The sequence below is a fragment of the Bombina bombina genome, chromosome 4 (assembly GCF_027579735.1).
Source record: "Bombina bombina isolate aBomBom1 chromosome 4, aBomBom1.pri, whole genome shotgun sequence".
NCBI classification, from domain to species: domain Eukaryota; kingdom Metazoa; phylum Chordata; class Amphibia; order Anura; family Bombinatoridae; genus Bombina; species Bombina bombina.
In genome coordinates, this window is record NC_069502.1 from 421,962,641 (window position 1) to 422,250,998 (window position 288,358).

Below are 288,358 nucleotides of genomic sequence, written 5' to 3' on the forward strand. Positions count from 1 at the left end.
GCAATATCCTGGAAATATGGCAAGCCTCACAAATCGTATGTCGATTGTCCGTCTACGCGTTTCGGCCCTCTGATGGGCCTTTTTCAAGACATAGTGAGGCTAAGTGTATACTGACCTTATATAGTATTCTTAGAGGTATTTCTCTAGAGTGTTAGCGCCAAAATGACTCAGGATGGGACCGGATTGCCCGCCAAAATTTTTCGGCCGATATTGCTAAACCGGAAGTTCAAGATGTACACACTTCCGGTAAGGTCATTTCCGGTATTTCCGGAGCCATTTTAGAAAAGGGCATTTGGATTGTAATAGGGCAAATGCAAAACTTGTGGGATGGGTTACTGGAGAATAATTATCTTATGCTCCCATGTATATTATTAGAGAGTGTTATCTTATCCACAATTTAGGACTTATTCAACTCTTATAAAGATAATTTTAAAGAATTAAGTCTTTATTCTTTTTATCCGTTTAGGAATGAGTTATTATCTAGTAATCTCTTATTTTATCTAGAGTGGTTTTAATTATAGGATTTTTTCACCTAAGATAAGGATTAATTTAATGATTTTAGGCTTCCATATTCCAGGATTTACAAACATTAAAAACATTAAAAATTACATGCAACATAATGGTAACATGTGTATAAAATTAAATTTTCCATCGACATGTTTATTAATATGTGTTGATTAGCTTCAATATCACATTTTTACTATTGTTTGTAGAAATGCATCCTTCTATGTTAGGGAAGTTGTTCTATTCTCCCAAACTATTTTATTACTATAAAAACAGTTTTTTTATCTGGAATAATATTCTAAATATTCTAAGTGCTCAAAAAATCAGAGGTTAAACAGTTTTAAAAACCAACATTTGATTAGAAACTTAAGGGCAATTCTGGTTGGAATAATTTCCTTAATTTCAAGGGGTCTCAGTTTATCCATTATCGGTCTTATGGATTGTGGTTTTTGATGCCACCTCTTTTAGCCATTTGTTGTTTCAGTACATATTCGGTCTAGTGGTACTGAATTTCAAAGGATTGTTCTTTATCTCCTTATTTTAGCCATTTATTGTTTCAGTACATATTCGGTATAGTGGTACTGAATTTTAAAGGATTGTTCTTTATCTCCTTATTATCAATAGTTGTTATTAAAGTTGTTTTCAGACTCAGTTATTTTTAGAATAGGTGGACTATCTCAAAGTTAGCATTATGTCCCTTAGGATAAATACAATCCAAATGGAAAATCCATTTGGACTCGGTTTTTAGCATTCTTGCATCCATGTTACCCCCTCTCCAGTCTTTATTTAGTTTACAAATGCCCAAGTATCTTAGGCTTTCACTATTACTTCCATGTACCTCTTTAAAATGTTTATAAAGGGGCAGATCTATTTTCTTCCACTTTATTTGTAGGAGATGCTCCCGGATCCTGTCCCTCAACTTTCTTGTGGTCTGGCCCACGTATTGTAGGCCACACCCACATTCAATTAAATATACCACATGGTGGTCTGTGCATCTGATGGTTTGCTTGATGTTGTGAAGCTCATTTGTGATCTTAGATTTCAATGTGTCCGTCTTTATTCCATGTTTGCATGCCTTACAGAAGTGGCATGGGAAAAAACCTTTCAACTTCTTTCCTAGAACCCCCATTTGATTCTTAGTCGTTTTATTCCTCGGGATACTTGGGGCTAAGATAGATTTGAGGTTGTCTGCTTTCCTGAAGATGAATCCTGGTTGTTCTGTTAGGTGTTCTCCTGATACATCATCCTCCTTCAAAAGATACCAATGGCGTTTAATAATATCCTCAATTACTTTCTTTCTTTCACTATATTGAGTGATAAATGGTATCTTGAGGTTTTCGGAAGTCATTCTGTTTTGTTTCTTCTTATAAGTTAATAGATTTTCTCTTCTAATAAGACTTACTTCTTCGATTGTTTTATTTATGGAGGATTCGTTATACCCCTCTCTAGGAATTTGTTTTTGAGCATTGCCGACTGTTTGGCCCACATGTCCTCACCCGAACAGTTTTTCCTGATTCTCATTAATTGTCCCTTCAGGATGTTAGAGATCCATTTCCTATGATGGCAGCTTGTTTGATGGATAAAATTATTCTAATCTACTTCCTTGAAGTGGGTTGAAGTTTCTACTTTTCCATTTGTCACTCTTATGTCAAGATCCAGAAATATTACATTCGTTTTGCTGATGGTACTCGTAAACTTCAGATTTAGTTGGTTCTTATTCATCACTTCTAGCGTATACTGAAGATCTTCCAAACTTCCCTTCCAAATGAGGAAGATATCGTCTATGTACCTTTTGTATAGGACCAGGTCCGCGCCTGCTGGGCAAGCCTCCCAAAAGATGTTCTCACACTTGCCCATGTAAAGGTTGGCGTAGCTTGGCGCGAACCTGGTCCCCATGGCTGTTCCACATACTTGATGATAAAAGGTGCCTTCCCAACAGAAAAAATTGTGTTTTAGAATGTAGTTGATACCATCAAATATGAATGTTTTTTGGACTTCCGGCATGTTTGTGTCTTTCTCTAGAAAATGACCAATTGATTCAAGACCATCTTCGTGTGGGATGGATGTATATAAAGATGTTACATCACTTGTTACCATGATATAACTATCATCCCACTCCATGTTCCTGAGTAGATTGAGGATTTCTGTGGAATCTCTTAGGTAGGAGGGTAAGGATCTCACGAATGGCTGAAGTTTCTTGTCAATATATTCGGATAAATTGCTAGAAAGAGATCCGATGCCCGAAATAATTGGGCACCTCGGTGGATTAGTGAGGCTCTTATGGATCTTTGGCAGATGGTAGAACACCGGGATCCTTGGGAGTTTCACTGTTAGGTAACTGAATTCCTTTTCGTTTAAGATCCCGATTTCATTAGCTTCTCCCAGCAGTTCATCCAATTTTCTTTGATATTCGCTTGTGGGGTCAGTTTTTAAGACCTCATACGTCACCTCGTCATCAAGGATTCTTTTTGATTCTTTGCAATACTCAGATCTATCCATTATTACAATTCCTCCGCCCTTGTCCGCTGATTTTATGACAATGTCTGAGTTATGTTCTAATTTTCAAATTACATTCAGTTGTTTTGCACTCAGATTTCTATTATGTGCCTTCACTTATTTTAATTTCTTAATATCATTACATACTACGGACTCAAAAGCCTCTATTGCTGGTCCCTTGCAGTGGGTGGGATAGAAATGGGACTTGGGTTTGAGGTCCGTATGCATGAAGGCATTATCCGTGGGAGTGATAGATGGAAGTGATGCATTTCTTTCAGCCGCAGATTTTAGGAAATATCTCTTCAGGGTGAGTTTCCTCACAAACTCCTTTGTGTTGAGATATGTTTGAAATTTATCTAATCCTCTTGATGGAGCATATGTCAGTCCATATTTTAAGACTTCCTTTTCTTCTGGTTTTAAGACTATTTTGCTTAGGTTGAAGATCCCTTTTGTTTCAGTATCGTTTAGGTCATTATTCTGTTTGTGTTCAATGTTTTCAGATCTTTCTATTGAATGGTCCAGGTTGAGTCTGTTCTTAGATCTGGCCCCTGATCTTCGTCCCCGGTGTGTCTTCTTTTTACCGGGGTGTCCACGTTTTCTAATGTAATTTGCTTCCTTTTTCCCTTTGCTTCTCTCACGGGTGGGTTGTTGTGACCCATCCCTAAAAAAGGGGAGGATGAGGAGGCTGTGGATAAAGATGTGGGGTTGTGGTCTTCCCTTATATTGTCTGGAGGCCCCCTATAAGTCGGTGCGGCTAGAGGAGAGAATCTATTAGATGATTCTCTAAAGTTCTCTTTCCAATCGTGTTGTTGCCCCCTATATCCACCTTGTGGGCTGTAATCTCTATTGGGATTGTGGTTTGGTTGTCGTCTCATGAAATTATTCTCTGAATTTTTCATCCTGTGGTAATCGCTGTATTCATAATGTCGTGACCATTGTCGGTTATGTCCATAGTTCTCTTCCATGGGCTGTGGTTGGTGGTTTCTATTTTGATGTCTATCATTCCAATTGGGTGTAAATGGTCCCCTTCTTGGTCTATTCCCATAGCCTCCATAGTTTTCGTATGGTCTATATGGATAGTTATAGTCACTTTGCCAATTATCTTGATACATCGGATGTCTTCTATCGTTAGTGGAAGATCCTGCATAACCCATGTTCCTGTTATAATGGGAATTTCTTCTTGGATAGTTGTTTGGAAGGTTTTCATTAAAGGGTCTCCTTAAATTGGGTCTATTGGATCCATATTGAGGATGATCCTCTGGGTTAAATTGTGCCCTGGGGACCCTTGTATCTCTGCGTCCATTATTTGGAAAACCTCTTCCAGGTGTTTCTGTCCAATTATTCCTATTTCCCACTTGTATCATTGGGGGTGGTATTACCACCTTTGTGTCTATTTGATCATTGGCAGTAGTTTTGGTTGTGTCAGAATTTTCTTGGGCTGTATTCAGATCTCTATTAATTTTCTTTGTTTTTTTCGCAATCGTATCATCTTTCAAATGTTTATTTTTGTGTATAGATGTTCCTGTTTTTCTTTGAAAGTTTGGGAGTCTTTAAATAGTTCCATATTTTTCTCCTCAGACTGAATTTCTGAGTCTATATGTGTTAGAAGGAGTTCCCTATATTTAATAATTAGTCTCATGAGTTCCTGAGATGCCCCAATAATGATTTTATTCCAATTGTGAGTTAGTGTTGAAGGAACATTCTTTAGTGATTAATAAACCTTTCGGTACAATGTTAAGTTCTAAACATTTCTTTAAAAAAGAGATCTCTATCTTGTATTTTGTTTCTGATATTAATAATTTTTCTAAATTCTTAAATATAGTATTAATGTCAATCACAGTGTTTGTTCCTGTGGAATTGTCTCTATTAAGAGCTATATTGATATCAGAGCTGACATCAGCTCTAAGGCTCTTAATTGATAGTGTAGAATCCATAACTTTATAGAGAATAAATAGACCTGTGTCCGGCAGCTGTCCACTTATGATAGATTAAGCAATAGACTATTAGCAACAGAAATAAAGTTTCCAGCGCCTAGAGTGATAATATACCTGCTACACTATAAAGAAGATCCCCTATCAGATCTTAAAGAAATTACAACAGTTTGGTATATATAGGAGTGCCACAGGGGGCTAAGGTATATCACAGGGCTAATCAAGATCAAATAGTTCCCAAGAAAATAAACTTAGGAATCTAAGTGCAACAAATATCCGTTAAAATTCCTTTTAATCAATATGGGTTATATACAATCAAACCCATCACATATATTCCATCACAATACAATATAAAATACAATAAAAATACAATAGAAATACAGTTAAGAATTTTTGAAATCTCAAGATTCTGTCTTTCATACAGTATAAAAAACTGAGCTTATAGCTACAAGTCCAGGTTTGGACTACTATCAGTCAACTATATGATGCTGAAGGAGCATTGAACTAATGGTGAAAAATAAAACTGGAAATGTTAAGCACTTGAGTAAGATTTGGGGTAACAGATACCCAATAACAGATTACACTTGCGCAAGTGAAATTATGGTCACGAACATCCGGTGATTAATGTTACAATCAAGTAGAAGAAAGAAGTATACGATTTAATATGTGCAGAATATGTGATATAATCAAAAAAATCACAATATAATTCGTGAAAAAGATTCTAAAATAATACACAATCCAAACTCACAATCTTCAAAATTCAAAAAATGAAAATAAAAATAAAATTGGAAATAGAAACAGTGAGCCAAAGATGAAGTAATTTTGTGAAAAAAAATAATATAACAAATTGTGCAAACAATTGGTGTGAAATTAGTATAAATCAATTCAAACCTAACTAGAACAATACTGGTATGTTCTGAGAAAAAATAAAAAATAAAACAATCTTAACATTAGTGGGAGATTACAAACTTCTCCGTTAAGTAAAGATACAGAAAAATACAAATAATCCCTAATATAAAAAATATGAGCGTGGATCCTTTACTTCCTCAAATAAATACTGGCAATCTCCTAATCAAATAATATCCTAGAGAATCAGATGTGCAGATACTATGTTCCAAAAACAGAAATACAAAACTAAATATGAAAAATAAAAAATAAAAGTCTGGGTGGTGATATGAACAAAGTCCTGTTGTAGATTATAAAAGTCAGTTAAAAATCCAATTCCTGGTGTCTCTCGATAGGGTCCAATGTAGCTGATAATCCTAACTTTATGAGGGTCCCAGTTCTGATCAATATAAACAATACCTAAAAGAAGAAAAAGAAAAGTGCACTAAACAAACAGCCTATGGGGTGTAGAGTATTGGTAAATAAACTCACCCCACTCAGCAATATCCTGGAAATATGGCAAGCCTCACAAATCGTATGTCGATTGTCCGTCTACGCGTTTCGGCCCTCTGATGGGCCTTTTTCAAGACATAGTGAGGCTAAGTGTATACTGACCTTATATAGTATTCTTAGAGGTATTTCTCTAGAGTGTTAGCGCCAAAATGACTCAGGATGGGACCGGATTGCCCGCCAAAATTTTTCGGCCGATATCGCTAAACCGGAAGTTCAAGATGTACACACTTCCGGTAAGGTCATTTCCGGTATTTCCGGAGCCATTTTAGAAAAGGGCATTTGGATTGTAATAGGGCAAATGCAAAACTTGCGGGATGGGTTACTGGAGAATAATTATCTTATGCTCCCATGTATATTATTAGAGAGTGTTATCTTATCCACAATTTAGGACTTATTCAACTCTTAGATTATAAAGATAATTTTAAAGAATTATGTCTTTATTCTTTTTATCCGTTTAGGAATGAGTTATTATCTAGTAATCTCTGATTTTATCTAGAGTGGTTTTAATTATAGGATTTTTTCACCTAAGATAAGGATTAATTTAATGATTTTAGGCTTCCATATTCCAGGATTTACAAACATTAAAAACATTAAAAATTACATGCAACATAATGGTAACATGTGTATAAAATTAAATTTTCCATTGACATGTTTATTAATATGTGTTGATTAGCTTCAATATCACATTTTTACTATTGTTTGTAGAAATGCATCCTTCTATGTTAGGGAAGTTGTTCTATTCTCCCAAACTATTTTATTACTATAAAAACAGTTTTTTTATCTGGAATAATATTCTAAATATTCTAAGTGCTCAAAAAATCAGAGGTTAAACAGTTTTAAAAACCAACATTTGATTAGAAACTTAAGGGCAATTCTGGTTGGAATAATTTCCTTAATTTCAAGGGATCTCAGTTTATCCATTATCGGTCTTATGGATTGTGGTTTTTGATGCCACCTCTTTTAGCCATTTGTTGTTTCAGTACATATTCGGTCTAGTGGTACTGAATTTCAAAGGATTGTTCTTTATCTCCTTATTTTAGCCATTTATTGTTTCAGTACATATTCGGTATAGTGGTACTGAATTTTAAAGGATTGTTCTTTATCTCCTTATTATCAATAGTTGTTATTAAAGTTGTTTTCAGACTTAATGAGAATCAGGAAAAACTGTTCAGGTGAGGACATGTGGGCCAAACAGTCGGCAATGCTCAAAAACAAATTCCTAGAGAGGGGGTATAACGAATCCTCCATAAATAAAACAATCAAAGAAGTAAGTCTTATTAGAAGAGAAAATCTATTAACTTATAAGAAGAAACAAAACAGAACGACTTCCGAAAACCTCAAGATACCATTTATCACTCAATATAGTGAAAGAAAGAAAGTAATTGAGATATTATTAAACGCCATTGGTATCTTTTGAAGGAGGATGATGTATTAGGAGAACACCTAACAGAACAACCAGGCTTCATCTTCAGGAAAGCAGACAACCTCAAATCTATCTTAGCCCCAAGTATCCCGAGGAATAAAACGACTAAGAATCAAATGGGGGTTCTAGGAAAGAAGTTGAAAGGTTTTTTCCCATGCCACTTCTGTAAGGCGTGCAAACATGGAATAAAGACGGACACATTGAAATCTAAGATCACAAATGAGCTTCACAACATCAAGCAAACCATCAGATGCACAGACCACCATGTGGTATATTTAATTGAATGTGGGTGTGGCCTACAATACGTGGGCCAGACCACAAGAAAGTTGAGGGACAGGATCCGGGAGCATCTCCTACAAATAAAGTGGAAGAAAATAGATCTGCCCCTTTATAAACATTTTAAAGAGGTACATGGAAGTAATAGTGAAAGCCTAAGATACTTGGGCATTTGTAAACTAAATAAAGACTGGAGAGGGGGTAACATGGAAGCAAGAATGCTAAAAACCGAGTCCAAATGGATTTTCCATTTGGATTGCATTTATCCTAAGAGACATAATGCTAACTTTGAGATAGTCCACCTATTCTAAAAATAACTGAGTCTGAAAACAACTTTAATAACAACTATTGATAATAAGGAGATAAAGAACAATCCTTTAAAATTCAGTACCACTATACCGAATATGTACTGAAACAATAAATGGCTAAAATAAGGAGATAAAGAACAATCCTTTGAAATTCAGTACCACTAGACCGAATATGTACTGAAACAACAAATGGCTAAAAGAGGTGGCATCAAAAACCACAATCCATAAGACCGATAATGGATAAACTGAGATCCCTTGAAATTAAGGAAATTATTCCAACCAGAATTGCCCTTAAGTTTCTAATCAAATGTTGGCTTTTAAAACTGTTTAACCTCTGATTTTTTGAGCACTTAGAATATTTAGAATATTATTCCCGATAAAAAAAACTGTTTTTATAGTAATAAAATAGTTTGGGAGAATAGAACAACTTCCCTAACATAGAAGGATGCATTTCTACAAACAATAGTAAAAATGTGATATTGAAGCTAATCAACACATATTAATAAACATGTCGATGGAAAATTTAATTTTATACACATGTTACCATTATGTTGCATGTAATTTTTAATGTTTTTAATGTTTGTAAATCCTGGAATATGGAAGCCTAAAATCATTAAATTAATCCTTATTTTAGGTGAAAAAATCCTATAATTAAAACCACTCTAGATAAAATCAGAGATTACTAGATAATAACTCATTCCTAAATGGATAAAAAGAATAAAGACATAATTCTTTAAAATTATCTTTATAATCTAAGAGTTGTATAAGTCCTAAATTGTGGATAACACTCTCTAATAATATACATGGGAGCATAAGATAATTATTCTCCAGTAACCCATCCCGCAAGTTTTGCATTTGCCCTATTACAATCCAAATGCCCTTTTCTAAAATGGCTCCGGAAATACCGGAAATGACCTTACCGGAAGTGTGTACATCTTGAACTTCCGGTTTAGCGATATCGGCCGAAAAATTTTGGCGGGCAATCCGGTCCCATCCTGAGTCATTTTGGCGCTAACACTCTAGAGAAATACCTCTAAGAATACTATATAAGGTCAGTATACACTTAGCCTCGGTATGTCTTGAAAAAGGCCCATCAGAGGGCCGAAACGCGTAGACGGACAATCGACATACGATTTGTGAGGCTTGCCATATTTCCAGGATATTGCTGAGTGGGGTGAGTTTATTTACCAATACTCTACACCCCATAGGCTGTTTGTTTAGTGCACTTTTCTTTTTCTTCTTTTAGGTATTGTTTATATTGATCAGAACTGTGACCCTCATAAAGTTAGGATTATCAGCTACATTGGACCCTATCGAGGGACACCAGGAATTGGATTTTTAACTGACTTTTATAATCTACAACAGGACTTTGTTCATATCACCACCCAGACTTTTATTTTTTATTTTTCATATTTAGTTTTGTATTTCTGTTTTTGGAACATAGTATCTGCACATCTGATTCTCTAGGATATTATTTGATTAGGAGATTGCCAGTATTTATTTGAGGAAGTAAAGGATCCACACACATATTTTTTATATTAGGGATTATTTGTATTTTTCTGTATCTTTACTTAACGGAGAAGTTTGTAATCTCCCACTAATGTTAAGATTGTTTTAGTTTTTATTTTTTCTCAGAACATACCGGTATTGTTCTAGTTAGGTTTGAATTGATTTATACTAATTTCACACCAATTGTTTGCACAATTTGTTATATTATTTTTTTCACAAAATTACTTCATCTTTGGCTCACTGTTTCTATTTCCAATTTTATTTTTATTTTCATTTTTTTAATTTTGAAGATTGTGAGTTTGGATTGTGTATTATTTTAGAATCTTTTTTACGAATTATATTGTGATTTTTTTTTATTATATCACATATTTTGCACATATTAGATCGTATACTTCTTTCTTCTACTTGATTGTAACATTAATCACCGGATATTCGTGACCATAATTTCACTTGCGCAAGTGTAATCTGTTATTGGGTATCTGTTACCCCAAATCTTACTCAAGTTCTTAACATTTCCAGTTTTATTTTTCACCATTAGTTCAATGCTCCCTCAGCATCACATAGTTGACTGATAGTAGTCCAAACCTGGACTTGTAGCTATAAGCTCAGTTTTATATACTGTATGAAAGACAGAATCTTGAGATTTCAAAAATTCTTAACTGTATTTCTATTGTATTTTTATTGTATTTTATATTGTATTGTGATGGAATATATGTGATGGGTTTGATTGTATATAACCCATATTGATTAAAAGGAATTTTAACGGATATTTGTTGCACTTAGATTCCTAAGTTTATTTTCTTGGGAACTATTTGATCTTGATTACCCTGTGATATACCTTAGCCCCCTGTGGCGCTCCTATATATACCAAACTGTTGTAATTTCTTTAAGATCTGATAGGGGATCTTCTTTATAGTGTAGCAGGTATATTATCACTATAGGCACTGGAAACTTTATTTCCGTTGCTAATACCCTAATCCGCCTCACTCCCGCCTCAATAACCCTATAATAAATAGTATTAACCCCTAATCTGCCCTCCCTAACATCACCGACACCTAACTTCAATTATTAACCCCTAATCTGCCGACCGAATCTCGCTGCTACTGTAATAAATGGATTAACCCCTAAAGCTAAGTCTAACCCTAACACTAACACCCCCTAAGTTAAATATAATTTATATCTAACGAAATAAATTAACTCTTATTAAATAAATTATTATTATAGCTTCAATATAAATTATAATTATATTATAGCTATTTTAGGATTAATATTTATTTTACAGGTAACTTTGTATTTATTTTAACCAGGTACAATAGCTATTAAATAGTTAAGAACTATTTAATAGCTAAAATAGTTAAAATAATTACAAAATTACCTGTAAAATAAATCCTAACCTAAGTTACAATTAAACCTAACACTACACTATCAATAAATAAATTAAATAAACTACCTACAATTATCTACAATTAAACCTAACACTACACTATCAATAAATAAATTAAATACAATTCCTACAAATAAATACAATGAAATAAACTAACTAAAGTACAAAAAATAAAAAAGAACTAAGTTACAAAAAATAAAAAAATATTTACAAACATTAGAAAAAATATTACAACAATTTTAAACTAATTACACCTACTCTAAACCCCCTAATAAAATAACAAAGACCCCCAAAATAAAAAAATGCCCTACCCTATTCTAAATTACAAAAGTTCAAAGCTCTTTTACCTTACCAGCCCTTAAAAGGACCTTTTGTGGGGCATGCCCCAAATAATTCAGCTCTTTTGCCTGTAAAAAAAAACATACAATACCCCCCCAACATTACAACCCACCACCCACATACCCCAAATCTAACCCAAACCCCCCTTAAATAAACCTAACACTAAGCCCCTGAAGATCTTCCTACCTTATCTTCACCTCGCCGGGTTCACCGATTGATCCAGAAGAGCCTCCGATGTCTTGATCCAAGCCCAAGCGGGGGGCTGAAGATGTCCATGATCCGGCTGAAGTCTTCATCCAAGCGAGAGCTGAAGAGGTCCATGATCCGGCTGAAGTCTTCTATCAAAGGCATCTTCAATCTTCTTTCTTCAGGATCCATGTTCATCCCGCCCACGCGGAACATCCATCTTCACCGACGACTTCCCGACGAATGACGGTTCCTTTAAGGGACGTCATCCAAGATTGCGTCCCTCGAATTCCGATTGGCTGACAGGATTCTATCAGCCAATCGGAATTAAGGTAAGAAAATTCTGTTCCGATCAGCCAATAGAATGCAAGCTCAATCTGATTGGCTGATCGGATTAGCCAATCGGATTGAACTTGATTCTGATTGGCTGATTCCATCAGCCAATCAGAATTATCCTACCTTAATTCCGATTGGCTGATAGAATCCTATCAGCCAATCGGAATTCGAGGGACGCCATCTTGGATGACGTCCCTTAAAGGAACCGTCATTCGTCGGGAAGTCGTCGGTGAAGATGGATGTTCCGCGTCGGCGGGATGAACATGGATCCGGAAGAAAGAAGATTGAAGATGCTGTTGATAGAAGACTTCAGCCGGATCATGGACCTCTTCAGCTCCCGCTTGGATGAAGACTTCAGCCGGATCATGGACATCTTCAGCCCCCCGCTTGGGCTTGGATCAAGACATCGGAGGCTCTTCTGGATCGATCGGTGAACCCGGCGAGGTGAAGATAAGGTAGGAAGATCTTCAGGGGCTTAGTGTTAGGTTTATTTAAGGGGGGTTTGGGTTAGATTAGGGGTATGTGGGTGGTGGATTGTAATGCTGGGGGGGGGTATTGTATGTGTTTTTTTACAGGCAAAAGAGCTGAATTCTTTGGGGCATGCCCCGCAAAGGGCCCTGTTCAGGGCTGGTAAGGTAAAAGAGCTTTGAACTTTTTTAATTTAGAATAGGGTAGGGCATTTTTTATTTTGGGGGGCTTTGTTATTTTATTAGGGGGCTTAGAGTAGGTGTAATTAGTTTAAAATTGTTGTAATATTTTTCTAATGTTTGTAAATATTTTTTTATTTTTTGTAACTTAGTTCTTTTTTATTTTTTGTACTTTAGTTTATTTCATTGTATTTATTTGTAGATATTTTATTTAAATAATTTATTGATAGTGTAGTGTTAGGTTTAATTGTAGATAATTGTAGGCATTGTATTTAATTAATTTATTGATAGTGTAGTGTTAGGTTTAATTGTAACTTAGGTTAGGATTTATTTTAGAGGTAATTTTGTAATTATTTTAACTATTTTAGCTATTAAATAGTTCTTAACTATTTAATAGCTATTGTACCTGGTTAAAATAAATACAAAGTTGCCTGTAAAATAAATATTAATCCTAAAATAGCTATAATATCATTATAATTTATATTGTAGCTATATTAGGGTTTATTTTACAGGTAAGTATTTAGATTTAAATAGGAATAATTTATTTAATAAGAGTTAATTTATTTCGTTAGAATAAAATTATATTTAACTTAGGGGGGTGTTGGGGTTAGGGTTAAAATTAGCTTTAGGGGTTAAAAAATTTATTAGAGTAGTGGTGAGCTCCGATCGGCAGATTAGGGGTTAATACTTGAAGTTAGGTGTCGGCGATGTTAGGGAGGGCAGATTAGGGGTTAATACTATTTATTATAGGGTTATTGAGGCGGGAGTGAGGCGGATTAGGGGTTAATAACTTTATTATAATAGCGGTGCGGTCCGCTCGGCAGATTAGGGGTTAATAAGTGTAGGCAGGTGGAGGCGATGTTGTGGGGGGCAGATTAGGGGTTAATAAATATAATATAGGGGTCGGCGGTGTTAGGGGCAGCAGATTAGGGGTACATAGGGATAACATAGTTGGCGGCAGTGTACGGAGCGGAAGATTAGGGGTTAAAAAATTTTTATAGAGTGGTGGCGATGTGGGGGGACCTCGGTTTAGGGGTACATAGGTAGTTTATGGGTGTTAGTGTACTTTAGAGCACAGTAGTTAAGAGCTTTATAAACCGGCGTTAGCCTAGAAAGCTCTTAACTACTGACTTTTTTCTGCGCACGTCAGGATAGCACGACTTTAGAGCTCCGGTTAACTGTTAACTGTTAAAAAGTATATTTTCATAATAACACCATCTAATAAAAATGAATTGAAAAAAATTTGCAATAAAAAGTTATAAGGGCTCAAAGATATAAGGTCTCAGGTGTTACAAAATATAAAGGCAATCTATAAGAATAGGTAGTTCATTTTTGTGCTTCACAAAAATTAGTTGCTTTTAAAATATAGTTTCCCTCATACAACTACAGGTGGCCCTCGGTTTACGCTGGTTCAATTTGTGCCGTTTCAGAATAACAACCTTTTTTTCAGTCATGTGACTGCTATTGAAAAGCATTGAAAAGCAGTGCACTAATTAAAATAGCCAGTAGGTGGAGCTGTCCGCTTGTGTTGCAGCAAAGTTATTCAAGCTTAGCAAGTCTGAAATTAATCTGTGTACACAGAACAGACATTAGCTATCAAGCAGCTTTCAAAGCAGAAAGATCTAGCAGCCACTTCCCTATTATCTTCCTGTCCAGCTGCTTGAGGTGAGGGTGCCTAACTGCTTAATCAGTCCAGATTGAAATGCATAGAATAGGTGCAGACCCAATATTATCTAACATGCTAACAATGCAAAGAACTGTTTGCAAAAATAATAAACTGGGTTTCAATTTACAATGGTTTTGATTTCCAACCATTCCATCTAAAATCTAAACCCGGCGTAAACTGTGATACCTGTACAGGTAAGGGTGGCAGAGATTTGAGTAGATAGAAGAGAAGTGCTCAAAGCTGTTATCTTTTTCTGGATAAATAAGAGCAAAAGTTTTATAGGAGAATGTGCTCTAATAAAGCTAAGTAGAAAACTAGATAACAGAAAAGTAAAATATAAAATAATTTAATATCATCAAGAAATAAATGTCAGCATTAACTTAATATATCTGCATAAATTCAGATAAAACTATATAAAATATAGGTTGGCCAACCCCGAAGTGAACAAGATATTATGTCTCCTAAAAAAAAGAAAGGGAGAGCCAAAGGATATACAATACTATCATTTGAAAGAGAGGACAAACAACACTCGTGTTAGAATTTAAATGTTTAATTAACCAACCTTAGCAATTTAAATAAATGGTGAGCATACATTTTCTTAAACATATATTCCTATTAAAAAAGATTGGCACATTGTTCAACCGTAAATTTACAAAATGTTTAAACATACCTAAGGAAATCTCCTAATAACCATCACAACATATTACAAGTAAATCAGTCCAGCTGACCTTAGCAGTCCAAATTTTCAGGCTATTGTGAGCTACAGCTCAGATAGTGTCCCAGAATCAAGTTCCGGATCCTGTATGACAGCAGTATTTAGCTCTTAGGTCTTTAATTACTCAGGTATAGTGATGTTGCGAACGGTTCGCCGGAGAACAGTTCCCAGCGATCTAAGCTTATGCTCTTAGCATATGCGATGTTCGATCCGCCCCCTATTCACCATCATTGAGTAAACTTTGACCCTGTATCTCACAGTCTGCAGACACATGTCAGCCAATCAGCAGCAGACACTCCGTCCCAGACCCTCCCAGCTCCTGGGCAGCAGCCATTTTAGATTCATTCTGATCCTGCATTCTTAGTGAGAGGAGGGTTAGTGCTGCTGCTGCTGCTGGTGATTTTATAGGGAAATTGATAGCTAGGCTAGTGTATTCAATGTCCACTACAGTCCTGAAGGACTCATCTGATCTCTGCTGTAAGGACAGCACCCCAAAAAGCCCTTTTTAGGGCTAGAACTTCAGTGGTTTTTTTTATTGTTTTTTTGTAATCTAATTGCATTTGCCTGCCTCTCAGCCTGTGTGTGAGGCTCACAGCATATACTGTGCCTACTTGCTCACTACCACCACTCATATCTGGTGTAACATTAGTGTACATTTAAAAAAAAAAAACTTTTATATCAGTTTGCTAGTGTAATCTAATTTCAGTTGCCAGCAGGCCTGTGTATCAGGCTCACAGCATACACTGTGCCTAATTGCTCTGTGCCACCACTCATATCTGGTGTAACATTAGTGTAAATCTTTTTTAAAAAAACTTTTACATCAGTCTGCTAGTGTAATCTAATTTCAGTTGCCAGGCCAGCCTGCCACTGCCAGCCTCAGTGCCACCACTCATATCTGGTGTAACATTAGTGTAATTTTTTTTCAAAAAAACTTTTACATCAGTCTGCTAGTGTTATTTAATTTTAGTTGCCAGGCCAGCCTGCCACTAGTGCCAGCCTGTGTTTCAGGCTCACAGCATATACTGTGCCTACTTCAATCCTCAGTGCCACCACTCATATCGGTTGTAACATTAGTGTAAATTTTTTTTAAAAAACTTTTACATCAGTCTGCTAGTGTTATTTAATTTTAGTTGCCAGGCCAGCCTGCCAGTAGTGCCAGCCTGTGTGTCAGACTCACAGCATATACTGTGCCTACTTCCATCCTCAGTGCCACCACTCATATCTGTTGTAACATTAGTGTAATTTTTTTTAAAAAAAACTTTTACATCAGTCTGCTAGTGTTATTTAATTTTAGTTGCCAGGCCAGCCTGCCACTAGTGCCAGCCTGTGTGTCAGGCTCACAGCATATACTGTGCCTACTTCCTCAGTGCCACCACTCATATCTGTTGTAACATTAGTGTAACTTTTTTTTAAAAGACCTTTTACATCAGTCTGCTAGTGTTATTTAATTTTAGTTGAGAAAAGGAAATTATAGGCGCTAAAGGGCTGTACCCAGCTTAACTTAGTGAATTCCCCTCCAAGAATACAATGTGGCAAAAGCAATGTGAAAAATAAAGTTAAGCGCTAGAAGCACGGGTGTGTCTAAGTGATGTTAATTAAACTAAAATAGAGTGTCCAGTCTGCAAGCAATAATGGATGTTATATAGGTGGTGTTTAGAAGATTTATATATATATATATATATATATATATCAGAACAGAGACAGAGGCATAAGTTTGGTATCAAAAGGAAAATTCCAAGTGGCAATTTATTATAATAGTAAAACAGAGGTGTCTATATTTTTAAAAAGATACAATGTAAAATAAAGGGACGTCTCCCTTAATTAATGTATAGATACATATAAAATAAGCATAAAAAACAATATGAAAAGTACTTGCGCTTAATCGAAAAGAGTAACGATGTCCCAAGATATTAGCTTGCCAAATGGCAAGAAAGTAACTATATTTACAAGAGCGACATCCAAAGCATGGGAAGAAACCAGAAAGTTTAGTTCCCTCTAAGCTTACCTCATAGCTATTTCTTTTTATGGATTTTAATTCGCTCTGTGCTAGGGTACTTCTGAGATTTTTTGCTCTTCTGTAGATTATTTTTGGGTATACAGATACTTTGTCTCCGATTATTGGGTCCGACTGCACTAAGTGCCAATGTTTTGTTAGAATTTTTTTGATTAGACTGTTGTTACAATTATAGTCTGTAATAAATGATACTTCAATGGTATCTTTTTTGTCATCATAATTTGCTGCATGTTTGTCAGTCTTATATTTTAGGAGGTTTTTGCGATCTATTTTATCTACATCTTCCTTAGCTGAATTGATAATTCTTTCATCGTAACCTTTTTCCCTGAATTTATTCTCTAGAATTAATATTTGTCTTTCATAATCTGTGTGTCTGGAGCAGTTTCTTTTGATTCTAAGATATTGCCCTTTAGGAATATTATTTTTCCACCTTTCCAAGTGGCAGCTTTTATAATGTCAACCACACAAACCAGGCAATTAAGGCCTGCAACTGAACAGTTACTTTCTTGCCATTTGGCAAGCTAATATCTTGGGACATTGTTACTCTTTTCGATTAAGCGCAAGTACTTTTCATATTGTTTTTTATGCTTATTTTATATGTATCTATACATTAATTAAGGGAGACGTCCCTTTATTTTACATTGTATCTTTTTAAAAATATAGACACCTCTGTTTTACTATTATAATAAATTGCCACTTGGAATTTTCCTTTTGATACCAAACTTATGCCTCTGTCTCTGTTCTGATATATATATATATATAAATCTTCTAAACACCACCTATATAACATCCATTATTGCTTGCAGACTGGACACTCTATTTTAGTTTAATTAACATCACTTAGACACACCCGTGCTTCTAGCACTTAACTTTATTTTTCACATTATTTAATTTTAGTTGCCAGGCCAGCCTGCCACTAGTGCCAGCCTGTGTGTCAGGCTCACAGTATATACTGTGCCTACTTCCATCCTCAGTGCCACCACTCATATCTGTTGTAACATTAGTGTAACTTTTTTTAAAAAAAACTTTTACATCAGTCTGCTAGTGTTATTTAATTTTAGTTGCCAGGCCAGCCTTCCATCCTCAGTGCCACCACTCATATCTGTTGTAACATTAGTGTAAATTTTTTTTAAAAAAAACTTTTACATCAGTCTGCTAGTGTTATTTAATTTTAGTTGCCAGGCAAGCCTGCCACTAGTGCCAGCCTGTGTGTCAGGCTCACAGCATATACTGTGCCTACTTCCTCAGTGCCACCACTCATATCTGTTGTAACATTAGTGTAACTTTTAAAAAAAAAAACTTTTACATCAGTCTGCTAGTGTTATTTAATTGCAGTTGCCTGCCTGCCAGCGTGTGTGCCAGGCCCACTTGCCAACTAGTGCCACCAATCATATTTGTTATAACAGTAGTGTAAATATTTTAAAAAAAAAACTTTTTTGACTGTGAAACATCAGTCTGCTAGTGCAATCTAATTGCAGTTGCCTGCCTGCCAGCGTGTGTGCCAGGCCCACTTGCCAAGTTAGTGGCACCACTCATATTTGTTGTAACAGTAGTGTAAATATTTAAAAAAAACAAACTTTTTTGACTGTGAAACATCAGTCTGCTAGTGCAATCTAATTGCAGTTGCCTGCCTGCCTGCCAGCGTGTGTGCCAGGCCCACTTGCCAAGTTAGTGGCACCACTCATATTTGTTGTAACAGTAGTGTAAATATTTAAAAAAAAACTTTTTTGACTGTGAAACATCAGTCTGCTAGTGCAATCTAATTGCAGTTGCCTGCCTGCCAGCATGTGTGCCAGGCCCACTTGCCAACTAGTGCCACCAATCATATTTGTTATAACAGTATTGTAAATATTTTAAAAAAAACTTTTTTGACTGTGAAACATCAGTCTGCTAGTGCAATCTAATTGCAGTTGCCTGCCTGCCAGCGTGTGTGCCAGGCCCACTTGCCAAGTTAGTGGCACCACTCATATTTGTTGTAACAGTAGTGTAAATATTTAAAAAAAAAATATTTGACTGTGAAACATCAGTCTGCTAGTGTAATCTAATTGAAGTTGCCTGCCTGCCAGCTTGTGTGCCAGGCCCACTTGCCAAGTTAGTGGCACCACTCATATTTGTTGTAACAGTAGTGTAAATATTTAAAAAAAAAAAACTTTTTTGACTGTGAAACATCAGTCAGCTAGTGTAATCTAATTGCAGTTGCCTGCCTGCCAGCGTGTGTGCAGGCCCACTTGCCAACTAGTGCCACCAATCATATTTGTTATAACAGTAGTGTAAATATTAAAAAAAAAACTTGTTTGACTGTGAAACATCAGTCTGCTAGTGTAATCTAATTGCAGTTGCCTGCCTGCCAGCGTGTGTGCCAGGCCCACTTGCCAAGTTAGTGCCACCTCTCATATTTGTTGTAACAGTTGTGTAAATATTTCAAAAAAACTTTTTTGACTGTGAAATATCAGTCTGCTAGTGTAATCTAATTGAAGTTGCCTGCCTGCCAGTGTGTGTGCCAGGCCCACTTGCCAAGTTAGTGGCACCACTCATATTTGTTGTAACAGTAGTGTAAATATTTTAAAAAAAAAAACTTTTTTGACTGTGAAACATCAGTCTGCTAGTGTAATCTTATTGCAGTTGCTTGCCGGCCAGCATGTGTGCCAGGCCCACTTGCCAAGTTAGTGGCACCACTCATTTTTGTTGTAACAGTAGTTTAAATATTTAAAAAATAAACATTTTTGACTGTGAAACATCAGTCTGCTTTTTTGTATCAGGCTCACAGCGTATACTGTGTCCACTTGCCCAGTGCCACCACTCATATCTTGTTTAATAGTAGTGTAAGTGTACATTTAAAAAAAATAAACTTTTTGGATTGTGAAACATCAGTCTGCTTTTTTGTGTCCGGCTCACAGTGTATACTGTGCCCACTTGCCCAGTGGCACCACTCATATTTTGTTTAATAGTAGTGTAAGTCTACATTTAAAAAAATAAGAATGACAGGCAGAGGCAGGCCACCCCGCAGGTGCCGTCGTGGTCGTGGTGCTGTGATTCCCTTTGACCCTACAATAATGCACAGTGTTCAGAGGCCACGTGCCATGAACACAAAAAGTTCTGAGGAGGACCTAGTTGACTGGCTAACACAGGACACCCAATCTTCTACAGCTTCCGCTCAGAACCTTGACGCACCATCCACCTTCAGCTTAGCTTCGGGCACCTCTCAAGTGACCAGTGTCACTCGCACGCCTGCCGCCACCACCAACACTAGCACCACAGCCACTTCACTTGATCTGTCAGAGGAGTTATTGACACATCAGTTGGAAGAAATGAGTGATGCGCAACCATCATTGACAGAGGATGTAGATAACAGTGATATGTCTTAGTCAGGCAGCATTACAGACATGGACGTACGGTGTGATGATGATGGTGATGTTGTACCCGCTGCTGATTCCTTTGTTGATTTGTCAGATACAAGTGAAACGGTTGATGATGATGCGTCCGTGGATGTCACGTGGGTACCCGCTAGGAGAGAAGAAGAAGAGGGGGAAAGTTCAGATGAGGAGACAGAGAGGAGGAGGAGGAGACGAGTTGGAAGCAGGTGGAGGTCGTCGCAAGGAGCTAAAACTATATAAAATATAGGTTGGCCAACCCCGAAGTGAACAAGATATTATGTCTCCTAAAAAAAAAGAAAGGGAGAGCCAAAGGATATACAATACTATCATTTGAAAGAGAGGACAAACAACACTCGTGTTAGAATTTAAATGTTTAATTAACCAACCTTAGCAATTTAAATAAATGGTGAGCATACATTTTCTTAAACATATATTCCTATTAAAAAAGATTGGCACATTGTTCAACCGTAAATTTACAAAATGTTTAAACATACCTAAGGAAATCTCCTAATAACCATCAGGACATATTACAACATATTACAAGTATATCAGTCCTGCTGACCTTAGCAGTCCAAATTTTCAGGCTATTGTGAGCTACAGCTCAGATAGTGTCCCAGAATCAAGTTCCGGATCCTGTATGACCGCAGTATTTAGCTCTTAGGTCTTTAATTACTCAGGTATAGTGATGTTGCGAACGGTTCGCCGGAGAACAGTTCCCAGCGATCTAAGCTTATGCTCTTAGCATATGCGATGTTCGATCCGCCCCCTGCAGACACATTTCAGCCAATCAGCAGCAGACACTCCGTCCCAGACCCTCCCAGCTCCTGGGCAGCAGCCATTTTAGATTCATTCTGATCCTGCATTCTTAGTGAGAGGAGGGTTAGTGCTGCTGCTGCTGCTGGTGATTTTATAGGGAAATTGATAGCTAGGCTAGTGTATTCAGTGTCCACTACAGTCCTGAAGGACTCATCTGATCTCTGCTGTAAGGACAGCACCCCAAAAAGCCCTTTTTAGGGCTAGAACTTCAGTCGTTTTTTTTTTTGTTTTTTTGTAATCTAATTGCATTTGCCTGCCTCTCAGCCTGTGTGTGAGGCTCACAGCATATACTGTGCCTACTTGCTCACTACCACCTCTCATATCTGGTGTAACATTAGTGTACATTTAAAAAAAAAAAACTTTTACATCAGTTTGCTAGTGTAATCTAATTTCAGTTGCCAGCAGGCCTGTGTATCAGGCTCACAGCATACACTGTGCCTAATTGCTCTGTGCCACCACTCATATCTGGTGTAACATTAGTGTAAATCTTTTTAAAAAAAACTTTTACATCAGTCTGCTAGTGTAATCTAATTTCAGTTGCCAGGCCAGCCTGCCACTGCCAGCCTCAGTGCCACCACTCATATCTGGTGTAACATTAGTGTAATTTTCTTTCAAAAAAACTTTTACATCAGTCTGCTAGTGTTATTTAATTTTAGTTGCCAGGCCAGCCTGCCACTAGTGCCAGCCTGTGTTTCAGGCTCACAGCATATACTGTGCCTACTTCCATCCTCAGTGCCACCACTCATATCTGTTGTAACATTAGTGTAATTTTTAAAAAAAAAAAACTTTTACATCAGTCTGCTAGTGTTATTTAATTTTAGTTGCCAGGCCAGCCTGCCACTAGTGCCAGCCTGTGTGTCAGGCTCACAGCATATACTGTGCCTACTTCCTCAGTGCCACCACTCATATCTGTTGTAACATTAGTGTAACTTTTTTTTTTAAAAAAACTTTTACATCAGTCTGCTAGTGTTATTTAATTTTAGTTGAGAAAAGGAAATTATAGGCGCTAAAGGGCTGTACCCAGCTTAACTTAGTGAATTCCCCTCCAAGAATACAATGTGGCAAAAGCAATGTGAAAAATAAAGTTAAGCGCTAGAAGCACGGGTGTGTCTAAGTGATGTTAATTAAACTAAAATAGAGTGTCCAGTCTGCAAGCAATAATGGATGTTATATAGGTGGTGTTTAGAAGATTTATATATATATATATATATATATATATATATCAGAACAGAGACAGAGGCATAAGTTTGGTATCAAAAGGAAAATTCCAAGTGGCAATTTATTATAATAGTAAAACAGAGGTGTCTATATTTTTTAAAAAGATACAATGTAAAATAAAGGGACATCTCCCTTAATTAATGTATAGATACATATAAAATAAGCATAAAAAACAATATGAAAAGTACTTGCGCTTAATCGAAAAGAGTAACGATGTCCCAAGATATTAGCTTGCCAAATGGCAAGAAAGTAACTATATTTACAAGAGCGACATCCAAAGCATGGGAAGAAACCAGAAAGTTTAGTTCCCTCTAAGCTTACCTCATAGCTATTTCTTTTTATGGATTTTAATTCGCTCTGTGCTAGGGTACTTCTGAGATTTTTTGCTCTTCTGTAGATTATTTTTGGGTATACAGATACTTTGTCTCCGATTATTGGGTCCGACTGCACTAAGTGCCAATGTTTTGTTAGAATTTTTTTGATTAGACTGTTGTTACAATTATAGTCTGTAATAAATGATACTTCAATGGTATCTTTTTTGTCATCATAATTTGCTGCATGTTTGTCAGTCTTATATTTTAGGAGGTTTTTGCGATCTATTTTATCTACATCTTCCTTAGCTGAATTGATAATTCTTTCATCGTAACCTCTTTCCCTGAATCTTTCCCTGAATTTAGTCTCTAGAATTAATATTTGTCTTTCATAATCTGTGTGTCTGGAGCAGTTTCTTTTGATTCTAAGATATTGCCCTTTAGGAATATTATTTTTCCACCTTTCCAAGTGGCAGCTTTTATAATGTCAACCACACAAACCAGGCAATTAAGGCCTGCAACTGAACAGTTACTTTCTTGCCATTTGGCAAGCTAATATCTTGGGACATCGTTACTCTTTTCGATTAAGCGCAAGTACTTTTCATATTGTTTTTTATGCTTATTTTATATGTATCTATACATTAATTAAGGGAGACGTCCCTTTATTTTACATTGTATCTTTTTAAAAATATAGACACCTCTGTTTTACTATTATAATAAATTGCCACTTGGAATTTTCCTTTTGATACCAAACTTATGCCTCTGTCTCTGTTCTGATATATATATATATAAATCTTCTAAACACCACCTATATAACATCCATTATTGCTTGCAGACTGGACACTCTATTTTAGTTTAATTAACATCACTTAGACACACCCGTGATTCTAGCACTTAACTTTATTTTTCACATTATTTAATTTTAGTTGCCAGGCCAGCCTGCCACTAGTGCCAGCCTGTGTGTCAGGCTCACAGCATATACTGTGCCTACTTCCATCCTCAGTGCCACCACTCATATCTGTTGTAACCCTAGTGTAACTTTTTTTAAAAAAAACTTTTACATCAGTCTGCTAGTGTTATTTAATTTTAGTTGCCAGGCCAGCCTGCCACTAGTGCCAGCCTGTGTGTCAGGCTCACATCATATACTGTGCCTACTTCCATCCTCAGTGCCACCACTCATATCTGTTGTAACATTAGTGTAATTTAAAAAAAAAAAAAACTTTTACATCAGTCTGCTAGTGTTATTTAATTTTAGTTGCCAGGCCAGACTGCCACTAGTGCCAGCCTGTGTGTCAGGCTCACAGCATATACTGTGCCTACTTCCTCAGTGCCACCACTCATATCTGTTGTAACATTAGTGTAACTTTTTAAAAAAAAAACTTTTACATCAGTCTGCTAGTGTTATTTAATTGCAGTTGCCTGCCTGCCTGCCAGCGTGTGTGCCAGGCCCACTTGCCAACTAGTGCCACCAATCATATTTGTTATAACAGTAGTGTAAATATTTAAAAAAAAAAAACTTTTTTGACTGTGAAACATCAGTCTGCTAGTGCAATCTAATTGCAGTTGCCTGCCTGCCAGCGTGTGTGCCAGGCCCACTTGCCAAGTTAGTGGCACCACTCATATTTGTTGTAACAGTAGTGTAAATATTTAAAAAAAAAAAAACTTTTTTGACTGTGAAACATCAGTCTGCTAGTGCAATCTAATTGCAGTTGCCTGCCTGCCAGCGTGTGTGCCAGGCCCACTTGCCAAGTTAGTGGCACCACTCATATTTGTTGTAACAGTAGTGTAAATATTTTAAAAAAAACTTTTTTGACTGTGAAACATCAGTCTGCTAGTGCAATCTAATTGCAGTTGCCTGCCTGCCAGCATGTGTGCCAGGCCCACTTGCCAACTAGTGCCACCAATCATATTTGTTATAACAGTATTGTAAATATTTAAAAAAAAACTTTTTTGACTGTGAAACATCAGTCTGCTAGTGCAATCTAATTGCAGTTGCCTGCCTGCCAGCGTGTGTGCCAGGCCCACTTGCCAAGTTAGTGGCACCACTCATATTTGTTGTAACAGTAGTGTAAATATTTTAAAAAAAATATTTGACTGTGAAACATCAGTCTGCTAGTGTAATCTAATTGAAGTTGCCTGCCTGCCAGCTTGTGTGCCAGGCCCACTTGCCAAGTTAGTGGCACCACTCATATTTGTTGTAACAGTAGTGTAAATATTTAAAAAAAAAACTTTTTTGACTGTGAAACATCAGTCAGCTAGTGTAATCTAATTGCAGTTGCCTGCCTGCCAGCGTGTGTGCAGGCCCACTTGCCAACTAGTGCCACCAATCATATTTGTTATAACAGTAGTGTAAATATTAAAAAAAAAAACTTGTTTGACTGTGAAACATCAGTCTGCTAGTGTAATCTAATTGCAGTTGCCTGCCTGCCAGCGTGTGTGCCAGGCCCACTTTCCAAGTTAGTGCCACCTCTCATATTTGTTGTAACAGTAGTGTAAATATTTCAAAAAAACTTTTTTAACTGTGAAACATCAGTCTGCTAGTGTAATCTAATTGAAGTTGCCTGCCTGCCAGTGTGCGTGCCAAGCCCACTTGCAAAGTTAGTGGCACCACTCATATTTGTTGTAACAGTAGTGTAAATATTTAAAAAAAAAAAACTTTTTTGACTGTGAAACATCAGTCTGCTAGTGTAATCTTATTGCAGTTGCTTGCCGGCCAGCATGTGTGCCAGGCCCACTTGCCAAGTTAGTGGCACCACTCATTTTTGTTGTAACAGTAGTTTAAATATTTAAAAAATAAACATTTTTGACTGTGAAACATCAGTCTGCTTTTTTGTGTCAGGATCACAGCGTATACTGTGTCCACTTGCCCAGTGCCACCACTCATATCTTGTTTAATAGTAGTGTAAGTGTACATTTAAAAAAAATAAACTTTTTGGATTGTGAAACATCAGTCTGCTTTTTTGTGTCCGGCTCACAGTGTATACTGTGCCCACTTGCCCAGTGGCACCACTCATATTTTGTTTAATAGTAGTGTAAGTCTACATTTAAAAAAATAAGAATGACAGGCAGAGGCAGGCCACCCCGCAGGTGCCGTCGTGGTCGTGGTGCTGTGATTCCCTTTGACCCTACAATAATGCACAGTGTTCAGAGGCCACGTGCCATGAACGCAAAAAGTTCTGAGGAGGACCTAGTTGACTGGCTAACACAGGACACCCAATCTTCTACAGCTTCCGCTCAGAACCTTGACGCACCATCCACCTCCAGCTTAGCTTCGGGCACCTCTCAAGTGACCAGTGCCACTCGCCCGCCTGCCGCCACCACCAACACTAGCACCACAGCCACTTCACTTGATCTGTCAGAAGAGTTATTGACACATCAGTTGGAAGAAATGAGTGATGCGCAACCATCATTGACAGAGGATGTAGATAACAGTGATATGTCTCAGTCAGGCAGCATTACAGACATGGACGTACGGTGTGATGATGATGGTGATGTTGTACCCGCTGCTGATTCCTTTGTTGATTTGTCAGATACAAGTGAAATGGTTGATGATGATGCGTCCGTGGATGTCACGTGGGTACCCGCTAGAAGAGAAGAAGAAGAGGGGGAAAGTTCAGATGAGGAGACAGAGAGGAGGAGGAGGAGACAAGTTGGAAGCAGGTGGAAGTCGTCGCAAGGAGCTAGTGGCACAGTCAGACAGCATGCATCGGGACCCGGGGTCAGCCAGACAGCACGCCAATCAACTCATGCTGTTGCCACCACCAGGATGCCGTCATTGCAGAGCTCAGCAGTGTGGCATTTTTTTTGTGTGTCTGTCTCTGACAACAGCAATGCCATTTGCAACCTGTGCCAAAAGAAACTGAGTCGTGGGAAGTCCAACACCCACCTAGGTACAACTGCTTTGCGAAGGCACATGGTCTCACATCACAAACGCCGATGGGATGAACACATGAGTAGAAGCAGCACACAAACTCAAAGCCGCCATCCTCCTCCTCGTCCAGCATCTTCAGCCACGTCAACCACTGCTGTACTCCTTGCCCATTCTCAACCATCCGCCACTCAGTCTCTCTTACGTAGCAGTTCCTGGTCATCTGCCCACAGTCAGGTGTCTGTCAAGGACATGTTTGAGTGTAAGAAGCCAATTTCCCAAAGTCACCCACCTGCCCGGCGTCTGACAGCTGGCTTGTCTGAACTCTTAGCCCGCCAGCTTTTACAATACAAACTGGTGGAGTCTGAGGCGTTCAAAAAATTTGTATCTTTTGGGACACCGCAGTGGAAGGTACGAAATTTCTTTTCACAAAAGGCAATCCCCAACCTGTACTCGATTGTGCGAAAGGAAGTAATGGCATGTCTGGCACACAGCGTTGGGGCAAGGGTCCATCTGACCACTGATAGCTGGTTTGCAAAGCATGGTCAGGGCAGTTATATCACCTACATTGCGCATTGGATAAACCTGCTGACGGCTGACAAGCATGGAATGCGTGGCTCTGCAGATGAGTTGGTGACACCGCCACGACTAGCAGGCAGGCCTGCTGCTACCTCCTCTACTCCTCCTACTCCATCCTCTTCCATAACCTCTTCCTCGGCTGAGTCCTCTTCTGCTGCTGCGTCTTACTCCACATCAACGGCACCCCCCAGCTCCCCAGGTACTATTCAACATCCTGGATACGGCAGTGTCACACCATCTTGGGGTTGACTTGCCTGAAAGCAGAGAGTCACACCGCACCAGCACTCCTGTCCGCCCTGAACGCACAGGTGGATCAGTGGCTGACTCCACACCAACTGGAGATTGTCAAAGTTGTTTCTGACAATGGAAGTAATTTGGTGGCGGCATTGAAATTGGGCAAGTTGACACATGTGCCGTGCATGGCACATGTGTGTAATCTGATTGTACAAAGCTTTGTGCATAAGTACCCATGCTTACAAGACATCCTGAAGCAGGCCAGGAAGGTGTGTGGCCATTTCAGGCATTCCTACATGGCCATGGCGCACTTGTCAGATATCCAGCGGCGAAACAACCTGCCAGTGAGGCGCTTGATTTGCGACAGCCCAACACATTGGAATTCAACACTCCTAATGTTCGACTGCCTACTCCAACAAGAAAAAGCTGTTAACGAGTATTTTTATGACTGGGGTGCTAGGACAGCCTCTGGGGAGCTGGGGATTTTTTTGCCATGTTACTGGACGCTCATGCGCAATGCCTGTAGACTCATGCATCCTTTTGAGGAGGTGACAAACCTAGTCAGTCGCACCAAAGGCACCATCAGCAACATAATACCATTTGTTTTCTTCCTGGAGCGTGCCCTGCGAAGAGTGCTGGATCAGGCCGTAGATGAGCGTGAAGAGGAAGAGTTGTGGTCTCCATCACCACCAGAAACAGCCTTATCAGCATCGCTTGCTGGACTAGCGGCAACGCAGGAAGAGGATTGTGAGGAAGAGGAGTCAGAGGAGGAATGTGGCTTTGAGGAGGAGGAGGAAGACCAAGCACAACAGGCATCCCAGGGTGCTTGTTGTTGTCACCTATCTGGTACCCGTCGTGTTGTACGTGGCTGGGGGGAAGAAGATACCTTTAGTGAGATCAGTGAGGATGAGGAACGGGACATGAGTAGCTCGGCATCCAACCTTGTGCAAATGGGGTCTTTCATGCTGTCGTGCCTGTTGAGGGACATTCGTATAAAAAAGCTGAAGGAGAACGAACTGTACTGGGTGTCCATGCTACTAGACCCCCGGTATAGGCATAAAGTGACTGAAATGCTACCGAATTACCACAAGTCGGAAAGGATGGAGCAGTTCAAAAATAAATTAAAAAGTATGCTTTATACAGCGTATAAGGGTGATGTCACAGCACAACGGGAATCTAACAGGGGAAGAGATGAAAGTAATCCTCCTCCTCCCACGACCACGCCGGCAAGGACAGGACGCTTTCCAGACGTGTTGTTGATGGAGAACATGCAGACCTTTTTAACTCCTATGCATCGCCACAGCCCTTCGGGATCCAGCCTCAGAGAACGACTCAACAGACAGGTAGCAGACTACCTCGCATTAACTGCAGATCTCGACACTCTGAGGAGCGATGGACCCCTTGACTACTGGGTGTGCAGGCTTGACCTGTGGCCTGAGCTTACCCAATTTGCAATCAAACTTCTGGCCTGCCCCGCTTCAAGTGTCCTGTCAGAAAGGACCTTCAGTGCAGCAGGAGGTATTGTCACTGAGAAGAGAAGTCGACTAGGTCAAAAAAGTCTTGATTATCTCACCTTTATAAAAATGAATGAGGGATGGATCCCGAAGGGACTGACATTGGGCGATACATTAGAGTAAAAAAGGCCTGATGAGATGAGCTGCCTTGGGCTAAAAATGGTACACACGCTGCTGTATTTTATCTTCGAATGCCAGATGACTTGCGTGACTTATCCACCAACAACTAGGGTTCAAGCTGCAATGTTTTAGGGCACTTTCTAACTGTCAAACAAACATAAATTTTTCTGGCCGCTGCTACAGCAGCGGCTGCAACAGTACCTAATTTTTCAGGCATGTGTATATGCCTAATTTTTCTGGCCTCTGGTGCTGCACTGTGGCTTCAAAACCCAAACCAAAAAAAAGGCACATAACAGGGATTAAACTGCTAAGAATAGTCCTAAACACACCACTCATATCTGGTGGCACAGTAGATTGCACGCGCAGTGCCCCAAATTTGAAGTAGGATGACCGACCAAGCATCTTTTTCCATCTCCCGGTTCCTAAAAATGATGCCATACCTGTACTCGATTGTGCAAAAGGAAGTCATGGCATATGGGGTCTTTCATGCTGTCGTGCTTGTTGGGGGTCGGGGACCCTCGTATAAAAAGACTGAAGGAGAACGACCTGTACTGGGTGTCCAAGCATCTTTTTCCATCTCCCGGTTCCTAAAAATTATCTCCGGATTCCTAAAATCGATGCCATACCTGTACTCGATTGTGCAAAAGGAAGTCATGGCATATGGGGTCTTTCATGCTGTCGTGCCTGTTGAAGGTCGTGGACCCTCTTATAAAAAGGCTGAAGGAGAACGACCTGTACTGGGTGTCCAAGCATCTTTTTCCATCTCCCGGTTCCTAAAAATTATCTCCGGGTTCCTAAAATCGATGCCATACCTGTACTTGATTGTGCAAAAGGAAGTCATGGCATATGGGGTCTTTTATGCTGTCGTGCCTGTTGAGGGTCGGGGACCCTCGTATAAAAAGGCTAAAGGAGAACGACCTGTACTGGGTGTCCAAGCATCTTTTTCCATCTCCTGGTTCCTAAAAATTATCTCCGGGTTCCTAAAATCGATGCCATACCTGTACTCGATTGTGCAAAAGGAAGTCATGGCATCTTTTTCCATCTCCCGGTTCCTAAAATCCATGCCATATACACGTACCCTGATAGGGGACACCGCAGTGGAAGGTACCCGGCCACAATTTCTTTGCACAAAAGGCAATCCCGGACCCCAACCTGTACTCGATTGTGCAAAAGCAAGTAACCTTACCATGGGTCCCAGACCGCACGTCTTTGTAATTCTCTGTCTGGGAAATTATATATCTATAAAATCTATCTATTTATCTATCAAATCTAACTATCAATCGCATCTATCAAATGTATATTGCATCTATTGATCTATGTAATTCGTATCTATCATATGTATATTGCATCTATTGATCTATGTAATTTGTATCTATCAAATGTATATTGCATCTATTGATCTATGTAATTTGTATCTATCCGATGTATATTGCATCTATTGATCTAATTAATCTATGTATCTGTCTATCAAATCTATCTATCTCGTGGCCGGACTGTTTTGTGAAAGCCACTTGTGTTTCGGTCAAATTTGAAGTAGGAGGACCGACCAAGCATCTTTTTCCATCTCCCGGTTCCTAAAATCCATGCCATATACACCTCCCCCGATAGGGGGAGTAACAGGTATTAAACTGCTAAGAATAGTACTACTTAACACACCACTCATATCTGGTGGCACAATAGATTGCACGCGCAGTGCCCCAAATTTGAAGCAGGAGGACCGACCAAGCATCTTTTTCCATCTCCCGGTTCCGAAAATCCATGCCATATACACGTCCCCTGGCGGCGCAACTGCCTCTGGGAACCTTACCATGGGTCACAGACCGCACGTCTTGTTGTAATTCTCTGTCAGGGAAATTATATATCTATCAAATCTATATATTTATCTATCGAATCTATCTAACTATCAATCGTATCTATCAAATATATATTGCATCTATTGATCTATGTAATTCGTATCTATCAAATGTATATTGCATCTTTTGATCTATGTAATCCGTATCTATCAAATATATATTGCATCTATTGATCTATGTAATTCGTATCTATCAAATTTATATTGCATCTATTGATCTATGTAATTCGTATCTATCAAATTTATATTGCATCTATTGATCTATGTAATTTGTATCTATCAAATGTATATTGCATCTTTTGATCTATGTAATTCGTATCTATCAAATGTATATTGCATCTATTGATCTATGTAATTCGTATCTATCAAATGTATATTGCATCTTTTGATCTATGTAATTCATATCTATCAAATGTATATTGCATATATTGATCTATGTAATTCGTATCTATCAAATGTATATTGCATCTATTGATCTATGTAATTCGTATCTATCAATTGTATATTACATCTATTGATCTATGTAATTTGTATCTATCAAATGTATATTGCATCTTTTGATCTATGTAATTCGTATCTATCAAATGTATATTGCATCTATTGATCTATGTAATTTGTATCTATCAAATGTATATTGCATCTTTTGATCTATGTAATTCGTATCTATCAAATGTATATTGCATCTATTGATCTATGTAATTCGTATCTATCATATGTATATTGCATCTATTGGTCTATGTAATTCGTATCTATCAAATGTATATTGCATATATTGATCTATGTAATTCATATCTATCAAATGTATATTGCATCTATTGATCTATGTAATTTGTGTCTATCAAATGTATATTGCATCTATTGATCTATGTAATTCGTATCTATCAAATGTATATTGCATCTATTGATCTATGTAATTTGTATCTATCAAATGTATATTGCATCTTTTGATCTATGTTATTCATATCTATCAAATGTATATTGCATCTATTGATCTATGTAATTTGTATCTATCAAATGTATATTGCATCTTTTGATCTATGTAATTCATATCTATCAAATGTATATTGCATCTATTGATCTATGTAATTCGTATTTATCATATGTATATTGCATCTATTGATCTATGTAATTCGTATCTATCAAATGTATATTGCATCTTTTGATCTATGTAATTTGTATCTATCCAATGTATATTGCATCTATTGATCTATGTAATCTATGTATCTATCTATCTATCTATCAAATCTATCTATCTTGTGGCTGGACTGTTTTGTTACAGCCACTTGTGTTTCGGCCAAATTTGAAGTAGGAGAACCGAACAAGCATCTTTTTCCATCTCCTGGTTCCTAAAATCCATGCCATATACACCTCCCCCAATAGGGGGAGTAACAGGTATTAAACTGCTAAGAATAATACTACTTAACACACCACTCATATCTGGCGGCACAATAGATTGCACGTGCAGTACCCCAAATTTGAAGCAGGAGGACCGACCAAGCATCTTTTTCCATCTCCCGGTTCCGAAAATCCATGCCATATACACGTCCCCTGGCGGCGAAACTGCCTCTGGGAACCTTACCATGGGTCCCAGCCCGCATGTCTTATTGTAATTCTCTCTTAGGGAAATTATATATCTATCAAATCTATCTATTTATCTATCGAATCTATCTAACTATCAATTGTATCTATCAAATATATATTGCATCTATTGATCTATGTAATTCGTATCTATCAAATGTATATTGCATCTATTTATCTATGTAAATCGTATCTATCAAATGAATATTGCATCTATTGATCTATGTAATTCGTATCTATCAAATGTATATTGCATCTATTGATCTATGTAATTCGTATCTATCAAATGTATATTGCATCTTTTGATCTATGTAATTCGTATCCATCAAATGTATATTGCATCTATTGATATATGTAATTCGTATCTATCAAATGTATATTGCATCTATTGATCTATGTAATTTGTATCTATCAAATGTATATTGCATCTATTGATCTATTTAATTCGTATCTATCAAATGTATATTGCATCTTTTGATCTATGTAATTCGTATCTATCAAATGTATATTGCATCTATTGATCTATGTAATTCGTATCAATTAAATGTATATTGCATCTTTTGATCTATGTAATTCGTATCTATCAAATGTATATTGCATCTATTGATCTATGTAATTCGTATCTATCATATGTATATTGCATCTATTGATCTATGTAATTCGTATCTATCAAATGTATATTGCATCTATTGATCTATGTAATTTGTATCTATCCAATGTATATTGCATCTATTGGACTATGTAATCTATGTATCTATCTATCAAATCTATCAATCTCGTGGCCGGACTGTTTTGTGACATTCACTTATGTTTCGGCCAAATTTGAAGTAGGAGGACCAACCAAGCATCTTTTTCCATCTCCCGGTTCCTAAAATGCCATATACACCTCCCCCGATAGGGGGAGTAACAGGTATTAAACTGCTAAGAATAATACTACTTAACACACCACTCATATCTGGTGGCACAATAGATTGCACGCGCAGTGCCCCAAATTTGAAGCAGGAGGACCGACCAAGCATCTTTTTCCATCTCCCGGTTCCGAAAATCCATGCCATGTACACATCCCCTGGCGGCGCAACTGCCTCTGGGAACCTTACCATGGGTTTCAGACCGCATGTCTTATTGTAATTCTCTGTCAGGGAAATTATATATATATCAAATCTATCTATTTATCTATCGAATCTATCTAACTATCAATCGTATCTATCAAATATATATTGCATCTATTGATCTATGTAATTCGTATCTATCAAATGTATATTGCATCTATTGATCTATGTAAATCGTATCTATCAAATGTATATTGCATCTATTGATCTATGTAATTTGTATCTATCAAAGGTATATTGCATCTATTGATCTATGAAATTCATATCTATCAAATGTATATTGCATCTATCGATCTATGTAATTCGTATCTATCAAATGTATATTGCATCTTTTGATCTATGTAATTTGTATCTATCAAATGTATATTGCATCTATTTATCTATGTAATTCGTATCTATCAAATGTATATTGCATCTTTTGATCTATGTAATTCGTATCTATCAAATGTATATTGCATCTATTGATCTATGTAATTCGTATCTATCAAATGTATATTGCATCTTTTGATCTATGTAATTCGTATCTATCAAATGTATATTGCATCTATTGATCTATGTAATTCGTATCTATTAAATGTATATTGCATCTTTTGATCTATGTAATTCGTATCTATCAAATGTATATTGCATCTATTGATCTATGTAATTCGTATCTATCATATGTATATTGCATCTATTGATCTATGTAATTCGTATCTATCAAATGTATATTGCATCTATTGATCTATGTAATTTGTATCTATCCAATGTATATTGCATCTATTGGACTATGTAATCTATGTATCTATCTATCAAATCTATCTATCTCGTGGCCGGACTGTTTTGTGACAGCCACTTGTGTTTCGGCCAAATTTGAAATAGGAGGACCGACCAAGCATCTTTTTCCATCTCCCGGTTCCTAAAATCCAAGCCATATACACCTCCCCCGATAGGGGGAGTAACAGGTATTAAACTGCTAAGAATAATACTACTTAACACACCACTCATATCTGGTGGCACAATAGATTGCACGCGCAGTGCCCCAAATTTGAAGCAGGAGGACCGACCAAGCATCTTTTTCCAACTCCCGGTTCCGAAAATCCATGCCATGTACACGTCCCCTGGCGGCGCAACTGCCTCTGGGAACCTTACCATGGGTCTCAGCCCGCATGTCTTATTGTAATTCTCTGTCAGGGAAATTATATATCTATCAAATCTATCTATTTATCTATCGAATCTATCTAACTATCAATCATATCTATCAAATATATATTGCATCTATTGATCTATGTAATTCGTATCTATCAAATGTATATTGCATCTATTGATCTATGTAAATCGTATCTATCAAATGTATATTGCATCTATTGATCTATGTAATTTGTATCTATCAAATGTATATTGCATCTATTGATCTATGTAATTCATATCTATCAAATGTATATTGCATCTATCGATCTATGTAATTCGTATCTATCAAATGTATATTGCATCTTTTGATCTATGTAATTCGTATCTATCAAATGTATATTGCATCTATTTATCTATGTAATTCGTATCTATCAAATGTATATTGCCTCTATTGATCTATGTAATTCGTATCTATCAAATGTATATTGCATCTTTTGATCTATGTAATTCGTATCTATCAAATGTAAATTGCATCTATTTATCTATGTAATTCGTATCTATCAAATGTATATTGCATCTATTGATCTATGTAATTCGTATCTATCAAATGTATATTGCATCTATTGATCTATGTAATTCATATCTATCAAATGTATATTGCATCTATCGATCTATGTAATTCGTATCTATCAAATGTATATTGCATCTTTTGATCTATGTAATTCGTATCTATCAAATGTATATTGCATCTATTTATCTATGTAATTCGTATCTATCAAATGTATATTGCATCTATTGATCTATGTAATTCGTATCTATCCAATGTATATTGCATCTATTGGACTATGTAATCTATGTATCTATCTATCAAATCTATCTATCTCGTGGCCGGACTGTTTTGTGACATTCACTTATGTTTCGGCCAAATTTGAAGTAGGAGGACCAACCAAGCATCTTTTTCCATCTCCCGGTTCCTAAAATGCCATATACACCTCCCCCGATAGGGGGAGTAACAGGTATTAAACTGCTAAGAATAATACTACTTAACACACCACTCATATCTGGTGGCACAATAGATTGCACGCGCAGTGCCCCAAATTTGAAGCAGGAGGACCGACCAAGCATCTTTTTCCATCTCCCGGTTCCGAAAATCCATGCCATGTACACATCCCTTGGCGGCGCAACTGCCTCTGGGAACCTTACCATGGGTCCCAGCCCGCATGTCTTATTGTAATTCTCTGTCAGGGAAATTATATATATATCAAATCTATCTATTTATCTATCGAATCTATCTAACTATCAATCGTATCTATCAAATATATATTGCATCTATTGATCTATGTAATTCGTATCTATCAAATGTATATTGCATCTATTGATCTATGTAAATCGTATCTATCAAATCTATATTGCATCTATTGATCTATGTAATTTGTATCTATCAAATGTATATTGCATCTATTTATCTATGTAATTCGTATCTATCAAATGTATATTGCATCTATTGATCTATGTAATTTGTATCTATCAAATGTATATTGCATCTATTGATCTATGTAATTCGTATCTATCAAATGTATATTGCATCTTTTGATCTATGTAATTCGTATCTATCAAATGTAAATTGCATCTATTGATCTATGTAATTCGTATCTATCATATGTATATTGCATCTATTGATCTATGTAATTCGTATCTATCAAATGTATATTGCATCTATTGATCTATGTAATTTGTATCTATCCAATGTATATTGCATCTATTGGTCTATGTAATCTATGTATCTATCTATCAAATCTATCTATCTTGTGGCCGGACTGTTTTGTGACACCCACTTGTGTTTCGGCCAAATTTGAAGTAGGAGGACTGACCAAGCATCTTTTTCAACTCCCGGTTCCTAAAATCCATGCCATATACAACTCCCCAATAGGGTGAGTAACAGGTATTAAACTGCTAAGAATAGTACGACTTAACACACCACTCATATCTGGTGGCACAATAGATTGCACGCGCAGTGCCCCAAATTTGAAGCAGGAGGACCGACCAAGCATCTTTTTCCATCTCCCGGTTCCGAAAATCCATTCCATATACACGTCCCCTGGCGGCGCAACTGCCTCTGGGAACCTTACCATGGGTCACAGCCCGCATGTCTTATTGTAATTCTCTGTCAGGGAAATTATATATCTATCAAATCTATCTATTTATCTATCGAATCTATCTATCAATCGTATCTATCAAATATATATTGCATCTATTGATCTATGTAATTCGTATCTATCAAATGTATATTGCATCTATTGATCTATGTAAATCGTATCTATCAAATGTATATTGCATCTATTGATCTATGTAATTTGTATCTATCAAATGTATATTGCATCTATTGATCTATGTAATTCATATCTATCAAATGTATATTGCATCTATCGTTCTATGTAATTCGTATCTATCAAATGTATATTGCATCTTTTGATCTATGTAATTCGTATCTATCAAATATATATAGCATCTATTGATCTATGTAATTCATATCTATCAAATGTATATTGCATCTATTGATCTATGTAATTCGTATCTATCAAATGTATATTGCATCTATTGATCTATGTAATTCGTATATATCAAATGTATATTGCATCTATTGATCTATGTAAATCGTATCTATCAAATCTATATTGCATCTATTGATCTATGTAATTTGTATCTATCAAATGTATATTGCATCTATTTATCTATGTAATTCGTATCTATCAAATGTATATTGCATCTATTGATCTATGTAATTTGTATCTATCAAATGTATATTGCATCTATTGATCTATGTAATTCGTATCTATCAAATGTATATTGCATCTTTTGATCTATGTAATTCGTATCTATCAAATGTAAATTGCATCTATTGATCTATGTAATTCGTATCTATCATATGTATATTGCATCTATTGATCTATGTAATTCGTATCTATCAAATGTATATTGCATCTATTGATCTATGTAATTTGTATCTATCCAATGTATATTGCATCTATTGGTCTATGTAATCTATGTATCTATCTATCAAATCTATCTATCTTGTGGCCGGACTGTTTTGTGACACCCACTTGTGTTTCGGCCAAATTTGAAGTAGGAGGACTGACCAAGCATCTTTTTCAACTCCCGGTTCCTAAAATCCATGCCATATACAACTCCCCAATAGGGTGAGTAACAGGTATTAAACTGCTAAGAATAGTACTACTTAACACACCACTCATATCTGGTGGCACAATAGATTGCACGCGCAGTGCCCCAAATTTGAAGCAGGAGGAACGACCAAGCATCTTTTTCCATCTCCCGGTTCCGAAAATCCATTCCATATACACGTCCCCTGGCGGCGCAACTGCCTCTGGGAACCTTACCATGGGTCCCAGCCCGCATGTCTTATTGTAATTCTCTCTCAGGGAAATTATATATCTATCAAATCTATCTATTTATCTATCGAATCTATCTAACTATCAATCGTATCTATCAAATATATATTGCATCTATTGATCTATGTAATTCGTATCTATCAAATGTATATTGCATCTATTGATCTATGTAAATCGTATCTATCAAATGTATATTGCATCTATTGATCTATGTAATTTGTATCTATCAAATGTATATTGCATCTATTGATCTATGTAATTCATATCTATCAAATGTATATTGCATCTATCGTTCTATGTAATTTGTATCTATCAAATGTATATTGCATCTTTTGATCTATGTAATTCGTATCTATCAAATATATATAGCATCTATTGATCTATGTAATTCATATCTATCAAATGTATATTGCATCTATTGATCTATGTAATTCGTATCTATCAAATGTATATTGCATCTATTGATCTATGTAATTCGTATATATCAAATGTATATTGCATCTATTGATCTATGTAAATCGTATCTATCAAATCTATATTGCATCTATTGATCTATGTAATTTGTATCTATCAAATGTATATTGCATCTATTTATCTATGTAATTCGTATCTATCAAATGTATATTGCATCTATTGATCTATGTAATTTGTATCTATCAAATGTATATTGCATCTATTGATCTATGTAATTCGTATCTATCAAATGTATATTGCATCTTTTGATCTATGTAATTCGTATCTATCAAATGTAAATTGCATCTATTGATCTATGTAATTCGTATCTATCATATGTATATTGCATCTATTGATCTATGTAATTCGTATCTATCAAATGTATATTGCATCTATTGATCTATGTAATTTGTATCTATCCAATGTATATTGCATCTATTGGTCTATGTAATCTATGTATCTATCTATCAAATCTATCTATCTTGTGGCCGGACTGTTTTGTGACACCCACTTGTGTTTCGGCCAAATTTGAAGTAGGAGGACTGACCAAGCATCTTTTTCAACTCCCGGTTCCTAAAATCCATGCCATATACAACTCCCCAATAGGGTGAGTAACAGGTATTAAACTGCTAAGAATAGTACTACTTAACACACCACTCATATCTGGTGGCACAATAGATTGCACGCGCAGTGCCCCAAATTTGAAGCAGGAGGACCGACCAAGCATCTTTTTCCATCTCCCGGTTCCGAAAATCCATTCCATATACACGTCCCCTGGCGGCGCAACTGCCTCTGGGAACCTTACCATGGGTCCCAGCCCGCATGTCTTATTGTAATTCTCTCTCAGGGAAATTATATATCTATCAAATCTATCTATTTATCTATCGAATCTATCTAACTATCAATCGTATCTATCAAATATATATTGCATCTATTGATCTATGTAATTCGTATCTATCAAATGTATATTGCATCTATTGATCTATGTAAATTGTATCTATCAAATGTATATTGCATCTATTGATCTATGTAATTCGTATCTATCAAATGTATATTGCATCTATTGAGCTATGTAATTCATATCTATCAAATGTATATTGCATCTATTGATCTATGTAATTCGTATCTATCAAATGTATATTGCATCTATTGATATATGTAATTCGTATATATCAAATGTATATTGCATCTATTGATCTATGTAAATTGTATCTATCAAATCTATATTGCATCTATTGATCTATGTAATTCGTATCTATCAAATGTATATTGCATCTTTTGATCTATGTAATTCGTATCTATCAAATGTATATTGCATCTTTTGATCTATGTAATTCGTATCTATCAAATGTATATTGCATCTATTGATCTATCTAATTCGGATCTATCAAATGTATATTTCATCTATTGATCTATGTAATTCGGATCTATCAAATGTATATTGCATCTATTGATCTATGTAATTTATATCTATCAAATGTATATTGCATCTATCGATCTATGTAATCTATGTATCTATCTATCAAATCTATCTATCTCGTGGTTGTGCAAATGGTCTGTTTGCGGTTGTTTGCGGTGCGTTACACGGGGAGTTTGGTCTGTCACTGTGAAGTGGGCGTAACCCTTACACTACCTGATCGATACAACATCATACCTGATGTTTTAAAACACGTTATTTCAAACAATTTAGGAATGTTAGGTGATTTAGGCCCTTTATGGCTTAAAACCAGACTCTGCATCTACTATTTAATTTTCCGTGGGAGTTTTGCCATGGATCCCCCTCCTGCATGCCACAGTCCAGGTATTAGTTCCCTTGAAACAACTTTTCCATCACTATTGTGGCCAGAAAGAGTCCCTGTGGGTTTTAAAGTTCTCCTGCCTATTGAATTCAATGGCGGTTCGCCCGGTTCCCCGGTTCACGAACAGTAGCGGAAGTTTGAGTCCGCCGTTCGCGAACCGAAATTTTTAGGTTCGCGACATCACTACTCAGGTATCCTTAGTGACAGTTCCGCATACAAACCAGAAAAGAAATACTCTATTCTCCGTTCATAACTGGTGAACCTAGGCTGTGGCGAATGGCTGAGGAAAAGTTCTGTTACCAGACACTTACAATTCTAAATTTAAGTGACAGGATAATATATGGCAGCTAGATGGTTTCTTAACCCTCTGGTTTACAATGTTTACTATAGGGTGATCTTCTAAAGGAGGCTTCTAAGGGTATTCTAGGGCCTTGTTAAAATTAGATACAAATCATGGTTGGCAAATTATAAGGAGTGGTCTATGAGAAGCTCAGCTAAGAATGCATTACAAACCAGGCTAATTAACAACGTATGGTAAATAGTAGACTATACTCAAAAGCTGAAGGATGGTGTAAAACCCAAAAATGTACATCAGAGCAGTAACATGCATAGCTCATGACCAGAAAATAATAAACCACTGATATAATGCCTGCTTGGATGAAGACTTCTGTCGGATTCGATGAGGACTTCTGCCCGCTTGGATGAAGCCTTCTTCCGCCTGGATGAGGATGGATGTTTGGTCTTCAAAAACTGTAAGTGAATCGTCAGGGGTTAATGTTAGTGTAATATACCTTTAAGCAAGACTCCACCTCCTCAACCAATTGCTACTTAAGCACACTTCCTCAACCACTCCTTGCTTGAATATTCTATCACAGTGTTACTATCAGATAGGATCTGCTTTATTGCTGTTAAGGATCCCTGGCTTTTGCCTAAAGTTATTTCAAGCTCTACCAACCTTTTCTGCTGTTCTACCCTTTGCTGCTCAGGATCCACTTTCTGCAAACACAGAGTTGTCTGCATCTGCATTCTCAGCCTCCGGGGACTCATCAAGCTGTCAGCTCACCACGCTGCTTTGGATTCACTTCCTGCAAACACGCTGCTTCTCAGCGTCATCACTCTCTCCCCTGGGACTCATCAAGCTGACAGCTTACCTCACAGCACTGGAAACACTCCCTGCAAACACCCTGTTCACAGCGTCTCCACTCTCTGCCTATTGGGACTCAAACAAAACCGCAAGTACATTGTAAATCATATTGATACTTAGGAAGCTGTTACAGCTTTTCTGCATTTATCTTTGAACTTAGTCTCATTTGACATTTATTACGTAAGCTCACTCTTTGAAGGTTTGACTTTAACCAACTTCTTCCTGCATTTTTCTGTTTGCTTCAGATTCCTGGAAATTAACCCTCTCCTTGTCTGTTTATATTGTGCTTGATTCTACAAGCTTCAAAATTGCTATAAGTAACAAACAACCTTCAACCAATACCACTGCTTAATTGCCTATTCCTGCTCTTTCAACTAATACATACTATGTGTAAATATACTTGAGGCTAATGGCTTAATGTATATGTATAAACCTCATGAATTAAATGCTAAATATTTGGCTTGCCCATTACATTTTCAGTATATTTTGGGTGAATATTTATTTAGCTACAAAACACAAATTCTGTTTAAAATTATATTGAACGGATCGTGACATAATATTCAAGCCATAAAAAAAGGTATTAAAATGGATCCTAAAGAGATTAACAACCAAATTTCCACACTCAATCAAAAGATTGATTATCTCGCGAGAGGTTTGTCTGAGGTGCAAGCTGAAAACACTGCCCTAAAGAATATTATTAAAGATATTGTAACACCTAACCCTGCACCTATATCAGAACCACAAATTAATCCTCCAACCCCATTTACAGGCAAAAGATCTGAATTTCGGGACTTTAAGAATGCCTGTCAATTACTATTTTCCATGAAACCGCGCACATATCACTCAGATAGAATAAAAAAGAATGTGTAAACACAACAAGAGGGCGCTAGATATATACTAATTAAAACAGGTATACAACAGACTATCATTGAATATCCAGTACCCATCTAAATTTGTAAGTGCAATGTGGGAATGGATGGTGGCCCCTCACTAAATATTAATAACTCATTAAAAATCAGTCCACAATAATGTGATCTAGAAGGACCAGTCCATAATTAGTCAAAGAAATCCCTGTCAACAACGATGGACAACAGATCTCTGCAGACTCCTTCTTTCCCTCTCAAGCAACAGGTAAATCTGTGGAGGTGGGAGACAAACAGAAGCGACCAATGTGTATATCCACAGCAATAATAGCCCAAACCAGCACAAGTATTCTATGCCCAGGGTACTCACACTCTTGCTGAGCACACCAATGTACTGGTAGATACGGACTGGTTATCGGAGCAAACCAGCTTGCTCTCTCAGGTAAACACTCTCCCTGCAGTGGTGAACACTCTCCTGGCAGCTTGCTTCCTCCAATAGTGCTCCTCCAAGCCGCAGTCAGGGATACTCGGCTTACAGGTTTTTTTCCCCCAGCGGAATGGTAATGAGATTGCTCACTTTTTTTAAGGATTCACAAACAATGATATAAAAACAAGTCCTTTAATCATTGCTACATACAGTAATCCTTATTCCACAAGTGGTTAAAATATGTACTAATTGCTACGCGTTTCTCGGCTACAACTTGGCCGTTTCCTCAGGCATAATAAAACAAACATTTGAACCGGCTATATATTGCCACTCATTACCAAACCTTGGATTGCTCCCTCCCCCCTCCCCAGCATGGGGGTGTGTAACATCTGACCAATGGCTGCTTGTCAGCCTCATACCTGAACAACACTACACCATCTGAGCCCACCTATTCACTAATAATATAATAAACAACTACAATGTTGCTATGCAAATCCTCTTCCCCATACACTAATAACAAACCAAACATAGATTGTTGATGTATTAGTCGATGTATATAGGGGGCTAAATTTGTTCAACACTAAACAGATCCACATTCTCCTCCAATGCACAACCAGATTATACCTCTCGCAAGCCTGCTGAATTATAAAACATGATGTTGCATTAAAATAATATTAATGTTATACATGATGTTACGTTATTACAATAGTATTCTATTAGTTCATCTTACTACTTAAAGGGATATACACAATACTTAATAGTAGTGAAATACATAAAAGCGTGTGATGTTGAAGCTGTATAACATTGTGTGGCATTATCCCAATGTTAACTTAGTTCACATCACCACCTTAAAGGTGTATACACAGCATTATATTTATTGTATTGGCCATAAATATATGTGATATAGGGACTAAATTGTCAAATATTATAGGTACAAACCTAAATCATACTCTTGTGACGTCCAAAAGTGTGTCTATCAGGAAAAAATTAGAGGTAAAAACTAAATCTAATATCCACTGACCTCAATATAGTGTGGATCCTATTCTAAATACTAGACACTGTTGTGATTTGGTGATAAATAAGTGGATGAGTGAAAATCTAATTTAAACTAAATAATGGTGATATATCAACTAAGTTTCTATTAAAGGCCAAATATATGTCCATAAGTACTAGAATTAAATAATGGAAATATTCTATCAAGATTTTAAAAATATATATATTTTGATAAATAATATTTACCATAAATGTAGTGAACTATTGGTTTTTACAATTAAATGTATATAGCGCTAAGTCCATTATTATTTATAAGATGTATGTTAATAGTTGTGTTCTAACTAAATAAAATAAGTGTACGATCGTGAACAGTGATGCCAAGTGATGTGATGATCTCTATGGGCATATATGCAAATGTTTTGGGCTGGTGATAAAAGCCACTATGTGAAGGTGCTAATGACCTGTGCGTAATATGAAAATGATATGAAGTGAGATCAAATCATAATATATATGATATTGATTGTGAACTATCAATTACTAATGATGTACATTTGATAAATAAAAAACGTGAATAAACCAAAATCTCTCCGGTCCTTTCGAATGCCATCTATTGGCCACTAAACTCGATGAGGGACCCAATTTATGCTAAATAAATATGTATGTCAGTGTAAAGTATTCTGATATCTCTAAATCGATAACCTGATAGATATATGTATTTCATATGAATGAATATGACTGTGCATAGAGCATTGTATAATAGTATAATTGTACATTGACCAAGGGGACCCTATCTGGCTACAAATATAGACCAAAACTGTCCTATAGAAGCAACCTAATAAAGGTGTGCACAACAATTTCATATTTAGCTGGGGAACCTAGAGCCTGGGCAAACCATTTTTTCGAATCCAATGACCCAATTTTGAATTCACTTGATGGTTTTTTTGCCACAATGGCAACACTATATGAAGATAGTAACAAACAGATAAATGCTGAAACAAAACTACGAGCTCTAAAACAAGGAAAATGCCCCGTAGAGGATTACATAATCGAATTCCAAATGTGGTCATCTGATACCTTATGGAATGAGATAAGCCTCAGAAACCAATTCAGGTTGGGACTGTCAGAAACATTAAAGGATGAGCTCTCGTGGATGGAGATGCCTGACACACTTAATGCCTTATGAAAAATATCAACCACCTTAGACCGAAGAATGAGAGAACGTCGAGCTGAGAGAATGAAGACTGATACTACACAAAGAAAAGGAATTACCTACTCAACTGAAAGACACACAACTGTATCCACCCCCATGGAGATTGGTGCAATAAAGGGCCCCCTGACACAAGAAGAAAAGACCAGACGACGCATAGCAAACCTATGCTTATATTGTTCCAGTAAGGACCACACCGTGTCTTTCTGCCCTATACTGAACCGTCAGAAGAAGGGTAAGGAACTTTTTATTAGCACTTTGAACTCAACAAAAAATTCTTTGCATTTAACAATTTCTTTATTATTTCAGTGGGACCAACAACAAGTCAAGAGTGAGGCCATAATAGATTCAGGTGCTTATGGGTTGTTCATGGATGCAGAATTTGTAAAAATTAATAAAATCCCCACATTGTTGAAGCAATATCCAGTGTATGTGAAAGTAATTGATGGTACTTTTATACATAATTGTCCAATCACTCACCAATCTATACCACTTTTACTGAACACTACACAAGGTCATACAGAATATGCTATTTTTGACATAATACCTACCTCACTACACCCAATTATACTTGGATACCCCTGGTTAAATAAACATAACCCTACCATTAATTGGACACATAACACCATTGATTTTGAATCTAACTACTGTAGATCCACCTGTTATCCTCATTATACTATATCAAGTTTGAAATCTGCCATTCCACCTGAATATGAGGATTTAAAAGATGTATTCAATATTAAGGAAGCCAACACACTCCCCCAACACAGGATTTATGATTGTCCTATTGATATTGCACCAGGTTCACAGATACCCTACGGTAAAATCTTTCCTCTGTCACATAATGAGCTTCAGCATTTAAGGGAATATCTTGATGATAACTTAAAAAAAGGTTTCATTGTTCCCTCTACTTCTCCAGCTGCCTCAGGAATATTATTTGTAAGAAATAAGAACCAAACTCTTAGACCGATTATAGACTACAGAGCCCTTAATTCTGTTACAGTTAAAAATAGATATCCGCTTCCACTCATCCCAGAACTTCTAGAACGCCTAAATGGTGCCACTATATACACCAAACTAGATTTAAAAGGCGCATATAACTTAATCAGAATAAAGGAAGGGGATGAGTGGAAAACGGCATTTAGAACAAGATATGGTTTGTTCGAATATAGGGTGATGCCTTTTGGGCTCTGCAACGCCCCAGCGACATTTCAATTTTTCATAAAAGTTATTTTCATAGACCTTACAGATAATTGTGTTGTCATTTATCTAGACGACATTTTGATTTATTCAAAAAATAAGGAAGAAAACATAAAACATGTTTGTTGGGTCCTCACACATCTTCAGGATCATAGGCTATTCGCAAAATTAGAAAAATTCCAGTTCCATGTGAATAAAATTAAATTTTTGGGTTACATAATATCCCCAGATATCATTCAAATGGACCCAGAAAAGGTCTCAACGATCATTAATTGGCCAAGACCCACTTTGGTTAAATCTCTTCAAAGATTTATAGGATTCTCAAATTTTTACAAGAGTTTCATTCTTAACTTTTCCACAATTGTCAAACCCCTAATCAACTTAACCAGACAAAACCAAAAATTTGTTTGGTCAGCCTCTGCAGAACTATCATTTAACCAATTAAAATAAATCTTTACTTCAGCACCAATTCTGCAATTACCAGACCCAACCTATCAATTCATTGTAGAAGTTGATGCCTCAAATACAGGGATCGGAGCCATCCTATCACAATGGAAAGATACCACCTCCAAACAACATCCAGTGGCCTTTTTCTCCCGAACTTTACAGCCAGCTGAAGTGAATTACTCTATCGGAGACAAAGAATTACTAGCTGTAAAATCCGCCCTGGATGTTTGACGACACATTCTGGGGGGTACCTCCGAACCTTTCCTCATTTTCACTGATCACAGAAATCTGGAGTATCTAAAAAAGAATAAAACACTCTCCTCACGTCAAGTCAGATGGGCCCTATTTCTTGACAGATTTAATTTTTGGATCACTTACCATCCTGGCACACAAAACAGAAAGGCTGATGCATTACCCTGTATGCACAATGTTACCCCTGCAATACAGAATCCTATGTACATAATACCTCCAAGCAAAATTATAGGATCAATAACTTCTTTTGAAAAAGAGTTTTTAAAAGCCCAAAAACTTGAAAACAACAAAGACTTCCCATTTGGTAAAAGATTCCTCTGGTTTATATTTCAACAAAAATAGTTTATACGTCCCCCAGTCTCTCAGACATGCTGTCCTGACACATTATCATGATACACCCTTAGCTGGACATCCAGGTGTACATAAAACCATTGAGCTGATTAGAAGAAATTTTTGGTGGCCTTCTATGAATCAAACAATCCATGAATATGTAACTAGTTGTGATACTGAAGAACACAACACAATCATGGTAGTAGTTGATCACTTAACAAAGTTAGCACATTTTATCCCACTTAAACATTTACCAAGTGCAAAAGAAACAGCTGAAGTTTTTCTCTCTCACATTGTAAGACTTCATGGCTTACCTACATCTATAATCAGTGATCGAGGAACACAGTTCACCTCCCACTTTTGGAGAGCTCTCTGCAAGATATTAAGAATCGACCCACGGCTATCTACCTCCTATCATCCACAGACGAATGGACTCGCAGAAAGGGTCAATCAGATTCTGGAGCAGTACCTAAGATGCTATATTTCCCACTTACAAGATGATTGGCTACCTCTCTTAGTCATGGCAGAGTTCTCCTATAATAATTCTGTTTCCAGCTCTAGTAAAATGACTCTCTTTTTTGCTACTTATGGGTTCCACCACAAGACGATAGTCTTATCAAGTACCGAAAGCACATCACCCGCTGTAACAGATTATACCACAACTCTTGAAGAGGGCTTGGACCTCTTAAAACTTCATTTGACTGCAGCTAAATCCTCTCAAAAATATTACTATGTTTTAAGACATAGACCAGCTCCAGACTATAAGACAGGAGATCTTTTATGGCTGTCAACCAAACATTTAAAACTTGATCTCCCATCCAAAAAACTTCACAATCAGTATATAGGTCCTTTCCCCATAACACAGATTATTAACCCATGTACTGTTGTTCGAGGCCTTCCAGATTCCTTCAAAATCCATACATCTTTCCATGTCTCCCTTCTGAAACCACATGTTCTGAATCGTCATCCCCATCGAACTAGAGTTCCTTTACCTCCAATTCTACTGGATGGACATGAAGAGTTTGAGGTCAAAAACATACTTGATTCTCGTCTCAGATGAGGTGATCTGGAATACCTGATCAGATGGAAAGGTTATGGCCCAGAGGAAAATTCTTGGGTGTCTCACCTTGATGTTCACGCTCCCAAGTTAAGCAGAAGTTTTCATTTCAGGTACCCCAACAAGCCACGTTTGGAATCCTCGGAGAGGATTCCTTGAGAAGGGGATCTGTAATATACCTTTAAGCCAGACTCCACCTCCTCAACCAATTGCTACTTAAGCACACTTCCTCAACCACTCCTTGCTTGAATATTCTATCACAGTGTTACTATCAGATAGGATCTGCTTTATTGCTGTTAAGGATCCCTGGCTTTTGCCTAAAGTTATTTCAAGCTCTACCAACCTTCTCTGCTGTTCTACCCTTTGCTGCTCAGGATCCACTTTCTGAAAACACAGAGTTGTCTGCATCTGCATTCTCAGCCTCCTGGGACTCATCAAGCTGTCAGCTCACCACGCTGCTTCGGATTCACTTCCTGCAAACACGCTGCTTCTCAGCGTCATCACTCTCTCCCCTGGGACTCATCAAGCTGACAGCTTACCTCACAGCACTGGAAACACTCCCTGCAAACACCCTGTTCACAGCATCTCCACTCTCTGCCTATTGGGACTCAAACAAAACCGCAAGTACATTGTAAATCATATTGATACTTAGGAAGCTGTTAAAGCTTTTCTGCATTTATCTTTGAACTTAGTCTCATTTGACATTTATTACGTAAGCTCACTCTTTGAAGGTTTGACTTTAACCAACTTCTTCCTGCATTGTTCTGTTTGCTTCAGATTCCTGGATAACCCTCTCCTTGTCTGTTTATATTGTGCTTGATTCTATAAGCTTCAAACCTGCTTTAAAGTGAAAGTAAACTTACGTGATCTGCTATACACAGTTACACAGTTTAGATAAAAATAGTAGTAGTTTAATTCATCATTTTTTTTTTTAAATTTAAATCTTAATACCTTTTTCGCCTTCAAAAAAGTCAAATATTTTCTATTTTCAAATCTGCCCGTTTTTCTCGATCTAACTCACTTGCAGCTCACGTGTATTTTTCCTCCAATTGACTTTCTGGCCGATCGGCGGCCGTAAAGCTACATCATCCCACTATTGGATCAATTGCGCATGCCCCAAAGCTCTTATACCCATTATTATGTCGGGTGCGCGTTCCCGATCAGCGCATGCACATAGCTGTTTATCTATGTGCATAGTACTGATGTGCATGCGCTGATCAGTACTATGCTGATTCTCAAATAGCATAGTACTGAATGAATACATTAAAACTATTCATTCATTACTATGTTTCCAACTCTGTGGATGCATGTGCGTTAAACACAGGATTATAAGAAAATCGCACGCGCATTGCGGCCACGATCAATGATTCGCGCATGCGCAATGCTTTACATTATTGTGAATGCGCATTTCTCCTACGTAAAGGCAGAAAAATATAGGCAGTGAACTAGGGGTGGAGTTAGGCTAATGACGGTAAGGAAAATATATATATAAAAAAAATATAGAATCACTAATAGAAAAAAATAAAAAAACATAGCGATCACAATATACTATTAGTATATAACACATTGGTGTTTTGCTGAGAATAGAAATTTACTTTCACTTTAAGTAACAAACAACCTTCAACCAATACCACTGCTTAATTGCCTATTCCTGCTCCCTCAACTAATACATACTATGGCCCCTAGTTATCAAGCCATCAACCTCAAATACGCTGGAATTCCACAGCGTATTTGTGGCGAGGCTGATTCGCCTTAGTTATCAAGCCCTAGACACCGGCAAAAGTAGAATATAGTGACGTAAGCTTCGATCCGCCGGACTCAGTCCGACACAGATCGATTTTTACATCACTCCAGATGTTCCGAACACAAGTTCGGCACAATCTGACTACTTTTGCTAGTTATCAAAAAACTAGCAGCTACGCTCGGCACTTTTCCGGCCCAGCGTACCTGGTTTTCAACCCGCCGCCCTGGAGGCGGCAGATCCCATTGGAATCAATGGGAGTCTGACCATAGCGAAAGTTCATGTTCGCTGCTGCCAGACATCCCTTTAATTCCTATGGGAGATGTCTACACCTAACACCCTAACATGTATCCTGAGTCTAAACACCCCTAATCTGTCCCCCCCTACACCGCCGCAACTAAATAAAGTTTTTACCCCCTAAACCGCCGCTCCTGGAGCCCACTGCAAGCTATAATAAATATGTTAACCCCTAAACCGCCGCTCCCGGTCCCCGCCGCAACTATAATATATGTATTAACCCCTAAACCGCCGCTCCCGGACCCCGCCGCCACCTACATTATACCTATTAACCCCTATCCTGCCACCCTACACTGCCGCCACTTTAATAAATTTATTAACCCCTATCCTGCCCCCCCTATACTGTCACCACCTATAATAAATTTATTAACTCCTATCCTGCCCCCCCTACACCGTCGCCACCTATAATAAATTTATTAACCCCTATCCTGCCCCCCCTACACCGCCACCACTGTAATAAAATTATTAACCCCTAAACTTAAGTCTTACACTAACCCTAACACCCCCCTAACTTAAATATTAATTAAATAAATCTAAATAATATTTCTCTTATTAACTAAATTAATCCTATTTAAAACTAAATACTTACCTTTAAAATAAACCCTAATATAGCTACAATATAAATAATAATTATATTGTAGCTATTTTAGGATTTATTTTTATTTTACAGGCAACTTTCAATTTATTTTAACTAGGTATAATAGCTATTAAATAGTTATTAACTATTTAATAGCAACCTAGTTAAAATAAAGAGAAATTTACCTGTAAAATAAAAACTAACCTAAGTTAAAATTACACCTAACACTACACTATACTTTAAAAAATTATTCCTATTTAAAACTAAATACTTACCTGTAAAATAAACCCAAAGGCCTAGATTTAGAGTTTGGCGGTAGCCGTCAAAACCAGCGTTAGAGGCTCCTAACGCTGGTTTTAGGCTACCGCCGGTATTTGGAGTCAGTCAGGAAAGGGTCTAACGCTCACTTTTCAGCCGCGACTTTTCCATACCGCAGATCCCCTTACGTCAATTGCGTATCCTATCTTTTCAATGGGATCTTTCTAACTCCGGTATTTAGAGTCGTGTCTGAAGTGAGAGTTAGAATTCTAACGACAAAACTCCAGCCGCAGAAAAAAGTCAGGAGTTAAGAGCTTTCTGGGCTAACGCCGGTTCATAAAGCTCTTAACTACTGTGCTCTAAAGTACACTAACACCCATAAACTACCTATGTACCCCTAAACCGAGGTCCCCCACATCGCCGCCACTCGATTAAATTTTTTTAACCCCTAATCTGCCGACCGCCACCTACGTTATACTTATGTACCCCTAATCTGCTGCCCCTAACACCGCCGACCCCTATATTATATTTATTAACCCCTAACCTGCCCCCCACAACGTCGCCGCCAGCTACCTACAATAATTAACCCCTAATCTGCCGACCGCAAAGAGCCGCCACCTACGTTATCCTTATGTACCCCTAATCTGCTGCCCCTAACACCGCCGACCCCTATATTATATTTATCAACCCCTAATCTGCCCCCCTCAACGTCGCCTCCACCTGCCTACACTTATTAACCCCTAATCTGCCGAGCGGACCGCACCGCTACTATAATAAAGTTATTAACCCCTAATCCGCCTCACTCCCGCCTCAATAACCCTATAATAAATAGTATTAACCCCTAATCTGCCCTCCCTAACATCGCCAACACCTAACTTCAAGTATTAACCCCTAATCTGCCGACTGGAGCTCACCGCTATTCTAATAAATGTATTAACCCCTAAAGCTAAGTCTAACCCTAACACTAACACCCCCCTAAGTTAAATATAATTTAAATCTAACTAAATAAATTAACTCTTATTAAATACATTATTCCTATTTAAAGCTAAATAATTACCTGTAAAATAAATCCTAATATAGCTACAATATAAATTATAATTATATTATACCTATTTTAGGATTTATATTTATTTTACAGGTAACTTTGTATTTATTTTAACCAGGTACAATAGCTATTAAATAGTTAAGAACTATTTAATAGCTAAAATAGTTAAAATAATTACAAAATTACCTGTAAAATAAATCCTAAACTAAGTTACAATTAAACCTAACACTACACTATCAATAAATTAATTAAATAAAATACCTAAAACTATCTACAATTAAACCTAACACTACACTATCAATAAATAAATTAAATACAATTCCTACAAATAAAAACAATTAAATAAACTAACTAAAGTACAAAAAATAAAAAAGAACTAAGTTACAAAAAATAAAAAAATATTTACAAACATTAGAAAAAAATTACTACAATTTTAAACTAATTACACCTACTCTAAGCCCCTAATAAAATAACAAAGACCCGCAAAATAAAAAAATGCCCTACCCTATTCTAAATTACAAAAGTTCAAAGCTCTTTTACCTTACCAGCCCTGAACAGGGCCCTTTGCGGGGCATGCCCCAAAGAATTCAGCTCTTTTGCCTGTAAAAAAACACATACAATACCCCCCCCCAACATTACAACCCACCACCCACACACCCCTAATCTAAACCAAACCCCCCTTAAATAAACCTAACACTAAGCCCCTGAAGATCTCCCTACCTTGTCTTCACCTCACCGGGTATAACACTGATCGGTCCTGGCTCCAAAATCTTCATCCAACCCAAGCGGGGGCTAGACATCCATCATTCGACGGCTGAAGAGGTCCAGAAGAGGCTCCAAAATCTTCATCCTATCCGGGAAGAAGAGGCGATCCAGACCGGCAACCATCTTGATCCAAGCGGCATCTTCTATCTTCATCCGATGAGGACTGGCTCCATCGTGAAGACCTCCAGCGCGAATCAATCTTCTTCCGACGACGTCCAACTGAAGAATGACGGTTCCTTTAAGGGACGTCATCCAAGATGGCGTCCCTCGAATTCCGATTGGCTGATAGGATTCTATCAGCCAATCGGAATTAAGGTAGGAAAATTCTGATTGGCTGATGGAATCAGCCAATCAGAATCATGTTCAATCCGATTGGCTGATCCGATCAGCCAATCAGATTGAGCTCGCATTCTATTGGCTGATCGGAACAGCCAATAGAATGCAAGCTCAATCTGATGGGCTGATTCCATCAGCCAATCAGAATTTTCCTACCTTAATTCAGATTGGCTGATAGAATCCTATCAGCCAATCGGAATTCGAGGGACGCCATCTTGGATGACGTCCCTTAAAGGAACCGTCATTCGTCGGGAAGTCGTCGGTGAAGATGGATGTTTCGCTTCGGCGGGATGAACACGGATCCTGAAGAAAGAAGATTGAAGATGCCTTTGATAGAAGACTTCAGCCAGATCATGGACCTCTTCAGCTCCCGCTTGGATGAAGATTTCAGTCGGATCATGGACCTCTTCAGCCCCCCGCTTGGGCTTGGATCACGACATCGGAGGAGCTCTTCTGGATCGATCGGTGAACCTGGTATGGTGAAGATAAGGTAGGAAGATCTTCAGGGGCTTAGTGTTAGGTTTATTTAAGGGGGGTTTGGGTTAGATTAGGGGTATGTGGGTGGTGGGTTGTAATGTTGGGGGGGGGGTATTGTATGTGTTTTTTTTAAAGGCAAAAGAGTTGAATTCTTTGGGGCATGCCCCGCAAAGGGCCCTGTTCAGGGCTGGTAAGGTAAAAGAGCTTTGAACTTTTGTAATTTAGAATAGGGTAGGGCATTTTTTTATTTTGGGGGTCTTTGTTATTTTATTAGGGGGCTTAGAGTAGGTGTAATTAGTTTAAAATTGTTGTAATTTTTTTCTAATGTTTGTAAATATTTTTTTATTTTTTGTAACTTAGTTCTTTTTTATTTTTTGTACTTTAGTTAGTTTATTTAATTGTATTTATTTGTAGGAATTGTATTTAATTTATTTATTGATAGTGTAGTGTTAGGTTTAATTGTAGATAATTGTAGGTATTTAGGTTAGGATTTATTTTACAGGTAATTTTGTAATTATTTTAACTATTTTAGCTATTAAATAGTTCTTAACTATTTAATAGCTATTGTACCTGGTTAAAATAAATACAAAGTTACCTGTAAAATAAATATAAATCCTAAAATAGCTATAATATAATTATAATTTATATTGTAGCTATATTAGGATTTATTTTTCAGGTAAGTATTTAGCTTTAAATAGGAATAATTTATTTAATAAGAGTTAATTTATTTTGTTAGATTTAAATTATATTTAACTTTGGGGGTTGTTAGTGTTAGGGTTAGACTTAGCTTTAGCGGTTAATACATTTATTAGAATAGCGGTGAGCTCCTGTCGGCAGATTAGTGGTTAATACTTGAAGTTAGGTGTCGGCAATGTTAGGGAGGGCAGATTAGGGGTTAATACTATTTATTATAGGGTTATTGAGGCGGGAGTGAGGCGGATTAGGGGTTAATACATTTATTATAGTAGCGCTCAGGTCCGGTCGGTAGATTAGGGGTTAATAAGTGTAGTTAGGTGGAGGCGACGTTGGGGGCGGCAGATTAGGGGTTAATAAATATAATATAGGGGTCGGCGATGTTAGGGCAGCAGATTAGGGGTACATAGGGATAATGTAGGTGGCGGGGGTGTACGGAGCTGCAGATTAGGGGTTAAAAATAATATGCAGAGGTCAGCGATATCGGGGCGGCAGATTAGGGGTTAATAAGTGTAAGGTTAGGGGTGTTTACACTCGGGGTACATGTTAGAGTGTTAGGTGCAGACGTAGGAAGTGTTTCCCCATAGCAAACAATGGGGCTCCGTTAGGAGCTGAACGCGGCTTTTTTGCAGGTGTTAGGTTTTTTTTCAGCTCAAACAGCCCCATTGTTTTCTATGGGGGAATCGTGCACGAGCACGTTTTTTAAAGTTGGCCGCGTCCGTAAGCAACTCTGTTATCGAGAGTTGAAGTTGCGTTAAATATGCTCTACGCTCCTTTTTTGGAGCCTAACGCAGCCATTCTGTGGACTCTCAATACCAGAGTTATTTAAAAGGTGCGGCCAGAAAAAAGCCAGCGTTAGCTACGCGGGTCGTAACCGACAAAACTCTAAATCTAGCCGTAAGATAGCTACAATCCTATTTTAGGATTTATATTTATTTTACAGGTAACTTTGTATTTATTTTAGCTAGTTAGAATAGTTATTAAATAGTTATTAACTATTTAATAACTACCTAGCTAAAAGAAATACAAAATTACCTGTAAAATAAATCCTTACCTAAGTTACAATTAAACCTAACACTACACTATCATTAAATTAATTGAATAAATTACCTACAAATAACTACAATTAAATTAAATTAAATAAACTAACTAAAGTACAAAAAATAAAAAAAGCTAAGTTACAAAAAATAAAAAAATAAGTTACAAACATTTAAAAAATATTACAACAATTTTAAGCTACTTATACCTAATCTAAGCCCCCTAATAAAATAACAAAGCCCCCCAAAATAAAAAAAATCCCTACCCTATTCAACATTAAAAAGTTACCAGCTCTATTACCTTACCAGCCCTTAAAAGGGCCTTTTGCGGGGCATGCCCCAAAGAAAACAGCTCTTTTGCCTGTAAAATAAAAATACAACCCCCCCAACATTAAAACCCACCACCCACATACCCAAGATGGTGTCCCTTCAATTCCGATTGGCTGATAGGATTCTATCAGCCAATCGGAATTAAGGTAGGAAAAATCTGATTGGCTGATTGAATCAGCCAATCAGATTGAAGTTCAATCTGATTGGCTGATCCAATCAGCCAATCAGATTGAGCTCGCATTCTATTGGCTGTTCTGATCAGCCAATCAGATTTCATTTAGTTTATTTCATTTAATTTAATTGTAGTTATTTGTAGGTAATTTATTTAATTAATTTAATGATATTGTAGTGTTAGGTTTAATTGTAACTTAGGTTAGGATTTATTTTACAGGTAATTTTGTATTTATTTTAGCTAGGTAGTTATTAAATAGTTAATAACTATTTAATAACTATTCTAACTAGCTAAAATAAATACAAAGTTACCTGTAAAATAAATATAAATCCTAAAATAGCTACAATGTAATTATTAATTACATTGTAGCTATCTTAGGGTTTATTTTACAGGTAAGTATTTAGTTTTAAATAGGATTAATTTAGTTAATAAGAGAAATATTATTTAGATTTATTTAATTAATATTTAAGTTAGGGGGGTGTTAGGGTTAGTGTTAGACTTAGGTTTAGGGGTTAATAATTTTATTACAGTAGTGGCGGTGTAGGGGGGCAGGATAGGGGTTAATAAATTTATTATAGGTGGCGACAGTGTAGGGGGGGCAGATTAGGGTTTAATATAGGTTGGGGCGGGGTCTGGGAGCGGCGGTTTAGGGGTTAAACTATTTATTTTGTAGTGACGAGGTCCGGGATCCGCAGGATAGGGGTTAATAACTTTATTATAGGTCTCGGCGGTATAGGGGGGGCAGGATAGTGGTTACTAGGTATAATGTAGGTGGCGGCGGGGTCCGGGGGTGGCGGTTTAGGGGTTAATACATTTATTATAGTTGCGGCGGTGTCCGGGTGCGGCGGTTTAGGGGTTAATAACATTATTTAGTTGCGGGGGGCTCCGGGGGTGCAGGTATAGGGGGTAGAACAGTGTAGTTAGTGTGGGTCCTTAGTGACAGCTTGTCAATAAAGCTGTCAAAAAGCCGAAGAGCAGCAAGATTGGATGAGTGATAACTATCACAGTCTGCTGCTCATCGCCCCGTACTTGGTGCGCGGCTTTTTGACAGATTTATTGATAACTTTGGTGAGATTTTTCAGGTCCGCGGCGGCGATGGTAGGCGAGCTTAGGCGGGCGTATTGGGGCAGCGAAGGCAGGTAAAGTAGACACGTTGATAACTAGAGGCCTATGTGTATATATACTTGGGGCTAATGGCTTAATGTATATGTATAAACCTCATGAATTAAATGCTAAATATTTGGCTTGCCCATTACATTTTCAGTATATTTTGGGTGAATATTTATTTTGCTACAAAACACAAATTCTGTTTAAAATTATATTGAACAGATCATGACAGTTAGGTTTTTTTAAGGGTTTATTGGGTGGGTTTTATTTTTAGCTTAGGGTTTGGGCACCGTAAAAGTGCTAAATGCCCTTTTAAGGGCAATGCCCATTCAAATGCCCTTTTCAAGGCAATGGATAGCTTAGGCTTATTTAGATAGAATTTTATTTGGGGGGTTTGGTTGTGTATGTGGTGGGTTTTACTGTTGGGGGGTTGTTTGTATTTTTTTTTACAGGTAAAAGAGCTGATTTCTTTGGGGCAATGCCCCGCAAAAGGCCCTTTTAAGGGCTATTGGCAGTTTAGTGTAGGCTAGGGTTTTTTTATTTTGGGGGGGCTTTTTTATTTTGATAGGGCTATTATGATTAGGAGTAATTTGTTTTTATTTTTTATAATTTCATTTTTTATTTTGTGTAATTTAGTGTTTATTTTTTTTTGTAATTTAGATAATTGTTTTTGATTAATTTAATTTTTTTATTTTATTGTAATGTTAGGTTTTAGTGTAAGGCAGGTTAGGTTTTATTTTACAGGTAACTTTGTATTTATTTTAACTAGGTAGTAAGTAAATAGTTAATAAATATTTACTAACTAGTCTACCTAGTTAAAATAAATACAAACGTACCTGTGAAATAAAAATAAAACCTAAGATAGCTACAATGTAACTATTAGTTATATTGTAGCTAGCTTAGGTTTTATTTTACAGGTAAGTATGTATTTAGTTTTAAATAGGAATTATTCAGGTAATAATTGTATGTTTTATTTAGATTTATTTTAATTATATTTAAGTTAGGGGGTGTTAGGGTTAGGGTTACGTTAGGGTTAGGTTTAGGGATTAATATATTTATGTAGTGTTAGTGATGTGGGAGGCCAGAGGTTTAGTGGTTAATAACTTTAGTATAGTGGCGGCGACATTGGGGGCAGCAGATTAGGGGTTAATAACTGTAATGTATGTGGCGGTGATGTTGGGGGCGGCAGGTTAGGCGTTAATAACATTATGTAGGTTGTTGCGATGTTGTGGGGAACAGATTAGGGTGTTTAGACGTGGTTTTTATGTTAGGGTGTTAGGTTTAAACATAACTTTTTGTTTCCCCATAGACATCAAAGAGGCTGCGTTACAGAACTTTTGTTTCCACAATCGCAGGTGTTAGGCTTTTTTTAGCCGACTCTCCCCTTTGATGTCTATGGGGAAATCGTGCACGAGCATGTTAAAACACCGCTTGTATTTGCGTGAGGTATGTAGCTCAACGCCACCATATCGCCTGCACAAGCCGGGTTTTACAAGACATGTAATAGCAGCGCTAAAGGGAGGTGAAATACCGCCACTTTTGTGGTGGTTGTTAATTTCCCTATAGCGCTCAAAATTCGTAATCTAGCTGTAAGTGTAGCGATATCCTCGGATTGAGGAGTGAATAGTCAATGTAAGTTTTGCTTTTACCTTCTTTGTGTAATCGTTCTCCCTAGCCAGCTAATCGCTGCTGGCATTTTTCAAATGTCGCTGTGGGAGTAGTTCCAAACAACGCTGTTCCGGCTCTATGAATGGTAGTATGGGTCCAACTACATATGGTCCTTGTAGTGTTTTTGCAATGCGTTTCAGCTGGCAAATGCAGCCTTTTTTTTTTTTTTACAAAAAATAAAGGAATATAAAGGGCTTTAACAAAGAGATACATACATATACATGTTTAAATATGCCTTCAGGCTTGCCGGAAACAGGAGTTAGGAAGCAGCGGTCTTAAGACCGCTGCTCCTTAACTCATACGCCTCCTCTGAGGCCTGCAGTCTGCAATCCGCCCGATCGGGTTGATTGACACTCCCTGCTAGCGGCCGAGTGGCCGTGAATCTGCAGGGGGCGGCATTGTACAAGCAGTGCACAGCATTCAGCTATAGCGGATCATGTCTGCCAGACATGATATTCCTTTATGTATCTGTATTTATAGATAGATAGGTATTTTACTAAACAAACATCATATATATATATTTTCACATAAAGTATAAAAAGAGAGAATAAACTGGATAGCTATATCCTCTTATATAAGAAAGGAAATTCAGCACTCTTTTGAATTTCAAAACAAAATTTCTTTTTGTTGTAATCTTATCTTATTGTCAGGTCTCTATGTTACACACCCATAGAGAAAATCATTCCCTGTAATCCACAATCTTGGTTACAATGCATCAAATTACAGTATGATATTTAAAGTGGAACACCCTGGTTACAAAGTATATAGTCACTAAATTGTTAATGACCCTGTTTTAAAAAAGAAAAAGAAAGGTTGCAACCTCTGTTTCTAGCCAACTTTTAATCTTTGTTGTCTAGATTACTCAAAATAAATCTTCCATAATTATCGTGGGTACATAGATATAGCATATTGATTTATATGTGTGTTAATACACCTTTAACACATTGAGGCACAATGGATACACAACACCAATTCAGATCAAGTGTCTGTGGTTTATAACCACACTTAATGTCGACCTGGACCAAACTTAGGATCTTGTTAACAAGCAGTTAAGTGGTACCTTGGTTCTGTATAGTTTGTGACCATACGATAGAGCAGCTAAGTTTCCCCTCCTAGGACTCTCTTTACCAAGAGCTCATGCACAAACGAGTAATGTAATCAGGGAGTTCCTGTAAGCCCTCCTCCTATGACATCACAGTACGTGCTCTAACGACAGCACCAGTGATCATAAGTGGGTATTAGTGTGTTAGAAATATCCTCCATATGTGTTCCAAAGTACTTCCTCCTTGTCCTTGGCAAATCATTTGTCTCCAGTTAGTGTATATCCACACTCTTCACCTTAATCCGGTGTTCTGTTGAGAACTCCAATTCCTCGAAAACTCTGTGACGTCACTTCCGGTGACTCTTATTTTTTCACTATTGCCCCCCTTGAACCCCCCAGGTGGAGGAAAAATACATAGTAAAGATAGGCGAATACAGTGCCCATCTGATTGGTTGTGAATCCTGTAACTCACTGAGACACTGACCAATCAGATGTGTGGAATTACCGCAAGTGTAGTCAGATTGGAGTTCTCGATAGAACACCTGCAGAACATGGCAGTATTTTTTGCCATCAGCGGCTAAGAGTAAACCAGAGCGTACATTGAGGCAGGCAGACACCTCTTTCCTTTAGGTAACCAAAGATTGACACAGAGAAAAAGTGTCTAGAAAAGTCCACATTTAGACTACAAAAAATCCATATTATGGGCTCCATGTACTAAGCAGTCAGCGAGCTACCCGCAACAAATCTCGCGTCCAAACTCGCAAACTGATATGTACAAAGCCGTCAATTATGTAAAAACTCGCATCTTTAAAATTGCGAGCGTACTTATCCGCCATACCTCGCTACCTCTCCATTTTTTACTGTAATTAGACACATTTGACCACCAACTCGCCAAAAACGAATGTACTAAAAAATCTATTTGTCCGCTCGCATCAATCTCCGCCCCCACCTCGTTATTTTTGCCTCGCCACCTTTTAGGTGGCGGGCAAGGTACAAAACAATAGGAAAGCCACTAGACGCCAGTCTATACATATATAAAAGGCAGTAATATCAGCATTGTACTTACATTGTTCATTTCAGCAGCTATGGAGAGAATTCTGTTTTTGTTTATTCTCCGTTTGATGCAAATCCGGGCTAGAAGACAGAATACTGGAAATGTAGCTAATCGATTGGTTAGAAGAAGGAGAGTTCGAGTCCCCCGTGTATTCCTTCCACGGGTTGGTTTGCACGGCCTTTCTGACCGATAGATCATACAAAGATTCCGGCTTGATCGTGAATCGATATTACACCTGTATCGAGAGATTGAAGATCATTTGGAGCCGATGACTGCTCGTTCACAAGCTATTCCGGGACTTCTGAAACTATTAGCTGCATTGCATTTTTTTGCAACAGGCTCCTTTCAGGCAGTTTCTAGCGTCATTATTGGAATGAGTCAATCTGCTTTTTCACGCCACTTATCCAAAGTAATAGGGGCTATGATGGTTATTTTTCATCGATCTGTTTGTTTGCCATCTACCCCTGAAGAATGGCAATCTATCAAGTCAAATTTCTATAGGATGGCTGGGATGCCCAATGTCCTAGGTGCCATAGACTGTACCCATGTTGCTGTAAGACCACTTCAAGCTCATGAGGAGATCTATAGGAATAGAAAGCATTTCCATTCCTTGAATGTCCAGATGGTCTGTGACCCCAACATGAGGATTATCAGTGTCCATTCTAACTTTCCTGGCTCCTGTCATGATTCTTACATTTTAAGGCAGACTGGGTTATACCGGAAGTTCGAGGACGGAAATATGCCTGACGGATGGCTTCTAGGTAAGCATAACTGGCGTCTAATATGTCTCTCATTTCAATGTACCAAAATTGCGCCCAATTTGTCGACTGTAATCTGTATAGTTTAAATTTGTATTGTATAGTTCTGAATCTTTATAATTATTCTTATATTAATATTTATATTTATTATATCTTCTATTAGGAGATGGAGGGTACTCATGTACAGAATGGCTGTTGACTCCCTATAACAACCCACAGACCAGAAGTCAAGTACATTTCAATGAAGCTCACCGATCTACCAGGGGGATTATTGAGAGGACTTTCGGTATTTTGAAAATGCGGTTTCGATGTCTTGATCGTTCTGGTGGTGCTATGCAGTATGCACCAGAGAAAGTTGCAAAAATTATATTGGTTTGCTGCATACTGCACAATATTGCAATTAAAAGAGGCTGTCCATTAGAAGATGAAGATCCAATAGATGCTGATGATTTACCAGAAGAAATATGTGTAGAACAAGCTAATAGGCGTGGAAATGCAACAAGGGACATGGTTTCAGAACAATATTTTGTGTTTGAGGATTAAAGTTTCAGTTGATCAATAAAAACTTTCTTTATTAACTTGTCTCCATTTTTTTTTTAAGAATTAAGGTTATTAAAAATCACTCATGATAAACAGTTAAATACATAACAGTTGTTGCTCTTCAATTATCAAAGGTTTCAAATAAATAAAGTTTATGATCAAAGTTATTACAGACAATATATTATAGGTAATACATTGTCTTTGTGACATCACACTAGTGTCTACAGCTGCTCTCACTCTTTTACATTATGTGATTAGTGTAATGTAATCCCTCCATAGCTGATGCTAATTCATTGTATTGTGTCATTGAATTGTAGCTGTAACAAGCGACAGTATATTCAACAGTGCTTTATGTTATCAGATTGGATTTTTGAGTTAAAAAAGACTTGCTAATTTTATTTGTTTTATTCTAACCTCTATTTTTAACAGCTACTAGGTTTTCCCATATTCAAATAAATACCTTAAGGGCTTACTCTTAACACTTATTTTCTTAACCTTTATAATATATTTTTGCATTCAAGATTTGTTAAAAGAATAGTGGCATATAGAAAATAATGGCAAAATAAATTATTTTATTACAAAATTAGAATCTTTAAACATTATATATTAACAATTGTAAACCAAAGTAACTTGTAATACATATAAACACATCTGAAAAAAAAGGAAATGTTTAGAAACCAAATAACAATTGTAAACCAAAATAAATTCTAATACATATAAACACATATGAAACAAAGAAAATGTTTAGAAACAAAATAACAATTGTAAACCAAACAACATTTTAATACATATAAACACATCTTAAAAAAATTAAATGTTTAGAAACAAAATCAAAATTGTAAACCAAAATAAATTTTAATACATATAAACACATCTGAAACAAATAAAATGTTTAGAAACAAAATAACTATTGTAAACCAAAGTAAATTTTAATACATATCAACACATCTGAAACAAAGAAAATGTATAGAAAACAAATATCATTTGTAATAACTATAAACATCGATATTTACAAACCTTCATAAAATACATTAATCTACATATACATTATATTTTTCTCTATTTTTCGGGGATACATATCTATATCAATGCGCTAATGATTGACATAACGATTAATCACGTCATCGTCTAACATGTCGCGTCCTGAACCTTTTGGTGCTGGAGAATTGGTGATATTAGTTTATGCCATGGATAAATATTTCCCTAAACGGATTGGTGGTGTGAGGGGAGTGAGACAGGAATGCAGAGACAAAATTATATACGAGATGCTGAGAAGAATGCATCGTATTTCAAAAATTAAAAGAACAAGACGACAGTGTCTTAGAAAATATAGTGATTTGAAGAGAAGAGAACCGAAGTACTATAAATCGATTCGAAGATTGATAAGGACATGTAAGTTTCAAAATTATATATGAAATAATTTTTAATAATATAAAAAAAGGGTTTATTTTTGAACTGCGTCATCATTGACGAATCCAGGACAATATTATTTTCTGAGTGTTACTTTGACTATATTAGTATATACAATTGCAAAAAGTTACAAAAGTAAGCATGCAGAACTGAGTTAGTAGATTAAAATTTAACTATATTACTATATACACTTAAAAGGTTAGAAAACTTAGCATACAAAACTGAGTTAGTAGAGTAAAATATAACTATATTAGTATATACCATTGAAACATGCAGAACTGAGTTAGTAGAATAAAATATAAATATATTACTATATAACATTGAAACATGTTAGAAAAGTAAGCATGCCGAACTGAATGTTTTGAAAACAAAAAATTACTTGGAATAATTAAATAAAAAATTTTTATTCCAAATTTTTTTTATATATATGTTTATAGATATGAGAAGTAGGAGAATGAAGTGTGCACACCCACCACGCTACCTAAGGTCAATGTTGGTGCAAACATCCAGAAGTGAAGCTCTTTCTCCACCTTTGCCAATAACACTATTGGATATTGAATTATCTCCAAATCCATATGAAATTTGTCATAAAAAGACACAGACAGGTAATGACTTATTATTTAAATTTTAAATCATATATTTTAGGTTTTGGCTTAAAAAGTTTTAGCATGCAATATTAATCAAGTTGCTAATTTACTTCTATTATCATTTTTTTCCTCATTAACTTTCTATCTTTATTTGAAAAAGAAGGCATCTAAGCTAACGAGCCAGCCAATTTTTGGTTGAGCACCATGGACAGCACTCTTTGATTGGTTCTGTCCAATTAGCAAGTACAACACAGTTGGTTCACCAAAAATGGGCTGGCATCTAAACTTAGATTCTTGCTTTTCAAATAAAGATACAAAATGAATGAAGTAAAATAGAAAGTTTATTTAAATTGCATGCACTATCTGAATCATGAAACTTAGAAATTGGGTTCTATGTCCCTTTTAATGATTATTATTATTGTTTTAAATAATATATCCTAGGTTTTTGATTTAATAGTTTTCTATCTTTATCTTTGTAATTACGTTCATAGATATTACCATGGAAGACATGGAAACTAGTATGGAACTGGAAGAATTTCAAAATCCTGATAGTGTGACAATATTTGAAGCATTGACTTCAGATGATACTCAACCAAGGATAGAAGTTTTACCAACAATGATGTTAGATAAAGGTATGTTTCATACTCAGTAATCTTAAATCTAAGAAAATCCAAGTTTTATCTAATACATATTGTATATTTCAAATAGGAGTTGGCTCAGATGAAAGCTTTAAAGGAGTGGACATAAGTGTAGAAGCTAATATAGTAGATAACGTAGATAACAGCACATCAGGAGGTAATATTTGTGATGAAAAACCCTATCATACATTGAATATGTAAATGAAAATTGAATTAAAATTTGCTTTGCATTTATTTTTCTACAGATTTATCTTCAACATACACTATTGAAACTGCAGACAAAAGTACTCAGAGTTGTCTTGAAGATCATGTTAAACAAAAAATTTCTAAAATTAGGGCAACTTTGGGAATGTTAATGGAGCAAGTAGATTTTTTATATCGTAAATATGTTATTTGATTTCATTTTTTGTTTTGTCATGATGATTGTCAGAAGAATGACAATTAATAACTGAGAAAAACTTTTGTGTTGAAGAATCAAAAGTGAGTTTGAATTTATGTAAATAAACTTTGTTTTTGGCCATAAAAAAATTTGTCTTTATTAAATAATAACATTTTAAACTTAAAATACACAAAAAATAACTTATTAAACAATATATAGATGAAAAAAATGAACAGTGACTAATATAGTGTTATAAATAATAAATTAAATGTTCACTCCAGACGTGGCCTCTTTGGGTCTGTTGTACCCTCCCTTTCACTGACAATAGCCAACAGAGATTGTAATGTCCTTTCACTGATGGTTAAAGCTCTGTTAATTTGCTGGTTTTTCTCTTCATCCATCCGCCTCTGCCACTGGAACATCTCTCTTTGCAGCTGTAATTTCTGCATTTCTATCTCATTCCTTTGCATTTCTATTTCCACATTTTTTTCTGACAGAGCAGCCCAGCGGTCAATATTAGTGTTAATAATATTTTGCATTTCTCTGTGGTCCTCTCTGTATTGCCTTGCAAGAGTCAACATTTCCCTCAATGCAACATCGCCCAATAGTCCTTCTGCCGGTGTATTGTCAATATTTACACCACCTGTTTGCAGTGCAATTGGTGGTGCCTGTGTTTCAACAGGTTCCTCAATGTTTTCTGGTGTGTGAATTTCATCCGGTTGCGCATCTCCCAAATCTTCAAGAATATCTGGAGTCTCACTTCCATCATGCCCTCCTGGTGGTTCATCTTGAATGGGATTTTCCACTATCGGCATGAGATTGATAGTGATCTCCCTTGATGAGTTTTCTTCTTCTAGATCAAGACATAACAAATTGTTAGTAAATAAAAATAAAATGTTATAAAAACACTTGCAGAAATAGAATAGAAGGAGAGAGCAGATACAACCGTCATACACCAATTTAAGTTATATTATATATATATACATATGTGATACATACCATCAAATAATGGAGATGAATGTCCAGTCAATCGCTGGAAAAGACGTCCCAAATCACCTATAAAAAAATAAATAACATAAAAATAAATAAATAAATAAAATTAAAATGTTTTTTGGTCAATGTAACTATATATTCAAAATTATTAATGGAAATGTATGTTGCAATTAACTGGACACTGAAGCAAAAATAATCTTTTTGAGAATAAGATATATTGCAAGGAATTTCTATCAACTTTCTTATGTAATACTATGATCAATTCTCAAAAAGAAAATAATGATAAATTTTAAAACCATTAGAAAGTTGATTAAAATAGCATGCATGCTCTACACGAATCCTCATTTAAAAAAATTTGTACAGTGTCCCTTTCATGAAAATCTATGATCATTGCTATTTGTCCTTCAAATTACATGCCATCTGTAAAAGATCTCGAAATAGAATATGTCAATAATGACATTTGACATTTAAAAAAAAAATAAAAAAAAAAAAATTGAGAGATAAAAGAGATAAAACACACAACATTGAAATTATTCATTTGTAAAGTACTTACCAGTTGCTCTACCAACACCAGTTTGTGGAGTGCTGGTCCTTAGATCAGGTAGTGTGTCCGCCGAGGAAGCTGTGTGTGTAACATTAGATGTTGAGCGTATTAATTGTCCATGTGTAAAACTGGCCGAAGGTCTGGAAACAGCTGCACTGGGTGGTCTTGAAACCGCAGAAGATGAAGTAGAACAAGTGGGCACTTCGTTACTCCTCACAGGCTCTGCTTGTGTTGTTGGTGTCGCTTTAAAAAAAAAAATAAAAAAAAAAAATAGGTTTATTTTTATTTCTAGTTGAAACAGAAAGCTAAAAGTGTTAATAATAATAATTACAGCAGTGAATGCAGGCTCAATCATTAAAGGGACATGCCAACCACCTTTTTTATGATTTGGAAAGAGAATGCAGTTATAAACATCTTTATAATTTACTTATATTATCTAATTTGTTTTATTCTCTTGATATTCTTTGTTGAAAAGCATTTGATTGATGCACAAAGAAGTCTCGTGTGATTGGCTCAACATGTGTATTTATTTTTCTTCAACTAAGAATATCTAGAAAATGAAGCCAAAGAAATAATGGAAGTAATTTGTAATGTTGTTTAAATTTCAATTCTCTATCCGAATCATTAATAAAAGATTTTGGGTTTAGTGGCCCTTTAAAGGGACATGAACAAATATAATTACCTTTACAAATTGCATAAGAAAATGCTTTTTCAAAAATATTTAATTGTATTATGTTTTTGCATTCATTGGATTTTTATACTTTGAGGAAAAGCAAATCTATACAGGCACAGTAAATGATCATTGGTTGATGCACATAGATGGTTCATGTGACTGCGTCAACTATGTGCATAGCTATATCTGAAAAAAGTATATGTTTATAAAGCGGAGAACAATTTGGAAAGATGTTAACAATAATATTCTATAGTCAAATAATGCAACATGGAAGTCAATAGATCAGAAATTTAAGAAGGCATGTGATCTGGGGTTAGTCTCATGATTAATGTCGGACATACAATATTATTTTAATAGTTTCAAATTACATTATTTCTATTGTCATTATCTCTTTAAGGTTTCTATGCAATACTGGTTTGAAAATAAACACATGGGTGTTATCTTTAGGGATCACTATATTAATAATCAACAAATCTTTAGTTCCGCTAGACCATTAAAAAAAAGGCAGTATAACAACACTATTATTGTACAATCCCTTATACATATATGCGACATAAATGATTAGAGTATTTGGGGCCTAAATGGCTTGTACAATCCCTTATACATATATGCAAGATAAATGATTACAGTATTTGGGGCCTAGATGGCATATATAGATTAGGATACTGAAGCGTAAGAAGTCAGATAATGTTATTTTAAAGAAATATATATTGGAGACAATGACCTATCATAACTTTAAAAAAAACATTTACGTCAACTATGTTGTACATTTACCTCTTAAATCACTGTCACAATCATCCGTTATGCCAGTGATGATCTCTGGTCCCAGACGCTGAACAAGCTTCTGCTCATAATCATTGAGGTCTGCCACATATGCTGGTCCACCTCCGGTAGCACGTGCCAAATTTTTTTCTCTGGCCAATTTAGCTTTGGCGAAGCGTTTAATGTCGTTGTAACGCTTCTTCAGCTGATCGACATCCTTTTTTCCTGGACCCTGGGCACTAACAGCGTCGATGATCCTTTGCCAGATCTGCTTCCTCCTAGAAAAATTTGTCTGTTTGACATGACATCCAAACAAATAATCATAAGAGTCAATAATCATGTCAATCAAAACAACGTTTTGCTGATGAGAAAAGTGAGGATTCTTGGATTTTGAAGCGGTTTCAGATCCAGATGAAGCCATATCGAAATTGTAAATAAAGATCACAAAAACGAGCGCTCTGTAATTACTCTCCAAAAATTTTGGAACAATAATAAAGTTGTTTAGAAAAGTTGTACATTTATAGGAGCAAAATTCTATTCCCGCGACTACTATGACGTTCATGACACCTTACATGTCACGTGTTAACAATTGGCCAGACAATTCAACTGAAAGTTAAGTACAGTTCAGTTCAGCTTAGTCGCGGCGAGCGAGGCGTCAAATTTATCAATATTCCGCCACTGCTCGCGGCGGGCTAGACGTGTCTATTTATTGTGGGATTATTAGTACATAGCTACAGCGGACACCATTTCGCCCGCGGCGAGTAACGGCGAGTTTAGCCGCGTCTAAAATGACGGATGAATTGACGGCTTAGTACATGGAGCCCTATGACTCCTGTATGACTCCTGTTTGAAGCTACAAACAGGAGTCATAATATGGACTTTTTTGGAATTATACACTTTGGGACACACATATGGAGGATATTTCTAACACACGAATACCCGCTTATGATCACTGGTGCTCTTGTTAAGCACGGTACCATGACATCATAGGAGGAGGGCTTACAGGAACTCCCTGATTATGTTACTCATTTGTGTATGAGCTCTCGTAAAGAGAGTCCCAGGAGGGGAAACTTAGCTGCTCTATTGTATGGTCATGAACTATACAGTACCAAGGTACCACTTACCTGCTTGTTAACAATTTCCTTTCTTATATAAGAGGATATAGCTATCCTCTTTATTCTCTCTTTTTATACTTTATGAAAATTTTACTTAAAGTGTGTGCACTATTGCCTTAAACAAGTACACTTTTTGAACTTAAGAACTGGTATACACTAATTTGGTTTGGGAAATCATTTATTTCTCTCTTTTATATATATATATATATATATATATATATATATATATATATATATATATATATATATATATATATATGAATAAATAGAATATATTCTTCTATGTGAAAAAAAATCTAATGTGAAATATTCATACTTCATGTCGGGTTTGCGCATTTGAAAAAAAGGAATCAGGTTTTTCCACTTTTTTGCAGTCCATGGAAGTTTATGGGAGAATACGTTAACACGGTCGCAATATTGTAACTTCTGCTTTTTGCATTTCTTGGGTTAGCGCAGGAGTGAAAACTTTTTACGTTCGACTAGTAATACGTGCGGTACCCGAAGAGCACAAAAAGTCAAGTGCAGTTAGTGCACAAACATGAGCAATTATTACTGCTCCCTTCGTAATCTAGCCCTAAGAGTCTACTTTTCCTTTAACTTGTTCTGGCATAAGCAAATAACATATACAGCCAATCATAGGTTTACAGTACTAATATCATGTGCCTGTGGGTGCATTTGTTACAGTCCAGGTATATGGCTACATTTATCAAGCGACTCACTCATGCAAGTTAAGAAGCAGCATAATTAACATAAATAACCCTTTACCCAATTGTGTGAGAGCAGGGACAGCAATGTGCAAGCTCGCTACCAGTGAGGGCAGCCCAATGATAAATCGGACAATAAAGGATAAAGTCAAGTGCTCCTATAAAACTCTTAAAGGGACACTGAACCCATTTTTTTTCTTTCGCTATTCAAATAGAACATGCAATTTTAAGCCACTTTCTAATTTACTCTTATTATCAAATTTTCTTCATTCTGTTGGTATCTGAAAAGCAAGAATGTAAGTTTATATGCCAGCCCATTTTTTGTGAACAACCTGGGTTGTTCTTGCTGATTGGTGGATTAATTTAACCAACCAATAAACAAATGCTGTCCATGGTTCTGAACCATAAAAATAGCTTAGATGCCGTCTTTCTCAAATAAAGAAAGCAAGAGAACGAAGAAAAATTGATAATAGGAGTAAATTAGAAATTTGCTTAAAATTGCATGCTCTATCTGAATCACGTAAGAAAAAATGTGGGTTCAGTGTCCCTTTAATGATGCTTATACGCTGTAAGAAAATAACATTTTTGTATTGACCCTGTTTTGGCTGCAATCATTCTTACAACTATCTAAAAGAGCAGCAAAACCTATAACTAAGATCACTAAGGACAGTATCCACATAATGTAATACCCTAACATAATGTGACAAGTACATATTTAAAAGATTGAAATAATAGCAATTACCATAAAGTAAAATCTTTCTCCCAGCCTTTTAACCTTCTAACACCTGGTTTCTCAACAGCCGGGCCGTGGCCCAGTACCGGGCCGTGATAGCCCTGCTGGTGGGCCCTGACCTGTCATGCCCCCACTGCACACTCTTACCCCACTGCAAACCAGGTGCAGACTGAGACCAATCAAGGCCCCAGGAACACTGTCTCACACTGACCAAAATGTATTAAATTGTATGCAAATGTACATGGTAGCCTTTCTGCCCTGCCCCCAACAGGCCCCTCATCCTACAGAGCCAGGACCCCCAACATTAAGGGCCAGAGAAAGGGCACCCAACCTCCAGGGCCAGACCCCACACTCCATGGCCCTCACAGCAACAGACCCCTGCCAGGGCCCCCACTAAACCCACACTTATTTGCTTAGTTACTGATAGGGCAACTGAAAACTCCAGCTTAAGGAATGCACCAAGATCCATGGAGATAACATTTGTGGGCCCCCCTACTTGCTGGTCCCTCGGCCCAGGTCCTATTTGCCTGGCTGATCAGCCCGCCCCTGCTGCTCACTATATATATATATATATATATATATATATATATATATAAACTGCTGGGCCCCAGACATGTCTAGCTAAAATTTACCGGGCCTTGAGGTCACTTTGGTTGAGAACCACTGTTCTAACATGACCCTTGTGGTTCTTTAGCTTTTGTAACCCTGAGTGTCGCATTACTACAGTTGCTACAATGACAAACTCACTGCTAGTAACAGCTATTACAAAGCACTGCACCACCTCAATGTTAGCAGTGAGTTGTATTTTATGTAATATTCTTCATTTATTATATTTAAAGGGATAGGAAACCCCAACATTTTCTTTCATGATTGATAAGACATACAATTTTAAACAACTTTTCAATTGATCAAATTAGCATTATTATCTTGTTATCCTTTGCTGAAGGAACATCAATGCATCACTGACAGCTAGCTTAACACATCTAGTTAGCGAATCACAAGAGACAAATGTGTGCAAACATCAATCAGCAGCTAGCTCCCACTACAGTAGGATATGTGCATATTCTTTTCAACAAGAGATACCAAGAGAACAAAGCACATTAATTTAAAAAGTGTCTTAAAATGACATGCTCTATCTGAATCATGCAAGTTTAATTTTGATTTTCCTATCCATTTAATGTTAATAAAAAGGTGGCATAAATGGTAGGGGACTTTTAGGTTCTTTTAACTCGCATGCACTTTAATTAACTCATCAGATCTCATCATTGCACAATATATCTTTGTCTAACATGCTGAAAAGGAAAATGTGGTATTGGAGTGTCTCTTTGTTTACTTACTACTTATTTCTCAATAAACTGGGAAGATTGCCATTCTTTTAAGAGGTCTTGGATATTTATAGGCACAAGTCAATGTATGTGCATAAAGTGTGTTGATTAAGGGCAGGTTCCCCATTGAGGAATATTGAAACAGCTGCCCAGGCTGAGGTTCCAAAGCTGTAACAGAATGCATAACTCACTGCTTCACTGTAACCGAGATAAACTAAAAAGTGTATTTACCCATTTAAACGTATTGTTCTGTTGGGGGTGTGTACGTGTGCACAAAACTGGCATGACCAGAATTAGAAGACAGTCAATGTCAGTGATGGAATTTATATGGGTCGATTGTGTGCTTGTAGCAGAATGCAACACCTGAGATTTAGATAGATAACACAAAAGATAGATATATAGATAGATTGATAGATAGATAGATAGATAGACCATATTTCCTTTGTGTTTTAGATTTCTTAGCCATCAAGTTTCAGCGAGACCCTGACCAAGGAGAAGTCTGGGCCGAGGAGGAACAGTAGTTATAGAACTTGTTGGACTTACAATCCCCTTCCTCAGAAATATATATATATATAGAGAGAGAGAGAGAGAGAGAGAGAGAGAGAGAGAGAGAGAGAGAGTAAAAGACAGCACTCACTGGTTTTAAATAATGCAAAACTGGGCTAGATTACAAGTAGTGCACTATTTTGCGCTTTTGCTTGTGTACAAATACTGCCAGAAGTAAACTGTTAAGACACACAGGATATTGCGCGTATTACAAGTTGAAAGTAACTTTAGGACTATATACACAAAGCTGTGCTTACTTCTCTCCATAGACTTTAATGGAGAGTGCAAATTTGAAAAAACTTAACACATTGCTTGTGTGCAAACCCGAAGTTGCATTAAACCTACTGCACTAACCCGAAGGTATTTATGAATATTTTACATTCCAATGTTCGTCATAGAAGAAAATGTTCTATTTATATATACAGTATATATATATATATATATATATATATATATAAAGTTCTAGTAAGATATGCACTCCTCATTCATTAACAATAGCCACAGAGCTAACAGTCCTTAAAGGACCAGTCAACACAGTAGATTTGAATAATCAACAAATGCAGGATAATAAGAGAATGCAATAGCACTTAGTCTGAACTTCAAATGAGTAGTAGATATTTTTTCTTACAATTTTAAAAGTTATGTCTTTTTCCACTCCCCCTGTACCATGTGACAGCCATCAGCCAATCACAAATGCATACACGTACCATGTGACAGCCATCAGCCATTCACAAATGCATACACACTTATTCTTGCACATGCTCAGTAGGACCTGGTGACTCAAAAAGTTTAAATATAAAAATACTGTGCACATTTTTTTAATGGAAGTAAATTAGAAAGTTGTTTAAAATAGCATGCTCTATCTGAATAATGAAAGTTTAATTTTGATTGAGTGTCCCTTTAAATCTAAGTCTCCATAAAGAAAGCACTCGTTGGACTTGTGAAGATATAATCCAAAATGTTTATTCCATAATAATCATGACGTTCCGGGTACCGGACCGGACCCTTTATCAAATGATATTTGTTTTGTATCCGGTACCCGAAACATCATGATTATTATGGAATAAACATTTTGGATTATATCTTCACAAGTCCAACGAGTGCTTTCTTTATGGAGACTTATATATATATATAGCACATTTCTCTAAAGCTAATCTTTTATTTTTCATCTGTTAATTTCCAAGAAATAGCTAGATTTATACCTGAACAAACAATAAAATCTCGGTATCAGCCCTGCAGATATAAGTGAAATATCAAAGCAAGTAGCAAATCTGCTGCTACCCCAATTTGATAAAATCAGACAAGATGTGGCAGCATTAACAACAGAAACCAAACCGTTTATAACAAGAATTACAGAGGCTGAAAATAGGATCTCAACACTAGAGCAGTGATTTTTAACCTTTTTTTTGCCGTGGCACACTTTTTTACATTAAAAAATCCTGTGGCACACCACCATCCCAAAATTTAAAAAAAAATCACACATTGTAGCCTAATACAGCATATATATATACACATACACACAAATACACACATACTGTATGTATTGTGCTGTTATGCCATGCCTCCTACAAACTACCCCTGCACTGGGAGTAAAAAACAAGCAAACTTTAAAAAATATGTCACACTGTTGTGAGTCTGCCGTGGCACACCTGAGGATCTCTCACGGCACACAAGTGTGCCACGGCACACTGGTTGAAAAACACTGCACTAGAGGACACACTGGTCATACAGGAACAGAGTGTACAAACACATAGGCCTAGATTTAGAGTTCGGCGGTAGCCGTCAAAACCAGCGTTAGAGGCTCCTAACGCTGGTTTTGGCCGCCCGCTGGTATTTGGAGTCAGTGATTAAAGGGTCTAACGCTCACTTTACAGCCGCGACTTTTCCATACCGCAGATCCCCCTACGCCATTTGCGTAGCCTATCTTTTCAATGGGATCTTTCTAACGCCGGTATTTAGAGTCGTTTCTGCAGTGAGCGTTAGAGCTCTAACGACAAGATTCCAGCCGCCTGAAAAAAGCAGGAGTTAAGAGCTTTCTGGCTAACGCCGGTTTATAAAGCTCTTAACTACTGTGCCCTAAAGTACACTAACACCCATAAACTACCTATGTACCCCTAAACCGAGGTCCCCCCACATCGCCGCCACTCGATTAAAATTTTTAACCCCTAATCTGCCGACCGCCACCTACGTTATACTTATGTACCCCTAATCTGCTGCCCCTAACCCCGCCGACCCCTATATTATATTTATTAACCCCTAACTTGCCCCCCACAACGTCGCCGCAAGCTACTTAAAATAATTAACCCCTAATCTTCCGACCGCAAATCGCCGCCACCTACGTTATCCCTATGTACCCCTAATCTTCTGCCCCTAACATCGCCGACCCCTATGTTATATTTATTAACCCCTAATCTGCCCCCCACAACGTCGCCGACACCTACCTACACTTATTAACCCCTAATCTGCCGAGCGGACCTGAGCGCTACTATAATAAAGTTATTAACCCCTAATCCGCCTCACTAACCCTATCATAAATAGTATTAACCCCTAATCTGCCCTCCCTAACATCGCCGACACCTACCTTCAATTATTAACCCCTAATCTGCCGACCGGAGCTCACCGCTATTCTAATAAATGTATTAACCCCTAAAGCTAAGTCTAACCCTAACACTAACACCCCCCTAAGTTAAATATAATTTTTATCTAACGAAATAAATTAACTCTTATTAAATAAATGATTCCTATTTAAAGCTAAATACTTACCTGTAAAATAAATCCTAATATAGCTACAATATAAATTACATTTATATTATAGCTATTTTAGGATTAATATTTATTTTACAGGTAACTTTGTATTTATTTTAACCAGGTACAATAGCTATTAAATAGTTAAGAACTATTTAATAGTTACCTAGTTAAAATAATTACAAATTTACCTGTAAAATAAATCCTAACCTAAGATATAATTAAACCTAACACTACCCTATCAATAAAATAATTAAATAAACTACCTACAATTACCTACAATTAACCTAACACTACACTATCAATAAATTAATTAAACACAATTGCTACAAATAAATACAATTAAATAAACTAGCTAAAGTACAAAAAATAAAAAAGAACTAAGTTACAGAAAATAAAAAAATATTTACAAACATAAGAAAAATATTACAACAATTTTAAACTAATTACACCTACTCTAAGCCCCCTAATAAAATAACAAAGACCCCCAAAATAAAAAATTCCCTACCCTATTCTAAAATACAAAAATTACAAGCTCTTTTACCTTACCAGCCCTGAACAGGGCCCTTTGCGGGGCATGCCCCAAGAATTTCAGCTCTTTTGCCTGTAAAAAAAAACATACAATACCCCCCCCCAACATTACAACCCACCACCCACATACCCCTAATCTAACCCAAACCCCCTTAAATAAACCTAACACTAATCCCCTAAAGATCTTCCTACCTTGTCTTCACCATCCAGGTATCACCGATCCGTCCTGGCTCCAAGATCTTCATCCAACCCAAGCGGGGGTTGGCGATCCATAATCCGGTGCTCCAAAGTCTTCCTCCTATCCGGCAAGAAGAGGACATCCGGACCGGCAAACATCTTCTCCAAGCGGCATCTTCTATGTTCTTCCATCCGATGACGACCGGCTCCATCTTGAAGACCTCCAGCGCGGATCCATCCTCTTCTTCCGACGACTAGACGACGAATGACGGTTCCTTTAAGGGACGTCATCCAAGATGGCGTCCCTCGAATTCCGATTGGCTGATAGGATTCTATCAGCCAATCGGAATTAAGGTAGGAATTTTCTGATTGGCTGATGGAATCAGCCAATCAGAATCAAGTTCAATCCGATTGGCTGATCCAATCAGCCAATCAGATTGAGCTCGCATTCTATTGGCTGTTCCGATCAGCCAATAGAATGCGAGCTCAATCTGATTGGCTGATTGGATCAGCCAATCGGATTGAACTTGATTCTGATTGGCTGATTCCATCAGCCAATCAGAATATTCCTACCTTAATTCCGATTGGCTGATAGAATCCTATCAGCCAATCGGAATTCGAGGGACGCCATCTTGGATGACGTCCCTTAAAGGAACCGTCATTCGTCGTCTAGTCGTCGGAAGAAGAGGATGGATCCGCGCTGGAGGTCTTCAAGATGGAGCCGGTCGTCATCGGATGGAAGAACATAGAAGATGCCGCTTGGAGAAGATGTTTGCCGGTCCGGATGTCCTCTTCTTGCCGGATAGGAGGAAGACTTTGGAGCACCGGATTATGGATCGCCAACCCCCGCTTGGGTTGGATGAAGATCTTGGAGCCAGGACGGATCGGTGATACCTGGATGGTGAAGACAAGGTAGGAAGATCTTTAGGGGATTAGTGTTAGGTTTATTTAAGGGGGTTTGGGTTAGATTAGGGGTATGTGGGTGGTGGGTTGTAATGTTGGGGGGGGGGTATTGTATGTTTTTTTTTACAGGCAAAAGAGCTGAAATTCTTGGGGCATGCCCCGCAAAGGGCCCTGTTCAGGGCTGGTAAGGTAAAAGAGCTTGTAATTTTTGTATTTTAGAATAGGGTAGGGAATTTTTTATTTTGGGGGTCTTTGTTATTTTATTAGGGGGCTTAGAGTAGGTGTAATTAGTTTAAAATTGTTGTAATATTTTTCTTATGTTTGTAAATATTTTTTTATTTTCTGTAACTTAGTTCTTTTTTATTTTTTGTACTTTAGCTAGTTTATTTAATTGTATTTATTTGTAGCAATTGTGTTTAATTAATTTATTGATAGTGTAGTGTTAGGTTAATTGTAGGTAATTGTAGGTAGTTTATTTAATTATTTTATTGATAGGGTAGTGTTAGGTTTAATTATATCTTAGGTTAGGATTTATTTTACAGGTAAATTTGTAATTATTTTAACTAGGTAACTATTAAATAGTTCTTAACTATTTAATAGCTATTGTACCTGGTTAAAATAAATACAAAGTTACCTGTAAAATAAATATTAATCCTAAAATAGCTATAATATAAATGTAATTTATATTGTAGCTATATTAGGATTTATTTTACAGGTAAGTATTTAGCTTTAAATAGGAATCATTTATTTAATAAGAGTTAATTTATTTCGTTAGATAAAAATTATATTTAACTTAGGGGGGTGTTAGTGTTAGGGTTAGACTTAGCTTTAGGGGTTAATACATTTATTAGAATAGCGGTGAGCTCCGGTCGGCAGATTAGGGGTTAATAATTGAAGGTAGGTGTCGGCGATGTTAGGGAGGGCAGATTAGGGGTTAATACTATTTATGATAGGGTTAGTGAGGCGGATTAGGGGTTAATAACTTTATTATAGTAGCGCTCAGGTCCGCTCGGCAGATTAGGGGTTAATAAGTGTAGGTAGGTGTCGGCGACGTTGTGGGGGGCAGATTAGGGGTTAATAAATATAACATAGGGGTCGGCGATGTTAGGGCAGCAGATTAGGGGTACATAGGGATAACGTAGGTGGCGGCGGTTTACGGAGCGGCAGATTAGGGGTTAAAAGTGTAATGCAGGGGTCAGCGATAGCGGGGGCGGCAGATTAGGGGTTAATAAGTGTAAGGCTAGGGGTGTTTAGACTCGGGGTACATGTTAGAGTGTTAGGTGCAGACGTAGGAAGTGTTTCCCCATAGGAAACAATGGGGCTGCGTTAGGAGCTGAACGCTGCTTTTTTGCAGGTGTTAGGTTTTTTTTCAGCTCAAACAGCCCCATTGTTTCCTATGGGAGAATCGTGCACGAGCACGTTTTTGAGGCCGGCCGCGTCCGTAAGCAACTCTGGTATCGAGAGTTGCATTTGCGGTAAAAATGCTCTACGCTCCTTTTTTGGAGCCTAACGCAGCATTTGTTTGAACTCTCGATACCAGAGTTAAATTTATGGTGCGGCCAGAAAAAAACCCGCGGAGCGTTAACAGCCCTTTTACCGCCAAACTCCAAATCTAGCTGATAGTGAGCAAATTGCAGACATGCAGAGGAAGATTGAGGAACTCGAAGACAGGTCACGTAGGAATAATCTGAGGGTTGTAGGGGTACCCGAGTCAATTGATTTACAGGATTTAATGAAGTTTGCATCTACTACTTTACCAGAGGCTTTGGGAATAAATACACAGGATAGAGTTATACCAATAGAGAGGGCACATAGAACAGGTTACTCAAAAGCCCCATCAGAAAATGGAGTATATAGGAGACCAATTATGATCAAGTTCTTGAATTTTCAAGATAAAGTAAGCATTCTCAGAGCCTATAGAGGAGTCAATAATTTGGAAATAGCACAAAATAAGATTTTAATTTTTCAAGATTTCTCAGCCCAGACTATGCTTAAAAGGAGAGAAATGGCTCCATATTGTACAAAATTGATACAGGAAGGCTTCTTAGCTAGAATGATATACCCTGCGAATATAAAGATCATTGCAGAAGATAAAATCAGCTTTCTCAGATCTAGTCAGGAGGTATTAGAATTTTTTAAAAAAAATGGCGGTGGGAGCCACTGAAAAATGGTTTTATATAATAATTCTAGTTTGGTATATATATATATTATTTTTTTTCTCCCCCCTCTCTCCCCTTCTCTCTCTGCCACTCTCGTTCAGGAATATAGAATTAACTTTTAGGTATGGCTAATATTAAAATAATATCATGGAATGTGGGCGGAATAACCAGCCCGATAAAGAGGAAGCTCTTACTTGTTGATATTAAAAAAAGTAAAGCTGATATAGCGCTAATCCAAGAGACGCACCTTACCAAAGCTGAAAGTGATAAATTAAAGGTAAACTGGGTTCAAGAAGTAATAGCCACACCATGTACATCTAGGAAAAGGGGAGTGGCAATTCTATTGCATCAAAATTTGGAATATCAAATCCTATTAAAGGAGGTCGATATTAAAGAAAGATATATAATAATTAAAATTTGAGTCAAGGACAGAATATTTGTAATTTGTAATGTATACGGCCCAAATAAAAATGATCCAATATTTTGGTTAGAATTAAGAAATAAGTTATATCAATTTCTGGACTTCACCATGATAATAGCAGGTGATCTTAATATGACATTTAACAATATAGACAGATTGAAAACTGTAAATAAGGAGACGGAAAATAGAACATCAAATAAAGTGCTTAAGAAATTCTGTAAAGATCTTAATCTAACTGATGCTTGGCGTTTTTATAACCCCACTACATGAGCATATACATGCCAAGCTAAAAAGTATAAGTCACTGTCTAGAACTGACTTTTTTTTAGTCTCAACAGCTGTATTAGGTTTAAAACCAGAATTAGAGATTGGAGACTTTACAATCTCAGACCACGCTATAATCTCGCTTAAGATGTTCTGGGGGGAAAGAATATATGATACAGCTAGAAGCTACAAGTTTCCAACATATCTTGCATCCAATTTTAAATTTAAGAATTGGATAATTCAACAATGGCATACATATAAACTAAATAATCCAGCAGATAATTACAGAGAGGAAACTTTTTTGGAAACAGCCAAAGTTGTCCTAAGGGGGGAAATTAGGAAATACGCTATTAATTGTAGGAAAGATGCAAATCGGAAAGAAAATCAGTGTTCAAGTTATTTAAAAAATAGATATAATGCTTATATTGGTTCTCCTACAAAAGAAAACTGGGACAGATACATAAAAGCAAGAGCGGAATGGGCAATAATAACAGAACAAAAAAATAATATTAAGGATCTTAGACTCAGAGCGAAATTTTATCGCTTTGGGGATAAAATCAGAAAACTTCTGGCTAACTGTGTTAAGATACAGAGCACAAAAAATGTTATTAAAAGGATTAAAATTAATGATAAACATATAACAGATCCGGCCAAGATACAGGAGGAATTCTTTAAATTCTTCAAAAAATTATACTATAATTCAGAAATAAATGTATCAAACAAGGATAGTTTTTGGCAGGATACTCGCCTACCACAATTAGATACAGAAAACTTAGAAACTTTAAATATACCAATATCTCTTACAGAAGTTGTGGAGGCGATTGATAATATAAAACTTAATAAGGCGGCAGGACCGGATCTATTACCTGGAGAATTTTATAAAATATTGAAAGCTCAGATTGCTCCCAGTTTGATGAATCTTTTTAATTCCTATCTTATCAAGGGAGAAGTTCCTTCGAGATTTTTTTCAGAATCTTTAATTACAATGATACATAAGAAAGGGAAAGATCCTGAACTTATAGATTCGTATAGACCTATCTCCCTATTGAATGCCGATTATAAAATATTTACTAGTATTCTGGCCAAAAGATTGAAAAAGGTTATTTCTCCTCTGGTAAATATAGATCAAACTGGATTTATGCCTAATCGTAATCCGTCAGCCAATCTACGTAAAGTTTTCCTACTATTAGACTTTTGTACAAATATACCCAAAAACAGTAAGGAAGGTAGGGCATTACGGAACTCTGCTATACTATCAATTGATGCACAAAAAGCATTCGATTCAATAATCTGGGATCATTTGTTTGTTACGTTGGGATGGTTTGGGTCTAAGTATCAATTTGTCGAATGTATTAAAGCTATATACTCTAAAGCATCATCGGCCCTAATAATTAACGGTATCAGAACGAACAATTTTGATTTAGCAAAAGGGACAAGACAAGGATGTCCAATATCCCCATTACTGTTTAACCTGGCAATTGAGCCATTAGCAATTAAGCTTAGAGAGCGTTTAGAAGGAATATCATTGGGAAAGCAGAAATTCATACTGTCACTTTATGCGGACGACCTACTCCTATATATTAAAGATGTTAACTTAGAAGTGGGTAAAGTATTAGAGACTATATACCAATTTGGCTTGTTTTCCGGATATCGGATTAATACAGCAAAATCAGAGCTTTTCTGGATATTGCAAAATGTGAAACGAACTATACAAACTCCATTCAAAGAAGTTAATACACAATTTACATATCTGGGTATAAATATATGTAGCGATCCTGAATTATGGTATAAAATAAACTATACTCCGCTAACTAATAAAATCAAGCGAGATCTGGAAAGCTGGGCTAAACTACCACTCTCACTCACTGCCAAAGTAAACCTAATTAAAATGATATTGATACCTAAGTTTCTATACCTTATGCATAATATACCTGCTCTGATGCCCAAAAAGGATATTGAAAATGTGTACAAAAACTTTAGACTCTTTATATGGGGCAAGGGACGCAATAAAATTGCACTGAATACATTAATGCAAGCTAAGAATATGGGGGGGTTTTTCACTCCCTTCACTTAAGATATATAATAGTATTTGTCTAGGGAAAGTGGCACTAGATTGGCTCACTCATGGCAATTACATTGCTTCTTTGGAGGCGGAGGAACATATAGTAGCCCCATATAACCTACAAGCATTATTACATTGCCATGTAAGAAAATTGCCAGCCAAGGCAAAAAAATATATGACTATATGTAGTATTCTTAAAGCCTGGCATGGTATTTGTGGCTTCCTTAAACCTGACTATACGGTCTCCAATTACCTACCGATAGTAGGGAATCCGTATTTTGCTGCCGGAATTAACAATAAGCTGTTTAAAAATTGGGCCAATAGGGGCCTAAAGTATATTTACCAACTTAAAGAATCCGGTGGCCCTAATATACAAACTTTTTCAGATCTTAGGCAGCAATATGGCTTATCTAACCGAGACTTTTATGCTTACTTGCAAATACGATACTGGTATAATTCAATAACCAGGAGACCAAATCATAGTTGGGTAAACCCTAAAATACATTCTGGAATAACTTTATATCAAGCTGGTATCCACTCCTCAAAATATTGGCTCAAAGTGATACTAGAACAGACAGGTGAGGAGAACCGCAGGCACCTGGCTCATATTTGGTCATCAGAGTTCCAAGATATACAAATAGAAGATATTAGTAGAAGTATACAGAAAGCAGAAAATGCTACCTTGGCAGCAAGTTGGAGAGAAAGCCACTTTAAATTGATTAATCAAAGCTATATTGCACCGGCTACCTTAAGTAAATGGTTTCACAATGCTGAATATTTATGTCCCAGATGTGCGAATAGTAATGCTGATATAATACATATGTTCTGGATGTGCCCCAAAATATATCAATTCTGGGCCAAGACAAGCTATTGGCTAAGTAAAAACAAAATTTATGCTTACCTGATAAATTCCTTTCTCCTGTAGTGTGGTCAGTCCACGGGTCATCATTACTTCTGGGATATTAACTCCTCCCCAACAGGAAGTGCAAGAGGATCACCCAGCAGAGCTGCTATATAGCTCCTCCCCTCTACGTCACACCCAGTCATTCGACCGAGAACCAACGAGAAAGGAGAAGCCAAAGGGTGCAGTGGTGACTGGAGTATAATTTAAAAATTTAGACCTGCCATAAAAACAGGGCGGGCCGTGGACTGACCACACTACAGGAGAAAGGAATTTATCAGGTAAGCATAAATTTTGTTTTCTCCTGTTAAGTGTGGTCAGTCCACGGGTCATCATTACTTCTGGGATACCAATACCAAAGCTAAAGTACACGGATGACGGGAGGGACAGGCAGGCTCTTTATACGGAAGGAACCACTGCCTGAAGAACCTTTCTCCCAAAAACAGCCTCTGAAGAAGCAAAAGTGTCAAATTTGTAAAATTTGGAAAAAGTATGAAGAGAAGACCAAGTTGCAGCCTTGCAAATCTGTTCAACAGAGGCCTCGTTCTTAAAGGCCCAAGTGGAAGCCACAGCTCTAGTAGAATGAGCTGTAATCCTTTCAGGAGGTTGCTGTCCAGCAGTCTCATAGGCTAAACGTATTATGCTACGAAGCCAAAAAGAGAGAGAGGTAGCCGAAGCTTTTTGACCTCTCCTCTGACCAGAATAAACGACAAACAGGGAAGACGTTTGTCGAAAATCCTTAGTTGCCTGTAGATAAAATTTCAGGGCACGGACTACATCTAGATTGTGTAGAAGACGTTCCTTCTTCGAAGAAGGATTAGGACACAAAGATGGAACAACAATCTCTTGATTGATATTCCTGCTAGTGACCACCTTAGGTAAGAACCCAGGTTTAGTACGCAGAACTACCTTGTCTGAATGAAAAATCAGATAAGGAGAATCACAATGTAAGGCAGATAACTCAGAGACTCTTCGAGCCGAGGAAATAGCCATTAAAAACAGAACTTTCCAAGATAACAGCTTGATATCAATGGAATGAAGGGGTTCAAACGGAACACCCTGTAAAACATTAAGAACTAAGTTCAAACTCCATGGTGGAGCAACAGTTTTAAACACAGGCTTGATCCTAGCCAAAGCCTGACAAAAAGCTTGAACGTCCGGAACCTCTGACAGACGTTTGTGTAAAAGAATGGACAGAGCTGAAATCTGTCCCTTTAAGGAACTAGCGGATAAACCCTTTTCTAAACCTTCTTGTAGAAAAGACAATATCCTAGGAATCCTAACCTTACTCCATGAGTAACTTTTGGATTCGCACAAATATAAGTATTTACTCCATATTTTATGGTAAATCTTTCTGGTAACAGGCTTCCTAGCCTGTATTAAGGTATCAATTACTGACTCAGAAAAACCACGTTTTGATAAAATCAAGCGTTCAATTTCCAAGCAGTCAGCTTCAGAGAAATTAGATTTTGATGTTTGAAGGGACCCTGGATCAGAAGGTCCTGTCTCAGAGGCAGAGACCAAGGTGGACAGAATGACATGTCCACTAGATCTGCATACCAAGTCCTGCGTGGCCACGCAGGCGCTATTAGAATCACCGATGCTCTCTCCTGTTTGATTCTGGCAATCAATCGAGGAAGCATCGGGAAGGGTGGAAACACATAAGCCATCCCAAAGGTCCAAGGTGCTGTCAAAGCATCTATCAGAACCGCTCCCGGATCCCTGGATCTGGACCCGTAACAAGGAAGCTTGGCGTTCTGTCGAGACGCCATAAGATCTATCTCTGGTTTGCCCCAACGTCGAAGTATTTGGGCAAAGACCTCCGGATGAAGTTCCCACTCCCCCGGATGAAAAGTCTGACGACTTAGGAAATCCGCCTCCCAGTTCTCCACTCCCGGGATGTGGATTGCTGACAAGTGGCAAGAGTGAGACTCTGCCCAGCAAATTATCTTTGATACTTCCATCATTGCTAGGGAGCTTCTTGTCCCTCCTTGATGGTTGATGTAAGCTACAGTCGTGATGTTGTCCGACTGAAACCTGATGAACCCCCGAGTTGTTAACTGGGGCCAAGCCAGAAGGGCATTGAGAACTGCTCTCAATTCCAGAATGTTTATTGGCAGGAGACTCTCCTCCTGAGTCCATGGTCCCTGAGCCTTCAGAGAATTCCAGACAGCGCCCCAACCTAGTAGGCTGGCGTCTGTTGTTACAATTGTCCAATCTGGCCTGCTGAATGGCATCCCCCTGGACAGATGTGGCCGAGAAAGCCACCATAGAAGAGAATTTCTGGTCTCTTGATCCAGATTCAGAGTAGGGGACAAGTCTGAGTAATCCCCATTCCACTGACTTAGCATGCACAATTGCAGCGGTCTGAGATGTAGGCGTGCAAAGGGTACTATGTCCATTGCCGCTACCATTAAGCCGATCACCTCCATGCATTGAGCCACTAACGGGTGTTGAATGGAATGAAGGACACGGCATGCATTTTGAAGCTTTGTTAACCTGTCTTCTGTCAGGTAGATCTTCATTTCTACAGAATCTATAAGAGTCCCCAAGAAGGGAACTCTTGTGAGTGGAAAGAGAGAACTCTTCTTTTCGTTCACCTTCCATCCATGCGACCTTAGAAATGCCAGTACTAACTCTGTATGAGACTTGGCAGTTTGAAAGCTTGAAGCTTGTATCAGAATGTCGTCTAGGTACGGAGCTACCGAAATTCCTCGCGGTCTTAGTACCGCCAGAAGAGCACCCAGAACCTTTGTGAAGATTCTTGGAGCCGTAGCCAATCCGAATGGAAGAGCTACAAACTGGTAATGCCTGTCTAGGAAGGCAAACCTTAGATACCGGTAATGATCCTTGTGAATCGGTATGTGAAGGTAAGCATCCTTTAAATCCACTGTGGTCATGTACTGACCCTTTTGGATCATGGGTAGGATTGTCCGAATAGTTTCCATTTTGAACGATGGAACTCTTAGGAATTTGTTTAGGATCTTTAAATCCAAGATTGGCCTGAAGGTTCCCTCTTTTTTGGGAACCACAAACAGATTTGAGTAAAACCCCTGTCCGTGTTCCGACCGCGGAACCGGATGGATCACTCCCATTAGTAAAAGATCTTGTACACAGCGTAGAAACGCCTCTTTCTTTATTTGGTTTGTTGACAACCTTGACAGATGAAATCTCCCTTTTGGGGGAGAGGATTTGAAGTCCAGAAGATATCCCTGAGATATGATCTCTAACGCCCAGGGATCCTGAACATCTCTTGCCCAAGCCTGGGCGAAGAGGGAAAGTCTGCCCCCCACTAGATCCGTTCCCGGATCGGGGGCCCTCAATTCATGCTGTCTTAGGGGCAGCAGCAGGTTTCCTGGCCTGCTTGCCCTTGTTCCAGGACTGGTTAGGTCTCCAGCCTTGTCTGTAGCGAGCAACAGCTCCTTCCTGTTTTGGTGCAGAGGAAGTTGATGCTGCTCCTGCCTTGAAATTACGAAAGGAACGAAAATTAGACTGTCTAGCCTTAGGTTTGGCTCTGTCTTGAGGCAGGGCATGGCCTTTACCTCCTGTAATGTCAGCGATAATTTCTTTCAACCCGGGCCCGAATAAGGTCTGCCCTTTGAAAGGTATGTTAAGTAATTTAGATTTAGAAGTAACGTCAGCTGACCAGTATTTTAGCCACAGTGCTCTGCGTGCCTGAATGGCGAATCCGGAATTCTTAGCCGTAAGTTTAGTTAAATGTACTACGGCATCCGAAATAAATGAATTAGCTAGCTTAAGTGTCTTAAGCTTGTTTGAAATCTCATCTATAGTTATTGAGTCAAGAGTCTCTTCCAGGGACTCGGACCAAAAAGCGGCCGCAGCCGTGACAGACGCAATACATGCAAGGGGTTGCAATATAAAACCTTGTTGAACAAACATTTTCTTAAGGTAACCCTCTAATTTTTTATCCATTGGATCTGAAAAGGCACAGCTATCCTCCACCGGGATAGTGGTACGCTTAGCCAGAGTAGAAACTGCTCCCTCCACCTTAGGGACCGTCTGCCATAAGTCCCGTGTGGTGGCGTCTATTGGAAACATTTTTCTAAACACAGGAGGGGGGGAAAAGGGTACACCGGGCCTATCCCACTCCTTAGTAATTATCTCTGTAAGCCTCTTAGGTATAGGAAATACGTCAGTACTCGCCGGTACCGCATAGTATCTATCCAGCCTACATAATTTCTCTGGGATTGCAACGGTGTTACAATCATTCAGAGCTGCTAATACCTCCCCTAACAGTACAAATTAGAAATGTCTGAATCCATTCTATTGGGATCAGAACCGTCACCTGCAGTTTGAAGCTCTCCGTCCTCATGTTCAGCATACTGTGACGCAGTATCAGACATGGCCCTATTATCAACAGCGCACTCTGTTCTCACCCCAGAGTGATCACGCTTACCTCTAAGTTCTGGTAATTTAGCCAAAACTTCAGTCATAACATTAGCCATATCCTGTAATGTGATTTGTAATGGCCGCCCTGATGTACTCGGCGCTACAATATCACGCACCTCCCGAGCGGGAGATGCAGGTACTGACACGTGAGGCGAGTTAGTCGGCATAACTCTCCCCTCGTTGTTTGGTGAATGATGTTCAATTTGTACAGATTGACTTTTATTTAAAGTAGCATCAATGCAATTAGTACATAAATTTCTATTGGGCTCCACTTTGGCTTTAGCACATATAGCACAGAGATATTCCTCTGAGTCAGACATGTTTAACACACTAGCAATTAAACTAGCAACTTGGAAATACTTTTCAAAGCAATTTACAAATAATATGAAAACGTACTGTGCCTTTAAGAAGCACAGAAAAAAAGTTATGACAGTTGAGAAATAATAAACTTGAGAAACTATAACATCAAATTCTTTCCGGTAAAAACACAATTTTAGCAAGGATTGCCCCCATTAGCAATGAATAACTAACCCTGAATAGCAGAAAAAAAGTGCAGAAAATAAACGTTTTTTATCACAGTCAGTCGCAATCTCACAGCTCTGCTGTGAGTGATTACCTCCCTCAAATTAACTTTTGAAGACCCCTGAGCTCTGTAGAGACGAACCGGATCATGCAGGGAAGACAAGAGACTTCTGACTGAATTTTCTGATGCGTAGCAAAAGCGCCAAAATAGGCCCCTCCCCCTCACACACAACAGTGAGGGAGATCAGTAAACTGTCTTAAATGAAATAAAAACGATTGCCAAGTGGAAAAAAACAGTGCCCAAAACAATTTTTCACCCAGTACCTCAGATAATTAAACAATTTAACATGCCAGCAAAAACGTTTAACATCAAATAAATGAAATGTCATTAGAAAGCCTGTTGCTAGTCACTGCAAATTAGGCTAAAGTCTTATACATACAGTATTATCCCAGTGAAGTGCCATTCCCCAGAATACTGAAGTGTAAATATACATACATGACAGCCTGATACCAGTTGCTACTACTGCATTTAAGGCTGAGCTTACATTATATCGGTATGGCAGAATTTTCTCAGTCAATTCCATTGTCAGAAAATAATATGCTGCTACATACCTCTTTGCAGGTTAACCTGCCCGCTGTCCCCTGATCTGAAGTTTACCTCACTCCTCAGATGGCCGAGAACAGCAATATGATCTTAACTACGCCGGCTAAAATCATACAAAAAACTCAGGTAGATTCTTCTTCAAATTCTACCAGAGAAGGAACAACACACTCCGGTGCTGTTATAAAATAACAAACTTTTGATTGAAGGTATAAAACTAAGTATAATCACCACAGTCCTCTCACACATCCTATCTATTAGTTGGGTGCAAGAGAATGACTGGGTGTGACGTAGAGTGGAGGAGCTATATAGCAGCTCTGCTGGGTGATCCTCTTGCACTTCCTGTTGGGGAGGAGTTAATATCCCAGAAGTAATGATGACCCGTGGACTGACCACACTTAACAGGAGAAATACTAAAAGTCACTGTCCAACTGGAAAAAAGACATATATTTCTCTTGGTTGACTATGACAATAGGAGTAAAAAAAATGTGCGTTTTATTAATTGTATGATATTAGGTGGTAGATACTTGATCCTTAAAGGATGGAAAGATAATGAAACAAGCTGTAATGGAACAATTTGATTGTTCTGCTGGCTCTGAGTCATGCATCAAGAAATACTGTATTAAATGGTATAGTTTTATAAAACCTATGATAAAAATACACAAGCTAAATTCTTAGATCCTTTTCTTACATGTAAATATGTGGACTATATTTTGCAGAGGAACCAGACATAAATGAGGGAGAGGGACGGAGAGAGGGAGGAGAGAGGAGAGAAGGGAAAAGAGGAGAGGAAACTGGGAATTTTTTTTTATTTTTTATTTATTTCTTCTGGTGGCCACTATCAAATACTGACTCTGGTACTTTCTTGCTAGCATTATGTTAATCATTAAGATGATCTGAATCACTAGTATGTGTATAGACTTATTGTTTAAGGATAAGGCGATAACCCTAATCCTGTATAGATTAGTTTAGAAAATAAAATATTGGAGGTGTAGAAGTACTGTATTAGACATATAGAGAAGATTGCTGATGGAAAACTATTTCTTTTTTCTTCCTTTAAATCATTTATATACATGGAAGTAATGTATTGTGTTTTGCTATATGTCGACAAAGGAAGCTTATGATTAGAAATTAAGATGGAAATGGAATGTTTACAAAGTAATGAGCCTATGAAATGTAAATTGTAATATGTAACAAAATTGACTACAAGTCTTATATTTCCTTCTGTTGTACACTCTCCAATGATTTAATAAAAATTAAATATAAAAAAAAAACAAAAAACAATAAAATCTCATAGAAATTTATTTTGGTGTTTTATTTATTTGTTATACAATAAATCTGATATATGATATTTTCACATAAATTAATGTATATTTGTATTTCTAGAAATCATGATATGACTATCTCGTGTTTTTTCTTGTTTACAATGATTATTAATGTTAGAATTTGTACATATATCTTTGCACATACATGAATATATATATATGTATATATATATGTTATGTCAGAAATCTTTTCCAAACATACGGCTAGATTTAGAGTTTGGCGGTAGCCGTCAAAACCAGCGTTAGAGGCTCCTAACGCTGGTTTTGGGCTACCGCTGGTATTTAGAGTCAGTCAGGAAAGGGTCTAACGCTCACTTTGCAGCCGCGACTTTTCCATACCGCAGATCCCCCTACGCCATTTGCGTATCCTATCTTTTCAATGGGATCTTCCTAACGCCGGTATTTAGAGTCTTGGCTGAAGTGAGCGTTAGAACTCTAACGACAAAACTCCAGCCGCAGAAAAAAGTCAATAGCTAAGAGCTTTCTGGGCTAACGCCGGTTCATAAAGCTCTTAACTACTGTGCTCAAAAGTACACTAACACCCATAAACTACCTATGTACCCCTAAACCGAGGTCCCCCCACATCGCCGCCACTCTATTAAATTTTTTTAACCCCTAATCTGCCGACCGCACACCGCCGCCACCTACGTTATCCCTATGTACCCCTAATCTGCTGCCCCTAATACCGCCGACCCCTATATTATATTTATTAACCCCTAATCTGCCGCCCCCAACGTCGCCGCCACCTACCTACAATTATTAACCCCTAATCTGCAGACCGCACACCGCCGCCACCTACGTTATCCCTATGTACCCCTAATCTACTGCCCCTAATACCGCCGACACCTACATAATATTTATTAACCCCTAATCTGCCGTCCCCGTTATCGCTGACCCCTGCATATTATTATTAACCCCAAATCTGCCGCTCCGTACACCGCTGCAACCTACGTTATCCATATGTACCCCTAATCTGCTGCCCCTAACACTGCCGACCCCTATATTATATTTATTAACCCCTAATCTGCTGCCCCCAACGTCGCCTCCACCTACCTACAATAATTAACCCCTAATCTGCCGACCTGATCTCACCGCTACTCTAATAAATGTATAAACCCCTAAAGCTAACTCTAACCCTAACACTAACACCCCCCTAAGTTAAATATAATTTAAATCTAACGAAATAAATTAACTCTTATTAAATAAATTATTCCTATTTAAATCTAAATACTTAACTGTAAAATATACCCTAATATAGCTACAATATAAATTATAATTATATTGTAGCTATTTTAGGATTAATATTTATTTTACAGGCAACTTTGTAATTATATTAACTAGGTACAATAGCTATTAAATAGTTAATAACTATTTAATAGCTACCTAGTTAAAATAATTACAAAATTACCTGTAAAATAAATCCTAACCTAAGTTACAATTAAACCTAACACTACACTATCAATAAATTAATTAAATACAATACCTACAATTAAATACAATTAAATAAACTAACTAAAGTGCAAAAAATAAAAAAGAACTAAGTTACAAAAAATAATTTTTTTTTACAAACATTAGAAAAATATTACAACAATTTTAAACTAATTACACCTACTCTAAGCCCCCTAATAAAATAACAAAGCCCCCCAAAATAAAATAATGCCCTACCCTATTCTAAAATACAAATTGAAAAGCTCTTTTACCTTACCAGCCCTTAAAAGGGCCATTTGCGGGGCATGCCCCAAAGAATTCAGCTCTTTTGCCTGGAAAAAAAACATACACTACCCCCCCAACATTACAACCCACCACCCACATACCCCTAATCTAACCCAAACCCCCCTTAAATAAACCTAACACTAAGCCCCTGAAGATCTCCCTACCTTATCTTCACCACACCGGGTATCAGCGATCCGTCCAGGCTCCGATGTCTTGATCCAAGCCCAAGCGGGGGGCTGAAGACATCCATCCTCCGGCTGAAGTCTTGATCCAAGCGGGCAGAAGAGGACATCCGGACCGGCAAACATCTTCATCCAAGCTGCATCTGCTATGTTCTTCCATCCGATGACGACCGGCTGATCTTCAAGACCTCCACCGCGGATCCATCCTCTTCTTCCGACGACTAGACGACGAATGAAGGTTCCTTTAAGGGACGTCATCCAAGATGGCGTCCCTCGAATTCCGATTGGCTTATAGGATTCTATCAGCCAATCGGAATTAAGGTAGGAAAATTCTGATTGGCTGATGGAATCAGCCAATCAGATTCAAGTTCAATCCGATTGGCTGATCCAATCAGCCAATCAGATTGAGATCACATTCTATTGGCTGTTCTGATCCTTAATTCCAATTGGCTGATAGAATCCTATCAGCCAATCGGAATTCGAGAGATGCCATCTTGGATGACGTCCCTTAAAGGAACCTTCATTCGTCGTCTAGTCGTCGGAAGAAGAGGATGGATCCGCGGTGGTTAATAATAATATGCAGGGGTCAGCGATAGCGGGGGTGGCAGATTAGGGGTTAATAAATATAATATAGGGGTCGGCGGTGTTAGGGGCAGCAGATTAGGGGTACATAGGTATAATGTAGGTTGCGGCGGTGTACGGAGCGGCAGATTAGGGGTTAATAATAATATTCAGGGGTCAGCGATAGCGGGGGCGGCAGATTAGGGGTTAATAAGTGTAAGGTTAGGGGTGTTTAGACTTGGGGTACATGTTAGGGTGTTAGGTGCAGACTTAGGAAGTGTTTCCCCATAGGAAACAATGGGGCTGCGTTAGGAGCTGAACGCTGCTTTTTTGCTGGTGTTAGGTTTTTTTTCAGCTCAAACTGCCCAATTGTTTTCTATGGGGGAATCATGCACGAGCACGTTTTTGAAGCTGGCCGCGTCCTTAAGCAACGCTGGTATTGAGAGTTGCAGTGGCGGTAAATATGCTCTACGCTCCCTTTTTTGGAGCCTAACGCAGCCATTCTGTGAACTCTAAATACCAGCGGTATTTAAAAGGTGCGGGGGGAAAAAAGCATGCGTAGCTAACGCACCCCTTTGGCCGCAGAACTCTAAATCTAGCCGTTAGTTACTTGTCCCGAAATTCATTTTTTGTTCTAAACAATGTTGTCTTTCATATATCTGTGTTTATTTATACCACTATATGTATATATTGTAAATATATTATTATTCTGAGCAAGAATAATTGCGAATATAACGTGATCAGGGTATCATATGTATTTATTCACAATTAATGGATATTTTAAGAGCTGGGCCAGTTTTCTCTCTGCACCTGTGTAACCCCTCCTGATTGTAGTCTAGTTTTAAACACCACCCCTAAACAGGTGTTTTAAAATGGGCTGGCATATAACATGACCTTTCTTAATGAAAATGAAATTCAAGAGAAGAAAGAAGAACACTGAAAATAGCATGACAGTAAAGAGGTGATTTTAATTTCTGCTGTATCAGATTTATGACAGTTTAATGTTAGGTAGACTATCCCTTGAGCTATCATTTTAAGAATATATTGAATCAAACATCATTCGATTTTTAAAATCATTGTCTAAAATATTACACTGTGTGTCCTAATGTCATCATCAATATTTAACTTTAATACTAATGTCACATATACATACTTTCAAAGTATAATACACAATGTAACAAATGGCACTTACAAGTTCTGATGAGTGATCAATGACTCAAGTATAGATCAATTTGATTAATTAGTGATAGTAGTAAATGTATATTTCAATCAGAATAGCTGATTTAATTAATCACGTGATTATGCATTTACCAATAAGAAGTTGTTGAAAACTTTACTAGTTAATGGGTTGTTTAGGAATTTAAGTATTGCGCCAAAGTTGGAGCAATATTACATGCGTTAAACATGGTGCAAATAAATTTATCCAAAAAAGGAAGTTTGCAATTAATGTGTTTAATTCATTTTTTTTACCTATATCTACTAGTGCCCTTTATTTGAAGCAATACTTCGGACCAAATTTGAAGTGATAATATTGTCCCCTTGATTTGCAATGAGATATCCCTACTTGATTTTATTTAATAATAAGGCCTAAATAAAATTTATAAATAAAACTTCAAAGGAAATGAAAAACATGTTTTTTCTTTTGATTTATAAAGAGTATACAATTTGTAAAAATAGTAATTTGTGCAAGCCAATCACATGAGTCATCTATGTACAACCATTAATTTGCAGCTACATAGTTTATTTCCATTGCATAATTATACTTCATTCAAAATATATTTTGTTTTTCATGTCCCTTGAAGATAATACTTAAATGAATACTGTTACACTATGGGGCCCATCTATCAAGCTCTGAATGGAGCTTGAGGCCCCGTGTTTCTGAAGGCTCACCAGAAACAGCAGTTATGAAGCAGCGGTCACAAAGACCGCTGCTCCATAACCTGTCTGCCTACTTTGAGCAGGCGGACAGACATCGCCGGAAATCAACCCGATCGAGTACGATCGGGTTGATTGACACCCCCCTGCTGGCGGCCTATTGGCCGCGAGTCTGCAGGGGGCGGCGTTGCACCAGCAGCTCTTGTGAGCTGCTGGTGCAATGCTGAATACGGCGAGCGTATTGCTCGCCGTATTCAACGAGGTCTGATAAATAGAGGCCTATGTATTTTTTTCATATTTTTTTTTTATTTTACACATATTAAAATTTTTTGTTTAAACCAGAAACAGAAAAAATATCAGAACAACAAGGTTTTTAAAAAATAAAAAATGAAAGATATCCTCTAAGTGCGTCCCTGATGTTACTAATTGTCACAACAACATGTTGTAAGGCCTCAGACAGTTGGCCAAACAATTCTGGAAGAATTGGATCTGTCTGTGTCCCCTGATCGGCATCTATAAATAAAATAAAATATATATGTTTTACCAATTCATTATCAAGATACAAGTGTTAAAACACAATATGATATATTCTTACATTCTCTTACAGCCACCTCATCCTCGGCCATGGCTGGCGATACGGCTGTGGCAAGACCGTCAGGAATTGTTTCCTCTCGGTCAGCTGTCACAGATGAAGCACAAACACAAATCATTGTTAGCATAAGGAATATATGACAAGGGCTATATTATAGACATCATTGTTGTAGACTGTTATGTATCAAATATACTATAACAACATAATAATATCTGCACCACAAATCACTAAGTATATTAAATTTTGATTGGCTTTCATTAATCGTGTGATTATTCCTATTTCTATGGCAACCAGAATGTAAATATTTTTAATCCATATAATTTTATCAGCGTCAACAATGACGCCACATATGAGCATTATATCTGCGTCAGTAGATTGTGTTTCTTCTTGGAGGTTGGATTGTGCATTTAGAAGTTTTTATAAATAAGAAAATATAATACTTGTTTATTAACATTTCTAAACATGATTTAGAGTATACTATAAGCTATTACTGTACCATTAGAACAGCAGTTAACCATGTTAATATATTTTTACTGTACCATGAATTCTTTTTATTATACTTAAAGATTATGATAGTTCATTAATATCCTCCTTCAGAGTCAAAAAAGTTCAGCTTCATTTTCTTGCAGCATCGAACATAACCTTTCTGTGTTTTCAGACTCCTATTGATTTCTATGGCATTCGCAGCCTCAAGGGTGGCGGTTTGAACGATAGGTATGCAGCGGCAGAATAGATGTGATCGTACCAGTTGAATGTTTGATAAATTGGGAAGAGGGTCAAATAGAGTCGAATGTGAATTCGAAACATCTGGAATGACGCAAGCATTGATCTGCGTTGGATTGAGATCGCGGGAGCATACATTACGTCACATATTTCAACATTTGACGATCTTGACGCTTTGATAATTACGGTGGATTCAATTTGCGTCAAATATGAAGTGAGGATTAAGCGGATTCCATCGTATTATCAGTTGAAGCTTTGATAAATCGGCCACCTAATCTTATATATCTATATGAATATATACAGGTATAGATATATTCATATAGATGTAGGAATGTCTATTAAAAAATACATAAAACCTTGCCCCCTATGTGGAGAACATCGGAATGCAAAGTATTTACAGTACATACACAGTAAAACACATTATTAAATATTATAATTTATTAAAAATGTTTTTTCTTATTTTCAGGTTTCAGAGAGGAAATGGCTCCAAAGTACAGTATATATACTGTGTGTGTGTGTGTGTAACACTTTTTTGCACTTGATGTCCCAGTGAACAAGGTGCCAGGAGGTACCAAAACATTTGGGAACATGCTGTTTTTACTTTATACTTGAATAAAAGTGATGTTTTATATAAAGAAACATTCCAGGATTTAAGGAATGAGGAGGTGCAGATAAAGACACAGTAGTAGATAACTGGAGGCTTTCAAGGTACCAAGGGGCAAAACAAAAGATTAGGTCCCTAGGCAAAGTAGGATTCAGTAACAGGTAATCAGTCCAATCTTTCAATGTACCAGAGGACAAGTCAAAAGGGTTGGTTAGCAAGCAAGCACGGTTTAGTACACTAAGAGTAACAGCAAGAAGTAAGTACACAACACCCTGGAAATCACAAGGCAACCTATACTTGGACCAAGAGAAACATAGTGAGGCTTCTTAAATAGGTGCAGGTTTGCGCCACGAGTGACTCAAAGGAGCGCCCTACATGGCGCAAGGAAGCTCATCAAACTATTACAGTGTGTGCATAATTTTTATTAGATAGTTTATGTTTAACACTTTATTTTAATGTATTTATGTTGTGTCTGGTGCAACTTTTAATTTAGCCCTAACCCTTTACGGGACTTTACGCTCATGCAGTACCATTTCTCAACATAATTCCATTCCCTCACCCCCTCAAATGCTCTCAATCAACCACAACCCACATAACCTTAAACTTAGCTCATTCTCCCCTGTTACTGAGGAAGAAGTTTCGGCACTTATACTGCGCTCTCACCTCACTACCTGTCCCCTTGACCCTATCCCCTCACAGCTACTCCCCTCCCTCTCTGCCACCCTTACCCCTATACTCACACACACTTTCAACCTCTCCTTCAGCACCGGTATATTTCCCTCTTCGCTGAAACATGCACTGGTCACACCTATCCTCAAAAAACCTTCCCTTGATCCTACCTCCCCATCCAACTACCGCCCTATTTCCCTCCTCCCTCTTGCATCAAAGCTTCTCAAAAAACTAGCTTATGCACGCCTTTCCCATTTCCTTACAATAAACTCCCTCCTTGACCCATTGCAATCTGGATTTCGTCCCCATCACTCCACAGAAACAGCAATTGTTAAGGTTACCAACGACCTACTTACAGCAAAATCAAAAGGCCACTTCTCTCTGCTTATTCTCCTTGATCTGTCCGCAGCCTTTGACACTGTTGACCACCCTCTCTTGCTCCAAACCCTCCAATCCTTCGGCATATGTGACACAGGCCTCTCGTGGCTCTCTTCCTACCTGTCAAACCTTACCTTTAGTGTAGCCTTCTCTGGGGCCTCCTCTGCCCCGTCACCACTTTCTGTCGGAGTACCGCAAGGCTCTGTCCTCGGTCCCCTTCTCTTCTCAATCTACACGTCATCACTTGGTTCCCTAATAAATTCCCATGGTTTACAATATCATTTGTATGCCGACGACACCCAAATCTACTTCTCTGCACCAGACCTTTCTCTCCTTCCTTGCTAACCCGTGTCACTAACTGTCTTTCTCACATCTCCAACTGGATGTCCTCTCACTACCTCAAGCTAAATCTCTCCAAAACTGAGCTCCTTATTTTCCCCCCTTCTTCAAAACTCTCCACCCCCAATCTCTCTATAACTGTCGACAACTCCATCATTACCCCTACCCCGCATGCCTGATGTCTCGGGGTCACATTTGACTCAGATCTTTCTTTCACTCCTCACATTCAGTCTTTGGCTAAAGCCTGCCGCTTCCACCTTAAAAACATCTCTAAAATTAGACACTTCCTTACACAAGATACAACTAAGATTTTAATCCACTCTCTCATCCTCTCCCGCCTCGATTACTGCAACTCTGTCCTCTCTGGTCTCCCCACCTACCGCCTAGCTCCTTTACAATCCTTAATGAATGCCTCTGCCATACACATCTTCCTTACAAGTCGCTCTTCATCTGCTGCACCTCTCTGCCAATCTCTTCACTGGCTTCCTCTTGCCTCTAGGATCAAACACAAAATTCTCACTCTGACATACAAAGCCCTCAACTGCACTGCTCCCCCCTATATCTCAGATCTTGTCTCCAGATACTCTCCTTCCCTTCCCCTTCGCTCTGCTCAAGACCTCCTACTCTCCTCCTCTCTTGTCACCTCATCACACTCCCGTTTACAGGACTTCTCCAGACTGGCTCCCATCTTGTGGAACTCTCTGCCTCGCTCCACAAGACTCTCTTCTAGTTTTAAAAGCTTCAAGTGCTCCCTAAAGACTCTACTGTTCAGGGATGCATACAACCTACGCTAACCTTACTTTATACCAGTTCCTCTCCTCCATTGCTATCCCCTGAACCCCCCTAGCATGTAAGCTTAAGAGTCCAGCTGTTTGTTGATCACCTTCTCAAGAGCTGACTACAACAGTGCAACTCTTAGCAGGGCCCTCTACCCATTTGATCCCTATAACTGTTTGTTTTTTTTGTACTCCGCCTTTGTTAATAGCGCTGCGGAATCTGTTGGCGCTCTACAAATAACCGATAATAATAATAATAATAATAATGCATTAATCTAGCCCTTTACAGGTTAACAGGACCATCTTTGAGCCATCATTAAGTCTAATGGTGTATAATGTGTATAATATTCTAGCATTTTAAGAAGGAATATGCATATTTTTTATGTGGTAAGTACAAAATACAATAGTTAATCCAAATAGTTTACCCCTTTTTTACTAAAATTAATTGCGACAGATCTTCTTTTATTGCATACTATGGGTTAATTACACATTATAGTTACACATATTTCTGTAAAAAATAAGACTTATTTGTATAGTTAATCATTTGCAAGGGAAGTTGTAACTGCAATTATTCTAGGTGTGGTGAAATACTATTTAGAATTATTTAATTTACTAATTTAAAAAAAATAATGATATTCTGATTCTTGCAAATTCACATTCTAGTAAAAACCTAAATGCTTGGCAGAACATAAACAGTGCCCTTATTGATATACAGACAACAGTTACACTTATAAATACAATTATCTCTAAGACATGCAGAATACTGACACAACCTTTGAGAAATGTTCTCTTACCTTCCAATAACAGCAGTTGGTTTGATAAGTTTTAATAATATTTACCAATGTTGTGCACATCTGGCTGTTACAGCTCTGGCTCGGTGGCCTCTCATTATTAATCAGAAGCTAGGCCATCAAATGCTCTCACCAAAGCTGCTAGATGCCTCAGATGGTACTTACCAAGAACTATTGAAAGTAAGTAATGTACATATTCATATTGAGCTACTAAAATAAGAAGCACTTTACAAAGATAAAATGACTAGTTCTCAATCCTGTCACACAAAATAAACCATTATGCTACAACAGTTGTTCCTTCAATGTCTGAAACAAGACAACAAATCAAAATTATTAATTGACATCGCACTATTCATGTGCCACTAATTGAAGGTTGCTCTTTATGCTTGCACTGGTCTGCCCAGTAAGAAGCTGCACCTAGATGCATGAAGCCCCAGTATTATGTCCCATTAAATGTAAACTGCCATTAACACTAAACAGGACACCCAACCTCATAAAACCATAAATCACTGGCTTACTACCTAACCTCGGACCCACTAACGTCCCTTTATCCTTCCCTGGCTCCATATAGTACCACAGCCCTGCAAACTTACCTGAACCCACTAACCTACCACTGCCTTCCTGCACAACCCCCTCACACACAAGGCATACCTTTCCAAACTCCCAAAAGGTCACTATATGTAATGCTTCGGGAAGAAGTTTAGTGGAACACAACTGCAGATAAATAGGTTAAGTTTGAATGTATCACTCTTCTATCTAGGAAACACTATGGTAGGTGGAAGTATTTCAAATAATGACAGAAAAAATTAAATTTTATCAGAGTCGCCAGGTATTAAATGACTTAACAGACAGGCGAGAGGTATTTTAAGCTGAGCGCTGAGTTTATCTAAAGGAGTAAGTTCACATCAATATGTTGAGTTTAGCAAAACGTGCACTGTGGCTGATAGGTACTAAAGGTTAGTTACCTTGCTGAAGTAAGCCAGACTTGTTATTTATTAGGCAGGAATCTGCAAGGGAGAACAGGAAAAGAACTTAGTGAATCCTAATGCAGCGAGCAGCCGAGAGTGAATGCCAAAGGAGGAGGAGTTTTCCTGTACTGGAGGTAGCTTCCGCTATTCCGGGTTGGAGAGTGACGTCATCGGCGGTTGTTATCGGCTTTTTTATATGCTGACAGAATCAGCTGGAAGAGATTGTACACATATAGATAAGGTAAGTTCAGTTAAGAGCATACCTGCAAATCGGATGATGAAGTAGGTTGAATAGTTCTCTTTAGCTCCGGTATTGTGAGTAGCTGAAGTGGCGGTTTAACAACCATAGGCATAGGCTAGGCAAGGGTCCAGTAACGCTGCTTGTGTGCTGAAACACTTGATAAACTCCTTGGCAATTCCGGGAATAGAATAGAGTATAATGTAATCCAAAGCAATCGCTCAGGTAGAAGCAGCTGCTTGTATACACAGCTAACAAAACACTAAGCACAACCCATAGTGAGAAGGGTACCTATAAAGGTAAAGTGGGCCGGTCCAATTGATAGTAGTAGATGAATTAAAGGAGAAGTATGCCAACTAGATAGAAACCCTGACACTATAACACTAGCATTACAAAAAACTAATAGACCCACGAAAGCCTCAAAAATCCCAAAAAATAGAAACAAAAAATCTAAACAAATTAAGTAATTTCCTTAGTTGTTCCAGTGTAAGCAATCTTCATATTTTCCCCCTCAAATGTCTCCTTTTTCAAACACCTGGAAATGTATTTTATAGTGTGTGTGTGGTTCACGTACCCCTCTCCCAGCTAGCATTGTGGAGAATTTGAGCTTGCTTGGTGTAGCTACCTGGGAAGTGGGTGTTTGGGCTTTTTTTAAAAAATGAAACATAACTTTTTTTTGACCAGAAAGACCACTTGGATGTGGTTTCTGTGGTGGGTTTGTGGCTCATTGTCTCTGTCCTGCCTAGCCTTTTGGAAATTGTGATCTTGATTGGGTTAGTTACTTGGAAAGCAGGTATTTCGGGCTTTCATGAACATTTTTTTTTTCTGAAATGTCCACTTGGATGTGGACTCTTTGGTGGATTTGTGGCTCACTGTCTATCTCTCAACTATCCTTGTAGAATGGATCAATGTAGATGCTGTGTGTACTTGAGAAGTGGGTGTTCTGGACCTTTTTGCACTAAATGTTTTTTTGATGATATTGACTAATGGGATGTGGATTCTGTGGGGATCACAATCTCTCCCACCTAACCTTATGAAATGCTTAATTTGTTTGGTGTGGCTACATGGAAGTGGGTGCTCTGTCGATAACTCCAATTCATCGAGAACTCCAATATGACGTCACAAAAAATACGCCTGCGCAATGGCTTTTATTGGAGAATTCGATGAGTTCTCCCCAAGGGTATGCCTCTTTTTAGATGAATTATCTCAGGTGCACACTCACATGCGCAATGGAGGCAATTAGTGTAATCTGCAGCCGGAAGTGACGTCATATTGGAGTTCTCAATGAATTGGCGTTATCAACAGAACATGGGCATTCCAGAGCTTTTTTATCCAAAACATTTTTTGACTAGAATGATAACTTAGGTGTGGATTACATGGCAGGTTGGTGTCTCTCTCGTAGCCTTGTGGAACTGGTGAGTTTGGTTGGTGTGGCTACTTGGGAGTGGACATTCTGGACATTCTATATGGCCCCATATTCAGCCTTGCTATGAAGGGAATAATATACAAAAAATATTATTTTAGGTTTTTTTGACCTATAGAGGCCAATTTAACAAAGGTTTTGCGGACCTTATCCGACAGTGCGGATCAGGTCCGCAAGACCTTGCTGAATGCGGAGAGCAATACGCTCTCCATATTCAGCATTGCACCAGCAGCTCACAAGAACTGCTGGTGCAACGCCGCCCCTTGCAGACATGCGGCCAATCAGCCGCCAGCAGGGGGTGTCAATCAACCCGATCATACTCGATCGGGTTGAATTCCGGAGATTCCTGTCCGCCTGTTCAGAGCAGGTAGACAGGTTTATGGAGCAGCAGTCTATGTGACCACTGCTCCATAACTTGTGTCTCTAGCGAATCTGAAGACTTGCCAGAAACACAGGCCGTCAAACTCCATTAGGAGCTTGATAGATAGACCTCATAGAGTAAAAGCAAAGATATCAGTCAAAATAAAATGTGCATAACCATAAAACAGAAATGAAGATTTTTAAGTATACATCTACAAAGTATATCCACAAATCCTTCAATTCTTGTTCTGTTTGTCAAGAAATTAAAGTTAACCTCTTTTTATGTATCAAACAACGATATCACACTACAAAACAAAAAAAAGAAAACCTATTATTGAGGAACTCTGTATTTCAAACTATCACAAATAAAACATATAAAAAGATGTATCAATTATAAACTTGTTTAATATTAATAAATGATTACAGTGGTTTTGTTTTTTATGCTGCAATATATCATATAAAGATACTAATGCATTATGCAATTAGATCTATATCGAGAGTGTTTTTAATAATTTGCATCCTCATAAACTCAGTAAAGATGTAATATCTTCATAACAATATATACTGTATGTAGAAAAAAGCTCCCTATTCTAGTATGTACAAAAAGCGCCCTGTTATATTACATGCCACATTGAGAACCTTCTTGATACCTTCGTAAGAACTTAAATAACTAGACACAGAAGTATAATAGAAAACTAGAGGTGGACAATGATTGGAAGTCTGACTGAGGATCTTATAATTCCCTTATAATCACACAACCTAAAGGAAAAAGATTAATAGCAAAATGTATACATTTGCTATTATAAGTTCACCATTGATATAGATATCTTTGTATGATATATGGTGGCATAAAAAATATATAATTTATGCTTACTTGATAACTTAATTTCTTTCATGGTGGTGAGAGACCACAATCCATTACCCCATTAGAGGAGGCAAAGTTTCCAAAACTCCAAGAGCTCTTAAAACCCCTCCCACCTTAAAGAACTAGTCTGATGTACAGCCAAGCCAGAAAAGAGATGGTCGGAAAAGATAATAAGAGCAACTAAGAGGAGCATTGAACAAAGGAGGTGCATACTCTGCCACAAGAAAATAAACAATCACAATAGAAAAAAATTATGTTGGGGCTCGTGGACTCTCACTACCATGAAAGAAATTAATTTATCAGGTAATCAAAAATTATATTTTCTTTCATAAAGGTGGTGAGAGTCCATGATCCATTACTCCTGGGGACCATTACGTACATGATCCATTACTCCTGGGAACTTATACCAAAGCTGTGAGGTCCACAAGTAATCTGCTCAGAACCAGCCTCATACTATTCCAAATACATTGCATGATTATTTGTTTTTTCCGATAAACAGAACACATATAAATACAAAATATTAACGCACAGAAGCAGCTGCCTGATTCAGAGGAAGCAAAAACATCAAAATGGTATAATTTAGAAAAAGGATGTAAGGAAGACCAAGTTGCTGTCTTGCAAATTTGATCTACAGAGATGGTAAGACCTCCAAGTAAGCTTTATGAGACTGACCCACCTCCAAGTAAGCTTTATGAATCAAAAGCTTCAACCAAGAGGTTAATCAAATGGCTGTAGCCCTCTGACCATTTCTAGTACCAGAAAAATGAACAAACAAGATAGAAAATTGTCTAAAATCCTGTAAAAGCCTGTAAATAGTTCTTCAAAGCGCTGACTAAATTATAGAAAAGCCTCTCACTGGAATTCTTTGGAATTCTTTGGAATTTTTTGGATTAGGATAAAAAGAGGGCGCAACAATCTTATGATTGATTTAATTTACTTTGGAGCCCGCCTTTAAAAATAACTATCGGCTAGATTACAAGTTGTACATTATGAGGGGTGGGGTGCTAACTTGCAGTTTATTGTCACCGCTCACTTACCTGCAGCGCTGGTATTATGGGTTTTTATCAACCCGGCATTAACAGGCAAGAAATGAGCGTAGAGCAAAATTGTGCTCCACACTGCACTCCAATACCAGCCCTGCCTAAGTGAGTGATGAGCTGGTTATATGTGCTTGTGCACGATTTCCCCATAGACATCAATGGGGAGAGCCAACTGAGAAAAAGTCTAACACCTGCAAAAAAGCAGCGTAAAACTCAGTAACGCAGCCCCATTGATTCCTATGGGGAAACACATTTTATGTTTACGCCTAACACCCTAACATGAACCCTGAGTCTAACCACCCCTAATCTTACACTTATTAACCCCTAATCTGCTGCCCCCGACATCGCCGACACCTACATTATACTACAGGATTGAGCTTGCATTCTATTGGCTGATTGGAACAGCCAATAGAATGCAAGCTTAATCCTATTAGCTGATTGGATCAGCCAATAGGATTTTTTCAACCTTAATTCCGATTGGCTAATAGAATTCTATCAGCCAATCGGAATCTAAGGGACGCCATCTTGGATGACGTCACTTAAAGGTACCGTCATTCCAGAAGAAGACGTCAGAAGAAGTGGATGCTCCACGCCGGATGTCTTGAAGATGGAGCCGCTCCGCGCTGGATAGATGAAGATAGAAGATGCCGTCTGGATGAAGACTTCTGCCCATCTGGATGACCACTTCTGCCGGCTTTGTTGAGGACATCTTGCCGCTTGGATGAAGACTACTCCCGGTAAGTGAATCTTAGGGGGTTAGTGTTAGGATTTTTTAAGGGTGTATTGGGTGGGTTTTATGTTTAGGTTTAGGGCTTTGGGCAGCAATAGAGTTAAATGCCCTTTTAAGGGCAATGCCCATCCTAATGCCCTTTTCAGGGCAATGGGGAGCTTTGTTTTTTTTAGTTAGGCTTTTATTTGGGGGGTTGGTTGTGTGGGTGGTGGGTTTTACTGTTGGGGGGTTGTTTGTATTTTTTTTTTACAGGTAAAAGAGCAGCTTTCTTTGGGGCAATGCCCCGCAAAAGGGCCTTTTAAGGGCTATTGGTAGTTTAGTTTAGGCTAGGTTTTTTTTTATTTTGGGGGGGGCTTTTTTTATTTTGACAGGGCTATTAGACTAGGTGTAATTAGTTTAAAGATCTTGTAATTTATTTTTTATTTTCTGTAATTTAGTGTTTGTTTGTTTTTTTTGTATTTAATGTAGGGAATTTATTTAATTGTAGTGTAGTATTAGGTGTTGTTGTAACATAGGTTAGGTTTTATTTTACAGGTCAATTTGTATTTATTTTAGCTAGGTAGTTATTAAATAGTTAATATCTATTTAGTAACTATTCTACCTAGTTAAAATAAATACAAACTTGCCTGTAAAATAAAAATAAACCCTAAGCTAGCTACAATGTAACTATTAGTTATATTGTAGCTATCTTAGGGTTTATTTTATAGGTAAGTATTTAGTTTTGAATAGGAATAATTTAGGTAATGATAGGAATTTTATTTAGATTTATTTAAATTATATTTAAGTTAGGGGGTGTTAGGGTTAGGGTTAGATTTAGGGGTTAAAAAATATAATATAGTGGCATCGAGGTTGGGACGGCAGATTAGGGGTTAATAAATGTAGGTAGGTGGCGGTGATGTTAGGGACAGCAGATTAGGGGTTAATAATATTTAACTAATGTTTGCGAGGCAGGAGTGCGGCGGTTTAGGGGTTAATATGTTTATTCTAGTGGCGGTGATGTCCGGAGCGGCAGATTAGGGGTTAATAATTTTATTATAGTGTTTGCAATGTGGGAGGGCCTCGATTTAGGGGTTAATAGGTAGTTTATGGGTGTTAATGTACTTTTTAGCACTTTAGTTATGAGTTTTATGCTACAGCTTTGTAGCGTAAAACTCATAACTACTGACTTTAGAATGCATTAGGAATCTTGGAGGTAGAGGGTGTACCGCTCACTTTTTGGCCTCCCATGCAGACTTGTAATACCGGCGCTATGGAAGTCCCATAGAAAAAAGTCTTTACGAAATTTAGGTAAGTTGCTTTGCGTTAAGGCTATATTAAGATAAGGCTTGAACTAATTTCAATATCGGATAGTATATTTCTACCAGTAAGGAACAGGAACAAGAAATAATGTCAACAATAATTCTAAAAGCTGCTGTCTCATTTTTTATGACAATTCTAAACATTTGAAACAATTTGTGACACATGTTTAAAAGACAAACGCATAACAATGTACTGTTCACTACTTGTAATTTGGTTTATGCATAGTATTACTTTGACATAGATATACTTGAACAACCATAGCTGCATTGTGCCAAAACATAGCACTTTGAAACATTTTGAACAATTTGTGAAGCAGGGTTAAAAAGACCAAGCGCACAACAATATAATATTCATTACTAACGATTTGACTTAAACATATTATTTTGACATTAGTGTGTTTAGTAGTTGGTAACAACAAGGAGTTTATGATTTTAGCCACCTTGTTTTTCTTTTGCATAAACAAATTTTTAAAATGTGTTTATTACTTTAGTGGACAAAATACAGCAATATAGCTGCAAGAAATATTCATAATACACAGAGGCGTAACTAGAAACCACAGGGCCCAGGTGCAAGAATCTAAGAAGCCCCCCCAAAAAAAATAAAAAATAAAAACAACAAATAAAAAGTGAATTTGATACATATCTTTATTTTATTTTTTACATTTAACAAAGAAAAAAAAATGTGAATCAGATTACATGTCTGCAAAAGGAGGTACCCTGTGCCCACAGTCTGTAAATAGACCTGACCCCCTATTACTGTATATAGTGACACTGTTTAACCCACCAGTACTGTATATAGTGAGTCAGTGACAGTAATCTGCCAGTGAGATGGCTGGCCTGACCCTACCCACCCCAGTACTTTATAAAGTGAACACAGTAGTCTGTGATATGGTCCAGCCCCCCGTACTGTATATAGTGGTACTGTATAGACTGACACTGTTTACCCCTCCCCCCCATGCTGTAGCAACAAGGTCTGTAATTTGCTGGTTCCACAAACACACACACACACACACATACATGCATAAATACACACACAGTCACATACATACATACACACATAAACACCAATGGGTAAAACAGAAACACTAACCCCTGTAGTCAGAGACACTAGTGAAGCATCATGTCACACTCACATGATATCAGTGCAGGTAGTCAACGTTTTTTTATTGTAAAAAAAATATATATATTTTTTAAGCTGGGCCTCCACCCTTGGGGGCCCAGTCGCAATTGCAACCTCTGCACCCCCCTGTAGTTTTGTCCCTGATAATACATTTATTTAATCCATGGAAATTGGATTCTCTAACTATCAATTGTGAAGATATGATCCACCAAAAGTTATAAGAATCCATAACTTTTTTTTATCAATTTAGCCTCAGACATTAACTATTGTTCATGCCATAGATGAAAACAGAAACAATTTTCTCATTGTTATTTTAAAAAAACAGCAAAAAAAAGTTTGTATACATGCATATTCTGAAGCAGGGCTTATGGTTTTTAAATTACCCTCAATCAGACAGAATCAAAAATATATATACCTAGGAACACCTATTTTTTAAAAACAATTTACACTGTAACTCAAACACACACAATATATATATATATATATATATATATATATATATATATATATATATATATATATATATATATATATATATATATATATTTGCGATAAGCCTGCCCAGAGGGCAGTCTAATTATTTTTTAAACTACAGATGTAGAAACAACCTATTTTTTAACTCTTCTTTTACTATAATTTTAATGGACTACTATCTTAAATATATTATTAACCCCTAAACCGCAAAACCCCCACATCGCAATAAACCTAATTACCCTATTAACCCCTAAACCGCCAAAAACCCCACATTGCAATAAACCTAATTACCATATTAATCCCTAAACAGCAAAAACCCACATTGCAATAAACCTTACTACCTTATTAACCCCTAAACCGCAAAACCCCCCACATTGCAATACATCTAATTACCCTATTAACCTCTAAACCACAAAACCCCCACATTGCAATACACCTAATTACCCTATTAACCCCTAAACTGCAAAACCCCCACATCGCAATAAAACTAATTACCATATTAACCCCTAAACCGCAAAACCCCTACATCGCAATACACCTAATTACCCTATTAACCTCTAAACCGCAATACCCCCACATTGCAATAAACCTAATTACCCTATTAATCCCTAAACCGCAAAAACCCACATCGCAATAAACCATATTACCCTATAAACCGCTAAACCGCAACCCCCCCTACATTGCAATACACCTAATTACCCTATTAACCCCTAAACCGCAAACCCCCACATCGCAATACACCTAATTACCCTATTAACCCCTAAACTGCAAAGCCCCCACATTGCAATAAAACTAATTACCCTATTAACCCCTAAACCGCAAAACCCCTACATCGCAATAAAACGAATTACCCTATTAAGCCCTAAACCGCAAAACCCCTACATCGCAATAAACCTATTTACCCTATTAACCCCTAAACTGCAAACCCCCTACATCGCAATAAACCTATTTAACTTATTAACTCTTTAAACCACCAAAACCCACAACGCAAATAACTATTTAAATAACTAAGTACACTAACCTAACACCCCCTAACCTAACAACCTCTAACCTAACACCCCATTAAATAAACAAAAATTACCTAAACTAATACATTCTAAAGTTGCAAAAAATAAAAAAAAATAAGTTTACAAAAAATAAAAAAGGCTAACATTACAGAAAATAAAAAATCAAATAACCAAAATTTAACAAAATTAAACCTAATCCCTATGAAAATAAAAAAGACCCCCCCAAATAAAAACACCCCCTACTCTAAGAATAAACTACCAGTAGCCTTTAAAAGGGCTTTTTGCAGGGCATTGCCCCAAGATAATCAGCTCTTTTACAAAAAATATACAAAGTCCCACCTAACATTAAACACCCCATCCCCCAAAATAAAAGAACCTAACACTAAAAACCTAAACTACCCATTGCCCTGAAAAGGGCATTTGTTTGGGCATTGCCCTTTAAAGGGCATTTAGCTCTTTTACTGCCCATCCCTAATCTAAATAAAACAAACCCTCCCAAAAAACCCTTAAAAAATCCTGTCTAAACCCCCAGGTTGGTACTCACGGTTCCTGAAGTCCAGCGGAGAAGGTCCTGTTCCAGGTGATGAAGTCTTCTTCCAAGCGCAACCTCTTCTTCTTCCAGGAACATCCTGCACGGAGTGGTGCTGAAGACCGGCGACCCTGGAACTGCAGACTGTCGACTGCGGAACCATGGAGCATGGACGATCCTCTTCCGTACACTGAATAGTGAATTCAAGGTAGGCGATTAAAGATGGCGTCCCTTGAATTCCTATTGGCTGATTTAATTCTTCCAATTCAAATCATCCAATAGGATGAGAGCTCCTCAAATCCTATTGGCTGTTAAAATCAGCCAATAGGATGAGAGCAAGTGAAATTTTATTGGCTATTCAAATCAACCAATAGAATTTCACTTGCTCTCATCCTATTGGCTAATTTAAACAGTCAATAGGATTTGAGTAGCTTCCTTTTGGCTGATTTGAATTGGAAGAATCAAATCAGCCAATAGGAATTAAAGGGATGCCATCTTTAATTGCGTAGCTTGAATTCACTATTCAGTGTACGGTGGAGATCGTATGAAGAGGATCGTCCACGCTCAATGGCTCCGAGTTTGACGGTCTGCCGTTCCAGGGTTGCCGGTCTTCAGCTCCACAGTCTTCAGTCTTCAGCTCCGCTCCGCACAGGATGTTCCTGGAAGAAGAAGAGGTTGCGCTTGGAAGAAGACTTCACCGCCTGGAAAAGGACCTTCTTCGCCGGACTTCAGGAAACGGGAGCACCAACCTGGGAGTTAGACTTAGGATTTTTTTTTTTGATTTTTTTTTTGGGGGGGGTTGTTTTATTTAGATTAGGGATGGGCAGTAAAAGAGCTTAAATGCCCTTTTAAGGGCAATGCCCAAACAAATGCCCTTTTCAGGGCAATGGGCAGTTTAGTTTTTTTAGTGTTAGGTTCTTTTATTTTGGGGGGTGGGGGGTTTAATCTTAGGTGGGACTTTGTATATTTTTTGTAAAAGAGCTGATTATCCAGGGGCAATGCCCTGCAAAAAGCCCTTTTAAGGGCTACTGGTAGTTTATTCTTAGAGTAGGGGTGTTTTTATTTTGGGGGGGTCTTTTTTATTTTCATAGGGATTAGGTTTAATTTTGTTAAATTTGGAAATTTGATTTTTTATTTTCTATAATGTTAGACTTTTTTATTTTTTTTAAACTTATTTTTTTTTAATTTTTTGTAACTTTAGAATGTATTAGTTTAGGTAATTTGGGTTTATTTAATGGGGTGTTAGGTTAGGGGGTTTTAAGTTAGGGGGTGTTAGGTTAGGGTACTTAGTTATTTAGATAGTTATTTGCGTTTTGGTTTTTGGCGGTTTAAAGGGTTAATAAGTTAATTAGGTTTATTGGGATGTGGGAGTTTAGCAGTTTAGGGGTTAATAGGGTAAATAGGTTTATTGCAATGTGGGGATTTTGTGATTTAAGAGTTAATAGGGATAATAGGTTTATTGCGATGTAGAGGTTTTTGCGGTTTAGGGGTTAATATGGATATTAGTTATATAGCAATGTGGGGGTTTTGCTGTTTAGGATACTTTGTGTAGGATTTTTTTTTGTTATATTTCGTGCGGGCTGTGTTTTTTTTTTTTTTAAATACTTGATGCAGGCATTTTTTTTTTTAAACACTTGATGCCGGCTGTTAGTTTGTTTTTTTTAAATACTTTAATGTGGGCGATTAGTTGTTGCGTTTGTAATGCTCCGTTTTGCCTTCGCTGCATCCGGATTTCGGATTCCGAAAATTACAGGGTGGTGAAAGAATAGACCTTCGGATGAGGATGGATGTCCGGTCTTCGAAAACTGTAAGTGGATTGCCGGGGGTTAGTGTTAGGTTTTTTAAGGGTTTATTGGGTGGGTTTTATTTTTAGCTTAGGGTTTGGGCAGTAAAAGAGCTAAATGCCCTTTTAAGGGCAATGCCCATCCAAATGCCCTTTTCAGGGCAATGGTTAGCTTAGTATTATTTAGATAGGTTTTTATTTGGGTTGTTTGGTTGTGTGGGTGGTGGGTTCTACTGTTGGGGGGTTGTTTGTATTTTTTTTTTACAGGTAAAATGCCCCGCAAAAGGCCCTTTTATAGTGTAGGCTAGGTTTTTTTTTTATTTTGGGGGGCTTTTTTATTTTGATAGGGCTATTAGATTAGGAGTAATTCTTTTTTATTTTTGATAATTTCATTTTTTATTTTGTGTAATATAGTGTTTATTTTTTTTGTAATTTAGATACATGTATTGTATTACTTTAATTTAGTTTTTAGTGTAAAGCAGGTTAGGTTTTATTGTAAGGCAGGTTAGGTTTTATTTTACAGATAAGTTTGTATTTATTTTAACTAGGTAGTTAGCAAATAGTTAATAACTATTTACTAACTAGTCTACCTAGTTAAAATAAATACAAACTTACCTGTAAAATAAAAATAAAACCTAAGCTAGCTACAATATAACTATAAGTTATATTGTAGCTAGCTTAGGTTTTATTTTACAGGTAAGTATTTATTTTTAAATAGGAATTATTTAGGTAATAATTGTAAGTTTTATTTTAATTATATTTAAGTTAGGGGGGTTAGGCTTACGTTAGGGTTAGGTTTAGGGGTTAATAGGTTTATTATAACGGCGGTGTGGGGGGATGGCAGATTAGGGGTTAATAATCTTTAAATAGTGTTTGCGATGCGGGAGGGCGGCGGTTTATGGGTTAATAACTGTAATGTAAGTGGCGACGATGTTAGGGGCAGCAGATTAAGGGTTAATAGTTTTATGTATGTGGCAGCGATGTTAAGGGCGGCAGATTAGTGGCTAATAGTTTTAAGTAGGTGGCGGCAGATTAGGGATGTTTAGATGTGGGGTTTATGTTAGGGTGTTAGGATGAAAGGTAATTTTTTCTTTCCCCATAGATATCAATGGGGCTGCTGTTACGAAGCTTTTGTTTCCGCGATCGCAGGTGTTAGGCTTTTTTTTTGCCGGCTCTCCCCATTGATGTCTATGGGGAAATCATGCACAAGCACGTCAAAGCAGCGCTTGTATTTGGGTGAGACTAAACACCTTCCCCCTAACTGAGCCTTCGACTGTCCTATAGACCTTCTTCCTGGGGCACCTTTACCCCATGGAAAGATCTACCCGCTCTCTAGACCAGAAAATCTCGCCTTGGAGGAATACATCAAGGACATTCTGGTTAGAGGCTTCATACATCCCTCTTCTTCCCCAGTTGGGGCTGGATTCTTTTTTGTTAAAATGGACGGCGGCTTTCTCCCTGTATAGACTATAGTTGTTTGAACCAGATAACGGTCAAAAACAGTTATCCACTTCCACTTATTACGGAGCTTTTTACCTATCTTCAAGGCACCACTATTTCTTCACCTCTTACTTCCTTAACTAAGAAGGGACAGAACTGTAAAGACTGGCCTGCTGAATCCATTGAGGTCTTTGACACTCTCAAAGCAGCATTCTCTTCTGCTCCTATCCTAGAACATCCTGATCCTGACCTCCAATTTATCTTGGAGGTTGATGCTTCCTCTGTAGCAGCAGGAGCGGTTCTTTCTCAATGTAACCCTGAATCTGGTAAGATCCATCCTGTGGGTTTCTTCTCTAAAAGATTAAATCCATCTGAGTTAAATTACAATGAAGGAAATAAGGAGTTGTTAGCTATTAAGATAGCTTTGGATGAGTGAAGGCATTGATTAGAAGGAACGACTCAACCCCTTTTTGATCCTGACTGATCACAAAAATTTGCTCTACCTACAATCTGCTAAACGTCTAAACTCCCGCCAGGCCAGATGGTCACTGTCACCTATATTACAAGTTTTGCGTTAACAGGGATGCGGTGCTAACGAGCAGTTTATGCTCACCGCTCACTTACAGACAGCGCTGGTATTACAGGTTTTTACAAACCCGGCGTTAGCCGAAAAAAAGTGAGCAAAGAGCAAAATTTAGCTCCACATCTCACCTCAATACCAGCGCTGCTTACGTTAGCGGTAAGCAGGTAAACGAGCTCGTGCACGATTTCCCCATAGGAATCAATGGGGGAGAGTCGGGTGAAAAAAACCTAACACCTGCAAAAAAGCAGCGTAAAGCTCCTAACGCAGCCCCATTGATTCCTATGGAGAAAGAAAATGTATGTCTACACCTAACACCCTAACATGAACCTCAAGTCTAAACACCCCTAATCTTACACTTATTAACCCCTAATCTGCCGCCCCGACATCACCAACACCTACATTATATTATTAACCCCTAATCTGCCGCTCCGGACACCGCCACCACCTACATTATATTATGAACCCCTAATATGCTGCTCCCAACATCGCCAACACCTACATTTTATTTATTAACCCCTAATCTGCCTCCCCCTATGTCTCCGCAACCTAACTACACTTATTAACCCCTAATCTGCCGCCCCCAATGTCACCGCCACTATAATAAAGTTATTAACCCCTAAATCTAAGTCTAACCCTAACCCTAACACCCCCTAACTTAAATATAATTTAAATAAATCTAAATAAAATTACTACAATTAACTAAATAATTCCTATTTAAAACTAAATACTTATCTATAAAATAAACCATAAGATAGCTACAATATAACTAATAGTTACATTGTATCTAGCTTAGGGTTTATTTTTATTTTACAGGCAACTTTGTATTTATTTATTTATTTATTTATTTATTTTTATTTTTTTATATTTTTTATTGAGGTAAATAATATAACAATACATATCAAAAGGACCACAAGCATAGGCCCTTAACTCGTAAGGGCAATTATCAAATCTATACATCACTGCCAAAACCATAAGCATGACAATCCTTATTTAAAATCAGAGATGGGATCTTACATTTCAAAAACATTAAGTACTATAAAACTAACAATCAAAAGAAGTTCTATAATTACATTGCTTCCTGCGTGGTCAATGGACATAAAGGCTATCCTCAGATTTTTTTTTTTTAAGTGTATAACATAAAGGGCCCCTTTTGGGTCCTCAGGACTATAGTTGTACATATGTATTAGGAAAAGGCTTATCAGCCAAAACTACAATGAAGCACTCATGTGTAATTTATATTTAGTAATAGCAACGTCATAACTGGTCGCAAGGGGGAAAGGGAGTATATCAGTTATCACTAAAAAATAAACACAGCTAAATTCAATCAGGGGTTACAGATGGGGTCTGTTCCCTTAAGCTTATATAGCAAGCTCTATGGTAGGGGGAAAAAGGCACCTAGTAGTAAAAACATATAACTTATATACAGCACTGTCTGTCCAATTGTATGAGGTATAGCAACCTTATTATCTATAGATCAAACCAAGGGAGGGTGGAGCAAGGTAATATGGCCCAGTTATGTACTCATATGTTGTAGTATAAAAATATATTGAAATGCATATATTGTAGATTCTAATAGCATGGGAAGCCAATGTACAAAGCAAAGAACACATTCATTATTATATAGCTTAACCCCTAGACAGTCTAACCTAATGTCGGGCAGGTAAAGTAAATAAATAAATGAGGCATCTAAAGAATACCTATTAACACTGTAGAAACCTATAACAATTATGACTTGAAACAGTGGAGTAAAACAATATCAATGGACAGCAGTATATTTCGTGGCAATGACTGTTACATAATCTTAAACTAAGTGTCCTGCAGTTAAAGTTTAGTACAGGCTGTCCACGGTAAAGCATAAATTGCCGCAAATTGCACCACAGAGAGAGTCATATGAAAAATGGGAAGCCCTGTAGCAGTCCGATATTATAGCAGAGGTAAATCACCCAACTCCGGATCTCCAGAACTTCAACTGATGGCCAGCTTTCGCACCGCATCTCAAAGCCAGTCTCAAAATGTCGCTTGGGGAAGCTGCGTCACAGAACATACCATACAGCATGTAATACACCAAGGTTAGTGACCGGGGATCTTCTTCTATCTCACTTAATCTGGAGACAAGCGCTATCAGTCCCCATATGCGTGCTCGAGCAGCATGGTCACGCTTTGAAATACAGATCTCTCTTAGCGTTGTGGATATAGTAGTGATAGGTAGGAGCTCCGTGTCTAACAAAAATACACACAACAAACATTTTACTCTCTCTCTCTCTTCTCGAATATCTCCCGCATTGTGTGTAGGACAGAGACCTCGGTCAGGGGATAACTGCATCGGGAGCGTGGGTTTCTAATCCAAGTTCCACATCACTGTTATTAGATAGCTGAGCTACAAATGGTTCCTGTAGCATGGCGCAAAAGCTAGTTTCAAAGTCGGTCAGAATTTGCCCCAGAGCATTCAGTACGTCCTCCATTATCATATGACGATATAATGTGTTCCACTCTAAAACGTAAAGTGCTGTAAAGCTAACTGGTTGCAGAGGAAGGGATTTGTTTCAACACAAATGGTTGGCTAGTCTGACTTGTCAGAATAGTATGGGAGGGTAGGAAAAGGTATAGGCCGCTCCACACAGTCTCTATGACGTACCTTCCCTATTCAGGACTGCTGATTCTCGGTGGTCCGATAGAAATAGATTAATCTGATCCTTGAGTTGTGATGAGTTCAGATCTCCCAGAAAGAGCCAGATCTGCAGGTCTCAGTAAGAATAAACAGCCGTTTATAGCAACTACAAGGTGGAGCACTATCTATCAGCAGCCATCTTGGTCGGTGGTTGGACACGCCCCCCAACTTTGTATTTATTTTAACTAGGTACAACAGTTATTAAATAGTTATTAACTATTTAATAACTACCTAGTTAAAATAAAGACAAAAGTACCTGTAAAATAAAACCTAATCTAAGTTACACTTACACCTAACACTACACTATAATTAAATTAATTAAATACAATTAATTACAATTAAATAAAATTATCTAAAGTACGAAAAAAAACACTAAATTACAGAAAATAATAAAATAATTACAAGATTTTTAAACTAATTACACCTACTCTAATCCCCCTAACAAAATAAAAAAAGCCCCCCAAAATAAAAAAAGCCCTACCCGACACTAAATTACAAATAGCCCTTAAAAGGGCTTTTTGAGGGGCATTGCCCCAAAGTAATCAGCTCTTTTACCTGTAAAAAAAAGTACAAATACCCCCCAACATAAAACCCACCACCCACACAACTAACCCTACTCTAAAACCCACCCAATCCACCCTTAAAAAAACCTAACACTAACCCCTTGAAGATCACCCTACCGTGAGACGTCTTCACCCAACCGGGCAGAAGTGGACCTCCAGACGGGCAGAAGTCTTCACCCAACCGGGCAGAAGTAGACCTCCAGACAGGCAGAAGTCTTCATCCAGATGGCATCTTCTATCCTCATCCATCCGGCACGGAGCGGGTCCATCTTCAAGGCATCCAACGCGGAGCATCCTCTTCAAACGACGGCCGACGACTGAATGAAGGTTCCTTTAAATTACGTCATCCAAGCTGGCGTCCCTTCAATAGGATTTTTTCCACCTTAATTCCAATTGGCTGATAGAATGCATCAGAATTGAAGGGACGCCATCTTGGATGACGTCATTTAAAGGAACCTTCATTCAGTCGTCGGCCGTCGTTTGAAGAGGATGCTCCGCGTGGGATGTCTTGAATATGGACCCACTCCGCGCCGGATGGATGAAGATAGAAGATGTCGTCTTTTTAGGTTTTTTAAGGGGGGATTGGGTGGGTTTTAGAGTAGGGTTGGTTGTGTGGGTTGTGGGTTTTAATGTTAAGGGGGTATTTGTACTTTTTTTTTTACAGGTAAAAGAGCTGATTATTTTGGGGTAATGCAAGGTCCTTTTAAGGGCTATTTGTAAATTTAGTGTAGGGTAGGGCTTTTTTTATTTTGGGGGGCTTTTTATTTTGTTAGGGGGATTAGAGTAGGTGTAATTAGTTTAAAAATCTTGTAATTATTTTATTATTTTCTGTAATTTAGTGGGGGGGTTTTTCGTAGATAATTTTATTTAATTGTAATTAATTGTATTTAATTTAGGTAATTAATATAATTATAGTGTAGTGTTAGGTGTAATTCTAACTTTGGTTAGGTTTTATTTTACAGGTAAATTTGTCTTTATTTTAACTAGGTAGTTATTAAATAGTTAATAACTATTTAATAACTATTCTACCTAGTTAAAATAAATACAAAGTAGTCTGTAACATAAAAATTACCCCTAAGATAGCTACAATGTAACTATTAGTTATACTGTAGCTATCTTAGGCCTAGATTTAGAGTTCGGCGGTAGCCGTCAAAACCAGCGTTAGAGGCTCCTAACGCTGGTTTTGGGCGCCCGCTGGTATTTGGAGTCAGTGATTAAAGGGTCTAACGCTCACTTTTCAGCCGCGACTTTTCCATACCGCAGATCCCCCTACGCCATTTGCGTAGCCTATCTTTTCAATGGGATCTTTCTAACGCCGGTATTTAGAGTCGTTTCTGCAGTGAGCGTTAGAGCTCTAACGACAAGATTCCAGCCGCCTGAAAATAGCAGGAGTTAAGAGCTTTCTGGCTAACTCCGGTTTATAAAGCTCTTAACTACTGTACCCTAAAGTACACTAACACCCATAAACTACCTATGTACCCCTAAACCGAGGTCCCCCCACACCGCCGCCACTCGATTAAAATTTTTAACCCCTAATCTGCCGACCGCCACCTACGTTATATTTATGTACCCCTAATCTGCTGCCCCTAACCCCGCCGACCCCTGTATTATATTTATTCACCCCTAACCTGCCCCCCACAACGTCGCCGCCAGCTACTTACAATAATTAACCCCTAATCTTCCGACCGCAAATCGCCGCCACCTACGTTATCCCTATGTACCCCTAATCTGCTGCCCCTAACATCGCCGACCCCTATATTATATTTATTAACCCCTAATCTGCCCCCCTCAACATCGCCGACACCTGCCTACACTTATTAACCCCTAATCTGCCGAGCGGACCTGAGCGCTACTATAATAAAGTTATTAACCCCTAATCCGCCTTACTAACCCTATCATAAATAGTATTAACCCCTAATCTGCCCTCCCTAACATCGCCGACACCTACCTTCAATTATTAACCCCTAAACTTCCGATCGGAGCTCACCGCTATTCTAATAAATGGATTAACCCCTAAAGCTAAGTTTAACCCTAACACTAACACCCCCCTAAGTTAAATATAATTTTTATCTAACGAAATAAATTAACTCTTATTAAATAACTTATTCCTATTTAAAGCTAAATACTTACCTGTAAAATAAATCCTAATATAGCTACAATATAAATTATAATTATATTATAGCTATTTTAGGATTAATATTTATTTTACAGGCAACTTTGTAATTATTTTAACCAGGTACAATAGCTATTAAATAGTTATTAACTATTTAATAGTTACCTAGTTAAAATAATAACAAATTTACCTGTAAAATAAATCCTAACCTAAGATATAATTAAACCTAACACTACCCTATCAATAAAATAATTAAATAAACTACCTACAATTACCTACAATTAACCTAACACTACACTATCAATAAATTAATTAAACACAATTGCTACAAATAAATACAATTAAATAAACTAGCTAAAGTACAAAAAATAAAAAAGAACTAAGTTACAGAAAATAAAAAAATATTTACAAACATAAGAAAAATATTACAACAATTTTAAAATAATTACACCTACTCTAAGCCCCCTAATAAAATAACAAAGCCCCCCAAAATAAAAAATTCCCTACCCTATTCTAAATTAAAAAAGTTACAAGCTCTTTTACCTTACCAGCCCTGAACAGGGCCCTTTGCGGGGCATGCCCCAAGAATTTCAGCTCTTTTGCCTGTAAAAAAAAACATACCATACCCCCCCAACATTACAACCCACCACCCACATACCCCTAATCTAACCCAAACCCCCCTTAAATAAACCTAACACTAAGCCCCTGAAGATCTTCCTACCTTGTCTTCACCATCCAGGTATCACCGATCCGTCCTGGCTCCAAGATCTTCATCCAACCCAAGCGGGGGTTGGCGATCCATAATCCGGTGCTCCAAAGTCTTCCTCCTATCCGGCAAGAAGAGGACATCCGGACCGGCAAACATCTTCTCCAAGCGGCATCTTCGATCTTCTTCCATCCGGTGCGGAGCGGGTCCATCTTGAAGCAGGCGACGCGGATCCATCCTCTTCTTCCGATGTCTCCCGACTAATGACGGTTCCTTTAAGGGACGTCATCCAAGATGGCGTCCCTCGAATTCCGATTGGCTGATAGGATTCTATCAGCCAATCGGAATTAAGGTAGGAATTTTCTGATTGGCTGATGGAATCAGCCAATCAGAATCAAGTTCAATCCGATTGGCTGATCCAATCAGCCAATCAGATTGAGCTCGCATTCTATTGGCTGTTCCGATCAGCCAATAGAATGCGAGCTCAATCTGATTGGCTGATGGGATCGGCCAATCGGATTGAACTTGATTCTGATTGGCTGATTCCATCAGCCAATCAGAAAATTCCTACCTTAATTCCGATTGGCTGATAGAATCCTATCAGCCAATCGGAATTCGAGGGACGCCATCTTGGATGACGTCCCTTAAAGGAACCGTCATTAGTCGGGAGACATCGGAAGAAGAGGATGGATCCGCGTCGCCTGCTTCAAGATGGACCCGCTCCGCACCGGATGGAAGAAGATCGAAGATGCCGCTTGGAGAAGATGTTTGCCGGTCCGGATGTCCTCTTCTTGCCGGATGGGAGGAAGACTTTGGAGCACCGGATTATGGATCGCCAACCCCCGCTTGGGTTGGATGAAGATCTTGGAGCCAGGACGGATCGGTGATACCTGGATGGTGAAGACAAGGTAGGAAGATCTTCAGGGGCTTAGTGTTAGGTTTATTTAAGGGGGGTTTGGGTTAGATTAGGGGTATGTGGGTGGTGGGTTGTAATGTTGGGGGGGGGGTATTGTATTTATTCTTTTACAGGCAAAAGAGCTGAAATTCTTGGGGCATGCCCCGCAAAGGGCCCTGTTCAGGGCTGGTAAGGTAAAAGAGCTTGTAACCTTTTTAATTTAGAATAGGGTAGGGAATTTTTTATTTTGGGGGGCTTTGTTATTTTATTAGGGGGCTTAGAGTAGGTGTAATTAGTTTAAAATTGTTGTAATATTTTTATTATGTTTGTAAATATTTTTTTATTTTCTGTAACTTAGTTCTTTTTTATTTTTTGTACTTTAGCTAGTTTATTTAATTGTATTTATTTGTAGCAATTGTGTTTAATTAATTTATTGATAGTGTAGTGTTAGGTTAATTGTAGGTAATTGTAGGTAGTTTATTTAATTATTTTATTGATAGGGTAGTGTTAGGTTTAATTATATCTTAGGTTAGGATTTATTTTACAGGTAAATTTGTTATTATTTTAACTAGGTAACTATTAAATAGTTATTAACTATTTAATAGCTATTGTACCTGGTTAAAATAATTACAAAGTTGCCTGTAAAATAAATATTAATCCTAAAATAGCTATAATATAATTATAATTTATATTGTAGCTATATTAGGATTTATTTTACAGGTAAGTATTTAGCTTTAAATAGGAATAAGTTATTTAATAAGAGTTAATTTATTTCGTTAGATGTAAATTATATTTAACTTAGGGGGGTGTTAGTGTTAGGGTTAGACTTAGCTTTAGGGGTTAATCCATTTATTAGAATAGCGGTGAGCTCCGATCGGAAGTTTAGGGGTTAATAATTGAAGGTAGGTGTCGGTGATGTTAGGGAGGGCAGATTAGGGGTTAATACTATTTATGATAGGGTTAGTGAGGCGGGTTAGGGGTTAATAACTTTATTATAGTAGCGCTCAGGTCCACTCGGCAGATTATGGGTTAATAAGTGTAGGCAGGTGTCGGCAACGTTGTGGAGGAGCAGATTAGGGGTTAATAAATATAACATAGGGGTCGGCGATGTTAGGGCAGCAGATTAGGGGTACATAGGGATAACGTAGGTGGCGGCGTTTTACGGAGCGGCAGATTAGGGGTTAAAAGTGTAATGCAGGGGTCAGCGATAGCGTGGGCGGCAGATTAGGGGTTAATAAGTGTAAGGTTAGGGGTGTTTAGACTCGGGGTACATGTTAGAGTGTTAGGTGCAGACGTAGGAAGTGTTTCCCCATAGGAAACAATGGGGCTGCGTTAGGAGCTGAACGCTGCTTTTTTGCAGGTGTTAGGTTTTTTTTCAGCTCAAACAGCCCCATTGTTTCCTATGGGGGAATCGTGCACGAGCACGTTTTTGATGCCGGCCGCGTCCGTAAGCAGCTCTGGTATCGAGAGTTGCATTTGCGGTAAAAATGCTCTACGCTCCTTTTTTGGAGCCTAACGCAGCATTTGTTTGAACTCTCGATACCAGAGTTAAATTTATGGTGCGGCCAGAAAAAAACCCGCGGAGCGTTAACAGCCCTTTTACCGCCGAACTCTAAATCTAGGCCTTAGGGTTTATTTTATCGGTAATTATTTTGTTTTAAATAGGAATTATTTAGTGAATTGTAGTAATTTTATTTAGATTTATGTAAATTATGTTTGTTAGGGGGTGTTAGGGTTAGGGTTAGACTTAGGTTTAGGGGTTAATAACTTTATAAATGTGGCAGCGACGTTGGGGGCGGCAGATTAAGGGTTAATAAATGTAGGTAGGTGTCAGCGATGTTAGGGCCAGCAGATTAGGGGTTAATAATATTTAACTAGTGTTTGCGATGTGGGAGTGTGGCGGTTTAGGGGTTAATATATTTATTATAGTGGCAGTGATGTCTGGTTCGGCAGATTAGGGGTTAAAATATTTATTTTATTGTTTGCGATGTGGGGGGGGGCTCAGTTTATGGGGTTAATAGGTAGTTTATGGGTGTTAGTGTACTTTTTAGCACTTTAGTTAAGAGTTTTATGCTACGGCGTTGTAGTGTAAAACTCTTAACTACTGACTTTAAAATGCGGTATCAGTATTGACAGGAGAGGCTGTACCGCTCACTTTTTGGAAGACTCGTAATACCGGCGCTATGCAAGTCCCATTGAAAATATAGGATACACATTTGACGTAAGTGGATTTGCAGTATTTCCGAGTCTGGCCAAAAAAGTGAGCGGTTCACCTGTACCTTCAAGACTTGTAATACCAGCGGGCATTAAAAAGCAGCGTTGGGACCTCTCAACGTTGCTTTTTAACCCTAACGCAAGACTTGTAATCTAGCCGTGTATTTTTCCAGATTTCACTATGTCCTTTCCTACATCCCTGTTACAAAAAATATCAAAGCTGATGCTCTTTCCAGACACTTTCTACTAGTTGATTTGATACAACAGGAGTCAGGTACCATCCTTCATCCTCGGAAGGCTCAAGTACTTCTTCCATTCACTTGTAAACCACCGACTGGCTTCCTCTTTGTTCCTGAATATCTCGGCTCTAAACTGCTGCATTGGGCACATGATAACATCCTTTCTGGACATCCAGGAATCTACAATACCTTGTGGAAATTGAGACGACATGTCTGGTGGCCTTCTTTAGCAAAGGATGTTAAGGAATACATCTCTGCCTGTACAGTTTGTGCTTTCAATAAAGCATCTCATCACTTTCTTACTGGTTTGCTTTATCCTCTTCCCATTCCTCATCAACCCTGGACTCATTTGTGCATGGATTTTATCACAGATTTGCGACTCTCAGAGGAACGCAGTACTACTTGGGTAACTGTTGACAGATTCACCAAATCTGCTCATTTTGTTCCTTTACCTACTCTACCATCAGCCGAAAGACTCTCTAAACTCTTTATTCAACATATTGTGAGATTACATGGCTTTCCACTCAACATTGTATCAGACAGAGGAGTACAGTTGGTTTCTCAGTTTTGGAGATCCCTTTGCAAACAGTTTGGTACTACCAAATCTCTATCTACATCCCATCACCCTCAGTCTAATGGCCAGACTAAAAGGGTTAACCAGTGTCTTGAAACATACCTTAGACATTATGTGAACCATCTCCATTCTAATTGGGCCCAGCTGCTGTCTCTCACAGAGTTAGCTCACAATTCCCGGTATAATTCTTTTCTGAAAACATCACCGTTCAAAGGTTCTTACGGTTTTGAACCCAGAACCCTTCCTCTTTCTATTTCAACCACTGGAGTATGTGCCACTTATCTATCTGCTAAAAGACTTTCTCACCATTGGTGGAAGATCCATCTACTCCTTTCTAAAGCTTCCAGTAGGTACAAGTTTTATGTTGATCACAAACGTAAGGCAGCACCCAAGTATTGTTGTGGAGAGAAGGTTTGGATTTCCACATGACACTTACGTCTCAAGCAACCTTCAACAAAGTTAGGCCCTCATTATGTGGGTCCTTTTCATAATATGAGTCAGGTCTGCTCTACTGCGTATTGTCTAGTCCTCCAAAAGAATCTCAAGATCCATCCGGTCTTTCATGTCTCTCTTCTCAAACCTGTGATCTACAATAAGCATTCCAGAAAAAGGATATATTCTCCTCCTCTGGTGATTGATGGACTACCAGAATTTGAGGTAAGCCATATCTTGGATTCCAGGCTTCGTGGCAAGAATTTGTATAATCTACTGACTTTTAAATGCGTTAGGACTCTTGACAGGGTAGGGTGTACCGCTCACTTTCTGGCCTCCCAGGACAGACTGTTAATACCGGTGCTTTGAAAGTCCCATAGAAAAAAGACTTTACAAAGTTTACGTAAGTCGTTTTGCAGTAAGGCTAAAAAAGTTTGCGGTGACCCTAAACCTTCAAGACTCGTAATAATAACGCACAACTCGTAATCTAGCCAATAAGTTGGTATGAGATATTGCAAAATGCTCTTATTACCATTGAGAGAGACCCCAGACCTTCTGTAACCAGCCCAAAGGTAGTGCAACAAACTGAAAATGCTTGTCCAGGAATGCAAATCTTAAAAATTGGTGATGATCCCTGTGAATCGGGATATAAAGGTAAGCATCCTTCAGATCTATGGAGGACGTTAACTGTCCTCTTTGGACAAGAGGAAGAATAGTCCAAATGGTCTCCATCTTGAAAGAAGGAACCCTGAGAAATATGTTTACAATTTCAACTCCTGAACAGGTCTGTAAGTTCTTTCTTTCTTAGGTACAATAAAGAGGTTGAAATCAAATTCCTGACCCTGTTCTAAACCTAGAGCTGTACCTTCATGCAGACTTGGTAGAGGAAACAGGTGTGTTGAACTCTTTAGACTTGTTCCAATTTGGGTTTGGTTTCCAGAAAAAACTACAAAAATACTGCTTCTGGGAAGAAGAGGAAGGGAAGAATTTTGGTTCTTTGATTGATGAAAGGAAGGAAAATAAGCTCTAGAATTAGAGGTTATGTAAGGTAGTAAGGGTATATGGAACTCTGAATGCAGGAACAGAAACACAGAAAAAATTAAAGTATTTTTGAAAGCTTTACTTATTGATAAGTAAAAGAAAAGTTTGTAGTTCATATTGAAGATCACTGAAAATGTCTTATGCAAATCACTAAAGTCTTTTAGCAGTAACAAAGTCCAACAGACATTGGTGTTTAGATTGAGCAGCAAAAGGTGAGATGACACAAAATACCTGATAGGAATGGCAGGCATAACTGGTTTAAAGAAGGCTGTCACTGTTATGGTAGATACAGGTTTCTCAGAAGGGGGCTGTTGGTGAGACTGTCACAGGTCCAGTAGGCACAATAGGTTTAATGAAGGCTGTTACTGGTATGGTGGACACCGGTTTCTCAGCAGACACATGATACCCAGCGGGTACCATTGGTGAGACTTTCATGTAATGCCAGATAGGTACAGCACACCCAGCGGGGGCTGTTGGTGAGACTGTCACAGTATACCAAATAGGTACAGCAGGCATAATAGGTTTAATGAAGGCTGTCATTGGTATGGTGGACACCGGTTTCTCAGGAGGCACAGGATACCCAGCAGGTACCGTTGGTGAGACTCACATGTGATGCCAAATAGGTACAACAGACACAGCTGGTTTAACGAAGTCTGTCACTGGTATGGTAGACACAGGTTTCTCAGCAGGAACAGTATGCCCAGCGGGTACTGTTGTTGAGACTGTCACAGGATACTAGATAGGTACAGCAGGCACAGCTTCAAGAACAAGGTGAGAATACACTGGTATCATTTTACTCATATGGTGATCTGCAAAATGTCTTGCGATGCTACTTGTCTTTATTTTAAATATCTCGCTTGTGTTCCTTTATTCTTTCTTTCAATTCCCTATAAGTTTTTCCAATGCAATATTTCGGGCATTCTCAAACTACTATATATACCACCCCTCTCAATTTTACAGGTGATATGTCATGGTATTTCCCAAATCTATCCCTAAATCCAGTATCTGTTTTTATATTTTTACATACAGAACAATGGTTACATTTAAAGTTAACATTTTTTAAACATAATTCCTTTAGCTACTTTTGGTATTAGATGGCTAGATGGCCTTCCTAGCTGTTGTTGATGGGTTTTCACCTACTATGTTCTCAATTACAGTGTCCTGTAAAATATGCCAATGTTTAAATAGTATGGCCCTTATTTCCATCCATTTATTATTATAAGTACTAATAAATCTTATATTAGTATCCAAAATTTGCCTTTAATTACAACCAGGAGGAAATCACATTTTTAGATCTAAAAATTTCCAATTTAGATAATAGTTTAAGTACAGCCACATATAAGAATAAATGGCTGGCAATACTTTATTAGCATTTGACATCCATCACCCTCCAAAATTAATTCAAAACATCCCATATGAAAAATGCTTGAGGCATCCATCACCCTCCAAAATTAATTCAAAATTAATTCAAAACATGGACATTTTTTGAGGCATAGAAGAAACTGCACTATCCCCAATAGATATAAAAAAAGTGAAATAATTAAAAGACAAATTCAAAGTGAGAGGCTACTCTCAAAACCTAAAAACGGAGATTATCTTCTGTATGATAAAAACACAAAGGATTCACCACCTCAAAATACTTTAGATTTATTGGTAGTTATAATAATAAATGGCAGGATATAAGGGACATAATAGTTAAACATTGGCATATTTTACAGGCTGACCCTTTAATTGACAACATAGTAGGTGAAAAATCATCAATGACAGCTAAGAAGGCTCCTAGTCTGAAGGAAGAACTGGTGAAAAGCCCTCTAATATCAAAAAGAGATACAAATTGGCCAAAGGAATTAAGTTTAAGGAAAGAAACAGGCAACTGTGACTGCATAGCTATCAATATCTAAACCTTATCTCTTTAAGTTATGGGTATACACAAACTGTTCATCATTAAATTTTCATTGGTACCAACGTATTCCCTACTAGTGTGTGCTTTTGAGGTTACCTATATTTAGATTTTATTAGATATTGTGCATTTAGAGATTATGCTATGCCAATGAAATTATTCCGTCACTTGTAATTACATTTCTTTTTTAATAAATAGTCAAGTGCTGGTATTAAGCTCTTTTTCTTATCAATTTCTTTTGTTTTCTTTCGGCTAGATTTAGAGTTTTGTCGGTAACGACCTGCGTAGCTAACGCCGGCTTTTTTCTGGCCGCACCTTTAAAATAACTCTGGTATTGAGAGTCCACAGAATGGCTTGCGTTAGGCTCCAAAAAAGGAGCGTATAGCATATTTAACGCAAATTCAACTCTCGATACCAGAGTTGTTACGGACGCGGCCAGCCTCAAAAACGTGCTCGTGCACGATTCCCCCATAGGAAACAATGGGGCTGTTTGAGCTGAAAAAAAAACCTAACACCTTCAAAAAAGCCGCGTTCAGCTCCTAACGCAGCCCCATTGTTTCCTATGGGGAAACACTTCCTACGTCTGCACCTAACACTCTAACATGTACCCCGAGTCTAAACACCCCTAACCTTACACTTATTAACCCCTATTCTGCCGCCCCCGCTATCGCTGACCCCTGTATATTATTTTTAACCCCTAATCTGCCGCTCCGTAAACCGCCGCTACTTACATTATCCCTATGTACCCCTAATCTGCTGCCCCTAACACCGCCGACCCCTATATTATATTTATTAACCCCTAATCTGCCCCCCACAACGTCACCTCCACCGGCCTACACTTATTAACCCCTAATCTGCCGACCAGACCTGAGCGCTACTAGAATAAAGTTATTAACCCCTAATCCGCCTCACTAACCCTATAATAAATAGTATTAACCCCTAATCTGCCCTCCCTAACATCGCTGACACCTAACTTCAATTATTAACCCCTAATCCTAAGTCTAACCCTAACACTAACGCCCCCTAAATTAAATATAATTTTAATCTAACTAAATTAATTAACTCTTATTAAATAAATTATTCCTATTTAAAGCTAAATACTTACCTGTAAAATAAATCCTAATATAGCTACAATATAAATTATAATTATATTATAGCCATTTTAGGATTAACATTTATTTTACAGGTAAATTTGTAATTATTTTAACCAGGTACAATAGCTATTAAATAGTTAAGAACTATTTAATAGCTAAAATAGTTAAAATAATTACAAATTTACCTGTAAAATAAATCCTAACCTAAGTTACAATTAAACCTAACACTACACTATAAATAAATTAATTAAATAAAATACCTATGGACCATGGACATTTTTTGAGGCATAGAAGAAACTGCACTATCCCCAATAGATATAAAAAAAGTGAAATAATTAAAAGACAAATTCAAAGTGAGAGGCTACTCTCAAAACCTAAAAACGGAGATTATCTTCTGTATGATAAAAACACAAAGGATTCACCACCTCAAAATACTTTAGATTTATTGGTAGTTATAATAATAAATGGCAGGATATAAGGGACATAATAGTTAAACATTGGCATATTTTACAGGCTGACCCTTTAATTGACAACATAGTAGGTGAAAAATCATCAATGACAGCTAAGAAGGCTCCTAGTCTGAAGGAAGAACTGGTGAAAAGCCCTCTAATATCAAAAAGAGATACAAATTGGCCAAAGGAATTAAGTTTAAGGAAAGAAACAGGCAACTGTGACTGCATAGCTATCAATATCTAAACCTTATCTCTTTAAGTTATGGGTATACACAAACTGTTCATCATTAAATTTTCATTGGTACCAACGTATTCCCTACTAGTGTGTGCTTTTGAGGTTACCTATATTTAGATTTTATTAGATATTGTGCATTTAGAGATTATGCTATGCCAATGAAATTATTCCGTCACTTGTAATTACATTTCTTTTTTAATAAATAGTCAAGTGCTGGTATTAAGCTCTTTTTCTTATCAATTTCTTTTGTTTTCTTTCGGCTAGATTTAGAGTTTTGTCGGTAACGACCTGCGTAGCTAATGCCGGCTTTTTTCTGGCCGCACCTTTAAAATAACTCTGGTATTGAGAGTCCACAGAATGGCTTGCGTTAGGCTCCAAAAAAGGAGCGTATAGCATATTTAACGCAAATTCAACTCTCGATACCAGAGTTGTTACGGACGCGGCCAGCCTCAAAAACGTGCTCGTGCACGATTCCCCCATAGGAAACAATGGGGCTGTTTGAGCTGAAAAAAAAACCTAACACCTTCAAAAAAGCCGCGTTCAGCTCCTAACGCAGCCCCATTGTTTCCTATGGGGAAACACTTCCTACGTCTGCACCTAACACTCTAACATGTACCCCGAGTCTAAACACCCCTAACCTTACACTTATTAACCCCTATTCTGCCGCCCCCGCTATCGCTGACCCCTGTATATTATTTTTAACCCCTAATCTGCCGCTCCGTAAACCGCCGCTACTTACATTATCCCTATGTACCCCTAATCTGCTGCCCCTAACACCGCCGACCCCTATATTATATTTATTAACCCCTAATCTGCCCCCCACAACGTCACCTCCACCGGCCTACACTTATTAACCCCTAATCTGCCGACCAGACCTGAGCGCTACTAGAATAAAGTTATTAACCCCTAATCCGCCTCACTAACCCTATAATAAATAGTATTAACCCCTAATCTGCCCTCCCTAACATCGCTGACACCTAACTTCAATTATTAACCCCTAATCCTAAGTCTAACCCTAACACTAACGCCCCCTAAATTAAATATAATTTTAATCTAACTAAATTAATTAACTCTTATTAAATAAATTATTCCTATTTAAAGCTAAATACTTACCTGTAAAATAAATCCTAATATAGCTACAATATAAATTATAATTATATTATAGCCATTTTAGGATTAACATTTATTTTACAGGTAAATTTGTAATTATTTTAACCAGGTACAATAGCTATTAAATAGTTAAGAACTATTTAATAGCTAAAATAGTTAAAATAATTACAAATTTACCTGTAAAATAAATCCTAACCTAAGTTACAATTAAACCTAACACTACACTATAAATAAATTAATTAAATAAAATACCTATAATTATCTACAATTATCTACAATTAAACCTAACACTACACTATCAATAAATAAATTAAATACAATTCCTACAAATAAATACAATGAAATAAACTAACTAAAGTACAAAAAATAAAAAAGAACTAAGTTACAAAAAATAAAAAATATTTACAAACATTAGAAATATATTACAACAATTTTAAACTAATTACACCTACTCTAAGCCCCCTAATAAAATAACAAAGCCCCCCAAAATAAAAAAATGCCCTACCCTATTCTAAATTACTAAAGTTCAAAGCTCTTTTACCTTACCAGCCCTGAACAGGGCCCTTTGCGGGGCATGCCCCAAGAAGTTCAGCTCTTTTGCCTGTAAAAAAAAACATACAATACCCCCCCCAACATTACAACCCACCACCCACATACCCCTAATCTAACCCAAACCCCCTTAAATAAACCTAACACTAAGCCCCTGAAGATCTCCCTACCTTGAGTCGTCTTCACCCAGCCGAGCCAAATTCTTCATCCAAGCGGAGCAAGAAGAGGTCCTCCATCCGGTAGAAGTCTTCATCCAAGCGGGGCAGAAGAGGTCTTCCATCCGATTGAAGTCTTCATCCAAGAGGCATCTTCTATCGTCATCCATCCGGAGCGGAAGCATCCTGAAGACCTCCGACGCGGAACATCCATCCTGGCCGACGACTGAACGACGAATGATGGTTCCTTTAAATGACGTCATCCAAGATGGCGTCCCTCGAATTCCGATTGGCTGATAGGATTCTATCAGCCAATCGGAATTAAGGTAGGAAAAATCTGATTGGCTGATTGAATCAGCCAATCAGATTGAGCTCGCATTCTATTGGCTCATCGGAACAGCCAATAGAATGTGAGCTCAATCTGATTGGCTGATTGGATCAGCCAATCGGATTGAACTTGATTCTGATTGGCTGATTCCATCAGCCAATCAGAATATTCCTACCTTAATTCCGATTGGCTGATAGAATCCTATCAGCCAATCGGAATTCGAGGGACGCCATCTTGGATGACATCATTTAAAGGAACCGTCATTCGTCGTTCAGTCGTCGGCCAGGATGGATGTTCCGCGTCGGAGGTCTTCAGGATGCTGCCGCTCCGCTCCGGATGGATGACGATAGAAGATGCCTCTTGGATGAAGACTTCAATCAGATGGAAGACCTCTTCTGTCCCGCTTGGATGAAGACTTCTACCGGATGGAGGACCGCTTCTTGCTCCGCTTGGATGAAGAATTTGGCTTGGCTGGGTGAAGACGACTCAAGGTAGGGAGATCTTCAGGGGCTTAGTGTTAGGTTTATTTAAGGGGGTTTTGGGTTAGATTAGGGGTATGTGGGCGGTGGGTTGTAATGTTGGGAGGGGGGTATTGTATGTTTTTTTTTACAGGCAAAAGAGCTGAACTTCTTGGGGCATGCCCCGCAAAGGGCCCTGTTCAGGGCTGGTAAGGTAAAAGAGCTTTTAACTTTAGTAATTTAGAATAGGGTAGGGCATTTTTTTATTTTGGGGGGCTTTTTTATTTTATTAGGGGGCTTAGAGTAGGTGTAATTAGTTTAAAATTGTTGTAATATATTTCTAATGTTTGTAAATATTTTTTTATTTTTTGTAACTTAGTTCTTTTTTATTTTTTGTACTTTAGTTAGTTTATTTCATTGTATTTATTTGTAGGAATTGTATTTAATTTATTTATTGATAGTGTAGTGTTAGGTTTAATTGTAGATAATTGTAGATAATTATAGGTATTTTATTTAATTAATTTATTTATAGTGTAGTGTTAGGTTTAATTGTAACTTAGGTTAGGATTTATTTTACAGGTAAATTTGTAATTATTTTAACTATTTTAGCTATTAAATAGTTCTTAACTATTTAATAGCTATTGTACCTGGTTAAAATAATTACAAAGTTGCCTGTAAAATAAATATTAATCCTAAAATAGCTATAATATAATTATAATTTATATTGTAGCTATATTAGGATTTATTTTACAGGTAAGTATTTAGCTTTAAATAGGAATAATTTATTTAATAAGAGTTAATTAATTTCGTTAGATTAAAATTATATTTAATTTAGGGGGGTGTTAGTGTTAGGGTTAGACTTAGCTTTAGGGGTTAATACATTTCTTAGAATAGCGGTGAGCTCCATCCGGCAGATTAGGGGTTAATAATTGAAGTTAGGTGTCGGCGATGTTAGGGAGGGCAGATTAGGGGTTAATACTATTTATTATAGGGTTAGTGAGGCAGATTAGGGGTTAATAACTTTATTATAGTAGCGCTCAGGTCCGGTCGGCAGATTAGGGGTTAATAAGTGTAGGCAGGTGGAGGCGACGTTGTGGGGGGCAGATTAGGGGTTAATAAATATAATATAGGGGTCGGCGGTGTTAGGGGCATTAGATTAGGGGTACATAAGTATAACGTAGGTGGCGGTCGGCAGATTAGGGGTTAAAAAAATTTAATCAAGTGTCGGCGATGTGGGGGAACCTCGGTTTAGGTGTACATAGGTAGTTTATGGGTGTTAGTGTACTTTAGAGCACAGTAGTTAAGAGCTTTATGAACCGGCGTTAGCCCAGAAAGTTTTAAATACTGACTTTTTTCTGCGGCTAGAGTTTTGTCGTTAGATTTCTAACGCTCACTTCAGCCACGACTCTAAATACCGGAGTTAGAAAGATCCCATTAAAAAGATAGGATACGCAAATTACATAGGGGGATCTGCGGTATGGAAAATTTGCGGCTGAAAAGTGAGCGTTAGACCCTTTTTTGAATGACTCCAAATACCGGCGGTAGCCTAAAACCAGCGTTAGGAGCCTCTAACGCTGGTTTTCACGGCTACCGCCAAACTCCAAATCTAGGCCTTTGTCTTATATATACACTTTTATATATATATTTCACGGAAAGCAAAAACACTCAGAAACATATTATCTCCATCCTACAGAAAGACCTGGCACATGGTTGCAGATAAGAAAAGGTTGCTTTAAATGCAATGCTTCTAGATGTAAAACCTGTTCTCATATCATTCAGGGCAATTCTTGTAGATCTGAGGTACTTGGTAAAGAATTTGATATTCGTTATTTTATAAATTGTAATAACACCCATGTGGTGTATTTTTTAACTTGTCAAGGATGCAAAATACAATATACTGGTCGAGCAAAGAGGTATCTTAGCCAAACACTTCAGATATCATCATAATTCTGATAGTAATTTACTTAAAGTACAGGGCATTGACTTTATACCTAGGCACCCTAGGGGTGGTAATAGGGAAAATAAATTGGATAAAAGAGAGGTATTTTGGATCCTCCACATTAAAACTAGGGTGCCTTCAGGTTTAAATTCAAGAATGGATGTCAACATGTTTATTAAAAATTAATGTAATTTGAAAATATTTTTTCATCTGATATATATTATTATTATTATTATTATATTATTATTTTTCAAACTAATGAATTAGTAATTAATGTATGTTTTTATATAACATTGAACCTACATAGATTACCTTTAATAATCATGGATATACATACTAACATGATATGCAGTATCCATTATGGGTTTTAATTTGTTCTATATGCTTCGTTTTGAAAAGAAAAAAAAAAACAATGGGCTTTAAAACATAAAACCATGCATTTATGTATATATTTGTATTACTTTTGGTATTGTTATTTGAGGATACGATTACTGCTGAAATAAGTATATTTTGTGTTGGGTCTGTATGTGTGTTTTTTAAATTTTATATCATGTTAAGGATCTTTAGGGGCTAATTTAATTATGTAACTGATGTTTTTCTATCGGATGTTAAAAATTACTTAAGGAGCACACCTACCCCCTGTTCCCTATCAGTAAACAAGTGCCCTAGAGGGATGAAACACATATGATGTCACAGGGGAATCTTGGTTCCCCATGTTTTTCTTTGCAGTTTTGTTTTTATCTTGGCTACAATCCATTTCTTTGTTTTTAATGCATTGTACTGAATAAAGGAGCTTTTACTCATCTATCCTGGAGTGCCGAAGACTTTCTTGTTTTTTTATATATATATATATATATATATATATATATATATATATATATATATATATATATATATATATATATATATATATATATATTCTATTAAGAGATTGCACTCTCACAAACTTAGAGACACAGGACCAGGGTGCAGCAATCAACAATATCACAATATATGGCAATTGCGCTCTGGTTTTAAAGCACACATAAAGTTTTATTGTGAACGTTATTCTCTGAGGAAGGGGAAAATTCCCAGAAAACGTTCAGAATAAAACTTTTTGTGTGCTTTAAAACCAGAGAGTGCAATTGCCTTATATTGTGATTATTATATATTATTATTATTATATATTATTATCCCTAATACAGCCACATAACTGCAGCCACACACACAAATGCAGTCTAATAAACAAACTGGGAACAAGTCAGGGTTCACAGGCTTATATAATCACTTCGGGCGCAAGTAAAGTTTAGGAATGGACAGCACATCCAGACCGGACCGGGTACACATCCCATGACCCACAAACAGGCTCAGCTTTGGTTACTATCGCACTCACATAAAGCTACAACTGCTTGCAGAGTCACAGGCAGTTAACCCCGAACCTGCCTGGGTGCAAGTCCAAAGGGTGAATTATAGAAACAAACACAGTTACACACACATAAAAAAGTCCAGCACTCACTCACAAGCTCTCAGCTAAGAATAAACGCAAAACTGGAAGAGTTAGTTACTGCATTTGGCCAAATAGGACAAGTTCAGGCACCACGTCAAGGTATCTTCCTAGTGCCTGAGTCCCTAATACAGCCACGCAACTGCAGCCACACACACAAATGCAAGCTAATAAACAAACTGGGAACAAGTCAGGGATCACAGACTTACGTAATCACTCCGGGCGCAAGCAAAGGTTAGAAATGGACAGCACATCCAGACCAGACCGGGTACACATCACATGACCCACAAACAGGCTCAGCTTTGGTTGCTATCGCACTCACATAAAGCTACAACTACTTGCAGATTTACAGGCAGTTAACCCTGGGCCTGCCTGGGCGCAAGTTCAAAGGGTGAATTACAGAAACAAACACAGTTACACACACATAAAAAAGTCCAGCACTCGCTCACAAGCTCTCAGCTAAGAATAAAAGTAAAACTGGAGACTTTCTATATGCTGAGCAAGTGCAGTGTCTGAGCACAGGTGCACGGGGCATACATATGTATTCTACATGCACAATAAAAACAATGATTAAAGACTTCCGGTGAACAGAGCTACAGTGTGGAGGTGTCTGGATAGAGCTCCGTGTATAATTCTATATAAAACTTATATTTGAGCTCCACACTGGCTCCCAAACTCTTCCTTGGCTTTTTTATTGTTTAGCCTGGAGACATTGAACGTTATGGATGCTGCTGTTTGAGAGGCGCAACAGCTTTTAACCTCACCACTGGAAGAACTGCACTGCAGAAGCCGATCACCATCTTGTTTACCCTCGTGGGGCTTGCGAACCTCCCCGGTTTGTCTCCTGACCAGCCCTGCTTTTACCGAACCTCACAGCGCTGCTATATAAGGACACAACACGCTAACTACCAAGACCTGTGTCATCTTTGGAGGACAAAGAACTCTACCACGCAATCGGATGTTACCTTACTTCTGAGAGTGCTCCGGAGGGTCGGAGCTCCGCTCCGGAACTGGCCTCTACAGACTAGCATGTTACACTGATGGAGCTGGTGTTCAGGAGACCCAGGTTGTGTGCTGGGAACATACGCATCGGAGACATAAACACACCTGCAGTGGCGGCTTACTCCCGGCTCACAAAGACTCTGAGTGTAAGTGGCGATGGATCATAGAGGTACATCTATCACTGGTTATTATGAGCACGTCTAAATTATCACTGTCATACAAGCCTACAAAGGCTGCCTTTCTGGAGTGAACGTAGATTGACAGCAAACGTGCACGGGATGGCAATGTTTCACTTTTTTTTTTTGTGATAATACAATACCGCCATATTGCTGAACTAGTGCGCAATATTTTAACATCTTAAGCAGCTTGCTCATATTCACTAATAGCTGCATTACGTTTCAGCATTTTGCTCATGGACTTCTGCTTTTATTCAAGTGGAACATTGTATACTGCTGTACTATAAATCTTTATAACTTGCCCATAGCTATCCTTGCCGCTACAGGAGGCTCTGCTACATACCCTGATAATTCCAACACTTTTATTTTTTTTATTTTTTACTTTGTCATACTCTAAGCAGACGTCCAACAGTAGATGGGTCAAATTATTTTAATTGGATCATAATTCTAGAAGTAACAAGTGACTTCCATGCTCTTATGTTTGACCCTAAGCTGCTACAGTGCACACTCTGAGGATAATATAACAGCACAGGACTATACTTTGCCTTAGCACCCTTGTATTGGGACACTGAGACTCTGAACATAATAAACCCACTTGGGTGCTCGCCTGCTTTGATTTCTTGACCTTTGTTGACATATCATACAACTTAACTTCTGGCAGGGCTTACATCTTGCACCTCTGCTTTTTGACTCTGCTGTGAACTGTGATGTAATTTTTTGTGCCCAGCCCGGAATCTATACTATATGTGAACTATAGTTTTGCATCTGCTATCTACTGGTTGGCGGGCCTAACCTACTTTAAGGACTGTGACAAGAAGGAATAAGAGTTCATAAAGCTCAGTAGTAGTGTCTCTCCTCCTCCTTTCCCGCTCTATCGTCTGGAGCGGGTCATAACCTCCTTCCTTTTACCGTCAGTGTCCAGTGGTGACATATTCCCTGAGGAGAGATACACTGCCACCTGCAAACGTACTGACCTCTCTTTGATTGTCTCATTCATCTATATGGACAAATTTCTGACCGCTCCTAAAATGTCGAACAGAAATAAATCTCAACAGGAGAAAAAACACAGACAACCCCCAGACTCACATCAGCATGTCTCTCCTACAAAATCTGCATCTACCCAGGAGACTGAGGGTTCCAGCTCAGGAGAGCAACACTTAAACTCTCTGCTATTGTCCAAGCTAGATATCCTGCAAAAAGGTATGGATAATTTAAGGTCTGAAGTCAAGCAATTTAACTCTAGGTTGGCAGGAGCGGAGCAGAGAATATCTAACCTGGAAGATGGCCACCACACTTCCTCCATTCAGGTTAAAGAATTACTTCAACAAAATAAATACCTGCACCAAAAAGTAGATGACTTGGAGAATCGCTCATGCAGGAACAATGTTCGTCTGGTGGGACTTCTGGAGTCTGTCCGACCATCAGAGCTACTGTACTTTGCCGAGCATTCTCTTCCTAACCTGCTGGGTATCCCTGCAGAATATATACCGATGAAGGCAGAAAGGGCTCACTGAATTAGAGGCGACAGACAACCTGTCAACCTCAGTCTAAGATTCAACTCCTCAAAGCATATAGGAAAGTTGAGCTACTACTATATGATGAAAAAAGAATCTACATTTTTCAGGATTATTTTTCAGAGGTTGCAAAGAAAAGAAAAGATTTTGCTCCGTTATGCAGCTCCCTCCATAAAGAAAAACGCCAAGCTATCTTCCTTTTTCCAGCACGTCTAAAACTTTGCACCTCACAAGGCTTCAAATTATTCGACTCACTCAGAGAGGCTCAAGATTTTCTGGACCAAGAAAGGGACACATCTGCTTGCTCCTCCCCAACCCGAAGAGATTCTCCTGGCTGAATTAACCAGTGACTTTGCTTCTCCCCTGCAGACTGTTTAGTCGGGGTACTGATTCTATACCTCAGACCTTATTTGATGGACTCAAGAAGATTTCTATATGGCTAGGTATTGTATTGCAGTGTTCAGGAATGTTGATATCCTGATTGTTATTTGTATTTCTGTTATGTTTCTGTTGTTTTTGATGTATATGTTGATGTTATGTGTCTCATGCTTAATGTTTAACATGAGTGTAGAGCAGTATCAGGTATGCCCCCCCCCCCTTGTTATAGCAGTCTTCATAGTTGCGACCTATAAGGCTCTAGTATATCCATATCTCAACAGTTTGAAAACTAATACGCCTACCTGTCAGATTCTTATTTTCCTTAAGTTTAGCTCTGGGCCAGATGTAGGTGAGCTGAGAGGTTATCAGTTTCTAATCCTGTTAATGTTTAAATGACCATAAAAATAATCTTGTGGAATGTTGGGGGGATTAACTCCCCTATTAAGAGAAAAACTGTACTAACCCATCTTAAAAAATCGCAGGCTCATATCATGCTCCTGCAAGAAACCCACTTGACTGCCTTGGAGCATGATAAACTCAAAGTCAGATGGGTGTTAGAGGTCCTTAGTGCCCCCTACAATAGCTCTAGTAGAGGAGTAGCCCTTCTAATACGTCAAGGCCTAAATTATCAGTTGGGAGATGTGATAACAGACACAGAGGGTAGGTTTCTTATTGCTAGAATAAAGTGGCAAGACGACTGGTACACCTTATGTAATATATACGGCCCTAACCATAGAGCACCCAAGTTTTGGAAGTCAATGACTTCCTTGTTGGCTCAACATCTAGACACTAAACTCATCATAGCGGGCGACTTTAATTTAACACCAAATGCAGTCCTAGACAGATTTAGGGACCCGACTAGCTCCCGATTGACCCAGAAAAAAAGAGAAATGACAGTATACCCAAACAAAGTATTTAATACCTTGTATAATTCATTAGGGGTACAAGATGTATGGAGAAGACATAACCCTGCAGGCAGGGACTATACTTGTGCCTCTCGTGCACACAATTCCCTTTCACGAATAGATCTCTTCCTCACCTCCACCTCATTAGAGTTCCTGATTACGGAAACTAAAATTGCCAGCATCACTATTTCAGATCATGCCCCTATCTATCTGTCCTTTACACAAACCCCCCATCCTACGAACAAGAGAATATTCAGATTTCCAACTAATCTCATCAGGGGGTCGATCCGATATAAATCGTCGCCCGCAAAAGCCGGCGACGCCAATATTTGCGCGGATTTGGTATCACATATACGGCGTAACCTAGAAGTTACGCCCGTATATTTCTGCCGTCGCCCGCAGTTTTTTGGGCTATAGGCAGGTATACCAAACCCGCGCAGTTTGGTATCCAATATGCAGCGTAAGGACTTACGTGGCGAAAATGGAGAAAACTTACTCCATTTTCACCTCGCCACAAAAAGCAGCCGTAAGAAGCCTTACGCTGACTATTGGAGCCCCGTAACTCCCTAAACTAACTAGAAAATAAACCTAACACCTAACGCATGCGCAATGTCTATCTCCCTGTCAACCGCGATCTGCTAAAATAAACCTAACACCTAACGCATGCGCAATGTCTATCTCCCTGTCAACCGCGATCCCCCCCCCCCCCCGAAATCCCTAATAAAGTTATTACCCCCTAAACCGCCGCTCCCGGACCCCGCCGCCATCTACATAAACTAACCCCCTACTGTGAGCCTCTAAAACCGCCGCCATCTACCTTATCTATCCCCTAATCTGACCCCTTACACCGCCGCCACCTATATAAAAATTATTAACCCCTAATGTAAGCCCCTTACACCGCCGCCATCTCTATTAAAATGATTAACCCCTAATTTAATCTACCTACCCCGCCGCCAGCTATGTTATCTATATTAACCCTAAGTATATTATAGTTAATATAGGTATTACATTATATATATTAACTATATTAACCCTAATTATATTAGGGTTACTATAGTTAATATAGTTACTATAGTATTTATATAAACTATATTAACTCTATCTAACCCTAACACCCCTAACTAAATTCTTATTAAATAAATATAATTCATATTATAAACTAAAATATTCCTATTTAAATCTAAATACTTACCTATAAAATAAACCCTAAGATAGCTACAATATAATTAATAATTACATTGTAGCTATGTTAGGGTTAATATTTATTTTACAGGTAAATTGTTAATTATTTTAACTAGGTATAATAGATATTAAATAGTTATTAACTATTTAATATCTACCTAGTTAAAATAATTACCCAATTACCTGTAAAATAAATCCTAACCTAAGTTACAAATACACCTACACTATCAATAAATTTAATAAACTACAAACATCTATCTAAAAATCGGAATTAAGTTAAAAAAATCTGATTGGCTGATTGAATCAGCCAATCAGATTCAAGTTCAATCCGATTGGCTGATCCAATCAGCCAATCAGATTGAGCTCGCATTCTATTGGCTGATCGGAACAGCCAATAGAATGCGAGCTCAATCTGATTGGCTGATTGGATCAGCCAATCGGATTGAACTTGAATCTGATTGGCTGATTCAATCAGCCAATCAGATTTTTTTAACTTAATTCCGATTGGCTGATAGAATCCTATCAGCCAATCGGAATTCGGCGGACGCCATCTTGGATGACGTCATTTAAAGGTACCTCATTCCAAGTTCAGCAGTCGGCCGGGATGGATGCTCCGCAGCGGCGGAGCGAAGAAAGAAGATTGAAGATGCCGCCGGAAGAATGAAGACTTTGCTGCCGCTTGGAGGAAGACGTCGCCAGAGGAAGAATTCTTCTTTGCCGCTTGGAGGAAGACATCGCCCGGATCGGATCAGGAGTTCGGCCCGGTGTGGTGAAGACAAGGTAGGGAGATCTTCAGGGGGGTAGTGTTAGGCTTTTTTAAGGGGGGTTTGGGTGGGTTTAGAATAGGGGTATGTGGGTGGTGGGTTGTAATGGGGGGGGTATTGTATTTGTTGTATGCAAAAGAGCTGAATTCTTTGGGGCATGCCCCACAAAAGGCCCTTTTAAGGGCTGGTAAGGTAAAGAGCTTTGAAATTTGTTGAATTTAGAATAGGGCAGGGAATTTTTTTTATTTTGGGGGTTTATTATTTTATTAGGGGGCTTAGAATAGGTGTAATTAGCTTAAATATCTTGTAATCTTTTTTTTATTTTTTGTAATTTAGTGTTTGTTTTTTTTTGTAATTTAGTTTAGTTAATTTAATTGTATTTTTAGATAGATGTTTGTAGTTTATTACATTTATTGATACTGTAGGTGTATTTGTAACTTAGGTTAGGATTTATTTTACAGGTAATTGGGTAATTATTTTAACTAGGTAGATATTAAATAGTTAATAACTATTTAATATCTATTATACCTAGTTAAAATAATTAACAATTTACCTGTAAAATAAATATTAACCCTAACATAGCTACAATGTAATTATTAATTATATTGTAGCTATCTTAGGGTTTATTTTATAGGTAAGTATTTAGATTTAAATAGGAATATTTTAGTTTATAATATGAATTATATTTATTTAATAAGAATTTAGTTAGGGGTGTTAGGGTTAGATAGAGTTAATATAGTTTATATAAATACTATAGTAACTATATTAACTATAGTAACCCTAATATAATTAGGGTTAATATAGTTAATATATATAATGTAATACCTATATTAACTATAATATACTTAGGGTTAATATAGATAATATAGCTGGCGGCGGGGTAGGTAGATTAAATTAGGGGTTAATCATTTTAATAGAGATGGCGGCGGTGTAAGGGGCTTACATTAGGGGTTAATAATTTTAATATAGATGGCGCCGGTGTTAGGGGCTCACTTTAGGGGGTTATAGATATAATATAGCTGGCGGCGGGGTACGGGAGCGGCGGTTTAGGGGTTAATAGCATTTTTATTGTTAGGCTAGTGAGGGGGGATAGCGGATAGAGGGTTAGACAGTGCGGGCTATGTTAGGGAGGCGTGTTAGACAGTGCGGGCTATGTTAGGGAGGCGTGTTAGACAGTGCGGGTGTTTTAGACTTTAGTCAGGTTTTATAGGCGCCGGCAGTTTCTATCGTGGCGCAAGTCACTGGCGACGCCAGAAATTTGTACTTACGCAGATTTCTGGACATCGCTGGTTTGTCAGACTTACGGCACGTTAGCATCTGAAGGCGACCTATATGGGATGGCTCGAGTTGCGAGCTGAAACTGCGGGCGACGCCGGTTCCCTCGCTTGCGCCGCAAACTGCGATCGATATCGGATCGTGCCCCAGATCTCCTGACTTCACAATGTATTTAACAAGACAGTGGGACAAGTTTTTATCTAACAACAGAGCGCACTTACTAACCCCAATTCTTTTCTGGGAAATGGCTAAGGCTGTTCTCTGAGGTGACATAATTGCTTACTTAACCAAACAGAAAAGACTTCAGACTGGTAAGGACGAACATTACAACACCCAACTAACCAATGCATATACTCATTATTGCCAGGCTCCTACTGCACAGAGCAGATCTTCCTATTTTGCGGCGAAAAAGGAGAGAGACACCTTTCTATTACAAAATACCATTCGCAGGGATAACAGAAACCAAGGTTTTTTTTTTAAGGCATGGTAATAGGTCTGGTAGGTTTTTGGCCTCGCTGATCAAGATTAAACAGACAAACAAAGGGGTTCCAGTGATCGAAAGCCAAGGTCACCTAACTAGTGATAGGAGTGTTATAGTGTCAGAATTCACAAAATATTACACCAATTTATATCAGTCACAACCACCTCATGAAGATGCAGAACACAAATTTTGGGAGGGGCTTGCTCTTCCTAGAATTACAGAGGATCAACTAGATATTCCGAATGCCCCGATAACTCCGGAGGAAGTGGCCCACACTATTAAGTCTCTTGCCCTCGGGAAAACACCCGGCCCCGACGGGCTTCCGACTGAGTTTTACAGGATGCTCTCAGACCAAACGGTTCCGGTACTTACTAATCTGTTTACCCAATACTTAATAGGCCAGCATACCCCTTCGGCTAGCTTCTCAGCAGCAAATATCACAGTTATATATAAGGTAGGTAAGGATCCTACTAGCCCAGCGTCATATAGACCGATTTCCCTTTTAAATGTTGATTACAAGTTACTAGCCAAGCTTTTAGCTAATCGTTTAAAACATATACTCCCTTACATCCTACACCCAGATCAGACAGGTTTTACTCCCCAGCTCTCTTCTGTCACGAACATTCGGAAAGTTCTTCATGCAGTGTCACATTACTGGTTGGCTAGGCAAGAGGGAACTCTTTCGTCTCTTCCGAAGGCCTTCCTGCTATCCGTGGATGCAGAGAAGGCCTTCGATAGAGTGGAGTGGACTCATCTTTTTCATTCCATGGAAACTTTTGGTATTTCACCGCCTTCCTTAAAAACATTTACTCTAGTCCTGTGGCGTACCTAGTGATTAACAACCTTTACTCTCCCCCGATCCCTCTGCATAGAGGGACTCGCCAAGGCTGCCCTCTCTCCCCTCTACTTTTTAACTTAGCACTGAAGCCATTGGCGGATCGTCTTAGTGATCTTTTCCCTGGTATTTGCGTTAACTCCCATAGACTCCAAATAGCTTTATATGCGGATGACATGCTGCTCTTTATTTCGAATCCCCAAGTTCACGTCCCAACTATTTTAGACACTATTGGACTATTTGGACAATTCTTGGGATACAAAATTAATATCTCAAAGTCAGAAATCTTATGGCTACACCGTAAATCTAATTACCATGCAGACCTATATCCCTTTCACTCGGTAGACTCACACTTAACTTACCTGGGTATTCACATCTCAGCAAACCCACAGCAATGGTATTCTCATAACTTTTCCCACTTGATTCAGCAAATCAAGCAAGATCTGAACGCCTGGCAAAATTTGCCGTTATCTTTAATGGGTAGAGTCCACGTCATTAAGATGATGATTCTCCCCAAAATCCTGTATCCTTTACAGATGCTCCCCTTACTACTTATACATAAAGACCTGGCCTATTTAAATACCATAGTTCGAAACTTTCTTTGGAAAGGCGGTAAACCACGCATAGGGGTACATAAATTATACCTCCCCTATTTGAAAGGGGGACTGGGCTTACCAAACTTCCTATATTATAATTGGGCCTCTTTAGCAAAGCTGGCACTAGACTGTAAACTAAATACACAGCACTTCTCTAGTGCTCATTTGGAGGAAGCTTCGTTGCCTCAGGTATCTCTAGCCTTCCTGCCGCACGATGCTCTATCTGAACTACCAATGACTGTACAGCACCATCCTATGTTTCGAGATGTGCTTCTGGGGTGGAAGGCTATGACCAAAGCATTAGCATGGGACCATAGCAATATGAAGTACCTCCCCATCATAGGAAACCCGAGATTCCAACCTGGCATATTATACCCCATCTTTCATACTTGGAGAGATCAGGGTATAGATAATGTTGATAAATTATTAGATCACGCTACTAAGTCTGTCTTACCTTATGATGTTGTATGTAGAAAATGTTTAACCCCTTATACTAACAGATTTGTCTACTTTCAAGTACGACACTACATAATTGTAAGACATTCTGGGTGTCATCGCCTTTGGCTCGCACCATTGCACATTTTCAGGCACATCATTTTGCAATTTCACCAATTTATCAGGAATTAATAAATGTCAGGGCCTCTACCATGCTGACACACCTCTTCAATACTTGGAATAGGAAACTGCCTAATATACCCTCAGAGAAAACCATACTTGACAGCCTTACTCTCACCTGTACTGCAACTTTGGCAGCTGACCTTAGCGAATCACAGATACGGGTTATATACCAAGACTATATTACACCTAGGAGGCTGGGTAAGTGGAGAACACACTTTTCAAATGTGTGTGGTAAATGCTCCTATCCAAACCCTGACTTTCTACACTATATCTGGTATTGCCCCAAGGTTCGTAAATTTTGGAATCAAGTTTCATTCTGACTTTCCAAGATTGCAAATACTCCTATTGCACTTACACCTTTGAAGGTGTTATTTTTAAACCAGTTACCGGCCCCAAAACAAGATAGGAAATTCCTTATAAATGTTATACTGCTGGCAAGGAAATGTATTTTCCGAAAGTGGCTTCATAGTGGAGCCCTGTCCGTTAGCTCTTTGAAACAACTGCTACTGAAAACGTTGTTATTTGAACAGTATGAAACTTTATATGATGTTAAGGTAAGGGTAGCTCGCTTTATTATAAAATGGAGGCTCTTTCTAGAGTCTTTAGACCCTTCGACCCAAAAACAGATACTATACCCATTCAAAAATACTATCTATATGCTTGAAGCGAACCTTCGGGGGGCGAATGGAATGTCTGGTAGACAGAGGTGTGAGGGGGGGAGAACGGAGGGTTTATAATCTGTTAGATGCTCATAAATTGATGTCTAGTTTTTTGAGCTCACTCAATGTTCTTGAAACTGGATCTGTTATGTATTGTGGCACATGACAAAGTTTGTTTTGATGTTTTGTTTGATTTTTTTTTCTCGAAGAAAATAGAAAAGAGTCCTACCCTAGGATTCATGTTTGGCCTAGGGTACTTTATTTTTCAAAGGTTTTGTATAATAATTTAAAAAAATGGCTTAATAGGTATTATGACTACTGTTTGCCCCAAGTATGGGGCACATCTTCTGGGACACTTAACCAACTATGTACATTTTTTGCAATTGTACAACTATGTAATTGATTTATCGTGACTTTGTATTATATTTTTATGTACCTGCTGATGAATAAAATAAAAGTTTTTTTAAAAAAAAGCAAAACTGGAAGAGTTAGTTGCCGCATTTGGCCAAATGGGACAAGCTCAGGCACCACGTCAAAGTCTCTTCCTAGTGCCTGAGTCCCTAATACAGCCACACAACTGCAGCCACACACACAAATGCAGTCTAATAAACAAACTGGGAACAAGTCAGGGTTCACAGACTTATGTAATCACACCGGGCGCAAGCAAAGTTTTGGAATGGACAGCACATCCAGATCGGACACATCCCATGACCCAAAAACAGGCTCAGCTTTGGTTGCTATCGCACTCACATAAAGCTACAACTACTTGCAGAGTCACAGGCAGTTAATCACGGGCCTGCCTGGGTGCAAGTCCAAAGGGTGAATTACAGAAACAAACACAGTTACACACACATAAAAAAGTCCAGCACTCGCTCACAAGCTCTCAGTTCAGAATAAAAGCAAACTGGAAGAGTTAGTTACTGCATTTGGCCAAATGGTACAAGCTCAGGCACCACGTCAAGGTCTCTTCCTAGTGCCTGAGTCCCTAATACAGCCACACAACTGCAGCCACACACACAAATGCAGGCTAATAAACAAACTGGGAACAAGTCCGGGTTCACAGACTTATGTAATCACTCCGGGCGCAAGCAAAGTTTAAGAATGGACAGCACATCCAGACCGGACCGGGTACACATCACATGACCCACAAACAGGCTCAGCTTTGGTTGCTATCACACTCACATAAAGCTACAACTACTTGCAGATTCACAGGCAGTTAACCCCGGGCCTGCCTGGGTGCAAGTCCAAAGGGTGAATTACAGAAACAAACACAGTTACACACGCATAAGAAAGTCCAGCACTCGCTCATAAGCTCTCAGCTAAGAATAAAAGCAAAACTGGAAGAGTTAGTTACCTCATTTGGCCAAATGGGACAAGCTCAGGCGCCACGTCAAGGTCTCTTCCTAGTGCCTGAGTCCCTGATACAGCCACACAACTGCAGCCACACACACAAATGCAGGCTAATAAACAAACTGGGAACAAGTCAGGGTTCACAGACTTATGTAATCACTCCGGGCGCAAGCAAAGGTTAGGAATGGACAGCATATCCAGACCAGACCGGGTACACATCCCATGACCCACCACGTCAAGGTCTCTTCCTAGTGCCTGAGTCCCTAAGGGATTAAATTCCCTACATCTCATGAGTGTCTGCTTGTAGCATAACTAAGTAATTACTTAACACTTAACAGTTGAACATCAGTAATTTTGTCAATAAAACTCGATACAATATGTGGGTGAAAGACCCGTGGATCGTATTTATTAATACCAGCAATAGGAACTGGCAACGACAGGTAAATCAATCACGGGTGGCGGCAATCGGGGCCTACATAACTAACTATATAAATAACCCCTTCAAGAAAATGGCCAAGGGACCCTGCTGCAGACCACAAGGCACAGATACTCTACGCAGCTTTAATATAGGGGGTTCTCGGCCCGTTAATAATCAGCCCGAGCACGCCCAAGCATACCGAGCCTGTGACATCACTCTGACCGCAATGGCTGTCATTCAAAAACCTCCTTCCAGCATGCAGCCGTGATCCTGACCACCCGCCAGAGTAGGGTGGCCAGAGTAGGGTGCCAACATTAGAAACTCCAAACCAGTAGGTCCAGCCTTGATTTGACGAACAGCATGTCAGTAACTGGGAGCTCAAGTTACCGTCCTTGGACTTAAGGAAGTAGTTCAAGTAACCCTCTTCCAGCCTCAGCCACCTAGTCTCATATAGAGACACTAAAAACAGAAAACGATTGCCGCCTTTTAACAATAACATATTGCAAATCAACAATGCATAACAGGGATGGGAGGGTGCAGAAAGAGCTTCCAGGGATCCACAGGAACAAAGAGGAAGTGGACTCCCTGTACATCCCATATATAAGGTTGGTAAACCCCTCCCAACACAATGCAACATTGTAACAAGTACACACACAGCAGCAGCACTCACTCAACCAGGCCTTAACCCTTAGCTACGCTCCGGGCTAATTGCCCTGCACTTTCTTAGGGGATTAAATGCCCTACATCCCCTGAGTGTCTGCTTGTAACATAACTAAGTAATAACTTAACACTTAACAGTTGAACATCAGTAATTTTGTCAATAAAACTTGACACAATATGTGGGTGAAAGACCCGTGGGTCGTATTTATCAATACCAGCAGTAAGCGTGCAAGACTCTGTAAGCTTGCAGAGTCACAGGCAGTTAACACCGGGCCTGCCTGGGTGCAAGTCCAAAGGGTGAATTACAGAAACAAACACAGTTACACACACATAAAAAAAGTCCAGCACTCGCTCACAAGCTCTCAGCTAAGAATAAATGCAAAACTGGAAGAGTTAGTTACCGCATTTGGCCAAATGGGACAAGCTCAGGCATCACATCAAGATCTCTTTCTAGTGCCTGAGTACCTAATACAGCCACACAACTGCAGCCACACACACAAATGCAGGCTAATAAACAAACTGGGAACAAGTCAGGGTTCACAGACTTATGTAATCACTCCGGACGCAAGCAAAGTTTAGAAATGGACAGCACATCCAGACCGGACTGGGTACACATCCCATGACCCACAAACAGGCTCAGCTTTGTTTGCTATCGCACTCACATAAAGCTACAACTACTTGCAGAGTCACAGGCAGTTAACCCCGGGCCTGCCTGGGTGCAAGTCCAAAGGGTGAATTACAGAAACAAACACAGTTACACACACATAAAAAAGTCCAGCACTCGCTCACAAGCTCTCAGCTAAGAATAAAAGCAAAACTGGAAGAGTTAGTTACTGCATTTGGCCAAATGGGACAAGCTCAGGCACCACGCCAAGGTCTCTTCTTAGTGCCTGAGTCCCTAAGGGATTAAATGCCCTACATCTCCTGAGTGTCTGATTGTAACATAACTAAGTAATAACTTAACATTTAACAGTTGAACATCAGTAATTTTGTCAATAAAACTCGACACAATATGTGGGTGAAAGACCCGTGGGTCGTATTTATTAATACCAGCAATGGGAACTGGCAACGACAGGTAAATCAATCACGGGTGGCGGCAATCGGGGCCTACATAACTAACTATATATATAACCCCTTCTAGAAAATGGCCAAGGGACACTGCTGCAGACCACAAGGCGGAGATACTCTACGCAGCTTTAATATAGGGGGTCTTGGCCCGTTAATAATAAGCCCGAGCACGCCCAAGCATACCGAGCCTGTGACGTCACCCTGACCTCAATTGCTGTCATTCAAATACCTCCTTCCAGCCTGCAGCTGTGATCCTGACCACCCGCCAGAGTAGGGTGCTAACATTAGAAACTCCAAACCAGTAGGTCCAGCCTTGACTTGAAGAACAGCATGTCAGTAACTGGGGAGCTCAAGTTACCGCCCATGGACTTAAGGAAGTAGTTTGAGTGACCCTCAGAGACCTAGTCTCACATAGAGACACTAAAAACAGAAAACAATTGCCGCCTTTTAACAATAACATATTGCAAATCAACAATGCATAACAGGGATGGGAGGGTGGGGAAAGAGCTTCCAGGGATTCACAGGAACAAAGAGGAAGTGGACTCCCTGCGCATCCCATATATAAGGTTGGTAAACCCCTCCCAACACAATGCAACATTGTAACAAGTACACACATAGCAGCAACACTCAGTCAACCAGGCCTTAACCCTTAGCTAATTGCCCTGCACTTTCTTAAGGGATTAAATGCCCTACATCTCCTGAGTGTCTGCTTGTAACATAACTAAGTAATAACTTAACACTTAACAGTTGAACATCAGTAATTTTGTCAATAAAACTTGACACAATATGTGGGTGAAAGACCTGTGGGTTGTATTTATTAATACCAGCAGTAAGCATGCAAGACTCTGTAAAGGTAAATCAATCACGAGTGGTGGCAATCGGGGCATACATAGCTAACTATATATATAACCCCTTCTAGAAAATGGCCAAGGGACACTGCTGCAGACCACAAGGTGGAGATACTCTACGCAGCTTTAATATAGGGGGTTCTCGGCCCATTAATAATCAGCCCGAGCACACCCAAGCATACCGAGCCTGTGACGTCACCCTGACCGCAATGGCAGTCATTCAAAAACCTCCTTCCAGCCTGCAGCCGTGATCCTGACCACCCACCACAAGAGACAGACCTGCAAATTAGAATGGTCCAGACTCTTGCCACCACCACTATATCCTTCGGAGTAACGCCTGCCTGATGTTCTGCAAGAACAAATCTACTCCTGCCATTTCTAAATTAACCCCATCCTGCCTATATAAACCCTTATGGGCTGCTGAGATGTTCCCATGCTCTATCACAAAACCCTCAAGGTCCCCTACCTGCTTCCTCAGGTCCCTATTTATCTTTTTTCTGACCTGGAAAGCCGCTTTATGGCACACCATGTGCTTCCACCTCAATCTAGGGATCACATTCGACCACCCGATTCGTACACCTGGAAACCAGAGTCTGAACTGCCGCAGATACGACTGCATTGCCCGGATTAGATCTAATGTGGGGATGGCCCCCACGTCATTGCTGCCAGCATGTAAAATCAGAATGTGGGGTTTTTTTCCCACCTTCTTGCGGCATCCTGTAACAATGCAGGCAGATCTGCCCAGGACAAACCCCTGCGCCCTAGCCAACGCAACACAGCCGTGGACGAAGGAAATCCCAGCTGCTGTCCTCCTGGCATTGCTGCAGCTCTAATTGCAGCCCAGTGCACATAGGAATGGCTGACGATCCACACCCGTACAGGACCTGGACGTATGCCTGAAATAAAGAAACAAAAGTTAGCTTGCACACTTACTGGACCTGACCATCATTAACCATGGCCAACCCCCCTTTGTACACCCATGCAAGCCCAATTCCCTTGATGCCCCATCGTTATCAACCTATACTCTTATGCGTACAGAGGCCTAACATAGGATTTGTACCACTGTGATCTCCAACGGCCCAAGGAGCGAATGCGATCTGATGACCAACCCAGCTCTGCTGCTGTCGTGGCCGCCCCAACCCTGAAAGAGTGGGGGGCAAAATGTGACCCATCGATACCCGCCCGCTGCGCTACCCGGCCTAACACTGCTCTGAACTGGTATCTGGTCAGCAGGTCTCCATTCACATGTATAAGAAACCTGGAGGAGCCTCCTGGCCACACCTCTAGGTATGAAGAGACCAGGCGTACTGGGCAACAGGTGACCCCCAGCTGTCCCGGCAAGGAAAGCCAGGCTCCCCGGCCCTCCTGGTCCGTCTTAGACCTGGGGATAAAGAGAAGCACTGAATCATCCACCACCCTAACGCGATTGTGCATGAGTCCCCCCGATACAGCCGTCTTGGCCCGTGGGACTAGCTCCCCTACTCTCAGTGCGAACCCCAAAGGCCGCCCCGAAGATCTGAACCTCAATAGAAGAGGAACAGATCTCTGGCAACACCACCAGCAATTTAACCAAACGCTCTGCTGTAATGGGTTCCCTAGCATCATGCCTTGGAACCTCCAATCGACCCCACCCCCGGATTAACTGTTTCACCAGGAATGAGCGTGACACATCATGAAAAGCGTACAACCTGCAAAAGAAGGCTACGGCAGAAAGCCTAGAGACCACTGCCCCCTTTTTTACTTGCTTACCTCTCAGGTCAGCCAACCTGCTCACCTTTGCAAGAAGGAAACTCACGGAGGTCGCAGAAACCAACCCATTCACTCCAATACCTCACGTAGGCTGACCAAGTGTTGGGTGCCAATGAGGCCCGTAATACGGGGATCAGTCACCGCAGTCCTTCACCATCTGCCACAGAAAGAGAGGGCAAGAAAGACCATTAGGAGACGCTGTTAGTGCCGCCGCCCTAAAAGCCTCCCACTGGAAGCGAGACAATGCATCTGCCACTATGTTCTGTACCCCTGGGACATGACAAGCCCTAAAATCAATGTTCCACTGCAGACATCTCAACACCAGGTGTCGCAGGTAATGCACCATCACAGGCGATGAAGCTGAAAGTCTGCTAACTGCAAAAACTACACTGAGATTATCCATCCAGAAAATCACAGCCTTGTTGCTGAATAGGTGCCCCCACAGCTCAACTGCAATTACGATGGGAAACAGTTCCAAGAAGCAAATGTTGCATGCAAGCCCTAGGCCCACCCACTCGGACAGCCATGGCTCCGCACTCCATACCACTCTAAGTACGCCCCGTATTCAGATGCCCCTGCAGCATCCGTGAAGAGATACAAAGACTGATTGGACACTGGGTCACCCCTCCACATACAGACACCATTAAAATCTTGTAGGAACTGTCCCCAAACTTTCAGATCCACCAAGAGATCCCCCGTTATCCGGATGCATGACGCTGTCTCCGTTCCAACCTTTTGCTAAAAATCCTACCCCATGGGATGACCCTCCCCGCTAAGTTTAGGAGACCCAGGAGCGACTGCAACTCCCTCAGCAAACATGTTTGCAATGTGACCATGGCGCGAAACGCCATCAACATTCGAGCCACCTTCTCTTTAGGCAGCCTGCATACCATTGCCATGGTATCTATTTCTATGCCAAGAAACGTCAGGCAAGTGCAAGGTCCCTCCGTTTTATCCTCGGCAAGGGGAACCCCAAACCTAGCCATCATGAACCTCATGACCTTCATCAAGGAGGCACATTCCCCTGAATCGGCCGCCCCCACTAAAAGGAAATCAGCCAAAATAGTGTGCAATCTTGTCACTCTCCGCCCAATGGAGGAAAGTACTAAACGCCTCAAAATAAGCGCACAATATAGAACAGCCCATAGGCAGGCAACGATCAACATAGTAACTCAACATAATAACTCCCTTCAAACCAGCACCCCATGATGGTTGGATTGGGAGAAGCCGAAACGCAGACTCAATGTTCAACAAGTCTGGGAATGGCAAGTCCTGAAAAGGACCTGCAACCCTGCCCAAAGCCACTTCCTTACCCAGCTTGTCCCTGACCACCTCCGGATACTGAGAGGCCTATTTCAAGTTCTTCCAAACCCTAGACCCCAGCACCTGGCCGACTACCAGAATAGTGAAACCCAGTCGCAGGCCGGCGTCCAGCAAACTAGCAGCCGCCCTGTTCGGGTACCTGCTCAACCACCTACTGATAATAGAAACCCTAAGAGGCGAATCCGCCCTTTCCCAAAGCACTCCCTTTAGACCCAAAGCGTTCAGTTTGGGTGTCCCGCTTCTTGGAGCAATCCACCCCAGGGTGTCGCCCGCTGCAAAACTTGCAAACGTGCTTAAACGTGCAGGATGTGCCCCTGTCACATGCCTTATCTTGGTAACGCCAGCACACACACCCTTACTGCCGTCGAAAGCGCAAGGGCTGCCTAGACCCCTGAGTAACAACTCCCGAGCCCACTTGCGCCCCACGCTCTGCATCTAGATGCACCCAGAGGTGTAGATCCATGGTCCCAAAGTCTAGCAATGGGTTGCCCACCTTCTTTTTCTGGTAGATCATGTCAACTCCCTCCAGGCCCCATCAGAAAATGTCCTACGTATCGCATCTATTGTGTCAACATATTTAAACAACGCAGTGCCCTGATCTGGGAACCTCTCTAGATAGCATGTAGCTTATACCCGGAAACACCAATGCCATTCCTCAAAGGTGTCGGGCCGTTTAAACTTTTTAGGGCCCGTCCCATCTTCCGCCATTTCTTTGAATTTAAACACTTCTGCGGATAATTCAAACATATTGACGTACTTACCATCCTGGATACGCTTCACCATCTATGACTTAAGGTGGGCATGCAAACTGTGTACCTGTCAAGAGTAAGTGTCCCCATGTACAGCCGCTTTCCTGTTCACAGCCTGTGGTGAACCACCCTGTACCCCTGGGGGCTGAGATGACTAGGCCAAGCCACTGACATTACCCACCCCTACTCATTTTTCTTAACATCCTATACATTCTCCTGTGGCCTTTCATGTTTAAAACCAAGGACCCATCTATCTCGGACCCGAACCCAGACCTACTAGTACTAGAAGAGCCACATCTTCCCCAAGAAAAACCAGGTCCACACTCACCTGATGAGGAATCCATAAGACCCTGGCCGGATCCGGATGTACTGTTATCACCCGCACATGTCGCCACCACACTAGGCACGAGGGCTCTGGAACTCTGGCTAGCCATGTCTCTACTTGATGAAGATGCCATGGGAACCTGTAAGACAGATGACAAGAGGGGAGTACCACGGAAAGAGCCATCCACCTCCTCCCTATCCTCCCCAGTCTCATATTCCTGATACCCCTCACGATCACTATCACTCACACCGTACTGCAAACTGTGATCGTCATCCGTACTTACAGCCTGCCAACATTCATAATCATCCATGAATCTAACGACCCTGCCACGCCCTTGTGGCTTCACAACCCTGGCCGGACTAACTGTCCTCCTAACAGTGCCTTCCAAGCCCTCACCAGGGCTATCACTAATACTGGCGTGCCCCCTCTTCAAAGCCTCTCTCGTCGCAATCTGCCCTGCTCTTGCCGCTAAGGCCCTGCTGGGTGGTAACATACCCTGCAGGCCCACTGCTTGTGATTCCAAAGCCACTGCGTCACTAACTAGGCCCGCGGTCACGCAAGGCCTTTTAGGCCCTGCTCTAGCCACTGGGGCCTTTCCTTTGCTTTGAGCCCCGGCGCGAGCGGGGGCCGCCCTGGCCTTACCGCCACCTATATTAGGTCGCGAGCGCGAGGAGGGTGCCCTATCGGCATCCCCTCCTTTAATGTTAGCTGAGGCCGAAGCCCTGGTGCGCACAACCTGCTGCGTGTCACCCAGAGTGCCCCCCGGGTCCCCTTGCTACCCCACATTCACATCCATACTTGCCCCTTGACTCCCCTCTGCCGTAACTCCCAATGGCTTAGAATGGGCCTCCCCAGCACTCTGATGTCTGCTATGTGTGCCCCCTGGAGTGGGTCCCCCCCCGTGGTGCTCCCTTCTTACCTCCGGAGCCAGGGGGAACGATCCGCTCTGCTCGCCAGCCAAATTTTGAGTGCCGCGGGCGGAAGTGACGTCACCGGAGGTGACTTTGGGGCACACAACGTAACCGGAAGTCGATGCGGCGGCCATCTTGGATGGGGAAATCAATGAAGAAGGACCTGAGGCCTGCGCACCACAAGGGACCGGAACCTGGGACTGAACTACCGCCGCACCCGATGATGACGCACCCGCAGGGCCGGACACCAAGGATTGCAGAAGAGCCACTGCTATTGCAACGGATTCCCCTGAAAGGACTACCGACGCAGGTAAGGCCGCAATGCTCCCACTACTAATGCCACCGGTACCCGGGCCTACCAAGCCCTCCCCAGAGACAAAGCCTGAACTCCCATGGGACCTCCTAGACCCAGCTAATTGTGCCCCCTGCTTTGGGCCCACTCCGGTACCATACCCCTCAGGCCCAGCACCCCGGAACCACAGCCTGGAGGTCCAGGCCCACTGGCTGATAAGCCTGTGCAGGCTTAGCCTCCTCAATCCGCTCCTCCCGTACAGGAGAAGAGAATAGATTAGGACTGCCCTCCCCAACCGAGGGAGAATCAGGGATAGATAGCCCAGAAGCATGGCCCTGACCTACCATAATAGTCCCTGATGGGGATGGTGCAACCCACTCGATGTCCTAAAGATCCATCTCTTCAAATTCCACAGGTTCGCCTTCCATTGAAATACTGCTGCCAAGCTGTGCTGTAGAAAGAGCTTCCAGGGATCTACAGGAAGAAAGAGGAAGTGGACTCCCTGCACATCCCATATAAAAGGTTGCTAAACCCCTCCCAACACAATGCAACATTGTAACAAGTACACACACAGCAGCAGCACTCACTCAACCAGGCCTTAACCCTTAGCTACGCTCCGGGCTAATTGCCCTGCACTTTCTTAATACAGCCACACAACTGCAGCCACACACACAAATGCAGGCTAATAAACAAACTGGGAACAAGTCGGGGTTCACAGACTTATGTAATCACTCCAGGCACAAGCAAAGTTTCGGAATGGACAGCACATCCAGACCGGACCAGGTACACATCCCATGGCACACAAACAGGCTCAGCTTTGGTTGCTATCACACTCATATAAAGCTACAACTAGTTGCAGAGTTACAGGCAGTTTACCCCGGGCCTGCTTGGGTGCAAGTCCAAAGGGTGAATTACAGAAACAAACACAGTTACACACACATAAAAAAGTCCAGCACTCGCTCACAAGCTCTCAGCTAAGAATAAAAGCAAAACTGTAAGATTTAGTTACCGCATTTGGCCAAATGGGACAAGCTCAGGCACCACGTCAAGGTCTCTTCCTAGTGCCTGAGTCCCTAATACAGCGACACAACTGCAGGCACACACACACAAATGCAGGCTAATAAACAAACTGGGAACAAGTCAGGGTTCACAGTCTTATGTAATCACTCCAGGCGCAAGCAAAGTTTAGGAATGGACAGAACATCCAGACCAGACCGGGTACACATCCCATGTCCCACAAACAGGCTCAAATTTGGTTGCTATCGCACTCACATAAAGCTACAGCTACTTGCAGAGTAACAGGCAGTTTACCCCGGGCCTGCCTGGGCGCAAGTCCAAAGGGTGAATTACAGAAACAAACACAGTTACACACACATAAAAAAGTCCAGCACTCGCTCACAAGCTATCAGCTAAGAATAAACGCAAAACTGGAAGAGTTAGTTACCGCATTTGGCCAAATGGGACAAGCTCAGGCATCACGTCAAGGTCTCTTCCTAGTGCCTGAGTCCCTAATACAGCCACACAACTGCAGCCACACACACAAATGCAGGCTAATAAACAAACTGGGATCAAGTCAGGGTTCACAGATACGTATACATACGTGTAATTTTTTACAGTAACTTTTAGCTCTAACCTTTATTTTTAATATATAAAAACATGTTTGAATCATTTTTATTCAATTGTGTTATTATGAGTGTAACTATACTTTGCAATGTTTTTTTGATATGTTTTGTACAACTTTTTTGTTTTGCACAAAAGTTATTCAAAACGCTGAGGACGTGGTAGTTAATCTAGTGTAAATTGCAATTGTGCTCATGTGATTGCGTTTACTTTCAACTATAATACCAGCGGTAAGATTTTTATTTATTAATATCGCTACTCCCTTCTTTCTCTTGGAGCAAAGGGTGGCTATCACCTTCCCAACCCATTTACTTTTAAGTTTAATCACTTCTTCCATTTTTAGATGAGTTTCCTATATAAATGCTATGTCAGGTTTAAGTTTCCCAAGTTGTCTAACTACTAACTTCCTTTTAATTGTGGACGTGATGCCACCCACGTTCCAGGAGAGACATCTGATATTATCCACTGCCACTGCTTTCTAGTTAATTATATGTGGAGGGAGAGAAGTCGGAGACAAGGGGAGAGAGAAGAGAGAGAAAGAAAGAAAAAAAAACACACATACTCTTTTCAGCTGAATTTTACCATTACCTGTCATTATATTATATTACAACTTCTTCTTCAGGTAGTATTGTCTTATACTTAATTTATTTATATATTAAAACACTTATGATATTTTTGTCCTTTAAAAAAAATCCTTAGCTTCTGGGACATTGCCCAACTTGATGGAACCCTCCTCATCTTGAATCATATTTTTTGCAGGATATTGGAGCCTGGCTTTATAACCCATTTGTATTAAATTGTACAATAGGGGGGCATTTCCTTTCTCCTAGCAGCAGTGTCGCTAGAATAGTCTTGAAAGAGCAGAATTCTGCTTTCCCCCACTGTCAGATTTTCCTTTTTCCTGTATAGTCGCAATATATTCATCTTATCTTGAAGATCTAAAAATCTGACCATAATTGGTCTATTCATTTTTTTTCCAGTGGCACTGCCCATAGTAGGACCCATTCTGGGGTCTCTTTTTATCTTTAATGGGAGAGTCTGCTGTTCAACCCCTAGCATCTGAGGTAGTGTGAATGCAGCAAAACGTAGTATGTCTTTAAATTTCTCTACTTCTGGAATGCCTATAATCTTAACATTATTTCGTCTGGAACGATCTTCTAGCTCATCTATTTTAGCATTCAGTAGTTTGGTTTTTTTGTCTAGTGTTGTTACTATCTCTACTTGATTATTGAGCGTATCCTCCAATAATGATGTTCTATCCTCTGCCTCTGTTAGTCTACTCGAAAATTGTCTAACTTCTGCCGATAAACTCGACATTTGATTTTTCAGGGAATTAAATTGAGGTAGAAAGATATCTGAGAGTTGGTGCACCAATGATTGCATATCAGCTTTCGTGATTACCCCTTCATTCTGTTTCTCACTTAGTGCCTCAGACAGCCGGTGCTTCTTATCCTTGCTTTTCGGAGGCATGGTCTGGGAAGTGATATTAGTGTTGGAAAGAAACCTTTCCATGTGAACAAAAAAATATATGTGAATCTACTACTTAAAACAAAGGAGTGAGTGTATTATTTTAAATAATTAATACTTAATGGGAGGGGAAGTGTGGGGACGTGTATGACAGATCCTTAGGTCTAATATAGAAATATATCTGTGTTATCCTGAAAATGAAATGACCATGACCCCATCTGTAAGATTCATTTACGTCCAGCTTGCAAAGACACAGTATCTACCAGACGTAATTTAGTAATTATACTAGTTGCAGGATTGGCTTTATTGCCTCTTGCTTTGTGAATCCCAACCTCTATTTCTCTACAATAAATGTTTGGTGCAAACTATACCTTCAGGTACACCAAATGCAAGTAACTCAAATGCTGTGTCCATAAAGATTACTCTTAGTTGCTATTAACACATATATACATCCTGACATTCTTATGTATCTGTATTATGTTCACCTTTAGCTTTAATCTGCAATTACACTGTAGAGAGAAAAACCTTCAAGACAATAAACCCAAATGCAGACACATTTCCCTTGACAACATCATCTTATCAGGAAATAGCTCAAGTTGGGGGCGGAGCTAAACGGCAAACAGGGAAGATGTGTTTTTAGGGAGCTCTCAGCCTGAGTTTTACTACAAAAAGCTAAAATTACCTACATCTAGTGCTATTTAGATCTTTAATTTGACAGCACTTCGTATACAGTCATAGCTGATCTTAAGAGAGGGATTTTGAAACTTGGCTGCCAAATTTCCCCATCAGCCGTGCGCTGCTACAAGATTCGCAGAGACCTCAACTACCTACACCCTAGCTGCACGCTTGACGGTTGCCCATTCACGACACTCCGGAGGGTCGGGGCTCCGCTCCAGAGGAACAGTGACAGACAGGAGCTGCCAGAAAGGCGGAGACTGTGTCTCGGACTTACGAGACCCTAGGCAAGTACAGAGCAGATTGGGGCAGCTAGAAAAGAATTGTGAGCATTTCCCCAACTACTCTGTTGACAATCGACCACCTTGGGTCCTCACCACTTGACCCCTGGAGCTATAAGGAGGCTATTAGAAGAGATCCTAAGAAGGAAAGGACATTTAGTCTCTGACACGAAAAGCCGCCATCTTGGCTACGGCCCATCAGGTCTATAGTGTCGGGCTCTTGCAAAACACAGGATCAAGTCACCAGCAGTACTGGAGAGTTACTGATAGCTGGTAAGAGTGTTCCACTTTCCACATACTGTGTATGCTTCCCCGTAGTAATCAATATTGTTAAGAACAATCTCGCTCATTCCACGTGGCAGGTGCGGCCCTTATAGACTGTGACCCTGGACCTTCCCTAGCAGATCCCCAGGTTGCAAGGGTGATCTCCCCCCAATTGCTACTACAGTTACCCCACCCTACAGAGCCAGTGCAGCACCCATAATACAGAGATAAATAACAAGTGGGAAAGAGGCTGAAGCAGTATATAGGGGAAACAAGACAGATAATACTCCACACAAAAACAGGGAGATACAAAGAGAGGTCTAGAGGAGGAAATTGTAGGGCAGCAGAAAAAGAGATATGGGAGAGAGATAGAGGAAGAAAAAAAGTAAGAGATTGGCCCACTGCAACAGTTCTCTCTCCCAGGTCTCTAGCACTGGACCCCAACCAAGTGCCTTAAAGACCTTTAATAACTCCCCCCTCTAGAGCACATTCAATTGACTAACAGGGCCACATCAACTCAGAGAGGAAGGCAACGCTCCCTATCACTGAGAAACAGCCTAACTCCTGGTCTGTGTGATTAAGTTTATTGAGGAACACTGCATGTCTACACGGTCTGCAGAAGGACAACTATAAAAGGACTCTTTGAACATTCCTTTCCACCTAGAGAAGCCTAGCCAAAACTACACATAGCTCCTGACCTTCCCTTGACTCTTGGAAAGCCCAGTGCAGTCGTACCCCACTAAACAAATAGGTACTCAGCGCTTATCCATCTAGTTTGAATTATTGTACAGGTCTCACAACCCCCTTTCCCATCGGCCCTGATAGCCTACGTGTCATATCCCAGTAACTTTCCCCACATCGCCCTTAGGGGGCAGCTCCCCGGGGGAGAGACCCAGTCCTGAGAGGGAAGTTCACAAATATCTAATCTGAGTGTATAACTCCCCAGGCTAATAGAGCACTGCACTTGGACTGCATTACCATAAGGTGGATTCATAACAGAGTAATAACTATATGCCTTACTGACCTACTGGAGCCATACTATTGTTACCCATTCACACTGAGTACATGAGAAACCTAACTATGTGAATCTTCTTTTATGCCAAGGCCCCAGTCAGCTGACCAGAAAATATTCCTAACAATGCTTTGTTTATTATATGTAGAAATCTATGCAGAAACACAAAATGCCTCAAATATTTAAGAGAAAACAAAACCCCCACACTACTCCAAAACGTACAGTAGTTGACCACTTTAGCCAACCTACTCCCAGACACCAAACTGACTCTGATGAGGAAGTTTCAGATGCGAGTAGCCTTAGTGAAATACATGAGGGAACGACACTAAACCAACTTCCTGAGCGCCCATCACATGCTGACGCTTGCTCTAATAACAATCTGATGGACTCTATTAAGTCGCTTTTAGCAAAACACCATGACCCCTTGTCCAAAAAATTTGAGAAGGGTCATGCGGACCTGCAGCGAGATATAGCAACTATTGGGGAGCGGACTGATGCCCTGGAGTGCAAACAGTAAGACTTGATGATTGACCAATCCAACTTGCTCAGCTAATCACAAGGCTTAGCTAAACAGCTCACTGACCTAGAGGTAAAGCTGGCCGATTTGGAAGATAGAACTCACCGCAATAACATTCGGGTGAAAGGTATCCCTGAGATGGTCCCCCCTCAAGTACTAGAGAAATATCTGCAGGAGATGTTCACGGCCATCCTGGGCCCAGATGTTGATAAAGAAGCGCTCATTGAAAGAGCACATAGAGCCTTAAGGCCTCGGTCAGCAGATGGAGATAAGCCTAGGGATGTTATTGCTCGCCTACACTACTATTCCTTCCGAGAAAAGCTATTGAGGGCTCTAGCAAGCGATAAGACTCTCTCAGTGCAGTATGCTGATGTGCAAATCTACCAAGACCTTTCACCACACACCCTCCAGTTACGCCGCCACTACCAACCCTTCACCAAAGTACTGAGAGATAAAGTCATAAAATATTGATGGGGATTTCCTGTTAAGTTATACATAACTAAAGAGGGAACTTCTGCAAAGATGGGGATTATTGCCGCAGGATCCGCCTGAGAACCGCCACAGAATGGATACTGATGGGAACTTAAGAGCTTCGGCCCCGTAGTGGCGACCCCTCCCTCAGAGAGTGGGCACCAGCCAGAGGAAAACCCCATACACCCAAGATAAGAACTCTGTTGTACGAGACATGTGTGATTAAGTGACAGAGCAGTGGACTACTACTGTTTGTTTCTCTCTAGCTTGGACTGATAAATGAGAGACACTCTTGCTGACCAGGTGAAACTAGAACCACTGTTTCACGAAGATGGTTGAGACAGTTCAAGGCTATCGTTTGTGTTATCTGTAAATGTTACCTGACATAGATTATCGCCTTTTTATCTTTCTTTTTCTTCCTTGTTTCCCTTTTCCTTTTCCCGATGTTCCAGTTTAAAACTCTTGTAATGTTTGTAAATATCAATAATGTTTATATGATGCTTAGCAGCTTAATCGTACTTTTGCTTTAAGACCTGGGTGGCCACCCCCTTTGATCTGCTTCTGACCTGCGTGATCCACCTTACGTGTGAGGATCGAGGGGTTTGGTCACCCAGCAATATTGTAATATTGTTAACGTGTTTTAATTGATTGACAGTGCCCTATTACTTGTATTGTTTTTTCTTACTGTCTTTTATTGAGTTTGCTGCTTAACATGCATACTCATGGATGCAGGGGGGACCCTGACGGAAGATGGGGAGTGATATTCCCTTTTACATATGACTAGATTGGGTCACTTTGTCTACTCCCCCTTGTGTCTATGACGCCTGATGACAAGGTGCAAGGTTGCCATTTTATTTACATACTCCCATTCAGAACTTATGTTGACACTACTTAACTAAGAGATTTTTAAAACTCTGATGCACACTCATGACCACTGACTAGCTCCCCAAATAGACAAATGTTACATAACTACATCACCCCATATTAGATATAGGATCAAGGAATTATTAAATAAAGAGATAACCTGAAGCACGAGTCAGACTAGCTGACTGGGGCTAGGCCTTTCATGCCTGCCTCCCCCCCTCACTTAATTAGTTGTGTTCTCTCGAACACTGAGAGACCATTCATTGAGATAGTGTTATATACACATTGTTATACACTAGACAGTATCAAAGACATATATCTTAGTAAGATATCATGGGCAGTTGCATCTAACACGCAACATTTCCCCTAACTTCACTTCACAACACACTTGTGTTTCCCCTCCCCCCCTTTCTCCTCCATTCTCTTCCTTCCCCCTACCTCCCCTCCCTACCCTAGTTTCTCTCGTACCCCTAGTGACTTAAAAGCTCCCGAGCTAGACAACACACTCTCCTGGGAGCTTCCGATACTGGTGACTCATGGTCCCTATAACAGTGGCCACCCTGAACACTCATGGACTTAACTTCCCCACCAAACGGAGTCTCCTATGCAACTATCTTTTTACCCACAAATTACACATAGTATTTTTGCAAGAGACACATTGGGATAGAAACTCACGACAACTCTGAAACTTGACTCATTACCCAATCTGTGAACCCGCCTCTTCTTCAGAAAAAAAGAGGGGAGTAGCTATCCTGATACAAAGAGATGTCTGTTGTACGATTGATCATGTGGAGCGAGACCCAGAAGGTAGATACCTTATTATAGTTTGCATTCTTAATGGGATTCTCTGCACACTAACCTTTGTTTACTCTCCAAACACGAAACAAATACCGTTTTTACGGAAATTCTTGGGACAACTAGATGAACTTAAGAGAGGTCACCTATTAATAGGAGGAGATCTTAACTTAGTGTGGGACCCTACACTAGATAAAAAAACAATGGGCGCGCACCCGATTGACCGCAATGTGACTACCCAATCCAATGCGTTTCATAGTTTTATGTACCAGCACGGATTATATGACATATGGCGTTGCCTTGCCCCGACTGAAAGGGTCTATACCCACCATTCCAAGCCACATAACTCCTACTCATGGATAGACTATCTATTATGTGACTCCTGGACTCTTGACAAGTTTCACACCCGCGTATTAAAACTTGCCCCTGGTCTGACCATGACCTAGTTAGTTCTCACTTCTCACTTCTGCAACCCCCTGACAGCAGGCCTTCGTGGAAACTCCCTGATCAGTTTCTCATTGAGGGGGAGATCCCTCGACTGTTGGAGGCAATTCTGGACTTCCTGAGACTTAATGACATGGGTGATACAAGCCTTAAAATACTGTGGGCTACCCTTAAAGCCTACTTAAGAGGTCATTTTCTGAAAATAAGGTGCGTAATTAAAGGCAAACAATAAGAGTTCACTTGCAAAACTCTATGCGAATCTCAAACAACTAGAACAAGCAAATAAAGGAGCCCCTACACCTACTCTTGCCACGCAGGTGGGATCACTCAGAGACGAGATTAATAAGAGAGAGCAATTGCAGGTCCAGTCTAACCTATTTAGACTCAAGCAATTATACTATTGTAAAGGGAATAAGGCAGATAGTGTGCTCACCCAGAGAAATAGGAAAGGCGTTTGCTGACTATTACGCTTCATTATATGGCCTTGACAACAATATCCATGGGTTGGGTTCGCATAGAGAGGCGATAAGACAGTTCTTGACGAGGCTACACCTCCCAACCCTAAGCAGGGACTCTATGGATGAACTTGATAGCCCCTTCACTCTTGACAAGATAGAAGCAGCTGTTTTAACCCTGAAACCCCATAAGGCGCCAGGCCCAGATGGCTTTACGGTTTTGTTCTATAGAACTTTTATCCAGACACTTTCGCCTCTGCTCCACCGACTTTATGACGAAATGGCGATGGGGGGCGCCTTCCTTCAAGAATTTCTGGAGGCCAACATCTTGACTATTCCCAAGGAAGGGAAAGACCCAATATTATGTGGGAGCTATCGACCCATCTCTCTCATCAATGTTGATGTGAAGATTTATGTCAAAGTTCTGGCGACTAGATTGGGGTGACATTTACCCTCATTGGTCCATCTGGATCAGGTGGGATTTGTTCAAGGGTGACAAGGCACTGATAACACCCGTAGATTATTAAACATCTTTATGGAGGCGGCCGACATGGGACTGCCCCTTCTCACCCTGTCTCTGGATGCAGAAAAAGCGTTTGACAGTTTGGGATTGGAGTACATGTTTGAGGTCCTTGGAGTTTTTGGGATCCCCCATTCTTTTTGTAAAGCGATAGCAGCATTCTACGCCTCCCCAACAGCTGTTGTCAAGGGACTGGGCTTCTGCTCCCCTAGAATTCGTATTTGCAATGGAACTAGACAGGGATGCCCCCTGTCCCCGCTCCTCTTTGCACTTGTCATAGAACCCCTTGCAGAGGCAATCAGGAAAAACACCTTGATCCAGGGCCTCCAAATCCATGACTCAATCCAGAAGCTCACACTCTTCGCTGATGACCTCACCCTATTTATTACAGGCCCGGTTTCTTCACTCCCACCTTTGATGTCTTTAATAGACTCTTTTGGTGAGATCTCGAATTATAAAATAAATGCAACTAAAATGGAGGCCTACTTGCTACAGCTTGACCAAGCAGAACAGAGAGCTCTCAGGAGGCAATACGCATTTAAATTGTCACTAAGAGGGATATGACATTTGGGGGTGTTCCTGTCTCATGACAGGGACATAGTTCTCTGAGATAATTATACTGCTCTGTTAAAAGAGATTGATAAACTATTGAAGTAAAAAAAATATGACGAGATATCTTGGATGGGCAGGATTGCAGCCTTAAAGATGATGATCCTCCCAAAACTGACGTATATTATGAGATGCATCCCAATTCCTGTCCTGACAAGGACACTGAGGAACTTTCAAGCCCTATTCAATGCATCTGTTTGGGACAACAAGAAACCTAGGGTGGCGGCAGCAAACTTACAGGCCCCTGTGGAACGGGGAGGATTAGGCCTACCGAATGCCCAATTATACCATCAGGCAGCAATGATCTCCCATGCCTCGGCCTGGGGACAGGATCTCCCACCCACAAGGTGGATAGAATTAGAGCAGGCTTCCCAGCCAGCATACATGGATCTCTCAGATCTACTATGGTTCCCACCGCATTTGACTTCACTGATCACCATATCCAATCGCTTGGTCAAGGATTGCCAGTTAACATGGTTCAAGCTGTGGCATAACCTGTTGATCGCCCCCCATCCCTCGCCTATCCACCCTATTATTGCTCTCCTCCAGGGACTTTCCAACGTGAGGCTTGGCAGCTGGAGGCATCTAGAGATCTCCTCTCTGAAGGATTTCTATCTCAATGGCAACCTTCTCCCACCCCAAGAAATGGTCACAAGGTTCGATCTCCCTCGTCATTTGGAGTTTGAACTTATGAGGCTGCGATCCCTCATGAAAGCGTGGGGATTCCTGGCCGACAAGGTCAGGAGCCCCACCATTTGGGAAATTAGATGGAAAGCGGGCCTCCAGCTATATAATCCTCTCACCACTCATTATAGATGCTTACTGGGAACCCCTACTCTCATAAAGACAAGACACATGATCTCTTGGGAGACTGAACTATGACTGACTGACACAACATTAGAATGGACTAAGGCCATTACAATGGCTAAGTCTGCACTGCATTGTGTGACAATGTATGAACGCTATTTCAAAATCATCACTAGATGGCATTTGGTTCCGACCAAATTACAGACCCTGTATCCTGACCAGTCGCCCGCTTGCTGGAGAGACTGCGGGGAGGTGGGTACTCTGCTCCACATGTGGTGGTCGTGCACCAGACTCCAACCACTTTGGTCTAAATTGAATACTGTATGTACTGCATTGGACTTACCGGAAGTCACCAATCCAAGCCTGGCCCTACTTCATATAGGAGTCAAAAAATTACCTACACATAGGAGATACCTTCTCATTTACTATCTGACCTCACTTAAAATGTTGATTGCCAGGAACTGGAAGAAAGGTCATCTTCTGAGGTGGCAGGGAATAGTGGACTATATACACTATGTTAAGTCCATGGAAGACTATGTCTTTAGAATGAGAAACCAGTTGGCTAATTCAGTCTCATTTGGGAGCCTTGGGAGACCTATCTGTCACAATTTAAGCAGTGAGGTCCACTTCTCCTTGAGTGACTACCCAGAATGACTCTGGGAATTGTCCCTCGACAGCCCTAGAAGGTGTACCTCACTGTAAATGGCTCTGGGTGTCCTACTCAAGAAACGAGAGACCCACGCTTTTCACCACAGTCCCCCCATCCCTCGTTATGTTTCCTTATCCCACCCTCCTACCCCTCCCCCCCAGCAAGTGAACACTAATCCAAATTTACCACTACAATGCCCTTCTGTATATTTTTGTATATTTAAGCGATCTTGATCTGCAAGTGTATCTAGGTATGACAACGTTCGCCACATACCTCTGTATATCAACTTATTTTCTTGAAGGTGCAGGTATGTTGCAATATATCCATCTTAGGGTCTTTTAGACAGAAAACAATGTAATACATAGCCTCTATAAAATTGCAATGGAAAAGCACCAAATGTCATGCTGTCTGTTACGAATCTGTATTGTTCTACACATACAAGATGTATATGGAAGTTTAATTAGTTATATTGTTATTGCAATTTTACCTACAATACAAGAAAATATATTTAAAAAAAAAAAAAAAGGAAATATAAAGCAATATAACAGAACTGTACTTAATTTACCTTTTACTGATCAAAACATATATACCATACTAGGCCCACTATCCTGAACAACTACATAAGAAAAAACTATTAAGAAAACAAACAAAAAAAGGAAAGAAAATAGATCCTACATCTACTTTACTCTGTAGTCTTCAAAATTGGCATATAGTATTTTTTCTAGCCCTCTAAATTGCAACTTTAACCACTTAGTCTTTCTTAACCTTATACTAATAATGCATATCCCATAACTTGAATAGCGCAGAAACATAAAAGTAAAAAACAGTCTGCTAGATTACGAGTCTTGCGTTAGCCTTAAAAAGCAGCGTTGAGAGGTCTCAACGCTACTTTTTAACGCCCGTTGGTATTACGAGTCTGGCAGGTACAGGTATACCGCTCACTTTTATTCCGCGACTCGAGCATACCGCAAATCCCCTTATGTAAATTGCGTATCCTATCTTTTTAATGGGATTTGCCTAATGCCGGTATTACGAGTCTTGGAGAAAGTGAGCGGTACACCCTCTCCTGTCAAGACTCCTACCGCATTTAAAAGTCAGTAGTTAAGAGTTTTATGGGCTAACGCCGTAGCATAAAACTCTTAACTAAAGTGATAAAAAGTACACTAACACCCATAAACTACCTATTAACCCCTAAACCGAGGCCCCCCCCCCCCCACATCGCAAACACTTAAATACATTTTTTAACTCCTAATCTGCCGACTGGACATTGCCGCCACTTTAATAAATATATTAACCCCTAAACCGCCGCACTCCCGCCTCGCAAACACGAGTTAAATTTTATTAACCCCTAATCTGCCGTCCCTAACATCGCCGACACCTACCTACATTTATTAACCCCTAATCTGCCGCCCCCAACGTCACCGCTACTATATTAAATTTATTAACCCCTAAATCTAAATCTAACCCTAAGTCTAACCCCCCCTAACTTAAATACAATTTAAATAAAATGAAATAAAATTACTACAGGTATACCCCGCTCATACAGCGGGTTAGGGACCGGAGCCCCGCTGTAAAGTGAAAACCGCCTTAAAGTGAAAGAAGGCAGTTTTAGCTTTCTTTTCAATGTTTAAAATCTTGAAAACATGTTTGAACTAACATATATTAGGGGTGCAATAGTGCTACGTTTAGTTTAACACTAGCACAGCAAGTATTCAATTAGTATTCAATAAATACTGTACCTGTAAAATAGTGACAATAACTGTAGTAAAATTTGCCAGACTATAGCACTGAGACACAGATTGCACTTCAATGCTGTTAACAGAGTGAACTAAGCATAACAAAATGGTGCCAGTCACTTTTCTCACAATCTCACGATGATTACAGCACTGTTTCAAAATCCTTGGAGGTTTAACTTCAGCTCCACAAAGCGCTGTATTAGCGAATCGCTGTAAAGTGAAGCACTGTAAAGTGAGGTATACCTGTACAATTAAATAAATTATTCCTATTTAAAACTAAATACTTACCTATAAAATAAACCCTAAGATAGCTACAATATAACTAATAGCTACATTGTATCTAGCTTAGGGTTTATTTTTATTTTACAGGCAACTTTGTATTTATTTTAACTAGGTACGATAGTTATTAAATAGTTATTAACTATTTAATAACTACCTAGCTAAAATAAATACAAATTTACCTGTAAAATAAACCCTAACCTAAATTACAATTACACCTAACACTACACTATCATTAAATTAATTTACTAATTTACCTACAATTAATTACAATAAAATAAAGTACAAAAAAACAAACAAACACTAAATTACAGAAAAAAATAAAATAATTACAAGAATTTTAAACTAATTACACATAATCCCCCTAATAAAATAAAAAAGCCCCCCAAAATAATAAAAATACCTACCCTATACTAAATTACAAATAGCCCTTAAAAGGGCTTTTTGCGGGGCATTGCCCCAAAGTAATCAGCTCTTTTACCTGTAAAAAAACAAAGGACAATACCCCCCCAACATTACAACCCACCACCCACACACCCAAAACTACTCTAAAACCCACCCAATCCCCCCTTAATAAAACCTAACACTAACCCCTTGAAGATCACCCTACCGTGAGACGTCTTCACCCAGAAGGGCACAAGTGGTTTTCCAGAGGGGCAGAAGTCTTCATCCAATCCGGGCAGAAAAGGTCCTCCAGATGGCCAGAAGTCTTCATCCAGGCGGCATCTTCTATCTTCATCCATCCAGAGCGGAGCGGGTCTATCTTGAAGCCAGCTGACGCGGAGCATCCATCTAGACCGACGACTACACGACGAATGACGGTTCCTTTAAATGACGTCATCCAAGATGGCGTCCCTTGAATTCCGATCGGCTGATAGGATTGGCTGATAGGATTCTATCAGCCAATCGGAATTAAGGTAGGAAAAATCCTATTGGCTGATCCAATTCAATATTAGTTATATTGTAGCAAGCTTAGGGTTTATTTTATAGGTAAGTATTTAGTTTTAAATAGGAATTATTTAGTTAATTGTAGTAATTTAATTTATATTTATTTAAATTATATTTAAGTGTGTTAGGGTTAGGGTTAGACTTAGATTTAGAGGTTAATAACTTTATTATAGTGGTGGTGGCAGATTAGGTGTTAATAAGTGTAGGTAGGTGGCGGCGACATTGGGGGCGGCAGAGTAGGGGTTAATAAATAAAAAGTAGGTGTCGGCGATGTTGGGGGCAGCAGATTAGGAGTTCATAGGGATAATGTAGGTGGAGGCGGTGTCCGGAGTGGCAGATTAGGGGTTAATAATATAATGCAGGTGTCGGCGATGTCGGGGGTGGCAGATTATGGATTAATAAGTGTAAGATTAGTTGTGTTTAGACTCGGGGTTCATGTTAGGGTGTTAGGTGTAGACATAACTTTTGTTTCCCCATAGGAATCAATGGGGCTGCGTTAGAAGCTGAACGCTGCTTTTTTGCAGGTGTTAGGTTTTCAGCCGATTCTGCTCCATTGAATTCTATGGGGAAATCGTGCACAAGCACGTTTTACCAGCTCACCGCTACCATAAGCAACGCTGGTATTGAGGTGAGATATGGAGCTAAATTTTGCTCTACGCTCACCGTTTTGCGGATAACGCAGGGTTTAAAAAAACCCGTAATGCCAGCATTGTCTTAAAGGATTACTTTCTGTTATAATTTTTAAGCTAAACAACTAACATATTAAAGTTAATAAACATTAATTAAAACCTACTGACCTATATTTTCTCCAAAATGAAGTTTCATAACGTTGTAAAAGTTATATCTTTTATTCACCGATGATGTCACGTTATCCTGCCCACTATTTTCAGCACTGTGTGTTCAAAATACTTAAACCAATAACTTTGTGTTTAAAGCACCATTTTGAAACCTAGGTATTGTAAACGGATTGGTACAGAGCAAAGGATACCCACGGAGTGGGTTTGGAAAACAATTAAATTTGCAGACAAGATTTCTGATATACGGTAGAGATATGTTAATGAAATGCTATTGATAAAAAGTGTATTTGGGGTAGTTAGTTAGTAACAGGCATAGAAAATATTTACTTACAGTGGCGCTTTAAGTAAGCGGTGAGAAAAAACTGCTCGTTAGCAACGCACCCGTGTTACCGCAAAACTCGTAATCTCGGTGAGTGTTAGCAGTCAAAGTGCACTTTTTCTGTTTTCACAAGTATTACATTTAAGATCTTCTAGCAGATTAGTAGCCTAACCATCACCAGGCAATTAGTATGAGAATAGGATTAATAACATCCTGCATTGGGCTTATATGAATACTTTTATCAAATTTGTTGAAGGCTTAGTTCAGGGCCCAAATTTTCAGAAGAGAAAGTACCAGGCACACAAGAGAAATAAGAAGTGAGTAGTCTTCTCTAACCGGCACACTCAGGATCAGTTGTGCATTAGATAGCAACGCTTTGTATAAGACCAGTACTTTCATTAAACTGCTGCTACAAAGTTGTTGTGTATGAGGAACATGCAAGTTAAATGTTGCACTTTATATCTTCTCATGAGGGAACAAATATTTAGACACCTTGAAGTGTAATATAACACTAGACAGTACTTGCAGTTATCTCAGTTATCTCTGCAGCTCCTCCGTTTTGCCCACAGGCTGTTTGTCTAGGCCGTGAATTAAGCACCCCTGGCCCAAGACTCTCAGCTGCGAGTCACCCTCCAGATGCGGATAAACTCTCTTTTCCTCTCCTCCCGCAGCCTGTCCAGTTCCGTGTCTAGTTGCAAGTATAGCGAACTAACTTTTGCTGTTCTGGCACTTGTGTAGCACTAAGGCGGTAGCTCACAGCAGACAAGCAGCTGATGACTCCTGATCGGCTCCACCTCCAGGTGATCAGGTGCGAGAAAAGGAAACTACAGCTACGGCTCCCACGGGCGAACCACTTTCGGCTCCTCAGGTTACCAGCTCTCCCCCAGCTGTTCGCACCTTCCACACCCAGCTACTGGCGTTACCTCCTGGTAATACTGGTCAGATCTCAGCCGCCAATGGTTAATCCATGCAGCATAGACTGCTGCTCAGGTGCCTATGGTAAAGTTGACTTTGGCTCTAGCGGGTGAACCAATTGCAGCTCCTGTGGATTTCCAGGTCAAACTCCCTAAACTCAGGGGTGTCCTAGGGAGGCTTCTAATTGTTACCTCCAACAACGGACAATGACCTTGGGACTATCTTAGATGAGCTCTATCGAGCAGCATGCCATATTCACATGCTCCTCCTAGCTCCTCCCTCCGGAAGTCAGACAGCACATAATCTAACATAATATCATAAAAACTGATATAGATCCGGATGAAAGGTGGTTGATAGTAGAATTACAAGTTAATACAACTAACAGATGCAATCTTTTGGAACAACTTAATTTTCCGTTTATCTGCATATATTGGACAAAAAGTTGTACTGGCAGGAGATTTTAACTTAATACCCACCAAACTAGATAAGTTTAACCCCCAAATAAGTTGCTTCCTCTAAACAAAAGGCTAAAATATTCACACAATTATGTAAAAACCTTAAGTTGCATATGGCGCACACAACATCCTGACAGCAAAATGTTTACCTGCGATTCAAAAGCTTTTGGTTCTCTCTCTAGGATTGATTTTTTTTTTAATATAAAATTTACTCATTAGTCTAGAAATAAAAACCAAAATACATGATATAAGTATTTCCGATCATGCGATCATAGCATTAGATATAGGCTTAAGATCTAGCCAAAGAAATGGAGGGACTAATTTTCCCCCCCAAAATTTCTAGTAAATAATGCAAAGTTTGGTAATTGGTTGATACAAAAATGGAGAGATTTTAATGTATTTAACAAATCCTACAGAGATAAAGTTGAGATTTTCTGGGAATCAGCTAAAGCTTGCTTTAGAGGCGAGATTAAAGCATATATGATAGCTAAAAAAAAAAAAAAAAGGTAAAGGCTAGAGAGATCCAGTTGTCTAGTCAGGTATGGAATATGTATCGGAAATATATACGAATGAGCCTAGTAAAAAGTTATGGGATAAATATAAACAAGCAAAACTTGATAGAGGTCTGTTCATTAAACAGAAAAGTGTGTGGGAGGATTGGAAATTGAATGCAATTTATAGAGGTCACCATGGCAAATCAGCCAAATTTTTAGCTAGATTGGACAAAGCTAGAAAAAATAAATAACACAATAGAAGCCCTGGTAAGTGAGCAAAACAGATATACAGACCTCTCTAAGATTAAAGAGATCTTTCCGAATTACTATCAAGAGATTTATAAATCTGGAGATGTGGATACAATTAATAAATGTGCCTTTTGGCACGGAGTGAAACCACCTAAAGTTCCACAAGATCTTATAAATGACCTAAACAGTCCTATTACTAGAGAGGAAGTGATAGAAGCGATAGAACATGCTAAAGGCCATAAAGCCCCAGGCCCAGATCAGATCCCGATAGAACTGTATAAAATCTTAAAAACAGAGATAGTGGACACTTTAACTATTTTATTTAATTATTATTATATTAATGCACATAAAATTTCCAAATATTTTGCAGCATCCATTATAACGCTAATTTAAAAAAAAAAGATAAAAATCCCCTTGATCCAGGGTCTTATAGACCCATATCTCTGCTGAATATAGACTATAAGCTATTAACACATATTATCGCTAACAGATTTAATCTGTGTCTTGGGCATGTTATTCACACAGATCAATCTGGTTTCATGTCCGGAAGATCCGCTATAAAAATATACGTAAAGTTACACTTCTTCTAGAATATTATAGGGATTTATTAGAAGGCAAAGCACAGATCAAGCAAGATATGGTATTGATTGCGGTGGATGCCAAAAAAGCATTCAATTAAATAATATGGGACCCCTTATACACATCTCTAGAAAAAATTGGATTCACTGGACATTTTATAAAGTTTATTAAGATAATATACGATTATCCAAGTTCGTCTATACTAATTAATGGTAGCCAGACAGATAACTTTACATTAAAAAGGGAACTAGGCAGGGCTGTCCACTCTCGCCTTTATTGTTTAACATTTCTATAGAACCCTTGGCTATTACGCTAAGGGAAGAGCTTAAAGGTATATGCCTAGGAGACTGTAATATAGCCCTTCTATTATATGCTGACGATTTGTTGCTTTTTTTAGAAAATACCTAAGGCCCTAAATATCATGAAAATATTTGGTTCCTTTTCTGGGTACAAAGTCAACAATAGTAAATCAGAAATGTTATGTATCCACAAAAATAGAAATAGTATTAAGGAGTGTCCATTTAAAGAAACATTATCCATCAAATATTTAGGAATACATTTACATGTGGACCCAAAACAATGGTATAGGTTGAATTTTACTCCATTTTTTAGTAAAGTTGCTCTGAAGCTTGAGAGCTGGAAAACTTTCCCTATCTCCCTTTCAGCTAAGGTCATGATTATTAAAACTATTCTATTTCCGCAACTAATGTATTTTATACAGAATGTCCCTCTATTTATCCATAGTCAAGACATTAAAAAATTCTATAAAGAATGTGCTATATTTTTATGGGGTAAGAGGAGACATATGTTGTCCATAGCAAAATTAACATGTAATTTAGAAGATGGAAGATTAGTTCTCCCTGGCATTAAAAAATACAATATAGCAGTATTAGCTCAGTTTGCTGGGATTGGATAATGGAAGCTAATTATCTTACATCACTATCAATAGAAGAAGGAGTCATCTCTCCTTTTCTTTTAAAGGCTATACTATATTGCTCCGCCCTGCAACTCCCTGCGCCCTGCATACCAAAGGTATTAAAAATGTAAACACAATATTGAGGGCCTATCTATCAAGCTCCGTTTGGAGCTTGAGGGCCTGTGTTTCTGGCGAGCCTTCAGACTCGCCAGAAACACAAGTTATGGAGCAGCGGTCTAAAGACCACTGCTCCATAACCCTGTCTGCCTGCTCTGAGCAGGAGGACAGACATCGCCGGAATTCAACCCGATTGACTGCGAGTCTGCAAGGGGCGGCGTTGCACCAGCAGCTCTTGTGAGCTGCTGGTGCAATGCTGAATACAGAGAGCGTATTGCTCTCCGCATTCAGCGATGTCTGTTGAACCTGATCCACACTGTCGGATCAGGTCCGACAGGCATTTGATAAATAGGCCTCATAGTGTGGTGGTTGTGTTGCAAAAACTCAATATAGCTTTAAACGTGGATTATGAATTCTCTTCTTTTCTCCCGATAAGGGGAAATCCGAAATTTGTACCGGTTGTTTCGTCAGAATTTTTCAATAGGTGGGTAAATAAAGGGTTGAATGTTGTGCACCAGTACAGTAAACAATCTGAAATCCTATGAGGCTATTTCCATAGAGTTTAATATACCTAATAAGGATTTGTTTGCATATTTACAGATAAGACATTTTATACAAGGGCTAACGATACTGAAGTTGAAAACCTTGAAGGGACTAAAATAGCATCTTATATTAGTATATACAATTCCGGAAACCATAACATATCCCTACTGTATAAAATTAATACTGGATAAACTAGTTGAGATATGGAGAATAAGGTATATGGATGTGACTATAGATACAATTAAGTCAAGCTATAAATGGACCCAGAAGGCAAATATATCGGTAACATGGAAAGAGTCCCAGATCAAGTTACTCAATAATGTTTATTTGACTCCACTGAAAATGAATAAATTGAATCTAGCAGGAGCTGGTCAGTGCGCTAAATGCAATATCCCAGTGGCAGATTTAGCACACTGTTTCTGGTCCTGCCGGTTTAAATTTAAATCTAGAGATATTTTTTTTCTTTTACGAGAAAACCTAAAGAGAGGAAACATTATTTTAATAAATACTGCAATTATGGTAGGTCGCAGTTTGATCTTAAAAAACTGGAAAAATAAGGCAGCTCCAGCAATAGAGAGCTTCTCACAGTATCATCAAATACTTTTTGAACAATTCAATATATTACCTATAAAAAAAGTTATGTTTTTTTTTTTTTCAAAATGGCTGAACGTTATCTTATCTTATCCTACTTCAACTCAATTCTTATTAACATCCCAATACTACAAAATGGAATATTTTGAACAATTAATTCTACGGAAGATTTTTCCGTCTGAATAGTACTAGTGCTGGCAGATATAGGAATTGGCAATAAGAATCGGAAGGGGAGACTGGGTAGATAGGGGAAGAACTTTTATCTTTTTTTTTTGTGGTTATTTTTATGTGTGGATTTGTTTTTGTGTTTTAGTGAGCATGGATATATAAAATATTCCAACATTGGACATTGAATTTCCCTAAGGGGAATAGGAAGAAGGGAATAGATAAAGAAAAAAGAAGGGGGAAAAAAGGGAAAAAAGGGGGTCAAATGAGAAAAATGCTTAGAAAATTGGATAGGCAAATTGTTTTATATTTTCTCTGCTTTTGCCAAAGAAGGTATTTTTGTGTTGTATACTATAAAACTTAAAGTGTATTTCCATACTCTAATATTAATTTGTGTTGTCCTGCCTTCTTAACACACCCTGTGTGGTGTGATTTATTTATTTCTGATGTTTTTGTATCTATTGTTGGATATACAGTATATAAATAAAGATATAAATAAAAATAATACCAGCGGTAAACAGTCGCTCTTTTCGTGTATGTGTAAGTTAATACTTACACATACTTGTAATGCTTCCATCCAACATCAGATTTCTAGAAAATTGTGCAATAACAAGTTCGTTCCTATAGTAATCAAACCTTACACTATTAAATTTACGTTTAACTTCTGCATTCCTTATCTGTAATCACCTCTGAAGAGAAACAAAAATAAAGATACATTTAATTCATTAAAAAATTTAATGAAATGAAAATGTTTTATTTTAAATTTTTAAATTTATTGATATATATAATATTTAGTGCTGCCCTAGGCATAGGCCTAGTTGGAATTATGGAGCTTTGTGCTTGATTATATTTGTATATGTAAATACATATTGATATTTACAGAGGAAAATAACTCCAACTAGTCCTATACCAGGGTCAGCAATAAATATTACAAATAACAATACATTTAGAAAATGAAACACTTGTATTTTTTGAAAACTTTAAAATCTCAATGGAAAAGAGGCCTCAAAAAAGCTTATTTGTCCTCTTTTACACCTAGATGAGCATGATGTAACATTTGAGACCTTATCGAACGCTTCCGACAGTGTTTTAACTTTTCTGTGCTTTCAATCAAAACCTGGTGTAAATTCACGTTTCTCAGGTTCTATTATTTTCTGTGCACTACGGTATTGATGGAAAACACGCCAACGTAAACTGCTGATAAGCATAATAGTCTCCGACAGCAGTTTTTTCATTTTATGATCTTGTGAAAACCCAATTGTGGCTCAATGGAAACCCTGAGTTTGCTATTACTCTGGATTTCTCTGATGTTGGGAGATTTGTTTTTAAGTATTTTTTGCACGTTTCATTCATCTGGATAGTGAGACTAAACTTTCTAAAGGTAAGTCTTTCTCTTATTAGAATGTATACACTCACAGTTACAATGTTTGAAATATCAATGAAAGTTCCAATTTTCAATGTACAGAATAAGCTTTTTCTTTGCCTGTTCCCATTACTGTAAGAACGCAACAATGTTCTAGACATTGTAACTCACAATTATAAAAAAAACACACATTTTTCTGACCTGTTTGTTTGTTTTTTTTAACTTGCAAAAGATCTCAAATGCAAAAAAAAGACAGATTGGCAAATGGTTAAATCATGATCACAACAAGGGGATTTCCAATAGAAATCCTATTTAAACAAGAGGAAGTACTGTAAATTACAATGAAGAAAATGCAAGTATGAAAAGAGAGAATTTAAGACTTAGATTGCTAAATGCCATTTCTATTTGTTATAGTGATATTTTCCGTTATCTCGCGTCTCCTACAGATCTCGTTCATGGTATAAGGTAGCACATATGTGGCTATTAAATGCACCCACATACATTTCTGTACTCTCCAGTACCTATGAACTATACAATAGTAAAAGATAAATGCAAACATGTCAAGTATTTTTGTAAACTAGTAAACCACAATGTGAAAGTATGTAAACCAAGTTTTATGAGGCAATGTTTTTACAGTTTTAAAGATGCAGTTTATCACCAACTATGTTAACGTGGATTCTAATACATACAGAAAGGGAAGCGAACTCTCAGAAACAAAAAACAGCTCAATAACTTTATCAGTCTGATCCAACCTAGTAAGGTCAGCCCCGAAATACCTGAAAAAATTTCTCTCTGAACAAGGAACATGAGAAACTCAGACAATCGTTTAGGCCTTCGTTGAGCCTTGTCAGTGAGGTGCCATATTCCTCTAAGTGCTTTGGGTAAGAAGCCCCAGTCTAGTTTCCCTTTCTCCCTTTAGGGAGACTTAATACATAAAGAAAGAGTATCGCATAGGGTTGCCATGTTCCTTGTTCATAGAGGGATTGCCTGGTATTGCGGGGCTGGACTGACCTTGTTAGGCGAAATCAAACTGATATACTTCAGAAAAGTTCTTCTGTGTAAAAAGCATTATTGGGATAAAAGAAGCTGCACCCAGGTGGTAAATCACCATAAAACAAACTAACAATTTATTGAGCTGGTGCTCGTTCCTAAGAGTGAGCTTCTCTTTCTGTATTTATTTAGGATTTTAATCCCATGATAAAAAAGCTTTTTGCCCATTAACACATACCACTTATACTAATAGTGTAATTTGCTCGTGTACTGCTTTTTTATTGGATAATTAACTATCGGCTAGAATACGAGTTTTGCGGTATGAGTGAAATAGCATCGTTATGGCTCTTTTTCACTACCGCTGGCATTACGAGTCTTGCAGGTCTAGCTGCACCACACACTTTTTTGGCCGTAACGCAACGTAACTACCGCAGCTTTCAAAAAGTCCTTTTTCAATGGGACTTTCATAGCGCCGGTATTATGAGTTTGCCTGGGAGGCAAAAAAGTGAGCGGTACAGCCTATACAGTCAAGATCCGTACCGTAAACTGAAAGACAGTAGTTATGGGTTTTATGATACAGCGTCGTAACTTAAAACTCATAACTAAAGTGCTAAAAAGTACACTAACACCCATAAACTACCTATTAACCCCTAAACCGAGGCCCTCCCACATCGCAAACACTAAAATAAAATTATTAACCCCTAATCTGCCACTCCGACATCACTGCCACTATAATAAACATATTAACCCCTAAACTGCCTCACTCCCGCATCGCAAACACTAGTTAAATATTAATAACCCCTAATCTGCTGTCCCTAACATCGCCGCCACTATACTAAAGTTATTAACCTCTAAACCTAACCCTAAATCTAACCTTAATCCTAACACCCCTAACTTTAATATAATTAAAATAAATCTAAATAAAAATTACTATCATTAACTTAATAATTCCTATTTAAATCTAAATACTTACCTATACAATAAACCCTAAGCTAGCTACAATATAACTAATAGTTATATTGTAGCTAGCTTAGGTTTTATTTTTATTTCACAGCTAAGTTTGTATTTTTTTTAACTAGGTAGAATAGTTAGTAAATAGTTATTAACTATTTACTAGCTACCTAGTTAAAATAAATACAAAGTTACCTGTAAAATAAAACCTAACTTAAGTTACACTAACACCTAACCTTACACTACAATTAAATAAATTTCATTAATTAAATTAAAAAACCCACTAAATTACACAAAATAAAAAAGAAATTATAAAATATTTAAACTAATTACACCTAATCTAATATCCCTATCAAAATAAAAAAGCCCCCTAAAAAAATAACCCCCCCCCCAGCCTACAATAAACTACCAATGGCCCTTAAAAAGGCCTTTTGCGGGGCATTGCCCCAAAGAAATCAGCTCTTTTACCTGTAAAAAATAATACAAGCAACCCCCCAACAGTAAAACCCACCACCCACACAATCAATCCCCCAAATAAAATCCTATCTAAAAAAACTAAGCTCCCCATTGCCCTGAAAAGGGCATTTGTATGGGCATTGCCCTTAAAAGGGCATTTAGCTCTTTTTCCGCCCAAACCCTAAGCTAAAAATAAAACCACCCAATAAACCCTTAAAAAAACCTAACACTAACCCCTGAAGATCCACTTACAATGTTTGAAGACTTGACATTAATCGTCAACGAAGCGGCAGAAGTCCTTATCGAAGCCGGCAGAAGTCTTCATCCAAGTGGGCCGAAGTCTTCATCCAAGCCGGCAGAAGTCTTCATCCAGACGGCATCTTCTATCTTCATCCATCCGGCGTGGAGCCAATCGGAATTCAAGGGACGCCATCTTGGATGACGTCCCTTAAAGGAAACTTCATTCTGGAAGAGACGTCGATTGAAGAGGATGCTCTGCGCCGGATGTCTTGAAGATGGAGCCGCTCTGCACCGGATGGATGAAGATAGAAGATGCTGTCTGGATGAATACTTCTGCCGGCTTGGATGAAGACTTCGGCCCGCTTGGATGAAGACTTCTGCCGGCTTCGATGAGGACTTCTTGCCGCTTTGTTGAGGATGGATGTCAGGTCTTCAAAAACTGTAAGTGGATCTTCGGGGGTTAATGTTAGGTTTTTTTAAGGGTTTATTGGGTGGGTTTTATTTTTAGCTTAGGGGTTGGGTGGAAAAAGGGCTAAATGCCCTTTTAAGGGCAATGTCCATACAAATGCTCTTTTCAGGGCAATGGGGAGCTTAGTTCTTTTTAGTTAGGATTTTATTTGGGGGGTTGGTTGTGTGTGTGGTGGGTTTTACTGTTGGAGGGTTGTTTGTATTTTTTTTTACAGGTAAAAGAGCTGATTTATTTGGGGCAATGCCCCGCAAAAGGCCCTTTGAAGGGCTATTGGCAGTTTAGTTTAGGCTAGGGTTTTTTTTTTATTTTGGGGGTGCTTTTTCATTTTGATAGGGCTTCTTTGTTTTTTGTAATTTAGTTAATTGTATTTAATTAATGTAATTTAATTGTAGTATAAGGTTAGGTGTTAGTGTAACTCATGTTAGGTTTTATTTACAGGTAAATTTGTATTTATTTTAACTAGGTAGTTAGTAAATAGTTAATAACTATTTACTAACTAGTCTACCTAGTTAAAATAAATACAGACTTGCCTGTGAAATAAAAATAAAACCTAAGCTAGCTACAATGTAACTATTAGTTATATTGTAGCTATCTTAGGGTTTATTTTATAGGTCAGTATTTAGTTTTAAATAGGAATTATTTAGTTAATGATAGTAATTTTTATTTAGATTTATTTTATTTTTATATTAAAGTTAGTGGTGTTAGGGTTAGGGTTATTAGGGTTAGGTTTAGGAGTTTATAACTTTAGTATAGTGGTGGCGACAGATTAGGGGTTATTAAATTTATGTAGGTGGCGGCGACATTAGGGGCGGCAGATTAGGGGTTAATAACTGTAATGTAGGTGTCAGCGATGTTGGGGGCGGCAGATTAGGGGTTAATAAGTGTAATGTAGGTGGCAGCGATGTTAGGGGCAGCAGATTAGGGGTTAATAAGTGTAGGTAGGTGGCGAAGTTGTCGGGGGCGGCAGATTAGGGGTTAATAACTGTAATGTAGGTGGCGACGACATTGGGGGTGGCAGATTAGGGGTTAATAAGTATAATAGAGGTGGCAGTGGCGGCATATTAGGAGTTAATAAGTGTAATGTAGGTGTCGGCGATGTCGGGGGCAGCAGATTAGGGGTGTTTAGACTCGGGGTTTATGTTAGGGTGTTAGGTGTAAACATAACTTTTTTTCCCCATAGGAATCAATGGGGCTGCGTTACGGAGCTTTACGCTCCTTTATTGCAGGTGTTAGGCTTTTTTTCAGCCGGCTCTCCCCATTGATGTCTATGGGGAAATCGTGCACGAGCACGTAAAACCAGCTCAAGCAGCGCTGATATTGGAGTGCGGTATGGAGCTCAATTTTGCTCAACGCTCACTTATTGCCTGCTAACGCCGGGTTTATGATAACCTGCAATAGCAGCGCTATTGGGAGATAAGCGGTGGCAATAACTTGCAAGTTAGCACCGAGCTGCTCTTACCGCAAAACACGTAATCTAGCCGTATGTTTATGCCAAAAAAGTTCACAGAAAGCGCTATTTTCACATCCCAAATGAGTTCCACATAGATTTCTATTTTATTTTTGCATATATTTTTGTAGGTCTGACAATAAGCTTCATGAACTATAGCCAAGATAGATTAGCACTATTCTTTATTGGTGAAAATAAAGGGCAAGATCTGCAAGGAATCAGTTACATGTATGGATTTGTTAATGATTGGACACGAGAAATTCAAAAATATACAGAGCATTTATGCTGCAATATGTAAAAAGTACCTTTTTTTTTGTTGGTGTAAGTCATTCTGTCATTTCTAAAATTATGTATTTATTCCCTCAGCGCAAGAGCAATAAAGGGCATTGTGAAGCAAATGGCAATACTTTTGTATACGTTACTTTGCTTCCATGTTATATATATGATCTAAAGACTTCTTTAGTTTAACTTAGTTAAATACCTGGCCTCAAAATAAAAATTATGAGCCAGATTACAAGTGGAGCCTAAAAATTACGTGTGAATGATATCACGTTTATTGCAGCTGTTTGCGAGTGTCGGATCTAGCGCTTGTATTACAAGTTGAAAGTAAACACAATCACTTGAGCACAATTGACTTTAACTTTCATCGGGATATCACACCCTCAGAGCTCTGGTTAACTGTTTTGCGAATCAAAAAAGTGTCACAAAACACATCAAAAATACATTACAAAGTACAGTTACACTCATAATAACACCATCTAATAAAAATTATATATATAAAAAAAAATACACTAAAAAGAAGGGCTCAAAGACATGAGGTCTCAGGTGTTAAAATAAAAAGGCTGCAAAAGTGCGTGAGCAAAACTTTTTACTTTCAACTAACATGAGCGCTACCTGACACGTGCAAAAAGCTTAATCCTAGTGGAGTTAGCGTGCAAGCAAGAGTAATAAATACTGCTCCACTTGTAATGTGACCCTTAGAAGGGTAAGTACTGGTTTATATAAAATTATCAGGTTTAAAATATATACCCCCCTCTCCTTCACATAGTCGAGAGGTACAGATGATTATATTATAATGCAATAATTTAAAATCAAATGACCAAATAAGAAAGCAATAAAGCAGGCAAACTAGGACCAGGGCACATTCATAGCAAGAAACACAGGCAAGATAAAGGAACCAAGAAAATAACGTAAGAAGTTAAGCAAAGTAAAAAGGACAAGCCTAAGAAACCAGCTCCACTATGGCTTGAAATATTGCAGAGACAGAACCCCCAGTGAGTGACTTATGGAAAGTGCAGTGAACTTGGATCAAACCAAGTGCCAAGCTGACTGAAAAGGTGGACAAGGGTAAGAATAAATCTTAGCACCCAGAGAGTAACCATGTCAACCAAAAATCAATTCCAGCTTGTTCTTCCCAATAATAAATGCTATTACACTGAAGGCATTGGCCTCTAATTATGAAGCTCCGTATTTACCTGCATTCGCCGGCCCAATACGCTCGCCTAAGCTCACCTAACATCGCCGCCGCGGACCTGAATACGTTCGCCAAAGTTATCAAAAAAGCTGTCAAGAAGCCGCGCACCAAGTATGGTGCGATGAGCAGTGGACTATTGTTAACTGACAGTCATCGCTGCTCATCAGCTTCTTGGCAACTTTCTTGCTAGCCTGTCACTAAGCACCCACACTATACTGTTTTACCCCCTAAACCGCCACTCCTGGAGCCCCCTGCACCTAAATAAAGATATTACCCCCTAAAACGCTGCTCCTAGACCCCTCCGCAACTATAATAAATATATTAACCACTAAACCACCGCTCCCAGAGCCCCCTGCACCTAAATAAAATTATTACCGCCTAAACCGCCGCTCCTGGAACCGCCGCCACCTACATTATACCTATTAAACCCTAATCTGCCCCCTACACCGCCGCCACCTACTTATACTTATTAACCCCTAAACCGCCACTCCTGGACCCCGCCGCAACTAAATAAATATATGAACCCCTAAACCTCCGCTCCCGGACCCCTCTACCACCTACATTATACCTATTAACCCCTAATCTGCCGCCTCCTATACCGCCGCCACCTACATAAAGTTATTAACCCCTATCCTGCCGATCCCGGACCCCGCCGCAAATAAATTAATTGTTTAACTCCTAAACCGCCGCACCCGGACCCCGCCGCCACCTACTTATACTTATTAACCCATAAACCGCCGCTCCCAGACCCCGCCGCAACTAAATAAATATATGAACCCCTAAACCGCCGCTCCCTGACCCCGCCGCCACCTACATTATACCTATTAACCCCTAATCTGCCGCCCCCTATACCGCCGCCACCTACATAAAGTTATTAACCCCTATCCTGCCGATCCCGGACCCCGCCGCAAATAAATTAATTGTTTAACTCCTAAACCGCCGCACCTGGACCCCACCGCCACCTACATTACATTTATTAACCCCTATGCTGCCCCCCCTACACCGCCGCCACCTACATTACATTTATTAAACCTTATCCTACCCCCCTATACCGCCGCCACCTACAGTACATTGATTAAACCCCTAATCTACCCCCTTACACCACCTCCAATATATTAAATGAATTAACCCCAAAACCTAACCCTAACACCCCCCTAATTTAAGTATTATTTAAATTAATCTAAAAAAATATTCATATAATTAAATAAATTATTCCTATTTAAAACTAAATACTTACCTATAAAATAAACCCTAAGGCCTAGTTTTAGAGTTGGGCGGTAGCCGTCAAAACCAGCGTTAGAGGCTCCTAAAGCTGGTTTTGGGCTACCGCCAGTATTTGGAGTCAGTCAGGAAAGGGTCTAACGGTCACTTTCCAGCCGCGACTTTTCCATACCGCAGATCCCCTTACGTCAATTGCGTATCCTATCTTTTCAATGGGATCTTTCTAACTCCGGTATTTAGAGTCGTGGCTGAAGTGAGCGTTAGAAATCTAACGACAAAACTCCAGCCGCAGAAAAAAGTCAGTAGTTAAGAGCTTTCTGGGCTAACGCCGGTTTATAAAGCTCTTAACTACTGTGCTCTAAAGTACACTAACACCCATAAACTACCTATGTACCCCTAAACCGAGGTCCCCCCACATCGCTGCCACTCAATTACATTTTTTTAAAACCTAATCTGCCGACCGCCACCTATGTTATACTTATGTACCCCTAATCTGCTGCCCCTAACACCGCCGACCCCTATATTATATCCATTAACCCCTAACCTGCCCCCCACAACGTCGCCGCCAGCTACCTACAATAATTAACCACTAATCTGCCGACCGCCACCTACGTTATCCTTATGTACCCCTAATCTGCTGCCCCTAACACCGCCGACCCCTATATTATATTTATTAGCCCCTAATCTGCCCCCCTCAACGTCGCCTCCACCTGCCTACACTTATTAACCCCTAATCTGCCGAGCGGATCTCACCGCTACTATAATAAAGTTATTAACCCCTAATCCACCTCACTCCCGTCTCAATAACCCTATAATATATAGTATTAACCCCTAATCTGCCCTCCCTAACATCGCCGACACTTAACTTCAATTATTAAACCCTAATCTGCCGACCGAATCTCGCCGCTACTGTAATAAATGGATTAACCCCTAAAGCTAAGTCTAACCCTAACCCTAACACCCCCCTAAGTTAAATATAATTTAAATCTAACAAAATAAATCAACTCTTATTAAATAAATTATTCCTATTTAAAGCTAAATACTTACCTGTAAAATAAACCCTAATATACCTACAATATAAATTATAATTATATTATAGCTATTTTAGGATTTATATTTATTTTACAGGTAACTTTGTATTTATTTTAACCAGGTACAATAGCTATTAAATAGTTAAGAACTATATAATAGCTAAAATAGTTAAAATAATTACAAAATTACCTGTAAAATAAATCCTAACCTAAGTTACAATTAAACCTAACACTACACTATCAATAAATTAATTAAATAAAATACCTACAATTACCTACAATTAAACCTAACACTACACTATCAATAAATTAATTAAATACAATATCTACAAATAAATACAATGAAATAAACTAACTAAAGTACAAAAAATAAAAAAGAACTAAGTTACAAAAAAATATTTACAAACATCAGAAAAATATTACAACAATTTTAAACTAATTACACCTATTTTAAGCCCCCTAATAAAATAACAAAGACCCCCAAAATAAAAAAATGCCCTACCCTATTCTAAATTACAAAAGTTCAAAGCTCTTTTACCTTACCAGCCCTGAACAGGGCACTTTGCGGGGCATGCCCCAAAGAATTCAGCTCTTTTGCCTGTAAAAAAAACACATACAATACCCCCCCAACATTACAACCCACCACCCACATACCCCTAATCTAACCCAAACCCCCATTAAATAAACCTAACACTAAGCCCCTGAAGATCTTCCTACTTTATCTTCACCATACCAGGTTCACCGATCGATCCAGAAGAGCTCCTCCGATGTCTTGATCCAAGCCCAAGCGGGGGGCTGAAGATGTCCATGATCCGGCTGAAGTCTTCATCCAAGCGGGAGCTGAAGAGGTCCATGTTCCGGCTGAAGTCTTCTATCAACGGCATCTTCAATCTTCTTTCTTCCGGATCCATGTTTATCCCGCCGACGCGGAACATCCATCTTCACTGACGACTTCCCGACGAATGACAGTTCCTTTAAGGGACGTCATCCAAGATGGCGTCCCTCGAATTCCGATTGGCTGATAGGATTCTATCAGCCAATCGGAATTAAGGTAGGAAAATTCTGATTGGCTGATGGAATCAGCCAATCAGAATCAAGTTCAATCCGATTGGCTGATCCGATCAGCCAATCAGATTGAGCTCACATTCTATTGGCTGATCGGATCAGCCAATAGAATGCAAGCTCAATCTGATTGGCTGATTGAATCAGCCAATCGTATTGAACTTGAATCTGATTGGCTGATTCCATCAGCCAATCAGAATTTTCCTACCTTAATTCCGATTGGCTGATAGAATCCTATCAGCCAATCGGAATTCGAGGGACGCCATCTTGGATGACGTCTCTTAAAGGAACCGTCATTCGTCGGGAAGTCGTCGGTGAAGATGGATGTTCCGCGTCGGCGGGATGAACATGGATCCGGAAGAAAGAAGATTGAAGATGCCGTTGATAGAAGACTTCAGCCGGATCATGGACCTCTTCAGCTCCCGCTTGGATGAAGACTTCAGCCAGATCATGGACATCTTCAGCCCCCCGCTTGGGCTTGGATCAAGACATCGGAGGAGCTCTTCTGGATCGATCGGCGAACCTGGTATGGTGAAGATAAGGTAGGAAGATCTTCAGGGGCTTAGTGTTAGGTTTATTTAAGGGGGGTTTGGGTTAGATTAGGGGTATGTGGGTGGTGGGTTGTAATGTTGGGGGGGGGTATTGTATGTGTTTTTTTTACAGGCAAAAGAGCTTAATTCTTTGGGGCTTGCCCCGCAAAGGGCACTGTTCAGGGCTGGTAAGGTAAAAGAGCTTTGAACTTTTGTAATTTAGAATAGGGTAGGGCATTTTTTTATTTTGGGGGTCTTTGTTATTTTATTAGGGGGCTTAGAGTAGGTGTAATTAGTTTAAAATTGTTGTAATATTTTTCTGATGTTTGTAAATATTTTTTTATTTTTTGTAACTTAGTTCTTTTTTATTTTTTGTACTTTAGTTAGTTTATTTCATTGTATTTATTTGTAGATATTGTATTTAATTAATTTATTGATAGTGTAGTGTTAGGTTTAATTGTAGGTAATTGTAGGTATTTTATTTAATTCATTTATTGATAGTGTAGTATTAGGTTTAATTGTAACTTAAGTTAGGATTTATTTTACAGGTAATTTTGTAATTATTTTAACTATTTTAGCTATTAAATAGTTCTTAACTATTTAATAGCTATTGTACCTGGTTAAAATAAATACAAAGTTACCTGTAAAATAAATATAAATCCTAAAATAGCTATAATATAATTATAATTTATAGTGTAGCTATATTAGGGTTTATTTTACAGGTAAGTATTTAGCTTTAAATAGGAATAATTTATTTAATAAGAGTTAATTTATTTCGTTAGATTTAAATTATATTTAACTTTGGGGGGTGTTAGGGTTAGGGTTAGACTTAGCTTTAGGGGTTAATCCATTTATTACAGTAGCGGCGAGATTCGGTCGGCAGATTAGGGGTTAATAATTGAAGTTAGGTGTCGGCGATGTTAGGGAGGGCAGATTAGGGGTTAATACTATTTATTATAGGGTTATTGAGGCGGGAGTGAGGCGGATTAGGGGTTAATAACTTTATTATAATAGCGGTGTGGTCCGCTCGGCAGATTAGGGGTTAATAAGTGTAGGTAGCTGGCGGCGACGTTGTGGGGGGCAGATTAGGGGTTAATAAATATAATATAGGGGTCGGCTGTGTTAGGGGCAGCAGATTAGGGGTACATAGCTATAATGTAGGTGGCGGTGGTGTACGGAGCGGCAGATTAGGGGTTAATAATAATATGCAGGTGTCAGCGATAGCGGGGGCGGCAGATTAGGGGTTAATAAGTGTAAGGTTAGGGGTGTTTAGACTCGGGGTACATGTTAGAGTGTTAGGTGCAGACGTAGGAAGTGTTTCCCCATAGAAAACAATGGGGCTGCGTTAGGAGCTGAACGCGGCTTTTTTGCAGGTGTTAGGTTTTTTTTCAGCTCAAACAGCCCCATTGTTTTCTATGGGGGAATTGTGCATGAGCACGTTTTTGAAGCTGGCCGCTTCCGTAAGCTCCACTGGTATCTAGAGCTGCAGTGGCGTTAAATTATGCTCTACGCTCCCTTTTTGGAGCCTAACGCACTGAAAACCCAGCCATTCTGTGAACTCTAAATACCAGCGGTATTTAAAAGGTGTGGACAGAAAAAAGCACGCGTAGCTAACGCACCCCTTTGGCCGCAAAACTCTAAATCTAGGCGTTAGATAGCTACAATATAATTAATAATTACATTGTAGCTATTTTAGGGTTTATTTTTTATTTTACAGGCAACTTTGTATTTATTTTAACTAGGTACAATAGCTATTAAATAGTTATTAACTATTTAATAGCTACCTAGCTAAAATAACTACAAAATTACCTGTAAAATAAATCCTAACCTAAGTTACAAATACACCTAACACTACACTATCAATAAATTAATTAAATAAATTAACTACAATTATCTATAATAAAATACAATTAAATAAACTAAACTATATTACAAAAAAACCCACTAAATTTAAAAAAAAAAAATATTTCAAGAAGTTTAATCTAATTACACCTAATCTAAGATCCTAATAAAATAAAAAGCCCCCCAAAATTATAAAATTCCCTATCCTAAACTAAATTACAAATAGTAGTAATCAGCTCTTTTACCAGTCCTTAAAAGGGCCTTTGGCGGGGCATTGCCCCAAAGTAATCAGCTCTTTTACCTGTAAAAAAATGAAATACAATACCCCCCAACATTACAACCCACCCCCCACACACCCCTACTCTAAAACCCACCCGATCCCCCCTTAAATAAACCTAACACTACCCCATTGAAGATCACCCTACCTTGAGCCATCTTCACCCAGCCGGGCACCACTGGTCATCTGATGCGGCAGAAGAGGACATCCAGACCAGCAGAAGTCTTCATCCGATCTGGGCATAAGAGGTCCTCCATCCGGCAGAAATCTTCATCCAAGCGACATCTTCTATCTTCATCCTTCCCGGCGAGGAACGGCTCCATCTTGAAGACAGTCCTTTAAATGACATCATCCAAGATGGTGTCCCTCGAATTCCGATTGGCTGATAGGATTCTATCAGCCAATCGGAATTAAGGTAGGAAAAATTAGATTGGCTGATGTAATTAGCCAATCGAATTGAAGTTCAATCCGATTGGCTGATTGGATCAGCCAATAGAATTGGCCTCACATTCTATTGGCTGATCCAATCAGCCAATCGGATTGAACTTCAATCCAATTGGATGATTACATCAGCCAATCGGATTTTTCCTACCTTAATTCCGATTGGCTGATAGAATCCTATCAGCCAATCGCAATTCGAGGGACGCCATCTTGGGTGACGTCATTTAAAGGACCAGCCATTCATCGGGTAGTCGTCGGCCGAGAAGGATGTTCCGCGCCAGAGGTCTTCAAGATGGAGCCGTTCCTCGCCAGAAGGATGAAGATAGAAGATGCCGCTTGGATGAAGATTTCTGCCGGATGGAGGACCTCTTCTCCCCCGATCGGATGAAGACTTCTGCCGGTCCGGATGTCCTCTTCTTCTGCATCGGATGACCAGTGGTGCCCGGCTGGGTGAAGATGGCTCAAGGTAGGGTGATCTTCAATGGGGTAGTGTTAGGTTTATTTAATCGGGGATCGGATGGGTTTTAGAGTAGGGGTGTGTGGGTGGTGGGTTGTAATGTTGGGGGGGTATTGCATTTCTTTTTTTTTACAGGTAAAAGAGCTGATTACTTTGGGGCAATGCCCCGCCAAAGGCCCTTTTAAGGGCTGGGAAAAGAGCTGATTACTACTATTTGTAATTTAGTTTAGGATAGGGAATTTTGGCTTTTTTATTTTATTAGGGGTCTTAGATTAGGTGTAATTAGATTAAACTTCTTGTAATATTTTTTAATTTTTTGTAATATAGTGTTTGTTTGTTTTTGTAATATAGTTTAGTTTATTTAATTGTATTTTATTATAGATAATTGTAGTTAATTAATTTAATTTATTTAATGATAGTGTAGTGTTAGGTGTATTTGTAACTTAGGTTAGGATTTATTTTACAGGTAATTTTGTAGTTATTTTAGCTAGGTAGCTATTACATAGTTAATAACTATTTAATAGCTAATGTACCTAGTTTAAATAAATACAAAGTTGCCTGTAAAATAAAAATAAACCCTACAATAGCTATAATGTAATTATTAATTATATTGTAGCTATCTTAGGGTTTATTTTATAGGTAAGTATTTAGTTTTAAATAGGAATAATTTATTTAATTATAGGAATAATTATTTAGATTAATTTAAATAATATTTAAGTTAGGGGGATGTTAGGGTTAGGGTTAGACTTAGGTTTTGGGGTTAATTCATTTAATATATTGGCGGTGGTGTAGGGGGGTAGATTAGGGGTTAATCAATGTACTGTAGGTGACGGCAGTGTAGGGGGGGCAGGATAGGGGTTAATAAATGTAATGTAGGTGACGGCGGGGTCCGGGTGCGGCGGTTTAGGGGTTAAACAATTAATTTATTTGCGGCGGGGTCCGGGATCGGCAGGATAGGGGTTAATAACTTTATGTAGGTGGCGGCGGTATAGGGGGCGGCAGATTAGGGGTTAATAGGTATAATGTAGGTGGTGGCGGGGTCCAGGAGCGGCGGTTTAGGGGTTCATATATTTATTTAGTTGCGGCGGGGTCCAGGAGCGGCGGTTTAGGGGTTAATAAGTATAAGTAGGTGGCGGCGGTGTAGGGGGGGGCAGATTAGGGTTTAATAGGTATAATGTAGGTGGCGGCAGGGTCCGGGAGCGGCGGTTTAGGGGTTAATAAGTATAAAGTAGGTGGTGGCGGTGTAGGGGGACAGATTAGGGGTGTTTAGACTCGGGGTACATGTTAGGGTGTTAGGCGCAGACACTTCCCATAGAAATCAATGGGATATCGGGCAGCAGCGAACATGAGCTCTCGCTGCTGTCAGACTCCCATTGATTCCTATGGGATCCGCCGCCTCCAGGGCGGTGGATTGAAAACCAGGTACGCTGGGCCAGAATAGTGCTGAGCGTACCTGCTAGTTCTTTGATAACTAGCAAAAGTAGTCAGATTTGCCGAACTTGCGTTCGGAACATCTGTAGTGACGTAACCATCGATCTGTGTCGGACTGAGTCCGGCGGATCATATGTTACGTCACTATATTCTACTTTTTCCGGGCTATAGGGCTTGATAACTATGGCGAATCAGCCTCGCCACAAATACTCTGTGGAATTCAAGCGTATTTGCGGTTGACGGCTTGATAACTAGAGGCCATTGTATCAATAAACTTTGAAGCAACTTTTTTATTTAAACACATTCACACCTTTATTGTAGGACAAAATATTTTAAAATGATTATGTGATTTGCAGGGATTAAGGCTGCATTAATCTAAAAACTGATTTAGAGTCACTCATGCATAGCAATAATTAATAAGTAGTCTTGTTTATTAACTGTATCCATACATGTTTATTGTATTAGTGGTAGTGAAGACATGATCCTTAAATGTTACATAATACCCAAATTATTTTCCCATCAGACTGTGTCACTAAGGTTTCTGGAATCCTCAAGTAACTTTAAAATTATAATAAATGTGATACACGTTCCTGTTGCATGTACTTTTAGCATCTTGGTTACTATTTGAATTAATACACTTTGTTTATTGATAAATTACCATTTTTGGAAACAAATTGGAATCCACCTGCTCCGAAAAGTAGTCTGTAAGTCCAAAGCAAATAGTTTTCAGCCTACTTGGATTGTTTGTGTTTCGATTTGATTGTTTAAATGATTTATACACTTTTTGATAAGGTGCTTATACACACTGCAGAGGGCCTATCCCAAAAAACGAAGACAATTACTAACATTTACCTAGATTTTACTAAGCTAAAATTAAACACAGGAAGACCTTTTGTGCATTCAGCACTGAGCACAATCCTTATATAAAAAGATTTATATAGCTATTTTACTGATTTATTTTGTGTATGCTGATTATTACAAATGTGTGCATTAAAGGGACAGACTACTCCAAATGTTTTATTGTTTTAAAAGTTAGATAATCCCTTTATTCCCCATTCCCCATTTTGCATAACCAACAAGTTTATATTAATACAATTTTACCTGAGTGATTACCTTGTATCTAAGCCTCTACAGACTGCCTCCTTATCTCAGTTCTTTTCACACTCTGTAGCTTGGAGAATGGGCTATGTTTAGATTAATTGCAGTTTTGGGGGGCAAGTCAGCAGTATGGTTGGGTTATGGGTCAGCTCTGTGGTTAACTAACTTAATGCAGATCATTTATTTTTGATTGCCTGCATTGTTTTTTTTTAGGTGCAAACTTCTTACTGTATATTCAAAACTGTTTTAACTATCCACAAAGAGATTTACTACAGCAACAGTTTTATATCCGTGACTGTGCAGCAAACAGAATTTTGATAGAACATGAGTAGCTGTTGCAGCACAGTAACGGGTGTTACTAGAGCAATCTGCTATAGCTTTTAGCAGCTCTATTGTGACTCCATTTTGCCAGGTTTTTTGCTATGTAATGACATTTTCTATACATTGTGCAGCTGCATTGCGCTGAAACAAATCAGGAAATATTTTCATAAAATGTATATGCATCAAAAGAACTAGACCAATGATAAAGTAACACATCAATACAATGTATTATATGTTGTAACTGAATACAAGATCAGGATCAATGCTTGCATTTTGCTGTGTCAAATAGGAATACTATGAAATAATTGCAATGTGTATTGTGGTTGGTAGGTGAGTTGTTTTCATACATAAAAACAATAACTAAAAATTCATTTTTTTAAATAAAACACAGGTTATTAAAAAACATACTAAACATATTTATTATAAACACAAACACAACCAACAAAACTAAATCAATAACATATTTGCAATATATGCATTTTGTGCACTAAAACAATGTGTATATATGTGTTGCAAGTGGAAAACCTCAAGCAGGTTAGGAAGGACAGAGAAGGAAGACCAGCAGTGAGAGGCAGAAGTAAATACACTACAAGCTTTCTCCAGGGTTGACTATCTTTCAAGTTTCACCAGTTTATAGGATTTTGAATGGAGGTGATTCACTAAAGAATGGTAAGACAAGTAAATTATCTATAAAGAATAACATAGGAACTGACAAATCTGAATAGGGTTAAAGGTTGGAGAGACTGGAATATGCCTTTATTGATTTTACCAATTGAATCCTGAAAGGATATACCAAAAGAGTTGGGAAAAAATTGTGTTGAAGGAAATCCCAAACATAGCTGATAGCTTTGCAAAAAAAAGAAGTAAATTTCTCCTAGAGATTATGCATATTTACACTGATTATGTTTTCCATATTTGCTAAGATCACCAAGCACTGGATAATGCAAAATAATGCAAAGATCAGAAATAATAGCATTCTCTTAATGTTAACAATTTACAATCATTTTGGGGATGTAAATTCCCCATCACCATCTGAGCCGTTGGTCATCCAACACATGGAAGCAATTTAAATAGCAGCAGTGTCTGCAATATTGTTTGCAATACAGTAATTCATAAAACGCTTTAGACATGTTTCTACTTGAAAGCCACTGATGCATGTTTCTAGATTTAGATTTTTTCTAATTCAAAGGTTTGTTTTTTCTTCTTTATGCAAGGCATTTCACCTTGCATAAAGTCTTTTTCAAGATGCAAGGCGAAACGCGTTGATTGGATGACAGTGTCTGTTTCAGGGGCTCATAATCATTGCGAGCAGTAACTCTGTGCAGAGTAAACTAGAATGCCTGAATCCTACGAGGGCTCACTTATACTATCCCAGTTTTAAAGACAGCTATTGGCCAACTCATCACATGTGACGCGGAAGGAGTTGAGACCAGCAAGCAATGCTGAACCATTGATTGTGGATTACACGAGACGCGGTAGCATCGGAAAAGGACAATAACATACAATATACCGAGGTGAGAAATAGCCTTATAAAAGAAAGGCATAAACATAATTTCAGTAACATACAGAGACTTTCCTTCACCCGCGACAAGTGAGAGACCTGTTAAGCAGGTGGTTTAACTCAGTCGCCAGGTCTGTGTAGAGGAAAGGTGTGTTATTTTTACAAAAGATGGTACATAAATTTGAACTGTAAGAACAAGATTGGACATCATAACACAGTGACTATTCAGACGCTTATTGCCCTATGCACGGTGTTAGACTGAAGATTTTTATGATCAATACTTTATAAGCTTGTCATAGAGTGTAGAGTGTATAGTACCACACATAGTTAGGAAGCTTTATATTGGTAATGTATATACACTTATATAAGTTTTAATTATTAGATATTTTATCCGTGACCGGTCACTTATTTATTTATTTATGAAGTTATTACTATATGTGTTAATAAAATATTATTACAATTAGAAATATATTTATACTCTTTTTTTCTTATTGATTTATCTTTCTTGCTGTAGTAGCGCTGTTCCATATCTTTTAATTTTTTGTTTATTTTGTTGTCTGCAGACTCCGCCTTATAAAACAAATAGTGGGTAGAGTTTTACTGTTACAAAATTATTACAGTTGGTTTAACAGCAGCCATCTTTATGTCATGGCACATAACAAAGTTTGATTATACAGATGTTTACGGAAACCTCAATATCTCAATTTAGGATGGTCCTAGCTCCTTGGAACAAAAACTGATCTCTAGATTACATAACAACGTACGTGTACACATATAAACATTGTGCACATTCTTGATCCTAAGGGATATATATACTAAGCAGCGGATGCAACTTTTTGCGTGCTAGCCTTCAGGCTTGCCAAAAAACAAAATTTATGCTTACCTGATAAATTTCTTTCCGGATAGGGAGAGTCAACAACGTCTCTCAATTACTAGTGGGAATAACACTCCTGGCCAGCAGGAGGAGACAAAGAGCACCACAGCAAAGCTGTTAAGTGTCATTCCCCTACCCATAATCCCCAGTCATTCAAAAGAAGGGAAATGGAAAAGGAATAACGCAAAGGTGTATAGGTTCCTGAGGTTTAATAAAATATAACTGTCTTAATAAAGGGTGGGGTCATGGACTCTCCATATCCGTAAAGAAAGACATTTTATCAGGTAAGCATACATTTTGTTTTCTTTCCAAAGATATGGAGAGTCCACAACGTCATTCAATTACTAGTGGGAACCAATACCCAAGCTAGAGGACACAGAATGAACAGGGAGGGAGAACAAGACAGGCAGACCTAAATAGAAGGCACCAGCGCTTGAAGAACCTTTCTCCCAAAAGAGGCCTCAGCCGAGGCAAAAGTATTAAATTTGGAAAAAGTATGCAGAGAGGATCAAGTTACAGCCTTGCAAATCTGTTCCACAGAAGCTTAATTTTTGAAAGCCCAAGAAGAGGAGACAGCCCTAGTGGAATGCACTGTAATTCTTTCAGGAAGCTGCTGTCCAGCAGTCTCGTAAGCAAAATGAATCATACTTCTCAACCAGTGGGAAAGAGAAGTAGAAGTAGCCTTCTTACCCTAACGTTTTCCTGAGAGACAAACAAACAGGGCAGAAGACAGGCAAACATCCTTAGTCAGAAAACTAGTTAAAGGGAGGACGCATAGAAGCCAAAGATATCACCAATGGGATTATATACCAAATATTTATTTAAAAAACAAATCGATTATATATAAAAGGTTTTTACCAGTTAATATAAGGGACGTCTCCCCATAGCATTAAAAAATGTTAAAATGAAAAAAACAAAGTTAATATCTAAACATCACTGTGGTATACATGACATGAACTCAAATGGATTTTGGTGTACAAGATTGCTTAAACAGTATAAATGTTGCAAATGAATACCTCTGATTGCAGACAATAAATTGGAAAAACAATGTCTCTAATATTGCTTAAACAGTAAAAATGTTGCAAATGAATGGATAACTTTGTTTTTTTATTGTAACATTTTTTAATGCTATGGGGAGACATCCCTTATATTAACTGGTAAAAACCTTTTATATATAATCGATTTGTTTTTAAAATAAATATTTGGTATATAATCCCATTGGTGATATCTTTGGCTTCTATGCGCCCTCCCTTTAACTAGTTTTCTAACTAACTGCATATTTTTAGACAATTGAGTAGGGATATTGTCTTCTTAGGGAGGTGCTTGATATCCTGGTTTTCCTAGGGCACGTCTATCCTCAATTTTTTCTTAAACATCCTTAGTCGCCTGTAGGTAGAATTTTAGAGCACGCACAACATCCAAGTTGTGCAACAAACATTCTTTATGAGAAGAAGGATTGGGACAGAGAGAAGAAACAACAACTTCCTGATTTATATTTCTATCTGAAACCACTTCAGGAAGAAACCCCAATTTAGTATGAAGGACCGCCTTATCTGCATGAAAGATAAGGTAAGGCGAAAGTCACTGCAAAGCCGAGAGTTCCAAAACTCTCTAGCAGAAGAGATAGCAATAAGAAACAAACCTTTCCAAGATAGCAAATTAATATCTATGGAAAGCATTGGCTCAAATGGAGCCTGCTGCAAAACTTTAAGAACAAGATTAAGGCACCAAGGAGGAGCAACAGGTTTAAACACAGGTATAATTCTGACCAGGGCCTGACAAAAATATTGAATATCTGGGGGGGCGGAGCCAGCAGTCAAGGAGTATGGATGTGTTTTTCAGCAGCTCCTGGCTCTTAGAACTGATTTGAATAATAATATGTTGATTACAGATCTTCACCCTTGATCAAAAGATCATAAATTAAAGCATTTGGGAGACCATCAATTGGGACACAGAGTTTACCTTCAGATCACACTACCAGACTACTTTTTGCAGCTACGCCATAAGAATAGTGAACTCTCTCATACACACATGGCAGCGATCACACTAGCCCTGATGCGCTTCCAGACTAAAATGGAGGAACAACTTCTAGACCTCAGGCAGGAGATAGCATATATGCTCCCTTTAGCACTTTTATCTGCCCAACAACTCCCTACGAAGGATACTCCTATACAGGACCAGTCCTCTCAGTCGACAATCCAGGATGACGACTTACAATGGTGAGAAACACCGCAGGAGGTCATACCGGATACCGCTGAAACTCAGGGTATACCTGAACCCCAGACTGCTCCTAGACCACAGACTTTGGGTGTCAGCGGAGATGACTTAGTGATCCGACTTACTACCGAGATCCTCCATGCAGACCTTCTGAAGCAGACACCGGAATTCAGTTGCACATCTCCTAAGCCACTAGCCTACGCAATCTCAGGCCATTCACCCACTACAGACTTAGACATCTACGTATTTATTACCCAGACAGCAACTAGCCTATTACCGGCTGATATGTCGATGGTGGGTAATGCTGTGGATGAAGTGCTTATGACTACCGACAGAGCACTGCCCCATTTAGATGGCAGAACACGACCCACTACAGGGTGTTGGCTACAACCCAGAATAGATAATGATCCTCCTAAGGAAGACTCCTGGCGACTATATAGAACACCGGTGTCTCTTAGGCGAAGAGTTACGGAAGATCGACTTCTACAAGTTTGGATGCAGAATACTAACGATAGACACAGCAGATTCTTAACACCCGCTGAGTCACTTACATGCTGGATTCATTTAGGTGTTGGCTAGATCAGAGGCCTCAGTCTAAGCTTCAAATGAGTCCGGGTCTCTGTAGGGTTGATATGGTCTCATTTTCACTCTTCTTTTATGCTACCCCTCTATGGCTCTGCTTGGGACATTTATGTCCACAATACCTAGTCATCACTAATCCATTAACTTAACTTAAATGTATAACATATATTAAGAACGTACTAGTTTCCATCCTGTTTCATTATGGGATATCTGTTATGTCATGTTCAATGTAGTTTGTATTGTCCTATATCAGTTATAATATCATGGATTACCTATTTAACAGCCAAAGTTCGAGACTATCCTCCCTCAGAACATTGCAGAATTTGTTTTATCTTTTTGAAACTGTAGTACAGCAAGCCTCATTTATTTAGTACAGATTTATACTGTAGAGATGTTCCCTCCTGTTATTCAAGTTGCTCCCTAGTCCCTAATAGATATATCTTATATGTTGCTTTTAAACTGTTACTTACTGTATGGTTCCTAGTATACTAGCCGAGGGCTTATTTTTAGCTCCTTACTAAGGGCTCCCTCAGGTTTACTTTTGTACATGACTGATAAACACGCTCAGCACTGTTTATGCCTATTTCCAGCCTTCTTGCAAGCTAATATTTATAATGTAACCAAAGGGTAATATATAGTAGTAACTGAGAGGTCTTAGATTAGCTTTACTTTAGTTTATAATATATATATATCCAGTGACTTCTTTTGGGGGACTAGAATGCAGCTCAAGTTTCCTTTAAATCCTATCTAGTCACTACTTATGTATAGCTTTAGGATATCTTTTACTCTTGTAAATAACCTCCCCCTTCCTGTCCCTTATATCTTACTTAATGTGCAGGGTACAGGTTTGCTAATAAATGGAAACTAACATTTGGTATCCCATAGAATTACATCCTACCGGGACTTGTATAGACTGATTCTGGGACCCTCACTGCCGTTGGTAATATATGCAGTGTTCAGACTTATATTTACTCCGGTTGGTATGTCATGCAAAAGAAGTCTAGATAATTATATCTGTTAAGTAAGGCAGTTAGTGATATAGGGTTAATACGCTATTTGCATGGGACAGCTACTGCTTACCTTATAAAAATTCTCATTGCAGGTTTACTGTAACATACTCATATATTTTTCTAGTATATGGTCCTCCTGGCAAGATGCTATACTTTGTATTTATCTTATACCGCCCAAATATTGGATATCACCTAACAATTTATATACGGATAGATTTAGAGTTTGGCGTCAGCCGTCAAAAGCTGCTTTTTACCGCCCGCTGGTATTTAGAGTCAGCCAGGAAATGTTCTACCGCTCACTTTCTTTCCACGACTCCAGGCTACCGCAGATCCCCTTACGTCAATTGCGTATCCTATATTTTCTATTGGATTTGCCTAACGCTGGTATTTGTAGTCTTGGAAGAAGTGAGCAGTAGACCCTCTACCATCAAGACTCCAGCCGCAAAAAAAGTCAGTAGTTAAGAGCTTTATGGGCTAACGCCAGAACATAAAGCTCTTAACTACTGTGCTACAAAGTACACTAACACCCATAAACTACCTATGTACCCCTAAACCGAGCCCCCCCACATCTCCAACCCTCTAATAAAAATTTTTAACCCCTAATCTGTCGACCGGACACCCCTGCCACCTAAATTATAGCTATGAACCCCTAATCTGCTGCCCCTAACATCGCTGACACCTATATTATATTTATTACCCCCTAATCTGCCCCCCCCAATGTCGCCGCCACCTACCTACACTTATTAACCCCTAATCTGCCGACCTCGCCGCCACTATAATAAATGTATTAACCCCTAAACCGCCGCACTCCCGCCTCGCAGACACTATAATAAAGTTTATTAACCCCTAATCTGCCCTCCCTAACATCGCCGCCACCTACCTACAATTATTAACCCCTAATCTCCCAACCACAATGTCGCTGCTACTATAATAAAGTTATTAACCCCTAAACCTAACTCTAACCCTAACCCTAACACCCTCCTAAATTAAATATAATTTTATTTAAACGAAATAATATTCCTATAATTAAATACATTTTCTCTATTTAAAACTAAATACTTACCTATAAAATAAACCCTAATATAGCTACAATATAACTAATAGTTACATTGTAGCTATTTTAGCATTTATATTTATTTTACAGGCAACTTTGAATTTATTTTAACTAGGTACAATAGCTATTAAATAGTTAATAACTATTTAATAGCTACCTAGTTAAAATAAGAACAAAATTACCTGTAAAATAAATCCTAAACTAAGTTACAAATACACCTAACACTACACTATCATTAAATTAATTAAATAAATTAACTACAATTAGCTAAACTAAAATACAATTAAATAAACTAATCTATAATACAAAAAAAAAAAAAAACCTAAATTACAAAAAAAAACAAAAAATTACAAGTTTAAACTAATTACACCTAATCTAAGCCCCCTAATAAAATAAAAAATCCCCGCAAAATAAAAAAATGCCCTACCCGATTCTAAATTAGAAAAGTAATCAGCTCTTTTACCAGCCCTTAAAAGGGATTTTTGCGGGGATTGCCCCAAAGTAATCAGCTCTTTTACCTGTAAAAAAAATAAACCCCCCCAACATTAAAACCCACCACCCACATACCCCTAATCTAACCCACCCAAACCCCCCTTAAAAGAACCTAACGCTAACCCCCTGAAGATCTCCCTACTTTGAGTTGTCTTCACTCAGCCGAGTTGAATTCTTCATCCAAGGTGCGCAGGCTACGTCTGTGTGAGACATGCTATCTAAATGTAACAGCTTTTGAATAACATTTTGTTTTCAGGGTTCCGATATTCCTAACTTTAATTTAACTCATTTTAGTAGAGGTGTTCTATTTAGTTTTAACATGTAATATTATTATGTGATTCTTATAGTGATTTTGTAATATTTCTTGTGTTGCTGTAAGAAAGTTAAAACTTGGAAGTTTTATGGAGTGTAAAAGGTTAAGTCAAAGGTGAGACTTCTGTTTGCTGATTGGCTATTCAGATTTGTTACCTGAGATTTAGTAAATATAAAGGTAAATCCCAGGCGCCAATAAATGGCTAAGGTTTAAAGTGTTAAAAATGTTTAATACAGCTCGTCATGTAATGTTAAAAATGTAGTTGAAATACAAGGCTAAAAAGCATGGATCCACGCTATATAATAAAAGATATTAATAGTCGAAAATAACAGTATACAATAAAATATAAACAGTAGTGCTACACAATGACTTGGGGTGATACTCCAAGTGAGCTAAAACTGGGGTGATTACATCAAGGTTGCAATATGGAAGGCCTATACAAACAGTGAAAAAATCTTTCAAAAGATAAAAAATTCAAAAAATCAAATATCAAAATGTCCAAAGTGAAGAAATGTGTCCTTAAAAAGTCAGTGCAAGAGGTAGTCAGTATGTGAGAAAATTTCCAAAATTTTCAAAAATTTATACCTTGATCCAAAATAAATCCAATGTGATACTCCTCTTTGGTGTGCTTCCAAAAGAAAGGGATAGAAAAAATGTAGAATGTTAGTGTAGATGTGGCCAGCCTGGAGTGGCTGGGGTGGTGAAGGTAAGAGCACACTGAATGACACAGTGCAGACAATTCCAAAAATAAAATAAAAATAAAAATATTAAAAAATCAGGGGGAAAAAATGTGTATAAAACCTGTGGAAAGAAAGATAAAAACAATGTGTAGAATAATCACAATATATTCCTCAAATGAAATAAGGCTTACCAGTGTTGTCTACGCGTTTCGGCCTTCTCTGGGCCTTTATCAAGACTGGTGTATGTTGCTTACTGATGGCCTTATATAGGGGATGTGTAATTGTGACCGGAAGTGCTTTGGTTTAGCTACTTCCGGTTTGACGATTTTTGTATTTCTCACCAAATTAGTCAAATATGTTATTCCTTAACTTGGTTGGTACATAAAAAGTTGCTGCTGTATTCTATTATTAGTATTTTGAAAGGTCCTTGTTTACAATTTGATTATGTGTTTGTAAATGCGCTATATTTGTTTGTGACGTCACTTCCGGTTTGGGTACTTCCGGTTTGCCGATTTTCATTTTTATCCTAAGTAGTAGAACTAAATCAGATAGGTTATTTTTTATCATACCTAATATATTAGAGGCTGATATTTTGTGTTGTTGGCATTTCAAAGGTCTTTATTTATACTTTTTCTCATATGTGTAAATACGTCTTGTTTGTTTATGACGTAACTTCCGGTTTAACTATATCCGGTTTGGCGTTATTTGTATTGGTCACAAGATGTAAATAAGTAAATAAGTCTACTAGCCTTTTTATTATTATAGCAGTTAATAGATAGATAAATGATCTATTTTATTTTTATTATGGCAGTTTGATCGATAGATGTGATCTGTCGTTTGTGTATGAATCCTCCTTATTATCTATGGCGTCACTTCCTATTGTCAATATAAGTCTGTTTGTTTAATAAAAATATGACATCAATAAATTCCAGTGTACTTGATGAGTATTTCTTTCGAATCATTTATGCGCTAAATTTATCCCTAGGGAGTTGGCGATGAGCCTTTAATGATCAGTGTATTTTATAACTGTGTTAAAGTTATATGCTGATCTGGGGACTACTATATAACTGGATTGGATAATATCTCCATAGAGGGTTGGAGCAAAAGGGTAAAAGGTTAAACACTAAATAGTTCAGATCTTTAGAGTAGTTTCAGTCTTGTATATTATGTGTAATCCCTCATAAGGTTGAATGTTATTTGAATTAGTTAGGTACAAAAATTAAAAATAAAATAAATTAAAATAGAAACTGACCATATATATATAAACTAAAATAAACTAAACTGGACTTTTATGCTTGTCGTGTATTTTAATTATGTTTTAGATATAGTGAATCATCATTTCGGGGGGTGGGTGTGGACTTGGGGAAAATCTTTGTTTATTGGATCTCAGAGATATGATAGGTTAACGAAATTTTTAATACCAGTGTACTGGATGGAATATGTTGGATTGAATGTTAGTCAGATATGAAAATGTTCCTATCTTTTGAGAATTTGTGCTATTTCTAGCTATTTTCATAGACTGAAGTATAGACTTGTGTGCGATGCTGGTTGAAATATCAACGTGATCAAATTGGCTGAGCTTGCAGGGAAAGCGGATTTTGTTAGCGTATCTTTGTATTTACACAAAATATTGCTAATTGTTTTCAGGGACTGTGGGAGGAATGGAATAATAAAAGGAGGCCTGGTATCTAGTGTATGGCTCGGTTTCCTATAGTTGGTTGAGGGATTTGATTGCATCAAATTGCGTTAACTTGAGTTTTGAAACTTCATATAGAAGATTGTTGTTATTCTTCTTAATATAAATTGATTCCATATGGAGACCAGTGCCTTAGAGAAGGAGATTGAAGGGTAAGGATTATAATGAGGTTGGAGTTTTTAGTAGATAGTTTCTGATAAAAGCTTCTGTGCTTTTAGATCAACAGAGTTTATCTCCTTCATTATGGGGAGAGGAACCTTGGTGGTGGACATTCAGACTTAGGGAAAAATAGTGGAGAGTCAGCCTTAGGGAAAAGTACCCCGAGGGGATACGATTCTTTTGTGGGTGTAGAGATGTTATATCATATTAAATAAATGAGAGAGGTCTTCTTTATTGTTTAACCCCTTAGGGTACAGACAGTCCAGGTTAAAGATCCACTTTGACTCGGCGGTTAGTAATTTTTTTGTGTAATTGCCGCCTCTCCAATCTTTTCGTACCTTCTGTATGCCCATATATGTCAAGTCCTTTATATTTCCCTTGTGTTTGCTTGTAAAGTGTCTATATAAAGCGGTATCTGTGTTTAGTTTTTCGATAAGTCGTAGATGTTCACGTATCCTTTCTCTCAAGGACCTTGAGGTTTGGCCCACGTATTGTAGACCACATGAACATTGCAGTATGTAAATCACTCCGCTGTCCTGACATCTGATCAGTTCATGTATTTTATATCTTTGTTTTGTGTTGAAACTGTAAAATGTGTTGGATTTACTACCATTTTTGCAGGCTTTACAAGATCCGCAAGGGAAGAAGCCTTTCACTTCTTTTCCGAATGTGTCTCTGATACCCAGATTCTTCTTTTTTTCTATACTGGGAGCTAGTCTATTCTGTAAGTTCCTGGTTTTCCTGTATACAAATTTGGGTCTTTCTGGAATTTTATCACCAATCAGGTCATCTTCTTTTAAAATTGACCAGTGTTTTTGAAATATTTTTTCGATGATGCTCTTATTCTCGCTGTATTCTGTAATCATTAATACATTGAGGGAGTCATCTTCTGTCCGTGGTGTTTTTTCTTTATATTTCAAAAGTTCATTTCTATCGATGTTATTTACTTCTTCGCTTTTCTGTTCCAATAGACTCTCCTTGTAACCTCTCTCCAGGAACTTTGTTTTGATGATTTTGGCTTGCTCATTCCATTTTTCTTCTGTCGAGCAGTTCTTCTTAATCCTTACCAGTTGTCCTTTTGGTATGTTCTCCTTCCAATTTCTATGGTGACAGCTCATGTTGTGGATGTATGTGTTACTGTCTACTGTTTTGAAGTGAGTAGAGGTTTCAATCTTACCGTCTATGACCTCTATTTTTAGATCCAGGAAGAAAACTCTTTAGAGAACTGGAAAGTAAGGAAATAACTGTTGAGGAACACACGAATACTGTGACAACAGAAACTACAGATACTAACACAGAGGGAGATATAATAAACAAAATTACGCCTGTAGAATACACTAATGAACACACACAGAACTTAGACTATAACTACGAATATAAAAAACAAACAAAGAGACACCATGGACCCAAAAATCAGGAACAATACACACCATATCGAAGACGATTTACACGACCAAATTACTATATTCAAACACCTTATGCGAACAATAGGTTCAGATCTTATCATGATAACAGGTGGCAAAACAATAACTACCGAAGGGACTATGAGGATGAAAGGGATTTTAGACATAGGGAGGAATACAGACCTGAGAGAAGGAGAGATACTGGGTATAACAGATGGGATTATACACGAGACAGAAGACCAGAGTACCCAGAAAATAGGGGAGAGTACCTACACCAAGACTCATCGAGAGGACACTACTATGAGAGGGGATCGAACCATCAAAGACAGAACGAACCTAGACCCAATTATGGGATCTATAGAGCAAACGCACCTTTTGAAAGATATAACAAAAGGGACGAATTTTACCAAAACAATGCGCACAAAACACCAAAGAGGAAAGAAGGACAGATCTCTCACAAGAATATTGAGGATGATAAGAAAGATGAATGGAAAATCCAACAACGCCCCAGAAAAATGGAGCCATATAAGGATCAACACAAAGATTACCTTATATCAACATCTGCTACAAACACACCATCATCATCATCTTTTTTAGGACCAGATCTCCCACACAACAGGGAGAGAGACAGATCTGCCAAACAACAGAGAGAGATAGGCCCATGAAGATTGATGATACCAACAAGAAGAAGAAACATCGAGGAAGACGAGGAGGAGCAAAAGTAAACAAAAGAAATAAAAACAAAGACGAGGAGACCACTATGGAAGACAACAAAGGTATATTTAACCTCAGTTCTCACACATTGACCAAGGAAGAAAACTCCATATTGAAACTGGGCCTCTCATTTGCTCCAAGTAGAAGCCTGGACAAGTTCCAAACCTTCATCAATACCAAAGAATTTATACGAAAGTTGACATTAAAGAGATTCTTCGCCAAATCAGCAATCGAGAGAACCGTATATAAATCATACAAATACGATGATGTCTACAGACACACAGACTTGAAGCCTAAGTCTACATTTAACCCCACAAACAGCAAAGGAGTAGCCATAGAGGCCTTTGAAACAATTGTATGCAAAGAAATCAAAGATCTACACTCTAAGAAATTGAGACTAAAAACGCAGAATCTCTCTAAACAACAAATTGCAACCATAAAAAATTTGGAAGAAAACCATAACTTGATCATCAAACCGGCTGATAAGGGGGGCGGGATCGTCATCATGGACAAAAGGGATTACAAATCCGAAAACTCCAGAATCCTGAATGACCAAGAAACATATCGAAAACTACCTTCAAATCCGGTAGAGATTTATAAAAAGGAATTATTACAAATATTGGATCCAGCCAAAGAACAAGGAATACTAACCACTAAGGAATATAACTACATTAACATCAGTTATCCAATCACACCGGTACTATACCATCTGCCAAAGATTCATAAATCTCTACAGAAACCACCAGGTAGGCCGATTATTTCAGGTATCGGCTCTTTGAGCAGCAACCTATCTGAATACATTGACCTTAACCTCCAGAGATATGTGAAACAATTGCCCTCATACCTCAAGGACTCTACCCAGATATTACATCTCTTACAAGAAACCCCATGGGAAGATGGCTATATTTTAGCAACATGTGACGTGATGTCACTATATACATGCATCCCCCATGAGGACGGACTAGAAGCAGTAAAATTCTTCCTTGATAAAGATCTGGAAATACCTGAGGCTCAGAAAGACTTCATTTTGGATGGAATCAAATACATCTTGACCCACAATTACTTCCATGATGATGGAAACTTCTACCAACAGATTTGCGGTACGGCGATGGGGACCAGGTTCGCGCCCAGCTATGCAAACCTATTCATGGGAAAATGGGAAAACATCTTCTGGGACTCATGCCCGGCAAGCGCGGACCTGGTCCTCTATCGCCGCTATATAGATGACATCATTATCATCTGGAAAGGGACCCAGGAGGACCTGAACTACACCATTGAAGTCATGAACAGAAGCACCAACAGTCTGAAATTCACTCATTCATGGAGTAAAACTGAACTCATCTTCCTGGATCTAAAAATAGAGGTCATAGACGGTAAGATTGAAACCTCTACTCACTTCAAAACAGTAGACAGTAACACATACATCCACAACATGAGCTGTCACCATAGAAATTGGAAGGAGAACATACCAAAAGGACAACTGGTAAGGATTAAGAAGAACTGCTCGACAGAAGAAAAATGGAATGAGCAAGCCAAAATCATCAAAACAAAGTTCCTGGAGAGAGGTTACAAGGAGAGTCTATTGGAACAGAAAAGCGAAGAAGTAAATAACATCGATAGAAATGAACTTTTGAAATATAAAGAAAAAACACCACGGACAGAAGATGACTCCCTCAATGTATTAATGATTACAGAATACAGCGAGAATAAGAGCATCATCGAAAAAATATTTCAAAAACACTGGTCAATTTTAAAAGAAGATGACCTGATTGGTGATAAAATTCCAGAAAGACCCAAATTTGTATACAGGAAAACCAGGAACTTACAGAATAGACTAGCTCCCAGTATAGAAAAAAAGAAGAATCTGGGTATCAGAGACACATTCGGAAAAGAAGTGAAAGGCTTCTTCCCTTGCGGATCTTGTAAAGCCTGCAAAAACGGTAGTAAATCCAACACATTTTACAGTTTCAACACAAAACAAAGATATAAAATACATGAACTGATCAGATGTCAGGACAGCGGAGTGATTTACATACTGCAATGTTCATGTGGTCTACAATACGTGGGCCAAACCTCGAGGTCCTTGAGAGAAAGGATACGTGAACATCTACGACTTATCGAAAAACTAAACACAGATACCGCTTTATATAGACACTTTACAAGCAAACACAAGGGAAATATAAAGGACTTGACATATATGGGCATACAGAAGGTACGAAAAGATTGGAGAGGCGGCAATTACACAAAAAAATTACTAACCGCCGAGTCAAAGTGGATCTTTAACCTGGACTGTCTGTACCCTAAGGGGTTAAACAATAAAGAAGACCTCTCTCATTTATTTAATATGATATAACATCTCTACACCCACAAAAGAATCGTATCCCCTCGGGGTACTTTTCCCTAAGGCTGACTCTCCACTATTTTTCCCTAAGTCTGAATGTCCACCACCAAGGTTCCTCTCCCCATAATGAAGGAGATAAACTCTGTTGATCTAAAAGCACAGAAGCTTTTATCAGAAACTATCTACTAAAAACTCCAACCTCATTATAATCCTTACCCTTCAATCTCCTTCTCTAAGGCACTGGTCTCCATATGGAATCAATTTATATTAAGAAGAATAACAACAATCTTCTATATGAAGTTTCAAAACTCAAGTTAACGCAATTTGATGCAATCAAATCCCTCAACCAACTATAGGAAACCGAGCCATACACTAGATACCAGGCCTCCTTTTATTATTCCATTCCTCCCACAGTCCCTGAAAACAATTAGCAATATTTTGTGTAAATACAAAGATACGCTAACAAAATCCACTTTCCCTGCAAGCTCAGCCAATTTGATCACGTTGATATTTCAACCAGCATCGCACACAAGTCTATACTTCAGTCTATGAAAATAGCTAGAAATAGCACAAATTCTCAAAAGATAGGAACATTTTCATATCTGACTAACATTCAATCCAACATATTCCATCCAGTACACTGGTATTAAAAATTTCGTTAACCTATCATATCTCTGAGATCCAATAAACAAAGATTTTCCCCAAGTCCACACCCACCCCCGAAATGATGATTCACTATATCTAAAACATAATTAAAATACACGACAAGCATAAAAGTCCAGTTTAGTTTATTTTAGTTTATATATATATGGTCAGTTTCTATTTTAATTTATTTTATTTTTAATTTTTGTACCTAACTAATTCAAATAACATTCAACCTTATGAGGGATTACACATAATATACAAGACTGAAACTACTCTAAAGATCTGAACTATTTGGTGTTTAACCTTTTACCCTTTTGCTCCAACCCTCTATGGAGATATTATCCAATCCAGTTATATAGTAGTCCCCAGATCAGCATATAACTTTAACACAGTTATAAAATACACTGATCATTAAAGGCTCATCGCCAACTCCCTAGGGATAAATTTAGCGCATAAATGATTCGAAAGAAATACTCATCAAGTACACTGGAATTTATTGATGTCATATTTTTATTAAACAAACAGACTTATATTGACAATAGGAAGTGACGCCATAGATAATAAGGAGGATTCATACACAAACGACAGATCACATCTATCGATCAAACTGCCATAATAAAAATAAGATAGATCATTTATCTATCTATTAACTGCTATAATAATAAAAAGGCTAGTAGACTTATTTACTTATTTACATCTTGTGACCAATACAAATAACGCCAAACCGGATATAGTTAAACCGGAAGTTACGTCATAAACAAACAAGACGTATTTACACATATGAGAAAAAGTATAAATAAAGACCTTTGAAATGCCAACAACACAAAATATCAACCTCTAATATATTAGGTATGATAAAAAATAACCTATCTGATTTAGTTCTACTACTTAGGATAAAAATGAAAATCGGCAAACCGGAAGTACCCAAACCGGAAGTGACGTCACAAACAAATATAGCGCATTTACAAACACATAATCAAATTGTAAACAAGGACCTTTCAAAATACTAATAATAGAATACAGCAGCAACTTTTTATGTACCAACCAAGTTAAGGAATAACATATTTGACTAATTTGGTGAGAAATACAAAAATCGTCAAACCGGAAGTAGCTAAACCAAAGCACTTCCGGTCACAATTACACATCCCCTATATAAGGCCATCAGTAAGCAACATACACCAGTCTTGATAAAGGCCCAGAGAAGGCCGAAACGCGTAGACAACACTGGTAAGCCTTATTTCATTTGAGGAATATATTGTGATTATTCTACACATTGTTTTTATCTTTCTTTCCACAGGTTTTATACACATTTTTTCCCCCTGATTTTTTAATATTTTTATTTTTATTTTATTTTTGGAATTGTCTGCACTGTGTCATTCAGTGTGCTCTTACCTTCACCACCCCAGCCACTCCAGGCTGGCCACATCTACACTAACATTCTACATTTTTTCTATCCCTTTCTTTTGGAAGCACACCAAAGAGGAGTATCACATTGGATTTATTTTGGATCAAGGTATAAATTTTTGAAAATTTTGGAAATTTTCTCACATACTGACTACCTCTTGCACTGACTTTTTAAGGACACATTTTTTCACTTTGGACATTTTGATATTTGATTTTTTGAATTTTTTATCTTTTGAAAGATTTTTTCACTGTTTGTATAGGCCTTCCATATTGCAACCTTGATGTAATCACCCCAGTTTTAGCTCACTTGGAGTATCACCCCAAGTCATTGTGTAGCACTACTGTTTATATTTTATTGTATACTGTTATTTTCGACTATTAATATCTTTTATTATATAGCGTGGATCCATGCTTTTTAGCCTTGTATTTCAACTACATTTTTAACATTACATGACGAGCTGTATTAAACATTTTTAACACTTTAAACCTTAGCCATTTATTGGCGCCTGGGATTTACCTTTATATTTACTACTTCTCCAGGTGATAACTAGGTATCACCCCCCTAGGCTGATAAGGTTCTAGTAGGCGCTGGGATATTTTCATATTGTTACCTGAGATTTAACAGCTGCCATTAACACTTTTTTCCCAGCTCTGATGAACCGCTTGTGAAGCGGGAAACGCGTCAGCGGGGTCTGTTTGCTGTGCCTGAGATCTGACTTCACGTTTGGTGGACAGAGGTTATAATTTAGGGGAGCTAAATGAGATTGCTACTTTGGTTTCTGGCTTTGATAGAAGTAAATTACTTAAGGATAAACAGAAATTAAGGAATAATGCCAGAAATCAGGGTAGCAACAGTGTTAACTTTATAACTAAATATAGCAATCAATATGATGCTATATCTAACATCATTAAGAAAAGGTTACCCCTTCTAGATATGGATGAGGATTTGAGGCTGTTGTCAAAAAATTGTAATTTTATCTCCTATAGATCAGACACTATAGGTGATAGAATAAACAAGAATTTAAGTTCACACTCCAAGATTACCACTACAACATTGACAGGTAAAATTAGCAATTGGCTTTCTAAGAAATGTGGCTTCTATAAATGTGGTGTGAGGCCATGTAAAAGTTGCGATTTTGCTTTGGTAGGAGACACTTTCCAGTCTACAAATACCAGTAGAGTATATAACATCAAGGGACGCATAAATTGTAACTCAAACTTTGTTGTTTACCTTATCACCTGTTTACACTGTAATTTTCAATATGTGGGTCTCACCTCTAGGAGCTTAAAGGACAGGATTAGGGAACATCTTTTGTCCCTAGAGGCGGAGGTACCTAAAACTCCAGTGGCCAAGCATTTTTTTGAACATATTGATAAATTCAGGTATTTTCGGTTTCAAGGTATTGAACAGGTTAAAACTAATGTCAGAGGAGGGGACAGATACAAGATCTTAAGTAAAAGAGAAATTTATTGGATCTATACCCTCAGAACAGGTTCCCCATTAGGAATAAATAAAATTAGTGACATTAAATTATTTATAGATGCTTAGGTTGATGTCCTTTCACAAAAAGTTCCTTTAAATTTTAATAGTTACTATATAGGGACTGATCTTTTATAATCTAGATTTGTTCAAAGTGTTTTCTTCCTTTTTTCATTTTGCTGAGCTGTAACATTGTGTCATGTACTCACGATTGCCGCAATATAACAAAGTTTGCTTTTAACTTTTATATCTTTTTGGCTACTTCTGTGTGAGACATGCTATCTAAATGTAACAGCTTTTGAATAACATTTTGTTTTCAGGGTTCCGATATTCCTAACTTTGATTTAACTCATTTTAGTAGAGGTGTTCTATTTAGTTTTAACATGTAATATTATTATGTGATGCTTATAGTGATTTTGTAATATTTCTTGTGTTGCTGTAAGAAAGTTAAAACTTGGAAGTTTTATGGAGTGTAAAAGGTTAAGTCAAAGGTGAGACTTCTGTTTGCTGATTGGCTATTCAGATTTGTTACCTGAGATTTAACAGCTGCCATTAACACTTTTTTCCCAGCTCTGAAGAACCGCTTGTGAAGCGGGAAACGCGTCAGCGGGGTCTGTTTGCTGTGCCTGTATATTGTATGTACGCTAAGTGATATGTAATAAATTACGTTTTTACCTGCACTTCTCTCTGCCAGATTTTTACTTCACTGTTGCGATACCTGTTTTCTCTACTATAATAAATGTATTAACCCCTAAAGCTAAGTCTAACCCTAACCCTAACACCCCCCAAGTTAAATATAATTTAAATCTAACAAAATAAATTAACTCTTATTAAATAAATTATTCCTATTTAAAGCTAAATACTTACCTGTAAAATAAACCCTAATATAGCTACAATATAAATAATAATTATATTATAGCTATTTTAGGATTAATATTTATTTTACAGGCAACTTTGTAATTATTTTAACCAGGTACAATAGCTATTAAATAGTTAATAACTATTAAATAGTTACCTAGTTAAAATAATTACAAAATTACCTGTAAAATAAATCCTAACCTATGTTACAATTAAACCTAACACTACACTATCAATAAATTAATTAAAAACAATACCTACAATGATCTACAATTAAACCTAACACTACACTATCAATAAATTAAATAAAATACCTACAAATAAATACAATTAAAACTAACACTACACTATCAAAAAATACATTAAATAAAATACCTACAAATAAATGCAATGAAATAAACTAACTAAAGTACAAAAAATAAAAAAGCTAAGTTACAAAAAATAAAAAAATATTTACAAACATTAGAAAAATATTACAACAATTTTAAACTAATTACACCTACTCTAAGCCCCCTAATAAAATAACAAAGACCCCCAAAATAAAAAAAAATGCCCTACCCTATTCTAAATTAAAAAAGTTCAAAGCTCTTTTACCTTACCAGCCCTGAAAAGGGCCCTTTGCGGGGCATGCCTCAAAGAATTCAGCTCTTTTGCCTGTAAAAAAAACAAATACAATACCCCCCCCCAAAATTACAACCCACCACCCACATACCCCTAATCTAACCCAAACCCCCCTTAAATAAACCTAACACTAAGCCCCTGAAGATCTTCCTACCTTATCTTCACATCGCCGGGTATCACACCGATCCGTCCTGGCTCCGATGTCTTGATCCAAGCCCAAGCGGGGGGCTGAAGATGTCCATGATCTGGCTGAAGTCTTCATCCAAGCGGGAGCTGAAGAGGTCCATTATCCGGCTGAAGTCTTCTATCAACGGCATCTTCAATCTTCTTTCTTCCAGAGCCATTATCTTCCAGCCGACGCGGATCCAACCTCTTCTACCAACGCCTACTTGCCGAATGACGGTTCCTTTAAATGACGTCATCCAAGATGGCGTCCGTCGAATTCTGATTGGCTGATAGGATTCTATCAGCCAATCGGAATTAAGGTAGGAAAATTCTGATTGGCTGATGGAATCAGCCAATCAGATTGAGCTCGCATTCTATTGGCTTTTCCGATCAGCCAATAGAATGCAATCTCAATCTGATTGGCTGATTGGATCAGCCAATCGGATTGAACTTGAATCTGATTGGCTGATTCTATCAGCCAATCAGAATTTTCCTACCTTAATTCCGATTGGCTGATAGAATCCTATCAGCCAATCGGAATTCGAGGGACGCCATCTTGGATGACGTCCCATAAAGGAACCGTCATTCGTCGGGAAGTCGTCGGTGAAGATGGATACACGCTGGAGGTCTTGAAGATCAGCCGGTCGTCATAGGATGAAGATGCGGCTTGGATGAAGATGTTTGCCGGTCCGGATGTCTTCTTCTGCCCGCTTGGACAGGGCCGGCGTTTGTGTAAGGCAGTTTAGGCATCTGCCTTAGGGCACCCCAGCAGGGGGGCGCCTGATCTGCCTGGCTGTCGGCATTGGGAAAGCAGCGTGAGTGAAAAATGTTTTATGTGCTGTGCGCAGGGTGACTAGGGGTTGGTGACTGGTATTTGACCAGAGAGTCCTGTATTTTAGTTTGCTGTACTGGTAATATCTGCTGGAAAAAAACGGACACTTAAATGTATTTTTTTTTCTTGATCCCTTAACTTTTAATATGGTTTAGTCAGTCTGTGTTCCACCCACCCCTTTCTGTCTGCACCGCGCTACATGTGTAACTCACTGACTCACTACCTTGGTCCCACTCATTGGCTGAGCTGCATGGCTGTGAGTGTTAAAGGGACAGTAAACCTTAAAAATAATTTTTATTTTTTTATTTTTAAGGTTTACTGTCCCTTTAAATGTTAAGGTGACAGGTCATTTGCCGGTACCGGAGCAGCAGCGCATTCTATGCATCAAACAGTAACGTCAGCTGGAGAGACACATAGATACAATCGAGTCTTCCCCCTGGCTCGGAGGCTCCTATGCTGCTGACTGCCAAACGGTGTGTGTTTATCTCAGACTCTGCTATGCAGAGCAGTGCTACCATCATGTACTCCTGTGTATTACTGAGAGAAATTAATATGAATGAATATAGGGTGACCGACCATAAATTAAATGATAAAGAGAGAAAAAATAGACTGCAGGGCTACACAGCTTCAGCATTTATTCTTACACAGGTTACTGAAATGTTAAACATCGGGACCCACGCATCGCACATGCTTTGTCTCCATTTACACACAGACACAGCATTCTTTCAGCAAGTATTTTCCAGGATGCCCACTGTCAGAAAAGACCAGCGCAGCTTGCTTTATATAAAGGTAGGTGCTATCACGACAGGAATGAGGAACAGTTAGGTAATATTTATTTTTACTAAAAAAATGCTACTGCAGAAAGAAATTTTTTAATGTTTTTTTTTTTAACTAACTCAAACTGTTTGAAGGGTTAACAGTTAGCATGGGTAGGTTAGCTGATTGCTCTAGGTGACGAGACAGTATCACATCTTATACTTAGCTAGCAGCTGAGCTGAGCAGAGGTGGAACGGCAGGCTGTAAAGGCAGTGTATTTACACATGAGCCTGTGGAGGGGGGAGGGGCATCTCACCCCAGACAGCTTGAACTGCAGCGCGGGAAGAACTCACTGAGATGTGACACACAGGCAGACAGGTCACAGGAGCCACGAAGGTTAGTTCTGAACTGTACTGTACAAGCAGTAAATTAGTTTCCAGATGTCCTAACAGGAAGAAATAGGGTCCAGAAGTGCTTGTGTGTGTTAGGAATGGGCTCACTATCCCACCATGCCAAAACAAACATTTTGTTTATATGCAAGCTACATAATAATTTTACTTTCAGGTGTATTACTACTATATGGTAGCTGAAGGGAAATAGTTTTTTTACAGCTTTGCTGATATTTCAGACGTTTACTGACTTGCAGATATCACAAAATTGCTCCCTTTTTTAACCTTCCCCCTATAACACTTCTTTTATCTTTGAGTGTGGGAAGTGGGGGGGGGGGTGTTATAAAAAAATAGCTTTTGCTGAGCCCTATTTACTCTAAGCAACTTTTAAAAGAGTTCCCACTCCTTGTTTAGAGAGTATTGACCAATGCATGAAATATTTGATGTTATTTAGGGGCATTTTACAATGTATTGTGGGCTTTGTTGCTTCCCTTGCATCTGAAAACCTAGTCATAACCTAGTGTGTTTATGTGTATTAGTGTCTGTGACTGTGTGTTAGTGTGTGTATATGTGCATTAATGTCTGACTGTGTGTCAGTGACGTGTGTATTAGTGTCTGTCACTGTGTGTCAGTGTGTATGTGTATATGTGTATTAGTGTCTGTCACTGTGTGTCAGTGTGTATGTGTATATGTGTATTAGTGTCTGACTGTGTGTATTAGTGTTTGTGACTGTGTGTGTTTGTATATGTGTATTAGTGTCTGACTGTGTGTCAGTGTGTGTGTGTGTGTATGTGTATTAGTGTCTGACTGTGTGTCAGTGACGTGTGTATTAGTGTCTGTGACTGTGTGTCAGTGTGTGTGTGTGTATGTGTATTAGTGTTTGACTGTGTGTCAGTGTGTGCATATGTGTATTAGTGTCTGATTGTGTCAGTGACATGTGTATTAGTGTCTGACTGTGTGTCAGTGACGTGTGTATTAGTGTCTGTGACTGTGTGTGTTTGTATATGTGTATTAGTGTCTGACTGTGTGTCAGTGTGTGTGTGTGTATGTGTATTAGTGTCTGACTGTGTGTCAGTGACGTGTGTATTAGTGTCTGTGACTGTGTGTCAGTGTGTGTGTGTATGTGTATTAGTGTTTGACTGTGTGTCAGTGTGTGCATATGTGTATTAGTGTCTGATTGTGTCAGTGACATGTGTATTAGTGTCTGTGACTGTGTGTCAGTGTGTGTATGTGTATTAGTGTCTGACTGTGTGTCAGTGTGTGCATATGTGTATTAGTGTCTGATTGTGTCAGTGACATGTGTATTAGTGTCTGTGACTGTGTGTCAGTGTGTGTGTGTGTATTAGTGTCTGACTGTGTCAGTGACGTGTGTATTAGTGTCTGTGACTGTGTCAGTGTGTGTGTGTGTATATGTGTATTAGTGTCTGACTGTGTGTCAGTGTGAGTGTATATGTGTATTAGTGTCTGTGTTAGTGTATGTTTGTGTATATGTGTTAGTGTCTTTGACTGTGTGTTAGTGATGTGCTATGCAGCACTACTACTGTTTGATTTTAATTTAGCCACCAATCAGCAAGTGCTACCCAGAAACTGAACCAAAAATGGGCTGACTCCTAAGCTTACATACCTGCTTTTCAAATAGTTACCAAAATAACAAAGACAATTCATAATAGGAGTTAATTAGAAAGTTGCTTAAAATGTCATGCTCTATCTGAATCATAATATAAAAAAATTTGGCTTCATATCCCTTTAACTAGCAATGGGATAGTATGTAATCGGGGGGGGGGGGGGGGGGGGGCGGAAAAATGTATCCTCGCCTGTGTGGCCAAAAATCCTAGCACCGGCCCTGCGCTTGGATCAAGACTTCAGCCGGAGGATGGATGTCACTCTTCAGCCCCTGCTTGGGCTTGGATCAAGATTTCGGAGGCTTGGACGGATCGGTAAACCTGGCATGGTGAAGATAAGGTAGGAAGATCTTCAGGGGCTTAGTGTTAGGTTTATTTAAGGGGGGTTTGGGTTAGATTAGGGGTATGTGGGTTGTGGGTTGTAATGTTGGGGGGGGGTATTGTATGTTTTTTTTTACAGGCAAAAGAGCTGAATTCTTTGGGGCATGCCCCGCAAATGGCCCTTTTCAGGGCTGGTAAGGTAAAAGAGCTTTGAACTTTTGTAATTTAGAATAGGGTAGGGCATTTTTTTTATTTTGGGGGTCTTTGTTATTTTATTAGGGGGCTTAGAGTAGGTGTAATTAGTTTCAAATTGTTGTAATATTTTTCTAATGTTTGTAAATATTTTTTTTATTTTTTGTAACTTAGTTCTTTTTTATTTTTTGTACTTTAGTTAGTTTATTTAAATGTATTTATTTGTAGGTATTGCATTTAATTAATTTATTGATAGTGTAGTGTTAGGTTTAATTGTAACTTAGGTTAGGATTTATTTTACAGGTAATTTTGTAATTATTTTAACTAGGTAACTATTAAATAGTTATTAACTATTTAATAGCTATTGTACCTGGTTAAAATAAATACAAAGTTGCCTGTAAAATAAATATTAATCCTAAAATAGCTACAATATAATTATAATTTATATTGTAACTATATTAGGGTTTATTTTACAGGTAAGTATTTAGCTTTAAATAGTAATAATTTATTTAATAAGAGTTAATTTATTTCGTTAGAATAAAATTATATTTAACTTCGGGGGGTGTTAGGGTTAGACTTAGCTTTAGGGGTTAAAAAATTTATTAGAATAGCGGTGAGCTCCGGTCGGCAGATTAGGGGTTAATGTTTGAAGTTAGGTGTCGGCGATGTTAGGGAGGGCAGATTAGGGGTTAATACTATTTATTATTGGGTTATTGAGGCGGGAGTGAGGCAGATTAGGGGTTAATACATTTATTATAGTAGCGGTGAGGTTCGGTCGGTAGATTAGGGGTTAATTATTGTAGGTAGGTAGAGGCGATGTTGTGGGGCGCAGATTAGGGGTTAATAAATATAATATAGGGGTCGGCGTTGTTAGGGGCAGCAGATTAGGGGTACAAAGGTATAATGTAGGTAGCGGCGGTGTACGGAGCGGCAGATTAGGGGTTAAAAAAATATGCAGGTGTCAGCGATAGATTAGGGGTTAATAAGTGTAAGGTTAGGGGTGTTTAGACTCGGGGTACATGTTAGGGTGTTAGGTGCAGACGTAGGAAGTGTTTCCCCATAGAAAACAATGGGGCTGCGTTAGGAGCTGAACGCTGCTTTTTTGCAGGTGTTTTTTTTCAGCTCAAATGGCCCCATTGTTTTCTAGGGGGAATCGTGTACGAGCACGTTTTTGAAGCTGGCTGTGTCCGTAAGCACCGCTGGTATCGAGAACTGCAGTGGCGTTAAATATGCTCTACGCTCCCTTTTTTGGAGCCTAACGCAGCCATTCTGTGAACTCTAAATACCAGCGGTATTTAAAAGGTGCGGGGGAAAAAAAACACGCGTAGCTAACGCACCCCTTTGGCCGCAGAACTCTAAATCTAGCCGTTAGTTTGTTTAAATAAAATTATATTTAACTTAGGGGGGGTGTTTTGGTTAGGGTTAGAGTTTGGTTTAGGGGTTAATAACTTTATAATAGTAGCGGCGACATTGCGGGCGGGAGATTAGGGGTTAATAATTGTAGGTAGGTGGCGGCGATATTAGGGAGGGCAGATTAGGGGTTAATAAACTTTTTTATAGTGTTTGCGAGGGGGGAGTGCAGCAGTTTAGGGGTTAATACATTTATTATAGTGGCGGCGAGGTACGATTAGGGGTTAATAAGTGTAGGTAGGTGGCGGTGACGTTGGGGGGCAGATTAGGGGGTAATAAATATAATATAGGTGTCAGCGATGTTAGGGGCAGCAGATTAGGGTTTCATAGGGATAATGTAGGTTGCAGCGGTGTCTGGAGCGGCAGATTAGGGGTTAATAATATAATGCAGGTGTCAGCGGTAGCGGGGGCAGCAGATTAGGGGTTAATAAGTGTAAGGTTAGGGGTGTTTAGACTCGGGGTTCATGTTAGGGTGTTAGGTGCAGACTTAGAGAGTGTTTCCTCATAGGAAACAATGGGGCTGCGCTAGGAGCTGAACGCTGCTTTTTTGCAGGTGTTAGGTTTTTTTTCAGCTCAAATGGCCCCATTGTTTTCTAGGGGGAATCGTGTACGAGCACGTTTTTGAAGCTGGCTGTGTCCGTAAGCACTGCTGGTATCGAGAACTGCAGTGGCGTTAAATATGCTCTACGCTCCCTTTTTTGGAGCCTAACGCAGCCATTCTGTGAACTCTAAATACCAGCGGTATTTAAAAGGTGCGGGGGAAAAAAAACATGCGTAGCTAACGCACCCCTTTGGCCGCAGAACTCTAAATCTAGCCGTTAGTTTGTTTAAATAAAATTATATTTAACTTAGGGGGGGTGTTAGGGTTAGGGTTAGAGTTTGGTTTAGGGGTTAATAACTTTATAATAGTAGCGGCGACATTGCGGGCGGGAGATTAGGGGTTAATAATTGTAGGTAGGTGGCGGCGATATTAGGGAGGGCAGATTAGGGGTTAATAAACTTTTTTATAGTGTTTGCGAGGGGGGAGTGCAGCAGTTTAGGGGTTAATACATTTATTATAGTGGCGGCGAGGTACGATTAGGGGTTAATAAGTGTAGGTAGGTGGCGGTGACGTTGGGGGGGCAGATTAGGGGGTAATAAATATAATATAGGTGTCAGCGATGTTAGGGGCAGCAGATTAGGGTTTCATAGGGATAATGTAGGTTGCAGCGGTGTCTGGAGCGGCAGATTAGGGGTTAATAATATAATGCAGGTGTGAGCGGTAGCGGGGGCAGCAGATTAGGGGTTAATAAGTGTAAGGTTAGGGGTGTTTAGACTCGGGGTTCATGTTAGGGTGTTAGGTGCAGACTTAGAGAGTGTTTCCTCATAGGAAACAATGGGGCTGCGCTAGGAGCTGAACGCTGCTTTTTTGTAGTGTTAGGGTTTTTTTGCAGCCAGCTCAGCCCCATTGTTTCCTATGGGGATATCGTGCACAAGCACGTTTTTCCAGCTTACGCGACCATAGGCAACGCTGGTATTGAGGGTTGAAATGGAGCTAAATTATGCTCAACTCTCCCTTTTCTGAGCCTAACGCAGCCACTCAGACAACTCTAAATACCAGCGTTGTTTTAAGGCTGCACTGGAAAAAAAGCAGCGTTAGCTACGCTGTTCTTTACAGACAAAACTCTAAATCTAACCGATAGTGTGTAATTATCTCTTTATCCTAATATTTTGCAGAACAGTCTCTTCTAAATATATACTATTATTCTAAGCACTTTGTATTATTAATGTTTGATATATGAGCAACGCTATTTAGCCCTATTTCTATTTTCTCTGTCCCCATATCTCAGAGCAATGGTTTAGGTCCTTGTCATATTTGCATATATGTATCTGTATACCCATACACACTCTGGGGTTATACATCCTGTAGTTTGGAAACGGATTGAGGACTTATTATATACATTATGCTGAGGTCTTATATGTTTGATTATTTTACTGCTGTCTAATATCAAGTTCTGAGAGCAGATGCTCAGCATTATAAAGTTTACAATATTGCATCTAGGGAGAGGTAAACTTTCTTGGATGTCCTCTAGCTCAGACTACTTATCACTACATAGGTCACATTACCCGCTCTATTGTATGCAGTCACATGATAGGTATGGATTCCATTGCCTGTCTCCTTAAGCTTAAATAATAACACTCAATATTAGGTGGTTACAAAGCCCCTTTGTTGCCTATAGGGACTATAGCAAAACATCTTAGTCACAATCCCTTAATTAAGTATTATATAGTTTGAAAGTGACTATCCATTTCCTAGCTTTTACATTAATCACATACACCTAGAGACATAATTTGTACATATTCCACTTATTTACAGGCCCAAGAATTGGATAAGAGGTATGAATGTCCCTATATTATATTATGTGATCATATTATAATTTTTCTACTGGATTGAGGCTCAGCAGCTTCCTACCTACATACAGTTTCTCTATATGTTGTCCCCTATATTTTATTCAATTGCGTAAGAACTCAAGCTTACAATTAAGCAACCGCACTACGGGACACCCATAAGTTTTCTGTCACTTCTAGTTCTTAAGATGTTTATGTCTCCTCTATAATCACACTGGCCCGCCCCCCTAAATCCCACCCTCCCCCAAATTAAAAGTGGCTTTGGTCCACTGATCTTCCCACCCTCCCTAAACCATACCACTACCTATTTACATATATAACTATATTTGTTGCATAGTTAACCCATAGGTTGCTATTCATCAGAGGGGACTCATCTTTCTTAATCTTTGAACCTTTTACACCTTATATTCCTCAACAATAGGTTTCCTGAATCCATATGCCTATTTCATAATAGGTCTTGTTATATCTGGTAGTGGTTGGTCCATAGAAAAAGAGGTCCTTCACACACCTGCACAGGTTATTTTTTATCATTTTAATTATCTCTCTATCACTATTTAACATCTGCACTTGAATAAGACAATTTTTATCTATTGTTCTAAACTTTATTGTTGCATTGTTTTATGTATTTACCCTGTGCGGTTGGATTACTGTATGTTACCTTTTACTTCAACCTCAATAAAAAAATAATTTTCAAAAAAAAATAAAAATATAAAACATCTGGCACATCTGCCAGACGCTTGTGTAACAAAATAGATAATGCAGAAATCTGACCTTTCAGAGAACTGACTGACAACCCTTTCTCCAGACCTTCCTGGAGAAAAGACAAAAGTCTACGAATCCTGACCCTACTTCAAGAGTAGCCCTTAGATCCACACCAATAAAGGTATTTACACCATACCTTATGGTAAATGTTTTGAGTAACTGGTTTGCGAGGCTGGTTCATGGTCTCAATGACCGACTCAGAAAATCCACGCTTAGACAGAACTAAGCATTCAATCTCCAAGCAGTCATCTTCAGAGAAATGAGATTTGGATGGAGGAATGGACCCTGAGTTAGAAGGTCCTTCCTCAGAGGCAACCTCCGAGGCGGCCAAGATGATATCTTCACTAGGTCTGCATACCAGATACTGTGAGGCCATTCAAGAGCTATTAGAATTACCAATGCTTTCTCTTGTTTGATCCGAGCAATAACTCATGGAAGGAGTGCAAATGGAGGAAACAGGTATGCTAGACCGAAATCCCTAGGAACCGCCAGAGCATCTATCAGAGTGGCCTGAGGATCTCTTGACCTTGAACCATACTTTGGAAGTTTGGCGTTCTGCCGAGACCCCATCAGATCCAACTCCGACACCCCCCATTTTAGGGTTAACCTGGAGAACAACTCCAGATGGAGAGCCCACTCCCTGGGCTCAGGAAATCTGCTTCCCAGTTGTCCACTCAAGGAATGTGGATGGCAAATAGAAAACTATTGTAAGCTTCTGCCCACTGAATAATCTGTGCCACCTCCATCATGGCTAAGGAACTAAGGTGATGTTGTCTGACTGAAACCTGATAAACTAGGCTAAAGACAATTGAGGCCAAGCCATAAGAGCATTGTAAATCGCTCTCAACTCCAAGATGTTTATTGGGAGAGCAGACTCCTCTCAAGTCTATAGCTAACAGGCTGGCATCCATGGTCACAATCACCCAGGAAGGTCTCCGGAAGCATGTGCCATGAGCCAGATGCTCCTGAGCAAGCCACCACAGGAGAGAGTCTCGACTGGTTTAGATCTATCCTCTGAGACAGATCTGAATGGTCTCCATTCCATTGTCTGAGCATGCATAACTGCAGAGGTCTGAAATGGAATCGAGCAAAAGGAATGATGTCCATAGAAGTGACCATCAGACCAATTACCTTCATATATTGAGCTAAAGATGGCCGAACAGTAGACTGAAGAGAGAGGCAAGAATCTTTGATTTTCTGACCTCTGTCAGAAAATTTTTCATAGATAGGGAATCTATTATGGTTCCTAAGAAAACCACCCTTGTAGCTGGAACAAGGGAACTCTTCTCCAGATTCAATTTCCATCCATGGGAATGTAGAAAAGACAACAAGATCTCTGTATGAGAGTTCACTTGTTGAAAAGATGGTGCCTGAACCAATATGTCATTCGGGTAGGGTGCCACTGCAATTTCCTGAGACCTGATCATTGCCAAGAGAGCCCCCAGAACCTTTGAGAAAATTCTGGGAGCTGTGGCAAGGCCAAACGGAAGAGCCAAAAACTGAAAGTGTTTGTCTAGAAAGGCGAATCTCAGGAACTTGTGATGATCCATGTGGATAGGAACATGAAGATATGCATCCTTCAGGTCTATGTTTGTCATGAACTGACTCTCTTGGACCAAAGGAAGAATGGAACGAATGGTTTTCATTTTGAAGGATGGTAGCATGAGAAATTTGTTGAGACAATTTAGGTCTAAAATGGGTCAAAAGGTTCCCTCTTTTTTGGGAACCACAAACAGATTTGAATAGAATCCTAGACCCTGTTCCCTTACTGCAACTGGAACAATCACTCCCAGGGATGAAAGGTCCTGAACGCAGTTGAAGAATGCCTGTCTTTTTACCTGATCTGCAAATAATCTTGAGAGGTAGATTCTGTCCCTGGGAGGGAAAGCTTTGAATTCTGGGATCTGGGGTGTCTCGTATCCATGCTTGACAAATGAGGGAAAGTCTGCTCCCCACTTGATCTGATCCCGGATCGGGGGCCGAACCTTCATGCTGGATTAGACTCAGCTGAGTGTTTCTATGATTGCTTCCCCTTATTCCAAGATTGATTGGGCTTCCAAAAAGACTTGGACTGTTCCTGCTTGGAAGAGGGAGAGGAAGACTTTTGACCTTTGAAGTTACAAAAGGAACGAAAATTACTTTGACGTCCTTTAGATCTGTTCTTCTTGACTTGTGGTAGAAAATACCCTTTTTTCCACTTGTAATATCAGAAATTATTTCTGCCAGACCAGGTCCAAACAAGGTCTTACCCTTGTAAGGAAGGGCCAGAAGCTTGGACTTGGAGGTAACATCAGCTGACCAAGATTTTAGCCACAAAGCCATGTGGGCTAAGGCAGTAAAGTTTTGGCTCCCAGTCTAATAACTTGCATGTTAGCATCTGAAAAAAAGGAATTGGCTAGTTTGTGAGACTTAATCCTATCTTGAATATCTAATTTTCCTCTTGCATTTTCCTAGCATAGGAAAAGCAGATAATGCTGCAGATACCGCAGAAGATACCTGGCCAGCAAAATCTGCAGGCAAATAAACTCCTCCAGGAGGCTGAGAAGAACTGCAGGGCACTGTATGTGATGCCATAGAGGCTTGGGATGTTTGAGGAGAAAGCTGTAGCATTGCCTGAACAGTATCATCCTGAGAGACATTGGGCTCAGAGGGAAACCATTTATCTTTAAATTGAAGTGTTCTAGCTAAGCAAGCAGCACAGAATTGCATAGGCAAAACAATTTGTGACTCAAGGCATAACAAGCATTTATCTTGGTCCATGTCCATAATACTAAATAAAAAATTCCCCAAATTGTATAATTTATTAAAATACACTTTCACTTTAAGAATTTTAAATACCACAGCCGCTTTATGCAAAAATTCTTTAAAATAATAAACCAATTAGGCCCCCTACACCTCAGACAGGCTTAGGTGCCTTACCGTAACACTTATACACAATTTGGCAGCCAGAAGTATTATGGGAATTTGAGTGACACTTAACAGCTTTGTTGTGGTGCTCTTTGCCTCCTCCTGCTGAAACGACCGAGCTCCAACACATCTATCAGAGCTTGATAAATGGAGCCCTTAGTCTCTCTCCCATAAAAATATATCCATTAAGGTATCTATGCAATCTGATCACATGAACTATATGCTGGCATTTCTAATTCCCAAGGATTATAAAAAAAAAAAAAAATTGTCCACTATATAGGGAAAAAACTTTCTATCTGGAAAGTAGCAAGTAATAACAAATGTCCACATCTTTATTACACCTTTGGCAATATTTGAAAAAAGGAATAGGCATAGTAGTAGAAAAATGTAACCTTGAACAAGGGTTACTTTATCAATCACTTAACTGTGGATGACAACCACATGTCATTTTCCGGGGGGGGGGGGCTTTAAGAGCTCATTGTGGTCCCTCCTGCAGTAACCAGCAGTTACAAGGTTGCCAAGTGGCCCAGCATTGCCAAGGAAACCCGGGTATTCTCTATCTCAGCCCCCCTTAAGATTTAGAAATCCCCAAGGCCCACAGTTTTAAGTTATCACCTCCTCTTTTAAATGATTTGTGTCTTACTGGGTATACAGTTTAAGCACCAGTTTGTAAAACAAATAAATTAAAAATACGCACACATTTGATAGGAAGGGGATCTCCATGTACATGAAACAGTTCTTCAAAGTGACACCTCAAGACCCCTTTTTTATAGGCCTGAAGACCCTCTTTAAAATAAAGACCCTATATGAGTTTTAAGAGTCAGGTTATCACTGATAACCAAGCATGAATTAATGCACATTTATTTGAGTAGAGGCTCATGGAACCCCTATGTGCAGATCAGAGTTTTATACATATACCCATAGGTCCCTATTTCTATGTGAATAACCCCTTTAGGAGTTTAGGAAAGAAAAAAACACACCAAGCACAAGGGTAGGAAATGGTTACAGGATTATAAAACCTTAAATGTTTCTTTCATGATTCAGGTAGAGCATTTGATTTGAAACTACTTTCTAATAGTTCTTAGTTATATTAGCATTTTTTTAAATTCTCTTGATATAATTTGTTGAAAAGCAGGGAAATAAGCTCAGGAGCCTGCCCACGGGGCGGAATTATGATTGTGTGAGCGGACATGATCTGATATTGCTCTTCGCATTTATCATTGCACCAGCAGTTCTTGTGAACTGCTGGTGCTATGCCGCCCCCTGCAGATTTGTGGCCAATCGGCCGCTAGCAGAGGGGTGTTAAGCAACCCGATCGTATTTGATCTGGTTGATTTCTGGCAATGTCTGTCCGCCGCCTCAGAACAGGTGGACAGGTTATGGAGCAGCGGTTTTTAGACCGCTGCTTCATAACTTCTGTTTTCGGCGAGCCTGAAATCTCGCCAGAAACACGGGGCATAAAGCTCCATACGGAACTTGATAAATATGCCCCCATGTCTGGAGCACTAAATGACAGCAGTTTTACAAACATGTTATTTATTTGCAAAAGCACAAGATGGCAGCATTTTCTCCTGTAGTACTCCAGACACCTACTTAAATATCTCTTGTATAAACAATATCATGGGAACGAAGAAAATGTCATAATAGAAGTAAAGTGGAAACTGTTTTAAAATGATATGCTCTGTCTGAATCACAAAATAAACCTTTTGGGTTTCAACCAAAATAAGTAAGGGGTTATTTGAACAAAAATGAATCCTCTTCCCAAAATATATGACGTCTTCTGGTATCCATTCAATATCTTCACATGCCCCACTTGTATAGGACTTGCTCATAGGACATGGCAGCACCATAACAAGAGGAGGCACGTATCACAGTTCATTTCCCACGGCCTACTGAAAGATTGGAACTAAGGAATATTCAAGTACACTAAATTAAATATAACAGGAGTTAAGATGCAGTGGTCCTAAGACAGCTGCTCCTTAACTCATTCACCTGCTCTGAGGCTACGGACATCAATCCTCCCAATCACATACAATCGGGTTGATTGACACCCCCTGCTTCCAAAAAGACTTGGACTGTTCCTGCTTGGAAGAGGGAGAGGAAGACTTTTGACCTTTGAAGTTACAAAAGGAACGAAAATTACTTTGACGTCCTTTAGATCTGTTCTTCTTGACTTGTGGTAGAAAATACCCTTTTTTCCACTTGTAATATCAGAAATTATTTCTGCCAGACCAGGTCCAAACAAGGTCTTACCCTTGTAAGGAAGGGCCAGAAGCTTGGACTTGGAGGTAACATCAGCTGACCAAGATTTTAGCCACAAAGCCATGTGGGCTAAGGCAGTAAAGTTTTGGCTCCCAGTCTAATAACTTGCATGTTAGCATCTGAAAAAAAGGAATTGGCTAGTTTGTGAGACTTAATCCTATCTTGAATATCTAATTTTCCTCTTGCATTTTCCTAGCATAGGAAAAGCAGATAATGCTGCAGATACCGCAGAAGATACCTGGCCAGCAAAATCTGCAGGCAAATAAACTCCTCCAGGAGGCTGAGAAGAACTGCAGGGCACTGTATGTGATGCCATAGAGGCTTGGGATGTTTGAGGAGAAAGCTGTAGCATTGCCTGAACAGTATCATCCTGAGAGACATTGGGCTCAGAGGGAAACCATTTATCTTTAAATTGAAGTGTTCTAGCTAAGCAAGCAGCACAGAATTGCATAGGCAAAACAATTTGTGACTCAAGGCATAACAAGCATTTATCTTGGTCCATGTCCATAATACTAAATAAAAAATTCCCCAAATTGTAGAATTTATTAAAATACACTTTCACTTTAAGAATTTTAAATACCACAGCCGCTTTATGCAAAAATTCTTTAAAATAATAAACCAATTAGGCCCCCTACACCTCAGACAGGCTTAGGTGCCTTACCGTAACACTTATACACAATTTGGCAGCCAGAAGTATTATGGGAATTTGAGTGACACTTAACAGCTTTGTTGTGGTGCTCTTTGCCTCCTCCTGCTGAAACGACCGAGCTCCAACACATCTATCAGAGCTTGATAAATGGAGCCCTTAGTCTCTCTCCCATAAAAATATATCCATTAAGGTATCTATGCAATCTGATCACATGAACTATATGCTGGCATTTCTAATTCCCAAGGATTATAAAAAAAAAAAAAAATTGTCCACTATATAGGGAAAAAACTTTCTATCTGGAAAGTAGCAAGTAATAACAAATGTCCACATCTTTATTACACCTTTGGCAATATTTGAAAAAAGGAATAGGCACAGTAGTAGAAAAATGTAACCTTGAACAAGGGTTACTTTATCAATCACTTAACTGTGGATGACAACCACATGTCATTTTCCGGGGGGGGGGGGGGGCTTTAAGAGCTCATTGTGGTCCCTCCTGCAGTAACCAGCAGTTACAAGGTTGCCAAGTGGCCCAGCATTGCCAAGGAAACCCGGGTATTCTCTATATCAGCCCCCCTTAAGATTTAGAAATCCCCAAGGCCCACAGTTTTAAGTTATCACCTCCTCTTTTAAATGATTTGTGTCTTACTGGGTATACAGTTTAAGCACCAGTTTGTAAAACAAATAAATTAAAAATACGCACACATTTGATAGGAAGGGGATCTCCATGTACATGAAACAGTTCTTCAAAGTGACATCTCAAGACCCCTTTTTTATAGGCCTGAAGACCCTCTTTAAAATAAAGACCCTATATGAGTTTTAAGAGTCAGGTTATCACTGATAACCAAGCATGAATTAATGCACATTTATTTGAGTAGAGGCTCATGGAACCCCTATGTGCAGATCAGAGTTTTATACATATACCCATAGGTCCCTATTTCTATGTGAATAACCCCTTTAGGAGTTTAGGAAAGAAAAAAACACACCAAGCACAAGGGTAGGAAATGGTTACAGGATTATAAAACCTTAAATGTTTCTTTCATGATTCAGGTAGAGCATTTGATTTGAAACTACTTTCTAATAGTTCTTAGTTATATTAGCATTTTTTTAAATTCTCTTGATATAATTTGTTGAAAAGCAGGGAAATAAGCTCAGGAGCCTGCCCACGGGGCGGAATTATGATTGTGTGAGCGGACATGATCTGATATTGCTCTTCGCATTTATCATTGCACCAGCAGTTCTTGTGAACTGCTTGTGCTATGCCGCCCCCTGCAGATTTGTGGCCAATCGGCCGCTAGCAGGGGGGTGTTAAGCAACCCGATCGTATTTGATCTGGTTGATTTCTGGCAATGTCTGTCCGCCGCCTCAGAACAGGTGGACAGGTTATGGAGCAGGCGGACAGGTTATGGCGCAGCGGTTTTTAGACCGCTGCTTCATAACTTGTGTTTTCGGCGAGCCTGAAATCTCGCCAGAAACACGGGGCATAAAGCTCCATACGGAACTTGATAAATATGCCCCCATGTCTGGAGCACTAAATGACAGCAGTTTTACAAACATGTTATTTATTTGCAAAAGCACAAGATGGCAGCATTTTCTCCTGTAGTACTCCAGACACCTACTTAAATATCTCTTGTATAAACAATATCATGGGAACGAAGAAAATGTCATAATAGAAGTAAAGTGGAAACTGTTTTAAAATGATATGCTCTGTCTGAATCACAAAATAAACCTTTTGGGTTTCAACCAAAATAAGTAAGGGGTTATTTGAACAAAAATGAATCCTCTTCCCAAAATATATGACGTCTTCTGGTATCCATTCAATATCTTCACATGCCCCACTTGTATAGGACTTGCTCATAGGACATGGCAGCACCATAACAAGAGGAGGCACGTATCACAGTTCATTTCCCACGGCCTACTGAAAGATTGGAACTAAGGAATATTCAAGTACACTAAATTAAATATAACAGGAGTTAAGATGCAGTGGTCCTAAGACAGCTGCTCCTTAACTCATTCACCTGCTCTGAGGCTACGGACATCAATCCTCCCAATCACATACAATCGGGTTGATTGACACCCCCTGCTTCCAAAAAGACTTGGACTGTTCCTGCTTGGAAGAGGGAGAGGAAGACTTTTGACCTTTGAAGTTACAAAAGGAACGAAAATTACTTTGACGTCCTTTAGATCTGTTCTTCTTGACTTGTGGTAGAAAATACCCTTTTTTCCACTTGTAATATCAGAAATTATTTCTGCCAGACCAGGTCCAAACAAGGTCTTACCCTTGTAAGGAAGGGCCAGAAGCTTGGACTTGGAGGTAACATCAGCTGACCAAGATTTTAGCCACAAAGCCATGTGGGCTAAGGCAGTAAAGTTTTGGCTCCCAGTCTAATAACTTGCATGTTAGCATCTGAAAAAAAGGAATTGGCTAGTTTGTGAGACTTAATCCTATCTTGAATATCTAATTTTCCTCTTGCATTTTCCTAGCATAGGAAAAGCAGATAATGCTGCAGATACCGCAGAAGATACCTGGCCAGCAAAATCTGCAGGCAAATAAACTCCTCCAGGAGGCTGAGAAGAACTGCAGGGCACTGTATGTGATGCCATAGAGGCTTGGGATGTTTGAGGAGAAAGCTGTAGCATTGCCTGAACAGTATCATCCTGAGAGACATTGGGCTCAGAGGTTAACCATTTATCTTTAAATTGAAGTGTTCTAGCTAAGCAAGCAGCACAGAATTGCATAGGCAAAACAATTTGTGACTCAAGGCATAACAAGCATTTATCTTGGTCCATGTCCATAATACTAAATAAAAAATTCCCCAAATTGTAGAATTTATTAAAATACACTTTCACTTTAAGAATTTTAAATACCACAGCCGCTTTATGCAAAAATTCTTTAAAATAATAAACCAATTAGGCCCCCTACACCTCAGACAGGCTTAGGTGCCTTACCGTAACACTTATACACAATTTGGCAGCCAGAAGTATTATGGGAATTTGAGTGACACTTAACAGCTTTGTTGTGGTGCTCTTTGCCTCCTCCTGCTGAAACGACCGAGCTCCAACACATCTATCAGAGCTTGATAAATGGAGCCCTTAGTCTCTCTCCCATAAAAATATATCCATTAAGGTATCTATGCAATCTGATCACATGAACTATATGCTGGCATTTCTAATTCCCAAGGATTATAAAAAAAAAAAAAAATTGTCCACTATATAGGGAAAAAACTTTCTATCTGGAAAGTAGCAAGTAATAACAAATGTCCACATCTTTATTACACCTTTGGCAATATTTGAAAAAAGGAATAGGCACAGTAGTAGAAAAATGTAACCTTGAACAAGGGTTACTTTATCAATCACTTAACTGTGGATGACAACCACATGTCATTTTCCGGGGGGGGGGGCTTTAAGAGCTCATTGTGGTCCCTCCTGCAGTAACCAGCAGTTACAAGGTTGCCAAGTGGCCCAGCATTGCCAAGGAAACCCGGGTATTCTCTATCTCAGCCCCCCTTAAGATTTAGAAATCCCCAAGGCCCACAGTTTTAAGTTATCACCTCCTCTTTTAAATGATTTGTGTCTTACTGGGTATACAGTTTAAGCACCAGTTTGTAAAACAAATAAATTAAAAATACGCACACATTTGATAGGAAGGGGATCTCCATGTACATGAAACAGTTCTTCAAAGTGACATCTCAAGACCCCTTTTTTATAGGCCTGAAGACCCTCTTTAAAATAAAGACCCTATATGAGTTTTAAGAGTCAGGTTATCACTGATAACCAAGCATGAATTAATGCACATTTATTTGAGTAGAGGCTCATGGAACCCCTATGTGCAGATCAGAGTTTTATACATATACCCATAGGTCCCTATTTCTATGTGAATAACCCCTTTAGGAGTTTAGGAAAGAAAAAAACACACCAAGCACAAGGGTAGGAAATGGTTACAGGATTATAAAACCTTAAATGTTTCTTTCATGATTCAGGTAGAGCATTTGATTTGAAACTACTTTCTAATAGTTCTTAGTTATATTAGCATTTTTTTAAATTCTCTTGATATAATTTGTTGAAAAGCAGGGAAATAAGCTCAGGAGCCTGCCCACGGGGCGGAATTATGATTGTGTGAGCGGATATGATCTGATATTGCTCTTCGCATTTATCATTGCACCAGCAGTTCTTGTGAACTGCTGGTGCTATGCCGCCCCCTGCAGATTTGTGGCCAATCGGCCGCTAGCAGAGGGGTGTTAAGCAACCCGATCGTATTTGATCTGGTTGATTTCTGGCAATGTCTGTCCGCCGCCTCAGAACAGGTGGACAGGTTATGGAGCAGGCGGACAGGTTATGGCGCAGCGGTTTTTAGACCGCTGCTTCATAACTTGTGTTTTCGGCGAGCCTGAAATCTCGCCAGAAACACGGGGCATAAAGCTCCATACGGAACTTGATAAATATGCCCCCATGTCTGGAGCACTAAATGACAGCAGTTTTACAAACATGTTATTTATTTGCAAAAGCACAAGATGGCAGCATTTTCTCCTGTAGTACTCCAGACACCTACTTAAATATCTCTTGTATAAACAATATCATGGGAACGAAGAAAATGTCATAATAGAAGTAAAGTGGAAACTGTTTTAAAATGATATGCTCTGTCTGAATCACAAAATAAACCTTTTGGGTTTCAACCAAAATAAGTAAGGGGTTATTTGAACAAAAATGAATCCTCTTCCCAAAATATATGACGTCTTCTGGTATCCATTCAATATCTTCACATGCCCCACTTGTATAGGACTTGCTCATAGGACATGGCAGCACCATAACAAGAGGAGGCACGTATCACAGTTCATTTCCCACGGCCTACTGAAAGATTGGAACTAAGGAATATTCAAGTACACTAAATTAAATATAACAGGAGTTAAGATGCAGTGGTCCTAAGACAGCTGCTCCTTAACTCATTCACCTGCTCTGAGGCTACGGACATCAATCCTCCCAATCACATACAATCGGGTTGATTGACACCCCCTGCTTCCAAAAAGACTTGGACTGTTCCTGCTTGGAAGAGGGAGAGGAAGACTTTTGACCTTTGAAGTTACAAAAGGAACGAAAATTACTTTGACGTCCTTTAGATCTGTTCTTCTTGACTTGTGGTAGAAAATACCCTTTTTTCCACTTGTAATATCAGAAATTATTTCTGCCAGACCAGGTCCAAACAAGGTCTTACCCTTGTAAGGAAGGGCCAGAAGCTTGGACTTGGAGGTAACATCAGCTGACCAAGATTTTAGCCACAAAGCCATGTGGGCTAAGGCAGTAAAGTTTTGGCTCCCAGTCTAATAACTTGCATGTTAGCATCTGAAAAAAAGGAATTGGCTAGTTTGTGAGACTTAATCCTATCTTGAATATCTAATTTTCCTCTTGCATTTTCCTAGCATAGGAAAAGCAGATAATGCTGCAGATACCGCAGAAGATACCTGGCCAGCAAAATCTGCAGGCAAATAAACTCCTCCAGGAGGCTGAGAAGAACTGCAGGGCACTGTATGTGATGCCATAGAGGCTTGGGATGTTTGAGGAGAAAGCTGTAGCATTGCCTGAACAGTATCATCCTGAGAGACATTGGGCTCAGAGGTTAACCATTTATCTTTAAATTGAAGTGTTCTAGCTAAGCAAGCAGCACAGAATTGCATAGGCAAAACAATTTGTGACTCAAGGCATAACAAGCATTTATCTTGGTCCATGTCCATAATACTAAATAAAAAATTCCCCAAATTGTAGAATTTATTAAAATACACTTTCACTTTAAGAATTTTAAATACCACAGCCGCTTTATGCAAAAATTCTTTAAAATAATAAACCAATTAGGCCCCCTACACCTCAGACAGGCTTAGGTGCCTTACCGTAACACTTATACACAATTTGGCAGCCAGAAGTATTATGGGAATTTGAGTGACACTTAACAGCTTTGTTGTGGTGCTCTTTGCCTCCTCCTGCTGAAACGACCGAGCTCCAACACATCTATCAGAGCTTGATAAATGGAGCCCTTAGTCTCTCTCCCATAAAAATATATCCATTAAGGTATCTATGCAATCTGATCACATGAACTATATGCTGGCATTTCTAATTCCCAAGGATTATAAAAAAAAATAAAAATTGTCCACTATATAGGGAAAAAACTTTCTATCTGGAAAGTAGCAAGTAATAACAAATGTCCACATCTTTATTACACCTTTGGCAATATTTGAAAAAAGGAATAGGCACAGTAGTAGAAAAATGTAACCTTGAACAAGGGTTACTTTATCAATCACTTAACTGTGGATGACAACCACATGTCATTTTCCGGGGGGGGGGGCTTTAAGAGCTCATTGTGGTCCCTCCTGCAGTAACCAGCAGTTACAAGGTTGCCAAGTGGCCCAGCATTGCCAAGGAAACCCGGGTATTCTCTATCTCAGCCCCCCTTAAGATTTAGAAATCCCCAAGGCCCACAGTTTTAAGTTATCACCTCCTCTTTTAAATGATTTGTGTCTTACTGGGTATACAGTTTAAGCACCAGTTTGTAAAACAAATAAATTAAAAATACGCACACATTTGATAGGAAGGGGATCTCCATGTACATGAAACAGTTCTTCAAAGTGACATCTCAAGACCCCTTTTTTATAGGCCTGAAGACCCTCTTTAAAATAAAGACCCTATATGAGTTTTAAGAGTCAGGTTATCACTGATAACCAAGCATGAATTAATGCACATTTATTTGAGTAGAGGCTCATGGAACCCCTATGTGCAGATCAGAGTTTTATACATATACCCATAGGTCCCTATTTCTATGTGAATAACCCCTTTAGGAGTTTAGGAAAGAAAAAAACACACCAAGCACAAGGGTAGGAAATGGTTACAGGATTATAAAACCTTAAATGTTTCTTTCATGATTCAGGTAGAGCATTTGATTTGAAACTACTTTCTAATAGTTCTTAGTTATATTAGCATTTTTTTAAATTCTCTTGATATAATTTGTTGAAAAGCAGGGAAATAAGCTCAGGAGCCTGCCCACGGGGCGGAATTATGATTGTGTGAGCGGATATGATCTGATATTGCTCTTCGCATTTATCATTGCACCAGCAGTTCTTGTGAACTGCTGGTGCTATGCCGCCCCCTGCAGATTTGTGGCCAATCGGCCGCTAGCAGAGGGGTGTTAAGCAACCCGATCGTATTTGATCTGGTTGATTTCTGGCAATGTCTGTCCGCCGCCTCAGAACAGGTGGACAGGTTATGGAGCAGGCGGACAGGTTATGGCGCAGCGGTTTTTAGACCGCTGCTTCATAACTTGTGTTTTCGGCGAGCCTGAAATCTCGCCAGAAACACGGGGCATAAAGCTCCATACGGAACTTGATAAATATGCCCCCATGTCTGGAGCACTAAATGACAGCAGTTTTACAAACATGTTATTTATTTGCAAAAGCACAAGATGGCAGCATTTTCTCCTGTAGTACTCCAGACACCTACTTAAATATCTCTTGTATAAACAATATCATGGGAACGAAGAAAATGTCATAATAGAAGTAAAGTGGAAACTGTTTTAAAATGATATGCTCTGTCTGAATCACAAAATAAACCTTTTGGGTTTCAACCAAAATAAGTAAGGGGTTATTTGAACAAAAATGAATCCTCTTCCCAAAATATATGACGTCTTCTGGTATCCATTCAATATCTTCACATGCCCCACTTGTATAGGACTTGCTCATAGGACATGGCAGCACCATAACAAGAGGAGGCACGTATCACAGTTCATTTCCCACGGCCTACTGAAAGATTGGAACTAAGGAATATTCAAGTACACTAAATTAAATATAACAGGAGTTAAGATGCAGTGGTCCTAAGACAGCTGCTCCTTAACTCATTCACCTGCTCTGAGGCTACGGACATCAATCCTCCCAATCACATACAATCGGGTTGATTGACACCCCCTGCTGTTGGGTTGCTGTTGGCATTTATCGATGTGCGGTGGACATGATCGCTACAGCAGATCATGTTCGTCCGCACCATGATAAATCTACCCCAATGTATATAATGAAAACTTTATTGACAATTTCTCTTTATAGTATATAAAGAAATATGTAATAATTGCATTATTTCTGGATAGCACATGGCAGAATAGTTAAAAAGGATTAGTATTTGGCAAAACAACTGTGAAAATTGTCTCAATACACAAGCAGTAGTACACAGGGCCGGATTATCTGAAGGTCTCTGATTTGACGTGATTAGCTATGAGGTCTTGTCAGAATTGTGAGGTCTCTCAAAGAATTTTATAAAGTCAAATTTTAGCTTGAAGCGGTTTATTTTGCTATGCAGGTTCTGGGTGTGAAGGAAAGACACACACACACATTACAATATAATGCTCAAAAAATCCCCCAAAGATTTTGGGTGGTTTATTTTCATGTCAGCTAGTTTTTGAACATCAGGGCAGCCCTTAGCAAGGCACAAATTGCCAAATGTGACAATCTCTTAATTATTTATAGTTCAATTGATGCATTGAGATGTTAAAGGGCCACTGTAAGTAAATATTTTCTATGCCTGTTACTAACTAACTACCCCAAATACGCTTTTTATCAATAGCATTTCATTAACATATCTCTACCGTATATCAGATATCTTGTCTGCAAATTTAATTGTTTTCCAAACCCACTCCATGGGTATCCTTTGCTCTGTACCAATCCGTTTACAATACCTAGGTTTCAAAATGGCGCTTTAAACACAAAGTTATTGGTTTAAGTATTTTGAACACGCAGTGCTGAAAATAGTGGGCAGGATAACGTGACATCATCGGCGAATAAAAGATATAACTTTTAGAACGTTATGAAACTTTGTTTTGGAGAAAATATAGGTCAGTAGGTTTTAATTAATGTTTATTAACTTTATTATGTTAGTTGTTTAGCTTAAAAATTATAACAGAAAGTAATCCTTTAAGTTCTTTACACACTTGATATATTTGTAAACAGTAATTTAATGTATAGAATTATGAGTTTTATAATGATTAATTATTGAATCACATTTTCTTGTGCAATATTGTAATCAGACACTGCCTAGTCATTATAAAAAATGCACTAACTAGTTTCTAATGGGATTAAACTCCAATTATGCATTGACACATGATTCTTATAATAATCCCAGGTGTGTCTGCACAGCAAACATAACGTCTTTCTTTTTTTTATTACCAAATATTTAATTTTATTTTTCTGTCTTTACCCCCGAGGGAGTTTCTGATACAAAAAAGAGAATAAGAAAACTCTTAATGATGACCAGCCACAAGGAACAGAAACATTGTTCTTCACATTCCTGTGAGTTCATTTATCTCTTTACAACCAAAGAAAGCCAAAATAGCGTGCAACAAGGAAAAGTAAAACAACATTTATTTGAAATTCTTTAAAAACAATCGTCTAGATCGAGTTTTGCGTTATGAGCGGCTCAGTGCTAACTTGCAAGTTATTTCCACCGCTCACCTCCCTATAGAGCTGCTATTACAGGTTTGCAAAAACCCAGCGTTAGCAGGCAATATGTCAGCGTTGAGCAAAATTGAGCTCCATACCGCACCCAAATACCAGCGCTGCTTTGAGCTGGTTTTATGTGCTCGTGCATGATTTCCCCATAGACATAAATGAGGAGAGCCAGCTAAACAAAGCCTAAAACCTGCAATAAAGGAGCGCAAAGCTCCGTAACGCAGACCCATTGATTCCTATGGGGAAAGAAAAGCTATGTTTACACCTAACACCCTAACATAAACCCTGAGTCTAAACACCCCTAATCTGCTGCCCCCGACATCACCGACACCTACATTATACTTATTAACCTCTAATCTGCCACCCCTAACACCGCCGCCACCTACCTACACCTATTAAACCCTAATCTGCCACCCCAATGTCACCGCCACCTACATTACAGTTATTAAACCCTAATCTGCCGCCCCCGACATCGCCACCACCTACCTACACTTATAAACCCCTAATCTGCCACCCCCAACATCGCTGCCACTATACTAAAGTTATTAAACTCTAAACCTAACCCTAAGTCTAACCCTAACGTAATCCTAACCCTAACACCACTAACTTTAACATAATTAAAATAAATCTAAATAAAAATTACCTAAATAATTCCTATTTAAAACTAAATACTTACCTATAAAATAAACCCTAAGCTAGCTACAATCTAAAAAAAACTAAGCTCCCCATTGCCCTGAAAAGGGCATTTGGATGGGCATTGCTCTTTAAAGGGCATTTAGCTCTTTTTCAGCCTATACCCTAAGCTAAAAATAAAACCCAACCAATAAACCCTTAAAAAACCTAACACTAACCCACAAAGATCCACTTACAGTTTTTGAAGACCGGACATCCATCCTCAATGAAGCCGGGAGAAGTCTTCATCTAAGCAGGCAGAAATCCTTAACGAAGCCGGAAGAAGTCTTCATCCAAGCGGCAAGAAGTGGTCCTCCACTCTGTATTCATCCAGATGGCATCTTCTTTCTTCATCCTTCCGACGAGGAGCGGCTCTATCTTCAGATTAGGGGTTAATAACAGTAATGTAGGTTGCGGCGATGTTAGGGACAGCAGATTAGTATGGGAGTACGGCGGTTTATGGGTTAATATGTTTATTATAGTGGCGGCAATGTCTGGAGCTGTAGATTAGGGGTTAATAATTTTATTTTAGTGTTTGCGATGCCGGAGGGCCTCGGTTTAGGGGTTAATAGGTAGTTTATGTATGTTAGTGTACTTTTTAGCACTTTAGTATGAGTTTTATGTTACGGCTTTGTAACATAAAAGCCATAACTACTGACTTTAATGTACGGATCTTGATGGTATAGGCTCTACCGCTCACTTTTTGGCCGGACAGGCAAACTCGTTGTAACAAGTGTGTAACAATATGCACATGTTATTGTAGGATTGGAATAAATACTGATAGAATAATTCATATTCCTATTTCAGAATGACACTTTATATGTCGTGCAGGTTTCCTTTCCTGTAAAACATTTAATAAAGCGTATGTTTTAAGAACCACAACTGTAGAAATAAGTTACTCTTAGATAAAAATATATTGTGTGTGGTAGATATCATACTTCAACAACTGTTAAGAGAGAACAGTGTGAAGTTGGATATCTTCCTTAATTTAGGTATGCTTCTCAAAGTAATCTATAGCTGATGGGCGCAGCATACACAGCAGATTACTTAAAAGATAGACTTACCAATTCTAAGAATAATGAGGAACAAAATATAGTAAGCTTACTGTGTTTCAGTTGAAAGGAAAGTCAGGAATGGTTCAGAACTAAGTTGCACAAAAGTCCCAGAGTTCACACTGCGGTATAAGGCAGTAATAAGTTTTAAATAACAATAATAAGGTACCTTATGTGGAGTTAAATGCAGCAGAAGAGCTAGCTTACAGGACTCACCCGGTCTGAAGTAAACAGAATGGTGTGTGACGTCACAGCACAAGGTTGCAGCAGAAAGTAGCATGGAAACCCCTGAAGTGAACAGAGGATCTGTCTAGGACTGACAGCTGGAGATTGCTAACGAGGTCAGCAAGAGTGAGGCTCAGGTTACAGGCTCCAAGGAGGAAAATACCAAGCACTGTGAGGTAACCAGAATGAGTTTAAATAGGGTAAGGCAAATAACAGTCTTAAAGGCACAGTAAACAATAGTAAGTTGTTATATCCTGAAAGGAGAGACAATTATATGACAGAACGCCCCCAACAAGGATCGGCTCCGAAGATCAACACCTGGGCCTATCCGGATTCCGTCTATGAAACTGGGCAACCAACTGAGGTGCCGTGAGATTAGCCGCAGGCTCCCAGGAATCATCCTCAGAAGGATACCCCTTCCAATGAATAAGGTACTGTAGCTCACCTCTGTGTCGTCTTGAATCAAGAATGGAGTGGATCTCATATTCACAGTCAGGATCAGTTGGTGTTGAAACTTCAGTATCTACTATATTTCGGGTATGATGATAAGGTTTTAGCAAAGACACGTGGAAGGTTGGGTGCACCTTCATAGTTGACGGCAATTGTAAGGTAACAGCATTGTCATTAACAATTGACTTGATGGAAAAAGGTCCAATAAACAGGGATCCCAGTTTACGGGATGGATAGTTCAGCTTCAAATTTTTGGTAGAGAGCCAAACTTTATCACCAACTGAGTAAGCTGGACCAGGTCTTCTTTTCTTATCATAATAATGTCCCTGAAACAGTTTTGCTTGATCTATATTTTCCTGGACAGATGAAAAGGTTTCCTGAATAGTGTTAACTAAATCATTCACCAACGGACAGATGCTTTCTTCTTTTGAGTCAATGTCGAATGATGGATTGTATCCATAATTGATATAAAATGGAGAATATTTTGTGGTAGAATGTTTAGCGTTATTATACGCGAATTCCTCGTAAGGTAAATAGGTGGTCCAATCATCCTGTTTGGAATTAACATAACAGCGAAGGAATTGTTCTAACCATTGATTGCTACGCTCAGTCTGTCCATTAGTCTGAGGATGAAATGATGTGCTGAATCTGGTTTGGATGTTCAATTTCTTACACAACTCAGTCCAGAATTTACTGGTGAATTGCGATCCTCGGTCAGATGTAAGTCTTTGTGGTAAACCGTGTAATTTGATAACATTATGAAACAATAAGTCTGCGGTCTTTGCAGCTGATGGTAGATTGTTGGTTGGAATAAAGTGTACCATTTTACTGAATAAGTCTGTGACGACTAGAATGGTATTATTGTTAGTGGAGAGTGGTAGCTCAACAATGTAATCAAGAGCTATGTCTGTCCAGGGTCTAGTTGGTGTTGGTAGAGATATTAACTTCCCATAAGGTTGGTTAGTAGTATGCTTCTTAGTGGTACAGATTTTGCAAGATTTGATATAATCTTGTATGTCTTGAGTAAGTTTGGGCCACCAGAAATCTCTTTTTATTAAATCCATGGTTTTATTGACACCTGGATGTCCTGCCAAAGGATTGTCATGATAAGTTTGAAGAACGGATTGTCTGAGAGTGGTTGGAACGTAGACCTTATCCTCTAAACAGTAGAGGTCATCCCTCCGTTGATTGAGTTTCAGACTGGGTAATGTTTTATCCAACCGTTGCTGTTGTTTGAATCTTATGGTGGATTCTTGGGTAAGACCAACAATTTGTTCCAACGGAATGACTGTTTGTTTAAGGTGAGGCATAGAATGTTTTTCATACATTCGTGATAGAGCGTCAGCTTTTCCGTTTTTTGAGGATGGTCTATAGGTAATTAGGAAGTTGAATCTATTAAAGTATAAGTTCCATCTGGCTTGTCTGGATGTAAGGGTTCTATTAGTTTTAAGGTATTGTAAATTTCGATGGTCTGTGTAGATGAGTATGGGTATCGAAGTACCCTCCAACAGATGTTGCCAGTGTTCTAAAGAGGATTTTATGGCAAGCAATTCCTTCTCACCGATGGCATAATTAAGTTCTGAAGCTTTCATCACCCTGGAATAGAATGCCACTGGATGTAAGGGATCCTTTAATGACAATCTTTGTGATAACACTGAACCTATGGCAAAATCCGAGGCGTCAACCTCTAGAACATACTGCAGCGATGGGTTGGGAAATGTTAGGATAGGTGCTGTGGTGAATTGGAGTTTAAGATTGTCAAAGACTTCTTGAGTTTCTTTAGTCCACTGAAACTTTTGATCAGATTTTGTGAGTTTAACAAGTGGTTTAGTTAGATGGGCAAAGTTCTTAATGAATTTTCGATAAAAATTTGCGAAGCCCATAAATCTTTGCACTTGTTTTTTACTAGTAGGTATTGGCCATTGTTGAATGGTCTGGATTTTAGTAGTTTCCATGTTAATGCCATTGGGGGTGATCACGTAACCTAAAAATGTGATATTGTTACTGTGAAAAACACACTTTTCAGGTTTTGCGTACAAGTGATTTTCCCTTAATCGTGTTAAAACCAATCTGACATGTTTTATATGTTCTGGCAGTGTATTTGAATATATCAATATATCATCGAGATATATCACTACAAAAATGTCTAGATAATCCTTAAAGATATCGTTAATCAGGAACTGGAAGGTTGCGGGAGCGTTACACAGGCCGAATGGCATCACAGTGTACTCGTATAGACCGTATCTTGTACGAAACGCTGTGAGCCATTCGTCACCTTCCCGAACTCTGATCAAATTGTATGCTCCTCTGAGATCTAATTTTGTAAAAAACAGAGCCCCCTCAAGTCTCTCAATTAACTCGGGAATTAAGGGTAGAGGATACCTGTTCTTTTTTCTGCGTAAGTTAAGCTCCCTGTAATCTACAATAGGACGTATACTGTTGTCTTTGTTTTTGACAAAAAACATGCCAGCCCCTGCAGGTGATGTGAAGGGCCTAATGAATCCTTTGCGTAGATTTTCATCTAAATATCCCCTTAAGTATTCTAGTTCTGGTTTTGATAGGGGAAAAATGTGTCCACATGGAATGTCGGCCCCAGTTCAATGGGACAATCATACTTCCTGTGGGGGGGTAGGTTTTCTGCCTCTTGTTTGCTAAAGACATCATGGACGTCTGAATACTCGGGAGGTATTATATCAGAGTCAGTGAGTAATAGGTATTGATTAATAGAACAAGTGGAGAGACAGTAATCTGAAGTAAATTGAACCTTACATGTCTTCCAGCATATTCCTGGGTTATGTAATTTTAACCAGGAGAGTCCAAATATGATTGGATAGATAGGAGAAGGAACTACATCAAAAGTGATGTACTCAGTGTGATTTTCAGATATGGTAACACGCAGTGGAATTGTTTGGTATTCAATTAGACCAGATGGCAATGGATTCCCATCAATGACACGAAGTGACACAGAAACTGATTTCTTTATTAGTGGAATTTTATTATTTACAGTGTATGAGAAATCAATATAATTAGTGCTGGCACCGGAGTCAATGATAGCTTTGTTGTGAAGTCGATTGTTCTCCCACTGTATGAGAATAGAGAGTGAGCATTGATTAGTATTCATGTTATGTAAATTTAAACAGTATCCATTATTGTTCTTCTTACCCTTTTTCAAGCGGGCTAGAATGTGGCAATCTTTGACAGTATGTTCACTTGATCCACAGTACATGCAGAGATTATTCTGTCTGCGACGTAGTTTCTCCTGGGGATTAAGTGGTCCTTTGATGACCCCAATCTCCATGGGTTCGTGGGATGTAATGGTAGTAGACTTAGTGTTGTATACTGGTGTTTGTTTTAATACCTGATCCCCTAAATATCTCTCCTGTTTGCGTTCCCTTAAACGTCTGTCTAATGATATACTAAGGTTTATTAGACTTTCTAGAGTAGCAGGGGGTTCTACTCGGGCCAACTCATCTTTTAGAGCTTCTGAAAGACCCAACCTAAATTGATTTTTTAAAGATAAATCATTCCACCCAGCATCCTTTGACCATTTTTTGAATTCAGCTATGTAATCCTCTACAGGTCTCTTTAGCTGTCTTAGAGATCTCATAGCATTCTCTGCTGTTTGCTGTTTAAAAGGATCATCATATAATTGTGACATAGCTGAAAAAAAATGCATCCAAGGAGTACAGGATGGGGTCATTACTTTCAAAAAATGTATTTGCCCATATGCGTGGCTCTCCCCTTAAATATGATATAGTTGTCAAAACTTTAGTATGATCTGAGAGATAGGTTCTGGGTTTTAGTGAAAAAATCAGATAACATGCATTTCTAAATTCTCTGAAATGCTTCCTATCACCTGAGAATGTATCTGGTGCTGAGAGAGTGGGTTCAGGGTTAATATCAACCTTCTGTTTGTCTGCAATTTCTTTAATATACTGTTTTAAAGTTATATTTTCTTGTTGCACAGAAGCCAAAGCTTGTGCCATTGACTCAACCTTATCTGTTAAACTTTGAACATGAGTAACCAAATCTACTGGGTTCATTTTCAGGCTTGGTATTATGTAACAAGTGTGTAACAATATGCACAGGTTATTGTAGGATTGGAATAAATACTGATAGAATAATTCCTATTCCTATTTCAGAATGACACTTTATATGTCGTGCAGGTTTCCTTTCCTGTAAAACATTTAATAAAGCGTATGTTTTAAGAACCACAACTGTAGAAATAAGTTACTCTTAGATAAAAATATATTGTGTGTGGTAGATATCATACTTCAACAACTGTTAAGAGAGAACAGTGTGAAGTTGGATATCTTCCTTAATTTAGGTATGCTTCTCAAAGTAATCTATAGCTGATGGGCGCAGCATACACAGCAGATTACTTAAAAGATAGACTTACCAATTCTAAGAATAATGAGGAACAAAATATAGTAAGCTTACTGTGTTTCAGTTGAAAGGAAAGTCAGGAATGGTTCAGAACTAAGTTGCACAAAAGTCCCAGAGTTCACACTTCGGTATAAGGTAGTAATAATTTTTAAATAACAATAATAAGGTACCTTATGTGGAGTTAAATGCAGCAGAAGAGCTAGCTTACAGGACTCACCCGGTCTGAAGTAAACAGAATGGTGTGTGACGTCACAGCACAAGGTTGCAGCAGAAAGTAGCATGGAAACCCCTGAAGTGAACAGAGGATCTGTCTAGGACTGACAGCTGGAGATTGCTAACGAGGTCAGCAAGAGTGAGGCTCAGGTTACAGGCTCCAAGGAGGAAAATACCAAGCACTGTGAGGTAACCAGAATGAGTTTAAATAGGGTAAGGCAAATAACAGTCTTAAAGGCACAGTAAATAATAGTAAGTTGTTATATCCTGAAAGGAGAGACAATTATATGACAGAACGCCCCCAACAAGGATCGGCTCCGAAGATCAACACCTGGGCCTATCCGGATTCCGTCTATGAAACTGGGCAACCAACCGAGGTGCCGTGAGATTAGCCGCAGGCTCCCAGGAATCATCCTCAGAAGGATACCCCTTCCAATGAATAAGGTACTGTAGCTCACCTCTGTGTCGTCTTGAATCAAGAATGGAGTGGATCTCATATTCACAGTCAGGATCAGTTGGTGTTGAAACTTCAGTATCTACTATATTTCGGGTATGATGATAAGGTTTTAGCAAAGACACGTGGAAGGTTGGATGCACCTTCATAGTTGACGGCAATTGTAAGGTAACAGCATTGTCATTAACAATTGACTTGATGGAAAAAGGTCCAATAAACAGGGATCCCAGTTTACGGGATGGATAGTTCAGCTTCAAATTTTTGGTAGAGAGCCAAACTTTATCACCAACTGAGTAAGCTGGACCAGGTCTTCTTTTCTTATCATAATAATGTCCCTGAAACAGTTTTGCTTGATCTATATTTTCCTGGACAGATGAAAAGGTTTCCTGAATAGTGTTAACTAAATCATTCACCAACGGACAGATGCTTTCTTCTTTTGAGTCAATGTCGAATGATGGATTGTATCCATAATTGATATAAAATGGAGAATATTTTGTGGTAGAATGTTTAGCGTTATTATACGCGAATTCCTCGTAAGGTAAATAGGTGGTCCAATCATCCTGTTTGGAATTAACATAACAGCGAAGGAATTGTTCTAACCATTGATTGCTACGCTCAGTCTGTCCATTAGTCTGAGGATGAAATGATGTGCTGAATCTGGTTTGGATGTTCAATTTCTTACACAACTCAGTCCAGAATTTACTGGTGAATTGCGATCCTCGGTCAGATGTAAGTCTTTGTGGTAAACCGTGTAATTTGATAACATTATGAAACAATAAGTCTGCGGTCTTTGCAGCTGATGGTAGATTGTTGGTTGGAATAAAGTGTACCATTTTACTGAATAAGTCTGTGACGACTAGAATGGTATTATTGTTAGTGGAGAGTGGTAGCTCAACAATGTAATCAAGAGCTATGTCTGTCCAGGGTCTAGTTGGTGTTGGTAGAGATATTAACTTCCCATAAGGTTGGTTAGTAGTATGCTTCTTAGTGGTACAGATTTTGCAAGATTTGATATAATCTTGTATGTCTTGAGTAAGTTTGGGCCACCAGAAATCTCTTTTTATTAAATCCATGGTTTTATTGACACCTGGATGTCCTGCCAAAGGATTGTCATGATAAGTTTGAAGAACGGATTGTCTGAGAGTGGTTGGAACGTAGACCTTATCCTCTAAACAGTAGAGGTCATCCCTCCATTGATTGAGTTTCAGACTGGGTAATGTTTTATCCAACCGTTGCTGTTGTTTGAATCTTATGGTGGATTCTTGGGTAAGACCAACAATTTGTTCCAACGGAATGACTGTTTGTTTAAGGTGAGGCATAGAAGGTTTTTCATACATTCGTGATAGAGCGTCAGCTTTTCCGTTTTTTGAGGATGGTCTATAGGTAATTAGGAAGTTGAATCTATTAAAGTATAAGTTCCATCTGGCTTGTCTGGATGTAAGGGTTCTATTAGTTTTAAGGTATTGTAAATTTCGATGGTCTGTGTAGATGAGTATGGGTATCGAAGTACCCTCCAACAGATGTCGCCAGTGTTCTAAAGAGGATTTTATGGCAAGCAATTCCTTCTCACCGATGGCATAATTAAGTTCTGAAGCTTTCATCACCCTGGAATAGAATGCCACTGGATGTAAGGGATCCTTTAATGACAATCTTTGTGATAACACTGAACCTATGGCAAAATCTGAGGCGTCAACCTCTAGAACATACTGCAGCGATGGGTTGGGAAATGTTAGGATAGGTGCTGTGGTGAATTGGAGTTTAAGATTGTCAAAGACTTCTTGAGTTTCTTTAGTCCACTGAAACTTTTGATCAGATTTTGTGAGTTTAACAAGTGGTTTAGTTAGATGGGCAAAGTTCTTAATGAATTTTCGATAAAAATTCGCGAAGCCCATAAATCTTTGCACTTGTTTTTTTACTAGTAGGTATTGGCCATTGTTGAATGGTCTGGATTTTAGTAGTTTCCATGTTAATGCCATTGGGGGTGATCACGTAACCTAAAAATGTGATATTGTTACTGTGAAAAACACACTTTTCAGGTTTTGCATACAAGTGATTTTCCCTTAATCGTGTTAAAACCAATCTGACATGTTTTATATGTTCTGGCAGTGTATTTGAATATATCAATATATCATCGAGATATATCACTACAAAAATGTCTAGATAATCCTTAAAGATATCGTTAATCAGGAACTGGAAGGTTGCGGGAGCGTTACACAGGCCGAATGGCATCACAGTGTACTCGTATAGACCGTATCTTGTACGAAACGCTGTGAGCCATTCGTCACCTTCCCGAACTCTGATCAAATTGTATGCTCCTCTGAGATCTAATTTTGTAAAAAACAGAGCCCCCTCAAGTCTCTCAATTAACTCGGGAATTAAGGGTAGAGGATACCTGTTCTTTTTTGTGCGTAAGTTAAGCTCCCTGTAATCTACAATAGGACGTATACTGTTGTCTTTGTTCTTGACAAAAAACATGCCAGCCCCTGCAGGTGATGTGGAGGGCCTAATGAATCCTTTGCGTAGATTTTCATCTAAATATCCCCTTAAGTATTCTAGTTCTGGTTTTGATAGGGGAAAATGTGTCCACATGGAATGTCTGCCCCAGGGAGCAGTTCAATGGGACAATCATACTTCCTGTGGGGGGGTAAGTTTTCTGCCTCTTGTTTGCTAAAGACATCATGGACGTCTGAATACTTGGGAGGTATTATATCAGAGTCAGTGAGTAATAGGTATTGATTAATAGAACAAGTGGAGAGACAGTAATCTGAAGTAAATTGAACCTTACATGTCTTCCAGCATATTCCTGGGTTATGTAATTTTAACCAGGAGAGTCCAAATATGATTGGATAGATAGGAGAAGGAACTACATCAAAAGTGATGTACTCAGTGTGATTTTCAGATATGGTAACACGCAGTGGAATTGTTTGGTATTCAATTGGACCAGATGGCAATGGATTCCCATCAATGACACGAAGTGACACAGAAACTGATTTCTTTATTAGTGGAATTTTATTATTTACAGTGTATAAGAAATCAATATAATTAGTGCTGGTACCGGAGTCAATGATAGCTTTGTTGTGAAGTCGATTGTTCTCCCACTGTATGAGAATAGAGAGTGAGCATTGATTAGTATTCATGTTATGTAAATTTAAACAGTATCCATTATTGTTCTTCTTACCCTTTTTCAAGCGGGCTAGAATGTGGCAATCTTTGACAGTATGTTCACTTGATCCACAGTACATGCAGAGATTATTCTGTCTGCGACGTAGTTTCTCCTGGGGATTAAGTGGTCCTTTGATGACCCCAATCTCCATGGGTTCGTGGGATATAATGGTAGTAGACTTAGTGTTGTATACTGGTGTTCGTTTTAATACCTGATCCCCTAAATATCTCTCCTGTTTGCGTTCCCTTAAACGTCTGTCTAATGATATACTAAGGTTTATTAGACTTTCTAGAGTAGCAGGGGGTTCTACTCGGGCCAACTCATCTTTTAGAGCTTCTGAAAGACCCAACCTAAATTGATTTTTTAAAGATAAATCATTCCACCCAGCATCCTTTGACCATTTTTTGAATTCAGCTATGTAATCCTCTACAGGTCTCTTTAGCTGTCTTAGAGATCTCATAGCATTCTCTGCTGTTTGCTGTTTAAAAGGATCATCATATAATTGTGACATAGCTGAAAAAAAATGCATCCAAGGAGTACAGGATGGGGTCATTACTTTCAAAAAATGTATTTGCCCATATGCGTGGCTCTCCCCTTAAATATGATATAGTTGTCAAAACTTTAGTATGATCTGAGAGATAGGTTCTGGGTTTTAGTGAAAAAATCAGATAACATGCATTTCTAAATTCTCTGAAATGCTTCCTATCACCTGAGAATGTATCTGGTGCTGAGAGAGTGGGTTCAGGGTTAATATCAACCTTCTGTTTGTCTGCAATTTCTTTAATATACTGTTTTAAAGTTATATTTTCTTGTTGCACAGAAGCCAAAGCTTGTGCCATTGACTCAACCTTATCTGTTAAACTTTGAACATGAGTAACCAAATCTACTGGGTTCATTTTCAGGCTTGGTATTATGTAACAAGTGTGTAACAATATGCACAGGTTATTGTAGGATTGGAATAAATACTGATAGAATAATTCCTATTCCTATTTCAGAATGACACTTTATATGTCGTGCAGGTTTCCTTTCCTGTACAACATTTAATAAAGCGTATGTTTTAAGAACCACAACTGTAGAAATAAGTTACTCTTAGATAAAAATATATTGTGTGTGGTAGATATCATACTTCAACAACTGTTAAGAGAGAACAGTGTGAAGTTGGATATCTTCCTTAATTTAGGTATGCTTCTCAAAGTAATCTATAGCTGATGGGCGCAGCATACACAGCAGATTACTTAAAAGATAGACTTACCAATTCTAAGAATAATGAGGAACAAAATATAGTAAGCTTACTGTGTTTCAGTTGAAAGGAAAGTCAGGAATGGTTCAGAACTAAGTTGCACAAAAGTCCCAGAGTTCACACTGCGGTATAAGGTAGTAATAAGTTTTAAATAACAATAATAAGGTACCTTATGTGGAGTTAAATGCAGCAGAAGAGCTAGCTTACAGGACTCACCCGGTCTGAAGTAAACAGAATGGTGTGTGACGTCACAGCACAAGGTTGCAGCAGAAAGTAGCATGGAAACCCCTGAAGTGAACAGAGGATCTGTCTAGGACTGACAGCTGGAGATTGCTAACGAGGTCAGCAAGAGTGAGGCTCAGGTTACAGGCTCCAAGGAGGAAAATACCAAGCACTGTGAGGTAACCAGAATGAGTTTAAATAGGGTAAGGCAAATAACAGTCTTAAAGGCACAGTAAACAATAGTAAGTTGTTATATCCTGAAAGGAGAGACAATTATATGACACTCGTAATACCGGCGCTATTGAAGTCCCATTGAAAAATGACTTTTTGAAAGCTGCGGTAGTTACGTTGCGTTATGGCCAAAAAAAGGTGCGGTACAGATATACCTGCAAGACTCGTAATATCAGCAGTAGTGAAAAAGCATTGTTATGAAGCTTTTTCACTCATAACGCAAAACTCGTAATCTAGCAGAATGTATTCACCAAAAAAAAGTCACTGGTATTAACAAGTCCAGGATAGGACTGTCGGCCTACGCATTTCATGCTGCAATTGGCACTTCGTCAGGGCTATCTCACCTATGTAACATATAGTTATAGCAATCTCAAAGGTAATACATATTAAGGTAAACGTTTCAGGTTCACTGTGAAAACAAGTTAAAAAATGAATTTTAATTAAAATACTAAAGGACTTATTTCCTAAAAAATGATTAACAGAGACGGTCATAACAACATGATCCTCATTAATTATTACTATTTCATATATATTATAACATGTCAAATGTTGCAGTTAAACAACCTCTTTAAGATGTTGTTAAAGCATTTCATAATCAAACAAATCTTGGTTTAATATTTTACACAGTTAGCTGTATTTTCCAATTCAGCGTACAGATGTCTTATCTCACATTCATAATATATGAAAACAACATTCAACTGTGTTTACTATTCTTAACATACTTTTCTCTCACCTAGATTACAAGTTTTGTGCTATAAAGTGTGCGAAACGAACGCAACAAAAGTTGCGTTATTTCATCCTCCATAGCGTTGCCATTACAAGTTTCTGAAAAGCTGCCTTGTGCGTGCAATATGGTGGCGGTAAGCACAAAATCCAAGGGCTGCTTTGACGTACTTGTGCACACTTTCCCCATAGATAACAATGGGGAGAGAGTGTTAGAAAAAAAACTAACACCTGTGATCGCGCAATGAAAAGCTCCGTAATGAAACCTAATTGATGTCTATGGGGAATAAAAAAGTTAAGTTTAAAGCAAATACCCTAACATAAACCCCAAGTCTAAACACCCCTAATCTGCTGCCCCCGACATTGCCAACACCTAAATAAATTTATTAAACCCTATTCCGCCACTCCCCGACATCGCCACCACTATAATAAAGTTATTAACCCCTATTCCCCTGCACTCCAACATCGCTGAACACTATAATAAAGCTATTAACCCCTATTCCGTTGCTCCCCGACATCGCTACCACTAAATAAAGTTATTAACCCCTAAACCTCTGGCCTCCCACATCACCGCCACTAAATAAATATATTAACCCCTAATCCGCCAGCCTCCCACATTGCAAAACTAAATTAAACTTTTAACCCCTAAACCTAACAACCCCTTAACTTTAAATTAAAATTACAATATCCCTATCTTAAATAAATAAAAACTTACCTGTGAAATTAAAAAAACTAAGTTTAAACTAACAATTAACCTAACATAACTATTATACTAAACTATAATACTAAAATAAAAATAACTACCAATTAAAAAAACTAAATTACACATTTAAAAAAAAACTAACACTACTAAAAAATACTAAATTACGATAAATAACAAACACTAAATTACGGGAATTTTTTTTTTTTATCAAAAATAAAAACAATTACACCTAATCTAATAACCCTATAAAAATAAAAAAGCCCCCCCCCAATACACCCCGTAACCTACAATAAACTACCAATAGCCCTTAAAAGGGCCTTTTGTAGGGCAATGCCCTAAAGAAATCAGCTCTTTTACCTAAAAAAAGTACAAAGACCCCCCAACAGTAAAACCCACCACCCCCCAAAATTAAAAACTCTAACAAAAAATCTAAGCTACCCATTGCCCTGAAAAGGGCATTTGTATGGGCATTGCCCTTACAAGGGCATTCAGCTCTTTTATTTTGCCCTAAAAAGGGCATTCTGTTATTTTAGATAAAGACCAAACCCTAATCTAAAAAAAAAACACCCAAAAAGATTTAAAAAAAACCTAACACTAACCCCCGAAGAAACACTCACAGTTTCTGAAGTCCAGACATCCAGGCAGATAGAAGTCTTCATCCATCTAGGCGGCAAGGTCTTCAATTATCCAGGCGGTGTCTTCTATCTTCATCCCGGCGAAGGTCTTCTATCTTCATCAACGCGGCACGGAGCGGGTCCATCCATGAAGATATCCGGCGCGGAGTGTCCTCTTCATACGGTCATCACCGTACACTGAATCTTCAATGCAAGGTAGCCTTTTCAAAATTGCATCCCTTGCATTCTTGGCTGATTTTATTCAATGGCTGATTTTATTTTTGAAATTCAAATCAGCCAATAGTATGAGAGCTACTGAAATTCTATTGGCTGTTCAAATCAGCCAATAGGATGAGAGCTAATGAAATTCTATTGGCTGATTTGAATAGCCATAGATCATGTAGCTTATGATAATAAAGGTGGAGACAGACTAAAGCTCCTACTTAGGAGAGAAGTATATTGGATCTTTAAGAACACTAAACACTAAATTACAAAAAATAAAAAACACTAACGGCTAGATTTAGAGTATTGTCGGTAACGACCCGCGTAGCTAAAGCTTGCTTTTTTCTGGCCGCACCTATAAAATAACTCTGGTATTGAGAGTCCACAGAATGGCTGCGTTAGGCTCCAAAAAAGGAGCGTATAGCATATTTAACGCAACTTCAACTCTTGATACCAGAGTTGCTTACGGACGCGGCCAGCCTCAAAAACGTGCTCGTGTATGATTCCCCCATAGGAAACAATGGGGCTGTTTGAGCTGAAAAAAAAAACCTGCAAAAAAGCCGCGTTCAGCTCCTAACGCAGCCCCATTGTTGTCTATGGGGAAACACTTCCTACGTCTGCACCTAACACTCTAACATGTACCCCGAGTCTAAAGACCCCTAACCTTACACTTATTAACCCCTAATCTGTGGCCCCCGCTATCGCTGACCCCTGCATATTATTATTAACCCCTAATCTGCCGCTCCGTAAACCGCCGCTACTTACATTATTCCTATGTACCCCTAATCTGCTGCCCCTAACACCGCCGACCCCTATATTATATTTATTAACCCCTAATCTGCCCCCCACAACGTCGCCTCCACCTGCCTACACTTATTAACCCCTAATCTGCCGACCGGACCGCACCGCTATTATAATAAAGTTATTAACCCCTAATTCGCCTCACTAACCCTATAATAAATAGTATTAACCCCTAATCTGCCCTCCCTAACATCGCCGACACCTAACTTCAAACATTAACCCCTAATCTGCCGACCGGAGCTCACCGCTATTCTAATAAATGTATTAACCCCTAAAGCTAAGTCTAACCCTAACACTAACACCCCCCTAACTTAAATATAATTTAAATCTAACGAAATTAATTAACTCTTATTAAATAAATTATTCCTATTTAAAGCTAAATACTTACCTGTAAAATAAATCCTAATATAGCTACAATATAAATTATAATTATATTATTGCTATTTTAGGATTTATATTTATTTGACAGGTAACTTTGTATTTATTTTAACCAGGTACACTAGCTATTAAATAGTTAAGAACTATTTAATAGCTAAAATAGTTAAAATAATTACAAATTTACCTGTATAATAAATCCTAACCTAAGTTACAATTAAACCTAACACTACACTATCAATAAATAATTAAATAAAATACCTACAATTACCTACAATTAAACCTAACACTACACTATCAATACATTAATTAAATACAATATCTACAATTAAATATAATTAAATAAACTAACTAAAGTACAAAAAATAAAAAAGAACTAAGTTACAAAAAATAAAAAAATATTTACAAACATTAGAAAAATATTACAACAAAATTAAACTAATTACACCTACTCTAAGCCCCCTAATAAAATAACAAAGCCCCCCAAAATAAAAAAATGCCCTACCCTATTCTAAATTACAAAAGTTCAAAGCTCTTTTACCTTACCAGCCCTGAACAGGGCCCTTTGCGGGGCATGCCCCAAGAAATTCAGCTCTTTTGCCTGTAAAAAAACACATACAATACCCCCCCAACATTACAACCCACCACCCACAAACCCCTAATCTAACCCAAACCCCCCTTAAATAAACCTAACACTAGGCCCCTGAAGATCTTCCTACCTTATCTTCACCATACCAGGTTCACCGATCCGTCCTCGGAAGTCTTGATCCAAGCCTCGGAAGTGTTGATCCAAGCCCAAGCGGGGGGCTGAAGAGTGACGTCCATCCTCAGGCTGAAGTCTGGATCCAAGCGGCGACTGAAAAAATCCATCCTCGGGCTGAAGTCGGAAGTCCATCATCTGGATGAAGTCTTCTACCGACGAGTAGACGACGAATGACGGTTCCTTTAAATGACGTCATCCAAGATGGCGTCCCTCGAATTCCGATTGGCTGATAGGATTCTATCAGCCAATCGGAATTAAGGTAGGAATATTCTGATTGGCTGATGGAATCAGCCAATCAGAATCAAGTTCAATCCGATTGGCTGATTCAATCAGCCAATCAGATTGAGCTCGCATTCTATTGGCTGTTCCCTACCTTAATTCCGATTGGCTGATAGAATCCTTTCAGCCAATCGGAATTCGAGGGACGCCATCTTGGATGACGTCACCTTAAAGGAACCGTCATTCGTCGGGAAGTCGTCGTCGGAAGAAGATGGGTCCGCGGTGGAGGTCTTTAAGATGGAGCCGGTCCTCATCGGATGAAGAAAGAAGATGCCGCTTGGAAGAAGATGGTTGCCGGTCCGGATCGACTCTTCTTCCCGGATAGGATGAAGACTTTGGACCCTCTTCTGGACTTCTTCAGCCGTCGGATGATGGATGTCTAGCCCCCTCTTGGGTTGGATGAAGATATCGGAGCCAGGACGGATCGGTGTGATACCCGGTGAGGTGAAGACAAGGTAGGAAGATCTTCCGGGGCTTAGTGTTAGGTTTATTTAAGGGGGGTTTGGGTTAGATTAGGGGTATGTGGGTGGTGGGTTGTAATGTTGGGGGGTATTTTATGTTTTTTTTTACAGGCAAAAGAGCTGAATTTCTTGGGGCATGCCCCGCAAAGGGCCCTGTTCAGGGCTGGTAAGGTAAAAGAGCTTTGAACTTTTGTAATTTAGAATAGGGTAGGGCATTTTTTTTATTTTGGGGGGCTTTGTTATTTTATTAGGGGGCTTAGAGTAGGTGTAATTAGTTTAAAATTGTTGTAATATTTTTCTTATGTTTGTAAATATTTCTTTATTTTTTGTAACTTAGTTCTTTTTTATTTTTTGTACTTTAGTTAGTTTATTTCATTGTAGTTATTTGTAGATATTGTATTTAATTAATTTATTGATAGTGTAGTGTTAGGTTTAATTGTAGGTAATTGTAGGTATTTTATTTAATTAATTTATTTATAGTGTAGTGTTAGATTTAATTGTAACTTAGGTTAGGATTTATTTTACAGGTAATTTTGTAATTATTTTAACTATTTTAGCTATTAAATAGTTCTTAAATATTTAATAGCTATTGTACCTGGTTAAAATAAATGCAAAGTTACCTGTAAGGGGTACATAAGGATAATTTAAGTAGCGGCGCTTTGCGGTCGGCAGATTAGGGGTTAATTATTGTAGGTAGCTGGTTGCGACATTGTGGGGGGCAGGTTAGGGGTTAATAAATATAATATAGGGGTCGGCGGTGTTAGGGGCAGCAGATTAGGGGTACATAAGGATAACGTAGGTGGCGGTCAGCAGATTAGGGGTTAAAAAAATTAAATTGAGTGGCGGCGATGTGGGGGGGCCTCGGTTTAGGGGTACATAGGTAGTTTATGGGTTTTAGTGTACTTTAGAGTACAGTAGTTAAGAGCTTTATGAACCGGCGTTAGCCCAGAAAGCTCTTAACTACTGACTTTTTTCTGCGGCTGGAGTTTTGTCGTTAGAATTCTAACTCTCACTTCAGACACGACTCTAAAAGATAGGATACGCAATTGACGTAAGGGGATCTGCGGTATGGAAAAGTCGCGGCTGAAAATTGAGCGTTAGACCCTTTTTTGAGTGACTCCAAATACCGGAGGTAGCCTAAAACCAGCGTTAGGAGCCTCTAACGCTGGTTTTCACGGCTACCGCCAAACTCCAAATCTAGGCCTTAGATTCCGATTGGCCAATCGGAATTAAGGTAGAAAAAATCCTATTGACTGATGCAGCCGCTCCTCATCGGAAGGATGAAGATAGAAGATGCCGCCTGGAGGACCACTTCTGCCCATCTGGAGGACCACTTCTGCCGGCTTCGTTGAGGACATCTTGCTGCTTGGATGAAGACTTCTCCCAGTAAGTGAATCTTCGGGGGTTAGTGTTAGTATTTTTTAAGGGTGTATTGGGTGGGTTTATTTTTCAGCTTAAAGTTTTAAGGGCAATGCCCATCCAAATGCCCTTTTCAGGGCAATGGGGAGCTTAGGGTTTTATTTGGGGGGTTGGTTGTGTGGGTGGGGGGTTTTACTGTTGGGGGGGTTGTTTGTATTTTTTTTACAAGGGCCCAGCAAAAGGCCCTTTTAAGGGCTATTGGTAGTTTAGTTTAGGCTAGCGGTTTTTATATTTTGGGGGGGGGGGTTTGATAGTGCTCTTAGATTAGGTGTAATTAGTTTAAAGATCTGTATTTTGTTTTTTATTTTCTGTAATTTAGTGGTTTTTTTTGTGATTTTGCTAATTTAATTTAATTTATTTAATTGTATTTAATGTAGGTAATTTATTTAATTGTAGTGTAGTGTTAGGTGTTATTGTAACATAGGTTAGGTTTTATTTTACAGGTCAATTTGTATTTATTTTAGATAGGTAGTTAGTAAATAGTTAATAACTATTTAGTAACTATTCTACCTAGTTAAAATAAATACAAACTTGCCTGTAAAATAAAAATAAACCCTAAGCTAGCTACAATGTAACTATAAGTTATATTGTAGCTAGCTTAGGGTTTATTTTATAGGTAAGTATTTAGTTTTAAATAGGATTAATTTAGTTAATGATAGGAATTTTATTTAGATTTATTTAAATTATATTTAAGTTAGGGGGTGTTAGGGTTAGGGTTATACTTAAGTTTAAAGGGTTAATGAATTTACAATAGTGGCAGCGACGTTGTGGACGGCAGATTAGGGGTTAATAAATGTAGGTAGGTGACGGCTATGTTGGGGGCAGCAGATTAGGGGTTCATAAATATTATGTAGGTTGCGGCGATGTCCGGAGCGGAAGATTAGGGGTTAATAAGTATAATATAGGTGGTTAATAATATTTAACTAGTGTTTGTGGGGCGGGAGTGCAGCAGTTTAGGGGTTAATATGTTTATTATAGTTGCAGCGATGTGCGTAGCTGCAGTGTACAACTCATAACTACTGACTTTAGAAGGCGTTACGGATCTTGCGGGATAGGCTGTACCTCTCACTTTTTGGCCTCCCAGGACAGACTCGTAATACTAGCGCTATGGAAGTCCCATAGAAAAAAGGGTTTACGAAGTTTACGTAAGTCGGTTTGCGGTAAGCCCAACAAAGTCTGTGGTACACCTATACCTGCAAGACTCGTAATAGCAGCGGGCGTAAAAAAGCAGCTTTAGGACCTATTAACACTGCTTTTTTACCTTAACGCACAACTTGTAATCTAGCCGTTGGATTGGTGGTTATGTACATATACCACATATACCTCTTGTCATTGTCTCTTCAGAGACATTCAGCTAGGTCTCAGTAGTTCATTGTTGTCTGAGGCTGATTTTAACTATGTGCTTAATCCCTTTGCAAATTATAGTTTAAACATATGTGGTTGTTTAGACCAATACATAGACACTTTGTCACAAGATCTAGATGGACTTCTAAGGGGTGTGGCTTACCTCTCCTTTGTTTTATAGTTTGATATCTCCTGCAGGTAGCATCTGAATTTTGCCATCCTCAACTGCTGGGCAGGTAAATGTTTTGTTACCACCAATCACCAATTTCCTTGTAGTGCATTACTGCTCCTGAGCCTATCTAGGTATCATATCCAACAAAGGATATAAAGAGAACTAAATAAGTTTAATACCAACAATAAAATCAAAAGTGTACTAAAATGAACCAACCATAAAAGTAACATTTTGACTTACATCTCTCTTTAAGCAGATACAGATCCACAAAGTTTGATTTAGTAAACGTTGCAAAAAGGGCTATATTTATGAAGCAGCAGATGCTGCTTATTCTACGCTTGCCTTCAGACTCGCCGGAAATGTAAGTTAAGAAGCAGCGGTTTTAAGACAGCTGCTCCTTAACTTCTGAGGCGGTGGTCAGCAATCATCAAGATCGGATACGATCAGGATGATTGACACCCGCTGCTAGCAGCCGATTGGCCACAAATGTGCAGAGGGCGGCATTGCACTAGCATTTCACTAAAAATGTTTGTGCAAATGTTTGTGCAATGTTCGGGAGTGCAGCCAATGAGACCAAATAGTTACACAAAACGGGGTATAGGTGCACATCTACTTGCAACTAAAGAAAAACTATTTTAATGATGCACAAATTGCCTGTGAAAATCACCTATGCTTTTATATGTGCACCAATACCCCTTTAAACAGATACAGTTTTATGGATAAAGCTGTATTATTAGTAAATGCATATTTTAGAGGTGACATTGCTAAGCACAATCTCCTTGAACAACCTGATATAAGAGTATAGTCAGTGTAAATTTGGTCCTAGAAAAACATTAGAATGTTTCAGGGTAAGCAGGGAAAAATGATTTCTTAAAATTGTAATGTTCTCAAAGAAAAATTAATTTTATTATTTCTTGTCAATTAAACAAAAGAACAATGTAGCTTTAAAAAAAACAGCAGTGTAAAAGTGACAAGGAAGACAAAGTCAAAGATTATCAATTTTATTTCCTTAGCATGTTTATAGCATTGATAGGTGAATGAATAACAAAGGCAGTCTCCGTCTATAACTTCTGGCCCATACATCAATTGTAATTGGTTAGTAAAATTGATTTAGCAACCTTAACCATACAGTTTAGACAGTTTTAGAGGCAATATATATTTTTGTATTCTTGACTTCCTGAAGGTTTAGAAGTTACGCAATATATGCAAGTTAATGTATGAAGAAAAACTGGGACATACATCTGAAATATAGTTGTGATTCAACCCCCCCCCCCCCCAATATCAATGGAAGAAGTAATTGAAAATGAACTTTTTTTCTTTTTATCTTATTTTAGCTTTGTAATATTTATAAAGTGTTATAGGTAATCACTTGTGATGATCTTTAGAACTATTGTGAAACTAATAGTTACACGTTAAAGGGCATAATTTAAAGGGATACTAAAGTCAAAATTAAACTTTCATGATTCTGATAGCGCATGCAGTTTCAAGATACATTTCAATTTACTTCCATTATCAAATTTTGCACAGTCTTTTTATATGCACACTTTCTGAGGCACCAGCTTCTACTGAGCATGTGCACAAGTTCAAAGTGTATACATATACCAGTCTGTGATTGGCTGATGACTGTCACATAATATAAGGGCTATGCAAACTGGAGGAAAAAATATATTTGTCTGAAAAAAATGAACTGCTTTTTTAAAATTGTTATTGCATTGTCTTTTTATTATGCACTTGCTAATTATGTGATTATACGCTATTTAATGTGGTCCTTTAATATTTATCGCTGAATACTCAAAGGCTCTAAAAACTTAAAAAAAAAAAACTGTTACTCTTTAAAAGGAGCCATGGAATTATTTGTGCATTTGCATGAAGTTGATCTTAGGTACCAGTTTCGCTTCATCGAATGAACTATCCAGTTGTTTGTTTGTTCTGTATCTGACCAATGCAGTGTGGAATGTAGTTCATTTTATATAACCCTATCAAAAAGCATCAGGTAAGACTAAGGGCTCCATTTATTAAGCAGCGGGTTCAGCTTTGAAATCATCCCAAACTGATCCGGATGATTGACAGCCCCTGCTATCGGCCGATTGGCTGTCAGTGAGCAGGGGGGGCGGCATTGAACAAGCATTTCACTAGAAATCCTTGTGCAATGTTAAATGTTGACAGTGTATGCTGTCTGCATTTAGCATGATCTGCTCGACTATTAATAATAAATCTACCCCCTAATGTGAAATAAATATGAACATGAGAACATGTTTATTATATCACTTACAAGTTTGAATGTTATACAAATAGCTTATTAATTGAAATGTACACAATATGAGTGGGAAGATAAACCATACATAAGCCATACATATCATCAAATGCATCAAATGAGTTAGAAATAGCAAAGAAACTGCCATAAAACATACATGGCAATCATAAGTAATAACTATCAGTTCATGCTTGATGCTCTTCTTTGCCATTCACTGCTTATTTTCTTTTGTTTTATGATGGTCTACAAAAACCTTGTACAAACTTGTTCCTAATGAATTGGTAAACAAACTAAAAAGCTCAAAGAATTTATAAAGACACTGAATATTTCTGTCTTTTTTTGCAATATATATCAGGCTAGAGAAGTAAGCTTCTTGAGTGTGTCAGGTACCGTGCATATTTCAAGTTGAAAGCAACGCAACACGTGCTAACTTCAGAACCTTGGTTATCGCAACCGCTCCCCATAGCAGAAGTTATTAATATTTCACATTCCAATGTTCTTCGCATACAGGAAAATTGTATTTTTATTTTAAATACACATTTTTATAGCGATATATATATATATATTACTAGAACAGTACGTACCAATTGCACTGCTTGCAGTATTATTTGGACCTTATAGTTCTGTATATATTATGGTTAATAATAATAATAATTATTATTATTTTGTAATGGTTATATATCCATCATCCGGTCTAAGGTTCTATATAACTAATATAAATCTTTGGCTCTAAAAGTGGCTGAAAAACACTAAAAGGATACATCTATAAAGCACTCGGTGCTATAGTAAGTTAAATTAAATAACATGTTTAACTTTATTTGTGAAGTGTTATTTGTGTAACATAAAACATAAATGTTATTACCCCTTGGTTAAAAATAGTAAACACAACTTAAAAACAACCCCTCAGGAATCTTGATATTTAAGTATTAGTAATATATTCAGATAAATAATCTCAAATAGAGAATCTGAAATAAAGTTGAAAGCGGTGTATTGTCCTTGTTATTACCTCTTCATATTATCTTGGGTTAAATGTTTATAGGTCTTCTACCTATAGTTTCATAGGAGAATCTAAATAATCTTGTAATACAAAATATTAAAACAACTCCTAAGATAGTGGCATACTATATACCTATTATAAGAAATCTATACAGCCCTTAGGCTATGATATGGGGATATATCTCAAATGAGGGATTTGCACTCAATCCTCCATAGTCATCTGCCAGGGCTGCCAGGGTGTCAAGAAATAAAATGTATAATACATAAGATGAAGAATCCGTACTCACTGGACTTTCAATAGTGATTAATATTTATTTTAGGTAAAGTTTTGGAGCAAACATGTCGCTTCCTCAGACCAACATGAAAAAGTGCAAGTGCAAACAATTTAAAGGGGCCAATTTATCAAGTGCCGGGTGGACATGATTCGCTGCAGCGAATCATGTCCACCCTGCATCGCTAAATGCCGACAGCATATGCTGTCGGCATTTAACATTGCACAAGCATTTCGTGTGAAATGCTTGTGCAATGCTGCCCCATGCACATTCACGGCAATCAGCCGCTAGCAGGGGGTGTAAATCATCTTGATCGGATCCAGATGATTGCAGTCCACCACCTAAATGGTGGAGAATTTAAGGAGAAACGATTTTATGACTGCCGCTTCTTAACTTTAGTTTCTGGCGAGTAGGAAACTTCGGGTCAATTTAGCAGCGTCCGCTACTTGTTAAAACTGACCCAAAGGCCTCTAGTTATCAACGTGTCTACTTACCTGCCTTCGCCGGCCCAATACGCCCGCCTTAGTTCGCCTACCATCGCCGCCGCGGACCTGAAAAATCTCGCCAAAGCTATCAATAAAGCTGTCAAAAAGCTGCGCACCAAGTACGTGGCGATGAGCAGCGGACTGTGATAGTTATCACTCATCCGATCTCGCTGCTCTTCGGCTTTTTTACAGCTTTATTGACAAGCTGTCACTAAGCACCCACACTAACTATACTGTTCTACCCCCTATACCGGCACCCCCGGAGCCCCCCGCAACTAAATAAAGTTATTAACCCCTAAACTGCCGCTCCTAGACCCCGCCGCAACTCTTATAAATGTATTAACCCCTAAACCACCGCTCCCGGAGCCCGCCGCCACTCTAATAAACTGATTAACCCCTAAACCGCCGCTCCAGGACCCCGCCGCCACCTACATAATACCCAGTAACCCCTATCCTGACCCCCCTATACCGCCGCCACCTATAATAAATTTATTAACCCCTATCCTGTCGATCCCGTACCCCGCCGCAACTACATACATTGTTTAACCCCTAAACCGCCGCTCCCGGACCCCGCCGCCACCTATATTAAACGTATTAACCCCTAATCTGCCCCCCCTACACCGTCACCACCTATAATAAATTTATTAACCCCTATCCTGCCCCCCCTACACCGCCGCAACTATAATACATTTATTAACCCCTAAACCTAAGTCTAACCCTAACCCTAACACCCCCCTAACTTAAATATTAATTAAATACATCTAAATAAATATTATTCTTATTAACTAAATTAATCCTATTTAAAACTAAATACTTACCTTTAAAATAAACCCTAATATAGCTACAATATAAATAATAATTATATTGTAGCTATTTTAGGATTTATTTATTTTTACAGGCAAATTTCAATTTATTTTAACTAGGTACAATAGCTATTTAAACCTAGTTAAAATAAAGACAAATTTACCTGTAAAATAAAAACGAACCTAAGTTACAATTACACCTAACACTACACTATCATTAAATAAATTAATCCTATTTAAAACTAAATACTTACCTGTAAAATAAACCCTAAGGCCTAGATTTGGAGTTCGGCGGTAAAAGGGCTGCTAACGCTCCGCGGGCTTTTTTCTGGCCGCACCATAAATTTAACTCTGGTATCGAGAGTTTAATCAAATGCTGCGTTAGGCTCCAAAAAAGGAGCGTAGAGCATTTTTACCGCAAATGCAACTCTCGATACCAGAGTTGCTTACGGACGCGGCCGGCCTCAAAAACGTGCTCGTGCACGATTCCCCCATAGGAAACAATGGGGCTGTTTGAGCTGAAAAAAAACCTAACACCTGCAAAAAAGCAGCGTTCAGCTCCTAACGCAGCCCCATTGTTTCCTATGGGGAAACACTTCCTACGTCTGCACCTAACACTCTAACATGTACCCCGAGTCTAAACACCCCTAACCTTACACTTATTAACCCCTAATCTGCCGCCCCCGCTATCGCTGACCCCTGCATATTTTTTTAAACCCCTAATCTGCCGCTCCGTAAACCGCCGCAACCTACGTTATCCCTATGTACCCCTAATCTGCTGCCCTAACATCGCCGACCCCTATATTATATTTATTAACCCCTAATCTGCCCCCCTCAACGTCGCCGACACCTGCCTACACTTATTAACCCCTAATCTGCCGAGCGGACCTGAGAGCTACTATAATAAAGTTATTAACCCCTAATCCGCCTCACTAACCCTATCATAAATAGTATTAACCCCTAATCTGCCCTCCCTAACATCGCCGACACCTAACTTCAATTATTAACCCCTAATCTGCCGACCGGAGCTCACCGCTATTCTAATAAATGTATTAACCCCTAAAGCTAAGTCTAACCCTAACACTAACACCCCCCTAAGTTAAATATAATTTTTATCTAACGAAATAAATTAACTCTTATTAAATAAATGATTCCTATTTAAAGCTAAATACTTACCTGTAAAATAAACTCTAATATAGCTACAATATAAATTATAATTATATTATAGCTATTATAGGATTAATATTTATTTTACAGGCAACTTTATAATTATTTTAACCAGGTACAATAGCTATTAAATAGTTAAGAACTATTTAATAGTTACCTAGTTAAAATAATAACAAAATTACCTGTAAAATAAGTCCTAACCTAAGATATAATTAAACCTAACACTACCCTATCAATAAAATAATTAAATAAACTACCTACAATTACCTACAATTAACCTAACACTACACTATCAATAAATTAATTAAATACAATTCCTACAAATAAATACAATTAAATAAACTAGCTAAAGTACAAAAAATAAAAAAGATCTAAGTTACAGAAAATAAAAAAATATTTACAAACATAATAAAAATATTACAACAATTTTAAACTAATTACACCTACTCTAAGCCCCCTAATAAAATAACAAAGCCCCCCAAAATAAAAAATTCCCTACCCTATTCTAAATTAAAAAAGTTAACCAGGTACAATAGCTATTAAATAGTTAAGAACTATTTAATAGCTAAAATAGTTAAAATAATTACAAATTTACCTGTAAAATAAATCCTAACCTAAGTTACAATTAAACCTAACACTACACTATAAATAAATTAATTAAATAAAATACCTATAATTATCTACAATTATCTACAATTAAACCTAACACTACACTATCAATAAATAAATTAAATACAATTCCTACAAATAAATACAATGAAATAAACTAACTAAAGTACAAAAAATAAAAAAGAACTAAGTTACAAAAAATAAAAAATATTTACAAACATTAGAAATATATTACAACAATTTTAAACTAATTACACCTACTCTAAGCCCCCTAATAAAATAACAAAGCCCCCCAAAATAAAAAAATGCCCTACCCTATTCTAAATTACTAAAGTTCAAAGCTCTTTTACCTTACCAGCCCTGAACAGGGCCCTTTGCGGGGCATGCCCCAAGAATTTCAGCTCTTTTGCCTGTAAAAGAATAAATACAATACCCCCCCCCCAACATTACAACCCACCACCCACATACCCCTAATCTAACCCAAACCCCCCTTAAATAAACCTAACACTAAGCCCCTGAAGATCTTCCTACCTTGTCTTCACCATACCAGGTTCACCGATCCGTCCTGAAGAGCTCCTCCGATGTCCTGATCCAAGCCCAAGCGGGGGCTGAAGATCCAAGCCCAGGACGGATCGGTGAACCTGGTATGATCCAATCAGCCAATCAGATTGAGCTCGCATTCTATTGGCTGTTCCGATCAGGCAATAGAATGCGAGCTCAATCTGATTGGCTGATTGGATCAGCCAATCGGATTGAACTTGATTCTGATTGGCTGATTCCATCAGCCAATCAGAAAATTCCTACCTTAATTCCGATTGGCTGATAGAATCCTATCAGCCAATCGGAATTCGAGGGACGCCATCTTGGATGACGTCCCTTAAAGGAACAGTCATTCGTCGTTCAGTCGTCGGTCCGGATGGATGTTCCGCGCTGGATGTCTTCAGGATCCTGCCGCTTCGCTCCGGATGGAAGAAGATCGAAGATGCCGCCTGGATGATGACTTCAATCGGATGGATGATCCTCTTCTGCCCCGCTTGGATGAAGACTTTGACCGGATCATGGACCTCTTCAGCCCCCGCTTGGGCTTGGATCAGGACATCGGAGGAGCTCTTCAGGACGGATCGGTGAACCTGGTATGGTGAAGACAAGGTAGGAAGATCTTCAGGGGCTTAGTGTTAGGTTTATTTAAGGGGGGTTTGGGTTAGATTAGGGGTATGTGGGTGGTGGGTTGTAATGTTGGGGGGGGGGTATTGTATTTATTCTTTTACAGGCAAAAGAGCTGAAATTCTTGGGGCATGCCCCGCAAAGGGCCCTGTTCAGGGCTGGTAAGGTAAAAGAGCTTGTAACTTTTTTAATTTAGAATAGGGTAGGGAATTTTTTATTTTGGGGGGCTTTGTTATTTTTTTAGGGGGCTTAGAGTAGGTGTAATTAGTTTAAAATTGTTGTAATATTTTTATTATGTTTGTAAATATTTTTTTATTTTCTGTAACTTAGATCTTTTTTATTTTTTGTACTTTAGCTAGTTTATTTAATTGTATTTATTTGTAGGAATTGTATTTAATTAATTTATTGATAGTGTAGTGTTAGGTTAATTGTAGGTAATTGTAGGTATTTTATTTAATTATTTTATTGATAGGGTAGTGTTAGGTTTAATTATATCTTAGGTTAGGACTTATTTTACAGGTAATTTTGTTATTATTTTAACTAGGTAACTATTAAATAGTTCTTAACTATTTAATAGCTATTGTACCTGGTTAAAATAATTACAAAGTTACCTGTAAAATAAATATTAATCCTAAAATAGCTATAATATAATTATAATTTATATTGTAGCTATATTAGGATTTATTTTACAGGTAAGTATTTAGCTTTAAATAGGAATCATTTATTTAATAAGAGTTAATTTATTTCGTTAGATAAAAATTATATTTAACTTAGGGGGGTGTTAGTGTTAGGGTTAGACTTAGCTTTAGGGGTTAATACATTTATTAGAATAGCGGTGAGCTCCGGTCGGCAGATTAGGGGTTAATAATTGAAGTTAGGTGTCGACGATGTTAGGGAGGGCAGATTAGGGGTTAATACTATTTATGATAGGGTTAGTGAGGCGGGTTAGGGGTTCATAACTTTATTATAGTAGCGCTCAGGTCCGCTCGGCAGATTAGGGGTTAATAAGTGTAGGCAGGTGTCGGCGACGTTGAGGGGGGCAGATTAGGGGTTAATAAATATAATATAGGGGTCGGCGATGTTAGGGGTAGCAGATTAGGGGTACATAGGGATAACGTAGGTGGCGGCGATTTGCGGTCGGAAGATTAGGGGTTAATTATTTTAAGTAGCTTGCGGCGACGTTGTGGGGGGCAAGTTAGGGGTTAAGAAATATAATATAGGGGTCGGCGGGGTTAGGGGCAGCAGATTAGGGGTACATAAGTATAACGTAGGTGGCGGTCGGCAGATTAGGGGTTAAAAATTTAAATAGAGTGGCGGCGATGTGGGGGGACCTCGGTTTAGGGGTACATAGGTAGTTTATGGGTGTTAGTGTACTTTAGGGTACAGTAGTTAAGAGCTTTATAAACCGGCGTTAGCCAGAAAGCTCTTAACTCCTGCTATTTTCAGGCGGCTGGAATTTTGTCGTTAGAGCTCTAACGCTCACTTCAGAAACGACTCTAAATACCAGCATTAGAAAGATCCCATTGAAAAGATAGGCTACGCAAATGGCGTAGGGGGATCTGCGGTATGAAAAAGTCGCGGCTGAAAAGTGAGCGTTAGACCCTTTAATCACTGACTCCAAATACCAGCGGGCGGCCAAAACCAGCGTTAGGAGCCTCTAACGCTGGTTTTGACGGCTACCGCCGAACTCCAAATCTAGGCCTATGATAGCTACAATGTAATTAATAATTACATTGTAGCTATTTTAGGATTTATATTTATTTTACAGGTAACTTTGTATTTATTTTAGCTAGTTAGAATAGTTATTAAATAGTTATTAACTATTTAATAACTACCTAGCTAAAACAAATACAAAATTACCTGTAAAATAAATCCTAACCTAAGTTACAATTAAACCTAACACTACACTATCATTAAATTAATTAAATAAATTACCTACAAATAACTACAATTAAATACAATTAAATAAACTAACTAAAGTACAAAAAATAAAAAAAACTAAGTTAAAAAAAAAAAAAAAAGTTACAAACATTTAAAAAATATTACAACAATTTTAAGCTACTTACACCTAATCTAAGCCCCCTAATAAAATAACAAAGCCCCCCAAAATAAAAAATGCCCTACCCTATTCTACATTAAATAGTTAACAGCTCTATTACCTTACCAGCCCTTAAAAGGGCCTTTTGCGGGGCATGCCCCAAAGAATTCAGCTCTTTTGCCTGTAAAAAAAAAAAAATACAACCCCCCCAACATTAAAACCCACCACCCACATACCCCTAATCTAACCCAAACCCCCTTAAATAAACCTAACACTACCCCCCTGAAGATCATCCTACCTTTAGCCGTCTTCAGCCAGCCAACCACCCATGGAACAGAAGAGGAGATCCGCAGCGGCCGAAGTCTTCATCCAAGGGGCGCTGAAGAAGTCTTCCATCCGATTGAAGTCATCATCCAGGCGGTGCCTTCAATCTTCATCCATCCGGAACCATCTTCAGACGAGCCGACGCGGAGCCATCTTCTTCCACCGACGACTGAGCGACGAATGACGGTTCCTTTAAGTGACGTCATCCAAGATGGCGTCCCTCGAATTCCGATTGGCTGATAGGATTCTATCAGCCAATCGGAATTAAGGTAGGAAAAATCTGATTGGCTGATTAAATCAGCCAATCAGATTGAAGTTCAATCGGATTGGCTGATCCAATCAGCCAATCAGATTGAGCTTGCATTCTATTGGCTGATCGGAACGAATCCTATCAGCCAATCGGAATTCGAGGGACGCCATCTTGGATGACGTCACTTAAAGGAACCGTCATTTGTCGTTCAGTCGTCGGTGGAAGAAGATGGCTCCGCTTCGGCTCGTCTGAAGATGGCTCCGCTCCGGATGGATGAAGATTGAAGACACCACTTGGATGATGACTTCAATCGGATGGAAGACTTCTTCAGCGCCCCTTGGATGAAGACTTCGGCCGCTGCGGATCTCCTCTTCTGTTCCATGGGTGGTTGGCTGGCTGAAGACGGCTAAAGGTAGGATGATCTTCAGGGGGGTAGTGTTAGGTTTATTTAAGGGGGTTTGGGTTCTTTTGGTCGGCTCGCTGAAGACGGCTAAAGGTAGGATGAACTTCAGGGGGTAGTGTTAGGTTTATTTAAGGGGGGTTTGGGTTAGATTAGGGGTATGTGGGTAGTGGGTTTTAATGTTGGGGGGGGTTGTATTTTTTTTTTACAGGCAAAAGAGCTGAATTCTTTGGGGCATGTCCCGCAAAAGGCCCTTTTAAGGGCTGGTAAGGTAATAGAGCTGTTAACTATTTAATGTAGAATAGGGTAGGGCATTTTTTTATTTTGGGGGGGCTTTGTTATTTTATTAGGGGGCTTAGATTAGGTGTAAGTAGCTTAAAATTGTTGTAGTATTTTTTAAATGTTTGTAACTTATTTTTTTTATTTTTTGTAACTAAGTTTTTTTTATTTTTTGTACTTTAGTTAGTTTATTTAATTGTATTTAATTGTAGTTATTTGTAGGTAATTTATTTAATGATAGTGTAGTGTTAGGTTTAATTGTAACTTAGGTTAGGCTTTATTTTACAGGTAATTTTGTATTTCTTTTAGCTAGGTAGTTATTAAATAGTTAATAACTATTTAATAACTATTCTAACTAGCTAAAATAAATACAAAGTTACCTGTAAAATAAATATAAATCCTAAAATAGCTACAATGTAATTATTAATTACATTGTAGCTATCTTAGGGTTTATTTTACAGGTAAGTATTTAGTTTTAAATAGGAATAATTAATTTAATGATAGTGTAGTTTTAGGTGTAATTGTAACTTAGGTTAGTTTTTATTTTACAGGTAAATTTCTCTTTATTTTAACTAGGTAGCTATTAAATAGTTATTAACTATTTAATAGCTATTGTACCTAGTTAAAATAAATACAAAGTTGCCTGTAAAATAAAAATAAATCCTAAAATAGCTACAATATAATTATTATTTATATTGTAGCTATATAAGGGTTTATTTTAATGGTAAGTATTTATTTTTAAATAGGATTAATTTAGTTAATAAGAGTTATAATATTTAGATGTATTTAATTAATATTTAAGTTAGGGGGGTGTTAGGGTTAGACTTAGGTTTAGGGGTTAATAATTTTATTATAATTGCGGCAGTGTAGGGGGGCAGGATAGGGGTTAATAAATTTATTATAGGTGGCGACGGTGTAGGGGGGGCAGATTAGGGGTTAATACGTTTAATATAGGTGGCGGCGGGGTCCGGGAGCGGTGGTTTAGGGGTTAATAAATTTATTAGAGTGGCAGTGGGCTCCGGGAGCGGCGGTTTAGGGGTTAACATATTTATTATAGTGGCGGCGGGGTCCGGGAGCGGCGGTTTAGGGGTTAATCAGTTTATTAGAGTGGCGGTGGGCTCCAGGAGCGGCGGTTTAGGGGGTAATAAATGTATTTAGCTGTGTAGGGGGGGACAGATTAAGGGTATTTAGACTCGGGGTACATGTTAGGGTTTTAGGTGCAGACATCTCCCATAGGAATCAATGGGATGTCGGGCAGCAGCGAACATGAATGGGTCAGACTCCCATTGATTCCTATGGGATCTGCCGCCTCCAGGGCGGAGGATTGAAAACCAGGTACGCTGGGCCGGAAAAGTGCCGAGCGTACCTGACAGTTTTTTGATAACTAGCAAAAGTAGTCAGATTGTGCCGAACTTGTGTGCGGAACATCTGGAGTGATGTAAGAATCGATCTGTGTCGGACTGAGTCCGGTGGATCGAAGCTTACGTCACTAAATTCTACTTTTGCCGGTGTGTAGGGCTTGATAACTAAGGCGAATCAGCCTCGCCACAAATACGCTGCAGAATTCCAGCGTATTTGAGGTTGACGGCTTGATAACTAGAGGCCATAGACTCAAACCCCACCACCTACATCAAGAAAAGTGCTAAAATGGATGTCATGACAACAAACTTGTAAACAGAATCTGGTGAATATATCATGGAAATTGTGTGATAAAACATTATCATCATGAGATGCATCATTTACAAGCAATAAATATATTGTACATGCATAGTGCATAAATAATTCAATCATCTTCAATATCGATCAAAATTATCTATATATATATATATATATATAAAAACTCACTACCGATGTCTCTTTGTCTTCATCATCATCTATTCGAATCTTAGACCTTGATAAACATACCAAACATACCAATATATATATATATATATATATATATATATATATATATATACAGGGAGTGCAGAATTATTAGGCAAATGAGTATTTTGACCACATCATCCTCTTTATGCATGTTGTCTTACTCCAAGCTGTATAGGCTCGAAAGCCTACTACCAATTAAGCATATTAGGTGATGTGCATCTCTGTAATGAGAAGGGGTGTGGTCTAATGACATCAACACCCTATATCAGGTGTGCATAATTATTAAGCAACTTCCTTTCCTTTGGCAAAATGGGTCAAAAGAAGGACTTGACAGGCTCAGAAAAGTCAAAAATAGTGAGATATCTTGCAGAGGGATGCAGCACTCTTAAAATTGCAAAGCTTCTGAAGCGTGATCATCGAACAATCAAGCGTTTCATTCAAAATAGTCAACAGGGTCGCAAGAAGCGTGTGGAAAAACCAAGGCGCAAAATAACTGCCCATGAACTGAGAAAAGTCAAGCGTGCAGCTGCCAAGATGCCACTTGCCACCAGTTTGGCCATATTTCAGAGCTGCAACATCACTGGAGTGCCCAAAAGCACAAGGTGTGCAATACTCAGAGACATGGCCAAGGTAAGAAAGGCTGAAAGACGACCACCACTGAACAAGACACACAAGCTGAAACGTCAAGACTGGGCCAAGAAATATCTCAAGACTGATTTTTCTAAGGTTTTATGGACTGATGAAATGAGAGTGAGTCTTGATGGGCCAGATGGATGGGCCCGTGGCTGGATTGGTAAAGGGCAGAGAGCTCCAGTCCGACTCAGATGCCAGCAAGGTGGAGGTGGAGTACTGGTTTGGGCTGGTATCATCTAAGATGAGCTTGTGGGGCCTTTTCAGCTTGAGGATGGAGTCAAGCTCAACTCCCAGTCCTACTGCCAGTTTCTGGAAGACACCTTCTTCAAGCAGTGGTACAGGAAGAAGTCTGCATCCTTCAAGAAAAACATGATTTTCATGCCGGACAATGCTCCATCACACGTGTCCAAGTACTCCACAGCGTGGCTGGCAAGAAAGGGTATAAAAGAAGAAAATCTAATGACATGGCCTCCTTGTTCACCTGATCTGAACCCCATTGAGAACCTGTGGTCCATCATCAAATGTGAGATTTACAAGGAGGGAAAACAGTACACCTCTCTGAACAGTGTCTGGGAGGCTGTGGTTGCTGCTGCACGCAATGTTGATGGTGAACAGATCAAAACACTGACAGAATCCATGGATGGCAGGCTTTTGAGTGTCCTTGAAAAGAAAGGTGGCTATATTGGTCACTGATTTGTTTTTGTTTTGTTTTTGAATGTCAGAAATGTATATTTGTGAATGTTGAGATGTTATATTGGTTTCACTGGTAAAAATAAATAATTGAAATGGGTATATATTTGTTTTTTGTTAAGTTGCCTAATAATTATGCACAGTAATAGTCACCTGCACACACAGATATCCCCCTAAAATAGCTAAAACTAAAAACAAACTAAAAACTACTTCCAAAAATATTCAGCTTTGATATTAATGAGTTTTTTGGGTTCATTGAGAACATGGTTGTTGTTCAATAATAAAATTAATCCTCAAAAATACAACTTGCCTAATAATTCTGCACTCCCTGTATATATATATATATATATATATATATATATATATATATATATATATATATATATATATATATATATATATATATATATATATACCCTATCATTATCACTTCTATATGGAAAAATCATACCCATAGTTATTACTGAAGAGTTTACGTATCCTCCTGGGAGTAGCCGTTATCATTTCTGCGAGTTGTGAACTGTACAAAAAGCGTCACATGTTGCAAATGGATGATGTATTAAACACAAATAGGAGGTGTAATGAACTGGGCAAACTCTATGTCTGTCATACTCCTCATAGAAGCAGGTAATGAGAGCTAATGTGCAGAGTTGTCAGGTTCTGGTGCTAGAGATGTGTGGTGTATCCTCCTACTCAGTGCCAGAGGTTACTGTGGGTTGTGAGGTTTTAGCTAGGACTGGAATTACTGATCTCCCAGGGTCCTGTAAGGTCATGGAAACAGAAGAACTGGACAACTGCTGGTGAGAGGGTACAGAGTTTTTCAGGGAAGAAGCAAAGTCAGATTTGTTGACAGTAGTGCTGGACTTCTGTTATTTCTGTTTTTGGATTTATGGCACTTTTCCCAGCAGCCACCACAGTAGACGAAACAGGACTCGAAGCTGGGGACTGAATGGAGTCTCCATAGTAGAAACATAAACCAAGAGTTCTCCCTCTGGCCATTTCTTGAGTGGAAAGAGTGGTTGATGAAGATTTAGTATTCTCATAAGGACAGTTTGTGATATCCTTCTTTGGAAAGGTAAGGCTACAGTCTTTTGAGTAGTAAACACAGGAGCACACAACCCAGATTTTTTTTATTGATAAAGTCTTTCAGGCTATCCTGTAAAATCTGGAATCCTGCAGTAAAAGGCTGGGTAAGTGACTTCAATGTATCCAGGAAAAGTCTGTAGAATCTGGTTGTCCATGGACAAAATTCTCTCTGACACTTCTGTCAAAAATTAATCACCTCCGCAAGCTCCAAAGTTTGGCCTTGACATTCTGTCATACTCCTCTTAGAAGCAGGTTCAGGTGTTAGGAGCTGATGTGCAGAGGTTTCAGGTTCTGGGGCTAGAGATGTGTGGTGTCTATGTGAGTCTTTTCTTCTAGGCATAATGAAACTGGTACAAGGTATTAAGAATAAAGGTATAGGTTTTATTGAACAGAATAATTAGCAATGCAGATAAATGCAGACTGGAGTTAAGGCAAAGTCTCTGCGCAGACAAGTATACAACGTTGGTAAACACAGTTCAGACAGTCTCGAAGCAGGCAGGTAGTACACAAAGGTAATTAGGATACTTGAGTATGCTGCAACAAGGAGTGCTAAACACCACAGCTTCCTGGACAAGTGTTAGTAGAGCAGCCAAAATTAACACTTGCAGTGCTTTAGACAGGATACAAGATGCAGGCAGAAAACAGACACTTGGCAATCAGGATATTTGAGTATGCTACAACAAGGAATGCTGAACACCACAGCTTCCAGGATGTGTGTTAATAGAGCAACCAAGGTGAACACTTGCAGTGCTGTAGACAGGATACAAGATGCAGGAAGGAAATGTAGACACTTGGCAATCAGGATACTTGAGTATGCTACAACAAGGAGTGCTGAACACCACAGCTTCCAGGACAAGTGTTAATAGAGCAACCAAGGTTAAAACCTGCAGTACTGTAGACAGGATACAAGATATATGCAGGAAATGTAGACACTTAATAGTCAGGTAACTGCGTTAGCAGGCAAGTAACGTAGATATACTGTAGACAGGTAACTCTGCAATAGAAGGTAAGGAACATAGATATGCTATAAACAGGTAACTATCAGCTAGATTAGGAGTTTGGCATTATGAGTGAAAAAGTAACGTTATGGCCCATAACGCTGCTTTTTCCCTAACGCTGCTATTACAAGTCTTGTAGGTATAGGTGTGTCGCACACCTTTTAGCCTGTCACGCAACGTCAGTACCGCACTTTTAAAAAAGCCCTTTTTCAATGGGACTTCCATAGCGCCGGTATTACGAGTTTGCCTGGGAGGCCAAAAAGAGAGCGGTACACCCTATACTGACAAGATCCGTAACACCATCTAAAGTCAGAAGTTATGAGATTTACTTTACAGATCTGTAGCATAAAACTCATAACTAAAGTGTTAAAAAGTACACTAACACCCATAAACTACCTATTAACCCCTAAACCGAGGCCCTCCCACATCTCAAACACTATAATAAATTTATTAACCCCTAATCTGCCACTCCGGACATCGCCGCCACTATTAAAATGTATTAACCCCTATTCCGCAGCTCACCGACATCGTTGCCACTATAATAAACCTATTAATCCCTAAACTGCCGCCCTCCCACATCGCAAACACTATTTAAATATTATTAACTCCTAATCTGCCGTCCGCCCACACTGCCGCTATAATAAACCTATTAAACCCTAAACCGCAAGCCCCCCACAATGAAATATACTAAAATAAACTATTAACACCTAAACCTAACAACCCCCTAACTTTATATTAAAATTACAATGTCCCTATCTTAAATTAAATCTTACCTGTCAAATTAAATAAACTAATTTTAAACTAACAATTAAACTAAGATAATTATTAAACTACAAGTAAACTATCTACCAATTAAATTAAACTAAACTACACATTAAAAAACTCCTAACGCTACTCTAAGAGGCCGAATTATCAAATGTCTGTCGGACCTGATCCAACAGTGCGGATCAGGTCTAACAGACATCGCTGAATGCGGAGAGCAATACGCTCTCTGTATTCAGCATTGCACCAGCAGCTCACAAGAACTGCTGGTGCAACGCCGCCCCCTGCAGACTCGCAGCCAATCGGCCGCCAGCAGGGAGGTGTCAATCAACCCGATCGTACTCGATCGGGTTGAATTCCGGCGATTCCTCTCCGCCTCATCAGAGCAGGCGCACAGGGTTATGGAGCAGCGGACTTTAGACCGCTGCTTCATAACTGCTGTTTCTGACGAGCCTGCAGGCTCGCCAGAAACACGGGGCCTCAAGCTCCATTCGGAGATTGATAGATAGGCCCCTAAAAATTAAAAAAAGTATCTAATTACAAAAAAAATAAAATAACTAAATTACAAAAAAACAAAACACTAAAATGGGAGAAGTTCTCTGTGGGAAAGCCGTGTGATGATGCCAAGGCAAGAATGGCGAAACATTGCTCTGCCATTAGACAGACTTTGAAATCGAATATGGCTGACCAACGGGTTGAACGTCACTTTTTAGAACAGGGTTACTCGGTAACAGACTTGAGATTCAGACTCATCGATCATTTCCCCCCACCTACGAGAGGGGGTGAAAGGGCAAAACTATTAGTACAATGTGAATCTCATTGGATCTATCAACTTAAAGGGACATAAAACCCAAACATCTTCTTTCATGATTCAGATAGAGAATACAATTTTTTATTTTTTTTTTCTAATAGTTTTTATTGAGGTTGAAAAAATATAAAGACAGTACAAAATTGCCACATACGTGGCCAGCGTGATACAACTGGTGACAATAATCAAGGTCATTGTAACACAGAACATTACCAAGAATCTAAAATATAGTACTGCACTTACAGCAAAGTATCACAAAGTCAACCTCGGTTTTCCAAGCTATAGGCAAACAAATAGCAACTTCCTTAAAACTAATAAGGTATTTAGAATATATCAAATGTACAAAATACAAGATCATATATATGACATCAAACTCCTTTAGTAATAAATAGAATCTATAATGAAATGTTGCAACTAGTACCTCAATAGGGGCAACCAAAAGCTGTGTTAGAAATGTATGTATAGGTGGCGGGTAATAGTGATCAGTCCTGCTGACCTAAATGGGCATACAGATTAATTGCCTTGGTGTTATGTAGGAGTGAGAATTTAGGAAGTGATTATAAACAGTATTTAGGGTGCGGTATAGACAAGACAAACCGCCTATTAAGTCCCTCTTAAATAGAGGGTACATTATTACGGGAGGGTAGGGGGAGGGGGAGGAGACGGAGGTGGTGTTTTAAATGTATTAAATAAGACCTATCAAGAATGTTCTATGGATTGGCCTCTATATACACACGGGTTACCTTAAAATTACTGAACAAGAGCTAGGGTAATGTATACGAGTAGTCACCTAAATTAACTTTTCGCATCAAAACATTGCTAACACAGGATAATTGTTATTGCAGTGTAAAACTAAATATAGAACTCTTCTATAGAGCCATGTACTAATATAATATAGGTGTCACGCTGCCCCGGCCACAGACAGCAGTGCGCCCCTACTAAAAGTTAATTCCAAGCTCTAGGGGTAAATGTAATATATAAAGGTTAGCAAAGGCCATTAATGGCGAGCTTTGTCATTTGCTGATTAACTTAGAAGCTTACCCTGCTCCTATTCTGGTGTCCTCACCAAGGAATGTTGTACTAACAGGCAAGACTGCTATTCTAGATACCAGGCTATACCAATAGTTAGAGTTGCGGTATAATTACAAACCGCACATTTAAATCTCTTTATCAAGAAGGTGTAACAAAAATTACATTTACTAACAGAACATATGTTCCTGTAGGTATATATATTCCTATAGTAACCATGCGAAGTGATAAGATGGTAGGGAGATAATGCTACATAATAATCTAGAGTTGAAGGTAAAAGTTAGCCATCTTTAGCGTCGACTACCCAGGACGTTGCATAGGCATATAGTTATGGGACTAGGTCATAGTAATTGCTAAGTACCATGCAGGCTAAACATCACAGGGGAAAGAAATAAAAAACAGACTTTAACATGAAAGTGCGTATTATCTTTACTACATTATGGGCGTTGCAAAAACAAAACATCTGCAGAGAACAGTCCTGGTAGGGTTATGTCCTTGATGCATATGTAGGTTTCACAGGGTGTACACAGGGTAACTAGAACTATTTAAAGAACAAACATCCATCCATCCATCCAAGAGCAGTTCATTTTTAACTATATACATGTTTTGTTGAGAAACAACTGGTTGCTAGATATAAGTCTTTATAGACACTATAAAATAGCTACAATTATAGTAGCACAGTTCAAACAGTGAGAAACACATTGTTATTGTGGGATGCAATCATGTCTGTGTAACACTGTGTTTAATTAACTAACTTTGGAGGTATAAGACAGTGTATGATATAGATTAACAGTAACTGCATCATCCAGAAAAGGAAAAAAACATTGATTTAAATCCACTTTTTGTAGTATGGGATGTTATATATATGTGGTTCCATTGGTACTACAGGGCTTAGAAAAAGGTAAATTATATATCTATAGCAAGCAACTGCGTGCAGAAAAAACAGTACTCAAAACAACTATAACAACAAAGCTGCGCAGAGCGTATAAGCCTAAAATTTGCCACTCAAATGTCCGGTACATTACAATCCTGAGGAGACCCTAACCAATGCCTTGTTTAAAGTCATCTCGGGGTGAGGAGTTATAATACCGGATCTCTCCAGGTAAGGCTCCAGGGATAGCAGCAAACAGTTCAAGTTCCATAGATAGCGTATTTGATACTGCGTTAGTTACCCCTAGAAGATAATCCCTCCGGTCAGACGAGGAGCACTGTCCCTGCTCACCTTCCACGGTTGATTGTGCGCAAAGGAAAAGTGGAACTTCCATAGTCTGACTGTTGTTTGTGACTACCGTGTCCGCTGCATCCAGATTCAGGTTTGGCGCTTTGCTACCATATTTTGCGGGACCTGGCGGTTTTATAGGCAAAAGCAAGATGGGATCCATACCAGGGCTGCTCCTTTCCTCTATATCTGTGCGTCGATATACCACATGGATTAACCTCTACGGAGAGGGTTAGTAGTATCCACTTGCTGGGTAACAGCTATATGCCGGTCTGCCTCTTGTGTAGGTATGTTGTCTCCTGCTGCTGTGCCGTAGTAGCACTAATGTAGCGTCTGCGTTAGCCTGAGAAAGTGATCATGTAAAAGATGCGCCATTGATAATTCCCATCCGTCCCAGGCCTCCATGGTGGTTGCGCTTTAAGTTCACCCATAGAGCCAAAAATGCCCAGTCGGGATTTACCAGAATCTCCAGCAACGCTATGCGTCTAAGGTGTCACCTTGCAGTATAAATAGGATGTTTAGGGTCTATTAATTATTCTGTTTATCATATTAGAGCCAGGAGCTCTTCACTCGCACGTCCATATCCTTCGGCGCTTGGCTCCGCCCCCTAGAGAATACAATTTTAAACAACTTTCTAATTTACTTCTATTATCTAATCTGTTTTATTCTCTTGGTATCATTTGTTGAAGGAGCAGCAATGCACTAATAGTTTCTAACTGAACACATGGGTGAGCGAATCACAATCGGTATATATATATGCAGCCACCAATCAACAGCTAGAAGCTAAGTTCTCTGTTGCTCCTGACCCTGCCTAGATAAACCTTTCAGCAAAGGATAACAAGAGAAGGAAGCAAATTAAATAATAGAAGTAAATTGGAAAGTTGTTTGAAATGTTATTCTCTATCTGAATCATGAAATAAAAATTTGGGGTTTCATGTCCCTTTAATACTACTTTTCCAAACGTTTTGAATACTAGCATTGATTGGCATTGTTTTTTATAAAATATGTTGCTTAAGTAATACATACAGTATAGGTTTCGATACCACTACTTAAAGGGACATGAAAGCCAATTTTTTTTCTTTCGTGATTTAGAAAGAGCATGTCATTTTAAACAACTTTCTAATTTACTTCTATTATCTAATTTGCTTCATTCTCTTGATATCACTTGCTGAAAAGCATATCTAGATATGCTCAGTAGCTGCTGATTGGTTGCTGCACCTAGAGGCATTTTGTGATTGTCTCACACATGTGCATTGCTATTTCTTCAACAAAGGATATCTAAAGAATTGAGCAAATTAGATAATAGAAGTAAATTGGAAAATTGTTTAAAATTGCATGCCCTATCTGAATCATGAAAGTTTAATTTTGACTAGACTGTCCCTTTAAGAGAGAATACTGCACCATATTTAACTATACCACTATAATTATCATACTATTGGGTTAAGAATCTAGATTGCTTTAAATCTATATTCAGTAGCTCATAATAGCACCTTATAGTAAGACTAACTTAAACCCGATCATAATATATACCCTGAGATCCATATGATAACAAATCACTATTTTACATAGATGGTTGGGAACTCAATATATAGTTATAATGGACTGGATTTAATAACTGTACATGGTGTTGATGCCCTATTGAAGTGAGCATTTATTATTGATCATCACTTGTGTATGGTGTGTAGTGAGATAACTTTATATGTTGGGTAGACGTATGATTTTATGGAAAGACAGGAGGCTTCATATTTTGCATTAATCTTTACTGACTTCCAAACAGCAGCAAAGAAACAACATAGTATCAAAAAAGACAACATTCAATCAGCAGAGAGCAGATAATATAACCACATAACCACAATAACTTCCTCTTTTCTTTGCTGCCTTCCAGGCAGCAGGCGATGTATCTTATGTTATTTCAAATCTATTTCAAATACAATACTTTAGTATAACAAATGTTTAGTTAATATTTTTCTTTAATATACATATTTTTTCTGTAAAATGTTCTGTTTAATCCACATTACCTAAACATTTGGTAGTTACTTTATTTTATTTATGTAACCTAACCTACTTTATATACCAAGAAAATCCTACCTTAGCCAATACGGGCCTAAAGAGGTTTAGGTATTGCCTCTTTTATTTATATTAATTACCTTTATCATTCCCTTTGTATATTTTATTCTTTTAACGTTGGTGGTATAGTGCGTGCAGCAGCATCCTGTGTACCAAATATCTTTATGCGGATTGTTTCATAGTCTAATTATCAAATGTGACAATTGATCCTGTATCGTATTTTAAACATCTTATATATTTTTGCATAAAAGCAGCTATAGTTGTGGAAAACAATAGCTTTGGTATTTCTTTCTTTGAATTTAATATAATTCCATGTATGTTCTATACTTTCAACAAAGTCTCTGTTACATGTATATAACAACATGCACTAGTTATAGAGATAGGTAGAGGGTATATATGAATATGTAGATTCACCCTTAGTGTTGGATTTTTTTTTATATTTTACATCTGTGTTCAGATCAGTCAATTGTTTTTGCTACTTAGCTTTTAATTGTTTGAGCTAAGCTTTATATTGTTGGTGACATGCAGCGATAGGCTGTATGCTCTCGCTCTGCACGTTATTGTCCTACCGCAGCTAGACTCGTTCTCTGTTTGGGGCTGCTTCGGATCTCTTACCTTTCTTATCCTTCTAAACACTGGATTCACAGGGAGGAGACATTTCGGACTTCTGGCCTTCTCCTCCTAGCGACTCCAGCTTCTGCATGCCACGTGACTCCTGTGCATCCGTGAGCGTTGTAGGCCCCTCCTGTCCCTTTATCTATCTGGCTGTTCCAGCAGACATGCACCAGGTCATGAATTTTGTGTGGCAGGGTGAACATGCTGCTGGTTTCAGTATATTTTCCCTCTCTTCTTTTAATCTAACAGACCACAGACACAATATCCCTGGTGTGCTTCCAGGCATGACAGATGTGCAGACTCACATGAATGAGCATATGCTACAAGCCACACATTCTTAAAAAGAACATTGTAATAATCATCATACATATATTTTGGCTGTTTATTTTATGAAATAAAGTTATTTGGCTCTGGGATTAAAGTTCCCAAATCTTTGGGTAAGAATACTTCTTAAGAAGCATTCCATCAGCGTCTTTCTAGTCTATGCATTGTTGCCTAAGGGTTATCAGTGTTTTTTTCCTAAATATAGTTTGTGTATGTGTATGCATTTCATATTAATGCATTTACGGCTAGATTACGAGTTTTGCTCTATACCTGGTGCGTAAATAACGCAATAAAATGAGCGGTACCGCACTTACCATAGCGCTGTCATTACGAGTTACTGAAAAAACCTCCTTGTGCTGTGCATTATGGTGTGTTAAGCTCTATACCACACAAAACCCAAGGGCTGAGTTTACGTGCTCGGGCACGCTTTCCCCCATAAACATCAATGGGGAGAGAGTGTTAGAAAAAAATGAACACCTGCGATAGCAGAACGGCAAATCACCGTAGCACAATCCCATTGATGTCAAAGGGGGAAAAAGTTATGTTTAAACCTAACACCCTAACATAAATCCCTAGTCTAAACACCCCTAATCCGCAGCCCCCAACATCGCCGACACAAAATAAAGTTATTAACCCCTAATCTTCCACCCCCGACATCACCGACACCTAAATAAAGTTATTAACCCCTAACCTGCTGCTCCCCGACATTGCAGACACTAAATAAACCTATTAACCCCTAAACTGCTGCCCCCCCACATCGCAATAAATAAATAAACCTATTAACCCCTGAACTGCCAGTCCCCACATTGTAACTAATAAACTAAACCTATTAACCCCTAAACCGCCGGACCCCCACATCGCAAAACACTAAATTAAACTATTAACCGCTAAACAAAAAGTTACAATATAACTATCTTAAAATAAATAAAAACTTACCTGTGAAATAAAAAAAAACTAACATTAAATTATAAATTTACCTAACATTACTATTCTAATAAAATAAAAAAATACCAATTAAAAAACCTAAATTACAAATGTAAATAAAGCTAATACTATGAAAAAAATAAAAAAAAATCTACCATTACAAAAAATAATAAACACTAAAATTACGAAAAATAAAAAAACTAAGATTACAAAAAATAATAAACAAAATTATCAAAAACAAAAACAATTACACCTAATCTAATAGCCCTATAAAAATAAAAAATCCCCCCAAAATAAAAACACCCCTTAACCTACAATAAACTACCAATAGCCCTTTAAAGGGCCTTTTGTAGGGCATTGCCCTACGTTAAACAGCTCTTTTACCGACAAAAAATGACCGTCCACCCCAACAGTAAAACAATAAAAAAAATAAGTCTAAATAAAACCTACGCTACACATTGCCCCTAAAGGGGCATTTGTATGGGCATTGCCCTTAAAAGGGCATTCAGCCCTAATCTAAAAAAATAAATAAAAAAAAACACTAATCCCATAAAATCTACTCACGGTTCCTGAAGTCTGGACATCCATCTTCATCCAAGTGGCGAGAAGTCTTCATCTAGGCGGCGATATCTGCATCCATCGCGGGGCCCTTTTTTATCTTCATTCCGGTGTCGCAGGGCTGTTGAGGCACGGAGTATTGTTGCCGACGGTGCGGACATCCAGCGTGGAGGATCCTCTTCATACGGTCACCGCTGTACACTGAAGCTTGAATGAAAGGTACCCATTTAAATATGGGGTACCTTGCATTACTATTGGCTGACATTTTCAAATCAGCCAAAAGGATGAGAGCTACTGAAATCCTATTGGCTGATTTGATCTTTTTAAAGACAGGAGGCAAATATTTTCCCTCCGCTTCCTCCCATAGATAAATAAAATAAATAAATAAATGGTTTGTATTATTGTATTAACCTTTGTTCTCCCTAGGTTAATCCTGTCATGGTAGCAGTGTTACCTCTCCTTTTTCTATTTACTTTCATCTTAATAGACCGTTGACCTCTTGAGGTGGAGAGGTTTGCATTATGCTTTCATATTGTTCTTCCTGGTGTACCAGACAGTTCTTCAGTGGATTTTTCCTGGCTGTCATTTCTGAAATATTTTAGTCAGTGGATTTTCCGTCTTCTGTATGGCAGCGAAAAGAGGAAGTTGTATCCTGTGGTTATGTGGTTATATTATCTGCTCTCTGCTGATTGGATGTTTGCTTTTTTGTTACTATGTTATTTGTTTCTTTGCTGCTGTTCGGACATCAGTAAAGAATAATGCAAAATATTTGTCTCCTTTAATTAATACAATCTAGATTATTTAGGTACCAAGGACCAGGTTAGAATAATCTGAATTATTATGAAATTGTATTTGTTTTAATTCATACAGATGATAAGGCTGCCCTTAACCCGTGTGGATGTGCTATCTCATATAGTGGTGGAATGTTCCATGATGGGTCCAAAACGTCACCTAGAATAAATATTCATCACTATTGAAAGTCCAGTTAGTGTGGATTCTTTGAGGCCTAGTTATCATCGTGTCTACTTTACCTGCCTTCGCCGGTCCAATACGCCCGCCTAAGCTCGCCTACCTTCGCCGCCGCGGACCTGCAAAATTTCACCTAAGTTATCAAAAAAGCTGTCAAAAATCCATGCACCAAGTACGGGGCTATGAGCAGCGGACTGTGAGAGTTATCACTCATCCGATCTCGCTGCTCTTCGGCTTTTTTACAGCTTTATTGCTAGCCTGTCACTAAGCACCCACACTAACTACACTGTTCTACCCCCTATACCGGCGCCCCCGGAGCCCCCCGCAACTAAATAAAGTTAGTAATCCCTAAACCGCCACTCCTAGACCCCGCCGCAACTCTTATAAATGTATTAACCACTAAACCGCCGCTCCCGGACACCGCCGCAACCTACATTATACCTAGTAACCCCTATCCTGCCCCCCCTATACCGTCGCCCTCTATAATAAAGTTATTAACCCCTATCCTGCTGATCCTGCACCTCGCGCAACTAAATAAATAGTTTAACCCCTAAACCGCCGCTCCAGGACCCCGCCGCAACCTATATTAAACTTATTAACCCCTAATCTGCCCCCCTACACTGTCGCCACCTATAATACATTTATTAACCCCTATCCTGCCCCCCACTACACCGCCGCCACTGTAATAAAATTATTAACCCCTAAACCTAAGTCTAACACTAACCCTAACACCCCCCTAACTTAAATATTAATTAAATAAATCTAAATAATATTTATATTATTAACTAAATTAATCCTATTTAAAACTAAATACTTACCTTTAAAATAAACCCTAATATAGCTACAATATAAATAATAATTATATTGTAGCTATCTTAGGATTTATTTTTATTTTACAGGTAACTTTCAATTTATTTTAACTAGGTACAATAGCTATTAAATAGTTATTAACTATTTAATAGCTACCTAGCTAAAATAAAGAGAAATTTACCTGTAAAATAAAAACTAACCTGTTACAATTACACCTAACACTACACTATACTTAAATAAATTATTCCTATTTAAAACTAAATACTTACCTGTAAAATAAACCCTAAGATAGCTACAATGTAATTAATAATTACATTGTAGCTATTTTAGGATTGATATTTATTTTACAGGCAACTTTGTATATATTTTAGCTAGTTAGAATAGTTATTAAATAGTTATTAACTATTTAATAACTACCTAGCTAAAAGAAATACAAAATTACCTGAAAAATAAAAACTAACCTAAGTTACAATTAAACCTAACACTACACTATCATTAAATTAATTAAATAAATTAACTACAAATAACTACAATTAAATACAATTACATAAACTAACTAAAGTACAAACAATTAAAAAAGCTAAGTTACAAAAAAATAAAAAAATAAGTTACAAACATTAAAAAAATATTAAAATTTTAAGCTAATTACACCTAATCTAAGCCCCCTAATAAAATAACAAAGCCCCCAAAATAAAAAAATTCCCTACCCTATTCTAAATTAAAAAAGTTCAAAGCTCTTTTACCTTACCAGCCCTTAAAAGGGCCTTTTGCGGGGCATGCCCCAAAGAAAACTGCTCTTTTGCCTGTAAAAGAAAAATACAACCCCCCCAACATTAAAAACCCACCACCCACATACCCCTAATCTAACCCAAACCCCCCTTAAATAAACCTAACACTACCCCCCTGAAGATCATCCTACCTTGAGTCGTCTTCAGCCAGCCGACCCACCAATGGAACCGAAGAGGAGATCCGGAGCGGCAGAAGTGATCCTCCAGGTGGCGCTGAAGAAGTCTTCCATCCGGGCGATGTCATCTTCCAAGCGGGGTCTTCAATCTTCTTTCTTCAGCATCCATCTTCATCCCGCCGACGCGGAACATCCTTCTTTCCCGATGGACTACCGGCGAATGAAGGCTCCTTTAAGGGACGTCATCCAAGATGGTATCCCTTCAATTCCGATTGGCTGATAGGATTCTATCAGCCAATCGGAATTAAGGTAGGAAAAATATGATTGGCTGATTGAATCAGCCAATCAGATTGAAGTTCAATCCGATTGGCTGATCCAATCAGCCAATCAGATTGAGCTCGCATTCTATTGGCTGTTTCGATCAGCCAATAGAATGCGAGCTCAATCTGATTGGCTGATTCAATCAGCCAATCAGATTTTTCCTACCTTAATTCCGATTGGCTGATAGAATCCTATCAGCCAATCGGAATTGAAGGGACGCCATCTTGGATGACGTCCCTTAAAGGAGCCTTCATTTGTCGGTAGTGCGTCAGCGGGATGAAGATGGATCCTGAAGAAAGAAGATTGAAGACCCCGCTTGGAAGATGACATCGCCCGGATGGAAGACTTCTTCAGCGCCGCCTGGAGGATCACTTCATTGAATGGAAGACTTCTTCAGCGCCCCTTGGAGGATCACTTCTGCCGCTCCGGATCTCCTCTTTGGTTCCATCGGTGGGTCGGTTGGCTGAAGACAACTCAAGGTAGGATGATCTTCAGTGGGGTAGTGTTAGGTTTATTTAAGGGGGGTTTGGGTTAGATTAGGGGTATGTGGGTGGTGGGTTTTAATGTTGGGGGGGGTTGTATTTTTCTTTTACAGGCAAAAGAGGAGTTTTCTTTGGGGCATGCCCCGCAAAAGGCCTTTTTAAGGGCTGGTAAGGTAAAAGAGCTTTGAACTTTTTTAAGTTAGAATAGGGTAGGGAATTTTTTTATTTTGGGGGCTTTGTTATTTTATTAGGAGGCTTAGATTAGGTGTAATTAGCTTAAAATTGTTGTAATTTTTTTTTAATGTTTGTAACTTATTTTTTTTATTTTTTGTAACTTAGCTTTTTTTATTTTTTGTATTTTAGTTTGTTTATGTAATTGTATTTAATTGTAGTTATTTGTAGTTAATTTATTTAATTAATTTAATGATAGTGTAGTGTTAGTTTTAATTGTAACTTAGGTTAGGATTTATTTTACAGGTAATTTTGTATTTCTTTTAGCTAGGTAGTTATTAAATAGTTAATAACTATTTAATAACTATTCTAACTAGCTAAAATAAATACAAAGTTACCTGTAAAATAAATATAAATCCTAAAATAGCTACAATGTAATTATTAATTACATTGTAGCTATCTTAGGGTTTATTTTACAGGTAAGTATTTAGTTTTAAATAGGATTCATTTATTTAAGTATAGTGTAGTGTTAGGTGTAATTGTAACTTAGGTTAGGATTTATTTTACAGGTGAATTTCTCTTTATTTTAGCTAGGTAGCTATTAAATAGTTAATAACTATTTAATAGCTATTGTACCTAGTTAAAATAAATTGAAAGTTGCCTGTAAAATAAAAATAAATCCTAAGATAGCTACAATATAATTATTATTTATATTGTAGCTATATTAGGGTTTATTTTAAAGATAAGTATTTAGTTTTAAATAGGATTAACTTATTTAATAATAGAAATATTATTTAGATTTATTTAATTAATATTTAAGTTAGGGGGGTTTTAGGGTTAGTGTTAGACTTAGGTTTAGGGGTTAATAATTTTATTACAGTGGCGGCGGTGTAGGGGGGCAGGATAGGGGTTAATAAATGTATTATAGGTGTAGGGGGCAGATTAGGGGTTAATAAGTTTAATATAGGTTGCGGCTGGGTCTGGCAGCAGCGGTTTAGGGGTTAATAGGTATAGAGTAGCTTGCGGTGGGCTTCGGGAGAGGCGGTTTAGGGGGTAATAACTTTATTTAGTTGCGGCGGTGTAGGGGGGACAGATTAGGGGTGTTTAGACACGGGGTACATGTTAGGGTGTTAGTTGTAGACATCTTCCATAGAAATCAATGGGATGTCTGGCAGCAGCGAACATGAACTTTCGCTATGGTCAGACTCCCATTGATTCCTATGGGATCCGCCGCCTCCAGGGCGGCGGATTGAAAACCAGGTACGCTGGGCCGGAAAAGTGCCGAGCGTACCTGCTAGTTTTTTGATAACTAGCAAAAGTAGTCAGATTGTGCCGCACTTGTGTGCGGAACATTTGGAGTGACGTAAGAATCGATCTGTGTCGGACTGAGTCCGGCGGATCGAAGCTTACGTCACAAAATTCTACTTTTGCCGGTCTCTAGCCTTTGATAACTAAGGCGAATCAGCCTCGCCACAAACGCTGTGGAATTCCAGCGTATTTGAGGTTGACGGCTTGATAACTACCCCCCTTTATCTTATATGTATGTGTGTATACATATATACGTATATATATATATATATATATATATATATATATACACATACCTTTTTATCTGTTTCAATAAATATATAGGTATAGATATATACATTATTTTACAATAACATTATCAGATATATAAAAATATATATTAAAATAATAAAAATTACATTTTGTTTTCTATGTGAAGAACACTGGAATGAAAAATTAGTGTAATGCACTTTTGGTTTTGCACTTTAGGTGTACCACAGTGTCAGGTTAGCCCACATGAAGAATTAGTTATCTTAAGGTGCTTTATGGAAATATTAAATATAAAATATTTAAAAATATTATTAATAATTATTAAATATACACTCATATAATACTGTATATATATATATAATACTGTATATATATATATATATATATATATATACAACAAAGTCCAGGAACCCAGCACTCGCACAATAAGCCAACTCCCAGGGTGCTATTGCCAAACAATAATACACACTCCAAATAAAGCAAGCACTCACTGGCGTTTTTAACAAGCAAAGTATTTACTTGCAGAGTACATTAAGTTAACGTTTTCGGGCCGTAGCCCGTCCTCAGACTTACAAAACTAAACAACTTACCACCTCTTATAAGTGCCACCATCATACCCCTCAGTGAAGACGCTCTGCCACATCCGGAAAACCGACCCGCCCCAATACGCCACTGCGCATGCGCGCACAGGACTACCAGTCCCCATCTGGGCCAACGTTAGAAAACCAAATAGCAAAAGTTAAAAACATACAACAAAGCTGCATAATACATATGAGCATATCAACGTTTGAAGCACATAAAGTTACCTATCTAATTGCGGTACATATGTAGATGCATAAATCATGTTAGATGCAGTTACGGTATTCACATTTCATGTGGTTATAAATTCACCACCTATAGCTCTTTACTTGTTATACCAAATTAAATTTAGAACACCAAACCTAAACCTAACATGCGCAAAAATGTGCAAAAATAGGGCAAATCATAAGGATAAGAACATTTAGCAAAAAAGGCACCTGTTTAAGTACATGGGTAAATCGCCTATTTAAGTACATAGATAAATCACCTAATGGAATATATTAGAATATAATAGCGCATATACTAGTGGGAAACTGTACATAAGGGCTCATAATGATACGCGTATCATACTATCAAGAGAGGGCACACTAACTTCCTGGAAACTACAAAATACTACCTATGGTCAATATTAATCTAGAAATAGCACTAAATTGACAACCATCTAGCTAAAGAACCAACAGTGGGCATGCTTAACGCTTAGTTAAATAACTGACCTACTATTCAAAGGTTGACAGAAACCACTCACTCCTATATTAGGTAGACATCTTGAACTAAAGATGGTAATGCATACATACATACATGATAATGCTTGATAATGCATAGAGGTTAATGTAAAATAACCAAATAATTTACAGGAAGCAATGTAGATCAAAATTAGTGTTTAGACCTCTTGGTACAAGGGTCTCGAGAGTAAAAATCCACTTGGATTCTCTCTGGAGAAGAATCTTGGCCCTGTTACCTCCCCTCACTGGTGCTGGCACACGATCAATAATCATGTATCTCAAATCAGAGACACTATGCTTATGAAATAAAAAGTGCCATGCCACTGGCTGTTCAGAGCTCCCAGTGTTGAGATCTAACCGTATAGCCGACCTATGGTTGGCCATATGAGTACATAAATCGTCCTGGGTCTTACCTATATAAAATATCCCACAAGGGCAATGAATCATATATACTACATGTGTAGTGGTACATGTGACTCTGTAATTGATATCAAATCGTCTATTCCTCCAAGGGTGTACAAAGAATTTCCCTTGGGACAATCCATTACAGGTCACACAACCACTACACCGGTAGCATCCGTTCCTATCACTGCCTAGCCAGGTTCTGTTGGTATAACTTAGTTTGTTATCTGTACGTAATAGTAGGTCCCGTAAGGATCTACCTCTCCTGTAACCAACCATGGGATTATCAAAATCCTTAAAAGGCAGGGAAGTGTCAGTTCTAATAGTATCCCAGTTTTGTTTAAGAATCTTTGGTACTTCCATCTTGTCTGGTGAGAAGACTGTAGAGAAAATCAGTCTCATCTTAGTAGGATCACGGATTTTCTTGCCAAGTGCTTGCTCCTGTGTCATTAACTGAGCCTCCCTGAGAGGACCACTCAGGACTTTATCCTTATATCCCCTTGATTTGAATTTGTGGTGCATCTCGTCCAGTTGTTCGGCTTTTTTAATTGGATCACTGTTGTTTCTAACAACCCTCTGGAACTGAGATCTAGGTAGGGCTTTTTTTTTAACATATTTGAATTTGGATTATGGAATGTTAGGCCCTCACATGATATGTGTGTATGCTGCAGAAAAACAGTAATAACTTTTACTATAAGTAGTTTTGCTAATGGAAGTATTTTGCAAAATTACTTGTATTTCAAATTGAAATGTACCCATGCATATCTAATTTTTTACCTTTCTATTCCTTTAAAGCATACTGTATGTGTA